Genomic DNA, 224,975 nt, shown 5'->3' with positions numbered 1-224,975 from the left:
GGGCAGTCTATGTTTTGTATTTCTATGTTGGGTTTTGTGTTCGGCCTGGTATGATTCTCAATTAGAGACAGGTGTGTATCGTTTGTCTCTGATTGAGAGTCATACTAAGGCAGCCAGGGTTTCACTGGTGTTTTGTGGGTGTTTGTTTCCTGTGTTAGCGTTTGGGCCACACAGGACTGTTGCAGGTTAGTCACGTTTGTTGTTTTGTTTATTTGTAGTGTTTGTTGGTTTGCCATTAAAATCATGAATACCTCCTACTCCGCATCTTGGTCCGATCCATGCTCCTCCTCGTCTGAGGAGGAGAACGACAGTGACAGCCGTTACAGAAACACCCACCAAACCAGGACCAAGCGGATTGGAGAAGGACGGCAAGAACAAAAGCAATGGAGAGAAGAGGAATGGACATGGGAGCAAATACTCAACGGAGAAGGACCCTGGGCTAAGGTGGGAGAGAATCGCCGCTCTCGGGAGGAGAAGGAGGCAGCCACAGCCCAGGAGCGCTGGTATGAGGAGGCAGCACGTAAGAGAGGCTGGAAGCCCGAGAGGCTCACCCAAAAATTTCTTGGGGGGGGGCTAAAGGGGAGTGTGGCGAAGCCGGGTTGGTTACCTGAGCCAACTCCCCGGGCTTACCGTGGAGTGAGAGGGCGTCGTACTGGTCAGACACTGTGTTATGCGGTAAAGCGCACGGTGTCCCCAGTACGCGTGCTTAGCCCAGTGCGGGCTATTCCACCTTGCCGCACTGGGAGGGCTAGGTTGGGCATCGAGCCGGATGTCATGAAGCCGGCCCAACGTATCTGGCCTCCAGTACGTCTCCTCGGGCCGGCGTACATGGCACCAGCCTTACAGGTGGTGTCCCCGGTTCGCCTGCATAGCCCAGTGCGGGCTATTCCACCTCGCCGCACTGGCAGGGCTACGGGGACCATTCAACCTGGTAAGGTTGGAGAGGCTCGGTGCTCAAGAGCGCGTGTCCTCCTTCACGGTCCGGCATATCCGGCGCCACCTTCCCGCCCCAGCCCAGTACCACCAGTGCCTACACCACGCACCAGGCTTCCAGTGCATCTCCAGAGCCCTGTTCCTCCTCCCCGCACTCGCCCTGAGGTGCGTGCCCTCAGCCCGGTACCTCCAGTTCCGGCACCACGCATCAGGCCTATTGTGCGTCTCAGCCGGCCAGAGTCTGCCGTCTGCCCAGCGGTGCCTGAACTGCCCGGCTGCCCAACGCCGTCTGAGCCATCCGTCTGCCCAGCGCCGTCTGAGCCATCCGTCTGCCCAGCGCCGTCTGAGCCATCCGTCTGCCCAACGCCGTCTGAGCCATCCGTCTGCCCAACGCCGTCTGAGCCATCTGTCTGCCCAACGCCGTCTGAGCCATCCGTCTGCCCAACGCCGTCTGAGCCATCCGTCTGCCCAGCGCCGTCTGAGCCATCCGTCTGCCAAGCGCCATCTGAGCCATCCGTCTGCCACGAGCCATTAGAGCCGCCCGTCTGTCCCGAGCCGTCCGTCAGTCAGGAGCCGCTAGAGCCGTCCGTCAGTCAGGAGCTGCCAGAGCCGCCAGCCAGTCAGGAGCTGCCAAAGACGCCAGCCAGTCAGGAGCTGCCAGAGACGCCAGCCAGTCAGGAGCGGCCAGAGACGCCAGACAGTCAGGAGCGGCCAGAGACGCCAGCCAGTCAGGAGCTGCCAGAGACGCCAGCCAGTCAGGAGCTGCCAGAGACGCCAGACAGTCATGAGCTGCCCTACGGTCATGAGCTGCCCTCCAGTCATGAGCTGCCCTCCAGTCATGAGCTGCCCTCCAGTCATGAGCTGCCCTCCAGTCATGAGCTGCCCTACAGTCATGAGCTGCCCTACAGTCATGAGCTGCCCTACAGTCATGAGCTGCCCTACAGTCATGAGCTGCCCTACAGTCATGAGCTGCCACCCAGTCCGGAGCTGCCACTCAGTCCGGAGCTGCCACTCAGTCCGGAGCTGCCACTCAGTCCGGAGCTGCTGCCCCTTATCCCGGAGCTGCTGCCCCTTATCCCGGAGCTGCTGCCCCTTATCCCGGAGCTGCTGCCCCTTATCCCGGAGCTGCTGCCCCTTATCCCGGAGCTGCTGCCCCTTATCCCGGTGCTGGCCCTTATCCCGATGCTGCCCCTTCATTTAGGTGGGTTGAGTTGGAGGGTGGTCATTGGGAGGGGGATACGGAAGCGGGGAGTGACTATGGTGGGGTGGGGACCTCGCCCAGAGCCTGAGCCACCACCGTGGTCAGATGCCCACCCAGACCCTCCCCTAGACTTTGTGCTGGTGCGCCCGGAGTTCGCACCTTAAGGGGGGGGTTATGTCACGTTCCTGACCTGTTTTCTCTTGTTTTGTATGTCTTTATTGGTCAGGGCGTGAGTGTTGGGTGGGCAGTCTATGTTTTGTATTTCTATGTTGGGTTTTGTGTTCGGCCTGGTATGATTCTCAATTAGAGACAGGTGTGTATCGTTTGTCTCTGATTGAGAGTCATACTAAGGCAGCCAGGGTTTCACTGGTGTTTTGTGGGTGTTTGTTTCCTGTGTTAGCGTTTGGGCCACACAGGACTGTTGCAGGTTAGTCACGTTTGTTGTTTTGTTTATTTGTAGTGTTTGTTGGTTTGCCATTAAAATCATGAATACCTCCTACTCCGCATCTTGGTCCGATCCATGCTCCTCCTCGTCTGAGGAGGAGAACGACAGTGACAGCCGTTACAGTAGCCTACTCCAGTACCAGAATCAATTGGTGGTGCAGCAGTCTAAGGCACTGCATTCTCAGTGCAAGAGTTGTCACCATAGAACCTGGTTCAAATCCAGGCTGTATCACATCCGGCTGTGATTGGGAGTCCCATAGGGCAGGGCACAATTGGCCCAGCGTCGTCTGTCATTGTAAATAAGAATTTGTTCTTAAAATAAATATAATCTATAAATCAGCAGCTGGAGGTCAGACATAGGTGGCATTCCAAATGGTACCTTATTTTCTATATGGAGCCCTATGGGCCCTGGTCAAAAGTAGTGCACTAACCCTATGGGCCCTGGTCAAAAGTAGTGCACTAACCCTATGGGCCCTGGTTAAAAGTAGTGCACTAACCCTATGGGCCCTGGTTAAAAGTAGTGCACTAATCCTATGGGCCCTGGTCAAACGTAATGCACTAACCCTATGGGCCCTGGTTAAAAGTAGTGCACTAATCCTATGGGCCCTGGTCAAACGTAATGCACTAACCCTATGGGCCCTGGTTAAAAGTAGTGCACTAACCCTATGGGCCCTGGTTAAAAGTAGTGCACTAACCCTATGGGCCCTGGTCAAAAGTAGTGCACTAATCTTATGGGCCCTGGTCAAAAGTAGTGCACTAACCCTATGGGCCCTGGTTAAAAGTAGTGCACTAATCCTATGGGCCCTGGTCAAACGTAATGCACTAACCCTATGGGCCCTGGTTAAAAGTAGTGCACTAACCCTATGGGCCCTGGTTAAAAGTAGTGCACTAACCCTATGGGCCCTGGTCAAAAGTAGTGCACTAATCCTATGGGCCCTGGTCAAACGTAGTGCACTAACCCTATGGGCCCTGGTCAAAAGTAGTGCACTAACCCTATGGGCCCTGGTCAAAAGTAGTGCACTAACCCTATGGGCCCTGGTCAAAAGTAGTGCACTAACCCTATGGGCCCTGGTCAAAAGTAGTGCACTAATCCTATGGGCCCTGGTTAAAAGTAGTGCACTAATCCTATGGGCCCTGGTCAAAAGTAGTGCACTAATCCTATGGGCCCTGGTCAAAAGTAGTGCACTAACCCTATGGGCCCTGGTCAAAAGTAGTGCACTAACCCTATGGGCCCTGGTCAAACGTAGTGCACTAACCCTCTGGGCCCTGGTCAAAAGTAGTGCACTAACCCTATGGGCCCTGGTTAAAAGTAGTGCACTATGTAGGGAATAGGGGATCATTTGGAACAGGTCCTTTGTTTTGAGTGTGCTGTTCTTATCTACCATATCAATTTGGTGTTCAATGTTACCTATCATTTCACAACATAACTTATGTCTTAAAAAAATAAAAGATAAAGTCAACATTCATTTTTACACAAAGATTGTTCATTGTATTGTTTTGTTGCAATTTTCACACATTTCCATACTGTAGTAACCTACAGTATGCTCACTTTCAGTTTGACAAACTCCTGACACTGTACGCATATAGTACGATACCACGAGAGGGCGCCACAACACAGTGGCCCTCAAGGGCTCAAATCCCATACAGAACATTCTAATGCTGTGAAAATATGTGATTATGGAAATGTTGGTTATATTTACTGTTTTGGCTATAGGCTAGGCTACTTGCTGTTTCTATCTAGGCTTTTACACATGAAAGAGTATGCTCCCAATCAGTAATGATAAGATGAATTGCAGTAGTGCCATAAATCAGTTGGACGGTTCAGTCAAGATGAAGATAAATATTATAGGCGACAGTCCATGCGTCATAGGTTACACCTGTATCTTACATGTTATTAAATAAGTACTTAATGAGATGTAGGGTTTATGTGGTGTGGCTGAACGTTCAACTGATGTTGGCTCACTTTTCCAATACGGGTCTCATTCGGACGTCACGCAGTGAAGAGGAACAGATCGCTCTCTGTCTCGCTCCGCCCTCTGTCTGCCTGCCCAACAGGAAGACACTCTCCGGTTACTTCTTTCAGCAATGAATATGCATAGGCTACTACTGATTGCCTGTGCCTGAAACGCAAAGAAATTAGAGAAGAGGGACGGAGGATATGAAAAGTTATTTACCCTGACGTCAATCTGTAAACAAAATGGCGAGTCATGGGCGGATAAACTAGCTTTAGGTAGCATATACTTAGCGACAGTGTGCACAAACAAAACTGTATTCGTGACGTTTCAAGACTGAGAAGAACGTTCATATTTGACAGCGGTAACAAATCAACTTGAGTTGCCTGAAATTAGTGGAGTTAACTTTTTGGGGAAATGATTGCGCATGGAGGAACAATGTAGCCTATCCACTGGAAAGTAATGAAGAGTTGTGGTTGTGGTTACAACGTTGCTTTTCATTCGGACTGCACTGCAACTTCTGCCGTCGCCCTGGACATTACAAATAAAGAAGCTTTTGCCAGCGACCTACTGTAGCTACTCGGTGGATATTTCCCCAGAACTGTAACATGACAGTCTATCGATAATAATAGATTATCTACGGATAAATGGCTTGTTGGATACATTTTAAGGATGTTATCCATGGAGGTGGGGATACACTCTTACCTTCAGGTACCACTACTCATCTAATGCCCTTCGCAGATGAGTGATAACCATTTATGGAAACTGCTCTGTGTAAAACAGCTATATCAAGTGAGCACTACTCGGAGGATATTTAGTTTATACCATATTTAAACTCTCAAATATTATTCAATCATGGCCGTTAGGTCTAGAAGACCGTGGATGGGCGTAATTGTAGGGGTCTTTCTTGGATTTACAGCGGCGTCTTGGCTAATTGTCCCCAGGGTAGTGGAAATCAGTGGGAAAAGAAAGAAGTCGTCGATCTGCTCATACTACAGTAATGCTGCTGGCATCGGTAAAGTGGCCGAAATCATTGGAAGCACCGCAAGTAATGCGTTACGCAAAGACCCGGAGAATAACCTGTCCAGCCAAGAGGGCAGTGAAGAGGAGGAAGAGAGCGTTTACAAGACTGGTAACGGTAGTGGGGATGGCGGAGGACCTATTTCCAAACCTAGGCATTTTCTCTATGTCGGTGTCATGACAGCCAAAAAGTACCTTGATTCCCGCGCTGTGGCTGCACACAGGACGTGGACCAGTTCCATCCCCGGGAAGGTTGAGTTCTTCTCCAGCGAAGGCTCTGAAACAGTCCCACTGCCCATTCCCGTCCCCGTGGTGTCGTTGACAGGTGTAGATGATTCATACCCGCCACAGAAGAAGTCATTTATGATGTTGAAGTACATGCACGACCATTACCTGGATAAATACGAGTGGTTCATGAGGGCAGATGATGATGTCTACATTCGAGGTGAATTCCCTTCATGAAATAGTTTGTCTTTCTCTTTTAAAATGTCTAGGGTAGGCTACATACATTCTTGGTAGTCTTTGAAGTTCATTGACAGTTATCTGTTTGACTCCTATTCCAACTAGACAGTAGCAAGTTAGCAACAGCTGGCGAAATCAACATTCATATGTCAACTATTCCAAACATTTTTCAAGAGCACTAGAACAGCTTCCCTCTAGGCATTGAGATACATTTTTGTATGAGTATCCTCTCCGTATTGGGTATTGCTACTGTACAATGTTGCACTCGTGAAGCGTCATTGTTGGAGAGTCTTGGTTCCAGAAAGCCAAACCCACTGGGCACAGACGGCAGTTCATCATCTAGTTTGAGTTGTCAACTAACGTGAATTCAACGTGAAATCAACAACAAAAATGTCACCATGTCATTGTATTTAGGTTAATAAAATAAAATACGAAAGTTATGTTGATGACTTTATTCAATGTATTTTCCACGTTGATTCAACATCGTCACATTGGATGTTTTGGTTGAAATTACGTGGATACAACGTTGATTCAACCCGTTTTTGCCCAGTGCGATGCCAGTTCAATAACCCCCCACCCACAACCTCTGTAGCAACATATCTACAACATTCTACTTCATACGAATTTCACACATTAAGCATATTAGTTATTGGTTTGTGGATTTAACCCAAACCGGCAGCGCGCGTGCGCCATCGTGCGCTATCGTGCATAAATGTATTTTACCCCCCCACACCAAACGCGATCACGACACGCAGGTTAAAATATCAAAACAAACTCTGAACCAATGACATTAATTTGGGGACAGGTCGAAAAACATTAAACATGTATGGCAATTTAGCTAGCTAGCTTGCACTTGCTAGCTAACGTTAATTTATCCTATTTAGCTAGCTTGCTGTTGCTAGCTAATTTGTCCTGGGATATAAACATTGAGTTGTTATTTTACCTGAAATGCACAAGGACCTCTACTCCGACAATTAATCCACACATTAAACGTCCAACCAAATCGTTTCTAGTCATCTCTCCTCCTTCCAGGCTTTTTCATCTTTGAATTTATATGGTGATCCATCTAAACTTTCATTGTATTACCATGACAACCGGCAACAAAGTTCGTCTTTCAATCACCCACGTGGGTATAACCAATGGGGAAATGGCACGTGGGTACCTGCTTCTATAAACCAATGAGGAGATGACTTTCAGCGCGATCTGCGTCAGAAATAGGAACAACTTCTATTTTAGCCCTTGGCTTCGCAGACGCTCGTTGGCGCAATAATTGAATAACATGGATTTCTAAATTTATTTTGCAACGCTCGCGCACGTGACGTGTCCGGTCTGGTCAACATTGAAAATAGACTGGATTTGAAAAAAGTAATCAACCAATACTGTTTTCATCTAATTTCAACCAGCATTGTAAATATTGAAATGAGGGCTTAACTTCAACTTAAATACATTTACTTAACCTGATACATTGACTTAACCTGACTAACAGGTTGCTACATCAATCTGATTTCAACATAATCATCAGAGCTATGTATACGTTGAAGGTTTTGAGATTCACACATTCATTACCTGAAACAATGATTGATTCACGTCCAAGATCATTGACGTTTTGAGATTCACACGATCACTACCTGAAAACAATGATTGAGCGCAGTTACATAGTCAGGTTAATATAATAGTTTGTTTAAAACATTTGCATGCTTTGTAAGAATAACGATTTCCCTAATAATCCTGTTTACATGCTACCGCAATGACCATTTTATTTTTGCAAAGACTATTTGATTCTGAGTTTGGACATATACATTTTCTATTTGAAAACTGTTTATAAGATGCATATTTTCAGTTTTTTCAAACTCATTCCACTCATAAGAGGGATGCTGGCGCTACCCGGTGCTGGCACATGCGCTGATCAAATACACTGCTGGAACGCCGATTAAACTGTTTACACGTCCTAATAGTTTGAAAGATTGCTCAGAAAACCAGGTGTTTTAATAATCAGCGTATGCTTACTTCGATTATGACCTAACGCCGATTAAGATAAGCAGAGTAAGGTGTGTACATGACTAATGCCATACTCGGCCTTCTGCTATAATCAGTTTAATATCGAATTATTAGTGTGCACGTAAACGTACTCAATGATAATGGATATGAATCAGTCATTGTTTTCAGGTAATGATTGTGTGAATCTCAAAAACTCAATGATCATGCCAGGTCACAGTTGTATATGAGAGCTTGTTCTCAACTGGCCTACCTGGTTAAATAAAGGTGAAATAATAATACAAAAATGGACGTGAATCAATCATTATTTTCAGGTAATGACTGTGTGAATCTCAAGACCTCAATGATCATGGATGTCGATCATTGAGTATGTTTACATACACACTAATCATTTTATATTAAACTGTTTATGGCACAAGGCAGATTATGCAATAGTCATGTGAATACCTTACTCTGCTTATCGTAATCGGCATGAGGTCATAATCGGAGTAAGCATACGCTGATTAAAACACCTGGTTTTCTGAGAAATCTTTCAAATTATTAGGACATGTAAACAGTTTAATTGGCATTCCAGTGTTTTAATCAGGGGGTACCCCAAAATATGCAATTTATAAATAGTTTTCACATACAAACTTTATATGTTCGAAATCAGAATTAAATAGTCTTCGCAAAAATAACATGGTCACTGTGGTAGCACGCTTATTTTGATTGGCGATTTTCAGTAGCCTGATTTCAGATGTCTATGTACACAGGATTATTAGGGAAATCGTTCTTGCATAGCATGTAAACATTTTAAACAAACTATTATATTAACCTGACTATCCACAATAATCACACTATTGTGTGCATGTAACCGTGCTCATTGTAGCCATGTTGAGTGGGAGCCATCCATGATGATGGTGGTGTGGGAGCTCATGCCACTCCACTAGTGTATATTAACTTCCCACTGGGCACACCACCGGTTGAATCAACGTTATTTCCATGTCCTTTCAACGAAATGATGTTGAACCAACTTGGAATAGATGTTGAGATGATGTCTGTGGCCAGTTGGTTTTGTGTCGAAACAATGAAGAGGAAGAATGCTGTTTGCTGTAGAGTGTGGGTTGATAGTAAGGGCAGAGAGATGAAGCCATGTCATGTTGTGTATTTGTAAGTGGGTTATGCAATAGCTTAATGGATGGTGGTAATGTACCATCATAACAAACAAAAGTGAACTTCTAAAGGCTTACAGGTAAGTATATTAGCCTGCCTACTGGCTATTACTAGCTTCATATTAGCCTGCCTACTACCTTTTACTAGCTTTATATTAGCCTGCCTACTGGCTACTACTAGCTTTATATTAGCCTGCCTACTACCTACTACTAGCTTTATATTAGCCTGCCTACTACCTTTTACTAGCTTTATATTAGCCTGCCTACTGGCTACTACTAGCTTTATATTAGCCTGACTACTACCTACTACTAGCTTTATATTAGCCTGCCTACTACCTACTACTAGCTTTATATTAGCCTGCCTACTACCTTTTACTAGCTTTATATTAGCCTTCCTACTGCCTAGTACTAGCTTTATATTAGCCTGCCTACTGGCTACTACTAGCTTTATATTAGCCTGCCTACTGGCTACTACTAGCTTTATATTAGCCTGCCTACTATCTACTACTAGCTTTATATTAGCCTTCCTACTGGCTACTGCTAGCTTTATATTAGCCTGCCTACTACTGTACCTATTACTAGCTTCCTACTGCCTAGATATTTTCTTTGAAACTCATTGTATCTCACACAATGCCTCTCTCCCATCCACACAGGCGAAAAGCTTGAGTCATTCCTGCGCTCTCTGAATAGCAGCCAGCCCCTGTACCTTGGTCAGACGGGCCTGGGTACAGCCGAGGAGCTGGGAAAGCTGGCCCTGGAGCCCGGGGAGAACTTCTGCATGGGGGGCCCGGGCATGATCTTCAGCAGAGAGGTGCTGAGGAGGATGGTGCCCCACATCGGGACCTGTCTCAGGGAGATGTACACCACCCACGAGGATGTGGAAGTGGGCCGCTGCGTACGCCGCTTCGGGGGTACCCAGTGCGTCTGGTCCTACGAGGTAAGAGACAATTTGATGTTTTGTCTGGTGAAGGGAGGGAGGCCTGGTGTTTTGTTGTGTTTCACGGAGATGCATTGTACACTCTCGATGTGATGGGTTTTGTCTTAAGTTTTCAATTGACTGGCTTTTAGTGGCCTAGTGTTTTATGCTATTGCCTTTTACTGGCAAAAGCCTCCAGAGAATGGACTCTTACACAGTCATGGATGGCAGTCTTTCTGAAGGAGACCAGATAATGGGCTTTTGCACAGTCATGGATGGCAGTCTTTCTTAAGGAGACCAGAGAATGAGCTCTTACACGGTCATGGATGGCAGTCTTTCTGAAGGACACCATTTGTAAGAAAAGTGTGTGTGTGTGCGTGCGTGTCTGTCTGTGTGTGTGTGTGTGTGCGTGTCTGTCTGTGTGTGTGTGCGTGTCTGTCTGTAGTGTGTGTACGTGTCTGTCTGTGTGTGTGTGTGTGTGTGTGTGTGTGTGTGTGTGTGTGTGTGTGTGTGTGTGTGTGTGTGTGTGTGTGTGTGTGTGTGCGTGTCTGTCTGTGTGTGTGTGTGTGCGTGTCTGTCTGTGTGTGTGTGTGCGTGTCTGTCTGTGTGTGTATGCATGTGAGCGCACATACATGTTTTTGTATGCCCGGGGTGTGTTTCCTTTGGCAACCACCTTGGGCTGAGTCATCATGTGTCAGTGGTCGTCAGAATATCCTTTCTTTTCCCAGGAATTGGGACTCTCTCTAATGGCAAATCCATTCCCTCCAAATATGTTATCTCCTGTGGGGCTGAGCAGAAAGAGTTGGCCTCATGACAAATGGATGTAGTGAGAGATCGGTCTGCTCTCGATTGCTAAGTGGTGAAATAGTGTACTCTACACGCTGTTGAAGACGATGTGTCATTTTTTACAGTGAATCGGCCAATATATATTTATTATAGTGTTATTTGATAGATTATCTTGACATATGTTTTAGTTGACGGTGTTATGCTAACAAACTACATTTCAGCGTAAAGGGGTCATTTTTCCTGTGTAGTGCATTCCACGTTAAGAATTTGTACACATTTTCTTGATTTGGAGAAAATTGACCTGAAGCGTAATTTATACTTTAGACTCCGGAGCCAATATCGGCTACACTTGCTACTACCTTCACTTGTAGGTACTACAGTGCCGTCAGAAAGTATTCACACCCCTTGAAGTTTTCCACATTTTGTTGTGTTACGTGGATGAGCCGCTGCACACAAGCCTAAGATCACCATACGCAATGCCAAGCGTCGGCTGGACTGGTGTAAAGCTCACCGCTATTGGAGCAGTGGAAATGCGTTCCCTGGAGGGATGAATCACGCTTCACCATCTGGCCGTCCGACGGAAGAATCTGGGTTTGCAGAGTGCAAGGAGAACGCCAGGAGTGCCAGGACAACTGTAAAGTTTGGTGGAGGTCTGGGACTGTTTTTCATGGTTTGGGCTAGGCCCCGTGAAGGGAAATCTTAATTCTGTGGTTCCAACTTTGTGGCAACAGTTGGGGAAGGCCCTTTCCTGTTTCAGCATGATAATGCCCCCGTGTACAAAGCGAGGTCCATACAGAAATGATTTGTCGAGATTGATGTGAAATAACTTGGCTGGCCTGCACAAAGCCCTGACCTCAACCCCATCAAACACTTTTGGGATGAATCGCCTAATCGCCCAACATCAGTGCCCGACCTCACTTGTGGCTGAATGGAAGCAAGTCCCCACAGCAATGTTCCAACATCTAGTGGAAAGCCTTCCCAGAAGAGTGGAGGCTGTTATAACAGGAAAGAGGGGAACCAACTCCATATTAATGCCCGTGGTTTTGGAATGAGATGTTCGACGAGCAGGTGTCCACATACTCTTGGTCATGTAGTGTATCTGTAACGTCCCTCAGTCGAGCACTGAATTTCAAACACAGATTCAACCACAAAGAACAGGGATGTTTTCCAATGCCTCACAAAGAAGGGCACCTATTGGTACATGGGTAGAAATAGAAAAATCAAACATTGAATTTCCCTTTGAGCGTGGTGAAGTTATTAATTACACGTTGGATGGTGTATCAATACATCCAGTTACTACAAAGATACAGGCGTCCTTCCTAACTCAGTTGACGAAGAGCAAATAAACCGCTCAGGGATTTCACCATGAGGCCAATAGTGACTTTAAAACACTTACAGAGTTTAATGGCTGTGATATGAGAAAACTGAGGGATCAACAACATTGTAGTTACTCCACAATACTAACCGAAATGACAGAGTGAAAAGAAGGAAGCCTGTACAGAATAAAAATATTTCAAAACATGCATCCTGTTTGCAATAAGGCACTAAAGTAAAACTGCAAAAAATGTCCTGAATGCAAAGTGTTATGTTTGGGTGCTGCAAATCCAACACAACACATCGGTGAGTACCAATCTTCTTATTTTCAAGCATGGTGGTGGCTGCATCATGTTATGAGTATGCTTGTCAATCAGCAAGGACTAGGGAGGTTTTTGAGATAAAAAGAAACAGAACAGAGCTAAGCACAGGCAAAATCCTAGAGGAAAACCTGGTTCAGTCTACTTTCCAACAGACACAAATTCACCATTCAGCAGGACAATAACCCGAAAAAACAAGGCCAAATATACACTGGAATTACTTACGAAGACGACCTTGAATATTCCTGGGTGGCCTTGTTACAGTTTTGACTTAAATCGTCTTGAAAATCTATAGCAAGACTTGAAAATGGTTGTCTGGCAATGATCAACAACCAACTTGACAGAGCTTGAAGAATTTTAAGAATATTGTACAAAATATTGTACAATCCAGGTTGGCAAAGCTCATAGAGACTTACTCAGAAATACTCACAGCTGTAATTGCTGTCGATGGTGATTCTAATATATATTGACTCATGGGTGTGAATAGTTTTAATTTAATTTAAATGTAATACATTTTGATTTCAGGCTGTAACACAACAAAATGTGGAATAAGTCAAAGGTTATGAATTCTTTCTGAAGGCACTGTATATGGATAGTATGTCTTTGAATACAATTCAAGGCTTGTGTTTCAGCCTTCTCTCCCAAGTCCTGTTATGCCATGGGGGTTAACTGTGAGTACATGCCTCACGGTTGTTGTCAATCCAAATCAGATCCTTAACACGAGCTAAACAGAACAGCCCATTGTTAATACAGTACCTGCAATCAGGGGTATGAACCAACATTCTATTTTCTTTTTGAATAGAACCATCATTTATTTTGTTCCATTCTACTGCTAAATAAAGTTCCGAACTGGTTCGAACTCCAAAAAAGTACTGGTTTACAGTGGCAAGAAAAAGTATGTGAGCTCTTTGGAATTACCTGGATTTCTGCATAAATTGGTCATAACATTTGATCTGATCTTCATCTAAGTCACAACAATAGACAAACACAGTCTGCTTAAACTAATAACACACAAATAATTATACATTTTCATGTCTTTATTGAACACACCATGTAAACATTCACAGTGCAGGGTGGAAAAAGTATATGAACCCTTGGATTTAATAACTGGTTGACCCTCCTTTGGCAGCAATAACCTCAACCAAACGTTTTCTGTAGTTGCGGATCAGACCAGCACAAAAGTCAGGAGGAATTTTGGACCATTCCTCTTTACAAAACTGTTTCAGTTCAGCAATATTCTTGGGATGTCTGGTGTGAACCGCTCTCTTGAGGTCATGCCACAGCATCTCAATCGGGTTGAGATCAGGACTCTGACTGAACCACTCCAAAAGGTGTATTTTCTTCTGTTGAAGCATTTCTGTTGTTGATTTACTTCTGTGCTTTGGGTCGTTGTCCTGTTGCATCACCCAACTTCTGTTGAGCTTCAATTGGTGGACAGATAGCCTAACATTCTCCTGCAAAATGTCTTGATAAACTTGGGAATTCATTTTTCTGTCGATGATAGCAAGCTGTCCAGGCCCTGAGGCAGCAAAGCAGCCCCAAACCATGATGCTCCCTCCACCATACTTTACAGTTGGGATTAGGTTTTGATGTTTATGTGCTGTGCTGTGCCTTTTTTTAACTTTAGTTTAATCTGTCCACAGAATATTTTGCCAGAAGCGCTGTGGAACATCCAGGTGCTCTTTTGCTAACTTCAGAAGTGCAGCATTGTTTTTTTTGATAGCAGTGGCTTCTTCCGCGGTGTCCTCCCATGAACACCTTTCTTGTTTAGTGTTTTACGTATCGTAGACTCGTCAACAGAGATGTTAGCATGTTCCAGAGATTTCTGTAAGTCTTTAGCTGACACTCTAGGATTCTTCTTAACCTCATTGAGCATTCTGCGCTGTGCTCTTGCAGGCATCTTTACAGGACAGCCACTCCTAGGGAAAGTAGCAACAGGTCTGAACTTTCTCCATTTATAGACAATTTGTCGTACCGTGGACTGATGAACATCGAGGCTTTTAGAGATACTTTTGTAACCCTTTCCGGCTTTATGCAAGTCAACAATTCTTAATCTTAGGTCTTCTGAGATCTCTTTTCGAGGCATGGTTCACATCAGGCAATGCTTCTTGTGAATAGCAAACTCAAATTTTGTGAGTGTTTTTTTATAGGGAAAGGCAGCTCTAACCAACATCTCCATTCTCGTCTCGTTGATTGGACTCCAGGTTAGCTGAATCCTGACTCCAATTATCTTTTGGAAAAGTCATTAGCCTAGGGGTTCACATACTTTTTCCAACCTACACTGTGAATGTTTAAATTATGTATTCAATATAGACACGAAAAATACAATAATTTGTGTGTTATTAGTTTAAGCAGCTTGCTATGGAGCAGGCAAGCTATAGTTCAGCTAGTTGTTTACATGCTTGATGGAAAGACAGGCGCAAGATGCAACTGAAACTTTTCAGGTGGGGAGAGAGTGAGAGAGGGTGGAGGAGCGTTGGGCATCTTGTGATGACATGTATTATCTGAATTAGGCTCACAGAATTATATCTAGAGAGGTACGGCTTCTATAGAGGAACTTTGAATGTCTTTGAACTTCAGAGTTGACTTAACGTTGGACCAGAGACGCTAGTTAGTTAACAAGCTTGTGTGTGCAGAGCAGCACCAGAATTAAAAACACATTTTACCTTTTTGTAGTTCATAAATCCAACGAGAAATGTGAAAGCTATAATATCCCAAACTTGTATTGAAAAAGGTAATCCATTATTTTCTAATTAAAAGTCTTCTATCTTCTGAATCTCGCCAGTGTAACATCAGTAGGCTACAGCTATGCTTTGGATGGGGAGGGGCAGGTAGCCGACAAACACACACATACACACACACTAGCCTTGACTTCACACACATACACACACACATACACACACACATTTTCAGCTGTCAGGCAGACGCTGGAATAAGTTTCTGATTGACAGAGGGAGGGCTTTGCATATGCGCTTTGTTGCGTTTTTTGCGTGACTGATTCTGTTCTGGAACCGTATACAGTGCCTTCGGAAAGTATTCACACCCTCTGACTTTTTCCACATTTTGTTATGTTACAGCCTTATTCTTAAATGTATTAATCGTTTTTTTTCTCATCAATCTACACACAATACCTCATAATGACAAAGCAAAAACAGGTTTTTAGATTTTCTTGCAAATGTATAATAAAAAAAAACATATCACATTTACATAAGTATTCAGGAGGCCACTGTGTTCTTGGGGACCTTCAATGCTGCAGAAACTTTTTGGTAGCCTTCCCCAGATCTGTGCCTCGACACGATCGTGTCTCGGAGCTCTACGGACAATTCCTTTGACCTCATGGCTTGGTTTTTGCTCTGACATGCACCTTATATAGACAGGTTGTGCCTTTCCAAAACATGTCCAGTCAAATGAATTTACCACAGGTGGACTCCAATCAAGTTGTAGAAACATCTCAAGGATGATCAATGAAAACATTATGCACTTGAGCTCAATTTCGAGTGTCATAGCAAAGGGTCTGAATACTTATGTAAATAAGGTTTTTCTGTCTATTTTTTTATAAACATTTCTTAACCTGTTTTCACTTTGTCATTATGGGGTACTGTGTGTAGATTGCTGAGAAAAAACAACATTTTGAATCATTTTTAGAATTGATGTAACGTAACAAAATGTGGAAAAAGTCAAGGGGTCTGAATACTTTCCGAAGGCACTGTAGATCACTTTTGTTCCCGGTTCTGATTTTGTTCCATGAAAAATGTCAATCTTTTACGTTTTTGGTTCTGTGCCCTGAACCGGTTCCAACCCCTTCCTGCAATGCTGTTGCTGTATCTCATTGCATTTTTAATTTGATTATACACTGGTAATGTAATTTCATTCCACTCTGATGCTCTGCTTGCAGAACGATCTGATAGCTTAGAATTGCAGCTTCCAGGAAGTGTGAGTTACATGACTTCATAGGTCAGGTGCAGTGGAGGATGCTGAGGGGAGAACGGCTCATAATAATTGCTGGAACGTAAAGTAATGGAATCGCATCGAACCATGTGATGTATTTGATACCATTCCATTGATTCAGCTCCAGCAATTACCACGAGCCCGTCCTCACCAATTAAGGTGCCACCAACCTCCTGTGGTCAGGAGAAAAACAGTAGGTCAGCCCAGGCAACCACATGATGAACCAGGCTTATTCAATTAACTAGGGTGCCATGTTTAGGACCTAGCCAGTGGAATAGTAATATAGACCGCTGACATGGTTCTTTATTCAACATGACATGTCTATTATCTTGATGTTTTGTAACATTTGTAATTATTATGGATCTCCATTACTCTTCCTGGGGTCTGACAAAATGTTTAAAACATTACAATACATTCATTACAGAATTCACAACACACTAACTCCACTACCACATATCTACATGAAAAAGAACCTGAATATACGCTGAATCTCCCCCTAGAGAGGCTTTGCTTAGCACATCATACTTTAATCGCAAAATATCCTGCAAGATGACATTTTCCCTCGCCATAGCGAATTCATAAGCTCTGTGTCAAACACTATGACTGCTCTGCTACTATTTTCTTCCTTGCGCTGCAGTTAGGATATCTCAGTCTCCCTCAGTGTGTGTCCCGCTGAACTCATGAGTTATGAGTCTGAATGTGCTCATTTCAAGCCTTTCCTGTTTTTGTTGTTTTTCGCCTACCCCATTGAGTAGGTGGGCCTCTAAGCATAACATGCTAATGTATCCATCCAACACACGAGAAGGAGTGAGAGAGACACAGGTTAGTTGCATAGGGTGATGGTTTCCTTACACAGGTGAGTTACATAGGGGGATGGTTTCCTTACACAGGTTAGTTACATAGGGGGATGGTTTCCTTACACAGGTTAGTTGCATAGGGTGATGGTTTCATTACACAGGTTAGTTGCATAGGGTGATGGTTTCCTTACACAGGTTAGTTACATAGGGTGATGGTTTCATTACACAGGTTAGTTACATAGGGTGATGGTTTCATTACACAGGTTAGTTGCATAGGGTGATGGTTTCATTACACAGGTTAGTTACATAGGGTGATGGTTTCCTTACACAGGTTAGTTACATAGGGTGATGGTTTCATTACACAGGTTAGTTGCATAGGGTGATGGTTTCCTTACACAGGTTAGTTGCATAGGGTGATGGTTTCCTTACACAGGTTAGTTGCATAGGGTGATGGTTTCCTTACACAGGTTAGTTGCATAGGGTGATGGTTTCCTTACACAAGTTAGTTACATAGGGTGATGGTTTCATTACACAGGTTAGTTACATAGGGTGATGGTTTCCTTACACAGGTTAGTTACATAGGGTGATGGTTTCCTTACACAGGTTAGTTACATAGGGTGATGGTTTCCTTACACAGGTTAGTTACATAGGGTGATGGTTTCATTACACAGGTTAGTTACATAGGGGGATGGTTTCCTTACACATGTTAGTTACATAGGGTGATGGTTTCCTTACACAGGTTAGTTACATAGGGTGATGGTTTCCTTACACAGGTTAGTTACATAGGGTGATGGTTTCCTTACACAGGTTAGTTGCATAGGGTGATGGTTTCCTTACACAGGTTAGTTGCATAGGGTGATGGTTTCCTTACACAGGTTAGTTACATAGGGTGATGGTTTCCTTTGACTCAATGAAACCTAGCCAGTAGTGCTCAGTGATTAACTGAAATGTTGGTAATTTCCCGGGTTTTAAACAACTAATGGGTTCAATTATTTGAATTCCATTTCGTAATTTTCGTAAGCCATGTATAAAAGCTAGAAGCGTCTTATATGGTGAGCTACCTTGTGGCTATGACAGGCAAGCCCCATACTATTGTGGAGGACTTAATTCTTCCTGCTGCCGGGATATGGCTGGGACAATGCTGGGGGAAAGGCTATACAGACAATGTCTTCATTAAACATCACTGTTTCACGACGCATCAGTGATATGGCAGGATATGTTTTGAAACAGTTACTGCTTCGCATACAAGCCAGTGAATTACATGCATTACAGCTGTTTGAGTAAACAGATGTGGCGGGCCTGGCACAGCTCCTGGTATATGTCAGTTACATTTATGGGGGATCAATTAAGGAAGACATCCTCTTCTGCAAACCACTGGTAACCAGGACAACATGAGAGGATATTTTTAAAGTACTGGATAGCTTTGTGACATCAAATGGACTTTGGTGGTCAAGATGTGTTGGATTCTGTACTGATGGCACCAAAGCCATGACAGGGAGACATAGTGGAGTGGTAACGCGCGTGCAAACACTCCCGACGCCACTTGGGTACACTGCAGCATCCACCAAGAGGCTCTTGCTGTCAAGGGAATGCCTGACAGCATGAAAGACATTTTGGACCCTACAGTGAAAATGGTTAACTTTGTTAAAGCCAGGCCCTTGAACTCTCTTGTATTGTCTGCATTATGCAATGATATGGGCAGCGACCATGTAACGCTTTTACAACATACAGAAAGAAGTACGCTGGTTATCAAGAGGCTGGTTATCAAGAGGCAAAGTATTGACACGTTTTTTAAATTGAGAGACGGGCTGAAAGTTTTCTTTACTGACCATAATTTTCACTTGTCTGACTGCTTTGCATGATGACGAGTTTCTCACACGACTGGCCTATCTGGGAGATGTATTCTCTCACACGACTGGCCTATCTGGGAGATGTTTTCTCTCACACGACTGGCCTATCTGGGAGATGTTTTCTCTCACACGACTGGCCTATCTGGGAGATGTTTTCTCTCACACGACTGGCCTATCTGGGAGATGTTTTCTCTCACACGACTGGCCTATCTGGGAGATGTTTTCTCTCACACGACTGGCCTATCTGGGAGATGTTTTCTATCACACGACTGGCCTATCTGGGAGATGTTTTCTCTCACACGACTGGCCTATCTGGGAGATGTTTTCTCTCACACGACTGGCCTATCTGGGAGATGTTTTCTATCACACGACTGGCCTATCTGGGAGATGTATTCTCTCACACGACTGGCCTATCTGGGAGATGTTTTCTCTCACACGACTGGCCTATCTGGGAGATGTTTTCTCTCACACGACTGGCCTATCTGGGAGATGTTTTCTCTCGCCTGAATGATCTGCATATAGGGTTACAGGGACTCTCCGCAACTACAGTTGTGGCCAAAAGTTTTGAGAATGACACAAATATAAATTTTCACAACGTTTGCTGCTTCAGTGTCTTTAGATATTTTTGTCAGATGTTACTATGGAATACTGAAGTATAATTACAAGCATTTCATAAGGCTTTTATTGACAATTACATGAAGTTGATGCAAAGAGTCAATATTTGCAGTGTTGACCCTTCTTTTTCCAAGACCTCTGCAATCCACCCTGGCATGCTGTCAATTAACTTCTGGGCCACATCCTGACTGATGGCAGCCCATTCTTGCATAATCAATGCTTGGAGTTTGTCAGAATTTGTGGGGTTTTGTTTGTCCACCCACCTCTTGAGGATTGACCACAAGTTCTCAATGGGATTAAGATCTGGGGAGTTTCCTAGCCATGGACCCAAAATATCGATGTTTTGTTCCCCGAGCCACTTAGTTATCGCTTTTGCCTTATGGCAAGGTGCTCCATCATGTGGGAAAAGGCATTGTTCGTCACCAAACTGTTCCTGGATGGTTGGGAGAAGTTGCTCTCTGAGGATGTGTTGGTACCATTCTTTATTCATGGCTGTGTTCTTAGGCAAAATTGTGAGTGAGCCCACTCCCTTGGCTGAGAAGCAACCCCACACATGAATGGTCTCAGGATGCTTTACTGTTGGCATGACACAGGACTGATGGTAGCACTCACCTTGTCTTCTCCGGACAAGCTTTTTTCCGGATGCCCCAAACAATCGAAAAGGGGATTCATCAGAGAAAATGACTTTACCCCAGTCCTCAGCAGTCCAATCCCTGTACCTTTTGCAGAATATCAGTGTGTCCCTGATGTTTTTCCTGGAGAGAAGTAGCTTCTTTGCTGCCCTTCTTGACACCAGGCCATCCTCCAAAAGTCTTTTGGCAACAATATCCTTGCCTGTGAAGCCCTTTTTGTGCAAAGCAATGATGACGGCACATGTTTCCTTCCAGGTAACCATGATTGACAGAGGAAGAACAATGATTCCAAGCACCACCCTCCTTTTGAAGCTTCCAGTCTGTCATTCGAACTCAATCAGCATGACAGAGTGATCTCCAGCCTTGTCCTCGTCAACACTCACACCTGTGTTAACGAGAGAATCACTGACATGATGTCAGCTGGTCCTTTTGTGGCAGGGCTGAAATGCAGTGGAAATGTTTTTTTGGAATTCAGTTCATTTGCATGGCAAAGAGGGACTTTGCAATTCATTGTAATTCATCTGATCACTCGTCATAACATTCTGGAGTATATGAAAATTGCCATCATACAAACTGAGGCAGCAGACTTTGTAAAAATTAATATTTGTGTCATTCTTAACTTTTGGCCATGACTATATATTCAATGTGTGGGACAAATTTGAGGCTATGATTAAGAATTTGGAGCTCTTTTCTGTCTGCATTAACAAGGACAACACAAAGGTCTTTCCATCATTGTATGATTTTATGTGTGCAAATGAACTCAAGCTTATGGACAATGTCAAATGTGATATAGCGAAGCACCTGAGTGAGCTGGGTGCGCAATTACGCAGGGGTGCGCAATTACGCAGGTACTTTCCCGAAACGGACGACACAAACAACTGGATTCGTTATCCCATTCATGCCCTGCCTCCAGTCTACTTACAGATATCTGAACAAGAGAGTCTCATTGAAATTGCAACAAGCGGTTCTGTGAAATTTTAATTTAAGCAGAAGCCACTGCCTGATTTCTGGATAGGGCTGCGCTCAGAGTTTCTTGCCTTGGCAAATCGTGCTGTTAAGACACTGATGCCCTTTGCAACCACACACTATGTGAGAGTGGATTGTCGGCCCTCACTAGCACGAAAACAAAATACAGGCACAGACTGTGTGTTGGAAATGATTTAAGACTGAGACTCTCTCCAATACAACCCAACATTGCAGAGTTATGTGCATCCTGTCAAGCACACCCTTCTCATTAACCTGTGGGGAGTTATTCACTATTTTTGATGACCAAATACGGTTTTATATGTAAGATGGCTAAATAAAGAGCAACATTATTGATTATTATTATATTGTTATTTGTGCCCTGGTCCTATAAGAGCTCTTTGTCACTTCCCACGAGCCGGGTTGTGACAAAAACTCACACTCATTCTTATGTTTAATAAATGTATTGTATAGTGTGTGTGTGGCAGGCTTACAATTATGACAAAAAACAACATTTGAGAGTGCGCTGTCCCTGGTGCTAGAGGGGGGTACGCAGCTCGAGGTTGAATGTTTGAAGGGGTACGGGACTATAAAGTTTGGGAACCACTGATTTAAGTGATTGATAGTTTCTATTCAGCAGTCACAAAAGTATGCCTTATTTACTTTGAAGAAATACAAAATAGTGATTTTGTCAGACAGCATAGGCAGCAGCTCTATAGAGATGAGATGATGACTTAAATTACTTAAATAATAAAGTCATCAAATAATACTAATGTAATATACACAACAACTGAAATATTTAATTAAAGTAATGTGAATAAATGTTGGTTAATAAGTGATAAGCATTAATGAACAGTCACTACCGTCATGGGACTTTTATTCATTGTTGTATTCTGTGTTGTTGCAGCATTCAACCCACATAATGCATAGTGTTTTTTAACATTTAAAAAACAGAAATCGAAAACCATGATTATTTTTAAAAATCGAACCCGAAACCGAACCGACCGCAAAAAGCACTAATCTCTCAGCACCACCACCCAGACGTTTGGCCGGAATGGCTATTCCAAAGGCAAGTTGTGCAATGTCAAGTGTGTGGGGGAAATATGTAGCATACTGTCGCTTCCTCTCTGCAACTTAACTTGTGGTCAACCAGAGGCATCCTAATCGTCAAAGCTCCACGTGGAGAGACTGTCACTTTCACTTAATTTCAGAAGTTAAATTATGGATGAGACATCAAGCCATAGGTACATAGTGGGACTGCAAAACATTTTTACTCCTGTAGCTGCATTTGCATGTAAAAAACAAACAAACATTGAAGACAATTACCGTTGAACTATTTCAAACTTCAACGGGTGACTTTACATCAGCTACATCAGCTACATCAGCGTGGGAACATGCTCATTGTCTGGAAGTCACTTTTGACTCCATCTGTACGAGCAGTCAAAGAACTCGGGTTAGGAGCCTTCAGACTAGTCAAACTTGCTGCTCTTTTACCTCATAAAGTAGATGACGACTGCTGAATAAATTAAGCAATGCCAATGATTTTATAAGTCAGTCTCTGTTAAATTGTTGTTGAGTCAAATGACTTAAGTTCTGTCTCTTTCCACCACTTTCTGATAGACTGAAGGAAAACTTTTGTTCATTTGGTTCACACACAAAAAAAAGTTTTTAGTCCTGGAAAAGAAACTCATTCAGATACCATTTTTATATATGGTTGCTTTATGTGAATTTGCTTAATCCACCAAAACATAAAATTGCTTTCATGGTTGGGAAAACTTCATCTGCATATTGATTAAAAAGAACACTGTCTGTGTCCCTGAGGCTATGTCAGGGCTTAGCCATCCCCGGATTTGAGAGATGCAGCCCGCTTTTCCACTGGTGGAGTCAATAATCTGCTTGGCTCCGCGGTAAACAGTGTATCTATGTACATCTGCTATGTTTAATTAATTTCATATCCTCTTAGAAGGGGCAAAAAAATGTTGTTCTTTCTCTTGTTTTGTTTTTACCTATCTTTCGCTGCTCATTTGTCATAAGTCTTAGCCGTAATTTCTTCAAAGTGTTTTTAAGTCTTGTTAATGGTGTATTTGTTTTTTGGATGCTATTTACAGTATATGTACTAATATGTTGTGCTGTAAATTTCACATTCACTAAAGATGGCAAACAAGAACTCCATAAAGTGGTGTAAAAAGACGTATCTCTCATTCAATCTATTCTCATTGTATTTTCAAGAGTTATCAATGAAGTGATATACACTAGAGGTCGACCGATTTTATGATTTTTCAATACCGATACCGATTATTGGAGTACCAAAAAAAGCCGATACCGATTAATCGGACAATTTTGTAAATTCATTTTTTTATTTGTAATAATGACAATTACAAGAATACTGAATGAACACTTTTATTTTAACTTAATATAATACATAAATAAAATCAATTTAGCCTCAAATAAATAATGAAACATGTTCAAATTGGTTTAAATAATGCAAAAACAAAGTGTTGGAGAAGAAAGTAAAAGTGCAATATGTGCCATGTAAGAAAGCTAACGTTTAAGTTCCTTGCTCAGAACATGAGAACATATGAAAGCTGGTGGTTTCTTTTAACATGAGTCTTCAATATTCCCAGGTAAGAAGTTTTAGGTTGTAGTTATTATAGGACTATTTCTCTCTCTACCATTTGTATTTCATATACCTTTGACTATTGGATGTTCTTATAGGCACTTTAGTATTGCCAGTGTAACAGTATACCTTCCGTCCCTCTCCTTGCCCCTACCTGGGCTCGAACCAGGAACACATCGACAACAGCCACCCTCGAAGCATCGTTACCCATTGCTCCACAAAAGCCGCGGCCCTTGCAGAGCAAGGGGAACAACTACTTTAAGGTCTCAGAGTTACATCACCGATTGAAACGCTATTAGCGCGCACCCCGCTAACTAGCTAGCCATTTCACATCGGTTACACCAGCCTAATCTCGGGAGTTGATATGCTTGAAGTCATAAACAGCTCAATGCTTGAAGCACAGGGAAGAGCTGCTGGCAAACACACGAATGTGCTGTTTGAATGAATGCTTACGAGCCTGCTGCTGCCTACCACCGCTCAGTCAGACTGCTCTATCAAATATCAAATCATAGACTTAATTATAACATAATAACACACAGAAATACGAGCCTTATGTCATTAATATTGTCAAATCCGGAAACTATCATTTCGAAAACAAAACGTTTATTCTTTCAGTGAAATACGGAACCGTTCCGTGTTTTATCTAACGGGTGGCATCCATAGGTCTAAGTATTCCTGTTACATTGCACAACCTTCAATGTTATGTCATAATTACGTAAAATTCTGGCAAATTAGTTCGCAACGAGCCAGGCGGCCCAAACTGTTGCATATACCCTGACTCTGCGTGTAATTAACGCAAGAGAAGTGACACAATTTCCCTAGTTTAATATTTCCTGCTAACCTGGATTTCTTTTAACTAAATATGCAGGTTTAAAAAAATATACCTCTGTGTATTGATTTTAAGAAAGACATTGATGTTTATGGTTAGGTACTTTCGTGCAACGATTGTGCTTTTTTTCACAAATGCGCTTTTGTTAAGTCATCCCCCGTTTGGCGAAGTTGGTCTTCACACAGTTCGCAACGAGCCAGGCGGCCCAAACTGCTGCATATAGCCTGACTCTGTTGCACAGAACGCAAGAGAAGTGACACAATTTCCCTAGTTAAAAGAAATTCATGTTAGCAAGCAATATTAACTAAATATGCAGGTTTAAAAATATATACTTGTGTATTGATTTTAAGAAAGGCGTTGATGTTTATGGTTAGGTACACATTGGTGCAACGATAGTGCTTTTTTTTGCGAATGCGCTTGTTAAATAACCGTTTGGCGAAGTAGGCTGTGATTCAATGATAAATTAACAGGCACCGCATCGATTATATGCAACGCAGGACAAGCTAGATAAACTATTAATATCATCAACCATGTGTAGTTAACTAGTGATTATGTTAAGATTGATTGTTTTTTATAAGATACGTTTAATGCTAGCTATCACCTTACCGTGGCTCCTTGCTACACTCGCATAGCAGGTAGTCAGCCTGCCACGCAGTCTCCTCGTGGAGTGCAATATAATCGGCCATTCCAAAAATGCTGATTACCGCTTGTTATGAAAACTTGAAATCGGCCCCAATTAATCGGCCATTCCGATTAATCGGTCGACCTCTAATATACACCTGGTTTAGTGCAAGAGTAGTGTTTTCAAAGAGGTGGCCAGAAATAGCTTCTGGTGAAGTACTACAAATGTTTGACTTGTAATACTGCAAAATATGGAGACAGTTGGTCAGAATTCTGAATTCAAAGTCTGTGCCAAATACATTCTGCTCAAGGAGGGGTATTCCCATCAACGATGCATCAAGAGTCAATAGATCATACAATGGTATGAAAATGTATTATTCCATTATTTAAGGGATATTTGATTTTGGAGTCCGTCCCAAAATATACTTTCTTCAGAAAGTTTCTTACTTTCTAAGTTTTCTCATGAAAACTCTCCCAATCCAAAACCAATAGTTTCAGAATGCTTTGCTGCCATAGACATGTTTCCTCACAAAATAGAGCCATAATTTTTTATCTAAGCTCACAACAAATAACAACTGTGATCCTCCTGAAAAAAACGATTCTCATTCCCTCTGCTCGAAGATATCAATTTCTTTTGTGCCAGCGCTTTCAACATCAATGTCATCTGGCTTTGCAGTATGTAACTCCCTTCTGGCAGCCCATCCAAAGCTGCTGTTAGCTAGTGTTTTGAACACTTAACTCAAGCTGCTTGTCTGCAAATTGAAGCATATATGTCTATCCCAGGTGGCTTTGGAGATAGAACTGTTTTTTAATCTTCCACTGTTTTCCTGTTAGAATCATCACTGGAGACGGAGGCTGTGAAATATTGTCTCAATCTAAGGTGCTCAGGTATGGAAAATAAAGTTTGTTTTTCCCGCGCTGTATGATCATAGAATTTCCATATGGGCGAAAGAACGTAGGAAAATCCTCACATGTTGAGAGGATTATAAGAGTGTTTAATACATTTTGTCAGTAGATGTTTTATAGCCTCCTCTACTGGAAGGAGTGCTTGTGGGTTAAGGAAAGGGGGAATTGTTTACATGGGTGGGGGGGGGGGGGTCTTGGTGGGGAACGACCAATGGGTGGGTTTCCCTGTGGGTCCCGCTTTTTGTTTCACATTCATGGGTTTATTAACACTAAAAATAACAATTACATCATTAATAATACATTCTATTTTTTGTTGGAATCGTAAGAATCTTGGAATTTAAAAGGCCTATACTCACCTATTAGTTCAAGAACATTGGGAAAAGGCGGCACTCCAAAACATTAGCCTTAAAAAAGGAAAAAAGACCACCTCATTTCACCTTTTTATTTTTGGCCAGACAGGCTAACACATTTCAGCAGTTATGCCTTCATCAGAGCATGAATAGAGAACCGTTTGTACAAACTGGCTACATCATCCCCAAACAAAACTAAAGGTGTGGTCATAATAAGACATAAGAAACTCAAAATCATTATCTTGGGGAAAGGCGAAGACCAAGAAGGCAGATTCACTTTCCTTAAATGTATAAATAATGTAAAGAAAATTGCCTTTATTAATGATTGTCTGAACAGCATATTGTTAGAATTAACTGTATTCCGTCTGGTTATTGGGACAAACATGAATGCCATTTTGGACATGCAGGACAAATCTAATAAGACCAACTACAAATCCAAATGCAACCAAGGCTCTCCAACATATACTCTCTGATTAGAACCGCATTGATGCCTGGCAAGCACATCATTTTAAGCAAAAGAGTACACTTTCTGCTCAAACAGGCATAAATCATTCTCACAAATCGATTTCAGATTATTATCTACACCTCTATTTACTTTCATCGAGGAAATTGAAATTCGACATATGAGCTTGTCTGACCACCACGCTAACTACTGCCAACTTCAAATTTCCGATTCTCTTATAAGAGCCAGAATATGGTGTTTCAACATTTCATTGCTACAAAATCTTGCATTCTGTGATCAATTTGAAATGTAACTAAATTAATTCATAATTATCAATAACAATTTGTGGATGACCACTGGATGCCACCAAAGGTTTTATTAAAAATAATGCAGCTGTATTTGCATCTGGGTTGATTAAATCACAATTAAAGAATATATTAGAATTGGAAATGTTGTTAACTGTGTTAGAGGGTTCTCAACAAACACTCTTTTCAGAACAGGTAACTATTACTCGTTCCAAAAGTCAAGACAGAATTACATTTATTGATAAGACAGAGAGCAGAATTTGCCATCCATCGATTAAGACTCAACCATTACTTCCATGATAATTGACCCAGTCGTCTACTGGCCAACAAGCTACTCAGTAATGATCAATTAGCTGATAGAGCAACTATTGAATCTGAAACATAGGAATTACTATCAGAACCCAAATGAATCAAAGAATCCTGCTTCTATAAAGAACTCTGATTGTAAATCCACACCAAGCCAGACTAAGTGTAACGGTTTTCCTCTTCGCCTGAAGAGGAGGATCGGAACAATGTGCAGCGTGGTAAGTGTCCATAATGAGATATTTAATAAATCAACAGAACACTTAACAAAAATACAAACAAACAACCGAAAACAGTCCCGTATGGTGCAAACACAGACACAGGAAACAAACCCCCCACAAAACACAATAGAAAACAGGCTACCTAAATATGGCTCACAGTCAGAGACAACGACTGACACCTGCCTCTGATTGAGAACCATACTAGGCCAAACACATAGAAATATAACACACAGAACAAAACATAGAAAAACAACATAGAATGCCCACCCCAACTCACACCCTGACCAAACTAAAATAAAGACATAAAAAAGGAACTAAGGTCAGAACGTGACACTAAGTCCCTTCTATAAGGCTTAATTCCTTTCCTTTTTTCTCAACAGAGGAAGCCACCTCGCTGGGAGCCGAAGTCTCTCTCAATTAACTCAAAAGGGTCATAACTCATTGATAGCATGAATAAAGATAAACCACCTAAATGGGACAGTATTCCTCTTGAGGTCTATTTAAAATGTTGGAATCAATTAGGTCCACTATTGCACGAAATTATTAATACAGCTGTTCACAAAGGTTAATTTGGGAGAGATGTGAATACAGCCCTAATTTTGCATTTATAACACTGTGTTCTCATTATCGCCCCCTATCTTTGATAAACGATATGGAACTGTTTTCGAAAATGTTGTTGTCTCGTCTCGAGACTAACTTACCCAAAATGATCCACACGGACCAAAGCGGCGTTGTTAAAAAGGGTTTATCCTCGGATAGCCTCCGTCGACTATTACATATAATTCTTCATCAGAAACAACAGCTCATTGGGCTGTATTATCTCTAGTTGTAGAAAAAGCTTTTGATAGAATGGTCATATCTCTGGTCTGTCTTGGAACATATGGGAATTGAAATACTTATACTATATGCCAATCCCTCAGCCATAATTATAACAGGCAATATCTGCTCTGCTCTGTTCAGATTCACTAGAAGCAGTAGACAAGGTGATCCAATTTATTATCTATGGAACCTCTGGCCCAGGTAATTCATCAATCGTGGGGCGGCAGGTAGCCTAGTGGTCAGAGCATTGGACTAGTAACCGAAAGGTTGCAAGATCGAATCCCCGAGCTGACAAGATAAAAATCTGTCGTTCTGCCCATGAACAAGGCAGCTAACCCACTGTTCCTAGGCCGTCATTGAAAATATGAATTGGTTCTTAAGTGACTTGCCTAGTTAAATAAAATAAATAGAAGGAAACACCAATTTGTCAAATCTACTGAACACGTTATCTTATTATATGCAGACAATATTTTACTATATCGAGACAATGTATATCAATCGATCCCAAATGCATTGAAGATCATATATATATTCAGCTTCATCTCAAGTTATAAAATGAATGTCACGACTTCCGCCGAAGTCGGTCCCTCTCCTTTTTCGGGCGGTGTTCGGCGGTCGACGTCACCGATCTTCTAGCCATCACTGATCCATTTTTCATTTTCCATTGGTTTTGTCTTGTCTTCCTTCACACCTGGTTCCAATCCCATCAATTACATGTTGTGTATTCATCCCTCTGTTCCCCCTCATGTCCTTGTCGGAGATTGTTTTATTGTATGTGATTGTGCGACGGGTTTTGTACCCACTTTGTTATTTTTATATATTTTGGTTTTTGGAGTTTGGTCAGCACTAAACGACTCCGTTTATACCAAGTTCGTTCTCCTGCGCCTGACTTCCCTGCCACCAACACGCACCCATTACAATGAGTCTAACCAAATCAGCCCGACTGCCTCTCAAGACCCAGATGGAGGACTCCATCTCTACTTATGGAATCCCAATCGATTCCCATTTTAAATATTTGGAAGTAGATATATTTCCTTCAATAGATAAAACCATTGCCAGAAACTTTTAACAGAACGCTCAAATCAATTCAATCCGACCTCCGTCGATAGAATAATATCCTAGTTGCTTTAACCGACAGAATATCTACTAACAAAATAAATATATTGCCACACTAGTGGCTGTACCTGCTAATTTGCTGTACCTGCACCAAAACTCCAGTATTTTTCCTTCATTGCTTGTTCTCCATCTTCTTTTTAAACAGGGAGACAATTTGTTTTTATTACTTTTATTTCCATGACTGATAAAACTTGTTTTCTCATGGCACTGTCTTGTCCCTCTGCAGCAGACAGACATATGGTGAGCAATATGTTTGGACAATGAAATCGCAATATAATCACAGTCTCAAATTGCAATACACCTTTTTACATGAAACGTTGGAGAAAAATACATTCCTAGTGTGTGTGGAACGTGTTTTCTGGCTTCATAAATACTAGTCAGCTAGCTTAAGAAAAACGATTTATGCTAACTAGTTCGCAAACCCTTTAGCTTTGCTAGCTAGCTAGCTAGCTTGCTGGCTAGTTACAGAGGTTAGCTGGCTAGTTAGCTACAGTAGTTGGCTACTGCCATCAGGTTGTTCTTGTGTTGTTATCAGATTTAGCCTGTTCCATCATTTGCTGAATGCATATAGGCATTTGAATTTAGCGTGGAATAAGGCAATCCGGACACAAATGTAGGTGTAGATGCATGACGAGTTCGGAAATAGATGATCAGAACTACATGATCAGAATACAAAAAGCTGCATATACTATAAGTGTAGACACAGCCTCTGAGACACTTTTTTGTGAATACAGGCCTTGATGCAGGTCTTGTGAAATAAGGTGAGATGTGTTTAAACTTTTATGACAAGCAGGTTGACTCACCACTTTCCATTCAGAGTATTGAAGAATTGAGACTGTTGTTTCCTCTCTCTAAAGCTCCTAAACACTATAATGGTGTTTCGAATCCTGTCTAGTGAAGAATTAGATATATACTGCACACAGGACAGTCTGCCAAAGAGGGAGAGAGTAATTGAGACCGTCATTCAGGACATGTGTGTTGCCTGTTTTGCATGTTAGTTTGGCATTAATACGTGTGACATATCAGTTTGCAAACAATGTAAAAAAATATATAGATATTTAAATCATGAGTTAATAATGCCGCATACAGACATGGTCTCTTTTTTGCTTTCTTGAGTAAGGCAGCTCCAATATGCAGGTATTTCAGGCTAGCTCAGTGCTTTCTGTGGTGGTGGGGCAGCCAGCGGAAAATACGTTCTCTAGTTGCATCGTGATTGGCACAGTGTTCTGTCACTCATGGGGACACTATGTCTCCGCAAAATCTACGGGGAGAGCTCGAAAATGTAATTCCCTTGGGTGCTGCCATATAGTTACATTAGAATTGCCCATCCAAGAAGGTTATTGGCCACAGATAAAATTACGTCAAATCACGTTATATCTTTGATTGGACTAACATCAACATCATACTTTCACAATCTTAGCTAGCAAGCTAGCAGTCATCATCATGAATGAAGTCGACAATCTACTGCCAAATCCTTTTCAATCCTTGTCATATGAAGAGAAATTCTGAAGAGAAATTATAGATAAAACGTATCGGTGCTCATCGGCCATTGGACATAAACATTACACAACAAGTTGGAAATCGCAGATTCAACAATGAGTGGTTTGGAAGGAATCAGTGGCTAGCTGCAAGCATTGCAAAGCAATCACTAGCCTGCTATTCAGTGGAGTGGATGTGTGGTCCAAGTCTGGGTTTAAGGGTCTCTTTTCCAAGCTTAAAAGGATAAACATTCAACATTGGCCGTGCTGTCAATCCAGCATGACTTCTGCCGCGTTCAAACAACTGGAAACTCAGAACTGAGAAATCTCAGACTTCAGTGAGTTCAAGACAACTGGGAACTCTGAAAGAAATGTGCTCCGACTGGGAAAATACATTTTGAACGGTCATCCAACTCGGAATTCCAAGTCGGGAACTCGGGCCTCTTTCTAGAGCTCCGACCTGAGATCACTAACATCATGATTCAACCTTGTTTTTTTCCCCCGAGTTTCCAGTTGTCTTGAAAGCAGCATATATCCAGAGAATGCCAGACTTTGCTAACAACATTTACCCACGAACGACCGCCACGCGACCTTCCTGTTCAAGTGAGTCCAAAAATGTCTTGTATGCTGCTGCATAAATTATGTAATATTTCAGGGAGATATGTATACTGTAGCTAAGAAAGTAATACTACGTGTATGTTGTGTAGTAAGCTGTTAGTAGCCCATGTGCCTCACCCTAATAATTTGGTCCCTTTTCCCCTCATAATTTAGCCTACTGTTCTTGGTGGTGCACATGTAGCCTATAGCCTGTTTTGGAGAAATGTCATCATCAAATATTGTAAGAGTTTTCATTGTCTGCTTATATGCCCCCTTTATTTATCCTACAGTTCTGACTTGGTGTAGGGGGAGAATACTGTAAGAACGGCGCATGTTCAGAATTCTGTCGCTGTACATTTCAAAAGTGCTGAACTAATAGTTATATTGACTAGCTCGCTCATTGTCTTAATCGGAATTACGGATTGCTTCTTATCCGCTCGTCATCCCATTATGCCGTAGTTTGTACATCTCAATTGTCAGTAGAAACCACATTTGTGAACCGATTCAGGAAACTAGGCATATGTCGCAAGTCACAATTTTGTTTCAGGAAGTCAGCCATATCAGCTATGTTTTTTTGAAAGGCAGTAAATAGGCTGAATGAATTGTTTCGCTGCCAGAAAAGGCACTGCTGATAGCCATGTGTAGCAGTGGTAAGGTGTTGGGACTGCTGTTGGGACAACTTTATGTAGGCCCTAACCATTTTTTGGCCACTGTTTGTCACCATTATAGTCCAATTAATGTATTGTTTAGTGTTGTGTTATAGCAGCACTTTGTGAATACGGTCCCTGGAGTATTTGGTTTGGTTATGTTGCCTATCACGGTGTAAGTAGTGTTGTGTAGTGGCTTTGCTGGCAAACATTAAACAAACAAATTGGGGTGTTTGCCTCACCAAGATTTACATGCTAAAATTGCCACTTTGAGACATACCATTCCTGAACAGAGAGGACCATGCTGCCTTCAGTGGTTACCCCTAAATTGACTTCCACTTGTTTCTATAAAAATTCTTCAAGGCACACACTATTTCCTCTTGTTTTCTTGCTACTCTGAGTTCTAAGAACCCGTAGGCAAAACACACAGCTGGCGGCATCAAACATTGAAACCAATTGAGGCCTAATTTATTAGGCACTAGGGCGACCGAGGAACTAATTCAGCCCTGTACCACCCTAAGGAGTATAGGTACATATCCACAGGCACTGCTACTGAAGTATTGTACATATCCCCCTAAAAAAGAAGGCTTCACTGTGAAGAGGGTGCGCATCAGGGGTGTGTGGTAGTACCATTTAGATGTCACTGAAAGCTGTTGTAGCCACGCCTTCTACACAGATGGCTTTTTGGAGAGCTCTCTTGGCTCACTGTCATTCTCCACTCAGTCCTGTCTGTTTGAGGCTCTCCTCTCCACTCATCCAATTCACCATAGAGAAGCACTTACTAGGGATTTATCCTTTGGCTTTCTGGCCCTCTCTGCCCTCTCTACCCTCTCTCTCAGTCTCAACTCAGAGTAATTTCACCAGATGGTGTTAATGATGTGTGTGCTCAGTTAGGATTTCCCTCAAACATAATGTGGTGTGGGATGAGCACAGACCACTGTCCTGAACAAAGTCAGTTCTGTGGGGAGGCACTGATGAACCCGCTGCCGTGCAGCTAAAGGGGTGTGGCTCTCAGCTGCTCTAGGCAGATGATGATTGGCTGTCTGTACTGGACACATCTCTGGTGCCTGCTCTCTGTAACACGGCCCGGAACGACAACCTAACTTAAAAAACACCTTTCTAACATTGAGTTTTCCCTCAGAACAACCCATTGGGGAGTTGCAGCGTTGAGATAAGGTCATAATTAGGGGAGAAAAAGAGGTCATAATTAGGGGAGAAAACGTGTTAAAAAATACACTTGTGGCCATACCACCCTGAACACGCCTGATCTCACCTGAGCACGCCTGATCTCATCTGATCTCACCTGAGCACGCCTGATCTCATCTGATCTCACCTGAGCACGCCTGATCTCATCTGATCTCACCTGAGCACGCCTGATCTCATCTGATCTCACCCGCCTGATCTCACCTGATCTCACCTGAGCACGCCTGATCTCATCTGATCTTATCTGATCTTACCTGAGCACGCCTGATCTCATCTGATCTCACCTGAACACGCCTGATCTCACCTGATCTCATCTGATCTCACCTGATCTCATCTGATCTCGGTCGCTAAGCAGGGGCGGACCTGGTTAGTACTTGGATGGGAAACCGCCTGGGAATACAAAAGGTGCTGTAAACTCCCCAAAAAAAAGTGATCGCAGCGATTTAGGATTTAAAAGTGACATCAATAAAGGATCACAGCTTTAACTTGGATTCACCTGGTCAGTATGTCATGGAAAGAGCAGGTGTCCTTAATGTTTTGTTCTCTCAGTATATACTAAAGAACAGGTTTTCAGTTGAATTTATGACATATGGTTTAAGCCAGGAATATTACAGTGAATGTTCTGCTTTAACTGCATCAGTTCCAGGATGGTCCTAAATGCTGGCAGGATTACATACAAAAAGCGTCTTTATTGTCGGCTTAAGAATCTCTCAAGTCTCCCTTTGTCAATGGAGTAATGTACTGTATGTGTCAATCAATTGCTTTGTGAGTCAACCACGTGTACACGTTGGGCGGATTGATTCAGTGCCGACTGTTTGCTGGACTCACTCCCAGCTGACTAGAGGCCGTGGCAGTGTCAGCAGCTACTCTAGGGTGGGCCGTCGGTCTCTTCTATGAAGCTCTGTACTCGGCTTCGCACTTCAGTGTATAGTGCAGACGCAGCAAACCCCATGGTTTGGCAGAAAGGAAGTCAAACAGTCCAGACTTTCACCCCAGACGACCCGAGGTTGAACCCGTGGTTCAGGGGGTTTGCGTATGAAATTCATCCTCCTTCGTTCTGTTTTGAGTTCTTTAGAATATGTGATAATGTTTTTCATTGAAAGTGTTTCAGTGTCATGAGGACACTCAAGAGATGTTCCTAGACACATTTTCTTTTTCTCTCCCTTTCAAGCTTCAAAACACCTGTCAAGTTTGATCTCTTAGTGGTACGCTATTCTGCTTTGTCATTTTCCTTCCCAACGCCCAATGCACTTGAGCGACCACCAAGATCTAATGGTGTGGATGGGGATTGTTAAATGGATTTTTTTTTAATTCATTTTTCCTCTGAATTTCCCAAGTTTGGTTGCTTTTAGTGTTTGAGTGAGCATGGTACATTTGTTTTAGCCATGTTGCTTGCTTATTGAACTACATATTCAGTGTCCTGTTTCTATATATTTCAGGAATGTATTCCTTCATGCTCACCATATGTATGTTTTAGGTGTTCATACAGATGTATGAACAACTACAGTACCAGTCAAAAGTTTGGACTCACCTACTCATTCAAGGGTTTTTCTTTATTTTTACAGAATAATAGAATAATAATAGAATAATAGTGAAGACATCAAAACTATGAAATAACACATATGGAATCATGTAGTAACCAAAAAAGTGTTAAACAAATCAAAATATATTTTAGATTTTAGATTCTTCAAAGTAGCCACCCTTTGCCTTGATGACAGCTTTGCACACTAATTTACCATAGTAACTTAGCACACTGGTTGTGTGTCATTTACCATAGTAACTCAGCCCACTGGTTGTGTGTCATTTACCATATAGTAACTCAGCCCACAGGTTGTGTGTCATTTACCATATAGTAACTCAGCCCACAGGTTGTGTGTCATTTACCATATAGTAACTCAGCCCACTGGTTGTGTCATTTACCATAGTAACTCAGCACACTGGTTGTGTGTCATTTACCATATAGTAACTCAGCACACTGGTTGTGTGTCATTTACCATATAGTAACTCAGCCCACTGGTTGTGTGTCATTTACCATAGTAACTCAGCACACTGGTTGTGTGTCATTTACCATAGTAACTCAGCACACTGGTTGTGTGTCATTTACCATATAGTAACTCAGCCCACTGGTTGTGTGTCATTTACCATAGTAACTCAGCCCACTGGTTATGTGTCATTTACCATATAGTAACTCAGCCCACTGGTTGTGTGTCATTTACCATATAGTAACTCAGCCCACTGGTTGTGTGTCATTTACCATAGTAACTCAGCACACTGGTTGTGTGTCATTTACCATAGTAACTCAGCACACTGGTTGTGTCATTTACCATAGTAACTCAACACACTGGTTGTGTTATTTACCATAGTAACTCAGCACACTGGTTGTGTCATTTACCATAGTAACTCAGCACACTGGTTGTGTCATTTACCATAGTAACTTAGCACACTGGTTGTGTGTCATTTACCATTGTAACTCAGCCCACAGGTTGTGTGTCATTTACCATAGTAACTCAGCCCACTGGTTGTGTGTCATTTACCATAGTAACTCAGCCCACAGGTTGTGTGTCATTTACCATTGTAACTCAGCCCACTGGTTGTGTGTCATTTACCATTGTAACTCAGCCCACAGGTTGTGTGTCATTTACCATTGTAACTCAGCCCACAGGTTGTGTGTCATTTACCATTGTAACTCAGCCCACAGGTTGTGTGTCATTTACCATAGTAACTCAGCCCACTGGTTGTGTGTCATTTACCATTGTAACTCAGCCCACAGGTTGTGTGTCATTTACCATTGTAACTCAGCCCACAGGTTGTGTGTCATTTACCATTGTAACTCAGCCCACTGGTTGTGTGTCATTTACCATTGTAACTCAGCCCACAGGTTGTGTGTCATTTACCATTGTAACTCAGCCCACAGGTTGTGTGTCATTTACCATTGTAACTCAGCCCACAGGTTGTGTGTCATTTACCATAGTAACTCAGCACACTGGTTGTGTCATTTACCATAGTAACTTAGCACACTGGTTGTGTGTCATTTACCATTGTAACTCAGCCCACAGGTTGTGTGTCATTTACCATAGTAACTCAGCCCACTGGTTGTGTGTCATTTACCATAGTAACTCAGCCCACAGGTTGTGTGTCATTTACCATTGTAACTCAGCCCACTGGTTGTGTGTCATTTACCATTGTAACTCAGCCCACAGGTTGTGTGTCATTTACCATTGTAACTCAGCCCACTGGTTGTGTCATTTACCATAGTAACTCAGCCCACAGGTTGTGTGTCATTTACCATAGTAACTCAGCCCACTGGTTGTGTGTCATTTACCATAGTAACTCAGCCCACAGGTTGTGTGTCATTTACCATAGTAACTCAACCCACAGGTTGTGTGTCATTTACCATTGTAACTCAGCCCACAGGTTGTGTGTCATTTACCATAGTAACTCAGCCCACTGGTTGTGTGTCATTTACCATAGTAACTCAGCCCACAGGTTGTGTGTCATTTACCATAGTAACTCAGCCCACTGGTTGTGTGTCATTTACCATAGTAACTCAGCCCACAGGTTGTGTGTCATTTACCATAGTAACTCAGCCCACTGGTTGTGTGTCATTTACCATAGTAACTCAGCACACTGGTTGTGTGTCATTTACCATAGTAACTCAACCCACAGGTTGTGTGTCATTTACCATAGTAACTCAGCCCACAGGTTGTGTGTCATTTACCATAGTAACTCAGCCCACAGGTTGTGTGTCATTTACCATAGTAACTCAGCCCACAGGTTGTGTGTCATTTACCATAGTAACTCAGCCCACTGGTTGTGTGTCATTTACCATAGTAACTCAACCCACAGGTTGTGTGTCATTTACCATAGTAACTCAGCCCACAGGTTGTGTGTCATTTACCATATAGTAACTCAGCCCACAGGTTGTGTGTCATTTACCATAGTAACTCAGCCCACAGGTTGTGTGTCATTTACCATAGTAACTCAACCCACAGGTTGTGTGTCATTTACCATAGTAACTCAGCCCACAGGTTGTGTGTCATTTACCATATAGTAACTCAGCCCACTGGTTGTGTGTCATTTACCATAGTAACTCAGCCCACTGGTTGTGTCATTTACCATATAGTAACTCAGCCCACAGGTTGTGTGTCATTTACCATAGTAACTCAGCCCACAGGTTGTGTGTCATTTACCATAGTAACTCAACCCACAGGTTGTGTGTCATTTACCATAGTAACTCAGCCCACAGGTTGTGTGTCATTTACCATATAGTAACTCAGCCCACTGGTTGTGTGTCATTTACCATAGTAACTCAGCCCACAGGTTGTGTGTCATTTACCATAGTAACTCAGCCCACTGGTTGTGTGTCATTTACCATAGTAACTCAGCCCACTGGTTGTGTCATTTACCATAGTAACTCAGCCCACAGGTTGTGTGTCATTTACCATTGTAACTCAACCCAGTGCATACCAAGGTCAGAACTAATGATGTTTCAGCATAGTTCAACCATCCCTACACTCCACTGTCTGTCACACTACTTTGTAACTTGACTTTGTTGACTGGTAGCCAATTTGTGAATAAAATAGTTTTTTTAAGGGGACATCCTGTTCTCCAAACACTAACTACAGATTGGTACCGAGGAGTTTACAAAACACACCGCAGCTGTGACATGAAAGGAGTCCTTGAATATGAAGTGTTGAGGCTTCGCAGGTGTCTTCATTAATAAACACTTTTTAGGACACTATTTTGACAGCCAAGTAAGCACTTACCATGCTGTATCGTCTGAGTAAATGTGACATCTGACCGCCAAGTAAACACTTACCATGCTGTATCGTCTGTGTAAATGTGACGTCTGACCGCCAAGTAAACACTTACCATGCTGTATCGTCTGAGTAAATGTGACATCTGACCGCCAAGTATACACTTACCATGCTGTATCGTCTGAGTAAATGTGACGTCTGACAGCCAAGTAAACACTTACCATGCTGTATCGTCTGATCAAATGTGACGTCTGACAGCCAAGTAAACACTTACCATGCTGTATCGTCTGGTGGTGAGTAAATATCTGCTCCTGGTGTAGAAACATTACAGCTGATTTCATGTTCTCTACTCTTTTCCTTTCATGTTAGTTTCATTTGCTTTGTGACACTTTTACAATGTCATTGAGCACTTGGCAAAACTCCCTAGTCTAAATCACATAGAAGAGCAAGCCTAGGGCGCTAGTGATGTTGACTAATTAACAAGGGATATGAATAACCCATTTGTGGAGTTGGACTCATTATGGGTACGAAGGGAGGATGTCTGCCATTTCCCTCTGGTCAGGTGAGGATACTTATAGTTTTAACATTAAGTTAGACTCTACCTACCTGTACATATTACCTCAACTAACCGGTGCCCGCCGTACGTTGACTGTACCGGTACCCCCTGTATATAGTCTCGCTACTGTTGTTTTACTGCTGCTCTTTAATTACTTGTTACTTTTATTTCTTATTCTTATCCATGTTTTTATTTATTTTTTTACAGCTTTTTTGGTTAGGGGCTCGTAAGTAAGCATTTCACTGTAAGGTCTACACCTGTTGTATTCGGCGCATGTGTCTAATAAAATATGATTTGATTTGATTTGAGAGGTTATGACACATGCTAGCAACTCTCCACTGACTAGACTATCAGGATTAGAAACAGATTAGGAAACAGAAGTGGTGTACTGGGGAGTACTTATAGGTGGTTACTCTCTCTAGTGTCATAAACCAACCAATCCCGGACCCAGCTGAGCATCCGCCAATGATCCAACAGACCAGAGAGTAGATCATCTGGTATCGAAATACCAGTTTCCTGTTTCACTGCATCTGGTCAAATGACAATAACTGTTACGTCATGGAGATGCCCTGAAGGAAAGAACGCTTTAGAAAGTCATTTATTGAAAGCAAAAGCGTGTGGCTGAACGTTCACTGCCATATCAGGAAGCAATGAGGACATGAGCATTTCTCTGTTTAGATGTGACACAAAGTACAGTTTCTTTGTATCTGAATAGAGCCACAATAAGTTTAGGCAGAGCCAAAGGAAAGTTTAGGCAGAGCCACAAGACGTTTAGGCAGAGCCAGAAGAAGTTTAGGCAGAGCCACAAGAAGTTTAGGCAGAGCCAAAGGAAAGTTTAGGCAGAGCCACAAGAAGTTTAGGCAGAACCAAAAGAAAGTTTAGGCAGAGCCAGAAGAAGTTTAGGCAGAGCCAAAAGAAGTATAGGCAGAGCCACAAGAAGTTTAGGCAGAGCCACAAGAAGTTTAGGCAGAGCCACAAGAAGTTTAGGCAGAGCCACAAGAAGTTTAGGCAGAGCCACAAGAAGTTTAGGCAGAGCCACAAGAAGTTTAGGCAGAGCCACAAGAAGTTTAGGCAGAGCCACAATAAGTTTAGGCAGAGCCACAATAAGTTTAGGCAGAGCCACAATAAGTTTAGGCAGAGCCAAAATAAGTTTAGGCAGAGCCAAAATAAGTTTAGGCAGAGCCAGAAGAAGTTTAGGCAGAGCCAAAATAAAGTTTAGGCAGAGCCAAAAGAAGTTCAGGCAGAGCCAAAAGAAAGTTTAGGCAGAGCCAAAGGAAAGTTTAGGCAGAGCCACAATAAGTATTGGGAGGGCCAGGCCGAAGAAGTTTAGGCAGACCCAGAAGAAGTTTAGGCAGAGCCACAAGAAGTTTAGGCAGAGCCAAAGGAAAGTTTAGGCAGAGCCAGAAGAAGTTTAGGCAGAGCCAGAAGAAGTTTAGGCAGAGCCACAAGAAGTTTAGGCAGAGCCACAAGAAGTTTAGGCAGAGCCACAAGAAGTTTAGGCAGAGCCAAAGGAAAGTTTAGGCAGAGCCAAAGGAAAGTTTAGGCAGAGCCAGAAGAAGTTTAGGCAGAGCCAAAATAAGTATTGGGAGGCCCAGCCAGAAGAAGTTTAGGCAGAGCTAGAATTCTTGGGAGGCCTTGGCATGTTTCTGCACATCCACCTGACAAACCTAAATGTAGAGTGGAACTGTGCATTTATTCATAGGTGTGGGACGGCTTTATGATTTATGGTAGCTGGGAAAAGAGCAAGAGCACAGCATGTTAATGGGGAGCTTTACCAGACGGGACTGAGGAAGGCTTTGTGCCGATGGAGAAATGTTGCCGACAGCTTGGAGAAATGTCTTGTCACCCCTCCCAACAGCTCTGCTGTTAGCATGGGCTAGGCTCAGCACACCTACTGTAGCATCTCTGAGGGCGAAGCAAATCAGAAGATCCTTGAAATGGCAGATGCCTGCTGTGGTAATGGAGACAGACTGGCAGTACCTGACCGTAATAATCCCCCTCTCAGGGAAGCTACTTCATACTGTAATTGCTACCCAGAATGCATTCTGTGTTTCTGTACATCTGTACATCAGATCTGAATGTGGCTCACACCTGTGTGAGAAACAGCCTTTCCCTTTACTGAAAAATGATTAAAGTAACTGTCCATTGCTTTCCAGATTTCTATGAAATCTTATAACGAATTACAATATGAGTGAAATAGTTTTCCTTACAAAGAATGGTTATTCAGTATGTTAAAAAGCAGCTTTTCTGTGTTGGAATGGTGTGGGCATACCCCAACAACAGAATGGTCATTAAAATGATTAATGCGAAAGGACCGCTGAATGGAGGATGACATCATTTTTTTGGTAAACAGTCTGTTTGAAATTACTATTTGAGGTGGGTTTTTTCAATCCAATTTATGCTTTGGCAACAAATACGAGTATAGGATGAGTCAACAACATTATTTGGGTATGAGTTAACAGAATATTAACTTTTAAAAGTGACATTTTCACTGGACAGTTACTTTAACTTTGAAAGTTCTAATTGTTTTGTGTCATCAAGTGTAGAGACCATTTTGTCTCAGGTAGTGCATCATGTAATTTTTTCACAACTTTCACAGAGACTTCTGGCCCCATGCATTCATTACACTCGTCTGAAATAGCAAAAACTTTTTTTCACCAAGTTAAAGGACGACAAAAAAAAAATCATTTACCAGTCTATTTTTGACCTTTGCAGCTAAGTCCTACCCGGCAGTGGACCAAGGATCTCGTAGTCATGAACTGCAGGATTTGAGTACATCAATACTAGCAAAGCTAAACTCAGCAAACAAAAGAAACGTCCCTTTTTCAGGACCCTGTCTTTCAAAGATAATTCGTAAAAATCCAAATAACTTCACAAGATCTTCATTGTAAAAGATGTAAACACTGTTTCCCATGCTTGTTCAATGAACCATAATCAATTAATGAACAATTAAGAAATGCACTGCAGTACTTAATGTAGCTGTTGGCCTCACCAGATACTGACTGTTACTGTTGATTTTTACCCCCCCTTTTGTTCAGGGTCACATAATTCCATTTCTGTTAGTCACATGTCTGTGGAGCTTTTTCAGTTTATGTCTCAGTTGTTGAATCTTGTTATGTTCATACAAATATTTACACATGATACGTTTGCTGAAAATTAACTCAGTTGACAGTGGAGAGGACGTTTCTTCTTTTTTGCTGAGTTAAGTATTTGAAGAGGATTTCTGAAACATGTCTAAAGTACTCTCGGTTTCAGCAACAGTGTATTCAGTTATGACAGTGTTACAGAAATATGTCTCAATGAGATGGACTAATTGGAAATATAAGTACAATGAGAAGGTATTCATTTATATCAAACCTATTTGTGTCTATTCATTGTGGTTTATAAATGCTTTCACGGTGTGCCTTAGACCGCTGCGCCGCTCGAGAAGCGAAAATAGATTTTAATGTCAAATGATAAATGTTAACACTAATTTGGTATTTGTCTTGTTCCTGTAAGCAGCTATGTGAAAGTCTCCATTCAAGCAGATCAACATGGATCATGTTGTGATACGTTTAAGTTTTACATTTCATTTAAACTTGCCAAAAAGTAATCTTGAGAGTTGCTGATTTAAAGAAATTATGAATAATCAAGCATTTCAATTCACGTTTCCCCTCACGGCTCACATCCTACATGTTTCTCAAGGCGGGAAAATGGATGCCAGAACATTGCACAGTACTCAGTTTAAATGTATGCACATTGCATTAGACGTTGACCATTTCTGAGCAATTTACATTTGGGGAGAGGGGTGTGTACTTTTTAATGTTGATGACCACAGCGGTTCTCAACTTTCCAGGACCTTTGGGACGCCCTGCCAGTTTGGGTGCCAACTCGTTTGTCATGCAGCCAGCGACAAAGGGGTCAACTCCACTGCAGGGACAATGACACAGCTTTATTTTGATGGATACAGTTTTGTACAATGATTGACTGTACCCAGACAAACCCTTATGCAGTACTGCGGCTGCTATCAGATTATAGGCCCTAAATGTCACGGCTGTCATCCTCTTCTTCCTCTGAAGAGGTGTAGCAAGGATCGGACCAATACGCAGCGTTGTAGGTGTCCATGTTTTAATATGGAAAACTGAACATGAACACAAAAACAAAAACAATAAACGTTAACAAACCGAAACAGTCCCGTGTGGCACAAACACTGACACAGGAAACAATCACCCACAAAATACCCAAAGAACATGGCTGCCTAAATATGGTTCCCAATCAGAGACAACGATAAACACCTGCCTCTAATTGAGAACCAATCTAGGCAACAATAGACTTACATAAACACCTAGAATGAACACAAGCCCATAAATCTACAAAAAAAACCTAGACATTACAAACACCCTAGACGAGACAAAAACACACAAACCACCCTCGTCACACCCTGACCTAACCAAAATAATAAAGAGAACAAAGATAACTAAGGCCAGGGTGTGACACTAAATCAGCCAACTGAAGATATCACGCAATCTAAATCATGTTTCTTTGTAGCTAAATGGTTAAATAAAGGTTAAATAACATTTTAAAAACTATTTTTTAAATGGCCCTCAATCTAATTGTGATGACAAGATTAGTGTATTTATTGCCGTCTTTCACAAGGTATTAAAGATTATGACGGCTGTACAGTTAAACGTTTACACATTTTTGGAATACTAATAGATTCATGAAGAAAATATATTGCATTTTTGCTCTTGCTCTGTGTTTATTGAAGAATATACTCACTTGGAGTTTTGTAATAGAATAAAAATAGACCTGGGTGGGGGGTTGATTTACCTCTTCAACATAAACATAACACCAGATTTTATCACCAGATTACCATTGGTTGTTTTTAGTGCAAGGTCTTAAGAAAGGTATGACTTTACAACATTCAGCAAGATTTTGACTCAATCACTGGTTGCAAATGACCTTGACAGTGAAAGTTAATCGACTCCTTTAAATGGAAAGTGAATTAAAAGACAGTCCTTGGGTGTAGGTTACGAAGGCTACATCAACACTCGGATCTAATTGGGCTATAAGGTCATAACTAACTCAGCTGGAGCAAGGAACAAACATAAAACGTAACTCCATTAATCAATGTCACTTAAAGTGCAAGGATTAATACGGTTTCAGAATTTCTGATGTGGTCCTATCAGTCGGTCATGCTGTAAATATACTGCCCCTGTATGTTGCCACTGAAAAAACGGTTTGACAACCTTTATTTGTTATCAAGATGTAAATTGGTGTCCTTTAGTGACTTGTGCCTGTGCTCATCACAAAGTAGCTTATAGAGATAATGTTTCTAAGCTGTAGAAGCCTGTTAAACGTGATAGAGTAGAGAAAAGTTTACTCCTCTAAAAGTTTTTGTGTGCCAAAGTCAACAATATATTTCATCAACCCTTTCAACCCTTCCTGAAGAAATTAGGAATCAGGCAAACCATATCCATACAAATCAACAGAAAATATATGACCTGAGTAAAATCAATGCTCTTAGCAGTCAACTAATTGAATACGTTGTGCAGAATTTTTCTAAAGGGAAACCTGTATGAAACCTGGAAGTTATCCAAAAAAAACACAACAGATCAGGCATGTTTACGCCCACCCTTTGAAGAAGGTGGCATACAGTATTTCCACATAACCTCCTACATAATGTATAGCAAACAAAACTGAATATCAGTCCTGGTGTTGTTTCCTCAGAGGATTTCTTCTTCTTTCCTCACAGTTCACATACTGTATAATGTAGAGGCCATGCATAGTCGAGTTTGCTTGTCTAGATAATCCTCACAATTTCTATGCCACATTAGAGCAATTTCTCGGTTTCCCTGCATGTTGCTTCGGGGGGTGACTGAGCGCTTCGTCCCTCAAAAAAAAAACATCTTGGTGAAACACCGCTTTCCATGATGCTACTCACGTCGACTAGAGAGCCATTTCTCCTCCCCTCTCCTCTCCTGACACTTTGAATGGGGCCCTGTCTTCAGTATCCTTCTGTATTACAGATGGCTTCTCAAATACCTCAAAGTCCCACATTAAAGAGTGTCTCGCTCTCTATGGCTGCGTTTAGACAGAAGCCCAATTCTGATGTTTTTTTTTCTCACTAATTGGTAGGGCTGGCACAATCACCATATAACCGTGTAACCGACAGTTACGGATGAAGACCGTCATGAAAATAAAATAACTGTCATAACTTAAAAAAAATATATATATAAAAAAATGTGTGTTGTTTTCAACTCTCTAGAGACAGCGGGAGCGGTAGAGATACTCTGAATGATCGGCTATGAAAAGCCAACTGACATTTACTCCTGAGGTGCTAACTTGCTGCACCCTCGACAACCACTGTGATTATTATTATTTAACCCTGCTGGTCATCTATGAACATTTGAACATCTTGGCCATGTTCTGTTATAATCTCCACCCAGCACAGCCAGAAGAGCCTGGTTCCTTTCTAGGTTTCTTCCTAGGTTCTGGCCTTTCTAGGGAGTTTTTCCTAGCCACCGTGCTTCTACACCTGCATTGCTTGCTGTTTGGGGTTTTAGGCTGGGTTTCTGTACAGCACTTTGTGACATCAGCTGATGTAAGAAGGGCTTTATAAATACATTTGATTGGTTGATTGATTGATTGATTGAATGAACAGCTGACTGAAGACTGCATATTGTGGTTGTCCATTTCGGCCATAACATGATGAAGCTTTATTGCTTGCTCCTTGCTGAAATAAGCAAACAAGTCTTCGGTTGCCTAGGCAACACGCTCCACAAAGCAACAGCAGGACACATAGAAATGGAATGAATAGAAGGGGCTTGTCAATAAAACGTCACAATACGGTGCAGAGTGTTCCATTTGGCTGCAGGGGGGGGGGGGCAAGGAGACCCCCCTCCAGCAACTATGTGCCGTTTTAAAGGGGTTGTTAAATAAATGTTCTAACTATTTGGTTGTAATATCCGCACCTATTGAAGAGCATAGTCACGATTACACATTTCAGATTATTACACATTTAAGCTCTATCATCAGAGTTGTACAGTAACTGCATGCTTTTCATGATCAGTAAACATGTACATGAGGGTTGCATATCCATTTTGGATGTAGCTAGCTAGCTAAGCAAACAACATGTGTCATTCAGCCTGCTTCATCAGAGATTATGCTTTTGGAAAGAGTTTGACATGGGCAAGTCCTCGTCCTGGTAAAGTTGTCAGTCGGACTACTGTCATCATCACCGCTGTAGATGGCAAGCAAATCAAACCTTATTTGGGTATAACCATTAGTTTATCCCCTGAAAGTTAGTTTGTTAACTTCTTGTCACTATAGGGGGTGCTGTTTCGACTTAGCGAAAATTGGTCTCCAAATTAAACTGCCTAGTGCTCAATTCTTGCTCGTACAATATGCATATTATTACTACTATTGGATAGAAAACACTATCTAGTTTCTAAAACCGTTTGAATTATGTCTGTGGGTGGGACAGAACTCCTTCTACAGAAAAAATCCTGACATGACTTGCGAAGGTCTGAGAATTATGCTCTGATCTGGGTTCAGTTTTAAAGTCTGTGTATATCCTATGGCTGGAAATGAACTGCACCCGCCTTCCCCTGGATGTCAGTAACCAATGAGAAGTGGAATGAGGTCTCTACGTAGCTGTCCGAGGTTATAAAGCCAGAAGGAACGAGAGTACCTTTCTTTTTCTCGTTCGTCATGGCGCAAGGCAAGAACTCAGGATGAAATTTTGGAACGCTCAGTTATCGACCAGAGATGTATCCGTCTGTAATTTAATTAAATATAGGTGTTAGAAACATCATAACGATGTTATTTGAAACCGATTTATATCAGTTTATGCGAGTATATAGCTATTTTTCTGAATTTCCTTTGTATCTCGTTTGAGGATTTGGACATGTGTGTGCGACATAGCTACTGGTAGCAGCTAGTTCCAAAGGTGAAGAGGACGTTTTACAACAAAGCAACTATTCTTTTGAAGAAAGGACACATTGCCCAAGATACTGATGGAAGCTCGTCCAAAAGTAGGAACTATTTATGATGTTATTCCGTATTTATGTTAAAAAATGTAATAGTGTTTGCGTGCCATTTTTGCAGGCACTGGTCTGGCTGCAACGCACACTATATGTCTAGTAACGTTCATTTTAAAAATCTAACATAGCGATTGCATTAAGAACTAATTTATCTTTCGATTGTTGTCCAACTTATATTTTTTAGTCAAGTTTATGAATAGTATTTTTATTAGAATAGGCGCTAATCCAAGATGGCGCCGGCCAGAATGCATGCAATGTTTGGTACTGATTACATAGTATAACCACGATTTATGCTGCTAAATATGCACATTTTCGAACAAAAGCTATATGCATTGTGTAATATGATGTTACAGGACTGTCATCTGATGAAGTATATCAAGGTTAGTAAAATTATATATCTTTTGTTGGGTTGTTACGATCGCTAACATTTACAGCTGGTAAATGCGGTTGTGATTCTGGCTATTGTGGTACGCTCATATAATGCTATATTGTGTTTTCGCTGTAAAACACTTAGACAATCTGAAATATTCTCTGGATTCACAAGATCTGTGTCTTTCGATTGCTGTAGGCTGTGTATTTTTCAGAAGTGTTTTATGATGAGTAATTATAATTTGCCGTCGGTCTCTGTAATTATTCCGGCTGCTTCCAACGCTATTTCAGATTGCAGCTGCAATGGTAAACTGTGATTTATACCTGAAAAATGCACATTTTCTAAATAAAACTATCCTATACCATAAATATGTTATCAGACTGTCATCTTATGAAGTTGTTTCTTGGTTAGTGGCTATATATATCTTTATTTAGTCGAATTAGTGATAGCTACTGATGCAGGAAAAAAATGGTGGATAAAAAAAGTTGTGTCTTTTGCTATCAGTGGTTAGCTAATAGATTTACATATTGTGTCTTCCCTGTAAAACATTTTAAAAATCAGAAATGATGGCTGGATTCACAGGATCTGTATCTTTCATCTGGTGTCTTGGACTTGTGATTTAATGATATTTAGATGCTTGTATTTACTTGTGACGCTATGCTCCCGGATCCGGGTTTAGTAGCCGTGAAAGGTTAACTAGCCATATTGACTTGATCTGTTGTTAGCTAGCCATATTGACTTGATCTGTTGTTAGCTAGCCATATTGACGTGATCTGTTGCTAGCTAGCCATATTGACGTGATCTGTTGTTAGCCTGCCATATTGACGTGATCTGTTGTTAGCCTGCCATATTGATGTGATCTGTTGTTAGCCTGCCATATTGACTTGATCTGTTGTTAGCTAGCCATATTGACGTGATCTGTTGTTAGCTAGCCATATTGACTTGATCTGTTGTTAGCTAGCCATATTGACGTGATCTGTTGCTAGCTAGCCATATTGACGTGATCTGTTGTTAGCCTGCCATATTGACTTGATCTGTTGTTAGCTAGCCATATTGACTTGATCTGTTGTTAGCTAGCCATATTGACGTGATCTGTTGTTAGCTAGCCATATTGACGTGATCTGTTGTTAGCTAGCCATATTGATGTGATCTGTTAGCTAGCTAGCCAATTTGACATGGTCCTTCAATCAATGTAGCCTATCATGTCTCTCAGCAGCAAATCAGGATTAAATACTGTTAAAAACAATGTTGAAAATGGGATGTTAGCTAACTTCGCTAGGTAGTCCTACGTTGGTTGGAGAAAAAAGTACATTAGGTCTACCTACCACTACGTTTAGCCAACTGTACAAAGTTTCTACCAGTAGCTAGCAAAGTTAACATTACCAGCTAACTGTACAAAGTTTCTACCAGTAGCTAGCAAAGTAAACATTACCAGCTAACAGTACAAAGTTTCTACCAGTAGCTAGCAAAGTAAACATTACTAGCTAACTGTACAAAGTTTCTACCAGTAGCTAGCAAAGTAAACATTACCAGCTAACAGTACAAAGTTTCTACCAGTAGCTAGCAAAGTTAACATTACCAGCTAACTGTACAAAGTTTCTACCAGTAGCTAGCAAAGTAAACATTACTAGCTAACTGTACAAAGTTTCTACCAGTAGCTAGCAAAGTTAACATTACCAGCTAACTGTACAAAGTTTCTACCAGTAGCTAGCAAAGTTAACATTACCAGCTAACAGTACAAAGTTTCTACCAGTAGCTAGCAAAGTTAACATTACCAGCTAACTGTACAAAGTTTCTACCAGTAGCTAGCAAAGTTAACATTACCAGCTAACTGTACAAAGTTTCTACCAGTAGCTAGCAAAGTAAACATTACCAGCCAACTGTATAAAGTTTCTACCAGTAGCTAGGAAAGTTAACATTACCAGCTAACTGTACAAAGTTTCTACCAGTAAGTTAGCTAGCAAAGTTAACATTACCAGCTAACTGTACAAAGTTTCTACCAGTAGCTAGGAAAGTTAACATTACCAGCTAACTGTACACAGTTTCTACCAGTAAGTTAGCTAGCAAAGTTAACATTACCAGCTAACTGTACAAAGTTTCTACCAGTAGCTAGCAAAGTTAACATTACCAGCTAACTGTACAAAGTTTCTACCAGTAGCTAGGAAAGTAAACATTACCAGCTAACAGTACATCGGCAAATGCGCCCTTCTGCTGCTTCTAAACCACTCGTACTTGTCAGGGTGGCAGGTATTCTAGTGGTTAAGCGCATTGGGACGGTAACCGAAAGGTCGTTGGTTCGAATCCCCTAGCCAACTAGGTGACCCTGTCGATGTGCCCTTGAGCAAGGCACTTAACCCTAATTGCTCCTGTAAGTCACTCTGGATGAGAGCGTCTGCTAAATGACTCAAATGTAGGTATAGTTCACTTTTATTTTATATCACTGAAATATCCAATTAAAGGTGGCCAATATTGAGAGATATCATGAGGCTACTCTCTGAAATGACATGATCAATTCATGTTTACTGATCATGAAACGCATGCAGTTACTGTATAACTCTGATGATAGAGATAAATGTGGAATAATCTGAAATGTGTAATTGTGACTATGCTCTTCAAGAGGTGATTATATTACAACCAAATAGTTATAACCCTTATTTAACAATCCCTTGAAAACGGCACATTGATAACGACCTATTTGGCTGGTAAACGCATGGGTACACTCGCAATGGCTGCCTGGCATTGTGATGTAATAATTTTCATAGTAATGTCCATTTAAATGATGTTGCTCATGCAATGGAATGTATTTTTTTGTAATGTCAGTAGAGTTTAATCAACCAATCACAGCACATATTTTACTTTCTACTTTGCTCCTATAGGAAAGGAAAGAGAAAAGGGATACCTAGTCAGTTGCACAACTGAATGCATTTAACCGAACCCCGTCTGAATCAGAGAGGTGCGGGGGGCTGCCTTAATTAACGTCCACAACGCACGGGGAGCCATTGTTGTGGGTTAACTGCCTTGCTCAAGGGCAGAACAGCAGATTTTTCCACCTCGCCAGCTCTGTGATTTGAACAATCAACCTTTTGGTTACTAGCCCAACTCTCTTAACCCCTAGGCTACCTGCCGTTCGATGGGTACTGTCACAATGGCCACCAGTCCACCCATTATGCCATCATTGACTTGAATAGGGAATCTCGTTCTATTCATGCAGTCAGGAGCGGAGGAGAGTAGAAAATGTGCGTTAAAAACAAAATCCCAAGCAAATCCAGTCAAATGTTTATTACAGTGAACAAAAGGTCATTTGGCTGGCCAATTACCATCATCCAAAATTCCATGACAGTCACAGCCTTACTAATTGATCATTTCAGATCAGCTCTGAAAAAGATCTGATGTGAAAAGATCTAATGTGATTGGTCACAAGAGCAATTAGTGTATCAAATATCAGAATTTGGCTTCCTGTGTAAACACAGCCTAAGTGTTCCAGACATGTTTGCTTGAGTGGACTACAAAAGCAGCTCTAGGTTATTCTCCATGTATATTGGGTTACTCTGTAGTCACGGGGGATTGTAGTCTTTCCATGTGCTACAAGTAGTCTCCGTTTAGGTTTCCTGTAGTCTATGATACTTCCATTCAAATTTCCAAACAGTAATGCAGGCTGGCATAAAAGTGGTTTCATCTTTTTTTGTGATCATTCCTAATAGGTACATTTTTCCTTGATACACTCTACAGTTTAGTTGCATTTCCACTCATGTTTTCCCCCAAATGGTGCCTATATCAAGGCTTTTTAAGTTCACAGAAAAGTCACACTGTGTCATGTATTTGTATTAGTTTTGAGAGTGGAGAGTTTCATTAGTTTAGACTGGCGCAGAGAGGATACTTGATATGGTGAGTAAATCTGAAGAGCTACGCTGTTAACTCATTGCTTTGTGGGATTACCCAAAGCACCAGAATATAAACCCACTTTGGAACACTTGAATAAGCCGCACATTATAACACTTGATTTAGCATCCCATCGAAAACAGGCTAAAAACAGCAGTAATTGCTAGATCCTTGCTCTTAACTGTCGTTCCCGTTATATAAGCCACACTAGCACGCTGGGCGTTCACCAAATTGCATAAAAAGCTCCTTTTGCAGTTTAACGGGAACAGTCAACATCCTCAATCTCCTCACATTTGCAAACACCCTCGTTCAAAGTCAGAGTGTCTTCGGGAGTGTCATGACCAATCTTGTCAAATATATTAGCTCTTAATCTTTTTAACTTCTCTACCCTAAATTGGACTGCTGCTCACTCGCTCCTTGACTGCTCCCTTGTTTTATCGAGCAAAATATCATTTGTCAACGCACTGAAGTCAAGCAACTAATCCACCAATTCACCAATAAATATATGTTTTTATAGGGTGGAAAGGGGCTATCAGTGCACATTCATTCATTACACATGGTCAGAGAGCAGGTAGATGTCTTCAGCAGATAGGAGTGTTTTGGATGATAACAGGCACACATCTGACATCGCTTGTCAGCCAGTACAGTACAATTAATTGACGGCCCGAAGAATAATTTGGCTGCCTAATGGGATGCAGTAAAGGCAGAGGTCTGGGTGAACATTATTCCTAATGAAAGCCAATCCCCCTCCACAGACGGTTCTTATTGTCTACTGTAATTACCAGTGCTCTGTCTCACCCTGCCCAAAAATAGCCCATTTTGAGTATGATTGATTGAAAAGCACTTGAGTTGTCAACCTGTTTATGACCATTGCAGAAGGGTATTTTTTAAAGCACATTACTATTGTAATGCTGTCATACGAGTGTTATAAATGCCTGTCAGCTATGAGCTATCACCGGTAATGGCAACTCTTCTTTCATTATGTATATGACACCTGCTGATTCAAATTGTTATGAATTAATTGGCCATGGAGTGCCATGGCATTATGTTATGTCACTCATTCAACATCATTACAGCCAGGCATTGCTATTGACCGACTAGCACCGGAACCACTTCTGCTATTGTCCATGACCACTTCACCAATGTGACCAACTGAATTTGAACGTGGGTCTTCTGTGTGCCACAAGACTGTGTTAGCCCCCAGACCAAAATATTTTGCATTAGCTTGGGGAGATAACACTAGTATTCTGGTCCCACGCACCGTTACACTCACTTCAATTAAAGGGTATGTTTTTCCACAATGGACACGGTGTCTGTTGTCAAGATGGTTATTTCCAACACTCATCCATTATTGAACGTACCGTCTGACTTGTACTTAAGGTGATTTTTCCAGAGCTTTTGTATGATTTAAGCCAGTAGTTTTGAAAGAAAAAGTTCTGTTTGAAACTTGTACACAGTTGTGTACTACGTCCTCCATTTCGTATGGAATGTAACGTCCTGCAAATTTTTTTAAATATGTTATGAATTCCAATTCGTACAATATGTTACAAATTTGTAAGCGCTTAGGATCCCGTACTGCATCTTTAAGTGCTTCCACACACAATGGATTTAACCGAGATGAATATGATTGATTAAGGATTAATATGAGTGGTTGGTTTAATCCTACAGCTGGGTCTTGGCTAAGTAGGTATGACAGTATTTTATGTTTTTGAATAATAAAAGTTCTAAATATGATTTAATGAGTAGTTGAAGACCCTAGGGTGGCAACATACACATTCAAAGGGATTTTTTTCCATTCTGATTGTCTTATACTGTAAAATTCAACTTCAACCCAAAATAATTGTCTGCATTTTCTGCACTAATTTGTTATCATTTTGACACTGTGCCAAGTAGGGCTGCTTGATGTAGGTAAAATATCTAGGCCTAATTGATTGGTGAACTGTTGAATCATGTAAATAGGTTGACTATTCTAATTCTATAGTTGGAATATAGTGGGCAGCACTTTGAATACATTGTTGTTTGGACATGACAATGAATGAAAAAGCCAGGGAGGGATTATTGTAACAGTGTAGGAACCAAAGTGTTGGTCAGTGTTTACCAGGGGACCCTAATTAGATGTTACATTTCATGTTTTCTCTTACCTCATGTAGCTAGCTAGCTAACATATTCATGCTTTGACTATTCCACTCTGATTTAAAAGATGCCGTTGCACTAACATGCTGATCTAGGCCTACACCAGCTGTATCAGGCTGTATTAGCTAGCTACGTTTGCTCTGACTCTGAGTATACAGCTAGCTAGCCAGCTAACTAGCAATTAGCATTATCAGCTAACACAATTTATTTTATACACAGCTTGTGAAGAAAACTAGCTGTTTGCAGGCAGTCAGACAAGCAAATAGTGTAATTATAGAAAGCTTGTAGATTTATATTAAAGCTGCAATAGATAACTTTTTGGGCAACCCGACAAAATTCACATAGAAATGTGAGTAATAGATCTGTCATTGTCATTATAAGCAAGTCTAAGAAGCGGTAGATCTGTTCTATATGTGCTATTTCTATGTGTCCTGTTCTTAAGTTTCGCTTTTGCGTCTTTTACTTTCGGTTTTGTACACCAGCTTCAAACAGCTAAAAATATAATATTTGTGGTTATTACAAAGATTTTTCACAGCGGTTTAGATGCTACAATGATTCTCTCTGTTTTGTCACATTAACTGAAATTAGGCAAACTATTTGCATTTTAGCAACAGGAAATGGCAGAGCGATTTCTGCGTATTGCACCGTTAAGAAGCAAATTAGAAATCAGCATCGTTTGTCACCAACATCTTGTTGCATCTGACCTCATAGACAGAGTGAACGGCACGACATGTGCTCATGACAACTGTTGCTCTCCTTGAGTGACAGGTTGCAGGGCTTGGTGTGGCAAACGCATGAGGAAGCGGCATGAAGGAGGAGAGGGCCAGAGAGGCGGTAGAAAACTGAGTTAAACTATAAGAACCAACATCTCACGCGCCGGAGTGGCGTATCACATTTAACAAACCAAACATTCAAATACAGTTTAAAGTAAAAACCCAAACTGGTCCGTGCATCAATACCGGTATATAGTAAAATACAGTACACCAATCAGTCCTACCTCCCTGTACTGTACTGTATGAGAGATCTGCCGTGGGTGGCAAATAGCCTCATATTTATTTATTTTATTTAACCTTGATTTAACTAGGAAAGTCATTGAAGAACAAATTCATATTTACAATGACGGCCTACCAAAAGGCAAAAGGCCTCCTGCGGGGACGGGGTCTGGGATTAAAAATAAAAATTAATTAAATAAAAATGTAGGACAAAACACACCACGACAAGAGAGACAACACAACACTACATAAAGAGAGACCTAAGACAACAACATAGCATGGCAGCAACACATGACAATACAGCATGGTAGCAACACAACATGACAACAACATGGTAGCAGCACAAAACATGGTACAAACATTATTGGGCACAGACAACAGCACAAAGGGCACGAAGGTGGAGACAACAATACCTCACGCAAAGCAGCCACGACTGTCAGTAAGAGTGTCCATGATTGAGTCTTTGAATGAAGAGATGGAGATAGAACTGTCTAGTTTGCGTGTTTTTTGCAGCTCGTTCCAGTCGCTAGCTACAGCGAACTGAAAAGACGAGCGACCCAGGGATGTGTGTGCTTTGGGGACATTTAACAGAATGTGACTGGCAGGACGGGTGTTGTATGTGGAGGATGAGGGCTGCAGTAGATATCTCAGATAGGGGAGAGTGAGGCCTAAGAGGGTTTTATAAATAAGCATCAACCAGTGGGTCTTGCGACGGGTATACAGAGATGACCAGTTTACAGAGGAGTATAGAGTGCAGTGATGTGTCCTATAAGGAGCATTGGTGGCAAATCTGATGGCCGAATGGTAAAGAACATCTAGCTGCTCGAGAGCACCCTTACCTGCCGATCTATAAATTATGTCTCCGTAATCTAGCATGGGTAGGATGGTCATCTGAATCAGGGTTAGTTTGGCAGCTGGGGTGAAAGAGGAGTGATTACGATAGAGGAAACCAAGTCTAGATTTAACTTTAGCCTGCAGCTTTGATATGTGCTGAGAGAAGGACAGTGTACCGTCTAGCCATATTCCCAAGTACTTGTATGAGGTGACTACCTCAAGCTCTAAACCCTCAAAGGTAGTAATCACACCTGTGGAGAGAGGGGCATTCTTCTTACCAAACCACATGACCTTCATATTGCTAGAGACCTGCCGTGGGTGGCAAATAGCTTCATATTACTAGAGACCTGCCGTGGGTGGCAAATAGCCTCATATTACTAGAGACCTGCCGTGGTGTGGCAAATAGCCTCATATTACTAGAGACCTGCCGTGGGTGGCAAATAGCTTCATATTACTAGAGACCTGCCGTGGTGTGGCAAATAGCCTCATATTACTAGAGACCTGCCGTGGGTGGTAAATAGCCTCATATTACTAGAGACCTGCCGTGGGTGGTAAATAGCCTCATATTACTAGAGACCTGCCGTGGTGTGGCAAATAGCCTCATATTACTAGAGACCTGCCGTGGGTGGTAAATAGCCTCATATTACTAGAGACCTGCCGTGGGTGGCAAATAGCCTCATATTGCTAGAGACCTGCCGTGGGTGGTAAATAGCCTCATATAGCTAGAGACCTGCCGTGGTGTGGCAAATAGCCTCATATAGCTAGAGACCTGCCGTGGGTGGCAAATAGCCTCATATTGCATCCTGATAAATCATTCGCTCCGCTTGGAATTACGCCCAGTCTCTTAGAGCCTGAATATCCATCTTTTGTCCGTGGGATATATAACTCCATCTGGAGATCCTGGGGGTCTGCCCTCGCTTTTCTCTCCCCTCCTTTATGTACTTGACTCCCCCCCCCCCCCCCACAAAAAAAAACAAGTGTCCCTTCTGAGTATGCGTCTTTAATTGCTCAAAAGCCGTTAATAAACTTCAAGTGGATGCAAATTGCTCAGATCTTCAGTTGGAGGCCCCGGTCTTAGCTGTTTATGCCGTCGTCATAATGTTTACTGCCAATGTGGTAGCGCTTTGCACCAGGCTAGTAATGCAGTGCCACAAAGAGATGAGATACTCAGTGGTGTGTGATGTCACTGTTGTTCCTGGACTGACACAAACATCCCTCTGCTTTAAAAAAAAAAAAAAAAAAAAAAAAGGGGGAAAAAAGGATTGTTCCTATGGTCATGAATCACTATGGACAGATGTCTGGCCGACACCCCAGACGTTAGAATACAAAATATGGCCTTGCTCATGCATGTGTCAACGCTACTGAAGAACTCCACTGATTCATGAGTCAAGTAACTAATGAGAGTTCCACCACTCTGAAATATCAGATGGATGTGAAAGTGACCTCGGCAGTTTGGCACACAACCTCCTTCAGCTTGGATGCGTGTGTTAGGGTGTCCCTTTAATTTGGAAGTAGTTGATGAGGACTCTAATGTTGCATGAGCTGGGCTGTGCTCGCGAGTGGCGCAGCGGTCTAAGGCACTGCATCTCAGTGCTAGATGCGTCACTACAGACACCCTGGTTCGATTCCAGGCTGTATCACAACCGGCCGTGATTGGGAGTCCAATAGGGCGGCGCACAATTGGCCCAATGTCGTCCGGGTTTGGCCGGTGTAGGCCGTCATTGTAAATAAGAATTTGTTCTTAACTGACTTGCCTTGTTAAATAAAGGTAAAACAAACAAACAAAAAATTCTAAGGAGTGAAATTACACCATAAACACGAGTGAAGGGATGGCATTATGGATTGAACTGTTTGATGTTCAAGATTGTAGAATCCTTCATGTAAAATTACTCGCAAGAAATGCTAACTGAGCAAATGACAAATGAAATGCAACTTTTACTGAGGAATAAAAATATATCTTCATTTTCAGCCCCACACCTGACCGAGGACATATTTATTTTGATGTGCATAGCCAGTACTTACCTTTAGTACGGCCAGATATTATATGGATTTTATGAGGCAGTGTTTCCAGCCCGTAGCAGAGCCATATTTCACTCGTCATTGAGCAATAAGATGGGACAAGCTGAGCACATGCCTTGATGGACCTGAGCCAAACGCTGCATAGCCCTTCATACAAATGGTTCTGCTCTTAGTTAATTAACCTAGTAAAAAAAAACATGAGCTGACGTACACCCACATCACAGGAACATCACAGGAACGGAGGTTTTTAGGTCCAACAAGCTCAGCTCAAGTCTTCACAGTAGTAAAGCTTCCGTGTCCGTTATAGTAGTGGGCCCACAGGTACTTCAGATACTGTGTAGTTCCCGGCAAGCTGGCATGCCGCTTACAGACTTTGCCCATTTGCGATTGGCAGGGAGCTGTGGTTAGGGCATCGTTTCCCCCCCCCCCCCTTTCTCAATGCCGCTCTAACAGCGCATTGTCTGCCAGGTTGCAGTAGGGTACGAGACACAGGATGCATCTGGCTGGTCCACGATTGGCTCTATTCATTTCGAGTTATCAGATGGGTTGTAAAAAATGTTATTCAGTTGAATGATTTGGAGCCTTTCTGGAGGGTAGTTATCAGGGGGCAACGGATTCTTGTCAATAGAGGTTGGAGTTTTGCGTTCGATTCAGGGCTGAGTAAATGGAGACAGATTATCTCCGTATGAAGCCTTTTAGGGTATTTTTCCAAAATAGCAGCGCCTCCAAGAAATGTGAATGAGTCCTCGAAAAACAAAATTGGATTTTGAAGGGCTCTTGTGTTCCTCATTTTCAAGTCATTTGAAAGAAGTCTTCAGACCGTGAGATTATACTCTCTTCAGCAAAAGTGACAAACACTTGAAAGTGTACTTAAAGATGGAATCCTCATTAGGGGAAACAGCACCACTGTTATTGTTTTTGCTTTGTTGATGAAACTGAGGTGAGAAGCAACCAAAATGGAGGTGAGCAGCGTGGTAAAACAAACTGTAGCACATCATCGGCTGTTCTATTGCGTGTGTCTGAGGGGGGGGGGGAAACGGTGTTTGTTGTTTGCAGTAACTTCCTTCTTGTTATAATATCCAAAACAGACAGTTTCACCATTAAGGATTCCAGCTTGCAAAGGGCACAGAATCAGATGTTTTTTTGTGGATAATGTAATTTGATGCATTGCAGATGATAAGACCTTGTTTTGCAACGTTTTATGCCACAAATCTTACAGCCCTTCTAAATTGACTCTCTTGTCGTCGTAATGAGAGACATTCAAACTGTCGCCTCTGTGCCACCGAACGGAAGGAGCTATGACTCCTGCTGAGCAGAGTGATTTAACACTCCTAAAAACAGACAGGCTGCATATTATTTATGATTTCATGGGATGCTATTCATAATATGGATCTCAGCAGAGGTTAAAATGGATTAATTTGAGACCCTTTTAAATGAGAAACTCTTTTCTCTAGAACCGCAGTGGAAGCATCAGAGATCCAGGATGTGCCATAATCAGCTAGCAATGTAGCTTCAGGGCGATTCCTCTTCAGTCTGACCCAGTTGTCCCGCTGTCGGCCCCCTTTAGCGCTGGCGCGGTATGTCCACCGGCCCGTCCATGCCTGTGGGAGTTGCGTTGGTTGTCAGGTTGTCATCGTTCTCCTCACAAGGCCTTGTCCTGTTGCCCCGCTGCACTGTCAAAGTGTCAAGTGTCCTCAGCTCCTGAGATCTCTGACTGGTGACGTTTGCCTCGCCTTATGCCAAGAGCACATCCGATAGGACAGATCCATTTCTTTGGAGGCCCTATAGTGAATTGCTACATTCTGCTCTTCACCACAGGAGGCTGGTGATGGCAGGACAAGTTATAATAATGGCTGGAATGGAGTGAATGGAATGGTATTAAAAATATGAAAATGATACGGTGGGAACATGTGCGTCTGAGCAAGTGTGATTTCATTCATGTTTGTGGACATGTATAGTACCAGTAAGAAGTTTGGATACACCTACTCATTCCAGGGTTTTTCTTTATTTTTACTATTTTCTACATTGTAGAATAATAGTGAAGTCATGAAATAACACATATGGAATCATGTAGTAACCTAAAAAGTGTTAAACAAAACCAAATACATTTTATATTTGAGATTCTTCAAAGTAGCCACCCTTTGCCTTAATGACAGCTTTGCACACTCTTGGCATTTTCTCAACCAGCTGCACCTGGAATGCTTTTCCAACAGTCTTGAAGGAGTTCCCACATATGTTGAGCACTTGTTGGCTGCAGGTATAAACATACTTTTGGTCATGTAGTGTATTGAAAGCCTTTCAACATGTGCAATTACGCACGCTCTCACTGTGTAGCCTACTCCTAGTAGGCCCAGAGTAGACTGATAAGAATGCCTGGATTTGGAGGACTGATAGAGGGTACCATTTAGAGATTATTATTAGAATGGATCAATACAATAGAATGGCTCTGTTCTTCATTCACAATGGGTGATTACATAATTATTCACTGTTCGCTTCTCCTAGCTCATCAACTCATCCATTCTCCCCATCATACTTTACTAATTTATTTAATCCATTGTCATATGTGTGAAATTAGTTTTGGTGTAGTTTCAGTTTCAAAGCAATTATCCGGGTGATTATCAGCTGGGCACTGCACTTTCAACTGTTGGAAGAAGGAGCAGAGCAGGCACTACTGTTGGGAGAAGGAGAGTAACAGGCCCTACTGTTGGAAGAAGGAGGGGAGCAGGCTCTACTGTTGGGAGAAGGAGGGGAGCAGGCCCTACTGTTGGGAGAAGGAGGGGAGCAGGCTCTACTGTTGGGAGAAGGAGGGGAGCAGGCTCTACTGTTGCGAGAAGGAGGGGAGCAGGCCCTACTGTTGGGAGAAGGAGAGTAACAGGCCCTACTGTTGGGAGAAGGAGGGGAGCAGGCTCTACTGTTGGGAGAAGGAGGGGAGCAGGCCCTACTGTTGGGAGAAGGAGGGGAGCAGGCCGTACTGTTGGGAGAAGGAGCGGAGCAGGCCCTACTGTGGGGAGAAGGAGCGTAACAGGCTCTACTGTTGGAAGAAGGAGAGTAACAGGCCCTACTGTTGGGAGAAGGAGCGGAGCAGGCCTTGCTGTTGGGAGAAGGAGAGTAACAGGCCCTACTGTTGGGAGAAGGAGAGTAACAGGCCCTACTGTTGGGAGAAGGAGAGTAACAGGCCCTACTGTTGGGAGAAGGAGCAGAGCAGGCCCTACTGTTGGGAGAAGGAGAGTAACAGGGGAAACCATTCAAAAAGTTGCAAGCCCTCCTAAAACTGATTGTATCTCCAGTTGTGTTTGTGATATGAAGATTCTAACACCAACAGTGTGTTATGTCGACTTATTTAGAAAGGAGATAAGGAGGGGGGCATTACTTAAAAAATATAGGAGTAATAAAAAATATATAATTATGAGCAGTAAAAATGACTGCTGTAGCGGTTCTAGTGTTAAAACAAGTCAAATAAAATATCACAAAAAAGGAAAACCATGTGTTTGATACCATTCCATTCATTCCTTTCCAGCCATTACTATTAGCCCATCCTCCCAAATGAAGGTGCCACCAGCCACCTGTGCTCTTCACCAACTAATGCTGTTAACTGTGAATAACATGATGCCAGTTCAGCACCTTTTCTATCTTTATTAGTGCATCCTGGCATAAAGCACAAGCTTAGATTATCCTGCTTGTCTCTGCAATATAGGTGCAATAGCATGGTATAAGAGTCACCGCACAGAATTAATTTAGTCTCTTGAGTGACAGGCCGGGATAAATCCCTATATCTTGCTCAGCGTCACGGCTCGGTTGACCCCAGTGTTTCTCCTCAGGGATTTGTTGAATCATGGACAACATAGACCATTATACAGAGGACACTGTGATAAGCAACCAAGACACACACTGTGGATCGTTTCCCTGCTCCAGTGGTAATAGAATAATCTTGGAAATAGGATTCTATACCTACGTATATGGTGTATGGATTAAAGTTATTTTTTATGATCTAGTAACACTATACAGTTTTGAGGCATCTATTATGCTACTCTAACAGCAACCTTCACGATTCATGACATTTGAAAACGGCATAAGGGATATCATGACCCATGGACTGATTGAGTTGGCTAGTCTCTGCTGAGATTAAATGACCTTATATGGTCGTTCATTTGTCAAAAATGGTAACGAGTGGCTGTGACATGTATGATGTCACATAATAATGTTTAGTTTAAATGTCATCAATAATCCTGACAACCACAGTATGACTCCTGTATCAAATCCACGAGTAGAGTTGGGGTATAAACCTGCAAACTCATGGAGCGTAAGAGATGGTGGATATCATAGAAACTGAGTCGGAGCAGAACATCAAACAGCCTTTGCGAAGGGAGACGGTTTCACAGACGCACCACTAATTATGTATTTTTCTCACCATGGCAGCCTTTGACAGAGATCTCTCCCTCTAAACCTTGATAGAACAGTGTATTTCTCTCCCGTCTTTCTCTTTTTTCTCACAAGGTGCCTGCCTGTGCTTGTGAAGTCTGCTCATCCATCTTGGAGCTCGAAGGCCCCATAGTTACCAACCTTCACTGTCTTGGATGGTCTAGTTATGAAGCCCCATAGTTACCAACCTTCACTGTCTTGGAGGGTCTAGTTATGAAGCCCCATAGTTACCAACCTTCACTGTCTTGGAGGGTCTAGTTATGAAGCCCCATAGTTACCAACCTTCACTGTCTTGGATGGTCTAGTTATAAAGCGCCATAGTTACCAACCTTCACTGTCTTGGAGGGTCTAGTTATGAAGCCCCATAGTTACCATCCTTCACTGTCTTGGATGGTCTAGTTATGAAGCCCCATAGTTACCAACCTTCACCATCTTGGATGGTCTAGTTATGAAGCCCCATAGTTACCAACCTTCACTGTCTTGGTGGGTCTAGTTATGAAGCCCCATAGTTACCAACCTTCACTGTCTTGGAGGGTCTAGTTATGAAGCCCCATAGTTACTAACCTTCACTGTCTTGGAGGGTCTAGTTATGAAGCCCCATAGTTACCAAACTTCACTGTCTTGGATGGTCTAGTTATAAAGCCCCATAGTTACACAATCTCCGCTGTCTTGGAGGGTCTAGTTATAAAGCCCCATAATTACACAACCTTAACTGTCTTGGTGGGTCTAGTTATAAAGCCCCATAGTAAGACAACCTTAACTGTCTTGGTGGGTCTAGTTATAAAGCCCCATAGTAAGACAACCTACACTGTCTTGGAGGATCTAGTTATAAAGCCCCATAGTTACACAACCTTCACTCAATCAATCAATCAATCATATGTATTTATAAAGCCCTTTTTTACATCAGCCGATGTCACAAAGTGCTAAACAGAAACCCAGCCTTTAACCCCAAACAGCAAGCAATGCAGATGTAGAAGCACGTCTTGGACTGTCTTGGAGGATCTAGTTATAAAGCCCCATAGTTACCAACCTTCACTGTCTTGTAGGATCTAGTTATTAAGCCCCATAGTTACCAACCTTCACTGTCTTGTAGGATCTAGTTATTAAGCCCCATAGTTACCAACCTTCACTGTTTGTAGGATCTAGTTATAAAGCCCCATACTTACCAACCTTCACTGTCTTGGAAGGTCTAGTTACAGTGCATTCGGAAAGTATTCAGACCCCTTCCCTTTTTCCACATTTTGTTACATTATAACCTTATTCTAAAATGGATTAAATAAATAAAAAATCTCACCAATCTACACATAATAACCCATAATGACAAAGGAAAAACTTTGTTTTTTTTGTGCAAATATATATGTATTTTTAAACAGACATACCTTATTTACATAAGCATTCAGACCCTTTGCTATGAGATTCGAAATTGAGCTCAGCTGCATCCTTCTTCCATTGATCATCCTTGAGATGTTTCTACAACTTGATTGGAGTCCACCTGTGGTAAATTCAATTGATTGGACATGATTTGGAAAGGCACACACCTGTCTATATAAGGTCCCACAGTTGACAGTGCATCTCAGAGCAAAAACCAAGCCATGAGGTGGAAGGAATTGAACTTAGAGGTAAGAGACAGGATTGTGTCGAGGCACAGATCTGGGGAAGGGTACAAAAACATGTCTGCAGCATTGAAGGTCCCCAAGAACACAGTGGCCTCCATCATTCTTAAATGGAAGAAGTATGGAACCACCAAGACTCTTCCTAGAGCTGGCGGCCCGGCCAAATTAAGCAAAGGGGAGAAGGGCCTTGGTCAGGGAGGTGACCAAGAACCCGATGGTCACTCTGACAGAGCTCCAGAGTTCCTCTGTGGAGATGGGAGAACCTTCCAGAGGGACAACCATCTCTGCAGCACTCCACCAATCAGGCCTTTATGGTAGAATGGCCAGGCAGAAGCCACTCCTCAGTAAAAGGTACACGACAGCCCACTTGCAGTTTGCCAAAAGGCACCTTAAGGACTATCAGACCACAAGAAACAAGATTCTCTGGTCTGATGAAACCAAGATTGAACTCTGGCCTGAACGCCAAGCGTCATGTCTGGAGGAAACCTGGCACCATCCCTACGGTGAAGCATGGTGGTGGCAGCATCATGCTTTGGGTATGTTTTTCTGCAGCAGGGACTGGAAGACTAGTCAGGATCGAGGGAACGATGAATGGAGCAAACTACAGAGAGATCCTTGATGAAAACCTGCTCCAACAGAACATCGACCCTAAGCAACCTTACGGTTACTGGCCCAACACGCTAACCACTCTGGCTGGGTCCTTGAGTGCTTTAACAAAGTACACAGTAAAGGGTATGAATACTTATGTAAATGTGATATATTTCAGTTTTTTTAACCTGTTTTTGCTTTGACATTATGGGCTATTGTGTTTATATTGATGAGAAAAATATCTATTTAATCCATTTTAGAATAAGGCTCTAAAGTAACAAAATGTGTAAAAAGTCAAGGGGTCTGTATACTTTCCGAATACCTCATATTTACTCAACCTTCACTCTCTTGGAGGGTCTAGTTACAAAGCCCCATACTTACACAACCTTCACTGTCTTTGTGAAGAAAAGCTTCACCGAATACTCAAAGCTTGGCTAATATTTGAGATGCATAGCAGGGTGTGCTCATGCATTCCAATTGCCTCCGTATTCCCAAGTGAGGCCGAGTTGGATAAATGCCCCGGACTTTAGACACAGGAAGTTTCAGTCCTCTCGAAAGCCCTCACACTAAATTATGGGTATATCAAGGCCCATGTTATTATATTTGTTGCTGCCTAAAGCAAACTATGTGGACTGAAAGCCAATTAGGCAACCTCTGTTGGGGCTGTCCAAGTGGAAGGCTAGTCTAAGTGATGGGCAGTGGTAGAGGGGTTAAAATGGACAGGAGGGGCGGAGAATGTCAAGTGCTTCTCACTGAATAACAACATGTCCTGCATGTAATATGTCTTTCCTATCATCAGTTCTCAAGTCGATCCCATCATTCCATCCTCTCGTACCTGATTCTTGATCTCTAAAGGGGATTACCAACAAGCCATAGCTCCCCTTGCGGAACCAATTAGAAGACTGTAAATTGGATGTCAATTGTGTTCAGTGTTTTTATCAACCGTCCAATATATATTGACCATTCCACCTTTCCATAATTAAGCTTCTTACCACTGGAGCCCAAACAGTCGCTTCGTCAATAGTGTTCCTTACCCAGACAGACATAACCTTGATTAAAGATGCAACTCACTGGTTTCACAAACTGCTACCCATTGATGTTGTTCACAGAGTTTTAAGATCACGCTGTACAGTACCGTGCCGAAGCAGTGTACACTGTAGTAGATAAAGACGGATTATAATGAGATCTGTCATTGACCCTAAATAAACTAATTTAATTAATTTGGGTAGATGTCGAGAAAGGAGAGGACCACTACTGCAAAAGTCTGTTGAACTGTAGGGTGTAGGCAGGTGTCTGAATGTCTTGCCCATTGCCAAAGACAGTGGAAAGGCCTTGGTTAAAGTTTCATCGGGGCAGAGAGTCGTAGAACATTGAGTTTCAGCTGAGTTGTCAGCTATATGCCCCACCATTTCAATACATTTTTTCTGCCTTTCCTCCAATTTTGCTCTGAGTGAATGCAGCATTCAGGCTCCGAGATGACTGGTTCTACCTCCACTGAAGACAGCTGTCGAGCTTCTTTCTCCTTTCGGCCTCTTGGCCCCAGCAACACAGTGTCTTTCTGTATTCTCTTTCCCATGAGTCAACTGGAAAGGAGACATGGAACAATGCCCTGGGCAGCCATTGAACTTTTGTTCCAGATGTTTCAGGCGACTGTTAGGACAATGAATGAGTTTATGTCCTCAGAGGATGTCCAAGTCAGCTCATTGGGAAAAGCATTGGATTTTGTCCAATTGCTATTTCTCTTTTTTAGTTGACACTGTTGATCTAATTTTTGTCTAGTCACTCCAGACCATCTCACAGGTCCAGCTTACTGGTTGAGTGTAGCCTTCATGATATTCCCAGTGCCGGCTCCAGGCATAAGCGACATAAGCGGTTGCTTATGTCTCCCGACCCCCATTTAGCAACTCAGTCGGGGTCTCAACTTACTGTTGAGAGTTAGAATAGTAGGAATACAGAAGGTGCACTTTTAAAATGTGATTTTGCATCAACAGTTTTTCTCTTATGTCAGTCACTGACAGTCACTCAATTAGCAACGTTAGCAAAATGATTTAATTAGTAAGTCAGTCTAGCCAGCTTTCTAAACTTGTGGTAATCATGGCCGAATACCGACTGGGCACACAGGGCATGTGACCAGGGGCCCTGACCTCAGGGGGCCCCATTGATTTTGTTAGTCCCTCTCACTCAGATATCATTAACATGATATATACGTTTTGGCAAAATGTGTAGAATTGCAGGAAATGTACTTTAAAACAAAAAATATTGCCTCCGCCATCAAGAGGGGGTCGTTAAAATAATTTGCCCGCGAGGTGCAAAATCTAGTTTAGGGTCCCCAAAAGGCTCAACTAATCAACTAATCAGCGGCAATAATCAAGGTTTGATTAAGTTGAAGCTTGACAAGCAGGTCAGGCTTGGCTTATAACTTGTAAATCTAAACTTTTCCGTCATCTACACTAATGCAATAAACTCTGTAATGTGTTATAAATACTTCATTTTTTGTTGTTGTGTGTGAGTCAACCCCAGGATATTGCCAGTCCAGACGGTTAAGTGGAAGTAGAAATGTTGGTGTTTGTCAGAGTGGGTGGTCTCCTCCGGCAGACGAGTAGACAGCCACATTAGCACTCTGCCACAGCCTGACAAATGACTTACGGACGGCCACACAACATTCACATCCCTGCTTACAGCGGCATACCAGTAGTATGCTCTACTCTAGCAGGTCCGGTGTAAATCATATAGTGGATGTCCACCCTTTGTGGAATCAAATAGAACAACACTCTAATGTAACTACTGAGGCAAACATGCTGTGAATATCAAGTAGTCAATAGAAGCTATACAAAAGGCTTTTTTGATTTCATGAGCTACTTTGTGGGAATCTGTAAGAATTGGGGATATAATGCATTTTCATTGCATGCTGAAATCTTTCAATACTGTAAGCTGCCATGTTTTTCCCACCTCTAGATGTAAGGTATTAATTTGATCACTTTTTTGTTGCTGAGGACATGTACATGAGCTTTGTGATTGACATAAATTCACTGAAACCCCACACTAACAAACGGTTAACAGTATTGCACTGTTCATGTAGTCTACTTTTGGCCAGCTAATAACCTAAACACCGATCAAGCAACATTATAGACTAAACATTCAAATCATGTTGCTGCAAGATTATTTGGCTGTGACAATATAGGTCAAATTTAAGAGCCTCAATCTGTAGCCAGATAAGGACGTTTGTCATTCTTAGGAGACTGGTTTTTAGTTAAATGTGCGTGGAGTAGGACTTTCATAAGAAATAATTTTCATGGCCCTAAATGTCTATGATATATGTCATTGTAATTGTCTCATGTGTTTTGTCAAAGTGACATCTTCAAAACAGCAGTTCATGACATTCTTTTGGTTCATGTTGTTCAGGTTCATGTGGTTCCTGTGGTTCATGTGGTTCATGTTCATGTGGTTCATGTGGTTCATGTGGTTCAGGTTCATGTGGTTCATGTGGTTCATGTGGTTCAGGTTCATGCGGTTCATGTGATGCAGGTTCATGTGGTTCAGGTTCATGTGGTTCATGTGGTGCAGGTTCATGTGGTTCATGTGGTTCGTGTGGTTCAGGTTCATGTGGTTCAGGTTCATGTGGTTCAGGTTCATGTGGTTCATGTGATTCAGGTTCATGCGGTTCATGTGATGCAGGTTCATGTGGTTCATGTGGTTCAGGTTCATGTGGTTCAGGTTTATGTGGTTCATGTGGTGCAGGTTCATGTGGTTCATGTGGTTCAGGTTTATGTGGTTCATGTGGTGCAGGTTCATGTGGTGCAGGTTCATGTGGTTCATGTGATTCAGGTTCATGTGGTTCATGTGGTTCAGGTTCATGTGTCATATTTACTGGTATGCAGCTTTTTTCATCTGCTGAACCTGCACCAAGAATTACCTCTCAGTCACATTAAACCCAACTCACATTCACATCCATTGTTGGGGAGTAGTGAACTTCATGTAGTTGTACTAGTAATTAAACTACATTTTGCAGTAGCTTGGTGGTCCTTGAACTAAATTCAAATCTTGGTCATGTTTACATGGAGTTAATTACTTTTCCCCATGTAGTGGGTGTAGCTAACTACTGGAACTACACGCTAGTCTTATTGCAAAAATAAAATATGGGTGAAGTAGGCAAGAATTTCCTTTCTTTTTGGGCATCAAACCTTTCTAGTTTTTGTTTTTAATAGGATAAATTACACATTCTGTTAACATCTGACTACAGCGTGATCTGTTCTTGCAATTTGTATTCTATGACATTTGTCTTTTATTGAGAGGAGTTTTAGTAGCCTCACACCACACTCTCAGAAAGATGTAATGCTCGTCTCCACAGGTTATGCCATCCCACTTTCTCTGACGCTTTTTCAAATGGACAATTCTTGTGTCATTGCTGTGCTCTGCTAGTCATTTTTTCAGGCGTAGCCTTTCTCATTTACGTGTCATTACATGAACTCAGCAAAAAAAGAAACATCCCTTTTTCAGGACCCTGTCTTTCAAAGATAATTCATAAAAATCTAAAAAAACTTCACAGATCTTCATTGTAAAGGGTTTAAACACTGTTTCCCATGCTTGTTCAATGAACCATAAACAATTAATGAACATGCACCTGTGGAACGGTTGTTAAGACACTAACAGCTTACAGACGGTAGGCAATTAAGGCCACATTTATGAAAACTTAAGACACTAAAGAGGCTTTTCTATTGACTCTGAAAAACACCAAAAGAAAGATGCCCAGGGTCCCTGTTCATCTGCGTGAACGTGCCTTAGGCATGCTGCAAGGAGGCATGAGGACTGCAGATGTGGCCAGGGCAATAAATTGCAATGTCCGTACTGTGAGACGCCTAAGACAGCGCTACAGGGAGACAGGACGGACAGCTGATCATCCTCGCCGTGGCAGAACACGTGTAACAACACCTGCACAGGATCGGTACACCCCCCCCCCCCCCCACTATTTTTTACATTTTATTTAACCTTTATTTAACTAGGCAGGTCAGTTAAAAACAAATGTATATTTACAATGACGGCCTACCAAAAGGCAAAAGACCTCCTGCAGGGACAAGAGGTCTTTTTTTCTATATAAATATAGGACAAAACACACATCACGACAAGAGAGACAACACAACACTACATACAGAGAGACCTAAGACAACAACATAGCAAGGCAGCAACACATGACAATACAGCATGGTAGCAACACAACATGACAACAACATGGTAGCAACAACAACATGGTAGCAGCACAAAACATGGTACAAACATTATTGGGCACAGACAACGACACAAAGGGCAAGAAGGTAGAGACAACGATACATAACGCAAAGCAGCCACAACTGTCAGTAAGAGTGTCCATGATTGAGTCTTTGAATGAAGAGATGTAGATAAAACTGTCCAGTTTGAGTGTTTGTTGCAGCTTGTTCCAGTCGCTAGCTGCAGCGAACTGAAAAGATCAGCGACCCAGGGATGTGTGTGCTTTGAGGACCTTTAACAGAATGTGACTGGCAGAACTGGTATGGTATGTGAAGGAGTAGATATCTCAGATAGGGGGGAGTGAGGCCTAAGAGGGTTTTATAAATAAGCATCAACCAGTGGGTCTTGCGACGGGTATACAGAGATGACCAGTTTACAGAGGAGTATAGAGTGCATTGATTTGTCCTATAAGGAGCATTGGTGGCAAATCTGATGGCCGAATGGTAAAGAACATCTAGCCGCTCGAGAGCACCCTTACCTGCCGATCTATAAATTATGTCTCCGTAATCTAGCATGGGTAGGATGGTCATCTGAATCAGGGTTAGTTTGGGAGCTGGGGTGAAAGAGGAGTGATTACGATAGAGGAAACCAAGTCTAGATTTAACTTTAGCCTGCAGCTTTAATATGTGCTGAGAGAAGGACAGTGTACTGTCTAGCCATACTCCCAAGTACTTGTATGAGGTGACTACCTCAAGCCCTAAACCCTCAGAGGTAGTAATCACACCTGTGGGGAGAGGGGCATTCTTCTTAACAAACCACATGACCTTTATTTTGGAGGTGTTCAGAACAAGGTTAAGGGTAGAGAAAGCTTGTTGGACACTAAGAAAGCTTTGTTGTAGAGCATTTAACACAAATTCCGGGGAGGGGCCAGATACAGTAAGACTGTATCTGCATATAAATGGATGAGAGAGCTTCCTACTGCCTGAGCTATGTTGTTGATGTAAATTGAGAAGAGCGTGGGGCCTTGGATTGAGCCTTGGGGTACTCCCTTGGTGACAGGCAGTGGCAGGGACAGCAGATTTCAAAGACTTTATACACGGCACTCTTTGAGAGAGGCAAGGCAATCAAACAAGCTAAGCGTCAGTACAGAGACAAGGTGGAGTCGCAATTCAACGGCTCAGACACGAGAGGTATGTGGCAGGGTCTGCAGTCAATCACGGACTACAAAAGAAAAACCAGCCCCATTGCGGATCACGATGCCTTGCTCCCAGACAGACTAAACAACTTTTTTGCTCGCTTTGAGGACAATACAGTGCCACTGACACGGCCCGCTACCAAAACCTGCGGGCTCTCCTTCACTGTAGCCAACGTGAGTAAAACATTTAAACGTGTTAACCCTCGCAAGGCTGCAGGCCCAGACGGCATCGCCGGCCGCGTCCTCAGAGCATGCGCAGACCAGCTGGCTGGTGTGTTTACAGACATATTCAATCAATCCTTATCCCAGTCTGCTGTTCCCACATGCTTCAAGAGGGCCACCATTGTTCCTGTTCCCAAGAAAGCTAAGGTAACTGAGCTAAATGACTACCGCCCTGTAACACTCACTTCTGTCATCATGAAGTGCTTTGAGAGACTAGTCAAGGACCATATCACCTCCACCCTACCTGACACCCTAGACCCACTCCAATTTGCTTACCGCCCCAATAGGTCCACAGACGACGCAGTCGTCATCACACTGCACACTGCCCTAACCCATCTGGACAAGAGGAATACCTATGTAAGAATGCTGTTCATCGATTAAAGCTCAGCATTTAACACCATAGTACCCTCCAAACTCATCATTAAGCATGAGACCCTGGGTCTCGACCCCGCCCTGTGCAACTGGGTCCTGGACTTCCTGACGGGCCGCTCCCAGGTGGTGAGGGTAGGTAACATCATCTCCACCCTGCTGAACCTCAACACTGGGGCCCCACAAGGGTGCGTTCACAGCCCTCTCCTGTACTCCCTGTTCACCCACGACTGCGTGGCCATGCAAGCCTCCAACTCAATCATCAAGTTTGCAGACCACACTACAGTGATAGGCTTGATTACCAACAACGACGAGACGGCCTACAGGGAGGAGGTGAGGGCCCTCGGAGTGTGGTGTCAGGAAAATAACCTCACACTCAATGTCAACAAAACAAAGGAGATGATCGTGGACTTCAGGAAACAGCAGAGGGAGCAGCCCCCTATCTACATTGACGGGACAGTAGTGGAGAGGGTGGAGAGTTTTAAGTTCCTCGGCGTACACATCACAGACAAACTGAAATGGTCCACCCACACAGACAGTGTTGTGAAGAAGGCGCAGCAGCGCCTCTTCAACCTCAGGAGGCTGAAGAAATTCGGCTTGTCACCAAAAACACTCACAAACTTTTACAGATGCACAATTGAGAGCATCCTGTCAGGCTGTATCACCGCCTGGTACGGCAGCTGCTCCGCCCATAACCGTAAGGCTCTCCAGAGGGTAGTGAGGTCTGCACAACGCATCACTGAGGGCAAACTACCTGGCCTCCAGATGTCACCTACACCACCTGATGTCACAGGAAGGCCAAAAAGATCATCAAGGACAACAACCACCCGAGCTACTGCCTGTTTACCCCGCTATCATCCAGAAGGCGAGGTCAGTACAGGTGCATCAAAGCGGGGACCGAGAGACTGAAAAATAGCTTCTATCTCAAGGCCATCAGACTATTAAACAGCCATCACTAACATTAAGTGGCTGCTGCCAACATACTGACTCAACTCCAGCCACTTTAATAATGGAAAAATTGATGTAATCAATTTATCACTAGCCACTTTATATTATATAATGTTTACTTACACTACATTACTCATCTCATATGTATATACTGTACGCTATACCATCTACTGCATCTTGCCATCTTGATGTAATTAAATGTATCACTAGCCACTTTAAACAATGCCACTTTATATAATGTTCTCATACCCTACATTACTCATCTCATATGTACATACCATACTCTATACCATCTTCTGCATCTTGCCTATGCCGTTCGGCCATCACTCATTCATATATTTTTATCTACATATTGTTATTCATTCCTTTACACTTGTGTGTATAAGGTAGTTGTTGTGAAATTGTTCGGTTAGATTACTTGTTAGATATGACTGCATGGTCGGAAGTAGAAGCACAAGCATTTCACTACACTCGCATTAACATCTGCTAACCATGTGTATGTGACAAATACATTTGATTTGATTTGATGCGTGCACATCACTGAGGACCTGAAATGGTCTTCACCGGCAACAGCACCTCTTCAACATCATGAGGCTGAAGAAATTCTACTTGGTCCGTAAGACCCTCACAAACTTCTATAGATGCACCATCAAGAGCATTCTGTCAAGCTGTATCACCACCTGGTACGACAACTGCACCTCCCGCAACCGCAGAGCTCTCCAGTGGGTGGTGCGGTCAGCCTAATGCATCACTGGGGGCACACTGCCTGCCCTCCAGGACATTTTCTGGACCCGGTGTCACAGGAAGGCCAAGAACATCATCATGGACCTCAGCCACCTGAGCCACGGCCTGTTCACCCCGCTATCATCCTGAAGGCGGAGACTGTACAGGCGCATCAAAGCTAGCGCCGAGAGACTGAAAAACATCTCCAGGCCATCAGACCAGGTCCTGAACTTTAGTCACTGTTACTAGCCGACTACCACCCGGTACGCAACCCTGCACCTTAGAGACTGCTGCCCTATGTACATACTGTATTCTGTATTCTCAACATAGCTCATTCATATAACCTCTGCTGTACATACTGTATTCTCAGCATAGCTCATCCATGTATCCCAGACTATAACAGTGTTCTGTATCCCAGACTATAACAGTGTTCTGTATCCCAGACTATAACAGTGTTCTGTATCCCAGACTATAACATTGTTCTGTATCCCAGACTATAACAGTGTTCTGTATCCCAGACTATAATATTGTTCTGTATCCCAGACTATAACAGTGTTCTGTATCCCAGACTATAACAGTGTTCTGTATCCCAGACTATAACAGTGTTCTGTATCCCAGACTATAACAGTGTTCTGTATCCCAGACTATAACAGTGTTCTGTATCCCAGACTATAACAGTGTTCTGTATCCCAGACTATAACAGTGTTCTGTATCTCAGACTATAACAGTGTTCTGTATCCCAGACTATAACAGTGTTCTGTATCCCAGACTATAACATTGTTCTGTATCCCAGACTATAACATTGTTCTGTATCCCAGACTATAACATTGTTCTGTATCCCAGACTATAACATTGTTCTGTATCCCAGACTATAACATTGTTCTGTATCCCAGACTATAACATTGTTCTGTATCCCAGACTATAACATTGTTCTGTATCCCAGACTATAACAGTGTTCTGTATCCCAGACTATAACAGTGTTCTGTATCCCAAACTATAACAGTGTTCTGTATCCCAGACTATAACATTGTTCTGTATCCCAGACTATAACAGTGTTCTGTATCCCAGACTATAACAGTGTTCTGTATCCCAGACTATAACAGTGTTCTGTATCCCAGACTATAACAGTGTTCTGTATCCCAGACTATAACAGTGTTCTGTATCCCAGACTATAACAGTGTTCTGTATCCCAGACTATAACAGTGTTCTGTATCCCAGACTATAACAGTGTTCTGTATCCCAGACTATAACATTGTTCTGTATCCCAGACTATAACAGTGTTCTGTATCCCAGACTATAACAGTGTTCTGTATCCCAGACTATAACAGTGTTCTATAGGAGGTTCCTCTGAAAAGGCACTAAGCAATCCCTCGGAATCCAGAGTGGCGCAGCAGTCTACGTCACTACAGACCCGGGTTCGATCCCGGGCTGTATCACAATCGGCCGTGATCGGGAATCCCATAGGGCGGCGCACAATTGGCCCAGCATCGTCCGGGTTAGGTCGGGGTAGACCGTCATTGTAAATAATAATTTGTTCTTAAAACTGACTTAAGGTTAAATAAATCAAATAAATAAAAAGTCACTAGACAGTCCCTCTGAAAAGGCAATAGGCGGTTCCTCTGAAAACGCACTACACAGTCCCTCTGAAATGGTTACTCACATCAATCCTATTTCCCAATCTCTGTGAAGTATCTGACATGAGGAATGCTTTTTTAATTGCATATACAAAGGACAGATTGTTATCTCTCTCTGTCACTTTAGAAAAACGGTGTCGCGGACCAATAAGAAGCAATGATATCTCGATGACCTCCTTCCATCAGCTCTGTCACAATTGCCTTTTGGCAGGAAGTCTTAATTAATCATCCCGCTTTGTTAGTCCCCGTAACCTGGAAATAATTGGCACCGAGGACCTTGTCGCTGCTTCCGCAACGTCGCAGCATGTCTTGTCAACACGTTTCCACGACACCATAGTGTCACAATACAGCAAAACCCTCTCCAAAGGATTATATTGCAGATAAGGCCCTATGAAGACGAAAAGCCTTGACATCTCCCATTTATATTCTCACAGCGAGCAAGAAAGGAGAATTGGGCTAATTTCAATGCGGATAGCATTGTTATCCTCTTTTCATCTGGATATGCCCAACCACAGTAGACTTCCTGTACAGTTAGTTGAAGAGGAATGACAGTATGTTACGCTGATTGCCACAACAATGGCTCCCGCATTCTCTTCATCTTCAGAAACGTTGCAGTGGCTTGTTTATTTGGCATATTTCTGTAAACTCTCATTAACCTTGGAATGTCAAAAAGTACTCATCATTTGAAGCTGTAGGCTTACATTGTTGCCGCTGTATGATTAAAATGACTGGAATTAGCATAATATAAACATTTCCCCATTGAAATTATCATAAAAAAACAAAAAAATCACATTGTATTCATTTCTGTCATTCGTTTTGAGCCCAACACACGGAAACTCTAAAACAGCACGTACTGCAAGTCCTTTTCAAATACATGGAGATATTATTCATCGTATACATCGTATGATCCAATTTTAGACTGCTAACCACTTAGAAATGGTAATCACTCCTCTGTCGGTACCCATTGGTGACGATCCCGTGTTTCCAGTTGGCACTTTTGATTGAAGGGGTCACAGCGTGACTGCAAGGTAAACGTGCTCTTCCCTGATGGATAGGGGGACAATACGTCCTACCATGGGTTTAAACCCTGACCCGAGAGCCAGAGGTCAAAAAAGCGCTTCCTCCCCTTCAAGGTCTGCATTGCAGACACATTTGCAATGGGCATACTGTGAGAATATCCCCTGCCCCTTGCTCTACCAGACAGCCATGCTCCCGTCCCCACTAAAACAGTCACGGCGCTCCGATCAGGAGCAGTCATTGGCATTCCCAAATTGAGATAGCAATCTATATCTATTTGAGCTCCTCTCTGTCATTCCCATCTTTATTTAACTGCCGGAGCGTGCACGCGCCGTGCTAAGTGGACCGCGAAGAGATGATATTATGACCCGATAAACCAGAATAGAATAGAATTATCAACCTGTAGAATATAATTATTTACTTCCTGCAGTAAAAGTGGTGCATGCACTCTGAACGTCGATACTGAACAAAAATATAAACACAACAACAATTTTAATGGTTTTACTGAGTTGAATTGAAGTACATTCAGTAGGCCCTAATCTATTGATTTAAGCTATTGATTTCACATGACTGGGCAGGGGCACAGCCAATCAGAATGAATTGTTCCGCACAAAAGAGCTTTATTACAGACAGAAATACCCCTCAGTTTCATCAGCTGTCCGTGTGGCTGGTCACAAACGATCCCGCAGGTGAAAAAGTCGGATGTAGAGGTTCTGGACACAAGGTCTGCGGTCGTGAGGCCAGTTGGACGATTGCCAAATTCTCTAAAATGACGTTGGAGGCGGCTTATGGTCAGTTCTCTGTCAACAGCTCTGGTGGACATTCTTGCAGTCAGCATGCCAATTGCACGAGCCCTCAAAACTTGAGACATCTGTGGTATTGTGTTGTGTGACAAAACTGCACATTTTAGAGTGGCCTTTTCTTGTCCCCAGCACCTGTCTAATGATCATGCTGTTTAATCAGCTTCAGGTGGATGGATTGTCTTGGCAAATGAGAAATGCTCACTAACAGGAATGTAAACACATTTGTGGCCAGAATTTTTGAGAAATAAGCTTTTGTTGTGCACATAGATAATTTATGGGATCTTTTATTTCAGCTCATGAAACACTGGACCAACACTTTACATGTTGTGTTTATATTTTTTGTTCAGTGTAATTAAAACAGATAAGAAGATGGACTCCTGTCACCATGGAGAGGAGGGGAGTTATAGAAAAAGAAGGATGGCGAGAGCGGTAATTACACACCTGACCGTAGACTTTCTGCCTGAGGTGCACACACATGAATTATGAAGGGCTAGAGGAAGATGAAAGGGAAGGAGGGAACTCTGCCTCTCTCCCTGATTACTGACATTATGTATCTGCAGTGATGTACGGGAGAGCAGCGAACTCCCACTGCAAGAACGTGCAAAACTGCAGAAGACCCACGGAGCTGTGCTGCTCTAGTTACATCTGAATAGCTGAAGCCTAAAGCGGCTTGAACTCCTTACTGTCATTCTGGATGACTGAATAGGATGTCAGTCCATTTCGGAGAGTCTCTTGTCTCACATTAGGCAAGTACACAGAACAAGCATAATTTTTTTGTAGTAGCCTATATCCTAGGGCTTTGTGTGGTAATTAGGACGATGTCTATGGGTTACCCGATATGCTTTGTGTAGTTACAGTGGCAGCCTCTTCTATTTCTGCTCTCACTTCTCAACATAAGTTGAACACATTAAATGTTGTTTATATTTTCCAAGCCTCCAAGTATTGTCAAGTCATCATCAAGAATTTAAATGCAGCTGAAGAGGGTGTTTCTGTGAAGGTGGTGTTTCTGTGAAACCTGCCAGCTATGTTTCATCCAACTGACAGTCATCCAACTGCACACTTCATGTGTATTCATACTGCTCAGATTATTCCACAAGCTGGCAAACACGTTGACTGTTGTCAACCGCGAGCAGCCGAGGGAGAAGAAATGTGTGACTAGCCGAGACATTCTCCCGCATTGTTTGTCATCTTCGGTGTCTTTGGAATGGTGAAACCACAGCTTGTGTCAGCTCAGTTGTCAATAGCCAGTCTGTTGCAAGGAGTTTGCCCTATCTCCATCTGCAGAGGCTAAAGAGTGTCATTCCTCCCCGACATGTGGCTTTCATCATGCCTGCTACCCGCCACATGGGCAGCAGCAGAATACTCCTTTCAACTTCCTGTTGCATTAGTTACACGTCCCCGCTTTTCTCTCTGCCTGTTTGTTACAACGTCCCTTTTTGAAGAGGTGCAACACCTGAACTGTGACATTTCCTGTGATGTTTTTTAAAATTATTATATTGTAATAGGACCACTCTATGGGGCTTACACTTATCCTGTTTCCAGTTTTACTATCTCAAATATTAGGTAAAAAGAACATTGAAGAATGTTGAAATCAGTTTACAAGACCCTGCGCCATATCTTTATAAGGGCATTGCGGTGCAGGCACAAAACTATTCCCCTGAGAGCGATTTATTTTCCTCTTGAGTTTTCATACAGTGAGATCCAAAAGTATTCAGACAGTGACACATATTTGGTTGTTTTGTCTCTGTACTCCAGCCCTTTGAATTTGAAATGATACAATGACTATGAGGTTAAAGTGCAGACTGTCCGCTTTAATTTGAGGGCATTTTTAACCATATCGGGTGAATCGTTTACAAATTACAGCACTTTTTGTTCATGGTCCCCCCATTTTATGGGACCAAAAGTATTGGGACAAATTCACTTGTGTGTGTAGTAAAGTAGTCACAAGTTTAGTATTTGGTCCCATATTCCAAAGCAGGTTGTATTTGTAAACTTTTCCATAAGGAATGATGTTGGCTCCTTGATTGTTCTTCTTGCGCAATACAATGAAATATTTTGACAGCTGCCCTATGTAGTAAAATGCAGATAGGAAATGAATTAATTTCTGCAAACTTGTTGGATGCATTTGCTCTTTATTTTGGGTGTGTTTGAGATTATTTTAAGGATAATAATGAATTAATCATGAATAACAGACGCACAAATATCATACCCCCAAGACATGCTAACCTCTCACCATTACAATGACAGGGGAGGTTAGCATTTTGGAGGGGGGGGGGGATATGATATCTGTACATCTAACTTCCTCACTTGTCATTGTTCACGATTCCTTCAGGATTATCCATAATCATGGTAGCATCCACATTACTGTAGAAATGTATAGAAATATATTACATTCTTATTTACAATACAAGTGACTCCAAAATGACATAATATATTATTGACCATTAAATTCTATTGGGCACAAAATAATCTGAAACACAAACAGCAAATGTATCCAACACATTTGCAGAGTCACAAGCCTGATGTAGTAATTGCGTGCTAAGAATATGGGACCAAATACTGAACTTATGACTACTTTAATAAACATATAAGTGAATTTGTCCCAATACTTTTTGTCCCCTAAAATGGGGAGACTATGTACAAAAAGTGCTGTAATTTCTAAACGGTTCACTTGATGTGGATGAAAATGAAAGCGGACAGTTTGCACTTTGACCTCATAGTCATTGTATCATTTCCATTCCAAAGTGCTGGAGTACGGAGTCAAGACAACAACACATGTGTCCCTGTCCCAATACTTTAGGAGCTCCCTGTATACTATGCATGTGTTACATTTAACCTCACTTTGCCCTCATAGACTTCTGCACAGTCTGACTGGGTTTCAACATAAATACATATTCCACGAGTTAAAAAAGAATGTTAACATTGCAGAGAGCCGCTGTTGTAGTGTGATGAATTGCAGGATACGTATTCGCCATCCTCTGAACATAAAAAGGGCTGGATGCCACAGACCAGTATACTATTATCGTATGACATGAAGGGTTTTGACTTCAAGGGTTTGATGCTACCTTTAGTTTCAGAACGATGAATGAGGGGAATTCTCTCCTGAACCTAAAAATGTTTTCAACCTTTTAACTTTAAATAACACTCTGCCTCTCATCATGCAGATGTTTTTAATCAAGTCACATTTACATGCAGTGCACGACTAGGCCTGTTCAGTCAGTCTCTTGGCGACGGCTACAGTACACAGTGGAAATAGAGAGTCATGGTTGTAAAAAATCCCTGCGTTAAAAGTAGACAAGCACCATTACATAAACCTGTAGTGAGGAAAAGGACCAGGATAGTATTTTGAAAAATACACATCCAGGAAATACATGGATTCCCTTGTCAGTTTACAGGCTTTGTTTTCCTGGGTCTATATCTATACATCAACATGTTGCATGACAAGTAGAATCCACTGACCCCGGCCTGGGTCATCATGACAAGTAGAATCCACTGACCCCGGCCTGGGTCATCATGACAAGTAGAATCCACTGACCCCGGCCTGGGTCGTCATGACAAGTAGAATCCACTGACCCCGGCCTGGGTCATCATGACAAGTAGAATCCACTGACCCCGGCCTGGGTCGTCATGACAAGTAGAATCCACTGACCCCGGCCTGGGTCGTCATGATAAGTAGAATCCACTGACCCCGGCCTGGGTCATCATGACAAGTAGAATCCACTGACCCCGGCCTGGGTCATCATGACAAGTAGAATCCACTGACCCCGGCCTGGGTCATCATGACAAGTAGAATCCACTGACCCCGGCCTGGGTCATCATGATAAGTAGAATCCACTAACCCCGGCCTGGGTCATCATGACAAGTAGAATCCACTGACCCCGGCCTGGGTCATCATGATAAGTAGAATCCACTGACTCCGGCCTGGGTCATCATGATAAGTAGAATCCACTGACCCCGACCTAGGTCATCATGATAAGTAGAATCCACTGACCCCGGCCTGGGTCATCATGACAAGTAGAATCCACTGACCCCGACCTAGGTCATCATGATAAGTAGAATCCACTGACCCCGGCCTGGGTCATCATGACAAGTAGAATCCACTGACCCCGGCCTGGGTCATCATGACAAGTAGAATCCACTGACCCCGGCCTGGGTCATCATGACAAGTAGAATCCACTGACCCCGACCTAGGTCATCATGATAAGTAGAATCCACTGACCCCGGCCTGGGTCATCATGACAAGTAGAATCCACTGACCCCGGCCTGGGTCATCATGACAAGTAGAATCCACTGACCCCGGCCTGGGTCATCATGATAAGTAGAATCCACTGACCCCGGCCTGGGTCATCATGACAAGTAGAATCCACTGACCCCGACCTAGGTCATCATGATAAGTAGAATCCACTGACCCCGGCCTGGGTCATCATGACAAGTAGAATCCACTGACCCCGGCCTGGGTCATCATGACAAGTAGAATCCACTGACCTCGACCTAGGTCATCATGATAAGTAGAATCCACTGACCCCGGCCTGGGTCATCATGACAAGTAGAATCCACTGACCCCGGCCTGGGTCATCATGACAAGTAGAATCCACTGACCCCGGCCTGGGTCATCATGATAAGTAGAATCCACTGACCCCGGCCTGGGTCATCATGACAAGTAGAATCCACTGACCCCGGCCTGGGTCATCATGACAGGTAGAATCCACTGACCCCGGCCTGGGTCATCATGGCAAGTAGAATCCACTGACCCCGGCCTGGGTCGTCATGACAAGTAGAATCCACTGACCCCGGCCTGGGTCGTCATGGCAAGTAGAATCCACTGACCCCGGCCTGGGTCATCATGACAAGTAGAATCCACTGACCCCGGCCTGGGTCATCATGACAAGTAGAATCCACTGACCCCGGCCTGGGTCATCATGACAAGTAGACTGATTCTTATATCTTTCCATTGCCTAACCCTATATCTTTCCTTCCCATCTGCACCATACAAATCAGCTTTATATGCCTCTCTAGACCAGTGTTTCTCAAACCTGGTTAAAATCAGCTTTATATGCCTGTCTAAACATCTCCTCATTAGCCCAAACTGCTGGCCCGGAAGGCATTATCTGTGGTGCTTCGCAACCTTACCCTTAGTAGTTCATTATTTTACCCTTAGTAGTTCATTATTTATAGTACCTCAGCATTATCCTTAGTAGTTCCTTATTTATAGTAACTCAGCATTATCCTTAGTAGCTCATTATTTATAGTACCTCAGCATTATCCTTAGTAGTTCCTTATTTATAATAACTCCGCATTATCCTTAGTAGTTCATTGTTTATAGTGCCTCGGCATTATCCTTAGTAGTTCATTATTTATAGTGCATCCGCATTATCCTTAGTAGTTCCTTATTTATAGTAACTCAGCATTATCCTTAGTATTTCATTATTTATAGTGCCTCAGCATTATCCTTAGTAGTTCCTTGTTTATAGTACCTCAGCATTATCCTTAGTAGTTCCTTGTTTATAGTAACTCAGCATTATCCTTAGTGGTTCATTATTTATAGTGCCTCGGCATTATCCTTAGTAGTGCCTTATTTATAGTACATCAGCATTATCCTTAGTAGTTCATTATTTATAGTACCTCAGCATTATCCTTAGTAGTTCATTATTTAAAGTACCTCGGCATTATCCTTAGTAGTTCCTTATTTATAGTACCTCACTATTACTATTATAGTATAGTATCAACTATTAGTAGTTCATTATGTATAGTATCTCATAACCGTATCCTCATGTTATTGGGAAAGGATCCACCCGCTTCTTGTCCGGGCGACTGTATTTTGTGTAACTTGATGCCAGATGCTCGTGTTGATCTGGAGATGTCCCCTGAAGGGGAGAAAGGACATTTCTTTTTTTATTATCTGTCATTAAGGGTTTGTTGACAAGTGAGGGAAGCTTGGTTCTTTAACAGGGTCACTTTACATTGCATGGACCCATCTAGAGCCATTGGCTGTCAAAGATAAATGTTAGTTATTATACAACAACCAGCAGCATTGTCTACAAACCAGGGTGGTTTTGACATGTGAAGTCTCCAATATACAGTAGATGGAGCATTTTCAGTCCTCATGATAAATTACGCGGATTTAAAGTATTTTAGATAAGGGCCAAGCTGATGTTATTTGTGACAGTATTAAAAAAAAAGGAAAAAAAGCCCTGTTGAGGACTTTGTCCTGGGATTTTAGTTATTATATATATTTTTTGGGGGGTATAAGGAGATTTCCTCAAACTATGTGATGTGAAAATAGACCATCAGCATTCAGGCTGTCTAGACTAGCATACAGACCTGCTCCTATAACATGAGCACGAGGAAACAATCTGTTCCAGACATTCCCAGCCTCTGCTGGCCAGCTGGGGCAAAGGCCTCATTCCAAATTGGCATCCTAATCCCTAGATAGTGCACTACTTGTGACCTTGTGGGCCCTGGTCAAATGTAATGCACTAGATAAGGCTTAGGATGCCATTTGGAATGCAGCTAAAGTGTCTGTCCTGCAGACACTCCATGTTATCTGCCAAGGTCCTTCTTCAGCCTCTCTTCCATTATTTTACCTTGCAGTCTCAAGATCATTATTACAAAATGTCTGCCTCCGCATGGAATCAAGCTGGAACACTCCTTCGGAAAATGTCATAATAATAATGCAGAAAGCAGCTTGGTATTACGGAATACTTTAAATTACATCCAAAGAGAGTCCTTCCTGACTCAAATAAGAGTCCCTGAAGGCCTACTCTCCCAAGCCGTAGAGTTTGATGTGCAGTCCCCTCACTGCTGATGCTATGGTAAAGCACAGTGAAATATCTTTATGGCTTCGTTTCATAGATATAATGCATTAATCATCGCCAGAGGCAGAGTACAGCAGTATACAGTATGTGGATCAGGGCTTGTAACAGAAGGTTGTGGGTTCAAAACCCCGGTGGTCCAAGCTTATACCTGGATTAGTCCATCAGACTTTCTTCAGTAAATATATCGCTGTGGAGAATGGATAACATTTAAAAATGTATCTGTAAAGTGCCCTGGGGTATGTGCCAAGCTAAAAGCTTGCTCGTAGTTTTTCTATGGACATGCAGTAAGCACTCTGTTGAAAGAATGTCTTTCCATTACATAACCTTTGCTGACCTCTGCATGTCGTTGCTAGAGGGATGAATAGCAATGATATTATTGTAAGGACTAGGGTGAACAGAAAGGAATGCTATTTCAATAGCTATAATGTAGTAGCCTATTATGTGTGTGGTTGAAGGACTGCTTTAAAAAAAAAAAAAGGAACAGGAACAGCAGGCAGATTTCGTATCTGACGTGAGTGATTTCATGGTGACGTGTCTGGAGGCCTTTTTTTTTTTAAACGTCGTTGTTTTTCCTCCTTCCACTTTTCCAGTTACCTTTTATCAAAGTGGCCTGTCTTGGGCCTTGAAGGCTTCCTACATCCTCTCTTTGGGTTGAAGGAAGGCCCTTGCCACATTGCTGCATGGGAATTCAGAGAGGAACGCTGGGAGAGCAGAAGTCCAGAACACAACCTCTTCCTCATCCCCATGCTGTATGAGCTTACCGGTAGAAAAGACAAACTATGTTTCAGACAAGGAAACGGACCAATTATTTAGGTTGTCTTTCGTCTGTGCCTTCCTTATTTCATGTGTATTAATAACATGCACCCTCTACTACTTCTGTATATTTTTTTTGTAAAGCAGGAGGCTGTTGGCCTTCGTCCAAATCCTCCAAGGCTTTCGTTGAAGGTATGTCCTCAAGACCACATTTGATCAATGTATGTATCTTCCAGATTGACCTCTGAATGTAAATGTTGTATCTTTAATATGAAATCTTGGAAGCAGAGTAGCCTTGTTCTGACTCGTAATGCAGAGTACGTTAATGGATCTATCGAGCCCTTAGCCTCTACAATCTGGCAGTGTGTTTAAACATGTAGAGATGCCTATTTAAAAACAATACAATCTACAGGGTGTTGATGTATTGATAGGGACATCTGCAGGATCCCATCAACCTGAAGCTCTAAGGCAGTCCGTTTTGGCAGCCGAGGCAGTTTCCCAGACGGAGTTTCCCTGCATCGCTATGGATTCCTAATTAGGACATCAAAGTAATAACTTCTTCCTAGATCTTTCGGTCAGTTAGGAGAGAGAGTGGTCATGAATTAAAGTCTGGGATGCTGACGCCAGGCCACTCTGTGTGTGTGTGTGTGTGTGTGTGCGCGTGTGTGTGCTAGTGTTCGTGTGTGCGTACTTACATACGTGCGTGTGTGTGTGTGTGTGTGCATGTAGTTGGTTTTCTTCATAGTGAATAATAGGCGCTTCATTGAAAACATGATGTGATATTGTTGAAAACATGATGTGATATTGTTGAAAACATGATGTGATAGTGTTGAAAACATGATGTGATAGTGTTGAAAACATGATGTGATAGTGTTGAAAACATGATGTGATAGTGTTGCCTCCGTCACTTGATTTCTTTCCATGAGCTCATTTTCTGGGGAATTTGTATTTGCTTGCATCAATTGGCCACAACTATGCTCAGCAAATTCAGTAGTCTACCCAGCATTTCTCCCCCTTTGTGTACCCAGCATTTCTCCCCCTTTGTGTACCCTGGAACTTCATATCCCTCTATTTGTAATATTAAGTGAAACAATTGGACCGGATGGAACTCTTTTGGCTGTTAAAGGCTTTTTCCCTCAGGTCCTTTAATAACTTTTAGCATCCCTAGTTTAGATAACACCAGCAGCATAATAGCTTGCAAGCATTTGTTACAGCAGTAATACAGTAATTAATTTATTTCATTTGAATAATTAGACTCCAGTCCAACTTTGCTGCATCAGTGGAATATGTTATAGACCGTGCACGGTTAAGACTGCTGATGCAGAATTGAATCAGTATGCAAAGAGGCCACATCGAAGAGCGAAGAAACGTAGCGTGCAGCGCTGCTAGAGCTCGTATCAGCAACAAGCTGACCACAAACAGCATTGGTGTTGAGCTTAAAAGCGCTTCCTCAAACAGGGGAAATGTTTCTATCTTTTCTAGTGTTTGATGTGTTCATGTATTCAGAACTAAATCAGTGTACAACCTTTTCATTTTTATTGATTTAGTTATTAGGTTTATTTGAATCAGCACAATGTACAACAAAACATAAGTCTCACAAGTGAGAAATGACAAGTTTAGATGTATCTAATGTGTCATTTCCATCTGCAGTCCCAGGGGCAGGTGAACATGGTAGCCATGCCAACATTATATCCAAACAGACATCAGATGTTAAAAACAGAGGTCAGGACATAACACTTCACAGACTAGTATGGTGCTATCCATTTCATGATGTGTCATGAAGACATGTCTAAGGATGATATGACTTGTTTCAGTCACTTTAATGTAAAGGAAACGTTGGTAAGTGAGTAGTCTTGTTTAGCCCGCGCACCTTGCAAATGAAATGAGCGACGTTTAGACCAAATTAGTTCCTTGACATTCCACATGATGTAATTCCACAAACTTTTCCATTACAAATGACACAGCAATTTCTCAGAACGCCCTAAACTCTCTTTCCCAGTTCTGACACGCTTTTTTAAAGAAAGTCAAAGGTGCAATTGTTCGGAGGGTTAAAGATGCACACAAAGTTTTTAAATTCACCAGAGCAATTTTCCACGCATTGCACAGCCAGTCAGAGCTTGTAACGCCATGGTTTACAGTGTCACCCTAACTAGTGAGAAATGCTTGCTTACAGTGCCCTTAACAACGAAAAGCAATTCTGAGCTCGGCTCTCTGGTTACACTCCATGAAAAGGTTTAATTCTGGGGATGCGCAACTGTGTTTTTTTTAATGAGCCACCAAGTACTGACTGCATACCAGGTTGAATCCACAGTAACTGTGTAAAGAAAACCTATTTGAAAAGCAACCAACGAGGAATATACACACATTAAGTCTTTAGCAGGTCGGTGGCTAATGCTAATAGCTTTTATGGCCCTGCCACCATGCATCTTGCTCTAGCTGACATAGAGGGGATTCAGTGGCGAACTCTGGAGCTGAACAAAGTGGACTTGGTGTGGGAGTAGGTACTCAGGGCCAGCCCAACACTCTGGCACACACATGGCAGGGTCTGTGCTCTCAACAGGCAGCACATTGTCCAGGAGAGTAAATACTGGGCCGGCGAGGCTGGAATGATCAGACCCTTAGTCAAACAGTCCCTGCACTGCGGCCCAGTCCTGGCCCAGGCCGCGTGCAGACTTTATGGAGCTTTGAGGTTTGGACAGGTCAGGAAGATTGGCCCGATCGGGACTGAGAGTGGGAAGGCGAGGTGCCGCCTGCTAGCGTGGATGCTAGTATAATAACAGTGGGATCTTTAAGATATGAACGCAGTTACAGTATAGGAGACAGTTTAAAGTATACGAGACAGTGAATGAGGATGGAGGTTACATTTCAGTGTATGGTGATTTCTACCCCACCTCATGTGGAATATCAACTAGTTTGTGCTGAGGCCCCATGTTTGCCTTCATTTGGAATAAACATTGCACTGTTAGCATGTTAGCACTGTTAGCATGTTAGCATGCTTGTTGGCAGGTATTAATGATCACTCCGTCCCATCACATCTTGGAGTCAGTTTTAATTAGTCTTACGCTAGGCATTTTTTAATTGACGACCACCCATTCAGAATACTTTCTCCTTCCATTCTCCTAGATTCTGATGAAGTCTTCTTGAGCTGTAGCTAACAGAGGAGTATTATCCAGTGTCTTGAATCTCGCCAGAAAACTGTAGATTTGGTTCCTTTGGGAAACTCTGAAACTTGGTATGATTTATTAGGTTCTATAAGCTGAGCTGTCTCTACGAATAGATAAAGAAATACAATGTTTATCAAAGAAATAAACTCTGTATGCAGCAGTGTATCTCTCGAATTCTTTTTCTTCTTTTTTTTTTTTTTTACATTGATTACTTGGAACAACCATCTGCCCATAACATGCGCTAATGTTCCTCAGCACGCCTTCTACCATCGCTTCAGAAAAAATCAACTTCAGGGCAGAAGCGAGGATGAAGTGGTTGTTTTGTACAAGGTCCATACATCTACAATGTAAGCGATAAGCATTGCATTACACTCATGAACCACACCAGAGACAACACACACATTTTACATGCTACACCTTAAGCTGTACTGTATATTGTGAGGTGTATATATAGTGACGTGTAGTAAACACACTATAGATATTTTAGCATTCATATCTTCGTATTACTAGCATACCGTTGACATTCAAGCGTTCATAGCTTGATGTTTATGTAGTGTCCATATACACTGTATATGTAGTCGTTTATTATGTAAAGTCTGTTCGGTGCAGGAAACATGTAAAAGGTGGAGGCTCCTCCGAAAAGGTGCACTATGTGTAAATCGCTCCGCCATTTCCTGGTTGCTAAAATTATAATAGTTCGCCTAATTTCAGTTTATGTAACAAAACAAGCAATCATAGTGTAGAGAATCATTGTAACATCTAAACCGCTGTGAAATACATTTTCCATAACCACAAATGTAGTATTTTCAGCCGTTTAAAGCTGGTGTACAAAACCCAAGGTAAAAGACACAAAAACTAAACTTATGAACGGGAAGCATAGAAATAGCACACATAGATCAGATCTATCGCTTCTTAGACTTGCTTTCAATGAGAATGACAGAGCTATAACTTACATTTCTATGTGAATTTGGTCAGGTTGCCCAAAAAAGTTACAGATTGTAACTTTAAGACATTTTCCCCTTCCCCTTCACCCCCCGAGAGCAGGCAGAGGGTTTGCCAGAAGAAACACTATAGTACAGTGAGTACACTATAGTGGAAAAAATTGGCCTTTTTTTTCTGACCAGGAGAGCTGCACAGCTGATGGGGTGTATCCCTTACGGCTGTACTGACAGGGCTCTCCCTTCAGAAATACTTTAAGAAAGCACACACAGACAATTTCCAGGCGAAGCCAGTGAGTGTGTGAAAGTCTGTTGTTTGCTAATGCACCTTGCAATAACATTTGGCTTTCAAAATGGTGGAGGTGAGGGACTGTAGAACAAGACGGACCTTAAAGACAGCCACAGAGTTGGCAGTTGCCCAGGGGGTAAGCGGATCTAGGTGGGACGTAGGTTGTTCATTCAAACTTGAGCAAAAGTGAGTTTTCAAAACGTGTTTTCTTCCTGAGGCCCTCATACTCAATAAACAGGGTGATATCCACAGCCATGTTGTAGCCCTGAACTGAACACTTTGTTTAAGGGTGATATCCACAGACCTACTGTAGCCCTGAACTGAACACTTTGTTTAAGGGTGATATCCACAGACCTACTGTAGCCCTGAACTGAACACTTTGTTTAAGGGTGATATCCACAGACATACTGTAGCCCTGAACTGAACACTTTGTTTAAGGGTGCCGCAGAGCCTGTGGATAGCTTGGCCCACACAGCTCCATGGTGTCAAAATAAAGAATGCTTCTCCACTATCACCACTAGCACCATCACATCTAATTGCAAGCAGTTTAAGAAACGGGGAAAATGAAGGAGGTTTCATGCAGTGTTGGCTGCTTGAAACCTATATATTGTGAATACAGTAAAAGGTCTTATATATCTTGTACTAACACACATCAAATAATGCAGGGATCTGGATTTCCATATTTTACAGATAAACTAAGGAATGTATTTTTCTCTATCTTTCCACTTATGCTCTTGGGCTCATCATTTATGGTGATATCATTCAAAGTTACTTTCAAGCTCACAATTCATTATTTAGAAATCATCACTGAAAGGCTTACGCACAAAGTGACAGCCGCTTTGCCCGTGCTGCGCTAAACATATTTAGCAGAATGCAGTTCTGATTATTGTGACAGGGATGTTAGTGTCTGTTCACACACACGAGGCCCTCAGCGTGATTGGGAGTACAGTGCGATACAGACATGCTGCAACGTTTGATCATATGGAATACATTAAATGACCTGACAGCATGGGAGGTAATCACACTGTGTAGTGCATATGGATGGACCGGACATTCGTGAAGTATTCAGACCCCTTGACTTTTTCCACATGTTTGTTACGTTACAGCCTTATTCTATATATTTTTTTAAATCCCTCATCAATCTACACACAATACCCCATAATGACAAAGTGAAAACAGGTTTTTAAGAAATGTTTGCAAATGTATTAAAATTAAAATTAAATAAAAACAGATACCTTACTGTTACGATTGTGTATTTGAGGCGAAGTCAGGTGCAGGAGAGCAGAGTGTGGTGAACAGGCGCACTTTTTATCACGGTCAAAATAACAGCAAAAAGTAACATAAATTGTGCCCAAAACACAGAACATAGACAAAAAGTAATGTAACAATATCCACAATATCAGAATACACGTAACACAAACAATCCTACACAAAGACATGATGGGAAACAGAGGAATAAATACATATGGATTGATTGGGGAATGAAAACCAGGTGTGCAGGGAACAAGACAAAACAAATGGATATATGAAAAATGGAGCGGCGATGGCTAGAAAGCCGGTGACGTCGACCACCGAACGCCGCCCGAACAAGGAGAGGACCCGACTTCGGCGGAAGTCGTGACACTTACCCTTTGCTATGAGACTGCAAATTGAGCTCAGGTGCATCCTGTTTCCATTGATCATCCTTGAGATGTTTCTACAACTTGATTGGAGTCCACCTGTGGTAAATTCAATTGATTGGACATGATTTGGAAAGGCACACACCTGTCTATATAAGGTCCCACAGTTGACAGTGCATGTCCGAGCAAAAACCAAGCCATGAGGTCGAAGGAATTGTCCTTAGTTAGTTTGACACTGAGTTGAGCTGCTGTTCATATACAGGCTTTGATGTGCGATACAACGGGACATCAAAATAATGCTTCTGTATGATGATATCGGTCACATAGCATCAATCTCTCTTAAATAATCACAGGAATTACAGCCTGTGCTATGAAAGCATACTGATTTCTGTATAAAAATTGTTTTAGCTTTTTCTCTGTGTGAAAATTACTTTTAGCTTTCTCACTTACACAGCCGTAAAAAAATTACTTTAGTTCTGCAAATGTGACAAGACTGCTTTCTCTTTGTCCCAGTGACAAAGGCACTTAAGCATTCTTGTGAAATGGCGGGACAAAGGAGAGCGGGGGAAAAAACCTGTTAGCAATTCTCCAGACATCTGGGCTATAATTACTAGCTCTTGTGTTTGCAGTCGTTAGTTGTGCTCAGAGGAAATCAAAGGAAACTGATGTCTTATATTGAGCTCAGAGGCAGCATGGGTAAAATGCATATATCTGCTTCTCTCTCTGCCTTTAGTTATCTTTTTACTTCCATATAGTTACCTATATTACAGTCCCATTTAGGCCCCTGCAGAGTGAGTCAACTTTCCCCGCTGTTTAGGTCTTTAGGTTTCCCATAGTTTTCAGTATTAAGCGTATTATTGTGTTTGTGGTAGGTCTGTTTCTCATTTATCTATTTATCTTAGACCCCATTAGCTATGTGTTTGGATGCCCTGAGATACAGTGGGGAAACTAACTGCTAGGGGGTTTTGAAAATCATGAGAGTAAGGAGTGGGAGTGGGAGTAAGGAGTGGGAGTGGGAGTAAGGAGTAATGAGTGGGAGTAAGGAGTGGGAGTGGGAGTAAGGAGTGGGAGTAAGGAGTGGGAGTGGGAGTAAGGAGTGGGAGTGGGAGTAAGGAGTAATGAGTGGGAGTAAGGAGTGGGAGTAAGGAGTGGGAGTAAGGAGTGGGAGTAAGGAGTGGGAGTGGGAGTAAGGAGTGGGAGTAAGGAGTGGGAGTGGGAGTAAGGAGTGGGAGTAAGGAGTGGGAGTGGGAGTAAGGAGTGGGAGTAAGGAGTGGGAGTAAGGAGTGGGAGTAAGGAGTGGGAGTGGGAGTAAGGAGTGGGAGTAAGGAGTGGGAGTGGGAGTAAGGAGTGTGAGTGGGAGTAAGGAGTGGGAGTAAGGAGTGGGAGTAAGGAGTGGGAGTGGGAGTAAGGAGTGGGAGTAAGCAGTTTCTTACTCTGCTCTTTTCTTAAAAGTGATGTAATTGTCCAGCAGCTATAGACGTGCCTTTTTGTCGGGAACTCGTATCCTGTCTTTCACGCTCTTTAGAAGATGTGGTCATTTATCATGTCTTTTCATTACTATTTTAGATACACTGTAAAAATCGCTTTGGCATGGACTCAAAAAGACCATGAGGTTTGCCTCATCTGTTATCCAGCTTCACACATATTTGATAATGACAACTTTTCCAACATAGACCTAAATGTTGTATTAAGGATACCAATTCCGTATCAATAAACAAATGTTAGAATGTTGTATATTTGCGCATAGATATACACTGAGTAACTCACAAGTTTGCATGCATCCTCTACAATTAAAGCTACCTGTTTTGTAGCCTTGTTCAGCGATGTGACTCAGGGCATAGATACCTGGTGCACGAGGCGATCTAGTTGGCTGGAATTTTTACACGGGTGTGCAATCCCTCCGTCACACTGGCCTCTTTTAACAGAACAGGGAGGGCGAGGAGCAGCTCCTCTGCGCCAGCTGTGAGCAGCTGTTAACTTGGCCTCTCTCGGGGACTCCTTGTATTCATTACAGCTCCACTGACCTTCCATTATCCTCGACAGAAAAGTGCCCAGCACCACGCAGACCAGGGAGGATTGAAAGGGCCTGCCTAAACAAATAAAATACATGGCTCACACACTGCCACTGACCTGCCTGTCTCATTCAGTGGGGGAAGAGGAGCACTGCTAAAAACACAAAGTTATCTGTGGTGCCGGTGTGTGCATAGAGCATGAGAACACACAGATTCTAAAACAGACAGCACCCACATGACACACAGAGACAGAGACAGACACAACACACACACAGTGACAGAGACAGACACAACACACACAGTGACAGAGATAGACACAACACACAGACAGTGACAGACACAACACACAGACAGTGACAGAGACAGACACAACACACAGACAGTGACAGAGATAGACACAACACACAGACAGTGACAGACACAACACACAGACAGTGACAGAGACAGACACAACACACAGACAGTGACAGAGACAGACACAACACACAGACAGTGACAGAGACAGACACAACACACAGACAGTGACAGACACAACACACAGACAGTGACAGAGATAGACACAACACACAGACAGTGACAGACACAACACACAGACAGTGCCAGAGACAGACACAACACACACAGACAGTGACAGACACAACACACACAGACAGTGACAGACACAACACAGAGACAGTGATAGAGACAGACACAACACACACAGACAGTGACAGAGATAGACACAAAACACAGACAGTGACAGAGACAGACACAACACACAGACAGTGACAGAGACAGACACAACACACAGACAGTGACAGAGACAACACACAGACAGTGATAGAGACAGACACAACACACACAGACAGTGACAGAGATAGACACAACACACACAGACAGTGACAGAGATAGACACAACACACAGACAGTGACAGAGACATACACAACACACACAGACAGTGACAGAGACAGACACAACACACAGACAGTGATAGAGACAGACACAACACACACAGACAGTGACAGAGACAGACACAACACACAGACAGTGCCAGAGACAGACACAACACACACAGACAGTGACAGAGACAGACACAACACACACAGACAGTGACAGAGACAGACACAACACACAGACAGTGATAGAGACAGACACAACACACACAGACAGTGACAGAGACAGACACAACACACAGACAGTGACAGACACAACACACAGACAGTGCCAGAGACAGACACAACACACACAGACAGTGACAGACACAACACACAGACAGTGATAGAGACAGACACAACACACACAGACAGTGATAGAGACAGACTCAACAGAGAGATGAGTGAGGGAATGTCTTTGTATAAGCCGAGAATTTGAAACAACCTTTGATCTAAGGTCATTGTGAGGACATGTTTGTGTAAGGGCAGACATCGCAATGGGAGTGAGATGTCAGTCACTCTCAGCATGTCTCAGCGCTGAGGTAACAACATTATGGGTACTGCTGTGCCCCTGAGGCCCCAGCCATAACTTCAGGAAAAAATAGCATAATAAATCTTTCTACAGTTTGTTACTGTTTGTAGTCAAATTACATAATATCACCAGAGGAGGTAATGTAATCATAGTATTTACAGAAATTAAATCTGTTTGATAGTATTTATAGGTGTCAAAGAATACATGCCTAAAATGTCATCATCGTCACGGCTTCATTTAGTAGATAATAACCCAAGAACCGGTCTGCCATTTCTCTGTTATTCTGTGTCGGAAAATCTGGCAGAGATAGCCGTTTTAGTGACTTTTTATTGAAAAATTCAATATATTCCTAAATGAATGTGGAAGCCCACAGTAACTTGAAGCACACAGTAAAAGCAATGAGTTACTGCAGCAATATGATAAATACAGCTACTGCTGCTCATAATGAGAATCCATTTTTAACTCTGCGATTATGTGGCAGCAATAGCCTTTCAGTGTTATTGTAGAAAACTGCAAGTGCAATCTGTATGGTAATTTTGATACATAACGTTGATCTAAAATTGCCCTAGTAGAAATTCACCCTGCCTCCCAATTGTATTCCTTGTGCCAACATATTAAACATATTGAACCCTTCATAAGTACTGGGATCAATTAAAGGAAAACTATGTTTGATTTGCTTTTGAATCCTTATTGTCCACATTTATAACTGAATGCGGTATTATAGACTCTGAGACGAAGACTGAATCAGGGCTGTATTATCCTGGGTTTACACCCCTGTTACAGCATGTTCCCTGGTTAGACAGAACAACACCCCTGAAATCCGTGGTGTTTAGAGCCTACAAGTTGAAAGCTAACTGATAAGACTTTCATCTTCAATGCGTGTGATTCTGCCTCCTCCATATGCCATAGAGGAAAATAGGAGAAGGGGAAATTATGTTTAACAACATTTCAACCGAAGAAACAATGATACACAACAGTACGTTCCCGAGCGAATTAAACCGTGAACCTTTTGGAGACCTACTCATTCAGCCTGCCTGTGGGAAGTTTGACATATTAAGAAAATTAATGAATGCAGAATTTGAAATGGCATCTCTAAATGTTGCTACCCTGCCCTCAAAAGATTAGCTTTGACCGATGTGTTCGAGAGGCGTTTACAAATTGGAGCATGTTCTCGTGTTCAGACTTGCTCCCCAGGTATCAGTGTTTTGACACAGAAGGTCAAGTCCATCCCATGTATCCTGGGTGATAGATGCTGCTCGCTTGGGTGAGGTTCTAGAAGAGTTCAACTCAGTGAGCTCTCAAGAAATCCCGTTTATCCTCTGTAAACAACGATTTACGGCAGACCTCAAGGATCTGTCTTTAGCCCCCACAGGACTTATTCTGCACAATACACTGGTAAAACTTGAAAATAACTAATAATTTGTTATTTTCAACTTGTGGTGTCGCATGTAACTTCTCAAAGGATGAAGCAATACTCACATTAGAGACTGTGTGCATACATAATCCATTTGAACCCTCCATCCAAAATCAATAGATTTAGTATGAGATAATAGAAAGACGAAGGTTTTACGTGTCTCTCTCATTTAAAAAAAAAAGTGTTTACTTTAATTACTTGTTTAAAATACAGGGAAAATGACTTCAAAACTAATGTCTTAACAACTGTCGTTCCTTAATTTTACCATTCTGACATCAATATCACTGATAAACTCCTTGATCATTGATCCCTTCTTACCCTTCTTGATTAGTCTACAGTATCACACATACAGTGCCTTCGGAAAGTATTCAGATCCCTTGACTTTTTCCACATTTTGCTACGTTACAGCCTTATTCTAATTTCATTAAATAAATAAAAATCCTTAGCAATCTACACATAATACCCCATAATGACGAAGCGAAAACAGGTGACAAAGCGAAAACAGGTTTATAGGAATTGCAAATGTATAAAAAATAAAAACCTTATTTACGTAACTATTCAGACCCTTTTCTAAGAGACTCGAAATTGAGCTCAGGTACTTCCTGTTTCCATTGATCATCCTTGAGATGTTTCTACAACTTAATTGGAGTGCGCCTGTGGTAAATTCAATTGATTGGACATGATTTGGAAAAGCACACACCTGCCTATATAAGGTCCTACAGTTGATAGTGCATATCAGAGCAAAAACCAAGCCATGAGGTCGAAGGAATTGTCTATAGAACTCCGAGACAGGATTTTTGCGAGGCTGAGATCTGGGGAACGGTTCCAAAACATTTCTGAAGCATTTAAGGTCCCCAAGAACGCAGTGGCCGCCATCATTCTTGAATGGAAGAAGTTTGGAACCACCAAGACTCTTCCTAGAGCTGGCCGCCCGGCCAAACTGAGCAATCGAGGGAGAAGGGCCTAAGTCAGGGAGGTGACCAGGAACCCGATGGTCACTCTGACAGAGCTCTAGAGTTCCTCTGTGGAGATGGGAGAACCTTCCAGAAGGACAACCATCTCTGCAGCACTCCACCAATCAGGCCTTTATGGTGGAGTGGCCAGACGGAAGCCACTCCTTAGTAAAAAAGGCACATGACAAGCCGCTTAGAGTTTGCCAAAAGGCACCTAAAGGACTTTCGATCTTGAGAAACAAGATTCTCTGGTCTGATGAAACCAAGATTGAACTCTTTGGCCTGAATGCCAAATGTCACGTCTGGAGGAAACCTGGCAACATCCCTATGGTGAAGCATGGTGGTGGCAGCATCATGCTATTGGTGAGTTTTTCAGCGGCAGGGACTGGGAGACTAGTCGGGATCAAGGCAAAGATGAACGGCACGAAGTACAGAGAGATCTTTGATGAAAACCTTCTCCAGAGCTCTCAGGACCTCAGACTGGGGTAAAGGTTCACCTTCCAACAGGACAATGACCCTAAACACACAGCCAAGACAACGCAGGAGTGGCTTCGGGACAAATCTCTGAATGTCCTTGAGTGGCCCAGCCAGAGCCCGGACTTGAACCCGATCGAACATCTCTGTAGAGACCTGAAAATAGCTGTGCAGCAACGCTCCCCATCCAATCTGACAGAGCTTGAGAGGATCTGCAGAGAAGAATGGGAGAAACTCCCCAAATAAAGGTGTGCGAAGCTTGTAGTGTCAATTTGCAAAAAAGTCTAAAAACCTGTTTTTGCTTTGTCATTATGGGGTATTGTGTGTAGATTGATAAGGGAATTTTTTTTTAATCAATTTTGCAATAAGGCTGTAACGTAACAAAATGTGGAAAAAGTCAGAGGGTCTGAATACTTTCTGAATGCACTGTATTTATTTGTTCTTGAATGTTCTGTTATATACTGCAATTCAGCTTTGAACTGCAACGTATACTAAAACAAAACTAAATTAAACCAAAATTGGGGATGAAGCCCTGTAGAAATACTAAAATAGTTCTCCCCTTCTTTCGGATCATGACATGATTGGATGGGTATACGCAATATGGCAGGGGTTTTGCTTTCACACACATTTCACCTAAGTCTTACATTAGCAGGCTTGTTAAATAGGGAAGCATTTCTCAAGCATTAGAGCAGGGCCCTAAGGCTCGGTTTATTGCTGTGTTTTCCTATATGGCCTCTGAAGTCAATAATGCACTGGGCAATGTGCATGCATTACTACAGATGAGGGGTTAACATCATAATTGCCTGATGAATGTCAACGTTTTCAGAAGCTCAGCACAGACCATTGGCCTCAGATAGATTGACCCTTAAAAAAAAAAAAAAAGAATTGGAGCATTAATTATTCATATCATTTGAAATTGAATTATTCAGTAATGCAATCCCTAAACTCAAAATGTCACGGCAAAGTAAGCACATAATTCACTGAGATAGGAGGGACACTACAACCAGCAGACCTTGCAAATGAGATTCCAACGCCTGATTCCAAGGCCTGTCTCTTAGTCTCATGTGGTCGCCAGTCATTTTTTTAAACGTATTTACACAACACCTTCTAGGCACTCAAGATGAGTTTATGCATTTACAAATTCTCGAGTGTATTAGTATGTACAAACCTGTAATATAATGCCTATTTACTCGAAACAATACACATCAGTTTTTATTTCCCACATTACATTAAGAATTTAATTCAAAAGATGATGAAGAAAAGGTCCCAGACCTTTTAGCAGTACTTTTCAAGGCACTTCCAAGGTAGTTGTCTGATGCTGTACTTATACATTCAGTTAGCAGGTCCATCATTCCCAGTGCCATGCATGGCTAGTTCTCACTGTGATAGAAAGGCCTGTCTCTTATGTCTCTCATTATAGAAAACCCTACATAGGACAGAAGGGGAGGCCAGCCTGTCATTAATTCTGTTAACTCTTCATAACCCAACTTCATGTCCAACTGCAATCGCTTGGCAACAGGCAGCAGCCACACGAGCGGAACCAAATTAATTTCCAAAGTTACAGGGGCATGATCCAAGCACTTATTTTTCCTCCACTGCTTCTCGAAAACGTTTCTCGTACCAAGTTATGATTTATTCATGCTTCCTCATCTCTTGCAATGTAAATGGGCTATTACTCTCATCTTCTTCCAAAAAACATATGTAAGCTAGTTTCAAAGACCCTCATTAGTTACAATTAAAGTACAGTAACTGTCCAGTGTTTCCAGATGTCTATGAAATATGACCTATAATGAATTACAATATGAGTGAAATACTTTTTTTCTAAAAATTCTTAATGAATTATGTTAAAAATCAGCTTTTCTGTGTTGGAATGGTGTGGGAGTAGCGCAGCTACAGAATGGTGTGGGAGTAGCGCAGCTACAGAATGGTGTGGGAGTAGCGCAGCTACAGAATGGTGTGGGAGTAGCGCAGCTACAGAATGGTGTGGGAGTAGCGCAGCTACAGAATGGTGTGGGAGTAGCGCAGCTACAGAATGGTGTGGGAGTAGCGCAGCTACAGAATGGTGTGGGAGTAGCGCAGCTACAGAATGGTGTGGGAGTAGCGTAGCTACAGAATGGTGTGGGACTGGCGCAGCTACAGAATGGTGTGGGAGTAGCGCAGCTACAGAATGGTGTGGGAGTAGCGCAGCTACAGAATGGTGTGGGAGTAGCGTAGCTACAGAATGGTGTGGGAGTAGCGCAGCTACAGAATGGTGTGGGAGTAGCGCAGCTACAGAATGGTGTGGGAGTAGCGCAGCTACAGAATGGTGTGGGACTGGCGCAGCTACAGAATGGTGTGGGAGTAGCGCAGCTACAGAATGGTGTGGGAGTAGCGCAGCTACAGAATGGTGTGGGAGTAGCGCTGCTACAGAATGGTGTGGGAGTAGCTTAGCTACAGAATGGTGTGGGAGTAGCGCAGCTACAGAATGGTGTGGGAGTAGCGCAGCTACAGAATGGTGTGGGAGTAGCGCAGCTACAGAATGGTGTGGGAGTAGCGCAGCTACAGAATGGTGTGGGACTGGCGCAGCTACAGAATGGTGTGGGAGTAGCGCTGCTACAGAATGGTGTGGGAGTAGCTTAGCTACAGAATGGTGTGGGAGTAGCGCAGCTACAGAATGGTGTGGGAGTAGCGTAGCTACAGAATGGTGTGGGTGTATACCAGTCATTAAAAATATTAATGGGAATAGACCACTGATTGACCAGCCCAGCCAATGAGGCAGGATTACATGATTCTCTATGAGGAAATAGCAAGTATTTTTTAAACGGTCTGTTTGAGATATAAGTTTAGGTGGGGTTTTTAACTGTTTTTTTCTCTCCAATTTATGCTCTGGCCATAAATATGAGTATAAGACGAATCAACAGTATGAGTTAACAGAATATTAACTTTTAAAAGTAAGATTTTAAGGTACTTTAAGATTGGTCTACATTATTCAATGGTTTCTGATGTATCATAGTGAATAAATAGTGCATGTTCACATGTCTATTTCCATTCATGCACTTAAGGAACTCCCTGACTGATTAAATGAATACATTAAATGTGATTAAATGTACATCTGCAACCGTAATGAGATTCCCTGATAAATCTTTCCCATTTGTCTCTTGTTTGTTCAGTTGTGGTGGTCTATATCTTCACACCAAGTTGTTACATTTGTTGAGATGTGTTGTTGTTATTGGTGTGGGGTAGCTCAAGTAGGCCCAAGTAGGCTCAATTAGGCCCAAGTCATTCATCTTCGATTTAGAGAAGAAAATATTGTTTAGTTGGAGTCGTCCTTTCGTGAACTTACCAGTCAAGCCACTATAATTATTGTTTGTTTCCTTTGCTCCCTTACTTGCTACTATCGCGATACTGGTATCCTGAGAACACTAATCTTCATAAACTTAAGGAGCATGACATTTTGGCATATAAAACAATTTGCAACGTTGTTGAAAAAAGAATAACACTTCAAATACTTCTAAAACTGTACAGCATCCATTACTAAACGAGTTTGGACTTCTCCAGTTAATTGCATCTCCATGCATCAACTATCCAAACTTTACGTTCTAAACAACCTGCATGAATTATTGCCAACCAGGCTTGGACTCTTTTGACACCAGTGCTAAGAACTGGGACCAGTAATCTTCCTGGGACCATTTTTTCCCTCTAGGTCTCCACACCGGCCCATTTTTTTTTCTTCAGAAAAATATCAAATAATTGCCTGCTCACAAAATCCAAATTAAGACAGGCCCACTGGGCTAAAGATGGACCAGCACATCTGGCATTTGCCAGAATTGCCCTATGGCCAGTCCGTGTCCCAGTGCTGCTTCACAGTGCTGACAGTACACGCCCAGTATGAAGGGGAATGATACTAACATGCTCAATCACCACAGAGTGTGCTAACACCTTGGGGAGATAATACCATTTGTTGGAATTAGAATTGTTCGAACTTTTGGGTTGTCATCTGAAATACTTCCTGTACTAGAAGTTAATGGACGGTGGATAAGAAGTAGGGACCTGGGAAGATACTAAGTGAGGGACAAGGGGCAATCACATGGAGGAGGTCACTGATAAGGTTGGAAAGCTGTGGATTAGTGAGTAATGGGGGGCCGAGGTCAGGTCAGGTCACATGAAGGGAGAAGGAACAGTTTATTACCAACATCACTTAACTTCCTGCCTAGCAACAAAGATGTAGTGTTTAGAGAAAAGGAGGAGACTCCACCTAAAGGGGGGTATATATACCGGTGCTGGTGTAAACATGTCTTTATCTTTGCAGCTGTTTGACCCAGTGGGTGAATAAACGTGGTTGAAGCTTTTACTAGTTGTCCGTTCGTTGTTACTCTGTTTATTTAGAACCTAACAGATCCAAGACATGCTCAGTTGTACAGCTTAGTGTCTTTACAGTAAGTGTACTAACAGCTGACAATGGGTTAACTGAACTAAAATAGGACTGATGACACTTTCTCACTTGCTCAACTGCAAATTGTCTCCATCGGTATACTGTAATAGATTTCACCCGCTGACAGATAAGATAACCGGGGCTGCCTTGCAAGTCGAGCTAAAGTGCTTGTTTCATTACCAGCGTCACTCTGCATCTGAGAGAGTCCCATGTAAATCTACGTCCCCAATGGCACCCTATGGGCCCTGGTCTAAAGTAGTACACTAACCCTATGGGCCCTGGTCTAAAGTAGTGCACTACCCTATGGGCCCTGGTCTGAAGTAGTGCACTACCCTATGGGCCCTGGTAAAAAAAGTAGTACACTAACCCTATGGGCCCTGGTAAAAAAGTAGTACACTAACCCTATGGGCCCTGGTCTAAAGTAGTGCACTACCCTATGGGCCCTGGTCTGAAGTAGTGCACTACCCTATGGGCCCTGGTAAAAAAAGTAGTACACTAACCCTATGGGCCCTGGTAAAAAAGTAGTACACTAACCCTATGGGCCCTGGTCTAAAGTAGTGCACTACCCTATGGGCCCTGGTAAAAAGTAGTGTACTACCTACCCTATGGGCCCTGGTAAAAAGTAGTGTACTACCCTATGGGCCCTGGTAAAAAGTAGTGCACTAAATAGTGAATATGGTGCCATTTGGGATGCATGCTAGGCTGTCGTCTCTCTGCCTGGATGCGCCCCACCTCACCTGTGTACATCGGCTGCTATTGAAGCTGATGAGTTGTGACTGACGTCTCTCTGGAAAGAGAGGATGTGACCAGCTAAACTCCTTAGAGACCTGTCTGTTAAAGCATGCCTTCTTCAGGCAAGCCATTACCCACCCGAGGTACTACTGGTCTAGTAGTATTACCACTGACCCACCACCAGTCTAGTAGTATTACCACTGACCCACCAGTCTAGTAGTATTACCACTGACCCACCACCAGTCTAGTAGTATTACCACTGACCCACCACCAGTCTAGTAGTATTACCACTGACCCACCAGTCTAGTAGTATTACCACTGACCCACCACCAGTCTAGTAGTATTACCACTGACCCACCACCAGTCTGAAGTACTACTGGTCTAGTAGTATTACCACTGACCCACCACCAGTCTAGTAGTATTACCACTGACCCACCACCAGTCTGAAGTACTACTGGTCTAGTAGTATTACCACTGACCCACCACCAGTGTAGTAGTATTACCACTGACCCACCAGTCTAGTAGTATTACCACTGACCCACCACCAGTCTAGTAGTATTACCACTGACCCACCACCAGTCTGAAGTACTACTGGTCTAGTAGTATTACCACTGACCCACCACCAGTCTAGTAGTATTACCACTGACCCACCACCAGTCTAGTAGTATTACCACTGACCCACCACCAGTCTAGTAGTATTACCACTGACCCACCACCAGTCTAGTAGTATTACCACTGACCCACCAGTCTAGTAGTATTACCACTGACCCACCACCAGTCTAGTAGTATTACCACTGACCCACCACCAGTCTAGTAGTATTACCACTGACCCACCACCAGTCTAGTAGTATTACCACTGACCCACCACCAGTCTAGTAGTATTACCACTGACCCACCACCAGTCTAGTAGTATTACCACTGACCCACCACCAGTCTAGTAGTATTACCACTGACCCACCACCAGTCTAGTAGTATTACCACTGACCCACCAGTCTAGTAGTATTACCACTGACCCACCACCAGTCTAGTAGTATTACCACTGACCCACCACCAGTCTAGTAGTATTACCACTGACCCACCAGTCTAGTAGTATTACCACTGACCCACCACCAGTCTAGTAGTATTACCACTGACCCACCAGTCTAGTAGTATTACCACTGACCCACCACCAGTCTAGTAGTATTACCACTGACCCACCACCAGTCTAGTAGTATTACCACTGACCCACCACCAGTCTAGTAGTATTACCACTGACCCACCACCAGTCTAGTAGTATTACCACTGACCCACCACCAGTCTAGTAGTATTACCACTGACCCACCACCAGTCTAGTAGTATTACCACTGACCCCCCACCAGTCTAGTAGTATTACCACTGACCCACCACCAGTCTAGTAGTATTACCACTGACCCACCACCAGTCTAGTAGTATTACCACTGACCCACCACCAGTCTAGTAGTATTACCACTGACCCACCACCAGTCTAGTAGTATTACCACTGACCCACCAGTCTAGTAGTATTACCACTGACCCACCACCAGTCTAGTAGTATTACCACTGACCCACCACCAGTCTAGTAGTATTACCACTGACCCACCACCAGTCTAGTAGTATTACCACTGACCCACCACCAGTCTAGTAGTATTACCACTGACCCACCAGTCTAGTAGTATTACCACTGACCCACCACCAGTGTAGTAGTATTACCACTGACCCACCAGTCTAGTAGTATTACCACTGACCCACCACCAGTCTAGTAGTATTACCACTGACCCACCACCAGTCTAGTAGTATTACCACTGACCCACCAGTCTAGTAGTATTACCACTGACCCACCAGTCTAGTAGTATTACCACTGACCCACCACCAGTCTAGTAGTATTACCACTGACCCCCCACCAGTCTAGTAGTATTACCACTGACCCCCCACCAGTCTAGTAGTATTACCACTGACCCACCACCAGTCTAGTAGTATTACCACTGACCCACCAGTCTAGTAGTATTACCACTGACCCACCACCAGTCTAGTAGTATTACCACTGACCCACCAGTCTAGTAGTATTACCACTGACCCACCACCAGTCTAGTAGTATTACCACTGACCCACCACCAGTCTAGTAGTATTACCACTGACCCACCACCAGTCTGAAGTACTACTGGTCTAGTAGTATTACCACTGACCCTCCACCAGTCTGAAGGATACTGCTACTTGTAATTGAGACAGCTGTTGTTACACTGCTTTTGATTGAATACTGCTGTTACCATTATTAATGCTAGGAAATAGTCAATGTACTCCTAATAGATATAATTCACACTAGAAACAACCGGCTATCCTTATTTTAAGCTGGCATGAATAATTGTAATTTTTAATAAGGGGATGTGTGAATAAATTGCTGAATGAAGGACTCGGATAGTCTAATAAAGGTGTAGAATTTGTAAGAAGAAGAAGTCACTGTAACGTTAGTCACGTTTTGATTTTATTTAGTCAGCTGTGGATGATGCAACCCTTTCCTCACTCAACGCCAAAAGTGTGTGTGTTTGTGGGTACCTGTGCCTGTCTGTCTGTGTAGATAATTGGAGGGGGCTGTCTGCTTGTATTTGTGTTTTTGTGTTTGGAAGGTAAATATGCTAATATATACTGTCTCTCAGATTCAAGAGCTCTGTTTTGCAGATGAGGGTTGGGTAATGGTATTTGTGTTTTTTTGGAAGGCACACCCACCCCAAGGCACACACATACAGTCGTACAGTCTTGATAGGTCATTGTCAGTATTTGTCAATATTTGTCTGTGGCTTCCGTTTAAGACCAGTTGACATACCTCCAGCTCAGTGTTCAGTTGTTGCTGCCACTATTTCATTCATAGGTCTTATTTCACCAATTAGCCACATAATGTGTGGCATATGATGGTTTATGTACGAACAGTGAAACAAGTCACAATTATTTTTCTCATATTGTGTGTATCAGCCTTCTGTAGGTGCTACGTGTAGGTCACTGATGAACATTTCTCATTATATTCAAAGGCCGTAGCCATTTGTTTCTTTAATGACTTCACTAATGGGAACTTTATTTTGCTCAAGTCAGTGTCATTAAGATGTCTATTCTAATTTAAATTAAATGTTGATGGGAGAATTGAAGCAGGCCCCCCAAACCATTTTTTGGGAAGGTTTATTTTAAATGAAGTTATTATATAATGACAGTGTCCCCTGCCATCGTCACAGCTCAGCTCTGTTGTGAAAACAGCCATTTGATGATAGCTTTTATGATGAAATTTATGACATGGGTTCATATTAATCTCAATAATGAGACTCCCTGGAAGTGTTTTATGACACTGTGCAATTCATGAAATGATGGTCATATTTTCACAATATTGTCCTTTCACACAGAGATAAAAGATATCGGTCTGAGCCTGAGATATCAGGCATCCATCCGGTAGAGCAGTTCAAATGGAAGTGATCATGACGGCGCATGAATTAGAAATACTTTGGAGTTGTGATCATGTGTGCTCAGCACATCCTGGAAAGATAAACCCTGATATGGAGCAGATCAAACATTTACAGTCTTTAGAGATGTTTTCTCTACATGTTCAGTTGTGATTATTTTTTTATCTTTCAAAATGCTCTTCTTTACAGATCGTGTTTTTTAAGCTCTGGGACTTTTATAATCCGTCATCTGTTGTTTCTGAAATTTCTCCACTGAATCGTAGTGTGTTGTAATGTGAGCTCTTCCCCTCTAGCTACAGTATGAGAAACTGCCAAACTCACCATGCTTCATACAATGGTGGATGACTCATCGTGTTTTGGATGTGTAGCCTGCGTCCGATTGTGATGCATCTGTTGGAAACCCAACAGAGTCAGTCATTGTGGAGGCAGTATACTGTACAGCATCTGTACTGTTGTTGCATGGCAGGGTGTTGCTCTGTGAGGAAAATTGTATTGTTGTTGCATGGCAGGGTGTTGCTCTGTGGGGAAGATTGTATTGTTGTTGCATGGCAGGGTGTTGCTCTGTGGGGAAGATTGTATTGTTGTTGCATGGCAGGGTGTTGTTCTGTGGGGAAGATTGTATTGTTGTTGCATGGCAGGGTGTTGCTCTGTGGGGAAGATTGTATTGTTGTTGCATGGCAGGGTGTTGCTCTGTGAGGAAGATTGTATTGTTGTTGCATGGCAGGGTGTTGTTCTGTGGGGAAGATTGTATTGTTGTTGCATGGCAGGGTGTTGCTCTGTGGGGAAGATTGTATTGTTGTTGCATGGCAGGGTGTTGCTCTGTGGGGAAGATTGTATTGTTGTTGCATGGCAGGGTGTTGCTCTGTGGGGAAGATTGTATTGTTGTTGCATGGCAGGGTGTTGTTCTGTGGGGAAGATGTTCAGATGCGTTCACCACTCGTATTGTGTTGCCAATACAAGGGCTAGGTAGCGGGAGTCTGGAAGGGTCTCCTTTACTGATCTCGTTTCTTTTAAGACTGTTGAGCTGGATGGAACAGGACAGAGGAACCTAGTAGAAAGCAACCTTTCCTGTAGTCACAGTTCACTGGTCGTTGAAAACATGGAGGAAAATAAGACGAGGAAGTACAGTCATGCAAGATTGTAGACACAAAGAAGTACAGTCATTCAAATCTGGAGAGACATATATATATATATATAAGAATAACCAAGAAGTATCGAGGCTGTAATCGCTGCCAAAGGTGCTTCAACAAAGTACTGAGTAAAGGGGGGTATGTAAAAGTGTGACGTAGGCTCGTTTCCAGACTTTTGGAATGGTATTACTCGCCAATGAAAGATTTAATGTATGAGTATATATTTAATATATGAATACTTATGTAAATGTGATATTCAGTTTTTTATTTTCAATACATTTGCAAACATTTCTACAAACCAGTTTTTGCCATTTGTCATTATGAGGTATTGTATGTAGACTGATGAGGAGGGGGGGGGGGGATTTAATACATTTTTGAATGAAGCCATAACGTAACAAAATGTGGTAAAAGTGAAGGGTTCTGAATACTTAATGAATGCGCTATATATGTAAGAATCAAGCACGTCTTGCTTAGTGAATGTCACCTACAATGACTAATTCCCCATCAAAGACTTCTTTCCTGGGGAATGTCATTTCACTGCACAGCAGGTCACTCAATTTGACCTAGATGCCATCGAGTCCTTCTCTGTACCTCTTATCTGATCTGAGATAAAGCACTCACTGACTCCCCCACTCAAAATGGAGGGGAGGCATTGGACTTGCCTCTATCATTGTAAATGCCGGCTTCTGTTAGTGCGATGTGTTTGGATAACTGCTTTCTGGGAAATGGGCCAGACGCTCTTTCACAGGAACAGGCGCTAAAACAGTGTCCACGTCTGTTATGGAGACAGAAAAACTCACGGCTGGGAAAAAGAGGGAAATCAGCCCAGCATGTCGTACGAGTGGAACCAGGAGCCATTTGGGTTTGGCGGTGAGCCCACTCCAGTCTCGTCCAGGTGTGTCGATGGAAAGGCGGGATGTGGGCGGCTTCCATCTGCACACCACCCGTGTCTCATGCATTCTATCCTAACGTCATTTAAATAAAGCAAGGTTTATTGCTCGAACGAAAACGACACAACCCAAAGACGTTAAGTCAATCCCACTTTCTCAGGGCCCAGAAGTGAAACTATTCTTCCAGAAACTCATATTGATGTTGATTCATCGGGGCCCAGAAGTGAAACTATTCTTCCAGAATCTCAAATTGATGTTGATTCATCGGGGCCCAGAAGTGAAACTATTCTTTCCAGAATCTCATATTGATGTTGATTCATCAGGGCCCAGAAGTGAAACTATTCTTCCAGAATCTCATATTGATGTTGATTCATCAGGGCCCAGAAGTGAAACTATTCTTTCAGAAACTCATATTGATGTTGATTCATCAGGGCCCAGAAGTGAAACTATTCTTTCAGAAACTCATATTGATGTTGATTCATCAGGGCCCAGAAGTGAAACTATTCTTCCAGAAACTCATATTGATGTTGATTCATCAGGGCCCAGAAGTGAAACTATTCTTCCAGAAACCGATATTGATGTTGATTCATCAGGGCCCAGAAGTGAAACTATTCTTCCAGAATCTCATATTGATGTTGATTCATCAGGGCCTCCCCATCTGTGCTGACAGTGCTAAGACTAGGCCCACATATTGCTCACTGGTACCAGAACCTTGACATTATTTATTACATATATTTCCCTTCAGACCCTTTACGGATGGCCATGAGTAATCTCACAAATGTTCTACCCCCCCCCCCCCCCCTTTATTTAACTAGGCAAGTCAGTTAATTAAGAAGAAATTCTTAACTAAAGAACTCGGACGACGCTGGGCCAATTGTGCGCCGCCCTTTGGGACTCCCGATTACGGCCGGTTGTGATACAGCCTGGAATCGAACCAGGGTGTCTGTAGTGATGCCTCAAGCAATGAGATGCCGTGCCTTAGAGCGCTGCGCCACTTTAGTCCTGCCAGGAAAGTCATAAATCACGTTGGGATATAAGAAGTCATTACAACAGTTGTCAACTCTCTCATGCTATTGTATGTGTCAATCCTTTGGATTTCTTCCCTGCTTTTTCAGACTTCTAGAATTTAGGGTTCTATCTTCAGTTTACTTATATTTAGTACATTGATTGAAGATCGATCACATGATCCTGATAAAGAGATCTAGGTCTTGAGTACAGATAATGCAGGGATGATATTTCATGATTCATGTTTCATACCTGATGAATAATTCCCAAGAGATGCCTACATTACATTTACATTTACATTTAAGTCATTTAGCAGACGCTCTTATCCAGAGCGACTTACAAATTGGTGCATTCACCTTATGATATCCAGTGGAACAACCACTTTACAATAGTGCATCTAACTCTTTTAAGGGGGGGGGGGGGTTAGAAGGATTACTTTATCCTATCCTAGGTATTCCTTAAAGAGGTGGGGTTTCAGGTGTCTCCGGAAGGTGGTGATTGACTCCGCTGACCTGGCGTCGTGAGGGAGTTTGTTCCACCATTGGGGTGCCAGAGCAGCGAACAGTTTTGACTGGGCTGAGCGGGAACTGTACTTCCTCAGAGGTAGGGAGGCGAGCAGGCCAGAGGTGGATGAACGCAGTGCCCTTGTTTGGGTGTAGGGCCTGATCAGAGCCTGAAGGTACGGAGGTGCCGTTCCCCTCACAGCTCCGTAGGCAAGCACCATGGTCTTGTAGCGGATGCGAGCTTCAACTGGAAGCCAGTGGAGAGAGCGGAGGAGCGGGGTGACGTGAGAGAACTTGGGAAAGTTGAACACCAGACGGGCTGCGGCGTTCTGGATGAGTTGTAGGGGTTTAATGGCACAGGCAGGGAGCCCAGCCAACAGCGAGTTGCAGTAATCCAGACGGGAGATGACAAGTGCCTGGATTAGGACCTGCGCCGCTTCCTGCGTGAGGCAGGGTCGTACTCTGCGAATGTTGTAGAGCATGAACCTACAGGAACGGGTCACCGCCTTGATGTTAGTTGAGAACGACAGGGTGTTGTCCAGGATCACGCCAAGGTTCTTAGCACTCTGGGAGGAGGACACAATGGAGTTGTCAACCGTGATGGCGAGATCATGGAACGGGCAGTCCTTCCCCGGGAGGAAGAGCAGCTCCGTCTTGCCGAGGTTCAGCTTGAGGTGGTGATCCGTCATCCACACTGATATGTCTGCCAGACATGCAGAGATGCGATTCACCACCTGGTTATCAGAGGGGGGAAAGGAGAAGATTAATTGTGTGTCGTCTGCATAGCAATGATAGGAGAGACCATGTGAGGATATGACAGAGCCAAGTGACTTGGTGTATAGCGAGAATAGGAGAGGGCCTAGAACAGAGCCCTGGGGGACACCAGTGGTGAGAGCACGTGGTGCGGAGACAGATTCTCGCCACGCCACCTGGTAGGAGCGACCTGTCAGGTAGGACGCAATCCAAGCGTGGGCCGCGCCGGAGATGCCCAGCTCGGAGAGGGTGGAGAGGAGGATCTGATGGTTCACAGTATCAAAGGCAGCCGATAGGTCTAGAAGGATGAGAGCAGAGGAGAGAGAGTTAGCTTTAGCAGTGCGGAGCGCCTCCGTGACACAGAGAAGAGCAGTCTCAGTTGAATGACTAGTCTTGAAACCTGACTGATTTGGATCAAGAAGGTCATTCTGAGAGAGATAGCAGGAGAGCTGGCCAAGGACGGCACGTTCAAGAGTTTTGGAGAGAAAAGAAAGAAGGGATACTGGTCTGTAGTTGTTGACATCGGAGGGATCGAGTGTAGGTTTTTTCAGAAGGGGTGCAACTCTCGCTCTCTTGAAGACGGAAGGGACGTAGCCAGCGGTCAAGGATGAGTTGATGAGCGAGGTGAGGTAAGGGAGAAGGTCTCCGGAAATGGTCTGGAGAAGAGAGGAGGGGATAGGGTCAAGCGGGCAGGTTGTTGGGCGGCCGGCCGTCACAAGACGCGAGATTTCATCTGGAGAGAGAGGGGAGAAAGAGGACAAAGCACAGGGTAGGGCAGTGTGAGCAGAACCAGCGGTGTCGTTTGACTTAGCAAACGAGGATCGGATGTCGTCGACCTTCTTTTCAAAATGGTTGACGAAGTCATCAGCAGTTAGACATCAGCAGTTAACATTAGACACTAATCAATCATGTCGGGGTGAAGAGATTAAGTGATTGCATTGTAGTGTAAATAGATTCTTCTGCAGCTCTTGGACAGTATCTTAGACTTGTATGTCCTCGACCCTCTGGCTTTTAAGAATCTAAAAGAATGGTTGACCATTTCCTTACTGCCTCTTGGACCCAAGATGGGAGACTCTACTTTTCAACATTTAACGCAATATAATCTGCAATCACATTTCACATCCACTATTCATCACTTAACTCAAGGATGCACATAATTGTACATTTGCCAGACGATTACACATAGACCTACCTCTTCGCACGGCATGTAGACTTCCATCAAAACAGGTCTGAATGATAATTGAATAAGCTCTGCGGGGTTATGGCAGGCTCGGGGATCATAAGGATTTTTTTTTTTACCCCCAACATAACCAATTCTAGACGAGAAACTACGCCAGACGAACGGGCCGAGCGGTCATTCGTCTCAGCGTGAAGACAGCCTTTTCAATTGAAGGGGGAAAGGGGAGATAGAGCGGCTGTGAGAGCCTACACTCGCCCTCCGCCAGCACAAGGTCAGCCCCTTAGCTGTCCGAGCTAATTAAGCGGTGCTCATTTGTCTGGTGTGACAGTAGCCGGGCTCACCTAAAACAATCTCCCCGTAATTGGCCGGTGACGGTCGGCGCCAGGAATTGAACCGCTGTCACTTCAACCTTGAAGCTGCCATGTTGCGCCTGTCCCTATTCTCGTCGAGATCCTTGTTGGTGTGGTTTTGTTTCGAGTTTTGTCGGTAACTTCTCTTTGATGGGTCCTGAGACCTGTGAAAGTTCTGTGCGTGCTGTAATGACAGAGTGTAATGGTTGTTTTGGTCCTGTTAGCCTAATAGTTCAGGTAAAGTGTCACTCCTCTGCTGTAGGGAATTTGCTGATCTCCTAATGTACCATTTATCAATATTTAGCTAATGCATTATTTAAAATAAGAATAGCTGATAGATTTGTAATTGTTTTTATTCCACCCTGAACAAGAACAGTGCATACACTCATCCATTATGGATCAGTTTGTGGCAGTATAATGGCTTTCCATCAGAGCAGAGTGGAAGGAAAAGATGTCAGAACAACTTACCAGCAGCCCATGGAGTCTGATACAGCCCGATCCGACTGTTGCTATTATGTCAACGAGTGGCTGTGAAAGTCTTAATGGAAAGATATCACAAAATACTTTATTTAATGCATTCTGTTTCCTGACAACTTCCCCATTTTAAAACTCTAAAACATTCAAAAGAGAACCAGTATCAAAATAAAATATTTAGCGTTGATATAACTGTGGTATATAAAAAAAATTAAAAAGAAGAAAAGTGTTGCAGGTCACAGACTTTTCTGACAAGCACTGTCTTTGTTGATGACTCACTACCACTGTAATGTGTTGTTCTCTCACCTGGCCGTCCGTCCTGACCATAGAAAACCTGTATTTTCTAAGGTAGAGTAGGTCAGGGCGTGACTAGGGGTTTTAGTCTAGTTTATTATTCCTATGTGTGGTTCTAGGTTTATTTTCTATGTTGGGGTTTGTGTATGATTCCCAATTAGAGGCAGCTGGTAATCGTTGTCTCTAATTGGGGATCATATTTAAGTTGCATTTTTTCCACCTGTGGGTTATGGGATATTGTTTACGTTTAGTTGCCTGTTAGCACTGCATTGTCGTCACGGTTTGTTTAAATCTTTATTTGTTTTGTATTTTTATAAAGTTTCACTTTATTCATTAAAAGTATGTGGAACTCTGCGTACGCTGTGCCTTGGTCCGACCATCATTATTACGACGTGACACCGTCTTAAGATACTCCAACTGGAACTCGCTCTGCATTACAGCATCTGCTAAATGACACACATTTTCTATATAACTAATAGGATCGTTTTCCTAAATAACTTTAATACGAGGCTATTCGTGTTCTGACGTCCATATGAGTAAAACGGATCCACTTAAGATTTATCTGAAACGGGATATGTATGAATACAGGCCGAAAGAAAGAGAACAGTTCAAAATATATATGGCAAATATAAATCAGAACTGGATGGTGTTCAGACATAGATGGGAGGGGTTTAATGGTAGCTGAAGGATGGGACTAAAAACAAACCAAAGATAGCTATTGTAAAATATCCTGTGTCCGTAAAAAATTTACGTAGTTTGTATAAGCTGGAAGTAGAAGCCCAAGTCCGAAGTTAAAAGGTGGTCTGTGTGGTACAATGTTCAGAAATGCTGCAGAAATGCCACAATACTGTTGGGAAAAGACTCTCCTCTTCCAAGTTTCAAGTTGTATTTGTCACATGCACAAGCACAGTGAAATGTGAAACTTGCAAGCCCTACCAAACAGTGCATTATTCAATATTATTAAAAAGTATAAAAAAGAAAAAAAAACTTTTTTTTTTTAAACAGGAGAAATAAGAGAGGAAGCTATATACAGGGTAGAAGTTCAACGTGCAGAGATACTGGAGTATTCAGGTGGGTATCCTCATGTAGGCAGGGAATAGGAGAAAGTGTCTGGTACACGGATTAATATTTATAACAATAGTAAACAGTATGGCAGCAGCATAAGTTGTGTGTGTGTGTGTGTGTGTGTGTGTGTGTGTGTGTGTGTGTGTGTGTGTGTGTGTGTGTGTGTGTGTGTGTGTGTTGGTGGTGGTGGTGGTGGTGGTGGTGGTGGTGGTGGTGGTGAGTGGGTGTGTGTTGGTGGTGGTGGTGGTGGTGGTGGTGAATGTGTGTGTGTTGGTGGTGGTGGTGAATGTGTGTGTGTGTGTGTGTTGGTGGTGAATGTGTGTGTGTGTGTGTGTGTGTGTGTGTGTGTGTTGGTGGTAATAAATGTAGCAAAACAACTGAGGGTCAAAATATGAGGTATCCACCTATCACACCCACACTGACACTCTTATACACACATACACACACACACTCTCTCTCACACACACACACACACACACACACACACACACACACACACACACACACACACACACACACACACACACACACACACACACTCACACTCACAGGGTGACTGGATACCTCATGTTTTGTCCCTCAGTTGTTTTGCTGTTCAGCTGTGCTAGTTGTATTAATTTCTGAATCCATCTGAGTCGTTACCGGGGGTTAAGGGCTTCCCAGAAAACCAGCCTGCTTCCTGCTTTTCATGTTTAATGGATGCATTTCAGATCATTTCGTCTCACTCAGTCGGAATTAAAATTCAGGTAAAAAGTGAAATTGGGCTAAATCATAATTCATATTTTACGCTTTTCAACATCCGTGAAGTAGCTACTAATGTCCTTGCTGGTGTCCAATGGATAAAGGCTTTTTTTATGATAATAGTTCAAAGGATGCTAAAAAATTCTCGACAACATTTCACCACTAATTAACTTAACAAAATCTGCATGTGTTTTGGCCAGTGTAATAATTCCTAATGGTTTCATATTATACCTGGAGACCTGAGAATGTGTGAAGGTGTATGGGCTCCCTAATGACATGTTCATTGACCAAGGTGTACAATTAGCAAAACACTGTGGCAAAGGTTTTATAACCTGATTCTCACCTTTTGTCACAGGAATATCTAGGTAACTTGTGATTGTCAATGTTATGACAAGAAAGTATTAAGTCTTGCTTGTTAGTTTCCAGAGCTGTCATGCAGTAATAATTACTGAATATTTAAGCTACTTACATTGCTAGCATAAACACACATAATCAAATAAAATGTATACGATGAATATTAATGCTTAAGTATTTCAAACAAAACAGTAGAACCTTCTCGGAACATCAAAGGTATCTCTGTGACTCAGACCGAAATGGATGTATAATTCCTACAGACCATTTATTCAGGCACAGGTATTCTGATGTGTTGAATAACGACAATAAAAAAGAAGCTCTATTCGGTAACAAGCTTAGCCACCTCAGGTAGGTAAATAAGGAAGGTATATACACGCTGTCCAAGAGTTTCTGCATGGTCTTGCCGGTGACAGACTGGATACAGAAAACCTATTCCCTGCCTGGATATCAGTGACAGTGGGGACTGGATACAGAAAACATTCCCTGCCTGGATATCAGTGACAGTGGGGACTGGATACAGAAAACATTCCCTGCCTGGATATCAGTGACAGTGGGGACTGGATATAGAAAACATTCCCTGCCTGGATATCAGTGACAGTGGGGACTGGATACAGAAAACATTCCCTGCCTGGATATCAGTGACAGTGGGGACTGGATACAGAAAACATTCCCTGCCTGGATATCAGTGACAGTGGGGACTGGATATAGAAAACCTATTCCCTGCCTGGATATCAGTGACAGTGGGGACTGGATATAGAAAACATTCCCTGCCTGGATATCAGTGACAGTGGGGACTGGATATAGAAAACCTATTCCCTGCCTGGATATCAGTGACAGTGGGGACTGGATACAGAAAACATTCCCTGCCTGGATATCAGTGACAGTGGGGACTGGATATATAAAACCTATTCCCTGCCTGGATATCAGTATTCATGAAGATACCACGGCTCTCTCCTAATGTATAATATATTACCTCTACATGGAGTTAGTGTGTAATATATTACATCTACATGGAGTTAGTGTGTAATATATTACCTCGACATGGAGTTAGTGTGTAATATATTACCTCGACATGGAGTTAGTGTATAATATATTACCTCTACATGGAGTTAGTGTGTAATATATTACATCTACATGGAGTTAGTGTGTAATATATTACCTCTACATGGAGTTAGTGTGTAATATATTACATCTACATGGAGTTAGTGTGTAATATATTACCTCTACATGGAGTTAGTGTGTAATATATTACCTCTACATGGAGTTAGTGTGTAATATATTACCTCTACATGGAGTTAGTGTGTAATATATTACATCTACATGGAGTTAGTGTGTAATATATTACATCTACATGGAGTTAGTGTGTAATATATTACCTCTACATGGAGTTAGTGTGTAATATATTACCTCTACATGGAGTTAGTGTATAATATATTACCTCTACATGGAGTTAGTGTGTAATATATTACATCTACATGGAGTTAGTGTGTAATATATTACCTCTACATGGAGTTAGTGTGTAATATATTACCTCTACATCGAGTTAGTGTGTAATATATTACCTCGACATGGAGTTAGTGTATAATATATTACCTCTACATGGAGTTAGTGTATAATATATTACCTCGACATGGAGTTAGTGTATAATATATTACATCTACATGGAGTTAGTGTGTAATATATTACCTCTACATGGAGTTAGTGTGTAATATATTACCTCGACATGGAGTTAGTGTATAATATATTACATCTACATGGAGTTAGTGTGTAATATATTACCTCTACATGGAGTTAGTGTGTAATATATTACCTCGACATGGAGTTAGTGTGTAATATATTACCTCGACATGGAGTTAGTGTATAATATATTACATCTACATGGAGTTAGTGTGTAATATATTACCTCTACATGGAGTTAGTGTGTAATATATTACCTCGACATGGAGTTAGTGTGTAATATATTACCTCGACATGGAGTTAGTGTGTAATATATTACCTCTACATGGAGTTAGTGTGTAATATATTACCTCGACATGGAGTTAGTGTGTAATATATTTGACTATGACTTCAGATCTGCCATATCTTGCCTATCTTTTTCTCCATTGACCTAAATGAAGACAGATCTATCAACCTCCCTAGATAGAAAACAGATTTTTTCCCCTCTGCAATGTTTTGTGAATGTTCAGCGACAAATATAAAACATCTCAACATCTGTTCCTCCTCCTCCATCTCTTCCTACCTGTTCCTCCTCCTCCTCCTCCATCTCTTCCTACCTGTTCCTCCTCCTCCTCCTCCATCTCTTCCTACCTGTTCCTCCTCCTCCTCCTCCATCTCTTCCTACCTGTTCCTCCTCCTCCTCCTCCATCTCTTCCTACCTGTTCCTCCTCCTCCTCCTCCATCTCTTCCTACCTGTTCCTCCTCCTCCTCCTCCATCTCTTCCTACCTGTTCCTCCTCCTCCTCCTCCATCTCTTCCTACCTGTTCCTCCTCCTCCTCCTCCATCTCTTCCTACCTGTTCCTCCTCCTCCTCCTCCATCTCTTCCTACCTGTTCCTCCTCCTCCTCCTCCATCTCTTCCTACCTGTTCCTCCTCCTCCTCCTCCATCTCTTCCTACCTGTTCCTCCTCCTCCTCCTCCATCTCTTCCTACCTGTTCCTCCTCCTCCTCCTCCATCTCTTCCTACCTGTTCCTCCTCCTCCTCATCTCTTCCTACCTGTTCCTCCTCCTCCTCCATCTCTTCCTACCTGTTCCTCCTCCTCCATCTCTTCCTACCTGTTCCTCCTCCTCCTCCATCTCTTCCTACCTGTTCCTCCTCCTCCTCCATCTCTTCCTACCTGTTCCTCCTCCTCCTCCACCTCTTCCTACCTGTTCCTCCTCCTCCTCATCTCTTCCTACCTGTTCCTCCTCCTCCTCCATCTCTTCCTACCTGTTCCTCCTCCTCCTCCTCCATCTCTTCCTACCTGTTCCTCCTCCTCCTCCATCTCTTCCTACCTGTTCCTCCTCCTCCTCCATCTCTTCCTACCTGTTCCTCCTCCTCCTCCTCCTCCACCTCTTCCTACCTGTTCCTCCTCCTCCATCTCTTCCTACCTGTTCCTCCTCCTCCTCCTCATCTCTTCCTACCTGCTCCTCCTCCTCATCTCCTCCTACCTGCTCCTCCTCCTCCATCTCTTCCTACCTGTTCCTCCTCCTCCATCCCTTCCTACCTGTTCCTCCTCCTCCTCCTCCTCCATCTCTTCCTACCTGTTCCTCCTCCTCCATCTCTTCCTACCTGTTCCTCCTCCTCCTCCTCCATCTCTTCCTACCTGTTCCTCCTCCTCCTCCATCCCTTCCTACCTGTTCCTCCTCCTCCTCCATCTCTTCCTACCTGTTCCTCCTCCTCCATCTCTTCCTACCTGTTCCTCCTCCTCCTCCTCATCTCTTCCTACCTGCTCCTCCTCCTCATCTCCTCCTACCTGCTCCTCCTCCTCCATCTCTTCCTACCTGTTCCTCCTCCTCCTCCTCATCTCTTCCTACCTGCTCCTCCTCCTCATCTCCTCCTACCTGCTCCTCCTCCTCCATCTCTTCCTACCTGTTCCTCCTCCTCATCGTCTCTTCCTACCTGTTCCTCCTCCTTCTCATCCCTTCCTACCTGTTCCTCCTCCTCCTCCTCATCTCTTCCTACCTGCTCCTCCTCCTCATCTATTCCTACCTGTTCCTCCTCCTCTTCAATCCCTTCCTCCCTGTTCCTCCTCCATCCCCCAGTCTCAGTCCCTAGTACTATCCTATCTGAAAAAGTCAATACAAATGTAGATGAAAGTTGGAACTTGAAAAGACATAACCACAGCAAAGGTAACTTGTGTACAGTTGTGACTGTCATAACTTGTACATCAAGTTCTATTCCCAGTTGCCAAATTCTAGAGTGTGTTTTTGTAGGCGATGCTTTGTGGATAAGTCATCTGGCCTTCCTCAACACAGAAACATTGGTAAGGATCCCTTCATTACAGCTCTTATTGCTGACGTGTTTCAGAGCCAAGCTTCCTTGTCCGAACCCTTCATAAAAAACGTGAATGGGGCTTTTGTTAACCCGCCTGGCAACAATTAAATATCAAAAGACCTAATGTTTGAATAGACGTAATGTTTCTGTGAGGGTTTGAATAGACCTAATGTTTCTGTGTGGGTTTGAATAGACCTAATGTTTCTGTGAGGGTTTGAATAGCCCTAATGTTTCTGTGGGTTTGAATAGACCTAATGTTTCTGTGTGGGTTTGATAGACCTAATGTTTCTGTGAGGGTTTGAATAGACCTAATGTTTCTGTGAGGGTTTGAATAGACCTAATGTTTCTGTGTGGGTTCGAATAGACCTAATGTTTCTGTGAGGGTTTGAATAGACCTAATGTTTCTGTGAGGGTTTGAATAGACCTAATGTTTCTGTGAGGGTTTGAATAGACCTAATGTTTCTGTGTGGGTTTGAATAAACCTAATGTTTCTGTGTGGGTTTGAATAGACCTAATGTTTCTGTGAGGGTTTGAATAGACCTAATGTTTCTGTGAGGGTTTGAATAGACCTAATGTTTCTGTGAGGGTTTGAATAGACCTCATGTTTCTGTGTGGGTTTGAATAGACCTCATGTTTCTGTGAGGGTTTGAATAGACCTCATGTTTCTGTGTGGGTTTGAATAGACCTAATGTTTCTGTGAGGGTTTGAATAGACCTAATGTTTCTGTGTGGGTTTGAATAGACCTAATGTTTCTGTGTGGGTTTGAATAGACCTCATGTTTCTGTGAGGGTTTGAATAGACCTAATGTTTCTGTGAGGGTTTGAATAGACCTAATGTTTCTGTGTGGGTTTGAATAGACCTCATGTTTCTGTGAGGGTTTGAATAGACCTAATGTTTTTGTGTGGGTTTGAATAGACCTCATGTTTCTGTGAGGGTTTGAATAGACCTAATGTTTCTGTGAGGGTTTGAATAGACCTAATGTTTCTGTGAGGGTTTGAATAGACCTAATGTTTCTGTGAGGGTTTGAATAGACCTAATGTTTCTGTGTGGGTTTGAATAGACCTAATGTTTCTGTGTGGGTTTGAATAGACCTAATGCTTCTGTGAGGGTTTGAATAGACCTAATGTTTCTGTGAGGGTTTGAATAGACCTAATGTTTCTGTGAGGGTTTGAATAGACCTAATGTTTCTGTGTGGGTTTGAATAGACCTAATGTTTCTGTGTGGGTTCGAATAGACCTCATGTTTCTGTGAGGGTTTAAATAGACCTAATGTTTCTGTGAGGGTTTGAATAGACCTAATGTTTCTGTGAGGGTTTGAATAGACCTAATGTTTCTGTGTGGGTTTGAATAGACCTAATGTTTCTGTGTGGGTTCGAATAGACCTCATGTTTCTGTGAGGGTTCGAATAGACCTCATGTTTCTGTGAGGGTTCGAATAGACCTCATGTTTCTGTGAGGGTTCGAATAGACCTCATGTTTCTGTGAGGGTTCGAATAGACCTCATGTTTCTGTGAGGGTTTGAATAGACCTAATGTTTCTGTGAAGATTTGAATATAGGCTGGATGATGTATCGTATTTATGGATGGATGGATCCACATTATTATTCAGAAATATAAAATACCGTCAGATACATCAATATAATGATATAATGATAATGATATTATATCCTGGCCACATCACCCCACCCTACTTTCCTCTCAACCATTAACAGCTGCATTCCTGAGGGAAAGAGGGGAAATGTCTGCTTTGACGGTTAGGGGAAATGTCTGCTTTGACGGTTAGGGGAAATATCTGCTTTGAGGGTTAGGGGAAAGGTCTGCTTTGAGGGTTAGGGGAAAGGTCTGCTTTGACGGTTAGGGGAAAGGTCTGCTTTGACGGTTAGGGGAAATGTCTGCTTTGAGGGTTAGGGGAAAGGTCTGCTTTGAGGGTTAGGGGAAATGTCTGCTTTGACGGTTAGGGGAAATGTCTGCTTTGAGGGTTAGGGGAAAGGTCTGCTTTGACGGTTAGGGGAAATGTCTACTTTGACGGTTAGGGGAAATGTCTGCTTTGACGGTTAGGGGAAATGTCTGCTTTGACGGTTAGGGGAAAGGTCTGCTTTGACGGTTAGGGGAAATGTCTACTTTGACGGTTAGGGGAAATGTCTGCTTTGACGGTTAGGGGAAATGTCTGCTTTGAGGGTTAGGGGAAAGGTCTGCTTTGAGGGTTAGGGGAAAGGTCTGCTTTGAGGGCTCTCCTCCCATCCTTTTTACAATTTATTTTTTATTTCACCTATTTAACCAGGTAGGCTAGTTGAGAACAAGTTCTCATTTACAACTGCAACCTGGCCAAGATAAAGCAAAGCAGTTTGACACATACAACAACACAGAGTTACACATGGAATAAACAAACATACAGTCAATAATACAGTAGAAAAAGTCTATATACAGTGTGTGCAAATGAGGTAGGATAAGGGAGGTAAGGCAATGAATAGGCCATCCTTCTTGAATGGGTAGAGGGAGTAGCCGGGTACACCACACCTGCCCTTCCTTGGGAGTAGGGTAGCTCCTTTGTCATGTCTGGCCAACTCACTCCCCTTGACAGACACATCTGTCTTCCTCGCATACTCCATTGCCGAACACGAACACGTAGCATAGCGTCGTCGCTAGCTGGCGTCACCCAATAGGCTGGCTAGCGTTTGCCCGAGAAAAATAAATCAATTCTTTGTAGTCCCCAGCATCCCAATCCATTGTAATGCCATTACCAGTGAGGTTGTTGGTGTGCTGGGAGTTTCATTAAGATTTGTTAAGAACATCAAGTGCGGTGGCACACTTGGACATGTGAAGTTAATCAGGATTTATGAGAAGCCCCCGAGCACAGCTGCTGGGCCCATCACAGCAATTCTGTGATATCATCCAAATGTAATAACTATTAATGTTTGGGGCCACCTAATCGACTGGGTTTGTTCCCCTGTGGTCTGGTATTTCCAAGGTCTCTACTCTCTTTCCATGAGTCATCCAGGGAGAAATGCATTAGCAAGCTCTTTTATCCAGTCCATCCACTCCCTCCGCTAGCCTGATCCCTAACACATCTGGCTACGTGTATGGAACACACTCCCTCTGTAGGGGAGATATTGCAGTTTCCTTCAACAAGCTTTCTAGCTGTCAGCCTGGGATAGAGAGAGAGAAGGTGAAAAGGAGGGAGGGAGGGAGAGAGAGAGAGGGTGAGAAGGAGGGAGGGAGAGAGAGAGAGAGATGGTGAGAAGGAGGGAGAGAGAGAGAGGGTCTGAAGGAGGGTGAGAGGGAGGGAGGGAGGGAGATAGAGAGAGGGTGAGAAGGATGGAGGGAGATGGAGGGAGGGAGAGAGAGAGTGTCTGAAGGAGGGAGAGCGAGAGAGAGAGAGGGTGAGAAGAAGAGAGGGAGAAGCGAGAGAGAAGAGAAAGTGGTGTGTGTGTGTGTGTGTGTGTGTGTGTGTGTGTGTGTGTGTGTGTGTGGGGGGGGGGGGGGGGGGGGGGGTGTTGAGGAAAGCAGTGCTCCATCATCTACTCTCTCACAGGTTCCCCTTGTGATTGGCGTTTCAATCACCAGAAAGCAGCAAGCAATTTACAGCACTTTACAATTTTGACATTGATTTTCGTTCGAGGAGCCAATTTCTTTAAAAAAACACACAGCAAGTGTATACTTTCAGGAGAAGAGACCATAGATCCAAGGACACTTTGCTGAAGTACAATTTTAAAGTACAAACCTAGAAAAACAAGCAGATTGCCTCCACTGAACAAACGTATAAATGTGACGTCTCTCTCTCTCTTCTCCCTCTTCCCCCCATGTTAAACCTGATTGGATTTGATTTGATCTCAATTCTCCCACTCAATTATTACCTCAAACCCTGTAGTATATACAGTATCTCCAAAAGGATATCCAAGATGGCGTAGCAGTCAGACGTCTTTGTCCTTCGTCTTGTCGTGTCCCATGTATATATCTTTTTATGTATTTTTCTTCGCATATCTTTTTTATATTTTTCTCAACCTCAACTTCAAAATACTCCCCTGCAACCCTCCTCACCCAATGTGGTGTGGATCTGTTTTTTCTAAAGTATTTTTATTTACCTCGGAACCGGAATACCACAACAGAAGCTAGCCAGCTCACTAGCTACTAGCTAGTAGTCAGCTAACCACTGTTAGCGGTCATCAGCTAACCTTTAGCTCGGAAAGCTCTCGCCAGTTTGTACAACGCGACTCAAACCAGAGCATACCGGACCTATTTTCTCTCCATATCCCCGGATTCCTACCGCAAGCTCTGAACCTTTTCACCGGATCATCGCAGCTAGCTAGCTGCAACCCGAGTGACTACTCCTGGCTAACGTCTGTCCCGAAGCAAGCACCAATTAGCCTGGAGCTAGCCCATACTAGGCCCAATCTCCCGGCTAGCTGAAGAGGCCCATCAGCCACTCCTGGGCTACAATACCCGGACCCCTTCTACTGCCGGTACGGGGCACGGAACCCCGCCGATCCTTCACGACTGGACTACCGACGTAACCTGCTCGAGGGGGTACTCAACCGGCCCCTATGCAGCGACATCCTCTGAATGCCCATCTGTTAGCCTGCTAGCCGCGGCCCGCTAGCTGCTAGCCGCGGCCCGCTAGCTGTCTAGAGCATACTAGACTGTTAGCTGAATTGATCCATCGGCCAATTTCTTGGGCCACTATACCTATTTTGCAATTGGACTTGGACCCCTCTGAACCCTACTGATCCACCACAACTGGTCTTTCGACGTCACCGCACGCGGAGGCTAAAACAGACTTTCCTCTGTCGCGACGTCCTTCCAAGGCCCTCCTGCTAGTCTGAATCGCCGTGTCTCCAGCCAGCCCAACCACTCACTGGACCCCTATGATCACTCGGCTACGCATGCCTCTCCCTAATATCAATATGCCTTGTCCATTACTGTCCTGGTTAGTGATTACTGTCTTATTTCACTGTAGAGCCTCTAGCCCTGCTCAATATACCTTAACCAACCATTTAGTTCCACCTCCCACATATGCGTCTGCTAAATGACTTAAATGTAAATGTAAATATGCGGTGACATCACCTGGTTTAAACGTCTCTAGAGACAATATCTCTCTCATCATTACTCAATGCCTAGGTTTACCTCCAATGTATTCACATCCTACCATACCTTTGTCTGTACATTATGCCTTGAACCTATTCTATCGCACCCAGTAACCTGCTCCTTTTACTCTCTGCTCCGAACGTACTAGACGACCAGTTCTGTTAGCCTTTAGCCGTACCCTTATCCTACTCCTCCTCTGTTCCTCTGGTGATGTAGAGGTTAATCCAGGCCCTGCAGTGCCTAGCTCCACTCCTACTCCCCAGGTCGCTCTGGATAAGAGCGTCTGCTAAATGACTTAAATGTAAATGTAAATATGCGGTGACATCACCTGGTTTAAACGTCTCTAGAGACAATATCTCTCTCATCATTACTCAATGCCTAGGTTTACCTCCAATGTATTCACATCCTACCATACCTTTGTCTGTACATTATGCCTTGAACCTATTCTATCGCACCCAGTAACCTGCTCCTTTTACTCTCTGCTCCGAACGTACTAGACGACCAGTTCTGTTAGCCTTTAGCCGTACCCTTATCCTACTCCTCCTCTGTTCCTCTGGTGATGTAGAGGTTAATCCAGGCCCTGCAGTGCCTAGCTCCACTCCTACTCCCCAGGTGCTCTCATTTGTTGACTTCTGTAACCGTAAAAGCCTTGGTTTCATGCATGTTAACATTAGAAGCCTCCTCCCTAAGTTTGTTTTATTCACTGCTTTAGCACACTCTGCCAACCCGGATATTGACCTCATCCCGTCAGTAGAGGATGCCTGGTTATTCTTTAAAAGTGCCTTCCTCACCACCTTAAATAAGCATGCCCCATTCAAAAAATTTAGAACCAGGAACAGATATAGCACTTGGTTCTCTCCAGACCTGACTGCCCTTGACCAGCACAAAAACATCCTGTGGCGTTCTGCATTAGCATCGAATAGCCCCCGTGATATGCAACTTTTCAGGGAAGTTAGGAACCAATATACACAGGCAGTTAGGAAAGCTAAGGCTAGCTTTTTCAAGCAGAATGTTTCATCCTGTAGCACAAACTCAGGGACACTATAAAGTCCATGGAGAATAAGAGCACCTCCTCCCAGCTGCCCACTGCACTGAGGCTAGGAAACACTGTCACCACCAATAAATCCACTATAATTGAGAATTTCAATAAGCAATTTTCTACGGCTGGCCATGCTTTCCACCTGGCTACCCCTACCCCAATCAACAGCACGGCACCCTCCACAGCAACTCGCCCAAGCCTCCCCCATTTCTCCTTCTCCCAAATCCAGATAGCTGATGTTCTGAAAGAGCTGCAAAATCTGGACCCTTACAAATCAGCTAGGCTAGACAATCTGGACCCTCTCTTTCTAAAATAATCTGCCGAAATTGTTGCAACCCCTATTACTAGCCTGTTCAACCTCTCTTTTGTATCGTCGATGAGATTCCGAAAGATTGGAAAGCTGCCGCAGTCATCCCCCTCTTCAAAGGGGGAGACACTCTAGACCCAAACTGCTATAGACCTACAGTGGGGAGAACAAGTATTTGATACACTGACAATTTTGCAGGTTTTCCTACTTACAAAGCATGTAGAGGTCTGTAATTTTTATCATAGGTACACTTCAACTGTGAGAGACGGAATCTAAAACAAAAATCCAGAAAATCACATTGTATGATTTTTAAGTAATTAATTTGCATTTTATTGCATGACATAAGTATTTGATACATCAGAAAAGCAGAACTGAATATTTGGTACAGAAACCTTAGTTTGCAATTACAGAGATCATACGTTTCCTGTAGTTCTTGACCAGGTTTGCACACACTGCAGCAGGGATTTTGGCCCACTCCTCCATACAGACCTTCTCCAGATCCTTCAGGTTTCGGGGCTGTCGCTGGGCAATACGGACTTTCGGCTCCCTCCAAAGATTTTCTATTGGGTTCAGGTCTGGAGACTGGCTAGGCCACTCCAGGACCTTGAGATGCTTCTTACGGAGCCACTCCTTAGTTGCCCTGGCTGTGTGTTTCAGGTCGTTGTCATGCTGGAAGACCCAGCCACGACCCATCTTCAATGCTCTTACTGAGGGAAGGAGGTTGTTGGTCAAGATCTCGCGATACATGGCCCCATCCATCCTCCCCTCAATACGGTGCAGTCGTCCTGTCCCCTTTGCAGAAAAGCATCCCCAAAGAATGATGTTTCCACCTCCATGCTTCACGGTTGGGATGGTGTTCTTGGGGTTGTACTCATCCTTCTATTCCTCCAAACACGGCGAGTGGAGTTTAGAGCAAAAAGCTCTATTTTTGTCTCATCAGACCACATGACCTTCTCCCATTCCTCCTCTGGATCATCCAGATGGTCATTGGCAAACTTCAGACGGGCCTGGACATGCGCTGGCTTGAGCAGGGGGACCTTGCGTGCGCTGCAGGATTTTAATCCATGACGGCGTAGTGTGTTACTAATGGTTTTCTTTGAGACTGTGGTCCCAGCTCTCTTCAGGTCATTGACCAGGTCCTGCCGTGTAGTTCTGGGCTGATCCCTCACATTCCTCATGATCATTGATGCCCCACGAGGTGAGATCTTGCATGGAGCCCCAGACCGAGGGTGATTGACCATCATCTTGAACTTCTTCCATTTTCTAATAATTGTGCCAACAGTTGTTGCCTTCTCACCAAGCTGCTTGGCTATTGTCCTGTAGCCCATCCCAGCCTTGTACAGGTCTACAATTTATCCCTGATGTCCTTACACAGCTCTCTGGTCTTGGCCATTGTGGAGAGGTTGGAGTCTGTTTGATTGAGTGTGTGGACAGGTGTCTTTTATACAGGTAACGAGTTCAAACAGGTGCAGTTAATACAGGTAATGAGTGGAGAACAGGAGGGCTTCTTAAAGAAAAACTAACAGGTCTGTGAGAGCCGGAATTCTTACTGGTTGGTAGGTGATCAAATACTTATGTCATGCAATAAAATGCAAATGAATTACTTAAAAATCATACAATGTGATTTTCTGGATTTTTGTTTTAGATTCCGTCTCTCACAGTTGAAGTGTACCTATGATAAAAATTACAGACCTCTACATGCTTTGTAAGTAGGAAAACCTGCAAAATCGGCAGTGTATCAAATACTTGTTCTCCCCACTGTATATCTATCCTACCCTTCCTTTCTAAGGACTTCGAAAGCCAAGTTAACAAACAGATTACCGACCATTTGGTTTCAGATCTGGTCACGGGTGCACCTCAGCCACGCTCAAGGTCCTAAACGATATCATAACCGCCATCGATAAGAGACATTACTGTGCAGCCGTATTCATCGACCTGGCCAAGGCTTTCGACTCTGTCAATCACCACATTCTTATCGGCAGACTCAACAGCCTTGGTTTCTCAAATGATTGCCTCGCCTGGTTCACCGACCATACTTCTCTGATAGAGTTCAGTGTGTCAGATCAGAGGGCCTGTTGTCCGGACCTCTGGCAGTCTCTATGGGGGTGCCACAGGGTTAAATTCTTGGGCCGACTCTTCTCTGTATACATCAATGATGTCGCTTTTGCTGCTGGTGATTCTCTGATCCACCTCTACGCAGACACCATTCTGTATACCTCTGGCCCTTCTTTGGACACTGTGTTAACTAACCTCCAGACGAGCTTCAATGCCATACAACTCTCCTTCCGTGGCCTCCAACTGCTCTTAAATGAAAGTAAAACTAAATGCATGCTCTTCAACCGATCGCTGCCCGTACCTGCACGCCATCCAGCATCACTACTCTGGACGGTTCTGACTTAGAATATGTGGACAACTACAAATACCTAGGTGTCTGGTTAGACTGTAAACTCTCCTTCCAGACTCACATTAAGCATCTTCAATCCAAAATTAAATCTAGAATTGGCTTCCTATTTCGCAACAAAGCATCCTTCACTCATGCTACCAAACATACCCTCGTAAAACTGACCATTCTACCGATCCTCGACTTTGGCGATGTAATTCACAAAATAGCCTCCAACACTCTACTCAGCAAATTGGATGTAGTCTATCACAGTGCTATCCGTTTTGTCACCAAAGCCCCATATACTACCCACCACTGCGACCTGTACGCGCTCGTTGGCTGGCCCTCACTTCATACTCGCCGCCAAACCCACTGGCTCCAGGTCATCTACAAGTCTCTGCTAGGTAAAGACCCGCCTTATCTCAGCTCACTGGTCACCATAGCAGCACCCACCCGTAGCACACGCTCCAGCAGATATATCTCACTGGTCACCCCCAAAGCCAATTCTTCCTTTGGCCGCCTTTCCTTCCAGTTCTCTGCTGCCAATGACTAGAACGAACTGCAAAAATCACTGAAGCTGGAGACTCATTTCTCCCTCACTAGCTTTAAGCACCAGCTGTTAGATAACCTCACAGATCACTGCACTTGTACAGTACTCATCTCATATGTATATACCGTACTCTATACCATCTACTGCATCTGCCATGCCGTTCTGTACCACCACTCATTCATATATCTTTATGTACATATTCTTTATCCCTTTACACTTGTGTGTGTGTGTAAGGTAGTAGTTGTGGAATTGTTAGGTTAGATTACTTGTTGGTTATTACTGCATTGTCGGAACTAGAAGCACAAGCATTTCGCTACACTCGCATTAACATCTGCTAACCATGTGTATGTGACTAATAAAATTTGATTTGATTTGATTTGATTTAGCCCATCTGTGAATAGCCCATCCAAGTACCTCATCCCCATACTGTATTTATTTATTTATCTTGCTCCTTTGCACCCTAGTATCTATACTTGCACATTCATCTTCTGCACATCCTACCGTTCCAGTGTTTAATTGCTATATTGTAATTACTTCGCCACAATGGCCTATTTATTGCCTTACCTCCCTTATCCTACCTCATTTGCACACACTGTATATAGACTTTTTTTCTGTATTATTGACTGTATGTTTGTTTATTCCATGTGTAACTCTGTGTTGTTGTATGTGTCGAACTGCTTTGCTTTATCTTGGCCATGTCGTAGTTGTAAATGAGAACTTGTTCTCAGCTAGCCTACCTGGTTAAATAAAGGTGAAATAAAAAAATAAAAATGTATGTTCCTGAGTGATCAGATCCTACAAACAACAGAACAATAACAGGGAAGATCCAAGCCCTTTAGTATATACAGTATCTCCATTTATGTTGCTGAGTGATCAGATTCAAACCCTGTAGTATAGTGCCCCGTTTACCTTCTCTGGAAGATAGCGCGGAACCCTTGTGTTTGACCTTTTGTTCCCAGTGAGAGCGAAAGAGGGAGACGCACACTGAAATGTCAGCATTGCCCCTAAGATGAATGGCCATCGATCGACCACGCATCCCAGGCACTGAACGATAAGGAAGGAATCTATGAGTGCATCCTAAATGGCATTCTATTCCCTACACAGTACTCTGGTTAAAAGTAGTGCACTATATAGGGAATAGTGTGCCTTTTGGGGTGCACATGTGGCTCAGGCTGCTCTGCCGGCCAGTCACATGGACCCAGCATGGAACGGTGGTGTGTGTCAATGAGAGAGCAGCAGTGCTGCCAAGGACTGTAGACCATAGTATAAACTGGGTGGTTCTAGCCCTGAATGCTGATTGGCTGAAAGGCGTGGTATATCAGACTGTAAACCACGGGTATGACAAAACATGTATTTTTACTGCTTTAATTACGTTGGTAACCAGTTTATAATAGCAATAAGGCACCTCAGGGGTTTGTGGTATATGACCAATATACCACTGCTAAGGGCTGTGTCCATGCACGCCGCGTTGCGTCGTGATTAAAAACAGCCCTTAGCTGTGGTATATTGGCCATATACCACACCCCCTCGTGCCTTATTGCTTAAATATAAATCAGTTTAGGGACAGTGTGTCTCTTTGGCAGGTTCTGTGTCTCTAAATCACATCAGAGACAGTGTGTTCTGAATGTCCCGAGTGGAGAATCAGCCTTTAGTGCTCACTTACAGTGACTGGACACACTGGATATTGTTTTTGTTCCTTCAAACCATGTAGGAATGACCATGTCCAATGACCCATGTCCATTTTTCACCTAGAGTGTGTGTGTTTGTGTGCGTTTGTGTAACAGTACTACAGGGACGCCTGCAGCTCTGGGACGCCTGCAGCTCTGGGACGCCTGCAGCTCTGGGACGCCTGCAGCTCTGGGACGCCTGCAGCTCTGGGACGCCTGCAGCTGTGGGACGCCAGCAGCTGTGGGACGCCTGCAGCTCTGGGACGCCTGCAGCTGTGGGACGCCAGCAGCTGTGGGACGCCTGCAGCTCTGGGACGCCTGCAGCTCTGGGACGCCTGCAGCTGTGGGACGCCTGCAGCTGTGGGACGCCAGCAGCTCTGGGACGCCTGCAGCTCTGGGACGCCTGCAGCTCTTGGACGCCTGCAGCTGTGGGACGCCTGCAGCTGTGGGACGCCTGCAGCTGTGGGACGCCTGCAGCTCTGGGACGCCTGCAGCTCTGGGACGCCTGCAGCTCTGGGACGCCAGCAGCTGAATTTTTTTTAGTTCTTGTAAAAATCTATAGATGCTTTGAATGTGCTTTTAATTTATTCAGTTCGTTCTAGGAAACGGAGCACAATTAAGCCACGGGTAGCTGACAAGTTACTTTACTCTATTGAACAGGTTCCATAGGGCTCTGGTCAAAAGTAGTGTACTATGTAGGGAATAGGGTGCCAATGGGATGCTGAATGTTAAGGGGAAACTGGAGGCAACCCTACATGCCTTCCTTCACAATATGTGTGTGTGTGTGTGTGTGTGTGTGTGTGTGTGTGTGTGTGTGTGTGTGTGTGTGTGTGTGTGTGTGCGTCTGTGTGTGTGTGTGTGTGTGTGTGTGTGCGTCTGTGTCAGTAGGGTATGTGGATGCTGTTGGGTGGATATTGGGGACTATATTCATGCCCTCGATCAGGGTTCCCCAACTGGTGAATTTGGCCCCCGGGTGGTTTTATTTGGCCCTCCCAAGTTTTCATTAAAAAAAGAAATTATATTAATAATTTTGTGGCATTTCCATTGTTGGACATAAGACTGTGAAAACACCAGGAAATCAGCTCCAATTTATTTTTATTTAAGAAATCTCTTCCCAAGTATTCCCACGTATAATAGAGAGACACGTGAATGATACAAATGTAAACAAGGTTTGAAATTATTCTGTTTTAGTCCAACTGTATCTGTTTGGGCTTGTTGAGGTCAATTTGCAGTCTACAAATGATTTGTAATTCTGTTCCGGCCCCCCGAACATCCGCTCCAGAAAATATCAACTCACGACTGAATCTAGTTGATGATCCCTGCTCTACATCAACTTACAACTCACCTATTGTCAATGGATCTCGCTCAAGAAAGTCTCTCCTGACGTTGAAGCCTGCTAACTAACACACCATTAATCAGCAGTTGTCCACGTGAACATAAGTTAAGCAGGGATGGTCGGGGGGGGAATGAGTTTATCCTTTCAGCTGGGCTGAGGTTGTTTAGGGAGGAGCTCAGAGAAACAGGCTCGTAGCCAGTCTGGAATCACAGTGAACGCATTCATTAACCTCTGGTTCCCACTGCAGCACGTGCAGGAGTGTTTGCCGATGAACTGAACCCGCTTTCATCATGAAGAGACGCACTGTTGGCTTCCAGAGCCGACTTCCCAACCTGAAGCAGAAAGACACCTCCCTGTTTAAATGACACTGTCAGCATTCTGGATTTATTTTTGTCGTAGAAGCAGCCTGAGCATTTCTCCGCTGTCTCTGCACCAGCTGGGTCCAGTATGAGACCTGGTTCTTGTCGACAAGGGAGACTCTGAAACTCTGAAGAAACTTGAAGAATGCAGCGACTGCTCAAGCAGTAGACTGCATCATCCTTTTGGCTGTATATTCAGTCCTGGCCACTCTCACAGTGGATTAGAGTGAAGGATTCTGGGATGTGGATGTATCCCCCAAGCCTAGCACCTGGGCCTTTTGGCCAGCAACAGCAATGAGAAAAAGCTTTTTATTCTTAGATATATATTTTTTTAACTTTCAGCTCTCTCACTTTAAATTTGACTTCCCTCATAATGGTATGTCGCTATCTTTGATTCCCTTTTCATAATTGACAGTGGTAATAAATTAAGCACAGCAGCCATTAACGGGTTCATCAGCTTGTTAAATTCATAATTGAATTCCCTGTACTCAGCGGAGTCTCCCGTTTGTCTCATTAGTCTCTCCTTGAAGGCTCTGATTATGTCTTTAGGTTTCTGCATGGTACTAAAACGAATGTGTGCAACTGTCCCCAAGGAGACACACATGTTCCATCAGCATTGCAAACTGTAAACTATCATTCTCCACTTGAGTGATTGCCCAAACGACGCAACTGCAGATGTGTTGATACGATGTTGGAGGATGTGTGGATTGACTTTACTTCCAACTGTGAACAGATGCCACTATCATAAATCATTGTTATTTTGGCTATACGTAACAGGTCCTGGACCCTCTGCGAAGGCCGGAAACTTGAATTTGTTTATTAACAGCTGCGCGATGCTACCCTACCCAACCATCGTACACTAACTTAGACCCAACAATCCTCCAAAACATACTCATTATATTCAACATATCCATTAATATTCAGGTGGAAAAACGAATTGAAACATATCAGCGGTAATTATCAATTTCCACCCATTACTAAAATTTGAGCTGAAACATGGTAAATAAGAAGGTAAATGAATCACATTAACTAGCAATTATATCCCCCACTCTGTTGACAGAACCAGTATGAACTGTACTTTTGTTCATATTTACAGTAACTGCCTCTGTGGTTGCCAGCCCACAGTCATGAATATGACCTCTGTTCAGACAGATTGCCCCAGCAGTTTACCTCTGATTCCATCATTCATCAACACACCACCGTCTTAATACTGTATGCTGTCTGAAAACCCACATAGTGTGTGTGGTACTGAAAATCCATAGAAAAATCTAGGATGATAGTGATTGAAAGTTCAGATCAGAAAGTTTTATTGATTCAAACTGCCTAGATTCAAATCTACTGGCTTTGGGTGTTTGCTAGATTCAGCTGATCAAATCTTAAGCAAGCACTCAAAAAGACAAGAAAAGTTGGTTTAACTTATTCTCTATAACATTCGTTTGCTTAGCTAGGCACTCAGAAGACAAGTAAAGTATGTTTAACCTATTCGCTCTAGCTTGCCAGCTAGCTACCCATATTACCTCAAATAATGAACCATCTGGTATTAGCTAGCTAATTTAGCTATATTATTTCTTTACCTTTTTGATCAGAACTGCAGTTTTTAACTATGGCATTTTACAACTCTTAGAAAACAGAAATCTTCCCCTCTCCTGACCTGATACCTTTATTCCTAGCTGGACTAGACCAAAATAATTATATTCAGGCAGTGGGATACTTAAGCAATAAGGCCTGAGGGGGTGTGGTATATGGCCAATATACCACGGCTAAGGGCTGTTCTTAGGCACGACGCAGCGCGTGGTATATTGTCCATATACCACAAACCCCTGAGGTGCCTTATTGCCATTATAAACAGTTTACCAATGGAATTAGAGCAGTAAAAATACATGTTTTGTCATACCCGTGGTATACGGTCTGATATACCACAGCTGTCAGCCAATCAGCATTCGGGGCTCAAACCACCTAGTTTATAATGTTCCTTTTTTCCTGGAGACCAAGTTAATTATATTCAGGTTCCTTTCCATAAGGTATAGTAAATGCCTGGATGTACCATTTCACTGCTGTGTGACACCGAGTAGTTCCTTGTTTATGTCAAACTCACCTGAATTGAAACTTGAAACTTGTATTCATATATCATGTCCTATATGTACAGTATTTCACATTCTATTTGACCAGTCATTATAATCTCCCAATTGCCCCCAACTGTGCTCCATCCATTAGCCTTTATCCAGGATCATGGTAGCCATTGTCATAGTCTAGAAGAAAAAGAAACGCACACCTATTTAGGCGAGGTGCTGGCTAGCGGAGTAGAAAACTTGAAAATAAAGGAGAGCCTCTAGGAGCTCAGATGCAAAAATGAAGATGAAGATACCCTGATGAAGACAGCTTGGCTGTCGAAACGTTGGATATTACATTTTTGCATCTGAGCTCTCCTTAATTTTCAAGCCATTGTCATAGTAACATGCCACCGTAGCTCACCAACACAACACATTCCCATGCGGATTATACTAACCTTTTACAATCTTCCACAGACAGGTGTGCCTGATTAAGAGCAGTGTAAAGTGAATATAGGCTCAGGGCAGTGGTATATTTTGGGCCAAACCACCGCATGGCGAACACAGATAACGAGAGTCAACGGTACCATGTATCAGCCCAGACTTGGGCGCCACACATGTGCGCCGGAATACAAATCAGCTGGCCCCAAATCCCCCGATTAAAGCCATTTCTTTTTTACACCCTAGCATTCTGTCCCTAGCATTCTGTCCAGAGGGAGGAATCTTTCTGAGGGTTACCAGGGGAGGTTGGTGGGAGGGTTACAGGTCACTGTTGAAGTTCAAATAGCCTGCTGTCCATAATGCCAGAAGTTGACTGAAATCTCTTTGGCAGGCTATAGGAGTGTGACAGCCTGCCTATATTTATTCAAGACTGAAAAGGGACAGAGTGGCGGAAGCTACGAGGGGGTTTGAGGTTGTAAGAAGGGCTTGGTGGACCTCTAGTGTAATGCTGTGTTCCTTGTACTGTACAGCTCTGTAGAATAGATATATCTCTCCTTTGTGTCTCTGGCAACAGACAGATCCTCAGATTACTGTTAAGATTGAGAAATGACACCCCCTTTGATGCTATGTCCCCCAACGCCACGGCAGGAAAACAACAGAAAAGTGGAGAGAACACTGATGTCCAAAAGCGAAATGGATAGATGATTCAATAGATGAAGTGGGAGTATGTTTCAAAGGGCCGCTGTCGCGTGTACATTGGGAGCCTGTAACACTTTAACTGGTAGGATTCATGACTCTCCCTATCGAGAGATCAAAGCCTCTGCAAGACGTTTCATCGTTTAGCTGGGAGCGAGCACTCAATGCTAAAGCCTTTGTCCCGTAAAGACGTGGGAGCGCCCGTGTTGGCAGTGTGTTGCTTGATAAGGCAGAGGGAGGGTGGATATCAGAGACTCGCTGTCTGTCTGTTCTACTGTCTTTGACCTCCCTTGACCACGGACTCTGACCCCCCATATGACCTTGATAGTGCTTTGAAAGATCAGACGTGATAGAACATGACATTCCATGTCTGCCTCACGCTCAAGAGATTTACTTATCAGCGCGGAAGGACTGAGGCTATTGTCCTTGTTTCCATCAAAGCGAATCGTTTCCTCCCCCGAAGATTTGAGATTGCATTTTGAAAAGACATATCAATACTAAAATCATGAATATTTATAAGGCATATCTAATTAGTGGTATGCCGGCCATTAAACTAGGATGAAGTAATTAGAAAAGCTTTAATAAGCGAACATAGTTTTGTATTTTTCCACAACAGATTTATTTCATTTTGAAGTATATTGCTTTGAACATTTATTGATTTAAGCTGAAAGTTACCTTTCTTTTCTTAGACGGTGAGGTCAGACAGTAGACAGACGGAATATGACTATGACATAGAGGTGTTTTGAAGGTTACGTGACCTTGAATAAACAACTAAGCCCAGCTACAACACACTTGCATAAGCCTTGCCTGGGCTCCCTGAACAGTAAGTAGTTAGAGCAAGGTTTTATAGCATATTGGCATTGATTTCTCACACAGTCAACCGTGTCAATGCTCTTTGGTACTTTTCTCGCCATAATGTTTGCCCTGCAGTTATTTGTATTCTACAGGACAATCTCATAGGGCACTATACAATCCAAATTGCCAATGGAAAGTGTCCAGCAGTGGAGGCTGCTGAGGGGAGGACGGTTCATAATAACGACTGGAACAGAGTAAATGGAACGGCATCAAACCATGTGTTTGATATATTTGATACCATTCCACTGATTCCGCTCCAGCCATTACCACGAGCCCGTCTTCCCGAAATGAAGGTACCACCAACCTCCTGTGGTGTCCAGCATATGGCAAAGCCGCACTCTCTCTGAAGAGAGAATAAACAATAAACAATTTCCTGTGTGAAACAAACATAAACTGCAAGTTAAACCAGTTTACATTTAAGTCGTGTAGCATATTCTCTCATCCAGAGCGGCTTACAGGAGCAATTAGGGTTAAGTGCCTTGATCAAGGGCACAACGACAGATTTTTCACCTAGTCAGCTCGGGGGTTCGAACCAACATGCATACTTGCGGCTAAGGAAGAATGTGGTTTTGCCTTTCCCGTGATTGAGTCTCTGTTTCTGTCCAAAATGGCACCCTATTCCCCATATACAGTAGTGCACTACTTTTGACCAGATTTGCCTTACTTCTGGTCAAACAATTCAAATAGTAATTAGAGTGTTCATTTATTAAATGACTCCCCTCATTACATAGCATTGACTAGATTAGGCCTACCAACACACTAATGTCCTCATAAAGGACACATGTAAATACCATTTCAACGTCGCTGGGTTAATTATTTTTGGACAGAGTAGGCAATTACCACCGGTATATGAAAATGAGGACTGCCCGCCATAAAATCGCTTTCAGATTTCAGGATTCAACCTTAAAACTTCTTAGCTTCCTTCTCTGAAGGTGTGTACATCTGGGGTGCTTATCAAAGTGCCCTACTACCCATAGGGCTCTGGCCAGAAGTCGTGCACTATGAAGATAATATTAATAATCACTAACCACGTTTCCATTCACAGTTTTTATGTGAGTAATGTCATACCGTCCCAAAAGAATCGCCACAGCTGTGATGGAAACAGGACTTTTCAGTACAATTTTATAAATGCAAACAGATCATTTGTTGGTTCAACATGTTGGGACATTTTTGTGTCGGTAAAATTAATTAACCGAGATTTTATGCTCAAATATTGATATAATAACCATCATATCAAAGTCAACTTGGAATAACGCTCTGATATGCTGTGTGGTCCACCTACTACGATGCTGTGTGGTCCTCCCACTACGATGCTGTGTGGTCCTCCCACTACGATGCTGTGTGGTCCTCCCACTACGATGCTGTGTGGTCCTCCCACTACGATGCTGTGTGGTCCTCCCACTACGATGCTGTGTGGTCCTCCCACTACGATGCTGTGTGGTCCTCCCACTACGATGGTGTGTGGTCCTCCCACTACGATGCTGTGTGGTCCTCCCACTACGATGCTGTGTGGTCCTCCCACTACGATGCTGTGTGGTCCTCCCACTACGATGCTATGTGGTCCTCCCACTACGATGCTGTGTGGTCCTCCCACTACGATGCTATGTGGTCCTCCCACTACGATGCTGTGTGGTCCTCCCACTACGATGCTGTGTGGTCCTCCCACTACGATGCTATGTGGTCCTCCCACTACGATGCTGTGTGGTCCTCCCACTACAATGCTGTGTGGTCCTCCCACTACGATGCTGTGTGGTCCTCCCACTACGATGCTGTGTGGTCCTCCCACTACGATGCTGTGTGGTCCTCCCACTACGACTCAGGAAACCTCCCACTGGGCAAACACTGGTTGAATCAACATTGTTTCCAAGTAATTTCAACAAAATGACATTGAACCAACGTGGAATAGACGTTGAATTGACGTCTGTGCCCAGTAGGATGCAGTATATCAGGCTACAGATTAGATCAGTTATGATGAGCTTCACAAGGTGGTGAAAGTGCACTGTGGTGAATACCAAGGGTCTTATTCTGGTGTCATGATAATCCATTCGTGACTGCCGTTTGACAAATACAAATATCCATAATAATCTCATCATGTAGACTAGCCTACCCACACATCCTACCGCACTATATCGGCAAGCTGTTGGCTAGAGTGCCAGGACAGGGGGGGAGCACCTTTGCTATTCAACGCAACAGTTTTTTGTGACAAAATTATCAGTAGAGTTGAAAATGTGATGAAAACACATTGACCTATAGATTTTTATTCGGTATGTGAAAACTTAAGCGAAAAGGTACATTTTCTGTGCATTACTTTCATCACGCACTAATTTCTATCCTCAACGAGTCCGTTTGGTGGAAACACCACTGGTGGAAACATTTGCATATTTTCTTTATGCAGATTTTAGTATATTCGCATGAAAATCTGTCGCCATTTGGATGGAAACCTAGCTCCTGTAGATAATAATTAGGTCTCTATCAATGCACATTAGGGTGAGACAGAAATGCTCTGGTTGGGCCAGTAACCGAATGTGTTGCTACAGTAGATCAAATCCCTGAACTGACAATGTAAAATATCTGTCAATGTGCCCTTCAGCAAGGCACTTAACCCTAATTGCTCCGGAGCGGGGGACAATGGTGACCCTGGCCATGACCCTACCTTCTGAGGATGTCTCAGGGGGAGTTGGGACATGTAAAAAAAACACCCACCAAAATGATTATTATTATTAAATGGCTCCCTATTTAGTGCAGTACTTTTGACCAGGGCCCATAGGAAATTCACATGCCTCTCGATGTAGCCTATAAATAAAATCATGGTACTATGCTAATCAGAGAAACGTGTAATGTGACTGATCTCTTTATCATGCTGATCATTGAGCATGGGAGAGGTGTCTACCTGTCTTATCATGCTGATCATTGAGCATGGGAGAGGTGTCTACCTGTCTTATCATGCTGATCATTGAGCATGGGAGAGGTTTACCTGTCTTATCATGCTGATCATTGAGCATGGGAGAGGTTTACCTGTCTTATCATGCTGATCATTGAGCATGGGAGAGGTGTCTACCTGTCTTATCATGCTGATCATTGAGCATGGGAGAGGTGTCTACCTGTCTTATCATGCTGATCATTGAGCATGGGAGAGGTTTACCTGTCTTATCATGCTGATCATTGAGCATGGGAGAGGTTTACCTGTCTTATCATGCTGATCATTGAGCATGGGAGAGGTTTACCTGTCTTATCATGCTGATTATTGAGCATTGGAGAGGTTTACCTGTCTTATCATGCTGATCATTGAGCATGGGAGAGGTTTACCTGTCTTATCATGCTGATCATTGAGCATTGGAGAAGTTTACCTGTCTTATCATGCTGATCATTGAGCATTGGAGAGGTTTACCTGTCTTATCATGCTGATCATTGAGCATTGGAGAAGTTTACCTGTCTTATCATGCTGATCATTGAGCATTGGAGAGGTTTACCTGTCTTATCATATTGAGCATTGGAGAGGTTTACCTGTCTTATCATGCTGATCATTGAGCATGGGAGAGGTTTACCTGTCTTATCATGCTGATCATTGAGCATGGGAGAGGTGTTTTGATGTATGGGTTACGGGTATGGGTTACGGGTATGATGTATGGGTGTATGGGATTATGATGTATGGGTTACATTGACTGCATGATTTAAAAGTGGAGGTTCATTCACATATATTATAAAGATACCTAATAGAACACTATCTAATAGAACACCAACTAATAGAACTACCTAATGCAATTTTTGTACCACAGAAGGTGATGAAGTGCTATATGTCCTTTATGCATTTTCTGTGATCCTCTGTGGCTCAGTTGGTAGAGCGGGGTGTTGAAACCTGGGTCATGGGTCATATCCCCACTGGGGCCACCCATACGCATGCATGACTTTAATTTACTTTGAATGACGGCATCTGCCAAATGTCATATGTAATGCTGTTTAGTATTATCGCTAGTTGTAACCTTGTTGATATTCTTCGTGCTGTAGCTTCTTAGTCAAGCTGAGGTTAGCTTTCCCCGTGCTGTCCTGTAGCTATGCTGTATAGGTTGATTTAAACATAGTTCCCTGCTTTGAGCTGTGAAATTAAATTTGGTCATTCAATTTACCCCAGACCCTATCATGCAGAAGATATGCTGTTTTTGTCTAGCTGGAGCAGAGCGCACAGAGAAAGCATTCACACACACACACACACACACTCGCGCACACACACACACACACACAGACACACACACACAGACTTCACTCTGAAAATAAGTTTGCTGTTTAATAAACGATGTGGTCAAAGTCCATCGTGGTCAAACTCCAACCCCATCTTTGTACCCCTGATTCACTTGTTTCTGTCCCAACATATTGATGATAATTCAATTGTGCTAATCTCATTTAGTCTGTGGTTCTCTCCAAGCCTTTGTTTTGTGGGAAACAGACAAGTAGATACTCTTAGGTGGTCTTCTAAGGGTTTATCTTTCTCATTTAACACAAATTAGCCAAATGTCTATTCAATCAAATTGTATTTGTCACATGCGCCGAAAACAATAGGTTTTGACATTACCAAAAATGCTTACTTATGAGCCCTTTCCCAACCATGCAGAGTTCAAAATAAAACATGAAATAAAATAGGAAATTATAATACAATAAAATAACAATAACGAGGCTAAATACAAGAAGTACCGGTACAGGGTCAATGTGCAGGAGTACGAGGTAATAACATGGCTATATATAAGGAGTACCTGTACCGAGTCAATGTGCAGGGGTACGAGGTAATAACATGGCTATATACAAGGAGTACCTGTACCGAGTCAATGTGCTGGAGTACAAGGTAATAACATGGCTATATACAAGGAGTACCGGTACAGGGTCAATGTGCAGGAGTACGAGGTAATAACATGGCTATATATAAGGAGTACCTGTACCGAGTCAATGTGCAGGGGTACGAGGTAATAACATGGCTATATACAAGGAGTACCTGTACCGAGTCAATGTGCAGGAGTACGAGGTAATAACATGGCTATATACAAGGAGTACCTGTACCGAGTCAATGTGCAGGGGTACGAGGTAATAACATGGCTATATACAAGGAGTACCTGTACCGAGTCAATGTGCAGGGGTACGAGGTAATAACATGGCTATATACAAGGAGTACCTGTACCGAGTCAATGTGCAGGGGTACGAGGTAATAACATGGCTATATACAAGGAGTACCTGTACCGAGTCAATGTGCAGGAGTACGAGGTAATAACATGGCTATATACAAGGAGTACCTGTACCGAGTCAATGTGCAGGGGTACGAGGTAATAACATGGCTATATACAAGGAGTACCTGTACCGAGTCAATGTGCAGGGGTACGAGGTAATAACATGGCTATATACAAGGAGTACCTGTACCGAGTCAATGTGCAGGGGTACGAGGTAATAACATGGATATATACAAGGAGTACCGGTACAGGGTCAATGTGCAGGAGTACGAGGTAATAACATGCCCCCCCCCCCCCCCCATTCGTCGGGGCATGGACTCTACAAGGTGTTGAAAGCATTCCACAGGGATGCTGGCCCATGTTGACTTCAATGCTTCCCACAGTTGTGTCAAGGTGTTGAAAGCGTTCCACAGGGATGCTGGCCCATGTTGACTTCAATGCTTCCCCCAGTTGTGTCAAGGTGTTGAAAGCGTTCCCCAGGGATGCTGGCCCATGTTGACTTCAATGCTTCCCCCAGTTGTGTCAAGTTGTCGAAAGCATACCCCAGGGATGCTGGCCCATGTTGACTTCAATGCTTCCCACAGTTGTGTCAAGGTGTTGAAAGCGTTCCCCAGGGATGTTGGCCCATGTTGACTTCAATGCTTCCCCCAGTTGTGTCAAGGTGTTGAAAGCATTCCACAGGGATGCTGGCCCATGTTGACTTCAATGCTTCCCCCAGTTGTGTCAAGTTGTCGAAAGCATTCCCCAGGGATGCTGGCCCATGTTGACTTCAATGCTTCCCACAGTTGTGTCAAGTTGGCTGGCTCTCCTTTTGGTGGTGGACCGTTCTTGATACACACAGGAAACTTTTGAGCGTTAAAAACCCAGCAGCGTTGCAGTTCTTGACACAAACCGGTGCGCCTGACACCTACTACCATACCCCCGTGCAAAGACACTTAAATCTTTTGTCTTGCCCATTCACCCTCTGAATGGCACACATACACGATCCATGTATCAATGGTCTCAAGGCTTAAAAATCCTTCTTTAACCCGTCTCCTCTCCTTCATCTACACTGATTGTGTATCAATAAAGGATCATAGCTTTCACCTGGATTCAACTGGTCTATGTGTACACTCAGTGTAGAGCTCCATTCTTGTGTATTTTATTAATCTTGTGTTCATTTTTTTATTTTTTATTCTGCGTCGTCGGGAAGGGCTCATGAGCAAACATTTCACGGTAGAGTCTATACCCGTTGTATTTGGCACATGGGACAAATAACATTTGCTTACAAGTATTTTCTAAAAGATTAGATGGTATCTATTGCCCCATGCGAGGTAGTGGATCGTAGCCAGCGCATGGCAGTAGGTAATGAGGCGTAAAAGCTTTCGTAATGCAATGTCATCTGTACCTCTAGTCTACATAATAGCCCATTCCCTTTGCACAGTCATGACTGAGGTAGTATTGTGTTGATGTGTTTTAAATTACCAATTTATTCTGCCCATCATAATCCGGATGAAAACACCACCAATCTGTGTAGAATCTGATGGGAGAATGACTGTGCTACCACTGCAGATGAACACGGATGTGTGGGTGAGGTTGGGTGCAGGGAGGGAGGGAGGGAGTGCGGGGAGGGGTAGTTTCTCTACCAATCATACACTGGGAGAACAAGGGAAGAACATGAAGATGTTAATCTATTCAAATTAGATTGTATAAATATAGAATCAAGATTTAGAATATAGGCGCTGTTGGAGTGTTCTATGCGTTCTTTCTTCCTGTATTCTCTGAGTTAATTACGGATCTGATTTGTTTGGATAGGTGAAAGCCGTAGGGTGGACAACTTGCACCTCCCTCATCCAAACAGTAATTACGTCAAATTAACAAGGAAGGAAGAAAGCATTTCTAAAGCATTGGAATAGGACCAACATTGTCCTCCAATGAGGAGTGATGGTGAGGTAAACATATGGTTGACTGTTTGCCTTCTGTAATACTGAGATTCTGGCCACATTCCTGCTTTAAACACTCCTGCATCCTCTGGAGTTGCATAAGAGATAGCAGTGATATACCGTTGATGTGATGACAGGATTCCATAAGAGATAGCTGAGTGATTTACCGTTGATGTGATGACAGGATTCCATAGGAGATAGCTGAGTGATTTACCGTTGATGTGATGACAGGATTCCATAAGAGATAGCAGTGATATACCGTTGATGTGATGACAGGATTTCATAAGAGATAGCAGTGATATACCGTTGATGTGATGCCAGGATTCCATAGGAAATAGCAGTGATATACCGTTGATGTGATGACAGGATTTCATAAGAGATAGCAGTGATATACCGTTGATGTGATGACAGGATTCCATAAGAGATAGCAGTGATATACCGTTGATGTGATGACAGGATTCCATAAGAGATAGCAGTGATATACCATTGATGTGATGGCAGGATTCCATAGGAGATAGCAGAGTGATGTACCGTTGATGTGATGACAGGATTCCATAAGAGATAGCAGTGATATACCGTTGATGTGCTGACAGGATTCCATAGGAGATAGCCGTGATATACCATTGATGTGATGGCAGGATTCCATAGGAGATAGCAGTGATATACCATTGATGTGATGGCAGGATTTCATAGGAGATAGCTGAGTGATATACCATTGATGTGATGGCAGGATTCCATAGGAGATAGCAGTGATATACCATTGATGTGATGGCAGGATTTCATAGGAGATAGCTGAGTGATATACCATTGATGTGATGACAAGATTCCATAAGAGATAGCAGAGTAATATACCGTTGATGTGATGGCAGGATTCCATAGGAGATAGCTGAGTGATATACCGTTGATGTGCTGACAGGATTCCATAGGAGATAGCTGAGTGATATACTGTTGATGTGATGACAGGATTCCATAGGAGATAGCAGAGTGATATACCATTGATGTGATGGCAGGATTCCATAGGAGATAGCTGAGTGATATACCGTTGATGTGCTGACAGGATTCCATAGGAGATAGCTGAGTGATATACCGTTGATGTGATGGCAGGATTCCATAGGAGGTAGCAGTGAAATTCCGTTGATGTGATGGCAGGGTTCCATAGGAGATAGCAGAGTGATATACCGTTTGATGTGATTGCAGGATTCCATAGGAGATAGCAGTGATATACCATTGATGTGATGGCAGGATTCCATAGGAGATAGCAGTGATATACCATTGATGTGATGGCAGGATTTCATAGGAGATAGCTGAGTGATATACCATTGATGTGATGACAGGATTCCATAAGAGATAACAGAGTAATATACCGTTGATGTGCTGACAGGATTCCATAGGAGATAGCTGAGTGATATATCGTTGATGTGATGTCAGGATTCCATAGGAAATAGCAGAGTGATATACTGTTGAGGTGATGTCAGGTAGTATCCTTGGGGAGAATAAAACAGCTGTTCATCAGTCCGTTATAATTAGACTCCTATTGAAATAGACAGGTTGTGGCTTTGTTACAGTGTCACCCTTCTCACACTATTGTGCCAAACTCTCAAACAACCATACTGTGCTGGCTGGTTATTTAACTTTGACATTGTCCTTTCCAGCATGGTTCCAGCAACTATGGTGGGTGTGTAACCAGCGCAGTACATTGCTTGGCTTGGCATGGTTTGGCTCAGTAGTGTGAAAAATTACGTTTGGTGACTTTGCTGTATAAGGACTTAAGAATTACAGTATTTACTAGCACCAATATTTTATTCCAATATTTAATAGACCAAGCAACACCAGCCAAAAGCCTACAGTGGTAGAAAATGGCTGTCTGTCTTTCCCCAGTACCCCAAACACTACCCCAGAAGGTCCTTGGAGTTTTGTTTCATTATGCAATTACGCTCCGGGCTTCACCGGCACAGCTTGTGGTTGGGATGTCAAGGGAGCATGGTTCTCCGGATTGGGACATTCTCCTGTGGAAGTGACTGTATATTCCCCCTTTACAACAACAGTTCTGAAGAAGCAGTAATTTGGGTTTGTGAAATTGCTGTCTTCCAAGTTATCTATCCAGGTGTCTGTCTCTCTGTCATCTATCCATCGATCTATCTGTCGATCATTATCTATCTATCTATCATTATATATCTATTTATCATTATCTATCTATCTATCATTATATATCTATCATCTATCTATCTGTCGTTCTATCTATCATTATATATCTATCTATCATTATCTATCTAACTAACTATCTATCTATCATTATCTATCTATCATTATATATCTATCTATCATTATATATCTATCTACCATTATCTATCTATCTAGGTGTCTATCTTTCTGTCTGTATGTCTATCTATCTATCATTATCTGTCTATCGATCTATCTATCATTATCTATCTATCGATCGATCTATCTATCATTATCGATCGATCTATCTATCATTATCTGTCTATCGATCGATCTATCTATCATTATCTATCTATCGATCGATCTATCTATCATTATCTATCTATCTAGGTGTCTATCTTTCTGTCTGTATGTCTATCTATCTATATTCCATCTAATTCTAGGAAATATGCTTTTAATTTATTCTAATATCATGAAATGGAAATAATTAGTGCATATTATTCTAGTAAATAAGGCAGCTTTGTTAAGTCAAACATGAATGCTGACCTCGTGCTAAATCACCAGAGGGGACTTGTGTGTTCGCTCAGATCTTAATTACCTAATCATACTGTAGCTCTCATTTGCATATTTTTCTAAATTCACCTGCAATTTCCCCCATTTTAAACAGTCATTAATTACAATTTGGCGGTAGAATCCTCACAAATTAAACCAGTCCAAAGACAATATAAAGGCATCACAGTATAATGCTTCTAGCTAGTGTGCCTGCATAGAATAGGAAACATCTAGCTAGTTGTCCTATTGCTTTTATGATGTGTGTTTCTTTTGAGGAACATCACTCCAGACTGTGTGTTTGTAGAGCTACCATGGTCCACCCAGATGCAGAAAAACACAAAACATGCTTTCAAATAAAGCAATCGCTGTTCTAATGAACTCATCCCACATCCTAACTTTCCCCCCTGAGATTTGAACTTAAAAGGCCTCCATCTGTTAACACTGTTGTGCATTATTTAGTGTCTTAAATCGATTGTATACAAGACAAAAGACAACTCTGAAGCTTTTCAGAATTCCCCTCACTATCTCAATACCCCCGTAAACGTAAAGCATTCTCCAAATGCAAGCAACACTTCTCTAATGATACCAAACAGCATCACTTCTCTAATGATACCAAACAGCATCACTTCTCTAATGATACCAAACAGCAACACTTCTCTAATGATACCAAACAGCAACACTTCTCTAATGATAACAAACAGCAACACTTCTCTAATGATACCAAACAGCATCACTTCTCTAATGATACCAAACAGCATCACTTCTCTAATGATACCAAACAGCAACACTTCTCTAATGATACCAAACAGCAACACTTCTCTAATGATACCAAACAGCATCACTTCTCTAATGATGCCAAACAGCAACACTTCTCTAATGATAACAAACAGCAACACTTCTCTAATGATACCAAATAGCATCACTTCTCTAATGATACCAAACAGCAACACTTCTCTAATGATACCAAACAGCAACACTTCTCTAATGATACCAAACAGCAACACTTCTCTAATGATACCAAACAGCAACACTTCTCTAATGATACCAAACAGCATCACTTCTCTAATGATGCCAAACAGCAACACTTCTCTAATGATAACAAACAGCAACACTTCTCTAATGATACCAAATAGCATCACTTCTCTAATGATACCAAACAGCATCACTTCTCTAATGATACCAAACAGCAACACTTCTCTAATGATACCAAACAGCAACACTTCTCTAATGATACCAAACAGCAACACTTCTCTAATGATACCAAACAGCAACACTTCTCTAATGATACCAAACAGCATCACTTCTCTAATGATACCAAACAGCATCACTTCTCTAATGATACCAAATAGCATCACTTCTCTAATGATACCAAACAGCAACACTTCTCTAATGATACCAAATAGCATCACTTCTCTAATGATACCAAACAGCAACACTTCTCTAATGATACCAAATAGCATCACTTCTCTAATGATACCAAACAGCAACACTTCTCTAATGATACCAAACAGCAACACTTCTCTAATGATAACAAACAGCAACACTTCTCTAATGATGCCAAACAGCAACACTTCTCTAATGATAACAAACAGCAACACTTCTCTAATGATACCAAACAGCAACACTTCTCTAATGATAACAAACAGCAACACTTCTCTAATGATACCAAATAGCATCACTTCTCTAATGATACCAAACAGCATCACTTCTCTAATGATACCAAACAGCAACACTTCTCTAATGATAACAAACAGCAACACTTCTCTAATGATACCAAACAGCAACACTTCTCTAATGATACCAAACAGCAACACTTCTCTAATGATAACAAACAGCAACACTTCTCTAATGATACCAAACAGCAACACTGCTCTAATGATAACAAACAGCATCACTTCTCTAATGATAACAAACAGCAACACTTCTCTAATGATACCAAACAGCAACACTTCTCTAATGATACCAAACAGCAACACTTCTCTAATGATACCAAACAGCAACACTTCTCTAATGATACCAAACAGCAACACTTCTCTAATGATACCAAACAGCAACACTTCTCTAATGATACCAAACAGCAACACTTCTCTAATGATAACAAACAGCAACACTTCTCTAATGATACCAAACAGCAACACTTCTCTAATGATAACAAACAGCATCACTTCTCTAATGATAACAAACAGCAACACTTCTCTAATGATACCAAACAGCAACACTTCTCTAATGATACCAAACAGCAACACTTCTCTAATGATACCAAACAGCAACACTTCTCTAATGATACCAAACAGCAACACTTCTCTAATGATACCAAACAGCAACACTTCTCTAATGATACCAAACAGCAACACTTCTCTAATGATACCAAACAGCAACACTTCTCTAATGATACCAAACAGCAACACTTCTCTAATACCAAACAGCAATAATGAACTCCTCAAAGCAAGCAAAATGGTTGCTGTTCTTTCCCGTTGTAGTCCAGTAGTTCTCCGACATGTCTGAGTGATAAGTGAGAGTAATGAGGTGTGGATGAAGTTCACCAGCCCTCCCTGTTGGACGAGGCGACCCCCCACTTAGACCCCCGGATTTCGCTAATAGGCTGGCGAACCACTAAGCACTCTCCAATCTTCCTGGTATTAATTACGAAAAACTGAGCCGAGAGTACAAGCATTTCCCTATTCCCCTTATTAGAATAAACAATGTTAAGGATATTACCACACAGCAATTGTTATTGGATGACATTGGTCTGAGGTCTGCCTGGCATTGGCCAATGTATTATCCCAGCTGCCGTACGCATCACGCCGCCTTGGACACGATTTCTAAGTTTGAATACACACAGCACCTGCTACAAGTGAAAGTGGGTTAAGTCAAACCAATAATATTGTTATCCTAGCACATTTTACAACTTTATCATCAGTCTGCTGATGGCATAGACAGGACACCAAATTAAGGTGTTAGTTCATTCCCCAAGTCAAAGATTGTCCAATGTTTTTTAAACCTCAAATTAGTTGAATGTCACGATGAATTCCAAATGTCAAGCCATTTGCCTCATAGATCTAGCTGTATGCCTAAATCCTGAGTCATTTGGAAAGATCACTTACGATTGAGGCATATAGCTAGATCTACACAATGTGGCATGAGACATGGAGTTATTGTGATGTTCAACCACTTTTGAGGTTCTTAAACTTTTTAGTGACTGTAATCTTGGCTCCCGAGTGGCATAGCAGTCTAAGGCACTGCATCTCAGTGCAAGAGGCGTCACTACAGTCCCTGGTTTGAATCCAGGCTGAATCACATTACATCCGTCCCATAGAGAGGCGAACAATTGGCCCAGTGTTGTTCAGGTTTGGCCGGGGTAGGCCGTCATTGTAAATAAGAAATTGTTCTTAACTGACTTTCCTAGTTAAATAAAGGTTAAATAAAAAATATATAAAATAAAAATATTCCACAAATGCATCGGCCACTATTGCTAATTAGCATAGACTAATCAACTATAGAGGGGTGTGGTATGGAACGCAAGCTTATCTGGGGGTGAGGGGGTCTGGGGACTCAATGTGAATAATATGACACATCTACTAACAACTGTAGGGGGGCATGGTACGCAACGTGGAGGGGGTCATGACACATCTATTGACACATCTACCACCAACTATAGAGGGCCATGGTACTCAACACGGGGGGTGGTCATGACACATCTACCACCAACTATAGAGGGCCATGGTACTCAACACAGGGGGTGGTCATGACACATCTACCACCAACTATAGAGGGCCATGGTACTCAACACGGGGGGTGGTCATGACACATCTACCACCAACTATAGAGGGCCATGGTACTCAACACAGGGGGTGGTCATGACACATCTACCACCAACTATAGAGGGCCATGGTACTCAACACGGGGGGTGGTCATGACACATCTACCACCAACTATAGAGGGCCATGGTACTCAACACGGGGGGTGGTCATGACACATCTACCACCAACTATAGAGGGCCATGGTACTCAACACGGGGGTGGTCATGACACATCTACCACCAACTATAGAGGGCCATGGTACTCAACACGGGGGGTGGTCATGACACATCTACCACCAACTATAGAGGGCCATGGTACTCAACACGGGGGGGTGGTCATGACACATTTACCACCAACTGTTTTCCATTAGGGGGGGGGGGGGGGGGGGTCATACCACCAACTGTTTTCCATTAGGGGGAATCATACCACCAACTGTTTTCCATTAGGGGGGGTCATACCGCCAACTGTTTTCCATTAAGGGGGGGTCATACCACCAACTGTTTTCTATTAGGGGGGGGGTCATACCACCAACTGTTTTCTATTAGGGGGGGTCATACCACCAACTGTTTTCTATTAGGGGGGGGGGGTCATACCACCAACTGTTTTCTATTAGGGGGGGTCATACCACCAACTGTTTTCTATTAGGGGGGGGGGTCATACCACCAACTGTTTTCTATTAGGGGGGGTCATACCACCAACTGTTTTCTATTAGGGGGGGGGGGTCATACCACCAACTGTTTTCTATTAGGGGGGTGTCATACCACCAACTGTTTTCCATTGGGGGGGTCATACCACCAACTGTTTTCCATTGGGGGGGTCATACCACCAACTGTTTTCCATTAGGGGGGGTCATACCGCCAACTGTTTTCCATTAAGGGGGGGGTCATACCACCAGCTGTTGGGGGAATCATACCACCAACTGTTTTCCATTGGGGGGGTCATACCACCAACTGTTTTCTATTAGGGGGGGGTCATACCACCAACTGTTTTCTATTAGGGGGGGTCATACCACCAACTGTTTTCTATTAGGGGGGGGTCATACCACCAACTGTTTTCTATTAGGGGGGGGGGGTCATACCACCAACTGTTTTCTATTAGGGGGGGTCATACCACCAACTGTTTTCTATTAGGGGGGTGTCATACCACCAACTGTTTTCCATTGGGGGGGTCATACCACCAACTGTTTTCCATTGGGGGGGTCATACCACCATCTTTTGGGGGAATCATACCACCAACTGTTTTCCATTGGGGGGGGGGGTCATACCACCAACTGTTTTCCATTAGGGGGGATCATACCACCAACTGTTTTCCATTAGGGGGGATCATACCACCAACTGTTTTCCATTAGAGGGGGGGGTCATACCACCAACTGTTTTCCATTAGGGGGGGTCATACCACCAACTGTTTTCCAATTAGGGGGGGTCATACCACCAACTGTTTTCCATTAGGGGGGGTCATACCGCCAACTGTTTTCCATTAGGGGGGGTCATACCACCAACTGTTTTCCATTAGGGGGAGTCATACCACCAACTGTTTTCCTTTGGGGGGGGGGGCGGTCATACCACTAACTGTTTTCCATTAGGGGGGGTCACACCACAACTGTTTTCCATTAGGGTTGGGTCATTAGTTTCATTTAGAAAGTTTAATCAATGTTTGGTTTTATTCCTAACTCCCATAAGGGACTGTTAGAAAATATATGACAAACATTTCTATAAAAAATGACTAATGCAGTCCCTTTGGAGGCCCCCAGGACTGCAGTTTCATCCTCCTGCATTCTCTGCCATAAACCAATTGAATTGCTTATTTGATGTGCCTATCCAAAATCCACACGTTTCCAAGCTCTCAGAGTAAACAACGTGAAATGTGCCCACTTTGGTGCGTTTACTTATGTACAGTGGGGAGAACAAGTATTTGATACACTGCCGATTTTGCAGGTTTTCCTACTTACAAAGCATGTAGAGGTCTGTCATTTTTATCATAGGTACACTTCAACTGTGAGAGACGGAATCTAAAACAAAAATCCAGAAAATCACATTGTATGATTTTTAAGTAATTAATTTGCATTTTATTGCATGACATAAGTATTTGATCACCTACCAACCAGTAAGAATTCCGGCTCTCACAGACCTGTTAGTTTTTCTTTAAGAAGCCCTCCTGTTCTCCACTCATTACCTGTATTAACTGCACCTGTTTGAACTCGTTACCTGTATAAAAGACACCTGTCCACACACTCAATCAAACAGACTCCAACCTCTCCACAATGGCCAAGACCAGAGAGCTGTGTAAGGACATCAGGGATAAATTGTAGACCTGTACAAGGCTGGGATGGGCTACAGGACAATAGCCAAGCAGCTTGGTGAGAAGGCAACAACTGTTGGCACAATTATTAGAAAATGGAAGAAGTTCAAGATGACGGTCAATCACCCTCGGTCTGGGGCTCCATGCAAGATCTCACCTCGTGGGGCATCAATGATCATGAGGAATGTGAGGGATCTTCCCAGAACTACACGGCAGGACCTGGTCAATGACCTGAAGAGAGCTGGGACCACAGTCTCAAAGAAAACCATTAGTAACACACTACGCCGTCATGGATTAAAATCCTGCAGCGCACGCAAGGTCCCCCTGCTCAAGCCAGCGCATGTCCAGGCCCGTCTGAAGTTTGCCAATGACCATCTGGATGATCCAGAGGAGGAATGGGAGAAGGTCATGTGGTCTGATGAGACAAAAATAGAGCTTTTTGCTCTAAACTCCACTCGCCGTGTTTGGAGGAATAGAAGGATGAGTACAACCCCAAGAACACCATCCCAACCGTGAAGCATGGAGGTGGAAACATCATTCTTTGGGGATGCTTTTCTGCAAAGGGGACAGGACGACTGCACCGTATTGAGGGGAGGATGGATGGGGCCATGTATCGCGAGATCTTGACCAACAACCTCCTTCCCTCAGTAAGAGCATTGAAGATGGGTCGTGGCTGGGTCTTCCAGCATGACAACGACCCGAAACACACAGCCAGGGCAACTAAGGAGTGGCTCCGTAAGAAGCATCTCAAGGTCCTGGAGTGGCCTAGCCAGTCTCCAGACCTGAACCCAATAGAAAATCTTTGGAGGGAGCCGAAAGTCCGTATTGCCCAGCGACAGCCCCGAAACCTGAAGGATCTGGAGAAGGTCTGTATGGAGGAGTGGGCCAAAATCCCTGCTGCAGTGTGTGCAAACCTGGTCAAGAACTACAGGAAACGTATGATCTCTGTAATTGCAAACTAAGGTTTCTGTACCAAATATTCAGTTCTGCTTTTCTGATGTATCAAATACTTATGTCATGCAATAAAATGCAAATTAATTACTTAAAAATCATACAATGTGATTTTCTGGATTTTTGTTTTAGATTCCGTCTCTCACAGTTGAAGTGTACCTATGATAAAAATTACAGACCTCTACATGCTTTGTAAGTAGGAAAACCTGCAAAATTGTCAGTGTATCAAATACTTGTTCTCCCCACTGTATCGCTGTAAGCTGCAAGATCTGCGGCAGGGAAACATTGCTGTCAGGCCTTCGAGGGCTTTGTGCTGCTGAGCACTAGACTCAGTCAGAGCTTTGCAATGCGCGCAGCGATGGTTTGTGGCATTTACATTTTTCCCGTGTTATCTCGCAGCCAAGCCTCTCTATAAAGAATACATTTGATGTGCGACTAACTTAAAAGAAACGAGAGTAACACTTTGTGAACTCAATTTCGACTTGCCCCTCTTAACACTCAAACCCCCAGATGTAGAAGGGGATAAAAAAAAAATGAGAGGTGCAAAGACTCCTTTTCTCCACAGGCGAAACCTTCAAAAGGCTCTGCTAGTCTGAAATGAATTCCATTCCCCCCACTAAGCCCAGGTCCCACCGGCACCCATGGGCAAGTGCATCTAAGAGCACTGTTAATTCTCTTTTGCTTTCTGCCTGGCTGTAATGAGGAAGCAATAACACTCACTGTAGCTCAGTTAGGCAGTGATTGACGTAGTAATACATCACTGACCAGTACCTCTGTTGAAATTGGAGATCCTTCAGAAAACGTTTGATGTTTTTCATAAAGGCGTTGGCCTACCACCAAGGTTCATTCCTTTCCTGTTCCTGTTTATCCGGAATATGGTACAGTGGATAAACAGTGGATGTTTTTTTGTCATTCCTTGGAAATACAGATAATACAAGTTTATTTATAATTTGCCGGTATTCAAATTACATACAGTTGAAGTCGGAAGTTTACATACACCTAAGCCTAATATATTTAAACTCAGTTTTTCACAATTCCTGACATTTAATCCTAGTACAAATTCCCTGTCTTGGGCCAGTTAGGATCACCACTTTATTTTAAGAATGTGAAATGTCAGAATAATAGTAGAGAGAATGATTTATTTCAGCTTTTATTTCTGTCATCACATTCCCAGTGGGTCAGAAGTTCACATACACTCAATTAGTATTTGGTAGCATTGCCATTAAATTGTTTAGCCTTCCACAAGCTTCCCACAATAAGTTGGGTGAATTTTGGCCCATTCCTCCTGGCAGAGCTGGTGTAACTGAATCAGGTTTGTAGGCCTCCTTGCTCGCACACACTTTTTCAGTTCTGCCCACAAATGTTCTATAGGATTGAGGTCAGGGCTTTGTGATGGCCACTCCAATACCTTGACTTTGTGGTCCTTAAGCCATTTTGCCACAACTTTGGAAGTATGCTTGGGGTCATTGTACATTTGGAAGACCCATTTGCGACCTAGCTTTAACTTCCTGACTGATGTCTTGAGATGTTGCTTCATTATATCCACATAATTTTCCTTCCTCATGATGCCATTTGCTGTCATTTGCTGCAGTCCCTCCTGCAGCAAAGCACCCCCACAACATGCTACTGCCACCCCCGTGCTTCACGTTCCCCCTTTTTCCTCCAAACATAACGATGGTCATTATGGCCAAACAGTTCTATTTTTGTGTCATCAGACCAGAGGACATTTCTCCAAAAAGTACAATCTTTGTCCCCATGTGCAGTTGCAAACCGTAGTCTGGCTTTTTATGGCGGTTTTGGAGCAGTGGCTTCTTCCTTGCTGAGCAGCCTTTCAGGTTATGTCGATATAGGACTAGATTTACTGTGGATATACAGTACATTGGAATTTTTTGTGTCAAGAGCTCTCTCATAGTACATTATATACACAGTACATGCAATCCAATGTACATTATACACACAGTACAGGCAATCCATAGTACATTATACACACAGTACATGCAATCCATAGTACGTTATATACACAGTACACGCAATCCATAGTACATTATACACACACTACATGCAATCCATAGTACATTATACACACAGTACATGCAATCCATAGTCCATTATACACACAGTACATGCAATCCATAGTACAGTAGTAGTTGAGTTTAGTGAAGAATTTCCAAGGTATAATATGTACATGCTGCAGTGAGGTGTTTACATGTGTGGGGAGATAAAATGTGACAATCGGTGGTGTATCACTCTGCAATAGGATACTATTTTCTATGTAGGACATAGACAAAATGTATTTTGATATGCATAGGTGTACCGTCATGAAATCGAGTTTAGGGGTGACCATCAAGTATGAAATATTACCATCTCAAAACTCTAATTTCTCTGACAGCATCCCACCCCCATATTTTAAAATAAATGTTTTTGAGATGCCTCATATTCTAAATGAGCAATTGGGAAATCAATCATGTTTAGGCTGCTCTGCTGTGTGGATGAATTTCTCTGCAGTCCCCAGCTTTGCTCTACTCTACACCCTATTGATTATTGTGTTGCACATACGCCTTCCGCAATAACATGCCTCCGGGGGAAATGTTGCACGTAACGGAACTTGTGACATTGTTTTTGTCCACGTCGTTCCATATAACTCCTGCAATGCAAATCGTATGAATTCAGAGTTTACAAAAGGTATTTTCCCAAAGTTGTGCAGATGCTGATGTTTTGTTTTGGACATTTATTGTTAGGTAAGCCTGGTCATTACACGGCAGTAGTACAGGTGAGGCAGTAGTACAGGTGAGGCAGTAGTACAGGTGAGGCAGTGGTACAGGTGAGGCAGTAGTACAGGTGAGGCAGTAGTACAGGTGAGGCAGTAGTACAGGTGAGGCAGTAGTACAGGTGAGGCAGTGGTACAGGTGAGGCAGTAGTACAGGTGAGGCAGTGGTACAGGTGAGGCAGTAGTACAGGTGAGGCAGTAGTACAGGTGAGGCAGTGGTACAGGTGAGGCAGTGGTACAGGTGAGGCAGTAGTACAGGTGAGGCAGTAGTACAGGTGAGGCAGTAGTACAGGTGAGGCAGTAGTACAGGTGAGGCAGTAGTACAAGTGAGGCAGTAGTACAGGTGAGGCAGTAGTACAGGTGAGGCAGTAGTACTGTTTAGGCAGTAGTACAGGTGAAAACGGTCATTTGTGAGCCTGTAGGTTTCAAGATGACTTGTAGATTACCTTTTCTTATTGGAACTCTGCCAATTTAACGACCAAGCAACATGACCCCAGGCCTTCAGACAGAAGTAATTAATCCTCCTTCCTGTATGTGTAAAGCCTCACTTTTCCGTTAGTTATCACTTTGAACTGTCTCGGGAACCAGCAAAATACAATTCACTTCTCTCATCATCTTTCCATTTGTGTGGGCGATACTAATTGTCAAGGGAACACAAATGAGATACAAATTATTCTACCAATCCTCCTATGTTACTTGGTAATACGCCGCAATCTGTAGCTGCAGCTAACTCGACAAAAAAAAAAAAAAACATGACGCTAGAACAAATGGGGAGAAAAGCGTAATTGATGTAGCGCGATTGAGCCTGCTTCGCTTTGTCACTCCAAAGCCCTGCCATATGCTGCAGAGACGGGGAGCAGGAAACAAAGCGTGGAACAACAAATGACTCCCGGCTCGTTCCCAACTGCCTTTCTACGTCCTGTTGCCCTCCTTCATCTGACAATTCCAATATCCACAAAGCAACGTCACTGTCAAGCAACAAAGAACTTTTGTTATCTAGCTAGTGAGACTTGGTGAAGGAGGATGGCGTAGATTGTATAGTAGTATAGTAGAAGTGTCGTCTTCTTGTCAATCTCAATGTTGAAAGACTTTCTTACATAGAAACACTGGGATGCAACGTAGCTGTTCCTATGGGGACGCTGTTCCTATGGGGACGCTGGTAAAAGGTCAAGGATAGCTAGAGGGCAGCACCATACTAGTCTTGACGCACGTTGAGCGTCTTAAGAGCGAGGTACCAGAGAGTAGCAGCAGGTGCTGTACATGACATGCCACAGCTGCTTTTCTGTCCCCTCACTGTTGGAGAAGCTGTAAATATTATGCAGCGTGTTGACGCACAGCAGTAGGTAATGCAGATCTCTGTAAAGAGACTGGGAACAGGACGAGACAGACATTTTCATTTGTTCCAAGACAAATCAATGAGCATTGATACTTTTCGCTATCAAAGCCCCTCTCGAGAGTATCCATCCCCAGTGTTCAGAATAGATGTGGTAAATGTAAACAAACATATGCCTCAACACAGTATTGAGGTCTTTTACATTTAGCAGACACTCTTATCCAGGGCAACTTACAGTAGTGAGTGCATATACTTTCCTAAGTTTTTTTTTCATACAGGTCCTCTGTGGGAATTGAACCCACAACCCTGGCGTTGTAAGCGCCATGCTCTATCAACTGAGCCACATGGGACCACGGACCATTTCAAACATGCTAGTCTGAGAGAAATGAAGGCCACATACATTATTTTAATGAATTGTGTTTTTTTCCCAGGTGTGTTGGCTAGCATGGGAGAGAGATAGTGAGAAACAACAGCCCTCTCGATTGTCATTAGAAAGAGTAGCTGCATTGCTCACTATTTAATGTGTTTAACGTGGTCCGCCCTGCTTTGTCCTCTCCTGTGTAAATACTCCAGAGTGCTGCCGCTTTGAGACACAATCAGCATTTTCTAAACACAAGGACCGCATGACAGCTATTGATCAGTTAAGTGGGCTGTTCAATTAAAGCGAGGAACTGAGTTGGACCGCGTTCAGGTTTTTTATGTTCGTGCCAAATCACTTCATACAGTAGGAGGTAAGGGATTGTCTTCTCAACGTGCGTATCCCAAATGGCACTCTATTCACCAGATAGTGCATCCCTATTTTCTATATAGTGCACTACTTTTGACCAGGTCAGTGGTCAGAAGTAGTGTACTATAAAAAGGTATAGGGCGCACTATCTAGGGAATAGGGTGCCATTTGGGACGCGATTATTATAGAGAATCAGTATGTAAATATGAAAAACTTCTAAGTGTCTCAGGGAGCATGCTCATATTTTTGGGGGGTCAATGGATCAGCATGTCCCCATTTCCCATGATGCATCAGGCATGTGTCTAAATGGAAGACGCCAGCTGGCAGCATCAGGTGACTCCTACGGGGCAGGTTGCCAGACATATTGGTTGTCATGCTTCCTGAGTGCTGAGAGGCAAAAAGGAGCTGGAATCACAGTGGAAACTTGTGTATGCATGAAGTACTGCTACTTCATGCTCCTCAGAATGTCTTGGCCCATTACATGCCATCAGTTACGGTTTACATTTACATTTTAAGTCATTTAGCAGACGCTCTTATCCAGAGCGACTTACAAATTGGAACGTTCATACATATTCATCCTGGTCCCCCCATGGGGAATGAACCCACAACCCTGTCGTTGCAAGCGCCATGCTCTACCAACTGAGCCACACGGGACCAGTTCAGGTTCAGCCAAATGATTACCTGAGCTAATGCTTCTAATGCACTTATGAGCAGTTTGACCATATCAGTGTGGGATTTATGTTATGCATCATGTACAGTTCACTTATGAGTCTCAAGTTTAGATTTAGAGTTTAAAGATTAAATTGTTTTTTTTTAAATTTTGACAAGGTAATCTTGAAATAAGTTTGTTTTAATTTCATAATTTGTTAAAAGCCTGTTCCCCTTATTCAATTAAATACATAATGCCATGTCCGAATAGCCGTACTTGCGTTCTAAATACTAATCATTTTGGGTATGCGAAAACCAAACGTTTTATAGTATGTCAAATTTAAAAAAATGTATGCTTTAAATGCCAGGATTTCATACTCATATCAGCTTTTCATCTAGTAGAATTTGCTGGACACTATTGAGGAAGATAAATCGTTTTTCCAGATTCACATGTTTTACAACAGTTGATAATCTGATGAATGGATGTACTGTTCCAAAATGAACGAATGGCGGGAATCAACGTAGTTACGCATTAGATTATGCACTCGGTATGGAGGAGCCTAGTGTGTTGATATCTGTTGCTAACTACAGAAAGTATGTTCTGAATAGTATGTAGTACGATTAGTACTTAGTATTTATTTTTAGTCTGGAGTAGGCAAGACAGAAGGCAAATGTCTTTTCAATTAAGATCTGAATATTCTCTCGTTAACTCACAACTTGAACCTTTGTTTAACCCCTTCACCTCGCACAATACTACCTTTAATTTAGCTGATAGAGATCAGATAAAGCCAGCCATTCTGGGATGTAGTCGATGCGCTGTGTCGATATTGAATTAAGTTTGGCTAAGGATATTCTGCTGTTCCCTTGGCAGGGGATAGTACAGCGAGGCTTGACTCAGTAGAGGAATCTGGCTCCAGGAATGTGCCCTGTAACGTCTGGAACATTGGTGTGAGGAGGACGAAGGGAAACGCTGGTGGACAGGCAGCCAATAAGGGATCTCATCCCTAGAGTTCCCAGAATCCAATACCTGCCTGTGTCATAGAACCAGAAGAGGAAATGATACTTTTTTCATGCCGTTAGGAATACTTAAAGGAATTCCATCTTGTGAACTTTACTACTGGCATGCAAAAATAACATTGGGGATTGTATTAACAGAGGAGTAATGAACAAATAGGTTAGAGTGTCGCTGAGGAAACATTGTACTACGTCCATGTTTTCCTGCCAAGTGGTCACAACATAATTAAGAACATACATACAACATTGAAGTGGACCTCACCAGAATACTATTGCATCCCAAATGACACCCTATTCCCTACATAGTGCACTACTTTTGACCAGAGCTCTATGGGCCGTGGTCGATAGTAGTGCACTAAATAGGGAATAGGGTGCCATTTGGGACATAGCCTATGTGTGGGCGGCTGAAACCCAACAGGGAACCGCTAGATGAAAGGACCTGGGGAAGTCCTTGAAAGTCAGCAGTATTACCCAGTCGCCTAAAATCCACCTAATTGGAATATCACTGTGGCTTTCTGTAGGATCAGCTGGGTACACCCATTTGGGCATTTGGCTGGGGTGTACACTTGAAAGTTAGAACCAGAAACGGAAAGATCATTATTTGTCTAAAAATTGGGGGTCTTGAAAAGAGAAATTGGGGCCTCACGGGAAAGAAGGGACTGGTTTCTGGTCTAAGTCTGTCGCTGGTAGTGTATGCATATTACATGGTTAGGGCTACAGCAGTAATATGACATGGTTAGGGCTGCAGCAGTAATATGACATGGTTAGGGCTGCAGCAGTAATATGACATGGTTAGGGCTACAGCAGTAATATGACATGGTTAGGGCTGCAGCAGTAATATGACATGGTTAGTGCTGCAGCAGTAATATGACATGGTTAGGGCTGCAGCAGTAATATGACATGGTTAGTGCTGCAGCAGTAATATGACATGGTTAGTGCTGCAGCAGTAATATGACATGGTTAGGGCTGCAGCAGTAATATGACATGGTTAGGGCTGCATCAGTAATATGACATGGTTAGGGCTGCAGCAGTAATATGACATGGTTAGGGCTGCTGCAGTGATATGACATGGTTAGGGCCAGTAATACGACATGGTTAGGGCTGCAGCAGTAATATGACATGGTTAGGGCTGCAGCAGTAATATGACATGGTTAGGGCTGCAGCAGTAATATGACATGGTTAGGGCTGCAGCAGTAATATGACATGGTTAGTGCTGCAGCAGTAATATGACATGGTTAGGGCTGCAGCAGTAATATGACATGGTTAGGGCTGCAGCAGTAATATGACATGGTTAGGGCTGCAGCAGTAATATGACATGGTTAGGGCTGCAGCAGTAATATGACATGGTTAGGGCTGCAGCAGTAATATGACATGGTTAGGGCTGCAGCAGTAATATGACATGGTTAGTGCTGCAGCAGTAATATGACATGGTTAGGGCTGCAGCAGTAATATGACATGGTTAGGGCTGCAGCAGTGATATGACATGGTTAGGGCTGCAGCAGTAATATGACATAGTTAGGGCTGCAGCAGTAATATGACATGGTTAGGGCTGCAGCAGTAATATGACATGGTTAGGGCTGCAGCAGTAATATGACATGGTTAGGGCTGCAGCAGTAATATGACATGGTTAGGGCTGCAGCAGTAATATGACATGGTTAGGGCTACAGCAGTAATATGACATGGTTAGGGCTGCAGCAGTAATATGACATGGTTAGGGCTGCAGCAGTAATATGACATGGTTAGTGCTGCAGCAGTAATATGACATGGTTAGGGCTGCAGCAGTAATATGACATGGTTAGGGCTGCAGCAGTAATATGACATGGTTAGGGCTGCAGCAGTGATATGACATGGTTAGGGCTGCAGCAGTGATATGACATGGTTAGGGCTGCAGCAGTAATATGACATGGTTAGGGCTGCAGCAGTAATATGACATGGTTAGGGCTGCAGCAGTAATATGACATGGTTAGGGCTGCAGCAGTAATATGACATGGTTAGGGCTGCAGCAGTAATATGACATGGTTAGGGCCAGTAAATATGACATGGTTAGGGCTGCAGCAGTAATATGACATGGTTAGGGCCAGTAAATATGACATGGTTAGGGCTGCAACAGTACGAATCCCTAATGCTCCGTGTCGCTAAACAGTGGCAAGTTCCATCAGGAGTAGAGTGGTACTGTTCCATCTGGATTAGAGTTAGTCTGTTCCATCAGGAGTAGAGTGGTACTGCTCCATCAGGAGAAGAGTGGTACTGTTCCATCAGGAGTAGAGTAGTACTCCTCCATCTGGAGTAGACTGGTACTGCTCCATCAGGAGTAGAGTGGTACTGTTACATCAGGAGTAGACTGGTACTGTTCCCTTTGGAGTAGAGTGGTATCCCTCCATCTGGAGTAGAGTGGTACTGGTCCATCTGGAGTAGAGTGGTACTGTTCCATCTGGAGTAGAGTGGTACTGTTCCATCTGGAGTAGAGTTAGTCTGTTCCATCTGGAGTAGAATGGTACTGTTCCATCAGGAGTAGAGTGGTACTGTTCCATCTGGAGTAGAGTTAGTCTGTTCCATCTGGAGTAGAATGGTACTGTTCCATCAGGAGTAGAGAGGTACTGATCCATCTGGAGTAAAGAGGTACCCGTTCCATCTGGAGTAGAGTTAGTCTGATCCATCTGGAGTAAAGAGGTACTTCTCCATCTGGAGTAGAGTTAGTCTGTTCCATCTGGAGTAAAGAGGTACCCGTTCCATCTGGAGTAGAGTTAGTCTGATCCATCTGGAGTAAAGAGGTACCTCTCCATCTGGAGTATAGTTAGTCTGATCCATCTGGAGTAAAGAGGTACCCGTTCCATCTGGAGTATAGTTAGTCTGATCCATCTGGAGTAAAGAGGTACTTCTCCATCTGGAGTAGAGTTAGTCTGTTCCATCTGGAGTAGAGTTGTACAGATCCATCTGGAGTAGAGTGGCACTGATCCATCTGGAGTAGAGAGATACTGATCCATCTGGAGTAGAGTTAGTCTGTTCCATCTGGAGTAGAGTTGTACAGATCCATCTGGAGTAGAGTGGCACTGATCCATCTGGAGTAGAGAGATACTGATCCATCTGGAGTAGAGTTAGTCTTCTCCATCTGGAGTAGAGTTAGTCTTCTCCATCTGGAGTAGAGTTGGTCTGATCCATCTGGAGTAGAGTGGTACTGATCCATCTGGAGTAGAGTGGTACTAATCCATCTGGAGTAGAGTGGTACTGATCCATCTGGAGTAGAGTTAGACTTCTCCATCTGGAGTAGAGTTAGTCTGTTCCATCTGGAGTAGAGTTAGTCTGATCCATCTGGAGTAGAGTTAGTCTGTTCCATCTTGAGTAGAGTTAGTCTGTTTCATCTGGAGTAGAGTTAGTCTGTTTCATCTGGAGTAGAGTTAGTCTGCTCCATCTGGAGTAGAGTTAGTCTGTTCCATCTTAAGTAGAGTTAGTCTGTTTCATCTGGAGTAGAGTTAGTCTGTTCCATCTTAAGTAGAGTTAGTCTGTTTCATCTGGAGTAGAGTTAGTCTGTTCCATCTTAAGTAGAGTTAGTCTTCTCCATCTGGAGTAGAGTTAGTCTTCTCCATCTGGAGTAGAGTTAGTCTGTTTCATCTGGAGTAGAGTTAGTCTGTTCCATCTTAAGTAGAGTTAGTCTGCTCCATCTGGAGTAGAGTTAGTCTTCTCCATCTGGAGTAGAGTTAGTCTGTTCCATCTGGAGTAGAGTTAGTCTGATCCATCTGGAGTAGAGTTAGTCTGTTCCATCTTGAGTAGAGTTAGTCTGTTTCATCTGGAGTAGAGTTAGTCTGTTTCATCTGGAGTAGAGTTAGTCTGCTCCATCTGGAGTAGAGTTAGTCTGTTCCATCTTAAGTAGAGTTAGTCTGTTTCATCTGGAGTAGAGTTAGTCTGTTCCATCTTAAGTAGAGTTAGTCTGTTTCATCTGGAGTAGAGTTAGTCTGTTCCATCTTAAGTAGAGTTAGTCTTCTCCATCTGGAGTAGAGTTAGTCTTCTCCATCTGGAGTAGAGTTAGTCTGTTTCATCTGGAGTAGAGTTAGTCTGTTCCATCTTAAGTAGAGTTAGTCTGCTCCATCTGGAGTAGAGTTAGTCTTCTCCATCTGGAGTAGAGTTAGTCTGTTTCATCTGGAGTAGAGTTAGTCTGTTCCATCTTAAGTAGAGTTAGTCTGTTTCATCTGGAGTAGAGTTAGTCTGTTCCATCTTAAGTAGAGTTAGTCTGTTCCATCTTAAGTAGAGTTAGTCTGTTCCATCTTAAGTAGAGTTAGTCTGTTTCATCTGGAGTAGAGTTAGTCTGTTCCATCTTAAGTAGAGTTAGTCTTCTCCATCTGGAGTAGAGTTAGTCTGTTCCATCTTAAGTAGAGTTAGTCTGTTTCATCTGGAGTAGAGTTAGTCTGTTCCATCTTAAGTAGAGTTAGTCTGTTCCATCTTAAGTAGAGTTAGTCTGTTTCATCTGGAGTAGAGTTAGTCTGTTCCATCTTAAGTAGAGTTAGTCTGTTTCATCTGGAGTAGAGTTAGTCTGTTCCATCTTAAGTAGAGTTAGTCTTCTCCATCTGGAGTAGAGTTAGTCTTCTCCATCTGGAGTAGAGTTAGTCTGTTTCATCTGGAGTAGAGTTAGTCTGTTCCATCTTAAGTAGAGTTAGTTTGTTCCGTCTGGAGTAGAGATGTACTGATTCATCAGGAGTAGAGTGCTTCCAGAGTGTTTCCAGCGGCCAGGGCCTAAATGCCCGACACGTTTTCCATTTGCTAAATGTTTCTTGTGGGCCCTCATTTCATGTTGCCAAATTGCTTCTCTGTGCAGTTCTTTCATTCGGGAGCTTAAAACCATTAATTTGCCATTTAAGTGCAGTTACGAAAGAGGAAGCTCAGTACCGTAATGATAAGGAACAGAATCAAGCAGTGCTGCTCGAGGCGCTCCACTTCAGGTGACCCAACATTGGTCGATGTGTTTTATTCTCTGGCTTATTAGTTCTCTTTGAATAACAGAGTGAATATCCAGGAAAACAGTCAGGCTTTATTAGTTCTCTTTGACTAACAGAGTGAATATCCAGGAAAACAGTAATATCCAGGTCAAATTGCAGATGGCTACTATTTCAGAAGGTGATAATGTAATAAGAAAATAAAACGTTTGGGAAGTCAAGCACTATAATAGAGTCATCTTTTTTCAGCACAGTAAGTTGTTTTGTTTCCTCCAACCCCCCTTGACTTCAAAACAAATATTCTAAAACCAAATGTTATAAACTCCGGAAACCCCTCACTATGTTAATGAAGACACCTACCCTACCTCATAATATATATCTGTTAATGAAGACACATACCCTACCTCATAATATATATCTGTTAATGAAGACACATACCCTACCTCATAATATATATCTGTTAATGAAGACACATACCCTACCTCATAATATATATCTGTGTTAATGAAGACACATACCCTACCTCATAATATATATCTGTTAATGAAGACACATACCCTACCTCATAATATATATCTGTGTTAATGAAGACACATACCCTACCTCATAATATATATCTGTTAATGAAGACACATACCCTACCTCATAATATATATCTATGTTAATGAAGACACATACCCTACCTTATAATATATATCTGTTAATGAAGACACATACCCTACCTCATAATATATATCTGTTAATGAAGACACATACCCTACCTCATAATATATATCTATGTTAATGAAGACACATACCCTACCTCATAATATATATCTGTTAATGAAGACACATACCCTACCTCATAATATATATCTGTGTTAATGAAGACACATACCCTACCTCATAATATATATCTGTTAATGAAGACACATACCCTACCTCATAATATATATCTGTTAATGAAGACACATACCCTACCTTCTAATATATATCTATGTTAATGAAGACACATACCCTACCTCATAATATATATCTGTTAATGAAGACACATACCCTACCTTATAATATATATCTGTTAATGAAGACACATACCCTACCTTATAATATATATCTATGTTAATGAAGACACATACCCTACCTCATAATATATATCTGTTAATGAAGACACATACCCTACCTCATAATATATATCTGTTAATGAAGACACATACCCTACCTCATAATATATATCTGTTAATGAAGACACATACCCTACCTCATAATATATATCTGTTAATGAAGACACATACCCTACCTCATAATATATATCTGTTAATGAAGACACATACCCTACCTTCTAATATATATCTATGTTAATGAAGACACATACCCTACCTCATAATATATATCTGTTAATGAAGACACATACCCTACCTCATAATATATATCTGTTAATGAAGACACATACCCTACCTTCTAATATATATCTATGTTAATGAAGACACATACCCTACCTCATAATATATATCTGTTAATGAAGACACATACCCTACCTCATAATATATATCTGTTAATGAAGACACATACCCTACCTTCTAATATATATCTGTTAATGAAGACACATACCCTACCTCATAATATATATCTGTTAATGAAGACACATACCCTACCTTATAATATATATCTATGTTAATGAAGACACATACCCTACCTTATAATATATATCTATGTTAATGAAGACACATACCCTACCTCATAATATATATCTGTTAATGAAGACACATACCCTACCTCATAATATATATCTGTTAATGAAGACACATACCCTACCTCATAATATATATCTGTTAATGAAGACACATACCCTACCTCATAATATATATCTATGTTAATGAAGACACATACCCTACCTCATAATATATATCTATGTTAATGAAGACACATACCCTACCTCATAATATATATCTATGTTAATGAAGACACATACCCTACCTCATAATATATATCTCTGTTAATGAAGACACATATCCTACCTCATAATATATCTATGTTAATGAAGACACATACCCTACCTCATAATATATATCTATGTTAATGAAGACATACCCTACCTCATAATATATATCTATGTTAATGAAGACACATACCCTACCTTCTAATATATATCTATGTTAATGAAGACACATACCCTACCTTCTAATATATATCTATGTTAATGAAGACACATACCCTACCTCATAATATATATCTGTTAATGAAGACACATACCCTACCTTCTAATATATATCTGTTAATGAAGACACATACCCTACCTCATAATATATATCTGTTAATGAAGACACATACCCTACCTCATAATATATATCTGTTAATGAAGACACATACCCTACCTCATAATATATATCTATGTTAATGAAGACACATACCCTACCTTCTAATATATATCTGTTAATGAAGACACATACCCTACCTCATAATATATATCTATGTTAATGAAGACACATACCCTACCTCATAATATATATCTGTTAATGAAGACACATACCCTACCTCATAATATATATCTGTTAATGAAGACACATACCCTACCTTCTAATATATATCTGTTAATGAAGACACATACCCTACCTCATAATATATATCTGTTAATGAAGACACATACCCTACCTTCTAATATATATCTGTTAATGAAGACACATACCCTACCTCATAATATATATCTGTTAATGAAGACACATACCCTACCTTCTAATATATATCTATGTTAATGAAGACACATACCCTACCTTATAATATATATCTATGTTAATGAAGACACATACCCTACCTTCTAATATATATCTGTTAATAAAGACACATACCCTACCTCATAATATATATCTATGTTAATGAAGACACATACCCTACCTCATAATATATATCTATGTTAATGAAGACACATACCCTACCTCATAATATCTATCTGTTAATGAAGACACATACCCTACCTCATAATATATATCTATGTTAATGAAGACACATACCCTACCTCATAATATATATCTGTTAATGAAGACACATACCCTACCTTCTAATATATATCTGTTAATAAAGACACATACCCTACCTCATAATATATATCTATGTTAATGAAGACACATACCCTACCTCATAATATATATCTATGTTAATGAAGACACATACCCTACCTCATAATATCTATCTGTTAATGAAGACACATACCCTACCTCATAATATATATCTATGTTAATGAAGACACATACCCTACCTTATAATATATATCTATGTTAATGAAGACACATACCCTACCTCATAATATATATCTGTTAATGAAGACACATACCCTACCTCATAATATATATCTATGTTAATGAAGACACATACCCTACCTCATAATATATATCTGTTAATGAAGACACATACCCTACCTCATAATATATATCTATGTTAATGAAGACACATACCCTACCTCATATATCTATGTTAATGAAGACACATACCCTACCTCATAATATATATCTATGTTAATGAAGACACATACCCTACCTCATAATATATATCTATGTTAATGAAGACACATACCCTACCTCATAATATATATCTGTTAATGAAGACACATACCCTACCTCATAATATATATCTATGTTAATGAAGACACATACCCTACCTTATAATATATATCTATGTTAATGAAGACTCATACCCTACCTCATAATATATATCTGTTAATGAAGACACATACCCTACCTCATAATATATATCTATGTTAATGAAGACACATACCCTACCTTATAATATATATCTGTTAATGAAGACACATACCCTACCTTCTAATATATATCTATGTTAATGAAGACACATACCCTACCTCATAATATATATCTATGTTAATGAAGACACATACCCTACCTCATAATATATATCTATGTTAATGAAGACACATACCCTACCTCATAATATATATCTGTTAATGAAGACACATACCCTACCTCATAATATATATCTATGTTAATGAAGACACATACCCTACCTTATAATATATATCTATGTTAATGAAGACACATACCCTACCTCATAATATATATCTGTTAATGAAGACACATACCCTACCTCATAATATATATCTGTTAATGAAGACACATACCCTACCTCATAATATATATCTATGTTAATGAAGACACCTACCCTACCTTATAATATATATCTATGTTAATGAAGACACATACCCTACCTCATAATATATATCTGTTAATGAAGACACATACCCTACCTCATAATATATATCTGTTAATGAAGACACATACCCTACCTCATAATATATATCTGTTAATGAAGACACATACCCTACCTCATAATATATATCTATGTTAATGAAGACACATACCCTACCTCATAATATATATCTGTGTTAATGAAGACACATACCCTACCTCATAATATATATCTGTTAATGAAGACACATACCCTACCTCATAATATATATCTATGTTAATGAAGACACATACCCTACCTTATAATATATATCTATGTTAATGAAGACACATACCCTACCTCATAATATATATCTGTTAATGAAGACACATACCCTACCTCATAATATATATCTATGTTAATGAAGACACATACCCTACCTTATAATATATATCTATGTTAATGAAGACACATACCCTAACTCATAATATATATCTGTGTTAATGAAGACACATACCCTACCTCATAATATATATCTGTTAATGAAGACACATACCCTACCTCATAATATATATCTATGTTAATGAAGACATACCCTACCTTCTAATATATATCTATGTTAATGAAGACACATACCCTACCTCATAATATATATCTATGTTAATGAAGACACATACCCTACCTCATAATATATATCTATGTTAATGAAGACACATACCCTACCTCATAATATATATCTGTTAATGAAGACACATACCCTACCTCATAATATATATCTATGTTAATGAAGACACATACCCTACCTTATAATATATATCTATGTTAATGAAGACACATACCCTACCTCATAATATCTATCTGTTAATGAAGACACATACCCTACCTCATAATATATATCTATGTTAATGAAGACACATACCCTACCTCATAATATCTATCTATTAAAATGAAGTGCAGTGCTTCTTCCAATATGGCTAACAATAGATGCTACACAGCACAGGGAATTGAAAACAGCCCTGCACCACTCCAAGCAGTGCATATTGGATCCAGTGATAGGGTGCAGCAGATATGTAATTATCAGTGTAGTTTAATTAACAGCTCAATTAGTCTGGTTGATGGAGAGGGCAAAGGGTAATAATGGCTCACAGTGGAGCCTCTGTCGGCAAACACTGAATTAGCAAGCGGTGTCCTTGTACACATCAGCTATGATTAAAGAACATTGCAATATAACATGGGCTACATGTCTTACTGCAGTTATTGACTGGAATGTAAAAGATAAAGCATATGGGTAGAAATAAGCTGGTTAGTGTTAAGAGGGTCAACATACTATCCCATCTCAACATGTTGTGTAATAGCCTATACCGTATACATTTTGAATGGATGTGTGGACATTTCAATGTCATATTTTCTGGACATTATGTACATCCAAATCTGTTTATTTTACCTCAAGTTGGGGTAAAAGGGAACCAAGTGTTGAACCAGTCAACATCCGTTCTTCTTTAATATGGATTTCGATTAAGCAGTATCTTGTATAGGTTTTGGAAATGACGAATGATCATATTATTTTAGGTCTCCTATCTATCACCTTTTGTGAAGTTGAGTAGGAGCGTATTATGTAGTAAACCTTTGTGCTGCATTTGACACGTCAAATAGCTCAATGTATAAATTGGGCTAAGGAGATTGGAAGTGATTATGAGTTCATGATACTGCTCGTCTCTCTTCTCTTTATCTGGCTATAATCTGTCATGGTCCTTCAATACATTTCTACTAACGATTAACTCTGTGTATGCTTTCAAACAATCCCAGTGTTATTCCGTTTAATTAAAATGATTAAGACAAGGGATAAATATCTTAGCGGAGTAATTGGTTTCTCTAAACCAAAATGATCTCCTTTCTCCTATCTTCCCGGCAATTACCATAAAAACGCACAAATAACTGGGCATTTTCTAGAACCTTTTATCACAACGCATCAAATGGATAATTGACTGCTTCTTGTAATGAACACTTGTGCTCAATTCCATCTTTGAATCTCGCTTGTTTTATTGGGAACCTCTCCTGAGCTCTCCTAGCTGGGAAGCTCTACTGAAAGGCTATTATGACCTAGACAATGTGCTGGTTATCAGTATACCAGTTATTAAGCTTTTACAATCCTTACATTAGGCTATGCTTCAAATGAGTATTCAAAGTAGTACACACATTGAGATCCATTCAATTATCCAAACAACACCTTCTTTGTTCCAGGGAATCTGCCTTTAAATAGATCAGAGGATGAGAGTGTGTTCTCCTATTGTATCCATAGACGTCACACTAGACATTCCATTATCGACTGTGCTGACCATGGTGTATTTTTCTCTTTCCACAGATGCAGCAGCTCTTCTACGAGAATTACGAGCACAACAAGAAGGGCTTCATCCAGGAGCTCCACAGCAGCAAGATCCACAACGCCATCACACTCCATCCCAACAAGAGGCCTGCCTACCAGTACCGGCTACACGGCTACATGCTGAGCCGCGACATCTCCCGGCTACGCTACCGCACCATCCTCCTGCACCGCGAGGGCCTGGCCATGAGCCGGCTCAGCAATACAGAGGTGCAGTGGGAGGATCAACAGCTGGGAGCGCCACCTTCCTACACGCGCTACCAGCCCGCTGAACGAGGGGACGTCATCGAGTGGGACTTCCTCACTGGCCGACATCTGTACTCAACGGGGGAGAACCAGATGCCCCGGCAGGGCCTCGGGAGCCTGCTTCGGGCTGCCCTGGAAGACACGGTGCTCCAGGTCATGGAGATGATCAATGAGAACTCCAAAGCCCGCGGACGTGTTATCGACTTCAAGGAGATCAAGTATGGCTACCGCAGGGTGGACCCCATGCACGGGGCTGAGTACATTCTGGACCTACTACTTCTGTACAAGAAACACAAAGGGCGCAAAGTGACAGTACCTGTTAGGAGGCATGCGTACCTGCAGCAGTCCTTCAGTAGGCCCTTCTTCAGTGAGTCTGAGGAATTGGATGTTGTTGAGCTGGTGGAGGCCATCAACACTGAGTCGCAGTCGTTCTCTTTCCTCTCCAACTCCCTCAAGATATTCTCGCCTTTCCAGTTCTCTGAGTCGACCAGGGAGATGCGCGAACGCAGCCAGAGAAAGGTCAACATCCTGGTCCCGCTGACAGGCAGGTACGACATCTTTCTCCGCTTCATGGAGAACTTTGAGAAGGTCTGCCTGATCCCCAAACAGAACGTCAAGCTGGCCATTATATTGGTGGACAACGACAGCAACCAGGACAGGGAGAAGCACTTGGACTTGATCAAGGAGTACAGCAACAAGTATCCCAAGGCAGACCTGTCTGTCATCCCCATGACGGGTGACTTCTCCCGGGGGCTGGCTCTGGAGCTGGGCTCCTCGCAACTTGACAATGGCACACTGCTGTTCTTCTGTGACGTGGACCTAGTCTTTAACGGGGATGCCCTGCAGCGGTGCAGGCACAACACCATCCAAAGGAGACAGGCTTACTATCCCGTTGTTTTTAGTCAGTACGATCCTAAAATTGTCTACGCCGGCAACACCCCTGACGATAGCAGCTTTGTGTTCACCAAGAAAAGTGGCTTCTGGAGGGATTACGGCTTTGGAATCACCTGCATATTTAAAAGTGACTTGCAAAAAGCTGGCGGTTTTGATACATCGATCCAAGGCTGGGGGTTGGAAGATGTAGACCTGTTCACAAAAGTGATTAACTCCGGTTTAAAAGTGTTCCGCAGCCAGGAACCAGGAATCGTCCACATTTATCACCCTGTTCAGTGCGACACTAGCCTTGAGCCCAAGCAGTACAAAATGTGCCTAGGGTCGAAGGCAAGTACTTATGCATCTTCGATGCAGTTAGCCGAGCTGTGGCTGGAGAAACACTTAGGGGTAGGCTACAACAGAACTTCCACCTGACATTCCTGCTCTCCGTGGCTCCTCAATGGAGGTTACCTCAGTTCTGCATGAGTGCAGACAGCAATGGACTGTGCGTGCTTCTATGTGAGAGAGAGAAAAAAGACCAAACTGCAGAGAGAAAGAGAGAGAGAGAGAGAGTTCAAGGGTACGCTCAATTATCTTTGGTGCAATTTGTTGTGTTCCTCTGGTGATTTGTTTCGTCAATTCTCTTCAGCGTCTTCCAAAGGACATTGTAATGCCTTTACTCACGGCTTGTTGGGAACTCTGATGTGGTTTGTTTCGTTCCTATTTCCATTGTTATCATGCGATTCACATGTATGCCTCAGGACCACATCTTTTCACCACCTGGCCATCTCCAATGAATGTGTTCTTAGCAGCCTTCCGTTGGATTAGTTGCACAGAGCGCCCCTCGCCTACTGTGAAAAGGACACTGACGACATCACCAGAGAACAAAAAGCAGTAATACTGTTGATAATAATACTGAAACAATGACAATAATGCTAATAATAAATGTACTGAAAGTACCACAAATGTGCTTTAAAGCTCCCAGATGGGAAACAGACTGTAAACTAGAGTTTTCTAATTCATACAAAGAACCGAAAGTACTTCATCCGCAGTATTTTTTAAAGAAGCGTGTGAATAATTTTGATGATTGTATCTTTATTTTCTAGTCAAAATATTTACATGGATTTCAGGTACTGGATACCGTCCAACATTCGCTGTGTTCTTAATCTCATTGCAAAGGCCCACATTGTGTCATTCTGTCTGATATGTGACCATGCTTCAATGAACAAAAAGGCATCTTGTCGCCATTACTTTAGCTTTGTGGCTTAGAAGTCGTTCAGTTTGCTGGCAAGAACAACTAAGGTATATTAAAATGGGTTATTTATAATAAAACAAATGTTGAAATGCATACTTTTCATATCTGTGCTTATTCTAACTTATAACACTGCATTTAAACCAAAAATGGATTTAATATGTGTGTATATATATAAAATATGCGTACAAATTATTATATGAATAACATGCAAATTACAGATACAGTATAGTAAAAAAATAAATATCAAATTGCAGTACTCATCACAAATTCAGCTGTGTATATTTTACCCAAAAAAGTCTATTTTAGTATTGTGTTCATTAGTCCACTGTTGATACAGTCCCAACGGGTTGTGCATGTCAGCAGAACCATTTGAATGATAGAGCACTTTCAGTAAAAATCTTAAGCGTGATGAAGATGCGATTTCAATCATTATGATGTCATTTGTATTATCATCACACTTTTGTATTTGAATTGAAAATGCTCTATCTTGAAAACTTTTTGGGACCATATATCATCAGTGGACTGATGAACAAAATAGTGAAAGATGTTTTTTTTTTTTATATAAAATATCCTGTACCACTATTTTATTCATTAATTCCAATAAGAACTTGTTTGAAAGCAAACAGACTTCAAACACTGCCTTCAAACAGCTCAAATAGTTTCCCTAATTTATTAATCATGTGCAGTCCTCATCCATCGACGTTATTGATCATTTACTTGTCTATTCCATGCACACCACAAATCAACAACAATCTAACAGTTCCTTTCCAGTATCAATTTTCAACATGGATTTCATATCATCTCCAGTTATACAATTATATGGAGAAGGAACCGTTGTAAGTAATGGTTCATATGACTGTTAGCCACTGGGCACAAACTGGCTAAATCAACGCTGGTTCGATGTATTTTGTCAACGTATTGTGACGTGGAATCTACGTGGAAAATACATTGGATTTGATTTATTCTACATTGTAGAATAATAGTGAAGACGTCACAACTACCATTTACCATTCTTCTAAATAACAAGTAGCATTATCTTTCTCCTTATTTGTCCAACTTCCTTTTTCTGAAAATGCACATAGCCAAAGGTAGTTATTTAAATGATCTTAATATTCTCCTCCAAATTTAAAATTAAATAAATAAAGGCTTTAAGTCCATCCCAGAAACCAATAATTAGATGTGTTTCAGCAGTTACACTACATACACTAGCTCTAGTATCAAGATATCCATGCTGTTCCCAGGGCTGGCCTGTATAAAGGGTTAGGGTTAGTTGGTCTGTATAAAGGGTTAGTTGGTCTGTATAAAGGGTTAGTTGGTCTGTATAAAGGGTTAGTTGGCCTGTATAAAGGGTTAGTTGGTCTGGATAAAGTGTTAGTTGGCCTGTATAAAGGGTTAGTTGGCCTCTATAAAGGGTTAGTTGGCCTCTATAAAGGGTTATTTGGCCTCTATAAAGGGTTAGTTGGCCTGTATAAAGGGTTTGTTGGCCTGTATAAAGGGTTTGTTGGCCTGTATAAAGGGTTAGTTGGCCTGTATAAAGGGTTAGTTGGTCTGTATAAATGGTTAGTTGGCGTCTATAAAGGTTTAGTTGGTCTGTATAAAGGGTTAGTTGGCCTGTATAAAGGTTTAGTTGGTCTGTGTAAAGGGTTAGTTGGCCTGTATAAAGGTTTAGTTGGCCTGTATAAAGGGTTAGGGTTAGTTGGTCTGTATAAAGGGCTTTAGTTGGTCTGTATAAAGGTTTAGTTGGCCTGCATAAAGGGTTAGTTGGCCTGTAAAAAGGTTTAGTTGGCCTGTAAAAAGGTTTAGTTGGCCTGTATAAAGGGTTAGTTGGCCTGTATAAAGGGTTTGTTGGTCTGTATAAAGGGTTAGTTGGCCTGTATAAAAGGTTAGTTGGTCTGTATAAAGGGTTGGTTGGCCTGTATAAAGGGTTAGTTGGTCTGTATAAAGGGTTAGTTGGCCTGTATACAGGGTTAGGGTTAGTTGGCCTGTATAAAGGGTTAGTTGGCCTGTATAAAGGGTTAGTTGGTCTGTATAAAGGGTTAGTTGGTCTGTATAAAGGGTTAGTTGGCCTGTATAAAGGGTTAGTTGGCCTGTATAAAGGGTGAGGGTTAGTTGGTCTGTATAAAGATTTAGTTGGCCTGTATAAAGGGTTAGTTGGCCTGTATAAAGGGTTAGGGTTAGTTGGTCTGTATAAAGGGTTAGTTGGCCTATATAAAGGGTTAGTTGGCCTGTATAAAGGGTTAGTTGGTCTGTGTAAAGGGTTAGTTGGCCTGTATAAAGGTTTAGTTGGCCTGTATAAAGGTTTAGTTGGTCTGTGTAAAGGGTTAGTTGGCCTGTATAAAGGGTTAGTTGGCCTGTATAAAGGGTTAGGGTTAGTTGGTCTGTATAAAGGTTTAGTTGGCCTGTATAAAGGGTTAGTTGGCCTGTATAAAGGGTGAGGGTTAGTTGGTCTGTATAAAGATTTAGTTGGCCTGTATAAAGGGTTAGTTGGCCTGTATAAAGGGTTAGGGTTAGTTGGTCTGTATAAAGGGTTAGTTGGCCTATATATAAAGGGTTAGTTGGCCTGTATAAAGGGTTAGTTGGTCTGTGTAAAGGGTTAGTTGGCCTGTATAAAGGTTTAGTTGGCCTGTATAAAGGTTTAGTTGGTCTGTGTAAAGGGTTAGTTGGCCTGTATAAAGGGTTAGTTGGCCTGTATAAAGGGTTAGGGTTAGTTGGTCTGTATAAAGGTTTAGTTGGCCTGTATAAAGGGTTAGGGTTAGTTGGTCTGTATAAAGGGTTAGTTGGCCTATATAAAGGGTTAGTTGGCCTGTATAAAGGGTTAGTTGGTCTGTGTAAAGGGTTAGTTGGCCTGTATAAAGGTTTAGTTGGCCTGTATAAAGGTTTAGTTGGTCTGTGTAAAGGGTTAGTTGGCCTGTATAAAGGGTTAGTTGGCCTGTATAAAGGGTTAGGGTTAGTTGGTCTGTATAAAGGTTTAGTTGGCCTGCATAAAGGGTTAGTTGGCCTGTAAAAAGGTTTAGTTGGCCTGTAAAAAGGTTTAGTTGGCCTGTATAAAGGGTTAGTTGGCCTGTATAAAGGGTTTGTTGGTCTGTATAAAGGGTTAGTTGGCCTGTATAAAGGGTTAGTTGGTCTGTATAAAGGGTTGGTTGGCCTGTATAAAGGGTTAGTTGGTCTGTATAAAGGGTTAGTTGGCCTGTATACAGGGTTAGGGTTAGTTGGCCTGTATAAAGGGTTAGTTGGCCTGTATAAAGGGTTAGTTGGTCTGTATAAAGGGTTAGTTGGTCTGTATAAAGGGTTAGTTGGCCTGTATAAAGGGTTAGTTGGCCTGTATAAAGGGTGAGGGTTAGTTGGTCTGTATAAAGATTTAGTTGGCCTGTATAAAGGGTTAGTTGGCCTGTATAAAGGGTTAGGGTTAGTTGGTCTGCATAAAGGGTTAGTTGGCCTATATAAAGGGTTAGTTGGCCTGTATAAAGGGTTAGTTGGTCTGTATAAAGGGTTAGTTGGCGTCTATAAAGGTTTAGTTGGTCTGTGTAAAGGGTTAGTTGGCCTGTATAAAGGTTTAGTTGGCCTGTATAAAGGTTTAGTTGGTCTTTGTAAAGGGTTAGTTGGCCTATATAACGTTTTAGTTGGCCTGTATAAAGGGTTAGGGTTAGTTGGTCTGTATAAAGGGTTAGTTGGCCTGTATAAAGGTTTAGTTGGACTGCATAAAGGGTTAGTTGGCCTGTAAAAAGGTTTAGTTGGCCTGTAAAAAGGTTTAGTTGGCCTGTATAAAGGGTTAGTTGGCCTGTATAAAGGGTTTGTTGGTCTGTATAAAGGGTTAGTTGGCGTCTATAAAGGTTTAGTTGGTCTGTATAAAGGGTTAGTTGGCCTGTATAAAGGTTTAGTTGGTCTGTGTAAAGGGTTAGTTGGCCTGTATAAATGTTTAGTTGGCCTGTATAAAGGGTTAGTTGGCCTGTATAAAGGGTTAGTTGGTCTGTATAAAGGGTTAGTTGGCATCTATAAAGGTTTAGTTGGTCTGTATAAAGGGTTAGTTGGCCTGTATAAAGGTTTAGTCGGTCTGTGTAAAGGGTTAGGGTTAGTTGGCTATTTGAGTAGGGTATTGGAGGCTATTTTGTAAAAGACATCACCGAAGTCGAGGATCGGTAGGATGGTCAGTTTTACGAGGGTACGTTTGGCAGCATGAGTGAATGATGCTTTGTTGCGAAATAGGGAGCCAATTCTAGATTTAACTTTGGATTGAAGATGTTTGATGTGAGTCTGGAAGGAGAGTTTACAGTCTAACCAGACACCTAGGTATTTGTAGCAGAACTCTGCAGGCTATCTCTGCAGTAGATTGCAACACCGCCCCCTTTGGCCGTTCTATCTTGTCTGAAAATTTTGTAGTTAGGGATGGAGATTTCAGAGTTTTTGGTGGTCTTCCTAAGCCAGGATTCAGACATGGCTAGGACATCCGGGTTGGCAGTGTGCTAAAGCAGTGAATAAAACAAACTTAGGGAGGAGGGTTCTAATGTTAACATGCATGAAACCAAGGCTTTTACAGTTACAGAAGTCATCAAAAGAGAGCGCCTGGGGAATAGGAGTGGAGCTAGGCACTGCAGGGCCTAGATTCACCTCTACATCACCAGAGGAACAGAGGAGGAGTAGGATAAAGGTACGGCTAAAAGCTATGAGAATTGGTCGTCTATGACGTCCGGAACAGAGAGTAAAAGGAGCAGGTTTCTGGGGGCGATAAAATAGCTTCAAGGAGTAATGTACAGACAAAGGTATGGTAGGATGTGAATACAGTGGAGGTAAACCTAGGCATTGAGTGATGATGAGAGAGATAAGGTATAATGAGCAGGGCTAGAGGCTCTACAGTGAAATAAGCCAATAAACACTAACCAGAACAGCAATGGACAAGGCATATTGACATTAAGGAGAGGCATGCTTAGCCGAGTGATCATAAGGGTCCAGTGAGTAGTGAGGTTGGTTGGGGTCACGGCGATTCAGACAGCTAGCCGGGCCGTGGGTAGCAAGCTGGCAGAAGATGGAGGTCTGTTTTTAGCCACCTCGTGCGTTTCCGTCGGTAGATTAGTGGGGTTCCGTGTGGTAGAGGGGACCAATCCAATTGGCAAAATAGTTATAGTTTTAGTGGCCCAAGAACATTGTCCAATAGACCTATTCAGATAGCAGCCGATAAGACAGCTAACGATCAGCGGGCCGCAGATGGGCGTTCAGGTTACGTCGTGACGGAGGGGCCAGTTGGATAACTCCCTCGGGCAGATAACGTCAGTAGTCCAGTCGTAAAGGCCCGGTGGGGCTCCGCATCGGCAGTAAAACGGGTCCGGACAGGTGATTGTAGCCCAGGAGTGGCTGATGGAACTCTTCAGCTGGCTAGCTCCGGAATAATTGATGTTTGCTCCGGGACCGACGTTAGCCAATAGTCACTCGGTAGCTAGCTAGCTGCAAGATCAAGGTGTAAATGTCCGGAGCTTGCGGTAGAAATCCGGGGATATGGAGAGAAAATAGGTCCGGTGGCTAACTTCTGGCTAGCTTCTGTTGTGGATTTCAGATTTGATGTGAAAAATACATTTTTTTTTATTGGTGAGGCGGGTTGCAGGAGAGTGTTTTGAAGTAGATCTTTTTGAAAAATTATATATAAAAAGATATGCGAGGAAAATATGTAAATATATATATATACACGGGACAAGACGAGGACAAAGGACGTCTGACTGCTATGCCATCTTGGAATACAATATAAAGGTAAGTTGGTCTGTATAAAGGGTTAGGGTTAGTTGTCCTGTATAAAGGGTTAGTTGGCCTGTATAAAGGGTTAGGGTTAGTTGTCCTGTATAAAGGGTTAGTTGGCCTGTATAAAGGGTTAGTTGTCCAGTATAAAGGGTTAGTTGGCCTGTATAAAGGGTTAGTTGGCCTGTATAAAGAGTTTGTTGGCCTGTATAAAGGGTTAGTTGGTCTGTATAAAGGGTTAGTTGGCCTGTATAAAGGGTTAGTTGGCCTGGATAAAGAGTTTGTTGGCCTGTATAAAGGGTTAGTTGGTCTGTATAAAGGGTTGGTTGAACTGTATAAAGGGTTAGTTGGCCTGTATAAAGGGTTAGTTGGCCTGTATAAAGGTTAGTTGGTCTGTATAAAGGGTTAGTTGGCCTGTATAAGGGTTAGTTGGCCTGTATAAGGGTTAGTTGGCCTGTATAAGGGTTAGTTGGCCTGTATAAAGGTTAGTTGGCCTGTATAAAGGGTTAGTTGGTCTGTATAAAGGGTTGGTTGAACTGTATAAAGGGTTAGTTGGCCTGTATAAAGGGTTAGTTGGCCTGTATAAAGGGTTAGTTGGTCTGTATAAAGGGTTGGTTGAACTGTATAAAGGGTTAGTTGGCCTGTATAAAGGGTTAGTTGGCCCGTATAAAGGGTTAGTTGAACTGTATAAAGGGTTAGTTGGCCAGTATAAAGGGTTAGTTGGTCTGTATAAAGGGTTAGTTGGCCTGTATAAAGGGTTAGTTGGCCCGTATAAAGGGTTAGTTGGCCTGTGTAAAGGGTTAGTTGGCCTGTGTAAAGGGTTAGTTGGTCTGTATAAAGGGTTAGTTGGTCTGTATAAAGGGTTAGTTGGCCTGTATAAAGGGTTTGTTGGTCTGTATAAAAGGTTAGTTGGTCTGTATAAAGGGTTAGTTGGCCTGTATAAAGGGTTAGTTGGCCTGTATAAAGGGTTAGTTGGTCTGTATAAAGGGTTAATGTTAGTTGGCCAGTATAAAGGGTTAGTTGGCCCGTATAAAGGGTTAATGTTAGTTGGCCTGTATAAAGGGTTAGTTGGCCTGTATAAAGGGTTAGTTGGTCTGTATAAAGGGTTAATGTTAGTTGGCCTGTATAAAGGGTTAGTTGGCCCGTATAAAGGGTTAATGTTAGTTGGCCAGTATAAAGGGTTAGTTGGTCTGTATAAAGGGTTAGTTGGCCTGTATAAAGGGTTAGTTGGCCCGTATAAAGGGTTAATGTTAGTTGGCCAGTATAAAGGGTTAGTTGGTCTGTATAAAGGGTTAGTTGGCCTGTATAAAGGGTTAGTTGGCCCATATAAAGGGTTAATGTTAGTTGGCCTGTGTAAAGGGTTAGTTGGTCTGTTTAAAGGGTTAGTTGGTCTGTATAAAGGGTTAGTTGGCCTGTATAAAGGGTTAGTTGGCCCGTATAAAGGGTTAATGTTAGTTGGCCAGTATAAAGGGTTAGTTGGCCTGTATAAAGGGTTAGTTGGCCTGTGTAAAGGGTTAGTTGGTCTGTATAAAGGGTTAATTGGCCTGTATAAAGGGTTAGTTGGCCCGTATAAAGGGTTAGTTGGTGTCTATAAATGGTTAGTTTGCCTGTATAAAGGGTTAGTGTGTCTGTATAAAGGGTTAGTGTGTCTGTATAAAGGGTTAGTGTGTCTGTATAAAGGGTTAGTGTGTCTGTATAAAGGGTTAGTTGGTGTGTATAAAGGGTTAGTTGGCCTGTATAAAGGGTTAGTGTGTCTGTATAAAGGGTTAGTGTGTCTGTATAAAGGGTTAGTTGGTGTGTATAAAGGGTTAGTTGGCCTGTATAAAGGGTTAGTTGGCCTGTATAAATCGTTAGGGTTAGTTGGTCTGTATAAAGGGTTAGTTGGCCTGTAAAAAGGGTTAGTTGGCCTGTATAAAGGGTTAGTTGGCCTCTATAAAGGGTTAGTTGGCCTCTATAAAGGGTTAGTTGGCCTGTATAAAGGGTTAGTTGGCCTCTATAAAGGGTTAGTTGGCCTGTATAAAGAGTTAATTGGCCTCTATAAAGGGTTAGTTGGCCTGTATAAAGGGTTAGTTGGCCTGTATAAAGGGTTAGTTGGCCTCTATAAAGGGTTAGTTGGCCTCTATAAAGGGTTAGTTGGCCTCTATAAAGGGTTAGTTGGCCTGTATAAAGAGTTAGTTGGCCTCTATAAAGGGTTAGTTGGCCTCTATAAAGGGTTAGTTGGCCTCTATAAAGGGTTAGTTGGCCTCTATAAAGGGTTAGTTGGCCTGTATAAAGAGTTAGTTGGCCTCTATAAAGGGTTAGTTGGCCTGTATAAAGGGTTAGTTGGCCTCTATAAAGGGTTAGTTGGCCTCTATAAAGGGTTAGTCGGCCTGTATAAAGGGTTAGTTGGCCTCTATAAAGGGTTAGTTGGTCTGTATAAAGGGTTAGTTGGCCTCTATAAAGGGTTAGTTGGCCTGTATAAAGGGTTAGTTGGCCTCTATAAAGGGTTAGTTGGCCTCTATAAAGTGTTAGTTGGCCTCTATAAAGTGTTAGTTGGCCTCTTTAAAGGGTTAGTCGGCCTCTATAAAGGGTTAGTTGGTCTGTATAAAGGGTTAGTTGGCCTCTATTAAGGGTTGGTTGGCCTGTATAAAGGGTTGGTTGGCCTCTATAAAGGGTTAGTTGGCATCTATAAAGGGTTAGTTGGTCTGTATAAAGGGTTAATTAGCCTCTATAAAGGGTTAGTTGGCCTGTATAAAGGGTTAGTTGGCCTCTATAAAGGGTTAGTTGGCCTCTATAAAGGGTTAGTTGGCTTGTATAAAGGGTTAGTTGGCCTCTATAAAGGGTTAGTTGGCCTCTATAAACGGTTAGTTTGCCTCTATAAACGGTTAGTTGGCCTCTATAAAGGGTTAGTTGGCCTCTATAAAGTGTTAGTTGGCCTCTATAAAGGGTTAGTCGGCCTCTATAAAGGGTTAGTTGGCCTATATAAAGGGTTAGTTGGCCTCTATAAAGGGTTAGTCGGCCTCTATAAAGGGTTAGTTGGCCTGTATAAAGGGTTTGTTGAACTGTATAAAGGGTTAGTTGGCCTATATTTAGGGTTAGTTGGCCTGTATAAAGGGTTAGTTGGACTCTATAAAGGGTTAGTTGGTCTGTATAAAGGGTTAGTTGTCCTGTATAAAGGGTTAGTTGGTCTGTATAAAGGGTTAGTTGTCCTGTATAAAGGGTTAGTTGGCCTCTATAAAGGGTTAGTTGGCCTCTATAAAGGGTTAGTTGGCGTCTATAAAGGGTTAGTTGGTCTGTATAAAGGGTTAGTTGGCCTGTATAAAGGGTTAGTTGGCCTGTATAAAGAGTTTGTTGGCCCGTATAAAGGGTTAATGTTAGTTGGCCTGTATAAAGGGTTAGTTGGCCTGTATAAAGGGTTAGTTGGTCTGTATAAAGGGTTAATGTTAGTTGGCCTGTATAAAGGGTTAGTTGGCCCGTATAAAGGGTTAATGTTAGTTGGCCAGTATAAAGGGTTAGTTGGCCTGTTTAAAGGGTTAGTTGGTCTGTATAAAGGGTTAGTTGGCCTATATAAAGGGTTAGTTGGCCCGTATAAAGGGTTAATGTTAGTTGGCCAGTATAAAGGGTTAGTTGGTCTGTATAAAGGGTTAGTTGGCCTGTATAAAGGGTTAGTTGGCCCGTATAAAGGGTTAATGTTAGTTGGCCTGTGTAAAGGGTTAGTTGGTCTGTTTAAAGGGTTAGTTGGTCTGTATAAAGGGTTAGTTGGCCTGTATAAAGGGTTAGTTGGCCCGTATAAAGGGTTAATGTTAGTTGGCCAGTATAAAGGGTTAGTTGGCCTGTATAAAGGGTTAGTTGGCCTGTGTAAAGGGTTAGTTGGTCTGTATAAAGGGTTAGTTGGCCTGTATAAAGGGTTAGTTGGCCCGTATAAAGGGTTAGTTGGTGTCTATAAATGGTTAGTTTGCCTGTATAAAGGGTTAGTGTGTCTGTATAAAGGGTTAGTGTGTCTGTATAAAGGGTTAGTGTGTCTGTATAAAGGGTTAGTGTGTCTGTATAAAGGGTTAGTTGGTGTGTATAAAGGGTTAGTTGGCCTGTATAAAGGGTTAGTGTGTCTGTATAAAGGGTTAGTGTGTCTGTATAAAGGGTTAGTTGGTGTGTATAAAGGGTTAGTTGGCCTGTATAAAGGGTTAGTTGGCCTGTATAAATCGTTAGGGTTAGTTGGTCTGTATAAAGGGTTAGTTGGCCTGTAAAAAGGGTTAGTTGGCCTGTATAAAGGGTTAGTTGGCCTCTATAAAGGGTTAGTTGGCCTCTATAAAGGGTTAGTTGGCCTGTATAAAGGGTTAGTTGGCCTCTATAAAGGGTTAGTTGGCCTGTATAAAGAGTTAATTGGCCTCTATAAAGGGTTAGTTGGCCTGTATAAAGGGTTAGTTGGCCTGTATAAAGGGTTAGTTGGCCTCTATAAAGGCTTAGTTGGCCTGTATAAAGGGTTAGTTGGCCTGTATAAAGGGTTTATTTGGCCTCTATAAAGGGTTAGTTGGCCTCTATAAAGGGTTAGTTGGCCTCTATAAAGGGTTAGTTGGCCTCTATAAAGGGTTAGTTGGCCTGTATAAAGAGTTAGTTGGCCTCTATAAAGGGTTAGTTGGCCTGTATAAAGGGTTAGTTGGCCTCTATAAAGGGTTAGTTGGCCTCTATAAAGGGTTAGTCGGCCTGTATAAAGGGTTAGTTGGCCTCTATAAAGGGTTAGTTGGTCTGTATAAAGGGTTAGTTGGCCTCTATAAAGGGTTAGTTGGCCTGTATAAAGGGTTAGTTGGCCTCTATAAAGGGTTAGTTGGCCTCTATAAAGTGTTAGTTGGCCTCTTTAAAGGGTTAGTCGGCCTCTATAAAGGGTTAGTTGGTCTGTATAAAGGGTTAGTTGGCCTCTATTAAGGGTTGGTTGGCCTGTATAAAGGGTTGGTTGGCCTCTATAAAGGGTTAGTTGGCATCTATAAAGGGTTAGTTGGTCTGTATAAAGGGTTAATTAGCCTCTATAAAGGGTTAGTTGGCCTGTATAAAGGGTTAGTTGGCCTCTATAAAGGGTTAGTTGGCCTCTATAAAGGGTTAGTTGGCTTGTATAAAGGGTTAGTTGGCCTCTATAAAGGGTTAGTTGGCCTCTATAAACGGTTAGTTTGCCTCTATAAACGGTTAGTTGGCCTCTATAAAGGGTTAGTTGGCCTCTATAAAGTGTTAGTTGGCCTCTATAAAGGGTTAGTCGGCCTCTATAAAGGGTTAGTTGGCCTATATAAAGGGTTAGTTGGCCTCTGTAAAGGGTTAGTCGGCCTCTATAAAGGGTTAGTTGGCCTGTATAAAGGGTTTGTTGAACTGTATAAAGGGTTAGTTGGCCTATATTTAGGGTTAGTTGGCCTGTATAAAGGGTTAGTTGGACTCTATAAAGGGTTAGTTGGTCTGTATAAAGGGTTAGTTGTCCTGTATAAAGGGTTAGTTGGCCTCTATAAAGGGTTAGTTGGCCTCTATAAAGGGTTAGTTGGCGTCTATAAAGGGTTAGTTGGTCTGTATAAAGGGTTAGTTGGCCTGTATAAAGGGTTAGTTGGCCTGTATAAAGAGTTTGTTGGCCTGTATAAAGGGTTAGTTGGCCTGTATAAAGGGTTAGTTGGCCTGTATAAAGGGTTAGTTGGCCAGTATAAAGGGTTAGTTGATCTCTAATGCACAAGCATTTCGCTACACACGCATTAACATCTGCAAAAACATGTGTTTGTGTGACCAATAAAATTTTATTTTATTTGCCTAAACATGGATGGACCAATCAGGGCTTAGAGTGGCCTTCGACGTAGGTTTACTTTCCCTAAGGAGTTCCAGAACCAATCAAACATTAGGATGAAGACGGTAAGATGAACCTCCATGCTAGTTTTATAATATTGTTATCTGATGTTTCCTGTGAGCTTTCCTCAGCATTATATCCTTGGAGCTTCCCTAGACACTAGATACATCTACACAAACCCTGAAATACAACCTATGAGCACTGTTGTAGAGTACAGTAAAGGCTCATAGTGAAGTGCTGATGTAAATTAAATCTTAAAATTGTGGTGGTGTGCAGTGCCTTAGTTGAGTGGATAACACTCCTGGCACCAACACATAGCTCTGTGATTCCCCACCGGAAACTGGGTTTAAATCCCCGCGTCTGGCCTCCCTGCTGTCTCCTTCCACTCCTCTGTTTCAAGCTATAATTTAAAAAAACACATTAAAAAGGGAGTGGTACTCCACTCTGCTTAAAAAATATATATTGAGGTGATTAAAATGAAAGTTGACACGTTATAAAGTAGTATTGGGCTGAATGGGAATTTGTTGGTATGGAGCATACAAATGGTAGCATTACTTCACAGTACACTACTGTACGGCAAATGCCAGATGGACTGAACCATCTTTCAGGTGGGTGGGCTCGTCGAAATTGAAAGAAAATATTGTATTTATTTTGATACTCAAGGTACCAATTATTGACAAATTGCAATAACTGCTAAACTACATCTTGGAGATATGGAGGCTACCATTTAATCTGTCTGGGTTACCCGAAGTATTCTCATTATCTGTTTGGTTTACCTGAAGTATTCTCATAATCTATTTTGGTTATCTGAAGTAGTCTCATAATCTGTTTGGTTTACCTGAAGTATTCTCATAATCTATTTTGGTTATCTGAAGTAGTCTCATAATCTGTTTGGTTTACCTGAAGTATTCTCATAATCTATTTGGGTTATCTGAAGTAGTCTCATAATCTGTTTGGGTTACCTGAAGTATTCTCATAATCTATTTTGGTTATCTGAAGTAGTCTCATAATCTGTTTGGGTTATCTGAAGTAGTCTCATAATCTGTTTGGGTTACCTGAAGCGGAGGAAAGTCAAATAAAGTGGTGTTATTTTATACATGAGGCAGATGTAATTGCATCCTTAAATGCATACTGGATCTTTCAGTAGGAAGCCTGTACACATTGCTTCCTCCCAGGCAATTTATAGCAGGGAGTTATCAATAAGGCTGGCAAATGAGCCTGTTGACCTTTGTGATAGCATATTGATGGCAGAGCATGTGAATATAGCATTATTCCACATCCCTGGCATAAACAATCACTCCACGTCACTCTCCAGAAAGGTCAATGGCTGTACCTTGGATTCATGTGCCAGGCCAAAGAGTGAAAGAATGCAGAAGGTAGGTACTACTAGGTAGGTACAGAGCACATTTACACATGAGATTTGTCTGTTGTCTTACCCAAACTACATATACACTCCACGGATATAATAACTAATGAGCCCTACTGAAAATCACTGAATATTTCACTCGTCGTTGTGTCTATTTTAAACAGGAACAAAAAGGGTGTATTTCCATCAAAGGAAAGCCCAAATAGTTTTAAAAAAGGGCTTCTTTGTGATAGACGCCTAGATCCTCTCTCTCGATCGAGAGGCAGGAAGCTGATCAAAGATTAATGAACCGATCATGTGACTGACTTGCTGCCTCCTTACCCCGCTGAGAAACTGACACGGGCAGAGCCTTGCATACTAAACCAGAAGAACAAAGAGAATACTAAAGGACCTGCCATTTCCTCTCCAGCAGAAAGTGCTCTCAAGGTCAGACAGAGAGCAGCACTTAGATTTAAGCTGCATGTTAAATCGGGCCATTATACAGACCCTTTACTCTGTAGGCTGTCTTTTCCATTTTGACACTTCAGATGTGGAAAAAAGAAAAAAATACCTGTTATTCATTATGTTTACAATATGTAATTGAGCTTTATTGATTTGCTATTTTCATACAATTTAATACAAGTTATAGTTACTTTCCTGCGTAAAACGCCTGCATATGTTTTGGATTCACATATGAGAGAAGAGGGACATATTATGTTGGTTCATTACCACTACAAAGCATTTTGCTACTACACTATCATGAATTTGCATTTCGCTATTACGTTATCATGAATTAGCATTTCGTGCTTAGTGTAAGGAGACCCACTAGACTAGAAGACATTATACATGTGTGCCTTTAACCTCTATTAATGAGCTTCAACTGGTAACAACTGTTTATTAGCACTAATAGGACTAGTGCAGTGATGTATGTGAATTCACTGCAAGATATGTAAGTGATAATCAAGGGGTTGCATTGTCTGGAAAATAATGCACGATATGCAGTGAGGGGTATGGCACAAACCTTCCGCAGAGAACACGTTGTCGGCTTCTGTATCTTACTGTATAGCAATTATCATAAGTACTTAGCAATCCTCCTAACATGTATACCAATTGACATTGATATCTTGGTATGGCCATCGTGTGTCGTTATCGTACAGTACATGTCATGCATCCGTCCACTTACTAAGTTTATGGGTCTCTGGACTGTCCCTTACTGATAAAATGTTATTTAAAAAAGTAGGGCTGGGAATTACCAGGGACCTCACGATACGATATTACCACGATACTTGGGTGCCGATACGGTATGTATTGCGATTCCATAGGTATCACGATTCTACATGAATGTGATTCGATACTGCATTTTTATTGCGATTCGATGTTTCAAAACATATTGCTTGCTCACTATATGTCTGCTGCGGAGGGACAAGAGAGAGGAGCCATGACAAAATCATGGAAATAAAAAGTGCTGAAAACATGTTTGCTCCCTATTTTTGAAAGAAGATGGAGAACAAGCTATGAAGGAAAAATAGCGCAGGTACAACCGACAAAAATAATATTGCGATATCATCAAAAAGATCCTGAAATGTAACTATAGATTTTTCTCCCATCACTATTAAAATAGATACATGTGATTATGTAATTAAGAGATGCAATATAAGGAGTTATTGCTGTTGCATAAGCCCCAACAAGGATATTGAGATGAGTGGTTAAGAAATCTAACTTAGATTGCTTAGTAATCCAAAAGCACTGAACCTGAAATGTGTCCAGTCATGGTAAAATAAACTTATTCAAGATGATCTGTGTAAGCCAATATCGTAGCAAATTAAAAATAATATATTATAATATATGCAATGTTTGGGGTTTACATCAAACATCTAGACTCGTGCTGCAGTGTTTGGTGTTTGAGTTAGGTCTCGTCCCAGATGGCACCCTATTCCCTATATACTGTAGTGTACCCTATTCCCTATATACTGTCCTATATACTGTAGTGTACCCTATTCCCACTATACTGTCCTATATACTGTAGTGTACCCTATTCCCACTATACTGTAGTGTACCCTATTCCCTATATACTGTACTATATACTGTAGTGTACCCTATTCCCACTATACTGTAGTGTACCCTATTCCCTATATACTGTAGTGTACCATATGCCCTATATACTGTCCTATATACTGTAGTGTACCCTATTCCCACTATACTGTAGTGTACCCTATTCCCTATATACTGTCCTATATACTGTAGTGTACCCTATTCCCTATATACTGTAGTGTACCCTATTCCCTATATACTGTCCTATATACTGTAGTGTACCCTATTCCCACTATACTGTAGTGTACCCTATTCCCTATATACTGTCCTATATACTGTAGTGTACCCTATTCCCTATATACTGTAGTGTACCCTATTCCCTATATACTGTCCTATATACTGTAGTGTACCCTATTCCCACTATACTGTAGTGTACCCTATTCCCTATATACTGTAGTGTACCCTATTCCCTATATACTGTCCTATATACTGTAGTGTACCCTATTCCCACTATACTGTAGTGTACCCTATTCCCACTATACTGTAGTGTACCCTATTCCCTATATACTGTCCTATATACTGTAGTGTACCCTATTCCCTATATACTGTAGTGTACCCTATTCCCTATATACTGTCCTATATACTGTAGTGTACCCTATTCCCACTATACTGTAGTGTACCCTATTCCCACTATACTGTAGTGTACCCTATTCCCTATATACTGTCCTATATACTGTAGTGTACCCTATTCCCTATATACTGTAGTGTACCCTATTCCCACTATACTGTAGTGTACCCTATTCCCTATATACTGTCCTATATACTGTAGTGTACCCTATTCCCTCTATACTGTAGTGCACCCTATTCCCACTATACTGCAGTGTACCCTATTCCCACTATACTGTAGTGTACCCTATTCCCTATATATTGTCCTATATACTGTAGTGTACCCTATTCCCACTATACTGTAGTGAACCCTATTCCCACTATACTGTAGTGTACCCTATTCCCTATATACTGTAGTGAACCCTATTCCCACTATACTGTAGTGAACCCTATTCCCTATATACTATCCTATATACTGTAGAGTACCCTATTCCCACTATACTGTAGTGTACCCTATTCCCTATATACTGTAGTGTACCATATGCCCTATATACTGTCCTATATACTGTAGTGTACCCTATTCCCACTATACTGTAGTGTACCCTATTCCCTATATACTGTAGTGAACCCTATTCCCACTATACTGTAGTGTACCCTATTCCCTATATACTGTAGTGAACTACTTTTAACCAGATTCCAGATCTCATATTACTGTATGAATGTTTTTTATATATATATATATTTGTTAAAAAAGTATTAATGTTACAAATGAATCATTTGTACAGTTCTTTATTAAATGTTTTATTATTTGTCACATTTGACTTTGTAAAACCTAGCAGTGCTACTTTTTTCTCTGGGAGTGAGGCGGATATATCTTATTTTGTAACAAAATGTGATTATTTGTCTGTCTGAAATAAAACCATCAAGTGATAGATTTTAAACAAATACACGTCTGTCATTGAACAACCCCATTCCATGATTAGATGGTGAAAAAACACTAATTTCTTTAAACAAATTGATCAACGTTTCTGAAAATGGAAATCTATTGTTTTGGAATGAAACTCTTAAAATACAATATAGTAGCTACTTAGAAGAATAGCAATGTAATGAGGGAGATTTGTTTTTGTTCACCGGAGCGACCTTAGGTTATTGAAATTGTCACTTCTCTGAGATCATTACTCAAATGAGACAGATCATTTGAAATCTTAAGGCAAGGATTGGGGACCATTTTCTATCTGAATAACATGTTGTCAAGTCAGTGAAGAGTTATGGCTACCTGCCGCACTAGCTGTTTACCAAGAGGCATGCACCCTCCATTTCAATTTGCAGTTACCAAGGCAGAACTTGGATTGATGGACGTACTCTAGGACCTAGGTCATAGTGTAGAGTGTGTCTGTGTGTGTGTGTGTGTGTGTGTGTGTGTGTGTGTGTGTGTGTGTGTGTGTGTGTGTGTGTGTGTGTGTGTGTGTGTGTGTGTGTGTGTGTGTGTGTGTGTGTGTGTGTGTGTGTGTGTGTGTGTGTGTGTGTGTGTGTGTGGAGGGATGTTCTCAGGGTCTGCATTTCAATAGGATCCCTTTACTCTGGTTAACACATACAATACCATGACTAAAATAGCACTGTAATGTCAGGTAAATAACGCTGATTAATTCGTGCCTGTTAAGGGGAGACGTACAACTCAAGCATTTAACATCTGATTTTCTGTTTACTTAACCGTAATGTGGCAATGTTCATTTTGGGCTTTTGATTGAAGCTTAACTTTCTTGACGGGAAACAGTTGCCATTAGTAATGTGTGTTTGTGTGTGTGTGTGTGTATGTCAATTCATTTCTATGTTTACATGATTAGGAATTACCATAATGTTCCTATAATTGCTACACATTAAAGCACATTATTTCTGTCGCTGTCTGATGACCTGATTGTATGTACCATTAAACATATTAATACCAATATGGTAAATATAACCACAGCTCCACAGCCTCACAGGAAAGAAACTAGAGAGCATTGAAATAATCAGCCCAACAAGATGACCGAAGACCATATGCACTAAGCTTGCCACTCGTCACCATCTTGCTGTCCTCAGTTCTGCCAGCCTGAAGCTTGAACCATCTTGCTGTCCTCAGTTCTGCCAGCCTGAAGCTTGAACCATCTTGCTGTCCTCAGTTCTGCCAGCCTGAAGCTTGAACCATCTTGCTGTCCTCAGTTCTGCCAGCCTGAAGCTTGAACCATCTTGCTGTCCTCAGTTCTGCCAGCCTGAAGCTTGAACCATCTTGCTGTCCTCAGTTCTGCCAGCCTGAAGCTTGAACCATCTTGCTGTCCTCAGTTCTGCCAGCCTGAAGCTTGAACCATCTTGCTGTCCTCAGTTCTGCCAGCCTGAAGCTTGAACCATCTTGCTGTCCTCAGTTCTGCCAGCCTGAAGCTTGAACCATCTTGCTGTCCTCAGTTCTGCCAGCCTGAAGCTTGAACCATCTTGCTGTCCTCAGTTCTGCCAGCCTGAAGCTTGAACCATCTTGCTGTCCTCAGTTCTGCCAGCCTGAAGCTTGAACCATCTTGCTGTCCTCAGTTCTGCCAGCCTGAAGCTTGAACCATCTTGCTGTCCTCAGTTCTGCCAGCCTGAAGCTTGAACCATCTTGCTGTCCTCAGTTCTGCCAGCCTGAAGCTTGAACCATCTTGCTGTCCTTAGTTCTGCCAGCCTGAAGCTTGAACCATCTTGCTGTCCTCAGTTCTGCCAGCCTGAAGCTTGAACCATCTTGCTGTCCTCAGTTCTGCCAGCCTGAAGCTTGAACCATCTTGCTGTCCTCAGTTCTGCCAGCCTGAAGCTTGAACCATCTTGCTGTCCTCAGTTCTGCCAGCCTGAAGCTTGAACCATCTTGCTGTCCTCAGTTCTGCCAGCCTGAAGCTTGAACCATCTTGCTGTCCTCAGTTCTGTCAGCCTGAAGCTTGAACCATCTTGCTGTCCTCAGTTCTGTCAGCCTGAAGCTTGAACCATCTTGCTGTCCTCAGTTCTGCCAGCCTGAAGCTTGAACCATCTTGCTGTCCTCAGTTCTGTCACCCTGAAGCTTGAACCATCTTGCTGTCCTCAGTTCTGTCACCCTGAAGCTTGAACCATCTTGCTGTCCTCAGTTCTGTCACCCTGAAGCTTGAACCATCTTGCTGTCCTCAGTTCTGTCAGCCTGAAGCTTGAACCATCTTGCTGTCCTCAGTTCTGCCAGCCTGAAGCTTGAACCATCTTGCTGTCCTCAGTTCTGCCAGCCTGAAGCTTAAACCATCTTGCTGTCCTCAGTTCTGTCAGCCTCAACTGTTACAATCTGTCATATTTATGGATGCTCTATGGTAGTTTTAAATGTATACACCCATTGATACTTGAAATGCTTTATGGATGAAAAGTCTCATTCCATGTCTCAATTTTATACTTTAAAACATTGTGAAAAGCATCATGTTGATATCACGTAGATCATGTCCAGAGGGGTTTGTGTATGAGTGGAGTGCCCCTGTGGCATTCTCCATGAGGAGGACTGTGTCAAGGGAAAGAGAGGGACGTTAGGAAAATAAGTCTATATTTCAGAGGTTGTATCAGTCTTCTAGCTCATAATTACTGCATAAGTAATATCATATCCGACACAAAGTTCACATCCCACAACTGTGGGTTGAGACAATGGTAAACAAATGGAGGATAGATGATTTACACACAGCCACTCAGTTCATCAGAGTGTTGCAGGAGCGATTGAGCGGGTGCCGAGAGGGCAGTGCCAGGGGTGGCAGATGAAAGCAGCGGCAGCTGGCCTTGACCGAGGAGGAAAACAGACAACAGCCGAGGGACCAGTTGGAGACTGAGATGAAGGATCTGCCATTGGGCACTAGTGTGGGAAGCTGCCTGGAGAGGCTGGATGGGACTGGAAAACATATCAGGGAATGTTGTTAATGAAGGGTCCGTGGAGATGAATCAGCCATAGGCTGCATCTGAAATGGTAGCCTTTTCCTTTTCCAGACACATGCATATACACACAATAACATACACTACCGTCACTTAGAAATGTCCTTGTTTTTGAAAGAAAAGCAAACATTTTGGTCTATTAAAATAACATCAAATTGATCAGAAATACAGTGTAGACATTGTTAATGTTGTAAATGATTATTGTAGCTGGAAATGGCAGATTGTTTATGTAATATCTACGTAGGCGTACAGAGGCCCATTATCAGCAACCATCACTCCTGTGTTCCAATAGAAAGAGGAGTGGGAGGCCCGGTGCACAACTGAGCAAGAGGACAAGCAAGAGGAAGAGGACACATTAGAGTGTGAGGACACATTAGAGTGTCTAGTTTGAGAAACAGACGCCTCACAAGTCCTCAACTGGCAGCTTCATTAAATAGTACCCGCAAAACACCAGTCTCAACGTCAACAGTGAAGAGGCGACTCCGGGATGCTGGCCTTCTAGGCAGAGTTGCAAAGAAAAAGCCATATCTCAGACTAGCCAATAAAAATAAAAGATTAAGATGGGCAAAGAACACATACAGACCAGCATCCCGGAGTCGCCTCTTCACTGTTGATGTTGAGACTGGTGTTTTGCGGGTACTAGGACTTGTGAGGTGTCTGTTTCTCAAACTAGACACTCTAATGTACTTGTCCTCTTGCTCAGTTGTGTACCGGGGCCTCCCACTCCTCTTTCTATTCTGGTTAGAACCAGTTTGCACTGTTCTGTGAAGGGAGTAGTATACAGCGTTGTACGAGATCTTCAGTTTCTTGGCAATTTCTCACATGGCGTAGCCTTCATTTCTCAGAACAAGAATAGACTGACGAGTTTCAGAAGAAAGGTCTTTGTTTCTGGCCATTTTGAGCCTGTAATCAAACCTACAAATGCTGATGCTCCAGATACTCAACTAGTCTAAAGAAGGACAGTTTATTGCTTCTTTAATCAGACATAATTGCAAAAGGGTTTTCTAATGATCAATTAGCCTTTTAAAATGATAAACTTGGATAAGCTAACACAACGTGCCATTGGAACACAGGAGTGATGGTTGCTGATAATGGGCCTCTGTACGCCTATGTAGATATTCCATAAAAAATCTGCTGTTTCCAGCTACAATAGTCATTTACAACAATAACAATGTCTACACTGTATTTCTGATCAATCTGATTATATTTTAATGGACAAAAAAATGTGCTTTACTTTCAAAAACAAGGACATTTCTAAGTGACCCCAAACTTTTGAACGGTAGTGTACGTACTATACGCACGCATACACATGGATTTTGTGTTGTAGATATGTGGTAGTAGAGTTGTGGCCTGAGGGCACACACTTAATGTGTTGTGAAATCTGTTGTGAATGTATTGTAATGTTTTTACAATTTTTATAACCCCAGGAAGAGTAGCTGCTGCCCTGGCAGGAATAAATGGGGATCCATAATACATACAATTCAATACAATACATATGGGTCCTGGTCGAAAGTAGTGCACTATGTAGGGTATAGAGTGCCATTTTTGATAATGACGTGTAATATTATTGACACAATCTGTACTAGTAGGTCCCCGGTAGCTATGTCCCTAATTTAGGATGCGCATAATTACGACTTTGACATAATTAATGCGTTGATGTCAATGGAAGATTTATGTTAATCGTGAGTCAAGTTAGGATTCAGGACTAAATCAATTCCATTATGTAATTGCTAATAGAAGTCAATGATCTATCTTATGTACGTACTGGTATTTCAGATATGTTTCATCTGGTGGATTCTGGATAATATGTTTCAGTGATACAGCTTTCATGGTAGTTTTTAGGTTTTGGTTTGTTTGTTCCCTCTTGCTTCCTCTCTTTTGACCTATCGCAGTTACAGAATACTGCAGTTTTAGTTTGGACATTTATTTTACCTTATTGCTGCATCTCTTTCATCTCTTTGGTTTTCGAATAGTGCTATAAAAAAACATATGTTTTATCTTTAATCCCTGATATTAGTTTCAGATATGAATATCATCTTTGCTATTCATTACAATATTAAAATGTAGTGGCGTAATGTCCAGGAAATCTTCATGAATCTCATGAAGTCAAACAGTCAACCTGCCACACTCTTTTTAACATAAAATTAATTTCACTTCCCCAGACATGACCCACATAGTTTGTCAGTAACTTTCCAATAGAAAGACGAACATCCTTTCCTAAAAGCGCCCTCCTTGGCCTCATCGGTGGAATGTTAATTTAATTTTCTTTTTTTAACAATGAAAAGCTGATGTTTCTATGTCAAACAGTTTTGTTATATTTCAGTCTTCTGTGATGTATACAAAGTGTAATATTAGGATTCAAACTGAATACATGTCAACTCTCTCTATATACATTCTTTCAATTTACTTAACTCGGTAAGTCAGTTAAGAACAAATTCTTATTTACAATGACGGCCTACCCTGGTCAAACACAGACAATGCTGGACCACCCTACTGGACTCCCAATCACAGCCGGTTGTGATACAGCTTGGATCCGAACCAGGGTGTTTGTGGTGATACTTCTAGCACTGAGATGCAGCACCTTAGACCGCTGTGCCACTCAGGAGCCATGGCACAGGTGTCTTCTTTTTTAAGCCCATAGTCATGTGTGTGAGGTCTATACTTTTGTTTCAAAGTAGATTCGTTTAAGACTACCAAGAAGCACTCTGTGTGACCCTGATTTAACCCACTGCAGTAAAAGGTTAAGTGAATCATTTCTGTCAGTGTAATCAAGGTGTCTGTGTTTTATAATACCATAATAGGCCAGCACTATTAAAATTAATCATAATTTCATTTTAATCACAGAGGTTGTTCCTCTGCACATTATGAACAGATGATCTACTGATTATCAGTTTTATATTCATCATATATGACCAGACTACATGTGCGTCTGGAAACGGCCCTCTATTCCCTATATAGTGCACTACTTTTGACCAAGGCCCATAGGACTCTGGTCAAAAGTAGGGTGCACCCTATCAGGAATAGGGTGCCATTCGGGATGCAATATTAATGCACTATATAGGGAACCGAGTGCCATTTGGAATGCACCCATGGTCGTCAGGTAATACACTCAGCAAATCGCCCAGCTTACTAAATAAAAAATTCCCATCTCTCGTTTTGAATGGTTCATCCATAACCATAGCTGAGAGATAACAGCCTAGTATTATAGACGTGGAGACTTGGGAGATATTTTAATTAGAGGGAACTGCTATATGTATTACGGACAAAGAGTGGAACGTTTCTTTATCTACACTGACTTCATTTGGAAGTTTGGTAATAAAGTAACTTTTTTTCTACTTAAGTCAATGTACAGTACTGGGAAGTTGTATCTGATTTGAATTGTATTGAGCATTGGTCCCTTCATTTCTCTCAACATAATACTGCTTGTCCATTTAAAAATGGTACAAAACCTTTCAATGGATTCTATTATATCTATTAACTCCAGGAAATGTTGGATTCTATTAACTCAATGGATTCTCAAATGGATTCTACTAACTTAATGAATTCTATAGATTCTACTAACTCAATGGATTCTACTAACTCAATGGATTCTACTAACTCAATGGATTCTACTAACTCAATGGATTCCACTAACTCAATTGATTCTATTAACTTAGTTGATTCTCAAATGGATTCTACCGACTCAATGGATTCTATAGATTCTACTAACTCAATGGATTCTATGGATTTCACTGACTCAATGGATTCTACTAACTCAATGGATTGTCAAATGGATTCTACTAACTCCAAGACAGGATAAGATGTGAAGAAAGAGAGACACCACTCCATAATGCACTTCTTTGTAGGATAAGTCAGTAGAGGGAATGGCTTTCCCTTCTCTCTCTCTCTCTCTCTGAATAGTCTGCCAACACCCGCTCAAGGTGATTTATCTGCTGGCTCCACACTACAACCAGCCCCTCCAGAGGAAGGCAACGCCAGGCCTGTGTGTTATTGAGCCAGTGGCATTCCGCCCAATCGTTATCGCTTGGCACCCAAGACTTCACAACACTGCAGAGCTCCAGAGGCTTAAGCTTCAAAATGGTGGGCGCTTTCCGTGTTCCACCCATGAGCTACAGTATATATTTTATTTACATTTATTTATTTAAATTGACTGACTTCCTTCTATGAACTGTAACTCAGAAAAATCTTTGAAATTGTTGCATGTTGCGTTTATATTTTGGTTCAGTATAATCTTAAACTTTCACTGAAATACTATTTCACTATCCATGCATGGTTCAGTAAGAACATTAGCTAGCTTCCACTATTTTGGATTTTGTGGCTGGAAAGTAACGAAGCTTTGTAGATGTGAGGTGAGTGGTCGTTATCTAGTCGGATACCCAGATTATAACCAACTAAAGACTTATTTTTCTGGTTGTTAAAAATACATTACAAAACGCCCTTATACAATCAGTGTACTTCCTGGACATGGTCGGATTTCCATACTACCCCAGGTTTAAATAAGAGCATGGGGAGCTCGGCCTGACACCCTTACACAGGTTATTAAAGTTTGGGTTGCGTGGCAAAATCAAGGTTTTTGCACACTTGACCTACGTGGAGGAATGTTTGGTCATGGCTTGGTTTGTAGTTGTAGTGTTGGGTCACTACCAAGTTTACCCTAAATGTAGCTACAAGGTTTGCACACCATACCCACCATTGTAAGTTTGAGAAGAAAGATTCTCGATGATCTACACTGTTACAGGTGTAGGTCCTGGGGAGCCTCAGTCAGACACATTATGTTTGCGTCTGTCTCTGCAAAACGCCTGTAGCATTGAAATGAAGCCACTGATTACATTCACCAGGCAATTAAAACTCAATTAGGAGTAAAATCCTGATATATACAGTACCAGTCAAAAGTTTGGACACAACCTACTCATTCAAGGGTTTTTCTTTGTTTCGACAATTTTTTACATTGTAGAATAATAGTGAAGACATAACAACTATGAAACAACATACATGGAATCATGCAGTAACCAAAAAAGTGTTAAACAAATGAAAATATATTTTAGATTTGAGATTCTTCAAAGTAGCCACCCTTTGCCTTAATGACAGCTTTGCACACTCTTGGCATTCTCTCAACCACCTTCATGAGGAATGCTTTTCCAACAGTCTTGAAGGAATTCCCACAAACAGTGCCTTCGGAAAGTATTCAGACCCCTTGACTTTTTCCACATTTTGTTACGTGCATCCTGTTTCCATTGATCATCCTTGAGATGTTTCTACAACTTGATTGGAGTCCACCTGGGGTAAATTCAATTGATTGGACATGATTTGGAAAGGCACACACCTGTCTATATAAGGTCCCACAGTTGACAGTGCATGTCAGAGCAAAAACCAAGCCATGAGGTCGAAGGAATTGTCCATAGAGCTCCAAGACAGGATTGTGTCGAGGAACAGATCTGGGGAAGGGGACCAAAAAATGTCAGCAGCATTGAAGGTCCCCAAGAACACAGTGGCTTCCATCATTCTTAAATGGAAGAGGTTTGGAATCACCAAGACTCTTCCTAGAGCTGGCCAAACTGATCAATCAGGGGAGAAGGGCCTTAGTCAGGAAGGTGACCAAGTAGCTGATGGTCACTCTGACAGAGCTCCAGAGTTCCTCTGTGGAGATGGGAGAACCTTCCAGAAGGACAACCATCTCTGCAGCACTCCACCAATCAGGCCTTTATAGTAGAATGGCCAGATGGAAGCCACTCCTCAGGAAAAGGCACATAACAGCCCGCTTGGAGTTTGCCAAAAGGCACCTAAAGACTCCGAGACCATGAGAAACAAGATTCTCTGGTCTGATGGAACCAAGATTGAACTCTTTGGCCTGAATGCCAAGTGTCACGTCTGGAGGATACCTGGCACCATCCCTACAGTCAAGCAGCATACCACCATGCATCCCACTGCTGGCTTACTTCTGAAGCTAAGCAGGGTTGGTCCTGGATGGGAGACCAGATGCTGCTGGAAGTGATGTTGGAGGGCCAGTAAGAGGCACCCTTTCCTCTGACCTAAAAGGCAATGATTGCTCTCTGTAGGTTGCTGTCTTTTGGATGGGATGTTAAATGGTTGTCCTGACACTCTGTAGCTGCTAAAGATCCCATGGTACTTATTGTAACGGTAGGGGTGTTAACCCCAGTGTCCTGGCTAAATTCCCAATCTGGCCCTCATACCATCACAGTCATCTACTCATTCCCAGCTTACAATTGGCTCATTCATCCCTGTTGCTGTAACTGAGAATGTGTTCTCAGTCAACTTACCTGGTAAAATAAGGGATAAATAAAAATACAGTGAAGGGTGGTGGCAACATCATGCTGTGGGGATATTTTCCAGTGGCAAAGATAAACATAGCAAAGTACAGAGAGATCCTTGATGAAAACCTACTCCAGAGTGCTCAGAATGGGGTGAAGGTTCATCTTCCAACAGGAAACGACCCTAAACAACCAGCCAAGACAACACAGGAGTGGCTTCGCGACAAGTCTCTGAATGTCCTTGAGAGACCCAGCCAGAGCCTGGACTTGAACACGATCGAACATCTCTGAAGAGATGCCTAAAAAAAATATCTGTGCAGCGACACTCCCCATCCAATGTGACAGAGCTTGAGAGGTTCTGCAGAGAAGAATGGGAGAAACTCCCCAAATAGAGGAGTCTGTAATTGCTAACAAAGTACTGAGTAAAGGTTCTGAATACTCATGCAAATGTGATATTACATATTTTTTTGTATATAAATTTGTAAACTTATCTAAAAACCTGTTTTTGCTTTATCATTATGGGGTATTGTGTGTAGATTGATGAGGGGAAAAAAGAATTGAATCCATTTTAGAATAAGGCTGTAACGTAACAAAATGTGGGAAAAGTCAAGGGGTCTAAATACTTTCCGAAGGCACTGTATGTTGAGTGCCTCTCAGCTGCTTTTCCTTCACTCTGCGGTCCAACTCATCCCAAACCATCTCAATTGGGTTGAGGTCGGGTGTTTGTGGAGGCCAGGTCATCTGATGCAGCACTCCATCACTCTCCTTTGTCAAATAGCCCTTACACAGCCTGGAGGTGTGTTTTGGGTCAATGTCCTGTTGAAAAACAAATGATAGTCTCACTAAGCGTAAACCAGATGGGATGGCGTGTCACCAGCAAAGCACCCCCAAACCATCACACCTCCTCCTCCATGCTTCACGGTGCGAACCAAACATGTGGAGATCATCCGTTCACCTACTCTGCGTCTCATAAAGACACGGCAGTTGGAACCAAAAATCTCAAATTTGGACTCATCAGACCAAAGGACAGATTTCCACCGGTCTAATAGGGTTTTCTTGTCAGAAATTCGACCAGAACAGTTGATGTTGAGATGTGTCTGTTACTTGAACTTATTTGGGCTGCACATTTATTTGGGCTGCAATTTCTGAGACTGGTAACTCAACTTAACTTATCCTCTGCAGCAGAGGTAATTCTGGGTCTTCCTTTCCCGTGACGTTCCTCATGAGAGCCAGTTTCATCATAGCGCTTGATGGATTTTGCGACTTTCAAGAAACTTTGAAAGTTCATGAACTTTCCGAATTGACTGACCTTCATGCGTTAAAGTAATGATGGAGTGTCGTTTCTCTTTGCTTATTTGAGCTGTTCTTGCCATAATATGGACTTGGTCTTTTACCAAATAGGGCTATCTTCTGTATACCCACCCCTACCTTGTCACAACACAACTGATTGGCTCAAACGTATTAAGAAGGAAATTCCACAAATGTACTTTTAACAAGGCACACCTTTTAATTTAAATTAATTCCAGGTGACTGCCTCAGGAAACAGGTTGAGAAAATGTCAAGAGTGTGCAAAGCTGTCAAGGCAAAGGGTGGCTACTTTGAAGAATCTCAAATATAAAATATATTTTGATTTGTTTAACACTTTTTTGGTTACTACATGATTCCATATGTGTTATTTCATAGTTTTGATGTCTTTACTATTATTCTACAATGTAGAAAATAGTAAAAATCCCTGGAATGAATAGGTGTGTCCAAACTTTTGACTTGTACGGTATGTCTGCTCTCCAGGACCTGCAGTGAAAGTCACCGGTCTCAAACTTTGTTGGTTTATTGCCCACGTAGCCAGCTTTCAAACATGCTGAGGTAGTAAGGGACTCTATGGCTGCGTTTACACAGGAAGCCCAATTCTGATCTTTTTCCCAATTATTGCCAAAAGATCTGATCTGATTGGTTAAAGAACCAATCATTCGGCAAAAGATCAAACTTGGGCTGCCTGTGTAAACACAGCCTAAGTGGTCAGTGTAATGTACCTTTAAATCGCCCTGTATCTCAACTGTAGTGCACAACTCAAATGCCCATACTGGCCCCTAATGTAATTAGAAGTCAAGGCAATTTCCCTGTGGAAAACTTGCCTCTGATTTAATTGACTCATTTCCCTCGACGTTCTGATATGCAGGCTTTAGTCGGCATGGTTGGGTACACCGAACGGACCTTAACTTCACTCCAGCATAATCAAGGGCAATTTAATTCAATTGTTGGCCAGTGAGACCTGTGTTCTATGAGGTGATGTATTTAGCATTGTTCAAGAGTGCGCTGCATCGTGTGAACTGGTAAATCATAATGTCCTTTAGTTTCAGGCGATGTTCAGGGACTTGTGTTAGACCAACAGAAATGTAAAGAATTACTTGCAGCCTCAATCTAAGGACCTTTCTGCAAATGTACACCCTTTGTGGCCAGATACTCTTAGTATACCACATGTTAGGAACACCTTCCTAACATTAAGTTGCACCCCCCCCCCCCCGCGACATATCACATTTACATACGTTTTCAGACTCTTTACTCAGTACTGTGTTGAAGCACCTTTGGTAGCAATTACAGCCTTGAGTCTTCTTCGGATATGATGCTACAAGCTTCACATACCTGTATTTGGGGAGTTCCTCCCATTCTTCTCCGCAGATCCTCTCAAGCTCTGTCAGGTTGGATGGGGAGTGTTGCTGCACAGCTATTTTCAGGCATCTCCAGAAATATTAGATTGGGTTCAAGTCCGGGCTCTGGCTGGGCCACTCAAGGACATTCAAAGACTTGTATCAGATGCTCGACATGCTCTGCTCACACCTACTGTAATTGTCCGAGCCTAAACCACATGAAAACAACATTAGACACTATGGAACACAAAGCTTTTACTATCTCATCCTGGAATATACAAGGTCTGAGATCATCTGCCTTTGGCGTAAAGAGCAGGAACCCAGACTTCATCAAAGAAATTGGAAATACAGACATTGTCATCCTACAAGAAAAATGGTACAGAGGAGACAGATCCACTGGTTGCCCTCTAAGTTACAGAGAGATTGTCACGACTTCTGCCGAAGTCGTTGCCTCTCCTTGTTCGGGCGGTGTTCGGCGGTCGACGTCACCGGCCTTCTAGCCATCATCAATCCATTTTTCATTTTCCATTGGTTTTGTCTTGTCTTCCCACACACCTGTTGTCAATCCCATTCATTACCTATTGTGTATTTAACCCTCTGTTTCCCCTCATGTGTTTGTCAGAGATTGTTTTATGTCAAGTGTTGTTTCTGGGTGTATAGGTGCGCGACGGGTCTTCGTACCCATGTTTATTTTATGTATGTATATTTTCGTGTTTGGAGCATGTGAAGTGGACATTTATTAAAAGTCTCCATTTACACTCCGTCTAACTCTCCTGCGCCTGACTTCCCTGCCACCTATACACACGACCCTGACAGAGATGGTAGTCCCATCCACCAAACGACCAGGTGTGAAACAGGGAAGAGACACAGTGGGTAGTCTAATTTGTTATATAGAAATTATTAAGGAAATTATCTCAACAGAAAAAATGTGCTCATGTGTGCTGCCTATATCCCCCCAATAGAATCGACATACTTTAACGATAACAGCTTCTCCATCCTAGAGGGGGAGATCAACAATTTCCAGGCCCAGGGACATGTACTAGTCTGTGGCGACCTAAATGCCAGAACTGGACAAGAACCTGACATTCTCAGCACACGGGGACAAACACCTACCTGGAAGTGACAGTATTCACTTCCTGGACAAAACCTTTCACTGTAATAGTGAAGCTGTAAACTTGGCAGTAGAAAGCCTAAAAAGTGTATTTTACCTTTCGGATTCCCTATCAAATCTAAAAAATTTAAGGAGACAACCTAAGAAAATGAAAAACAATGACAAATGCTTTGATGAAGAATGCAAAAACCTAAGAAAGAAATTGAGAAACCGATCCAACCAAAAACATAGAGACCCAGAAAACCTGAGCCTACACCTTCACTATGGTGAATCACTAAAACAATACAGAAATACACTACAGAAAAAGAAGGAACAGCACGTCAGAAATCAGCTCGATGTAATTGATGATTCCATAGAATCTAACCACTTCTGTGAAAATTGGAACACACTAAACAAACAACAACACAAAGAGTTATCTATCCAAAATGGAGATGTGTGGATGAACGACTTGTAAAATCTTTTTGTCTCTATAACAAAGAATAAAGAACAAACAGAAAAAACATATACATGATAAATGACAAATCTTAGAATCACCTATTAAAGACGACCAGAACCCATTGGATTAACTACGAACCCTCCAACCCAAAAAGTGGTGTTGATGTTATCCTCAATGAAATGATTAATAAACAGACCACAAATTCCAATTGACTGTAATAAAACTCTTTAACATCATCCTCAGCTCTGGCATCTTTCCCAATATTTGGAACCAAGGACTGATAACCCCAATCCACAAAAGTGGAGAAAAATTTGACCCCCAATAACTACCGTGGGATATGCGTCAACAGCAACCTTGTGAAAATCCTCTGCATCATTAACAGTAGACTTGTACATGTCCTCAATGAAAACAATGTACTGAGCAAATGTTAAATGGGCTTTTTACCAAGTTACTGTACGACAGAGCACGTACTCTCCCCGCACACCCTAATTGACAAACATACCAAAACAAAGGCAAAGTCTTCACATGCTTTGTTGATTTCAAAACACTTTTGACTCAATTTGGCATGAGGGTCTGCTATACAAATTTAAGGAAAATGGTGTTGGGGGGAAAAACATACGACATTATAAAATTATTGTACACAAACAACAAGTGTGCGGTTAAAATTGGCTTAAGCCCCACCCTCTTCAACATATATATATCAACGAATTGGAGAGGGCACTAGAACAGCTTGCAGCACCCGGCCTCACCCTACTAAAATCTGAAGTCAAATGTCTACCGTTTGCTGATGATCTGGTGCTTCTGTCCCCAACCAAGGAGGGCCTACAGGAGCACCTAGATCTTCTGCACAGATTCTGTCAGACCTGGGCTCTGAAAGTTAATCTCAGTAAGACAAAAATAATAGTGTTCATAAAAAGGTCCAGTTGCCAGGACCACAAATACAAATTCCATCTAGACCCAGTTGCCCTAGAGCACACAAAAAACTATACATACCTCGGCCTAAACATCAGCGCCACAGGTAACTTCCACAAAGCTGTGAATGATCTGAGAGTCGAGGCAAGAAGGGCATTCTACGCCATCAAAAGGAACATAAAACTCAACATACCAATTAAGATCTGGTTAAAAATACTTGAATCAGTTATAGAACGCATTGCCCTTTATGGTTGTAAAGTTTGGGGTCCGCTCACCAACCAAGAATTCACAAAAATATTCTCTGTGTTCCACGTAAAACACAAAATAATGCATGCAGAGCAGAATTAGGCCGATACCCGCTAATTATCAAAATCCAGAAAAGAGACATTAAATTCTACAACACCTAAAAGGAAGCGATTCCCAAACCTTCCATAACAAAGCCAAAACCTACAGAGAGATGAACCTGGAGAAGAGTCCCCTAAGCAAGCTGGTCCTGGGGCTCTGTTCACAAACATGAACAGACCCCACAGAGCCCCAGGACAGCAACACAATTAGACCCAACCAAATCATGAGAAAACAAAAAGATAATTACTTGACACATTGGAAGGCATTGACAAAAAAACAGAGCAAACTAGAATGCTATTTGGCCTAAACAGAGAGTACCGAGTGGCAGAATACCAGAATAAGGACAGCTTTGACTGTGTACTATGTTGCTATTGAGAAAGGCCGTCGTAGGCAGACCTGGCTCTCAAGAGAAGACAGGCTATATGCACACTGCCCACACAATGAGATGGAAACTGAGCTGCACTTCCTAACCTCCTGCCAAATTTATGACCATACTAGAGACACATATTTCCCTCAGATTACACAGATCCACAAACAATTCGTAAAACAAATCCAGTTTTGACAAACTCCCATATCTATTGGGTGAAATACCACAGTGTGACATCACAGCAGCAAGATTTGTGACCTGTTGCCACCAGAAAAGGGCAACCAGTGAAAAGGGCAACCAACAAACACTTTTGTAAATACAACCCATATTTATTTATTTGACCTTTTGTAGTTTAACTATTTGCACATCGTTACAAAATTGTATATAGACATAATATGACATTTGAAATGTCTTTATTATTTTGGAACTTTTGTGAGTGTTATGTTTACTATACATTTTTATTGTTTATTTCACTTTTGTTTATGATTTATTTCACTTGATTTAGCAATGTAAACATACTGTATGTTTCCCATGCCAATAAAGACCCTTGAATTTAATTTAATTCACTTGTCCCGAAGCCACTCCTGCATTGTTAGGGTCGTTGTCCTGTCGTTGCCCCAGTCCTCGATCCTGACTAGTCTCCCAGTCCCTGCCGCTGAAAAACATCCCCACAGCATCATGCTGTCACCACCATGCTTCACTGTAGGGATGGTGCCAGGTTTCCTCCAGATGTGACACTTGGCATTCAGGCCAAAGAGTTCAATCTTGGTTTCATCAGACCAGTGAATCTTGTTTCTCATGGTCTGAGAGTCTTTAGGTGCCTTTTGGAAAACTCCAAGTGGGCTGTCGTGACTTTTACTGAGGAGTGGCTTCCCTCTGGCCACTCAACATAAAGGCCTGATTGGTGGAGTGCTGCAGAGAGTGCTGCTCAATTGCGAGTCTCATAGCAAAGGGTCTGAATACTGAATAAATAAGATATTTCTGTTTTTATTTTTAATACATTTGCAAAAAAGAAACCTGTTTTCACTTTGTCATTATGGGGTATTGTGTGTAGATTGACGAGGAAAACATGTAATTTAATCAATTTTAGAAATTGGCTGTAACGTAACTGTCACGACTTCAACCGAGGCAGGCTCTCCTTCCCGTTCGGGTGGCGCTCGGCGGTCGTCGTCACCGGCCTACTAGCTGCCACTGACTCTTTTTCCTCCCCCTCCTTATGTGTTTATTTGTATCACCTGTGTTCAGTTAATTGTTAATTAGTGTGGCTTTATTAGTCAGCCAGCCCGGACGCTTCTTTGTGCGGGATTGTTTCATTGTGGCTTTTGGATTTCGGGAGTGGATGTTATTATTGTGGACTGGGTTTGTTTATCGTGTCGTTGGACCGTTGTGTGTGACACCCAGTACGTCCGTGTTGGACATTGTGTTTGCAAGTTGAGTATTAAAAGACTCAACATATTGAAGCTCTGCTGTTCCTGCGTCTGACTTCGCACCTCCCGACACTCAGATCGTTACAGAATCCCGCACCAAAAATGGAGTCAGCAGGAGCAGCAGCCAACCCTCTCCCATCGATGGAGGAACGGGTTCTCCACCACACCACCGTCCTCCATCGGATCGGATCAGCCATGGACCAGATGATGGAGAGAATGGAGCGATGGGAGAGGAGTGGGCTCCTCTCTCCACCTTCAGCTCCCCTTCCACAGGACTCTCCATCCCCCGGCTCCAGCGCGCTCCGTCTTACGCTCCCGAGGGATTATGATGGAGCGGCGGCAGGGTGCCAGGGGTTCTTACTCCAGCTGGAGCTATACCTGGCCACTGTTCGCCCCACTCCCTCGGGAGCGGAGAGGGTGAGTGTCCTCGTCTCCTGCCTAACGGGTCGTGCTCTGGAGTGGGCCAACGCAGTCTGGAATGGCCCGGACTCAGCGAAGGAGCACTACCCGGAGTTTACCCGTCGTTTTCGTGCCGTGTTTGACCACCCCCCAGAGGGCCGAGCGGCGGGTGAGAGACTATTTCATCTCAGGCAGGAGAGGAGGAGCGCACAGGATTTCGCGCTGGAGTTCCGGACCTTGGCCGCGGGATCAGGGTGGAACGACAGGGCCCTTATTGACCACTACCGGTGTAGTCTCCGGGAGGACGTCCGCAGGGAGCTAGCGTGTCGGGACATCGCTCTGTCTTTGGATGAGCTTATCGACATGTCCATCCGACTGGACAATCTGCTGGCTGCCCGCGGGCGTTCGGAGAGGGTCCTGTGCGTTCCACCACCCAGCGCCCCGGCTCCCATCCCGATGGAGTTGGGAGGGGCCGCGCCTAGGGGTATCGGAGGAGGAGGCCTCCCCTGCACCAGCTGTGGTCGGAGAGGACACACGGCCGATCGGTGCTGGGGGGGTCTGTCTGGGAGTCGAGATGTCAGGCGGAACGCTTCTCGATCACCCCAGGTGAGTCAGCACCAAACTCACTCAGAACCCCCTGTCGGTCACATGTTTGTCTCAATTTTTTTCCTTGATTTTTTCCCCTTTTCCCAGCATAGGGCACTAGTCGATTCAGGTGCAGCTGGGAACTTTATGGATCGCGGACTCGCCCGAGAGTTGGGCGTTCCGCTCGTGCCGATAGATTCTCCCTTTCCCGTGCACTCCCTAGATAGCCGACCATTAGGGTCAGGGGTGGTCAGGGAGGCCACAGTTCCCCTGGACATGGTGACGCAGGGGAATCATAGGGAACGTATCAGTCTCTTTATTATTGATTCGCCTGCGTTTCCAGTGGTGCTGGGTATTCCCTGGTTGGCCCGGCACAATCCCAGTATTTCGTGGAGACAGGGGGTTCTCCAGGGGTGGTCAGAGGAGTGTTCTGGAAGGTGTCTGGGAGTTTCCATTGGTGCCACGTCGGTGGAGAGTCCAGACCAGGGTTCCACGGTGCGCATTCCCCCCGAGTATGCCGATTTGGCAATCGCTTTCTGTAAAAAGAAAGCGACGAAATTACCACCACATCGACCGGGTAGGGATTGTGCGATAGATCTCCAGGTTAACGCTGCGCTTCCCAAGAGTCACGTGTACCCTTTGTCCCAAGAGGAGACGTTGGCTATGGAGACATATGTCGCGGAGTCTCTGGGACAGGGGTACATTCGGCCCTCCATCTCACCCGTCTCCTCGAGTTTCTTTTTTGTGAAGAAGAAGGAGGGAGGTTTGCGTCCGTGTATTGATTATAGAGGTCTAAATGCCATCACAGTGGGGTTTAGTTACCCACTACCTCTCATCGCTTCGGCGGTGGAATCATTTCACGGAGCGCAGTTCTTTACAAAACTGGACCTCAGGAGCGCGTACAGTCTGGTGCGTATTCGGAAAGGAGACGAGTGGAAAACCGCATTTAGTACCACATCGGGCCACTATGAGTACTGCGTCATGCCGTATGGGTTAAAGAATGCTCCAGCTGTTTTCCAATCCTTTGTAGACGACATTCTCAGGGACCTGCACGTGCAGGGGGTAGTTGTGTATATCGATGACATTCTGATCTACTCAACTACTCAAGCCGCGCATGTATCTCTGGTGCGCAAAGTGCTTGGCAGACTGCTGGAGCATGACCTATACGTCAAGGCTGAGAAGTGTGTGTTCTCCAAACAAGCCGTCTCCTTCCTGGGTTATCGCATTTCCACCTCGGGGGTGGTGGTGGAGAGTGACCGCATAAAGGCCGTGCGTAATTGGCCGACTCCAACCACGGTGAAAGAGGTGCAGCGGTTTTTGGGTTTTGCCAACTACTACCGGAGATTTATCCGGGGTTTTGGTCAGGTAGCGGCTCCCATTACCTCACTGCTAAATGGGGGCCCGGTGCGGTTGCGGTGGTCAGCGGCGGCGGACGGAGCTTTCAACAGGTTGAAGGCTCTGTTCACGGATGCTCCCGTGTTGGCGCACCCGGATCCCTCTTTAGCATTCATAGTGGAGGTGGAGGCGTCCGAGGCTGGGGTGGGTGCCGTGCTATCACAGCGCTCGGGTACGCCACCAAAACTCCGCCCCTGCGCTTTCTTCTCTAGTAAGCTCAGTGCAGCGGAGCGTAACTATGATGTGGGGGATCGGGAGTTGTTAGCGGTGGTCAGGGCTCTGAAGGTGTGGAGACACTGGCTTGAGGGGGCTAAGCACCCTTTTCTCATCTGGACCGACCACCAGAATCTGGAGTATATTCGGGCAGCTCGGAGACTGAACCCGCGTCAGGCAAGGTGGGCCATGTTTTTCACCCGGTTTAGATTCACGTTGTCCTACAGACCCGGTTCCCAAAACGTAAAGGCTGACGCACTGTCTCGCCTTTACGACACGGAGGATAGGACCACCGAGCCCACTCCCATCATCCCCGCCTCGAGGCTGATAGCGCCAGTGGTATGGGAGGTGGACTCGGACATCGAGCGGGCGTTACGGGCGGAACCCGCGCCTCCTCAGTGCCCGGCGGGCCGTAAGTACGTACCGCTTGGTGTTCGGGACCGGCTGATTCGGTGGGCTCATGTCCTACCCTCCTCGGGTCACCCTGGGGTGACGAGGACAGTGGGGAGCCTTCGGGGAAGGTATTGGTGGCCTACCTTAGCTCGGGACGTTAGGGTTTATGTCTCCTCCTGTTCGGTATGCGCTCAGAGTAAGGCTCCTAGGCACCTTCCTAGAGGGAAGTTGCAACCCCTCCCCGTTCCACAACGGCCATGGTCTCATCTGTCCGTGGACTTCCTGACCGATCTTCCCCCTTCTCAGGGAAACACTACGGTTCTGGTAATTGTGGATCGGTTTTCTAAGTCCTGCCGTCTCCTCCCGTTGCCCGGTATCCCTACTGCCCTACAGACTGCGGAAGCCTTATTCACTCACGTCTTCCGGCACTACGGGGTGCCGGAGGACATCGTTTCTGATCGGGGCCCCCAGTTCACGTCCCGAGTATGGAGGGCGTTCATGGAGCGTCTGGGGGTCACGGTCAGCTTGACTTCCGGTTTTCACCCCGAGAGTAATGGGCAGGTGGAGAGAGTGAACCAGGAGGTGGGTAGGTTTCTGCGGTCCTATTGCCAGGACCGGCCAGGGGAGTGGGTGAGATACATTCCCTGGGCCGAGATGGCTCAGAACTCACTACGCCACTCCTCTACTAATGTGTCCCCCTTTCAGTGTGTGTTGGGGTACCAGCCGGTCCTGGCACCATGGCATCCGAGCCAGACTGAGGCTCCTGCGGTGGAGGAGTGGGTACAGCGCTCCAAGGAGACCTGGAGGGCCGTCCAGGAGTCCCTTCAACAAGCCACTAGGAGGCAGAAGAGGAGCGCTGACCGCCACCGCAGTGAGGCTCCCGTGTTTGTACCGGGGGAAAGGGTCTGGCTCTCGACCCGAAACCTACCCCTCCGCTTGCCCTGCCGGAAGCTGAGGCCGCAGTGTGTAGGGCCCTTCAAAGTCCTGAGGAGAATAAACGAGGTGTGTTATCGATTAAAACTCCCTTCCTATTATCGTATTAACCCCTCGTTTCATGTGTCTCTCCTCAGGCCGGTGGTAGCTGGTCCCCTGCAGGACGGTGAGGTGCCGGAGGTCCCTCCCCCCCCTCTGGACATCGAGGGGTCCCCGGCGTACACGATACGGGCCATTCTGGACTCGAGACGCCGGGTGAGGGGCCTGCAGTACCTCGTGGACTGGGAAGGGTACGGTCCTGAGGAGAGGTGCTGGGTACCGGTGGAGGACATTTTGGATCCATCTATGTTAAGGGATTTCCATCGCCTCCATCCGGATCGCCCCGCGCCTCGTCCTCCGGGTCGACCTCGAGGCCGGTGTCGGCGCGCTGCGGGAGCCGCGCGTCAGAGGGGGGGTACTGTCACGACTTCAACCGAGGCAGGCTCTCCTTCCCGTTCGGGTGGCGCTCGGCGGTCGTCGTCACCGGCCTACTAGCTGCCACTGACTCTTTTTCCTCCCCCTCCTTATGTGTTTATTTGTATCACCTGTGTTCAGTTAATTGTTAATTAGTGTGGCTTTATTAGTCAGCCAGCCCGGACGCTTCTTTGTGCGGGATTGTTTCATTGTGGCTTTTGGATTTCGGGAGTGGATGTTATTATTGTGGACTGGGTTTGTTTATCGTGTCGTTGGACCGTTGTGTGTGACACCCAGTACGTCCGTGTTGGACATTGTGTTTGCAAGTTGAGTATTAAAAGACTCAACATATTGAAGCTCTGCTGTTCCTGCGTCTGACTTCGCACCTCCCGACACTCAGATCGTTACAGTAACAAATTGTGGAAAAAGTCAAGGGGTCTGAATACTTTCCGAATGCACTATACTATATAATGTCTCAATTCTCTCAGGGCTTAAAAATCCTTCTTTAACCTGTCTTCTCCCGTTCATCTACACTGATTGAAGTGGATTTAACAAATTACATCAATAAGGGATCATAGCTTTCACCTGGATTCCCTTGGTCCATCTATGTGTATTTCAGCAATACACTATTTAAAACAAATGTTTGACAACATTCAAAGGATACAGTGTCTGTAATAAGAGAGGCTTCTGGTTTAAATTACAGATCTTTGAATTGTTTATTTCTCTACTGGTTCTGGAAAAAACTAGATTGAATATTAAGAAGTAGGAAAGAGGAGAAGAGAGAGAGACCAAAGGAAGAGAGGGTACATCAACAGAATGAAGTGAAGGGAAGAGGAAAGAGGAGAAGAGAGAGAGACCAAAGGAAGAGAGGGTACATCAACAGAATGAAGTGAAGGGAAGAGGAAAGAGGAGAAGAGAGAGAGACCAAAGGAAGAGAGGGTACATCAACAGAATGAAGTGAAGGGAAGAGGAAAGAGGAGAAGAGAGAGAGACCAAAGGAAGAGAGGGTACATCAACAGAATGAAGTGAAGGGAAGAGGAAAGAGGAGAAGAGAGAGAGACCAAAGGAAGAGAGGGTACATCAACATAATGAAGTGAAGGGAAGAGGAAAGAGGAGAAGAGAGAGAGACCAAAGGAAGAGAGGGTACATCAACATAATGAAGTGAAGGGAAGAGGAAAGAGGAGAAGAGAGAGAGACCAAAGGAAGAGAGGGTACATCAACATAATGAAGTGAAGGGAAGAGGAAAGAGGAGAAGAAGAGAGAGAGACCAAAGGAAGAGAGGGTACATCAACATAATGAAGTGAAGGGAAGAGGAAAGAGGAGAAGAAGAGAGAGAGACCAAAGGAAGAGAGGGTACATTAACAGAATGAAGTGAAGGGAAGAGGAAAGAGGAGAAGAAGAGAGAGAGACCAAAGGAAGAGAGGGTACATCAACATAATGAAGTGAAGGGAAGAGGAAAGAGGAGAAGAAGAGAGAGAGACCAAAGGAAGAGAGGGTACATCAACAGAATGAAGTGAAGGGAAGAGGAAAGAGGAGAAGAAGAGAGAGAGACCAAAGGAAGAGAGGGTACATCAACAGAATGAAGTGAAGGGAAGAGGAAAGAGGGGGAAGAGGAGAACAACAGAGGAGAGGAAGAGGGGAGAGAGGAACAGGTGAATACAAAGAACAATAAAGATAAGGTGGTAAAGAAAGAGAGTAGAGGACAGAGAATGAGATAGAGAGATAATGGAATGCATCAAGAGAATGAGATAGAGAGATAAGAGAATAAGATAGAGAGATAAGGGAATGCATCAAGAGGGTGAGATGAGAGATAAGAGAATGCATGAAGAGGGTGCGATAGAGAGATAAGGGAATGCATCAAGAGAATGAGATAGAGAGATAAGGGAATGCATGAAGAGGGTGAGATAGAGAGATAAGGGAATGCATGAAGAGGGTGAGATAGAGAGATAAGGGAATGCATGAAGATGGTGAGATAGAGAGATAAGGGAATGCATCAAGAGAATGAGATAGAGAGATAAGGGAATGCATGAAGAGGGTGCGATAGAGAGATAAGGGAATGCATGAAGAGGGTGAGATAGAGAGATAAGGGAATGCATCAAGAGAATGAGATAGAGAGATAAGGGAATGCATGAAGAGGGTGAGATAGAGAGATAAGGGAATGCATGAAGAGGGTGAGATAGAGAGATAAGGGGATGCATGAAGAGGGTGAGATAGAGAGATAAGGGAATGCATGAAGAGGGTGAGATAGAGAGATAAGGGAATGCATGAAGAGGGTGAGATAGAGAGATAAGGGAATGCATGAAGAGGGTGAGATAGAGAGATAAGGGAATGCATGAAGAGGGTGAGATAGAGAGATAAGGGAATGCATGAAGAGGGTGAGATAGAGAGATAAGGGAATGCATGAAGAGGGTGCGATAGAGAGATAAGGGAATGCATCAAGAGGGTGAGATAGAGAGATAAGGGAATGCATCAAGAGGGTGAGATAGAGAGATAAGGGAATGCATGAAGAGGGTGAGATAGAGAGATAAGGGAATGCATCAAGAGGGTGCGATAGAGAGATAAGGGAATGCATGAAGAGGGTGAGATAGAGAGATAAGGGAATGCATGAAGAGGGTGAGATAGAGAGATAAGGGAATGCATGAAGAGGGTGAGATAGAGAGATAAGGGAAAGCATCAAGAGGGTGCGATAGAGAGATAAGGGAATGCATCAAGAGGGTGAGATAGAGAGATAAGGGAATGCATGAAGAGGGTGAGATAGAGAGATAAGGGAATGCATGAAGAGGGTGAGATGAGAGATAAGGGAATGCATCAAGAGGGTGAGATAGAGAGATAAGGGAATGCATGAAGAGGGTGAGATGAGAGATAAGGGAATGCATCAAGAGGGTGAGATAGAGAGATAAGGGAATGCATGAAGAGGGTGAGATGAGAGATAAGGGAATGCATGAAGAGGGTGAGATAGAGATATAAGGGAATGCATGAAGAGGGTGAGATGAGAGATAAGGGAATGCATCAAGAGGGTGAGATAGAGAGATAAGGGAATGCATGAAGAGGGTGAGATGAGAGATAAGGGAATGCATCAAGAGGGTGAGATAGAGAGATAAGGGAATGCATGAAGAGGGTGAGATAGAGAGATAAGGGAATGCATCAAGAGGGTGAGATAGAGAGATAAGGGAATGCATGAAGAGGGTGAGATGAGAGATAAGGGAATGCATCAAGAGGGTGAGATAGAGAGATAAGGGAATGCATGAAGAGGGTGAGATAGAGAGATAAGGGAATGCATCAAGAGGGTGAGATAGAGAGATAAGGGAATGCATCAAGAGGGTGAGATAGAGAGATAAGGGAATGCATCAAGAGGGTGAGATAGAGAGATAAGGGAATAGCAGCCGAATAAGAACAGGCCATTTGACATGTTTTCATTTGACCCTGGCTACAACCCAATGGGCAAAAACTGGTTGAATTAACTTTGGTTCCTTGTCATTTCAATCCTAAAAATTCAATGTGATGACATTGAATCAATGTGGAAAACTGATTGCTAAATCCAATAACATTGTGACATTGTTGAATTCATTGTTGAATTCACATTTGTTGACAAATTAACCAGATGTTATTAATCAAAACTAGACATTGAACTGACGTCTGTGCCCAGTGGGAAGATGCTGAGAGGGCGCTCCATGTGAGAGACGCAGACTCGGTCTCAAACTTTAAGTCTTTACTGAAGACTTGTCTCTTCAGTAGGTCCTATGATTGAGTGTAGTCTGTCCCAGGAGTGTGAAGGTGAACGGCAAGGCACTGGAGTGACAAACCACCCTTGCTGTCTCTGCCTGGCCGGCTTCCCTCTCTCCACTGGGATTCTTTGCCTCTAACTCTATTACGGTGGCTGAGTCACTGGCTTACTACTGCTCTCCCGTCCCTAGGCACTTCTTGCCAGACTTTCTTCGCTATAATCGACTTGAGTGGGTTGAGTCACTGACGTGATCTTGCACCCCTTTGGGCTTGTGCAGTTGGGGAGATCTTTTTGGGGTAGTCTCAGGGTAGTAAGTTGGTGGTATGTTGATGTCCCTCTGGTGGTGTGAAGGCTGTGCTTTGGCAAAGTGGGTGGGTTATAGCCTCCCTGGTTGGCCCTGTCCGGGGGTATCGTCGGTCGGGGCCACAGTGTCCCCAAACCACCCCCCCCCCCCCCCGTCTCAGCCTCCAGTATCTATGCTGCAATTGTCTACTGGTGTAATCCTCCTGTCTTATCGGATGTCTTGTGTATGCTCCCTCTAATTCTGTCATCTGCGTCTCTCCTTTCCAGGACTACCTGGCCTCACGACTCCTGGCTGTCCCCGTTCCCAGTCCACCTGGTCATGCTGCTGCTGCTCAAGTTTTTGCTGTTCTGCCTGTGGCTATGGAACCTTGACCAGTTCCCCAGACGTGCTACCTTGTCCCGGATTTGCTGTTTTGAACCTTTTATTTAGTTGTTGTGGTCGAATTAAGTACATTGTTTTTCGTGTCGAAATTACCCTGGCTTTGGCGGGGATGGCGACCCGCATGGGGACGCCGCCCCTGTCACTTCGGCACGGCTTTAGGTGTGTTACTGAAGCTACTGTCACTGTGGATCGTATTGTTGAGCATGGCGTACTTCTTAAAGGTATGTTTATTCAAGTTACGCCGCTTTTTTCTCGGTCAACAAGGGTAACGATTTCGAATGTACCGCCGTTTATTCCCAGTGAGCTATTGGAGCGCGAGTTATTGCGGTTTGGGACGTTTGCAAGTTCAATTAAGATTGTCCCGTTGGGTTGCAAACACCCGGCGTTGAAACAGGTTATGTCGTTTCGGCGACAGGTGTTTATGTTTTTGGACTCACCGGAGCAGACTTTGGAGTTATCGTTTAAAGTCAAGTATGACAACAGACTGTATATGGCTTATGCTAGTACGGGTAGTCAACGGTGTTTTGAGTGTGGTGATGTTGGCCATAAGCGACATGCTTGCCCGAAAAGGGACAAGGCAGAGGGAGGGGCGCAGGTGGTCATCGTAACGCCTGGGCCCACTGATGTAGGGAGAGGTGGGCCGGCAGTGGTTGAGCAGCCAAAAGCACCTGTTGCTGAGGAACAAGTTGTCCGTGTTGAGGGCACGGAGTTGCAACTTGTACCAGAGGGAAATGTTATGCAGCAGAAAAATATTGTTGTAGAAGGTAAGGATGTATCTGAAGAGCCATTTCCTCAGACTGGTGAGGAATTGCCCAGTATGAGTGCTGGTGTACAGTAGGGGGTTCATGTGGAGCTAGGCTCTAAGGTTGTGGAGGAGATGCCCACTACGAGTAATGGGGTACAAGGGGGGGGTTCATGTGGGGCTAGTCTCCCAGGTAGTGGAGGAGATGCCTGGTACGAGTGATTGGGTGCAAGTGGGGGTTCATGTGGGGCTAGTCTCCCAGGTAGTGGAGGAGATGCCTGATACGAGTGATGGGGTGCAAGTCGGGAGTGTTGATAGGGATGTGATAGAGGGGAGTCAGGGGTCTGTGGCCTCAGCTGAGGAGGATCAGGAGAAGGATATGAATATCTCTATTGATACGATAGCAGCTGGTGACGACTCAATTTACAATCTAGAGGAGGTAAATGGGTTCCTGGATCAGACCTTTGGGAAATCTGTCAAATTGGCAGATTCTTTTGATGTTGATAAGTTTGTGAGGTCAGCTGTGATGTTACAGAAGACGGTGGGGTTAGACCAGCTGAGTGAGAAGAAGCGTTTTCGCTTGTTACTGCTGTCACAGCAGCAAAAGGTAGTGGGAAACGTGGTCAGGTTAAGAGAAAATTAAAACAATGATGATGATCATGCCTCATAGGGTGTCTTTTTTCTCTTTATTTTCTCTGTGGTTTCTTCTGCTTTTCTTTTCTCTTTTCTATATGGAGGTACTAAGGGGAGGTTCTCTCAATATTAATGGGGGAAGGGACAGGAATAAGAGGGCTTGGATATTAGAAGTAATAAAACAGAAAAGGCTTAATGGAGTTTTTCTACAGGAGACACATAGTGATGAGGCTAATGAGGTTGACTGGGTTATGTGGTGGTAGGGGCAGCATATACTCAGTCATGATACTAATTTCGGTGCTGGGGTGGCAATTTTGTTTTCCTCAGGCTTAGGGGTGACTGTGGTATCTACAACAGAGATTGTCAAGGGTCGGGTTTTATTGTTATGTTTTTCTTTTTGAATGTTTATGCTCCTAATGAGGGTACAGAGCGTATTGCTGTATTTGATCAAATAAAGGAAACCTTAAGACAGTGTTACCAAGAGGGGTGTATGGTTTTAGGGGGGGACTGGAACTGTACAGTGGATTTTACTGTTGATCGCACTGCTGAAGAACCTCATCTGCGGTCAGCCACTTGCCTGTCTGGTTTATTAACTGAGTTTGAGCTTTCTGATGTGTGGAGAGTAAGGAATGCAAAAGTTAGGCAGTACACATGAATAAAAGTTAATGAAGGTAGTGTCAGTGCAGCAAGGTTAGACAGGTTGTATGTATCTGATCACTACTGTAGTAGGGTTGGAAGGTTAGACAGGTTGTATGTATCTGATCACTACTGTAGTAGGGTTGGAAGGTTAGACAGGTTGTATGTATCTGATCACTACTGTAGTAGGGTTGGAAGGTTAGACAGGTTGTATGTATCTGATCACTACTGTAGTAGGGTTGGAAGGTTAGACAGGTTGTATGTATCTGATCACTACTGTAGTAGGGTTGGAAGGTTAGACAGGTTGTATGTATCTGATCTCTACTGTAGTAGGGTTGGAAGGTTAGACAGGTTGTATGTATCTGATCTGTAGTAGGGTTGGAAGGTTAGACAGGTTGTATGTATCTGATCTCTACTGTAGTAAGGCTGGAAGGTTAGACAGGTTGTATGTATCTGATCTCTACTGTAGTAGGTTTGGAAGGTTAGACAGGTTGTATGTATCTGATCTCTACTGTAGTAGGGTTGGAAGGTTAGACAGGTTGTATGTATATGATCACTACTGTAGTAGGTTTGGAAGGTTAGACAGGTTGTATGTATCTGATCACTACTGTAGTAGGGTTGGAAGGTTAGACAGGTTGTATGTATCTGATCTCTACTGTAGTAGGGTTGGAAGGTTAGACAGGTTGTATGTATCTGATCACTACTGTAGTAGGGTTGGAAGGTTAGACAGGTTGTATGTATCTGATCACTACTGTAGTAGGGTTGGAAGGTTAGACAGGTTGTATGTATCTGATCAATACTGTAGTAGGGTTGGAAGGTGTGATATTACTCCTGTGGGTTTCTCTGATCACCATATTGTTACTGTTGATATTCACTTGTAATCACCTTACTGGTATTTTAATGTTAAATTGTTACATGATGTCATGTTTTGTGAAAGGTCTTTGTTGTTTTGGGGAAAATGGAGGGTTACAAAAGGGAATTTTGAGTCCTTGAGACAATGGTGGGAGGTTGGGAAGGCCCAAATATGATTGTTTTGTCAACAGTATACTGCTCTGTCTCGTATTGAAGTTAAAGAGACTATCAGGGCCCTTGAACAGGACATCAAATCTATTGAATTGAAGTTGCTCACTCAGAATGATCCTGGACTAGTCATGAACTTACAGGACAAGAAACATGAACTGAGGTCGTTTTTACTTGAAAGAGTGAAGTGTGCCTTGATTAGGTCCCGTTTTGCTACCCTCAAGGATATGGATGCTCCTAGCGCTTTAAAAAAAACCTAGGACAGTCGACATTGCAACGCAAACAGATGGTCTGCCTTCGTCTCCCTGATGGGAAGGTGACCACGGATGACAGTGAAATGCGCAAACATGCCGTGGATTTTTACTCTGCCCTCTATAAGGCGGAGGATTGTGATTCTCTGTATACTGAACAGTTATTACACGGTCTTCCTCAATTGGGCCCTGAGCAGAGAGTTGCTTTGGACTCTGACATTACTCTGCAGGAGCTGTCCACAGCAGTTATGCAGCTCTCAACAGGCCGAGCCCCTGGCATTGATGGTTTACCATCTGAGTTCTATAAGCACTTTTGGGGGTCTATTGGGGAGGATTTTTATGAAGTGGTGTGTGAATCTTTTCATGAGGGTTCTCTTCCTGTATCCTGTCAACGTGCGGTGCTTTCATTGTTGCCAGAAAAGGGGGATTTGGCTCTTATAAAGAATTGGCGACCTGTTGCATTGCTGTGCGCAGAATATAAAATTGTATCTAAATGTCTCTCAAACAGGTTGAAAGAGTTTCTGGGGCTGTTGGTCCACAAGGACCAGTCCTACTGTGTACCTGACCTCTCTATTGTTGATAACTTGTTTCTAATAACAGATGTTTTAGACATTTGTAAACTGTCTGATGTGAATGTGGGTTTACTTTCTTTGGATCAGGAGAAGACCTTTGATCGTGTGGACCACCAGTACTTGTTCAAGACAATAAAGCCTTTGGGTTTGGGGATGTTTTTTTGTCTTGGATGAGTTTACTGTATGCTGGGGCCTCGTGTATGGTGAAGGTGGGGGGTGGTTTGAGTTGCCCCATCCCTGTCCAAAGGGGCATCAGGCAGGGATGCCCAATTTCAGGGCAGTTATATTGTCTGGCAATTGAACCAATGCTTTGTTTTTTAAGAGTGAGGCTTACTGGTTTCTCTGTGCCAGGGGTTATGAAGGGTCCCACGATAGTGTTGTCTGCGTATGCAGATGACGTGACAGTTTTTATTACAGGGGCTGAGGATGTTAAGGTTCTCTCAAACACTTAAAGGTGTATGAGGGGGTCTCCTCAATTGGGAAAAGAGTGAATCGCTGTGGGCAGGTCAGCTTCAGACTGGGTCCGTTCCATGGTTACCAGGGGGGCTTCAGTGGGGCAGAGATGGGATGAAGACTTTGGGGGTTCTTCTAGGCTCTGATGTATTTCAGAAAAATAACTGTGAGGGTGTATTGGAGAAGGTGTGTGCCAGACTGTCAAGGTGGACATGGGTGCTACCCCAGCTGTCTTATAGGGGAAGGGTACTGGTAGCTAATAATCTTGCTGCCTCTACCCTGTGGCACAGACTAATGATTTTACAGCCACCGGGGGATCTGATACAAGAGCTTCAGAGGACCCTTGTCCATTTCTTCTGGTCTGGACAGCACTGGATTAAAGCTGCAGCCCTGTACCTGCCACTGCACGAGGGTGGGCAAGGCCTGGTGGACATTTCTTCCAGGATCATGGCTTTCCGGCTTCAAGCAGCCCAGAGACTGTTGTACAGTGACGGTTCTAGCTGGGTCGACACAGCCTACACATTGATGAGGAGAGCGGGCTGTTTGGGCTTAGACAATAACCTTTTCCTCTTAAAGCTGGAGGGGGGTGATTTGTCTGGCCTGACTCCATTCTATGAGTCTGTTATGCATGCTTGGAGAGTTTTCGACATGTCCCATAAAGCCGGCACGCCACCGGGGATGTGGCTTTTTGAAGAGCCTCTTTTTTACAACACTGCCATCCAGTCCCGTGCTCTGGGTTCAGCCAGCCTACGTTCATGCCTGTTAGGTGTGGGGTGTACCAAGCTGGGTCATCTGATGCGGAGCAGGAGCAGATCGTTGGAGGAGCTGGGAGAAAGAGCGGGGATCCGATCATCTCTCCTACTGAGGAAGGTCGTAGCTGAGGTCTGTGATTCCTTGCCAGTACTTCATCTGCAGTATGTGACTGACACTTCCAATTCTGATTGGTGGACGGAGGGTCTGGATTATGTGTTCCCTGCACTGAATGTTAGTGCTGCGGCGGGGGCATTCGAGAAGGACGTGGGGATGCTGTTTTCATTCGATACCCTGGAGCTGGGGGAGTTCAAGGAGGTGGGAAAGAAGGATGTACAAAATCTGTGTAAAAGTGTCCCATGTCTCTTCCCTGGAAAGGGTAAAATCGACGAGGTGGGCGGGTGTGTTGGGTCCAGGTGCATCCCCAAAAGGCTGTTGGCAGTCTTTATACAAACTGCCTATTGAAAAGAGGACAGCTGACCTCCAATGGAGGATAATACATGGAGCCATAGCCACCAATATGCATCTGGTACACCTGGATCCTACTGTTAGGGAAGGGGTGTCCTTTCTGTGCTGAGTCTGATCATTTCTTGGTTCTCAGCTTTTGGAGAGGTATTCTCTTCCCAACTGTTTATATTTGGGCTAAAGTACAGGTTTAGTCGAAGGGGTCTAGTTATTTAACTTAATTTTGTGTTAGGGGCAGCTAAATTAGCAATATGGAAGACCCGAAAGAACAGTATTTCGGGACAGGGGTCTGTGGATGTGGTGGGAATGCTGGAGGGAATGTTGGCAGCGAGACTGAGGGTTGAGTTTGCCTATTACAAACTGGTTAACAATATTGATCTGTTTATGGGGTATTCAGAGGCTGTTGTGTTTAGTTACTGTGGAGGAGGATTTAGTGTTGTGTTTTTAATTGATGTGTAACTATCGTTTTGTTTGAGTGTTTATTGTGTTGTGAGTGTTGTAGGGTTGAGTGTTTATTGTGTTGTGGGTTCCCAGACCCAACACAATCTCTCTCTCTCTCTCTCTCTCTCTCTCTCTCTCTCTCTCTCTCTCTCTCGCTCTCTCGCTCTCTCGCTCTCTCGCTCTCTCGCTCTCGCTCTCTCTCTCAGAATTAGAAAACTCTTGTTAAGATGAAGACAAAAAAAGGAGGCTCTTTCCCCTGAAATAATTCTGCGCTATACCAGTCATTCGAATGTAATCAAGTCACAATCGGACTGCGATTTGTCATTGTTCCCCTGAGACTCCAAGTGGGTGCAATATATTATCAGGTAGAATGGAAGAGTATTTGATCTAACAAGGCTAATCCATTAGCATTGGAGATAAACCTGGAGAGAACCTCAGTAGTGTGAGGTAAATTGGGTCTATTGAGTCGGCTACGAGATGTGTTTGTGTGTGTTTTAAACATCAGAAAGAAGCCATTAATCACCTGAAAATGGAGCTGTGCACATTCATCTTCACTCACACTCCGTAAGCCAATGAGTAAAAGAGTTGGTAACCTGGGTGCCCACAGACATTATCATACGGGACCAAATAAGAGCAGAGAGTGATTGCCGTCAAGATCGACTTGACTTAATATATTAAAGCTGATCTACCCCTTAAAAAACGTATAATAATAATATTTTAATTTAAAAAATAAAATATCGACTTGGTCAGCTATACCTTAGGGCCCTGTTCAATCAGTGAAATGTGATCACCTCAAGGACAATCAATATGTCAACTGAAGGAAACTGTAATGCACTGTCGGCCTGTGCAATCAATATTATTAATAATTCATAGGTTTTACATTCATAGATTTATATTTGATCAAAACTAAAAAAGGTTATTAATCAGTACCTCAGAATTTCTTTCAGCTCTATACCATCAAGTCTAATATCATTAAGTGATTCCTTTTTGAGGCTTAAATAGACTGGAGTACTAATGTCTACTCACTGGGCACAGCACAATATTTGAATGTGGATAATTTGGTAATATTGTCGTAGTTCCACCTGTCACCAGAGGGCGTCAGAGACCGTCCTAGAGACGTTAATGACACTCAGGCGTGTCCTATTACTCATTATGATTTCCTTGTTAAAAGAGGTGTGTTTCCTGGTGTCCTTGGCAGAAGCTTGAATTGTTTATCGTGTACGGTTGTTTCCTGAGTGAGTTTTTCGAGACTTAGTGTTTGTGGTTTTTCAAGTGTACTGTGTTCCTGCGGCTACAGTTTCTGAGTAAAATATTATGTTTATCCTTAACCAATGATTCCTCGTCTGGTCTCTTCTCTGCACCTGGGTCCAACCTCAGCAAGTCACAAATATTTGGTTGAGAACAATGTTCCCTCAAAAAAATGTAATCACTGAGCAAATTTCAGGGTTGCTGAGCGCAAATTTGAGCTTTGTGAAAATTCTGTGCAACTTCCAGCGCGTGTTTACTGTGAACACGGAGGCTGTACCTGCTTTAAGTTAGTTTTAACAGTAGTCAAGTAGGCTACTGTGGCTATTTGATCATAATTTAGGCCTACCATCAAAAATAATGGAGAAAATGCATCCCATAACATTTTAACATGGAAATAGCTTGACACTAACCTGTTTATCCACTTGAAAGTCAGACAAGGAGGTGACTAAATGTTGTTGTGGTGTTTGATGCAAGAAACCACTTTACAAAATAAAATGCATGATTATTCCCATACCATTATTACAGAGAATCAGACAAATTATGCTACCCTCTGCCTATTGGCTACTTATCTTATTCAAGCCTGTATCAAAATACAACACCGCCCATTTAAGACAGAAAAAAAGCTCTTTACCTGACTCGCTTTTCAAAGATGTCTAGAAATGTACACATGTTGTGCTCTTGTAGGACGCAAACACTCCCCCATTGCAGACCACAAATGATCTATAACTGGGCTAATTACTCACTAACTAGCAAAGGATATGAACAAATGTACAAATGTGAACACGTCATAGCTCTCGCTTTGATCTCAAAACAAACGCATCAACTCACGACCTCTCATGCTGTAAACACAGTCCAGTTCAAAGTGAATGGCACAGATCCATACATGGCAATGGTCTATTTGCATATAGGCCTACTGCGGCTCTGATTGGTTATGGCGCACCGGTCTGTGTAGAGTACGGGCCTGAGTCGGGCCTGTCAACACAATAGAATCCGACTCCAATGCATTCTGCCTACAAAAAAAGTATTTTGCATAGTTAGTTTTGCATACTTAGTCTTGCATAGTACATTTTGTTTCAGTATGTTGCATTGAAAGTTGCTAATATTGCATTGATTCGATTACAATTCTCACTTTAAAGGGAAACATTGATAGTGTTAACTAACGGGGAAAACTCTATAAAGTTGAGTGAAGTTCAGTCTCGTGCTTCTCTGTGTGTACTGATATTTCTTCTGCGCAGCAGTCCTGCGAGAGATATGAACCCACACCCAGTTGAGAGGAAACATTAGTTGAGATGTTGATCAGTGAGATTGTAACCTGTAGTTGAGTTTCCAACGTGTTTATCACTATGCTTTCAACCATGTAAAAGCAAAAACAAATTCCAATGGAAAAACAATATCTGTTTTAGTTAGTTATAAATATCTATCACTGTACTTTTAACCATTTAAAAGCACAGCAAAGGTCAAATGGGAATTACAAAATCAGATATTTTGTTTATTTATACATCAGATGAATGTGTTATCTCTGTGCTTTATCTAATAGCAGAACCAAAATGACCTGGATTATAGTTACATTAAAAGTACATGGTGCAAGTGATCAACGCCATTCCCCGTGCGAGATTCTGTGCAGATTATTCCAGCAACTGTGAAGATCTCAACAGACCTGCGACAACATAGGCACGCTATCTTGAATATGCACGCTTTCTATGATTACATAAGAAGACATTTGTAGTTACAGTAACCGCAAATATGTACCCATGGATGTCTTACTCGTTTTAAGGTTGAACGTTACATTAGTTTGTAAGATAACTTTAATCTATTTACTGTATTGCAAAAGTAATATTGAATTGTGTTTGGTTGTCAACGCAACCAAATATCAACATTTAAAAGGAGATGTATCTACTGCTTGGATATATATGTGAATCCAATATATAATTTGTCAACAAGTTAATAGGCTATTTATTGTATTTCAAAGGTGATATTGAATTGTGTTTGGTTTTCAACAGAACAAAATATCAACATTTGAAGGAGATTTATCTTCTGTTTGGATAGTTCCATCTGTACCACTGACTTAGTCTGACTTACACAGAACCCAAACCGGCTGTGCCATCGTGCATAAATATATTTTGTACCCCTACACCAAACGCGATCACGACACGCAGGTTAAAATATCAAAACAAACTCTGAACCAATTACATTAATTTGGGGACAGGTCGAAAAGCATTAAACATTTATGGCAATTTAGCTAATTAGCTTGCACTTGGTAGCTAATTTGTCCTATTTAGCTAGCTTGCTGTTGCTAGGTAATTTGTCCTGGGATATAAACATTGAGTTGTTATTTTACCTGAAATGCATAAGGTCCTCTACTCCGACAATTAATCCACACATAAAACGGTCAACCGAATCGTTTCTAGTCATCTCTCCTCCTTCCAGGCTTTTTCATCGTTGAATTTATATGGTGATTGGCATCTAAACTTTCATAGTATTACCATGATGACCGGCAAAACAGTTCGTCTTTCAATCACCCACGTTGGTATAACCAATGAGGAGATGGCACGTGGGTATCTGCTTCTATAAACCAATGCTGTGGTGGGAGAGGCAGGACTTGCAGCCAATCTGCGTCAGAAATAGAACTGATTTCTATTTTAGCTCTTGGCAACGCAGACGCTCGTTGGCGTGCGGGAGCTGCGTGTGTGCAATAATTGAATAACATGGATTTCTAAATTTATTTTGTAACGCTCGCGTCGTGTGTGTGGTCAGCCTATTAGTCTGTTGGATTCACGTCTCCATCTCAACCAAAACTCAAAGTTAAAGAATATAACTAAATCAAATCAAAATTTAAATGCACTTTAAATAAAGTTCGATTTTTATGACTTTTTTCAAATTCAATGTATTTTCCACGTCGATTCCATGTTGATAAATTAAGTTGAAACAACGATTGATTCAGCCAGTTTGTGTCCAATGGGTAGTCTAGTGTAAATTCCATAATATATGTCCTCAATAATCAATAGTCCTCAATAATCAATATCTGAGGTTATCATGCTGGTATTTATTATAAACTTGCCCTCTGATTAACATTTTAATGCGTGATGTTTGAGATGTCAGAGGGTTAAGGCAGGTTCCACAGTTACTATAACATGACCTTAGGGATTATGAAGCCTTTATGTGCTTGTTTTGATTATATAAATGCTTCAAAATTCACAAAATTGTGACATTAGCTGATGGAGATTATATCATAGAACAAAATGTATAAAATCTCCTAAGTCTGTGTTTACCACAGACCTTATTTTCAGAGTATATCCAAAAACCCTCCAAGAAACTCATTCATTTGCCCATAGGCTTTGGCCAACGAATCACGGCGGAGTTCGCCTCCGTTCGTTCCTAAAAAAAAGACGCCATTACTATTTCTCACTATAGGCCAATAATATAACAATGCCCACATGTTTTAGCTTGGTGGTCCATAATCTAAGTAGTGAGCTGTCCCCAAAACAAATCATTCTGGAAGCCTCTGATGGGGCAAACAAAAATATTGTCGAGGGCCAAGCTTGGCCCGTGGGCCACAATTTGGGCAGCCCCATACCCACTTTAATCCATCAGTAGTGTGACTCAAATTACGTCTATGCAATACCAACAGCAAATGTGATTAGGGTATAGGGACAAGCAAGCTGCGGCAGGAAGTAAAAGAAGGTATGAGTTACGAGCATCGCATCCCAGTCTGGAAACCGCTGCAAATTTATCAGCCCATAAATGTCTGTGTCCTCCAGACCCAGAGAATGACAGTCGCTCTATCAGATCCTCCTATTGGTTATTCACGTTCCAAGAGACATTATTAAATGCATTATTTTGACAGCCTATTCATACATAAAGACGTATGATCTTAATTTGAGCCAGTTTGCTACAGCAGGAAAATATTCCTGCAGCAACAGGAAATGTTAATTATTATGTGGATTATAATTAAAGGACATTTTTGTAGGGGTTGATACATTTTCTATTAGGGCAAATCAAGTCTGAAATATCGAAGTGGAAATTACAAACTTTAGTAGCCTTTTTAAACCTCAAATATACTACAAGTTTGCATTTCCTGTTGTGCAGGAAAATTCTCAGCAACAAACGGGTGATGAAATTAAGATCCTACAACTGTGCCGTACCATCTTAATTACATATTTTCTAATGTACCTTTTAATTCGGGGGTGGTAAATATTATGGGTCTGAGATGTTAAGATAGTGCTTTTTTTTCTCAAATTTCACTTGTAAAATGGCTATTGGTTTATGATGGATAATAAATCATCTGTTCATTGAAGTCAATCTGTTTAACGTACGCCAACTTTCTTTCTGAGATGGTGTTCTTAAAAGGCAATTCCACCAATTTTCAACCTCATATTCGTTATCTTCAGCACCATACCAGTGTCTACATATCACGGCCGTGTCCCAAATCTGTCTTGCCTACTACTTACTAAAACTACATACTGTGTACTAATCGTACTACATAGGGGAGAGTGGGGTAACTTGAGCCAAAGGGTTAGTTGAGCCACCCATTGTTTCTACATAGGAAACCATACGTAAAATGTATAACGGGACCAAATATTTAGGAAGAGATCATCATTTCATGGAGTCTGTGAAGGAAGAAACCACATTGGAAAAAGTGGTAAGCAAGTTAGGTCAGAAAAACGGATATTCACAAAATCAAATGATTTATTGTGTTTCATGAGGTTTCATGATGCATGTATCTATGATTATTTTCTACATCAGTTGGGGTCTCTATAAGCTACAATATGAGGTCCTGAACCTAGCATGAAAGTGCATCCTTGTAGCTGTGTGGGCTAATTTAGTCAAATGTCTGGGTTTGGGTAACTTGAGACAATGGCCATGGGA

General features: G+C 42.6%; 1 protein-coding gene and 1 long non-coding RNA gene across 2 annotated transcripts; one reads left to right on the top strand and one right to left on the bottom strand.

The window, feature by feature from the left end:
• Nucleotides 1–4,044: 4,044 nt before the first annotated feature.
• LOC139544376 (uncharacterized) lies at nt 4,045–5,881 on the bottom strand. The gene is made up of 2 exons (XR_011668858.1): nt 5,746–5,881; nt 4,045–4,698 (listed from the first exon to the last, which is right to left on the bottom strand). It is a non-coding gene; the product is annotated as an uncharacterized lncRNA (long non-coding RNA).
• chsy3 (chondroitin sulfate synthase 3) lies at nt 4,621–171,278 on the top strand. The gene is made up of 3 exons (XM_071351401.1): nt 4,621–5,995; nt 9,812–10,095; nt 168,794–171,278. Exons 1-3 carry the CDS (start codon nt 5,386–5,388, stop codon nt 170,363–170,365), a joined length of 2,466 nt encoding a protein of 821 aa, XP_071207502.1. The 5' UTR covers nt 4,621–5,385; the 3' UTR covers nt 170,366–171,278.
• Nucleotides 171,279–224,975: the final 53,697 nt, after the last annotated feature.

This window comes from Salvelinus alpinus, chromosome 18 (assembly GCF_045679555.1).
Source record: "Salvelinus alpinus chromosome 18, SLU_Salpinus.1, whole genome shotgun sequence".
Lineage (NCBI taxonomy): Eukaryota > Metazoa > Chordata > Actinopteri > Salmoniformes > Salmonidae > Salvelinus > Salvelinus alpinus.
Note: the sequence above shows the minus strand (reverse complement) of the source record. Positions and strands in the feature narration are given on the sequence as shown.

Coding starts and splice junctions, on each gene's coding strand:
- chsy3 (XM_071351401.1), top strand. CDS start 5,386: ATGGCCGTTAGGTCTAGAAGACCGTGGATGGGCGTAATTGTAGGGGTC. Junction 5,996..9,811: donor TGATGATGTCTACATTCGAG/GTGAATTCCCTT, acceptor CCATCCACACAG/GCGAAAAGCTTGAGTCATTC. Junction 10,096..168,793: donor AGTGCGTCTGGTCCTACGAG/GTAAGAGACAAT, acceptor CTCTTTCCACAG/ATGCAGCAGCTCTTCTACGA.